Below are 288358 nucleotides of genomic sequence, written 5' to 3'. Positions count from 1 at the left end.
TGTTATTCAGCTTATGTTCTTTACAAATTTTGTCCTTCAGTTAAATTCTCTTCCCTTCAGGTTGAGTCATCTTAATGTCCTTTACTACTTTTTTCTCCCCTCCTCTTCTCTCCAGTGATTTTTTTTCTACCAGCTTCTTTTTGCTCATTCAGTTGTGCTCCTTGAAGAGCAACCCCTCCTTTTTCAAGCCTTATCCTTCCTCTTCTCATTTCTTTCCCTCCCTCTGAAAAAAACTCTGTCATCAATGCTATTCATACCATGGTAGGCTGAGAAATTGTTGCATCAGGCAACTGCCTTTACCATTTCTTTCATGTTGTTTTAAATTTCCTTGTCTGTCCCTAGCTGTGATGGAATGAGAGAACACAAACCAGATCTGAGAAGAGGTAATGAGAAGAAGATGAATCCTCTTCAGCACAGCAGTCACTAAGCACCATTGTCGAAGAGTGAAGAAATTGCAGAAAACCCCATTGCTTCTTGCCTAACAGCCTTATTTCCACACAAGTTTTCAAGCAGGCCTCAGAGACACCCTAATGACAGAAAAAGAAGGGTAAAGATTCCTTTAGAATATAAAATCTGTGCTACACCCACTGATAAAGCCAAAGCCCTTTGGAGCTCATCCTTTCATTACTGGCTTGCAATTTGCTACTTCTCCTTCCGATGATGCTTAAAAGCTTGTTTAGATTCCCAGCTACAGCCACAGTAAAAGTTATTTTGCTTCTCTCTACAAAGCTTGCCCCTGCCATTATCTCACTCTGGTTTTGTTTTGCTATTCCAGACTGCAACAGTTAAAGTTATAAAATCACTGTAACCTCTTGGACCTTGAAAGAACAGCAGATTTGGAAAACACTAACTACATGCTAGTGCACTGAAGGATCACTGAGGCAATTTGGAGGTGTAGTAGCTCTCACTTAGGTGCAGTTCATGCAGTCTCACTTCCAGAGAGTGCAAGCACAACCCATCTCTGGATAAAACACACTTTTAGTAATGGTACAGGCGTAAGGGACAGCCCATGAGGGTCTATTTTAGATGTGCAGAATGAGGAGGAAGTGAGCATACGTTAAGGTACATATTAGAAGGTGAGTAATTAAAAAAAAAAAAAAAAGAAAATTCAGAAATGCTAAGATTTCTAAGAACTGGGAAGGAAAGCCAGGGTTCAGGTACCAAATTTAGCTTTTTCGTAGCATATGCTATAACTATTTCTGCAATAGATGTGACCTCACAAAATTACAAGGCCCTTCTAATAAGCAAAAAAAAAATTAGACAAATAAGGAAAAAATGCAATGGTATAAGAAACACTTTAGTCTGTTTACTTGGTAGTACAATTTGAAAGAAAAATTGTGTAGTTTTTAGGCTGATTTGTATAAAATACAAAAATTTCATAAAGATGATAAGACTTTATAATTTGGGACTGTCACTTCTAACCATTCACTTTTAGAGTTTCAGGAATGCATGAATTTTTAGAAGAATAAACTGACAAAGTGTTGCAGGAAATAAATTAGTGAGGTTCCTTTTTTAACAGATTACTTTGTGAAATGTAAATTTGACAAATAGACCATTGTAAGGCTCTTACAATGAACTGGAAAAATCAGACACATAAAAGACACTTTTTATTTGTAGCTCAAAACCCAGCATCTGCGCAATTATCTTTAGGAGAAAATTTGAAAAGAATAAAGCATCTCAGAATGCGCAAGCAGACTCAGTAGCTGTGTGATTCATAATGCATCTCAGCAAACTGTTTGCTACACATGTGTCAGGGGTTAATATTCCTGTCGCTCTCAAGAAACTATTTTTATATCATTTATTCTTTTCTGCTATCACAGATCCCAAGAATTTCACTTAAAGATTATGAATCTCTGCTGGGTGCACACAAACTGCTTCTGGTTCATGAGAAGAAAGTCAAGGATGCTGCCAGGGGAAGACAAAGATGCCTTAAACAGAAGCATTCAAGGCGGTAAGCGGTAGGGCACAGCGCTCCGAAGCATCTTTGTCATCAACCGTTTCTGCAAAACTCTCAGTCAGGGAAAATTTAACTCAGCCATGAGAGGAAGGTTACATGGTACCAGTGTGAGATCTTTTAAAGCATGAAGGGCACTGGGAGAGAAACCAGAAAGGCTTGGCTTGAAAATCAGAGAAAAGAGTGACAGAAGATGTTACACACACAGGAGTTAGCCTCTCACGATCTCAACCTGGAAGAAGGAGTAATGCTCAAGGGGAAGAAAGATTTATACAATCTTAAAAACAAAGACAATCTTAAAAACAAAGACAAGTAATTTCTGATTTAGTAAATAAGTGGGAACTTCAGGAGGCTGAGAAGAGGGGTCATGTGCTTAGAGTAATAGATCAGCAAAAATTTTTACACAACTGTATTCTAGGAAAATCAGAAAAAAAATGTTGTAAGGGTGTTGCCTAATAACATAAGAAAAAGAAAAACCTTGCAACAGACTTAAAGTGATAAGAGATAAAATCAAGGCCTAAATGAAAGATTTCAGGTACAAAAAATATGGCATTGCACATGTGTGCCACAGGATTTCTATGATTTTTAAAAGGTTAATTATTTAGTATATCTAGCCAGTACCTCCAATAGGAAATAAGATATCCCAGTTACCCACCCCTGGGTCAGCCCTTGGAGCTGGTCCAGGAGATTTTTGCCCTATTTTATTGTTATGTTTCTAAAGTTCTTGTGGAAAATAAGATATCCTTGTCAGGAATTCTCTTCTTAAGCGTAAGAATAAACAGAATTTCTAGAATGTGTTAGCAACAGTTTGCTAAACTATGAGAGAGGGCAGGAAAGTACTGGAAGTTACACAAATATCTATTAAAATCTTCAGGGCTAAAAGTACATGAAATATAAAAAGCTAAAAAATCTTTTGGCATCAAGGAGAATGAATAGAAAAGATGTTTCAGTCTTTTAAATACAAGGTCAATAGACTTTTTTGGAGAAAGTTTTCATTGAAGAAATTGATGGTATCACCTGTTAGATGAATTATGCGCAAAAGTCCGCCAGACTTGAAAACAATCTGGACATGAGAAACTAGACAAAGTGTCTAGATGACAGGCTTAGAGAAAGCCAGGATAAACAAGTTTTTTTACAGGGATGGAGAAAGAATTCAGTGAAAAAGCTGGACTGCAGAGGAAGATTATGAAGATAAAGGGATCATCATTTATCATGCATCCTTGTTCTACAAGTCACATAACAAAAACCTGTGCCAACAAAATAGTGTCCAATTTTGCGAATATCTAGCTCAAGTCAGATGAGCTACTTGTAAAAATTTATTTGCCCTAAGCCAAATAAATCTGGCAAGACAATTCTTGGAACATAAATATTTATTTGTAAACAATTTCATTTATATAGAAGCACAAAATTCCATCTGAAGCAAATTCAATCCGTATTAAATTTCAATTATTTTTACTCCCCTGAAATAAAACCTAAACAACATTGCTAAGTGAAATCTTACATTCAAGGTGAAAACCCAGCAACCATAATTGTTGTATGACCTGAGGCCACATAACATAGTCCTTTCAAGTACTTCATGGATGGAATGATCTTAGAGAGCAAAGTTCAATTATACACTTACCAGATATTTTAACAGACTTTCACTGCTTAAAACCAAATTATAAACAGACCATTTTAATTCTCAAGGCTGAAAAATATTAACTTTTGAAATCTAACAAATCTTAATTCTGTTGATGATTATGTGGTTGGCATTCCAGTTTATTAAGGTATTTGAGTGTTTAAGTCTTCTTTTCAGAATGGGGAAAAATAGCCATATTATATATATATAAGTGAAATTTTATATAATTATACATGCACACACATATATGCATCTACATGTGACACATATGTATATACATTATATCCATACACAGCATAGATATGAAGACCAAAAAATTCTTATAAACTATATATATATTTCTGTGATCCTAGTAATGGAGCATTTTAAATCACTTCTTTACTAAACAATTTAAATATGAAGTTTACATATATAGCTGCTAAAAAAATTTAAAAAGCCGGTTATTCACTACTTAAGGTGAAGTATTTGATTGTAAGTTTACAAAGCACTAAAAGATGCTATGAAAAGAAAATCTATCAACCATGTTGAACATGATGTGGCACATTTACACATGTATAAAGTTATACTTCATCCCAGGAGATATTAATTGAAAATGTAAACGTAAACAACCCCTGAAATTGCAGTGAGTAGTGACAAAGTTCTGAGAGACAAAAAGTGCCACTCTACACACTCTGAGAAATAACCACAGTCTAGTCTGTGTGATTATAGAGTCTGTCTGATTTATAATGAAGTTTTTAACAGTCCTTATTATCAATATCAAGGCAGTGACTGCAGTAAAAGTGGGTTAAAGGCAGAACTGTCATGAGTGCAAGGTCACGGCTGTGCTGGGCCAAGGCATGATGGGCATTTGCACATTAGGTGTGAGCACAGAGTGAGTCAGAGCTGCCTCACCCAAGGCTTAGAAACAACCCTGCACAGTGCATTTCTTTTCCACTTGTCATTATACACAGGAAAGAAAGATTCTAGTCCAAGACTGACCAACAAAAATGAAAAGAATGAAACTACTGTGTGCCTGGTCACTACTCTGTGATGCAATTTCGCAAAGTCGACTGTGATGGTCAGTGCCTGTCTGCACCCCTAAAGCATTCCCAGGCCTTTAGATTTTCCTTCTTTTTGCCATACACAGCATGATCTGCTGCTGTGAACCCCTTGGTCCCATCACGTGCTGAATTGGTGAGCACGGAGAAAGTGTCCTTGCTGGGGCTCTGGGTGGGCTCTGCCATCTCCATCACCTCAGCTGCTGGGAAGAGCAGGACACAATGGAAGGCATCTTTTGGGCAACAGGATTTGAAGCAAGTACTTCTGTAATGTTATTTTTTGTATCTTGATATACTTGCAAGATATGAAGCCAACTATCTTTAGTCCAGTTTTTCAATTAAGTGGATTTTAATCCTAAAATTCTTTTTGAGGAGGACTTACAGATCTGCTTTTGGAACTGACTTCTGAAAATTTCAATGCTTATGTTTATCTCTTTTTTGAGTCCAGATTTCTACCACCTTCACAAAACATTTTCTCATAATAACAGAGCAACAGTGGCAGGAAGAATAACATGGGAGAAAGTGGTGACATTTGCTTCCAGGTTTTTTTACTCAGTAGTGGTGAGGAAACCTCTGAATTTTACAGGCTTTGCTGATAAAAAAGTGGTTTTTTTCTATTGGCAAGGCCTGTAAAATAAACTATGATGCTGCATTTTTAAATCTCTGAATCTCAAAAAAACCCAAACCCTGTGAATATTGCAAGACAGAAATGAAAGGTGCAGATGTCCTTCTTTGTATCATCAGCATCCTGAGTTACCTGGGTATCATTAAGTGTACTCCCGCTCTGGTGATGCTCTGTGCATTTCTGTGTCAGCCTATGTCAGCAAGGAAAAAGTCTCTATTTTTCAAAGTAACCCAAGTTTTAAGTATCAAAGCAGAGCAGGAGAGCCCTAATACCTAACATCTTTAAAATTATTATTTATACTCTCCACTTACATAAAATATCTATGATAATATTAGAGACAAGAAATGAAAAACAGAAGTTTTTTTTCCATGGGGTTATTTTAATAATGTTTAACAATAGCTGATCTGCAATGGGCCTTGTGTTCCAGCATTTCTTGCAGGCCCTTTGTTGTAGGAATGAAGGGAAGAGAGTGAAGTTTAAGAGAATGAGGTGTCAGGAGGCTAAAAGTTGCTCCTCTTCCTTGTCCTTATTAGGAGCTCCTAGTCTATATTTAACCTCTATAATTTAAGAACTCATCACAGTTAAAAGGGCAAATTCAGATTTCGTATCTTTATCTATGAATATCTTGTCTATTAATTTCTTACCTTCATTGTTTAAAGGAGAAATTTTAGTAAGCAAAGATGTGGGACAACAAGCTGTACTAAAAATTTTAAAATTAAAAAACCACTAGATAACTGTTTTTTTCAAGTAACAATTAAGTAGTTTTAACTCAGTCACAAAAAAAAGAGATATTATTTCTACACTCTGCTCTTTTTAAAATTTCTTCTTTAAAAGAATATGAATTTCAGCATTTTTTATCAATTCTATGAACTTATTTAATATCTAAGCATTTATATTATTTGCTTGGTATTCTCTATATCATATATATGATATAACTATGTAATAATAAATATAATAATAAATGATAAACAATAAATGATAAATTTCTCTGAAATATAGAAAGAGAAATATATAAAAAATTATATATTTGTTATATATAACAAATAGAGAAGAAAGAGAGAGAAATAAATAACCAGAGAAATATATAACAAGTAATATTTGTTATGTATAATATTATGTATGATTTATACATATCCCTAGATAATTAACCACTGATAAATTTAAAAATAAATAAATTCTATTTTTTAACTGAAAGTAGCAATAATTTCATCAACAGAACTCATGCCTGAAGCCATTGCAGATCTGCTTAATAGTAACAAAAGTGACATGAAAATAAAGGAACCTGTAATCTGTCCCTTATCCTGTGAAATAACTCAATTCCTACAAACATGAAAAGGAAGAAAATATTAAAAAGTTGGCATAGAAATGTGAATATCTTTCATACTATCCCTTCCTAGATGCAGTCTCATACAAATACATTTTTGGGGAGGGTGGGAAAATTTAACTCAGCAATATTATCAGCAACGTTTCCTAACAAACTTCCAGTAAAGCAGTTGGAAAATGTCAAAGTTCATATCACGTCCTCTTCCAATCCCAAATTCTGCATGTCTATTAGATGATAATAGTCTGTTTCAGACAACTAACAAGAGCTATAGGTCAAGATACAAGAAACATCTCCAGCCACCAAATTTCTAGTTTCAAACTTCTTAGCTGCAAACAATGCAGCCTTTATATTATCAATGACCAGCATTCGTGAGTTAATAATTCATATTGAATCACATCATCCTTAATGATGACAATTCTATGCACTGTCTTTCCTAAAATGTCTGTGAGCAATTTATGTCTTTATCAAATATCATTTATTTTAAGTTAAACAGAAATTTATGTCAGCAAAGTCTCTGGGCTGTAGACTGTAGCACTTAAAATATTTGATTCTCAAATTCAAAAAGCAATTTTCGTATTTAACCAAGTTGCATCCATACAGCCCATATATTTTCTGGTTTTAAGGACACAGGAATCCAACATCCTCAGAGTTTTGGTTTCATTACATCTCAAAAGTTTTAAATTCTCTTCCAGACAATTGTGAAAAAAAAAAAATTAAAATTAATATTTCAAGCTTCCTAGCTAAAAAAATAAATAATTTAAAATAATTGCAAAACAAACTCTATACAGGAAGAGACAATGAGTTCTGAATTGTTCCTTGGTTTCAAATAATATCCACATTGAATGTCCTGTTACACCTTTCTAGTCATGACAACAAAACTGCAATTGGCTGTCTTGTTTCAGTAAAAAAAAAAAAGAGAAAAAAGAGTTCCCTCCTTTTACACCTTTTATATGCAGACAGAGAGTTTTCTGTTCTTTCTACTCCTCTGTCAAGTGTAAAATAGTCTTGGCAAGCAGACAGGCAAGTTTATACAGAAAATCCACAGATAATCTGGCAATTTATCTGGCCTGATAGTGATACTTTCCCTGGCCGTCACTCAGCACAGGGCTTTGTCTTTTATACCTAATATGAGTCAGCAGCACGTTTTACCACTGCCTTTCTTTCTCAATCTGCTCACACAGTCTGTCTCCCAAGTTATCAGCACTCATTCCTGGCTATGCACAGCAGAAAGGCAATGGCTATGTCAGCACATATTGCTCAGCTAAAACATAAAGCTAGTTTCATCACTGTAAATACTGCTTTTACTTACTTATTACTCCACCATAGCCTCACTTTCACTCTTTGGCCATGAAATTGAAAATATGTCATCTTGAAGCCTGTTATGCACCTGAAAGGTACTTTCTTTCTGACAATTTTGACTTGTCTTGTTTCTTTCCAGCATTTTTTTTCCTAGTCACTTCTTCAGACTCTTCTGTTGTTGTCAACTAGATGGGAGAAATATGAAGCCCTAAGAAGTATTGGTCTTTTCTGTTGCTCTGAAACCAAAGTAAAAATAAGAATACAACAGGATGATATCAGCAAGCTGACGTTTCTTTTTCTGACTCCACAGTCATCTTCTCCAGATCTTCCTCGTGTCAAGATGACCACTGTTTTTCATGCATTTAAGACAGTTTATGATAAAAAATAAGGATTTTTCATTCAAAACTTTAATCCCCTTCCCTACTGTGAGGAAAAAGGATTTTTCCTTAAAGAAAAAAAATCATAACTCTAATTTCTCTTATTTTCAAAACCAGCTATAAATTTGTCCTGCATCTTGTGTAACACAAGTTGCAACACTAAGCACCAATATTAATTGTCTGAATTTGAAACTGAAAAGTTGGATTGTTTAACTTTTGGGAAACTTCTCTCATAAAACTCAAATGAAACAGAAGTTGATTTTTTGTTTCAACAATTGTATATGAGCCATATCTAGAGGTTGATATTGACAGAGATGAGTTAAAAAAAATATAATTTGTCAGAATTACTTGCCACCAGCTAAGAATCTCAGAAACTCTGTCTCTAAAAATTACTATTATCGACATGCAATTACCTTTTGTGAGAGACAAAAGCCATGTCTCTTTGCTGAAACAATGATATATTCTTTTTCTTTTTCACTCATGCATACACACAGAGGCAGAATTCTAATTCACATGTCATGAACAGAAATATAAGGAGAATTTATTCTGTTCAATCTTCACCATAAATGGTGTTGGAACCAAGAAGCAGCAGCCTAACTTTACAAATTTAAAATTGAATATTCAGGGCTAGCAGATGGAATAAGCTTTTTAATTTTAAGCTAAACATGTTTGAACTAGGAACTTAGAGTACATGACAGACATTGAACTTCAAATATAAATTTTGCAGAGACACATTTCATAGTGGGATCATCGTTTTATGTTGTTAATGTTTGCTTTCTCCTTTTAGACTGCAGCAATTGTAAACAGCTGTAACTCACGTTAATGGCCAAAAAAGCAGGCACTTCCCTGACCTGCCTGAATGGTTTTGGGGGTTATCTACACAGGAAAGTTAGAGTGCCAGGCTGGGAATTTACTGCATAATAACAGTTCTACACAGCTGTTCTCCTCTAGAGTGAGCATCCTAGCTGCATCTTAAACAGGATTTTTTTGTATGGTGTTTTCTTCCCCTGTAATGCAGAGCCATCCAATTCACATTCAATGCTTCCTGAAAAATGCTAACTATTCTTCAAGCTAGTCAACAACAAAACATTAAATCATTAAAATCATAAAAATAATAAAATTATACCACCTTCCACCAATTCTTTTTTTTTTTACTTAAAAAATACAAAAAAATTACAAAATATTCTATGTTATGTGATAACTAGATGGATGTTAGGAGAATATTTATCAGCATTTTTGCAGAGGATATTTTTTCAGGGAAGGAAACTGCCCAGTGCTCATGCACAGTGAGTACCACAAGGGATGTTCAGTGTCAAAAATGCTTTAAATATACTCTTTTTTTGCCTTCACCAGTACAGATCAGTTCTACACTTGCAGACAGGTATATGAAGGGAGTATGAATACTGAATACAAGTACATAATCCTGCTGATTATAACTCAGGTATGTTGGTTTTATTGAAGGATTTTAATGTCTGAAGAATGCAACTTTTATTTCTGTAGCTGCTCTGTAATGATTGTGTCAGTTTTTCTCGTAAAAGCAAATTTAGGTCTCTCAAAGCAAGTGGTAGTAACATTAAATTACTAACATACAGCAGTCTAAGTCAGAAATGTATTTGAAATCAGCTTCTATTAGATTGTTACAGACAATTCACTTGTGTTTTGTATTTATGAATATCATGAGGTTCAACAAGACCAAATGCAAGGTGCTGCACCTGGGTAAGGGCAACCCTTGATATAAATACAGCGTGGGGGATGAAGGGATGGAGGGCAGATCTGCTGGAAAAGGCTTGTGGGTTCTGTTGGACTGAAGAGATGGCCATGAGCCAGCAATGTGCACTCACAGCCCAGACAGAAAACCATATCCTGGGCCACATGCAAAGCATCTTGGCCAGCTGAGACCCCACCTGCAGTGCTGCACCCAGCCCTGGGGTCCCCAGCACAGGAAGGACATGGATCTGATTAATTGAGTCCAGAGGAAGGTCTCAAACATGATCTGAAGTTTTGAATACCTCTCCTATGATGAAAGGCTAGGACAGTTGGGGTTTTTCAGGTTGGAGAAGAGAAGGTTCCAGGGAGACATAATTGCAGCCTTCCAGTACCTGAAGAAGGCCTACAAGAAAGATGGGAACAGACTTTTTAGTAGGCCCTGTTGTGATAGGACAAGGTGTAATGGTTTTGAACTAAAAAAATGTGGTTCAGACTTGATATAAGGCTGAATTTTTTTTTATGAAGAGGTGGTGAGACACTGGAACAAGTTTTCCAGAGATGTGGTGGATGCTCCATCCCTGGAGCATCAAGGTCTTCATGTTGGATGGGACTCTGAGCAACCACTTCTAGTTGATGCCCATGCTCTTTGCAAGGGATTAGGACTATATGAGCTCTAAAAGTCCCTTTGAACCCAAACCACTATCTAATTCTATAAAATGTCAGTTGCCAACTTCCAGGATTTTCCTAGAGATATCTATTGATGGGCAGCAACATTTAGCTATAAAGAAATCTTGCTTTCACTCTACTATTCCTTCTCTCTCCTATGGGCCAAATCCTACTATATTGGTAAGGTCTGAAATTACTCACTTCTCAAGTACACTCAGTACCTAGCAAGATTGGTATCTAAAACCTAGTTTAACTTCACTCACATCAAGAAAATGACATCAGTAAAAAATTTAAGATGTAAAATAGAATCAAAGCTACCTGGAATACTATAAAACTAATAAAAAAAACTAACACTTATCCTGTGATGAATGAAATAGACTGAAAAATGTGGTTTAGCTTGCCTAGCTAGTTGACAGAATTCTTTCTCAGTTATGTTTCCATCATCCTTCAGACCAGCATCTGGGAACATAATGGTGTTCTAGGGATGTTGGGCAGGATGGACTTGTTCTGCAACTCAGCAGCTGAGTCACTCTGGATATGTTAGGAAAAAACATGGAGAACTGAGAATCTGCTCTTTTGCTCTATAATGAGGATTTTTTCATTTTGGGATTTCTAGAAATTTAGGATGAAAGTGAAATCATCCGTGTATCCATACGTCACCTGTGATTCACTGATCAAGGTTTTTTTTCTAAAGCAATTTGTGTTCATAGAAGGTATCAAATAACGAACCATAAAATCCAGTCAGTAAGAGCATTAGCCTTGTCCCATAAAATTCTCTTGCAAGTGAACCCAAACTTTATTTGTGGTTTGTAATCTAATGCTCTGTTGCAGCTGGTAGAGTAGGAAGAAAGTCTCACTTAGGATTTTATTAAAAATCATAGCAACATCTTCCTACAAAGATTCTTCTTGTCAAAAAAGGATGGCCATGTGTTGGTGCATTTTGTTCTGTACCCTTTCTGCCATATTCTACACTTAATTTCCAATACCAAGAACTTGCTTTCAGGAGAAAGAGACATTCCTGAGGAAAGACTGAAAGAATTAGAAAGCTCTTTCTGATGCAATCAAACTTTTGCAGTAATCTGTAATTTTCCTATAAAGAGGCCAATTCAGTCCATTGTTAAAAAGATAGCAATTGATTTACTTGTAGAGGACTCTTGGGAATCAATTGAAATTATAATGTTATTTTGAAGTGCTACATTTTCCATAGTCTGAGAACCAATTCTCTTGGAAACATGTTCCCCTTGCAAATCTTTCTCATGCCAAATAATTTCTATTTGATGTATAATAATTTCATGGACACTGTCTTCAATGTTTCCTGTCATTGTATATTTTACAGTTCTTGACTAAATAGAAGTGATATTGTGCAAATTTAATTTTAGATGCACAAGCATCATTACCACGTTTCAATTTAAATGGAACTTATTTGCAAGTGAAACAATAGAGCATTTCCCAGCAATGAGATAAGACTGCTCTATGCAAGCATGTTTGCAAATGTGTCTCATAATCTTGGACTCGAGTTTTAGAAACCACAGTCAAACCTCCTACCTACATCTGTGAACAAACACAGAAGCAACTGGGGGTCTGTTTAAACCCAGCAGATGGACGGTCCTTGCATGAACAGATTGCAGGAGAGGCAGCGTGGGACGCAGTGCCACCCCTTCTGAGCAGCAAACTCGAGCAGTCTGAGGCAAAGCAGCCCACAATTAAGGCTCCACATCTTGCTTCTTTTCCTAGATGAAGGCAAATCCTCTCCCACCCCACCTCTAGAAAGTCATTTTACTCGAGCAGAATAATTTGCATTCACTTCCAATATGAACAAATTGCTTCCTAATATTTCCTGGTCTGCAGAACATGCTGAAGTACTCACACATTGTGAATGATAAAAATATGCTTAGAGCTTGTATCTGCGGAGGAAAGAGATAGTTCTTGGATTTGGTTTCTTTACAGCTGATTACTTTTTTTGGCTTGGTTGTGTAAAGACATTATTGCATTTCAGTCTGATTTGACTCTTTCTCACTTTTTGCAAAAGGTGCTGTAAGCTCAGGATAAAGGCTTTTATAAGCAAATTGAAGCACTGTCTGAACTAATTTCATCAATAAAGGCAGAAAGGCAGGTAACAATGATGTGTTTTTCCTTACCTATGTTTGTGGGTCATTCTAGTGCTTCTTTGACTCCCTCCACGTCTGCTCATGCACCTTATAAAAGTCCATGTTCTTCTGAAAATTTCCCCATAACGTAATTTTGGGTCTTGCATCACTCAAAAGCATAGCAGTATGCTCATGCTAGTGGATGCTGCATTTTATTTCACAGTTTCTCACAAAATCAGCACAAACCCTGTTTACATGCCTGCCTAATTCCATATGTGATCTGTCCAAACTTAATCTTGACGACCCTGAAACATTTGTACCAAGGGGACAACCATAAGAAAAAGGACCGCTAGGAATGAAGTCTTTTGCTGCACAATTAAATATGCCATACTCTGTAGATTACAAACTAATAATGCCTTGCTTCTAGGGCATTGGTGTGCTATAATGCATCATTAAGAAACCCACTTTTATTCCATAGAAAACTTACTCAAAAGAAAAAACACTTGTTCAAAGACTGTTTCATTCTTTATAGTAAATGGATGAATAATTGAACTGACAAAAGATGTTCGTTTTTGACTTCTTTTTGAATATTAAAATCTTGTTGATTTAGTCTGACAGCAGTATGAAGGACAAAGAAAGAAAAGTGGGTTCTAAAATCTAGTAATTCCCTCAGCACCATCATAATCCCTCTATTTGGTTACTTGGATATTACTAACAAAAATAAAGACCACATAATTTTTTTGTCTTTCATTGGAAAGGAATGGATATAAAATCCTATCACATGAAACTGGAGGAGTTTTCATGTCTTTGCAGCACAGTGGAATTATATAATTCTGTCTGATAAGGGATAAAAGCAAAAAGAATAATTCTCATAGGATATGCTTATTTGTTAAAAAAAGGAGGGTTATATTATGATTGGAAGTTTTTTCCTTCTTTAGTACTATGAAGAGAGATGATACCAAAATTTCTGCATGACCGGCAAGCAGTTGTTGAATAACAATTGAAAATAATTCAAGACATCTTACATCATGTAAAATCAATATTGAAATGTGCACACTTCTAGAGTCCTCTCTGGCCTATAACAAGTGCTATATGTACTTTCATTTTTTCCTTCTAGCCAAGGTTTCGTTTTAGGTAGAATGAGAAAGATAAAGAAGATAGAAATAAAAACTCACAGCCAAGTTAAATAAAATAAATCTTATTTTATGAAATTTCAAGTTTTCTTACGAAAACATTTCCCTTCTCTCTGTGTCACTTGATTTCTCCTATGGCTATACCTCTACTTATTCAGACCAAATTTCTGCAAAAGAACTTCACGGAAAAGTTCTGTGTGAATCTGTGAAATCTGAGTGAATAAATAAACAGGAAAACAAAGAGTAAGCTAAAGGACAGTAAAATCTCATAGGAAAAAATTTGTATCCTTTAACAGTGTAACATGCAAAGTCCAAAGCAGAAGACAAAGAATTAATTTTTTATGTTCCCGATATAAAAGTCGTAACAGTGTTCTTTAAATTTCTGATTTTTTTTCATTGTAAAAGTCTTTGGGAATAACATTTCAGAAAAGACTGTTATAGACTTTAAACCAAGTTGTTTTTCTGCTTTCAATATTCACAGTATCCACAAGTGATTTTAATGCTCATTAAATGTGCCCATCAATCTGGTAGAGTGAAATATCTTTATTATCTATTGATCCATTTTAGAACTGGCAGAGAATAATTCTTTGCCACCACCTACCAATGCAGGCACCTGCACCTGGCAGAAACATTTTATGTGAGTGGGTTATTTTTGGATCATTAACTCTCAAGGGAAAAGAATTTGTCTTTATTTGTTTCCCCATGTCTAGGACAGGGTAAAGCGCATCACAGAGGTTCAAATTATATGTAGCAAAAACAATAGTAACAATAATTAATTATATTATAAAGACATGCTTATCCTTTCTTCTGTCCTCATTAATATTGCCAAAAGGTTGGTAGTTGCCTACAGTTAGCCACCTGCAGGTGTTTTAATTGTAGCTATCTGTGACTCTTTATTCAGAAAGGAGTGGGATGCTTTGAGCTGTTGAGTGAGAAATAAATGTTTTTATATCTACTAGCCACTATAACATAAGCCATATATTTTCACCTGTTAATTTCTGAGGTGAAAATAATTATTATGTCCTTGTTTGTAAATGAACATTATCAAGCTGAATAACATGACTGATCTTTATTTTTTTAAAGAAATTTATTCTCAAACCAAGTGTTCCTACTATTGTAGGATGCATTGCATGCATTAATACAGTGTTCAAAGGGCATTAAAGGTTACATTTTATTTCCAGTTTCATTTTCAGTTCTCAGCACACTTATTTCTGCAGAATCTGGATCAAAATCACTCCCAAGTCACTCCACATATGCAGGTTTGTTAATAATAGCACTATAAACATCTTGATTGTCAGCACTGTGAAGCAGAATGACGTGGTGGAAAAAATAAGCTCATAGCTGAAATGTTGCATTTTTGCCAGTTTTATAAAATAAAAGAAGGTGATAGATTTTTTGTCTTGTGGTTTTGAAATCACTCGATCTCAGTAAAATAGCTCAGAATGATCTCTTTGGTCCTTGTGAGAAAATGGCCTCTTAAAAAGCAGTTTATTAATACATTCAGGATTATTGAGACCTTCCCTGCTGTGTCATTAGACTCAGTAATGGCTTTGCATATATATTTCCATGCTACTTTGAAGTTTCTCATTCCTTAATCTTCACCCCTGAAAGACTTACACTGAAGTCAAAGTAATGTTGTTTTACTGGGTAAATAAACACTGTTAAAGTGCTATAGGAATGCTCTTGATATTAGAAGAATTGTTTGCATGTAGTCCTGGTTTGCACCTCTAAACTTGAACAGTGTTTAATCAAGGCTTAAGATAATTTCTTCCTGCATGTTTCACATTCAAGTTAATGATTTGCTGGCATACTGTAGGTTGTTTTACTAATATCAATATTTGTTCAAATTGGGGCTCAAAATATGGAGATGAAGTATGACTTCTAGATCTGACACAAGACTAATTGAACAGGCTGCCACATGTCTACTACATGATAGATTCTAGTTATTTTGTATTCATCAGTGGAGACAAAATAGTTCCTTGTGTTTCAAGTAATCCTCAGCTGTCCGCTGTCAGTCCACAGCCTGCTGGCCACCATGTCCTGTGGTGCAGGCATGTGAGCCACCTGGGTCTAGAGGGGATGGCCAAAGTCCCACTTACTACTCAAAATGTTTCTGTGCCTGCTATTCAGCATATTCATTCAGTTGGATCATTACTACACAGAAACAAAAATATTTTTTAAAAAAATCAGAGAAAAGCAAAATAAGATATTACTGGAAAGTAGGGAGGGATGAGATATCTACATGCATAGTGGAAGGCTGAGGTACATGGTGCCCGTGTCCACCCGTGTCTAGATGCTGGCAATGAGGGCACTGCAGGGTCACCCTGGTGAGGAGATGCCAGTGGCCACCTCATGCTGGACACAGCTGGGTACAGCTGACACCAGACAGAACCATCCATCAGCCAAACTGGTGGCAGCTCTGGGAAAATCTATTTCAGGCAGAGTGAAAACTGCACAGGCAGTGAGAAATAGAAAGTGAGAAATAATCCCATGAGCACAAGGTTCAAAGAAGGTGAAAGAGATACTCAGGTGCTGGGACAGCCCCTACAGACCATGGAGACCAAGGTGGAGGAGTAATTTCACTGCAGCTCGTATGGAAGTCCAAATTGGAGCAGGATCATCCTGAAGAACTGCAGCTCATGGAGAGAACCCTTGCTGGAGCCCGGAGCAAATGTAAGGCGGTACAGTTATGGGTTGACCATAATCCCCCAATCCCCACCATTCCTATGTTGACAAGATAGAGGAGTGGGGAGAGCAGTGAAGTTGTCTGGATGAAAAGGGGGCTGAGAGGAAGGCAGGTTTTCAATTTTGTCTTTGTTTTTCATGGTCCAATTCTAATTAATTAGTGATAAATTGATTTTCAAGGCAAATTTGTTTTGTCTGTGATGGTAATTGGTAAATGATCTTCATGTCTATATCTCAATCTGCAATTTTTTAATCACATTTCCTCCCGTTGAGGAAAGGGAGCAAGAGAGAAGCAGGGGTGGGCATCTGGCAGCCAAAAAAGATCAATCCACCCATGACTGGGGCTGGAACACTCACCCTTCTAGGAGAGGCTGAGAAACTGGGACTTGTTCTGCCTGGAGGAAGGGATGGCTTCAGGGAGCCTCACCACTGTCCTCCAACACTTACAGCAAGGTCATCGAGGCTCTTTGCAGGAGTTTAAGCTATGAGAGAAGAAATCAAAGCACAAGGGATTCAGTCCAGATATAAGGCATCCCTTTACCCCACAGTGAGAGCCAGGGAGGGAACAGGTTACCCAGAAAAGTTGGCTCCTTGGAGGTTTTCAAATCCCAGCCAAGTAAAGCCCTGAACAAAGGAGTCTGACCTGAGAGCTGCCCTAGCTCTGATCAGGAGTCTGGACTGGAGACAAAGTCTATTTAAGTTTTACAGTGATATTTCAGTAAGAAAAGACCTTCAAACTGTCCTACTTTATTAGAAAAGAAATTAATATAGGATTTATCTTCTCTTTATGATTTTTCTAGTCTGTGAATATGTTCCTATTTAAAACTATTACCCATGAAACCAAAGTACCAAACTTTCAAGTGAGTAAATTCATATTCTGCACCTACGACTGTTTTCCATTTGCAAATTTCTTGTGCTTTACCTTAAACATAACACTTATATCTTCAACAGACATAAACTCCAGCATCCATTACACTGAAAAGAATTCAAATTCAAATTTATGAGATATGAGAGGTTCAGTTGTGAATAGGATTTTTTTCCCAACACATAGTTGCTGTTTTCCTCAATTATATAACATAAGCCACATATATTAATGTCTGAAACTTTGCAACAGCTGGACATTTAAGCCCATGTCTTCTTTTATATGTCTCTGTTCTCATTGTTATTCTTTTGTAATTTGGAAAAATTACAGTTAAGGATGATTATCACATTTTGTTCGTAATGACATCAAATATATTTCCCATGTCAATATAAAATAGTCTTCATATTTTTGTATTTGGAGCTTTTTTCCTTATCTTTGAGGCTCTCATATTTGCTAAGTTAAAAACAGCCTAGTGAAAGAAGGCTCAGGCAGACAGCTGAGAAGCAAAAGAGCTCCTAGATATTTGGAAATATTTTTGACCTAAATAATTTGGGCAATTTTAAATGTAGCAGAAAACAACTAGGCACTTTACTTTCCATGCCAAAGCACTTTAGAAGCCCAGCTGCAATAGTTTCAATACTGCTTTTTCTTTTATGTACAGAGAAAACATTCCTATTGAAAAAAAGACAACCAAACAAATTAGGATCTTAAAAAAAAATAAATTCTATCTTCAATTGAAGTTCCAGTATCCAATCTTTGCTTAGATAAAGAAATTCTGAACGTGATCTTTCATGTAAATCGGAACCCTAAACTTTGTCACTTGATACTTCAACACATCAGATTAGCAGAAGTCCTTGGAAACCTGCTTATGTAGAGATTATAGCCTTGGAGAAATTTTTGATACATTGTAATGGAAATAGATTGCCTGAATGTGTATGAATATTTGTTTATAAATCTATTAATCTATATAAAAATGTCTCACTAGAACACAGCCAGATATGGAGACCATAAGTCTCTCTTTGAGAGCTAATCATTAAACCATCGCTCCACATCCTAGAGTAGAAAATGAAGTCACATTTCTTAATTTGTTTTTTCCTGAAGTGTCAAAAGCAGCAAGAGTGGACTGCTGTGCAAGAGAAGGAGCGGTTAAGATGTGGTTCTTGAAATGGGTGATAGGGAAAACCCCTGAGGATACTTCTCACAGATTTCTCCAAGGTGTGTTTTTATGGTTGCCCAACCCAGGTTTCTCAGTTTCACCTCATCCAGTCCGTTAGAGCCCAACAAAGGAGGGAAGAGGCTGTGGAGCCTGTAGTGCCCTCCTGTCTCCATGCACTGCTGGAGTGTTTCTCTCCTACCATTTCTAGCCCTCCTTATAGAATTGTTTTATTATTATATGCCTTCATCACAAAACAGTTCCAGCCGTAATATGTAGAACTTCAGTACTAATTCAAAGATATGTTCACATATATATATTTTATATATATATATATATATATATATGTACACACACACACATATATGTGTAAACATACATGAGTTTTATACAGATCTTCTGCATCACTCTGTACTATTTTGAAGTTTTCAGTACTTATCTGTTCCTGTAGATTTTTAGTCCCAGTGTTTGTACAGCTCATGGAAGAAGACAAAAATTTCTAGCTAATGTAAGTAAAAAAAATAAATATAGAAATGAATGCTAATATCTGAACTGGGTTTTTTATACCTCTCCATTAAATACTTTTCATTCTTCCAAAATTACAAATCTGTTGACTAAATCTTACATAGCACTGCAGTGAAATTCAAATGATGCATTTTTTTATATCCACTGTTTTCAGAGGAGATTACTGAAGCTCAGGGAGGTGAAAATTATTTTCTCATTATCTTAAGCAGTTTTAAAAAATCCTGCCTTGAAGGCTGCTTGTCGATAGTAACTACTCAAAGTTATTGGTATAATTCTTTAGCCAGTTAGGGGAACGACAACCAGATGCAAGAGATAATTATGACAAATATAGATATATTAAAAAACAGTTATCTAGGGCTCAGGGCCCAGTTCCCAATATTGGATCTCTGCATTAAGGTCAGCACTACTTTTCCTAATACACTACTGATACAGTAATTATGAAAGTTTACCTTTTCATGTAAATGATACAAAATCATTTTAATAGAAGAGATGTTTCTACAACTCCTTGCAATGTTTTGAACAGTAGCAGTAAAGAAGCAAAAATTCATAAAAAAGTTTTGCAAAGGCAAAAAACAAAACAACCCCTAAAACCTGAAGTACAAGAATTCTGAATAGGAAATCAGAAAAATTTATATCTCTTATCTGAAGCAAATCAGGAGATTGCATTTATACCTTGTGACATTGCTGAAACACAGATTTGCTGCCTGTAACATGAGGCTAAAATGAAAGATCTTCCAGATTAACAGAACATAATTCAAACCCACATCTTGAAGGAATTAGCCTAAGACCTAACTAGAAATTGGCTTCATTTCAGATTTCACTCTGAAAAAACCTCACTAATCTGAGAGGAATCCCAGTTCCCCATGGAAAAAGAGTGTGTGGTACCTCTACCAGCTGAATAGCTAGCAAAACCACAAAAAATTAAGATCTGTTTGTTCCATGTATGAAGAGCAGGGCAGAAAAGGAGTGTAGCTAGAGCAACAGTGCTGAGTTGGGTCTAAAATATGTCAAGGAGGGACAAAATTATTGTTTTCTAAAAAAAATCTCTGAGATCTAAGAAATATAAATCCTTGATGATGTAGTAGATACAACCAATATGCATAGGATTATTACCAAAACTCTTTGTCCCATTAAGCTGGACTAAATTATTTTTTGACCTTAATGGACAGACCTGGGGAAGGTGCATCACCACAGCCCTGACTCCCTTCCTGTTTTTCAGAGATCTTCCTCATCAGTTGAGGGATTCTCAACTGTATCCCTTTTTATTTCACTCCCAAAATTTTCTGGTACATTTTCATGATTAGTGTCTGATACAGTTATAATGCCTGCTATGGCTCAACTGCATAGCTACTGCCTCCCAACAGCAGTGAGGAAGGATTCCAACTACTTTCTAATGTTACTGGTGCAGTAATCAAAATATAGATGTGTCAGTGTTGGTGTGACACAAGAGGAGAGGGTGGGGAAGAAGGAGAAAATAGCCTGCTTCCTAAGTTACAAAGCCCAATCTCAAAAATGTAAGTAATTCCTTTTCGGTGTGAAATAAGAAGTGTCTATGCAGTAGTAACAAAAAAGGGAGTTTCAGCAGAATCTGTTATAAATTTTCTAAAAAGAGATGCCTTTTGATTTCAGCACTTTTTTTCCCAGGGATTTGGAAGAGCCAGAGTGCTACTGGGCTCCCAAATTATGGTCATCCAAAAATAGTTGCTCTCTCTTCTATTGATGATTAATTCAGAGCAATTTTCCCACATAAGGAATGGATGTCTAGAAAATGGAGCCTGCACAAGATCTATATAGGTAGCTGAGCCAGGAATACAAAAGTTAGGTGAATCCTTAAAGACTTTCTCCAGACTTGGCCAAAAAGTGATATTACTACTGTAAAGGCCAACAGAATTGCTGACTGTGTCAGCAAAAATGTAAGCCACTCATCAGGTTAGCTGATGCTACAGAAAGGAGAGACTCAAGCAATTAAATTCTATTATCTATTATATTAATTTATTAGGTGGCAATCTACCAATCAAATGTCATACTGCCGTGCCAGACTTCAGCTGCTGGGATGATAACAGAATACAACTTGCTGAATCCTCCTGTATTTCAAATCCTCTGGCAATTTAGAGATCAGAGCATCAAGTGGAGGCTGAATGTGGCTCAGAGCCAACAGATAATTTATGAAGCAAGCGTGTAATAGCAGAAGCTCATCAAGAATGTAGGGAGCTAGTGCCTATGGTCCTAATTTCTTTTTATGTTATTACAATGGATGAAATGTTTAAGGTTCACATTGTGGAGAACAAGACCTTCTGCGCTGGTTTTCTGTGACAAATGAACCTCAGAGAGCAGTATCAGATGATTCTCTTCTGTAATATGCGTCAGCACCAGCTCTGGTTGAAATGTTTATTGTTAAAAAAATTCAAGGGAAAATTATTTTCACTCTTAAAATGAAACATTCAGAGAACTTTTTGCTTAGGTAAAGTTTTGGGTTTTTTTTCCCTCAGAGCAAAGTCCAATTTTAAAAAGTGATTTTGAAAACAAATTAAACTCTTTGAAAATTATTGACAAGATTAGAATTAAGGAAAAGTTTGATTAGAATGTATTTCTCAGTGTGTTTTATGAATGTCTAATCCAAAAAAAAAGACAACTCCTGGCAAGCAGTGCACTTTTAGTTTAGTCACTTCAACAAAAGAAATATCCTAGATGAAACAAGTAGTAAACTGAAATAAATAAAATCTGTTGAAACAGTTGAAAACAAATTTATTATTTCATAGAGATTTTCATTCATATGACAGGATTTCACATAAGATGTACTAAGTGTGGAGTTGTGCTTTTTGCTACTTCTACTATTCTAATATAATTTTTTTAAAAAATAGATAAATAGAAGTAGCATTCTAATAATTAACAGTTCAGTATTAATTTATCATATGTCAAATTCATACTTACTATTAATCTTTTTTAAAAAAATTAATAGTAACTTAAGTATTAGGGGCTACCTTAAAATGAATTAATAGCATTGACATCTATCTAAAATTAGGTCAGTTGTAGTATGTGTGTAAGTTTGTGCCTATTCTGTTGTATTTTCATTATGCATTTTGAAAATGTCTACTAATAGAGCTAAAGACCTGGTGCAGGTCATCAATTGCTACAGTTCTATAAAGATTAATAAAGGCATGGTCTGTAGAGCTAAAAGTTTAAAAATACTGCAAAGAATCTAAATGTTTGAGTATTTAATGGGAAATGCATGGAAGAGACAGGAAAGCCTAATTTTTAACATATATTTTTAAGAAAATATTATTAAACCAACTTTAATTTATGTACCCTTGTTTGAGTACTTAAGTCCTGAAACTGAAAAAAAAGAAAATTTATGTCTATAGGGATGTATGCAATCACAAGAAATTGCTGAGTACCCAAAAAGGCTCATAAGACAATATAAAAAATTATTGTATTGGCATTCTTAAAATTGCCATTATTTCTCTACGTCTTCTGTTTTCCTTTCGCATTGTAATTTTTTGTCCTTTTGTTTATATAATTTTAATAGAACAGTTTATTTCACCAAAGGACTTCAGTTTTATTAGGCAATAAAATCCTAAATATTTGTTTAGCTATTTTTTTGGGCACAGAGTAGGAACAGTGATACCAGCAAACTGTGTTAGCTAATGGAAGTAAATGCTGTGGGTGAGGATATCCAAGCACTAATTAAACTTCAGAGAAATAAATAGGAATTTAGGAAGAACTGTTGAATGGGAGTGGGTCTGATGGAACCAGAAAAAAGGTGATGGGAAGAAATTAGGTGGACAACAGGAAAAAAACGTTGAAAGAAAATGCCAGTTTGGTTCTTGAAAGAGAGTCTCATAAAAATCTCTGACAAGTTTTCTGAAAATCCAGTCATCCTTGCTTTGACCAGGATTTGTTTTGTCTTTCTCTCTTGCTCAAGGCCTGTGTATTGGTTTTACATAGCAAGATTTTGGTAGCAGGTGGCTGCACAAGTGACTCTACAAGAGGCTTCTAGAAGCTTCTCCCATGTCCAACAGGGCCAATGCCAGCTGGCTCCAAGACAGAGCAGCCGCTGACCAAGGCCAAGCCCATCAGCAAAAGTAGTAGCACTTTTGAGAGGACAGATTAAGGAGAGGGAAAAAAAAAATCCTGTGCATCACACGAGGAGACAGGACTTGGAACGTGTGATAGAAACAACTCTGCAGACACCAAGGCTCCTGGTAGGACGTGGGACCCATGGAAAGGAGCACAGGTGGAGCAGGTTTGCTGGCAGGGTTTGTGACTCTGTGGGGGACTCACAGTGAAGCAGTCTGTTCCTGGGGGGCTGCACCCCGCAGAAGGGACCCGTGCTGGAGCAGTTTGGGAAGAACTGCAGCTTGTGGGAGGAGCTCACCCTGGAGATGCTCATGGAGTGCAGTCTCCCATGGCAGAAGCCCCACTCGGAAGGGACAGAGTGTGAGGAGTTCTCCCACTCAGGAGGAAGGAATGGCAGAGCCAACATGTGAAAAATTTTCTGCAGTTCCCATTCCCTTTCCTCCTGTGACACTGATGGGGATGAGGAAGAGAAAACAGAACATAAAGTTAAGCCCAGCAAGAAGGGAGGTGGTGCTTTTGTGGGAAATATTTTAAAGGTTTGGTTTTATTTCTCATTATCCTTCTCTGATTTGATTGGTTAAATTAATTCATTTTTCCAAGTCAATCTCTTTTGTCCATGATGGCAATTGGTGAGTGACCTCTCCCTGTCCTCCTACTGGCCCACGAGCCTTTTATCATATTTTCTCTCCCCTGTCCATCAGAGGAGGAGGGGAATAGAGTGCCTTCAGCTGGCACCAGTCATCCCCCCAGTGTCAACCCCTCACAGCTGCTAAAGAAACCAGAGTAGTTACTCTTTGCAGGAGAACTTGGGGCAGTGGAGTGAAGATCCAGAAGAATGAATTCTGAACTCAGTGTGTTCAATTTTGAGCAGTATGAGATTTAGAGTCTTTAAACTTAGCCACATTTAAAGAGTTGGTTTTTTTTTGCATACAACCATTCATAAGCCAGATTTAAATTTTCACTCTGAAGTATAGTAACTGAATTAGTTATTTAAAATATTGACTGAGCATGGAAAAACAATTTATTTTCCCCATTACTGTTCTAAAATGGAATTTCATTGATTTTTAGGAGAAAATTTAGTGTGGGCAGATATGCTACAATAAATCCTGTGGCTCAAACTTTGGCCATATCTTTTTGGCTTTTTTTTTTCTTTCCTCCTAAGAATGGAAAACGCAAGGTACATCTTGCTGTGTGCGGTGCTACGGTTACCAGCCATAATGACACAAGTACAGAAGCAGGCACTTCACTCTCTTCAGAAATGTCTAACAATTAAGCCCTACAAATGCTGAACTAAAAATAAATCAGAAACCCCTGGGTCTGATCTGCTTCACTCAAAACCTTCACTTCGAAATGAGTCCTGCTGTGTCATTTAAATTCATCTGGCTTTTTTTCATGGATTCAGAAAAAAAGCCTCAGAGCCATTGCTTTCTCAGTTAGGCCTCACTGCTTCCCTTTTTTTTTGTTTTTAATAGGCCTTCAGAGATGGATTGACCCTAAATGAATAGGCTTAGAAAATTAAAATGAAAACACCAACACTAAGATTCTCAAAGTTGCTTTCACTGTGTAATAAAATGTAAAGGTATAGGACTGCCTACATGTCATTCAAATCCCTTATTTCAATCTTTTTATCTGAGTTGTTTTAATCAGATAAATGTGCAGTATTATGGTTAATATCTATGTTGTGGATATTTGAGGTATTAATTTAGGGTTATAAGAGGTTTTGGGTTTTTTTTTCTGTCTGCACTCTGGAAAGACTGATAAGCAACAAGAGAGTCTTCTGCTAATAATCTTCTTGCTATCACACATGTAAACACAGATTGAGTTAATCCTGTGATGGGATGTGCAATAGTTGAAGTAAAGCGTAGGAAATTACAGGACAGAATCAAACTAAGATCCAGGTTATTTGGGTACAGAATTTTCATAGGCCTCCTAAAGACTCAATAGGATGTCTCCTTCATCTTTACAGAGGACTGAGCAATTTACTTATCCACCTAGAGTAAAACAGAGAAGATATTCTGCCCCTGGTGATGCTGGGATACGCACACGAGGAAGGAATTTTTTGTTACTAGTAATAATGACTCTAATTAGTTTCCATGTCACAAAACTGGGCATATCAGGTTGCATTCATTCAGGTCTTTCATTCATTTATAAAAAGATAAAGGAAGTGAATAGAAAGAACATAATGTCAAATAAACTAATGACAGAAAAACAGGGCAAGCTAGATAATGTAATGTAAACACCAAGATTTTCAAATATTTGAAGGCCTGTTTCAACCCTACAGAATAATTCCAGAATCTCTTCACTTATGCATACTTCTTAATCTTTGATGGGAAACAGTTAACTGCTTTTGGTTTTTAGGTAATTTAGCTGACGTGGCATTCTATGAATCTACTTTCACACTGCAATTTTATGCTGAAATCAACAGAGAAAAACATTCTTGTTAATAGAGTCCTGTGATTATTTTCTCAGCATTTTAGCTATTATCATCCTTATTGACTTGCTTATTACTTCTTAATGAGCTCTTTTGTCAGTGCTTCTAATCATCAAAAAGACTAGGAACATAAACCTGATTTCTCTCTTCTGCTTTCATGGTAGTGTTATTTCACTGATTTTACTTGAACACATATTTATTTTTCACTGTTTATAATCAAATAATCAGATAATGTGTTTCTTATATATAATTAAATTATGAATAAATAATAATGTGTTATATACATTTATATCAAATAATATATTTCTTTTTTTTTTTATCACTTCTAAGAGGATTCCATTTTAGCCTCTTTGTTTTACCCCTCCTCAGTGGAATTATATTTCTTATCATTACATTATGAATCGGATTAATTTCCCCTGTTGGTGTTCTCAGCAAGGCTGCAGCATCTTAATTTTATATTTTGGGGCATTAAACAATACGTTTCAGGAAAAGGTACAACTGACTCTTAGATATAGAACTGGGAATAGGGACAGATAATTACTCAAATTACTCAGCTTTTGCTCTTTTTAGTGATCTTGCAACACATCAATATCTATGTACCTATTTTGTAATAACAGAAACATGGGAACAATATGTTGGGCACAAAAATTACTCAGTCAAGAGTCTTTGGCAGCCAAACTGTATGTTAGAGTATTTGAACACATCCAAAATCTCACTGCCTTTGAAAGGACTTCCATCTGGCCAAGAATGGCCACCAGCTCGCAGTCAAACCATGCCTCTGATTATATTACAAGATAATTTCTAATCAGGGACCAGTCTTCAAAAAACCAGTGAACCTTCAAATTATGTTTATTTAGATGTTTATTCTGAAAAACAGCCCATATAGGCTATTAATGGACTTTACTAGATATTACTCCTGTATTTTTTCACCTACAAAAGGCTTGGATGGTAGAAAAGCGAGGATGAAAAAAAAATGCACTGGTTTTACTTGTGAGTCCAATCCAATGAAATGGACCCTTTCTGCTATTTCTGTTAGTAAGTCATTCAATCTTTGTATTCCTCTTCCTACTCATAGATCCAAAGGATCTCGAAGCTCTATGCTGGAATCCCTCCCACGGTAATACAAGCAGCAAATACAAAAAGCTGTTGTATGAAAAAGCAGAAATATACATTACTTTGGGATACACTTGGCTAGATCTCAACTGTCAAACTCACTGAGCACAAATTGAAATGTGTCAAAAGCATCAAGCAGTTGATTAAGAGCATGTCTACACTTTCTCGCTGCTCTATATTCATCATGACAGTGATAGAAGGTCCTTTGCTTATCACACTTACCTCTATTAAAGACATAAAAGATGTATGTTGTCTAAGGCAGTGTAGGTGACTTTTGTGAATTACTGAAACACATAAATTCTATTTGTTGGAATGGCTAAGGTCAGCTTGTTTGTGATATGTGGAGACAATTTATCACTATATTTCTGAACTTTATATTAATATTTATTAACTCACTATTATTCTTGTTATCTCTGGTATATATTTAATTTTGGCCATTAATAAATTAAATAAGTTTACTATATTTATCAATGTGTATTTGTCAGTAATGGAAATGTTCTGGACAGTATTTGCTCACATCCTACTTCAGCATTACAATCTACAGTGTGAGGGACAAATTTCTGTGACACTTGGTAACTGGGCCCTAAAAACACCTCTGTGTGTGTGAGATGAGCACCCAAGTCCAAAGAGAAAGATGTATAAGTCTATAGGTCTTGTTCTGTGAGAAGCTGATAGAGAAAGACAAACATCCTGTTCTCAACACAAATGGTGATGTTTCCAAACAGGTAAACATATTATAATGTAAAAGGGAAACAATCTTCCTGTTGCCTGTTACATTTGCCATGAAGATAGCAAAAGGAATAAAAGGAATCAGGAATGCAGTCAAAAAAAAAAATATATATATTTCTGAAGGTGAATGTGAATCACATCACACAGACACATTTTTCAGTCCAACCACCTCCACCTCCTTGCAGAAAATGACTAATCATTGTCATGGCTGAGGCAATTTAAAGCTAAAGTACAAGAAGAGTCTTATGGAAGGAATAGAGACAATAATTGCTTGGAGACAAATCAGACCTCCCATTGATCATGAAGAAAGTGGGTATGATCAAAGAGATTGTGGTCTTTGTGACCATGAGAATACTGCAGGGTAGACAAGGAAGAAGGCTGCAACAAATGCAGAGGAGAAGATTTGCAGATGACTTCTGCCTGGAGAGTGATGGGTGTAAAAGGCAAAGAATTCTGGGTCTGCAGTGCCCATTGCAGGATTGGCATCGCGTGCTGAGTTTAGGGAGCCCTTACTGAAAATCATCTCTATGGAGGAACTAAGATAAACCACATTTCCTTCCTCTTCATATCATCTTTTCCTTTCTTATACCTGATTCAATTTCCCACAATGGTTTCAGTATTTCTTCTCCAATTACTGGGTTTTGTCACTCCTTCTCATCCCCTTTCCCTCTTCTGAGGATGTCCTTGCATTATTGTGATTCTATACAATTCTGTGTTTTCTTCTTCTTTTGAAGTATTGCCTCTTCCACTTTCCATCATATTTGTCCACCCAAACTAATTTTCATAGGCATAGTCTAAAAGTCATTGCATTTTTACTCACTTTACCTGTCAGCTTTCCTGCTGAATTTCAACTGCACATGCCATCTACACAAATTTTGCTGTAATGAAAATAATTACTGGTGATTGCCAATTGCTAGGTATCAGACTACAGATTTATTATCACCTCAAGCAACCTTGAAAGACATTATGCCTCTTCCATTTTAATTCTTTAAATTGTAAGGTAGATGCTATAGAAAAAAACAATTGTGTTCGCAGGCAACCTTTTTTCTCTCTTTTGAAAATCTTTCTTACTTTTATTACACCACAACTAAACAGGAAATAAAGAGATCAAATATACCTGACTGGACTTCCAAAATGATACAAAGTGATATAAAACCAGGTTTTAAAGTATTCAAACCCATCCCAAGGATCCCAAAATCATTATTTGGACCAAATGAAATATTATGAGACTTTGAGGGGAGATAAAAGCTCAGCAGAGGCATTTAGATACAGGGGGACATGGAACAAGAACCACAGCTTCAAATGACCAGAGCTGAAACAAGATTCTCTCCTTTAGAAACAACTTACTACAAATCAATTACAAACATTTGGTCACAGCTTAGAAAACAGCAATTTTCACAGAGAATGGAGGACAGCCTTGTCTCTTACATTAATCAGTCCATATAATCCTCAATATCTAAAACAATCACAGCAAGCAGAAAGCAGCATGCAGACATGGTGGTCTCAAATGCAGAGTGAGCACACAGTGTAGATTCGAGGAAATCAGATGTGCAAATCAAAGGGATGGTATTCATTCAGATCAGTTTAAACATGGCAACATCATTGATATTCAAATTTGAAACCACAAACCTTTATTGTAATGTAGCAATTTTTTGTTCTGTGAAATCAGTACTTTCTCATACACAATCATTTGAATTACTGAAACTTGTTCATGCCAATAAATGTAGATAAGGGGAGATAAGACTTAGATGCTTTCTTGACTGAGTAGTATTGGAAAGTAAATATATTTTGGCTTGCTTTTTCAGTAGTACAATCACTGTTTTTCTTTTTTGACATATTCTGGCAACTTAAATTTCACCACAATCCTTCTGTCTATAACTTCCTAGTTGGAGCAACTCTTTATGAGTGCTCTTCTCAGGACTTTTGAAGTAAGTGCTTTTTGATATCTAGAATAACCTGACTTTCTTCCCAGGGCAGACCCAAACCTTATGGAGATTTTAGTCATTCTGAACATCCAGGAGCTACTGAATGCTTCTGCCTCACCTTCACTTAAAGTCTCTATGGATCATTCCAGTGTACAATTCTCCCCAGAGTTTAATAGTCCCTTTTTTTGAGGGACAAATATCCCATCAGGTTTAGGAAGGTTCTTTCACAAAAATGTTTATGAAGATGAACAATTTACATGCTGGGCTACTACATTTATTTTAAAAACTTCTTTCCCTTCTCTTTTCCCTTTATAATATGTTACCTGAAAACATGTCAGTTTAACAGCTCATCTATCTAATTTTTGTTAAGCCTCATAAATCTTAATTAAGAATGGTCTTAATGTAACATTTTGCCTCAGAAATTATTTTTGTAATTTATAACTCATGATATTACACTGAAGACTTTTATAGCTGATTTATATCTAGTATAGTACTATGTATAAAAATGTGAAGACAGATGTGTATGAAAGAAATAGAATGTTGAATGTATTTTATTTCTACAGAATTTCTTGGTAATACTGACATTGTAGGGCTAGTTTAGAAGAAAATAAACCTAACAGAGCAGTGCAGAAACTTGAAACAGCAAAAAAGAATCCACCTTGAGAGTGACTCAGTTATAGAAGGTGTCCATGAAAAGGCTGCCATTAACAGCTGTGGCAATGCACTACAACAAAATTCATGTACTGCTACTGGGAGTAAAACCTGCAGAAATTTGAAAGGAATTACTTCCACAAATTTCTGTGGAACCATAAGGAAACACCCCCCCCGAAATTTCTGAAATTATACCAAAATGAAAGCTCTTTAAAAGAGATTTAGGAAAAGCGGGTGAGAAAAATACAGTGATATAGAACAAAATGTCCAATTTTCATATTGAAAGGAAAATGTTCTGTTTTGCTAAAATTCAGCCAATACAGATTTTGAAAATCTGTGCATGTAGGCAATAAAATGTTACCACTTTGAATGCAGAATTAGATGTTATTAAAAAAATACACAGAGTAGGAGTAACAGAATCCCAAGAAGAAGATTTATTTTCTGCGCGTATGAGATTAACAACTGAAATAATCTGAAGAAATATGAGACAAAAGAAACCATGCTATACATTACCTGGAATATTTGTCATATTATTAAGCACATAACCTGTGCTTCCTCTGCTCTCAAGAATTTATGATTGAGTGTACTTTTATAAGCTTTTTTTTTTAAGAAACTCTTAAGGCAATTCTAGGTATGAGTAAAAGTAAATAAAAGAAAAAGTCATCAATTTCTGTTTTCTAAAGTATTTTTGATTGAAGAATGCCAGTTAAAAAATGCAGATTATTGATTTATTTAAACATAATTTTCATTATAATGAATTCCTAAGAAAACCAAAAAAATTAACATGCAACTTGAATCTGTAACTGTTAAAAATGAGGAAAAATTATAATTCATTAAGGAAGACTTCATTTTAATAATAAGTATGCAAGAACTTTCTTAGTTAAACATTATGCAGAGACAGATAATAATTATTCTGAAGCCTCAATGTGTTGTAAATCTTCACCTCCTTGGAAAAATAGAGGACCAATTGGACAAAACACAAAAGTAGGGAATTATCTTCCTCTGAATTATACTCTATAGACATCATAATTTCTAATACTGTCCAAATCTTCCGGTAAGTGAAGGCCTATGCAGAAAAAAGTTATTAAATACTATCAACCATATATATAAGTTTCCATTCTTTGAGGCAGAGATTTCCTGCCTCTTTGAGCCAAACTAGTTACAATGAACCCCAGTAAATTAGAAATATTTAATGGTCACTATGCAAGCAAGCTTCACTGCATGACAAATGTATACCTCCTAAAATTACAGTCTTTATAATATTTCTCACAGTACTGTTGTTGTTATATAATTCTTGTTGTTATTATTATTGATTACTTTGTTCCTGATGCCATAATAAAAATCTGTAAAGCCTAACAATAGATGAACGAGCACAGCTTTTAGGAACTTAATAATTAGGAACTTAATAATTTATAATACTAATATAAATACCTTGTTAAAATATTTCCACCAGGATTCTATTCAAAATCTATAATTTTGTGAATAAAAGCAGTTATTTTAATCCTGATACTTTTTTAGATTTTAACAACTTCAGTTTAAAATACAATATATGTAAGAATGCTCTTATTTCTTTGTTTGAAATATGACAAAGATAATCAAGGTCCTATTCAGTTGTGTTTTAATTAAGTTCAAAAATCTAATCAAAAAAAGATACAACTGGGTGAAATTTAACCTATATATAAGCCCACTTCCTTCAAATGAACATCAGCTGCTTGCACCAGATCTTCTTGTGGGGTTAAAAACAGATATTGTTGGTAAGAAAGAAAAAAATTCCTTAATATCCCGAATTTATGGCCATGAGATCTGTTGATCACAAGGTTAAATACCTTGTTAAGTAAATAGGATTTTTTTTAGTTGAATTTTTGACAATTCACTTATACATAACCTAAAGACACTTGTAAATATACATTTATCAGTTTAAGGGGAAAATTTCTTGTTAATTTCAGACACAGAATGGCAGCTTCATCCTGATGGATCTATGATATCTCTAAAATTTGGGGTAATATTAAATAGCTTTATAATTCCCAAATATTCCTTAGACTTTTCAGAATTCCAAAATTGCAGCCAGCCAATCGGTTGGAAAATGCAGTGCTATTCAAAATGTTCCTGATCTACCACAACAAAGTGCTGCACTGACTACTTTTAAATTATTTGGCAATGGAGCAGACTAAAATTGTATTTAAAAAAAAAGAAAAAATCAAAAAGAAGAATCAATTTTAATTTTGATTTCCTATGGGTGACATAAAAGTTCTTGAAATACATATTGTGGAAATGGCATGGAATCTCAATTTAGTACATGTGAATTGAAAAAAAAATGTATCAAGCCTAACTGATAATTTAGGCAGTAAATGTGAATTCCTCATTTTTAAATTGAGTTTATCAACAGTAGAGACCTTGAACATCTTATTTCCAGACAAACATCACTGTGAATAGGGAAAATCAAATGAACAAACATGTGTGAAAAGCACACCTGTCCATAAATCTTTCTTTTCATTGATCACAATATGTGTTAAGTAGCATCTCCCCTTTACTTTAGACAAGAATTTCCTTTATGTTGTATGTCATTAATATGCACATCTCCAGAGATGAATTTCCAAACTGCTTATCCAAATGTATCTTGCTACTCCTGAGTCTTACAACAAGCATTTTTTTATCTGCTCTTCTACCATATCAATAAAGATAGTTGCCTGACGGAAATTAGAATAATTTCCACTTTTTATTTTGTTTGACCTCATTTACACAACCCCTAATATGAGCTCTCAGAAGGTTATGATAATAAGCAGAAGTATTCGTATCAGGGTATGTTCTAAGGTTTTTCAGCCTCTGGGGCATGTTCCTTGTGCAGCACGATATGTCCCTGAGGCAGTTCATGGTGCTTGCTCCTGCCTCTTACACCCCCAGGCTGGCACTGTCAGCTCCAGCCTCTGCTCAGGGCAGGGGAAAAGTCAACACAGGAAGATGTCACCTAAGGTTATAAATTTCTGGTGGAGATGAATCTCACTAATCCCAAGATATGAGCCACACCACCTTGTCCTTTTCTTCAAACTTTCCCCTCCTTCTATTTTTTCACTTTTTCTTCACACCGTCGCCATTCTTCTGTATTTAGAGCCAGACAGCAGTCAAATTTTCTGTTGCATAGGAAATTCCAACATTTTAAAACTTGTTTTTCTTCTGTATTAGACATCACGTCATTTCACATTAAGCATTAACACTACTGGCATGTCATATTATATTAGAGTATGATACACAAGTAAAATATTATATTATTTAATTTGCAGCATTATTTTGATTATGTAAGACTGCTTTTTATATATTGTTTATTCTACTTTTATATTACTCTAATACCAGATGCTTTTTCATTGTCATGCTCAGTATCAAACGTGCCTCATTGCAAGAAATATATAATACACCATATTAAAAAAATGTCGCATCTTATTATCTTCTCCTAATTAGAGTAAAAGGTTTCAACTGACATTGCTGAAGTGTGACACACGCTAATCGCAAATCAACCGAGAGCTCATTGGAAGGAGTTCTAATTTAATCTGTTTATTGGCTTGATCTTCGTAAAAAAAAAAAAAAAGTACAAACATTCTTTAAGCATGAAGATTTAGAATGATTATATAACATAAAAGAGAGCCTTTATTCATTAAAAGTCCAAATTTTGTTCTCTAAACCGCGACATAATCCCTGTTAAAAGGAAACAGACTCAATGCTACGCACTCACCGCCATGAATGTTGTTCATATGCACATACTGTTTGTGGGACATCACTTAATAGAAATTGTAGCTTTGGCCAGTGCAGCCCTTGCTACAGAGACACCTATTTGTGACTGAAGAGTGGTCATTTGGTAGCATGGGGAGGAAGGAGCGTGCATTAGCAGGAACACCAGCTAAAGCGCTGATAATTGAACTATACCTCATAGTTTTTTTTGTCTTCCAGAGAAAAATGAGGACTCAAACTAGCCATTGTGATTCTAAACTTTACAAATTTTGTAAAAGCAAAGGTTATTAATTAATGAAAAAAAAAACAAACCAGAAATCTCCTTGCATTTGATATGGGCAGGACATGCACAAGAGCTATCCAGAGGAAAATGAAAGTATTGACATGATTGCTGATTACATGCTTCCAGGAAGATAAGGGACATTTAGTCTAGGAAACTACTTATTGGCAAGATATATATTTTTTTCTTCTTAAGCAACTGCAAGCAATGTAATTATGACAAAAGAAAACCATGGGAAACTGTATAAGAAATGTTTTCCTCATCTATTCATATCCTCTTGTCCTTGCTCTCCTTACTGTGATTCAGCTTTTCCACAATGACAGGCAAGCCACGCTTTCATACAGTGATAAACAATATGACAGCTTTGAAATTCACAATGATGTTCTGCAGGGATATAGTTTGATGACAACTGTCTTTGGTAGAGCCTTTTCACTGCTGCTTTGTCATTGTCTCTTACCCAGCATGTAAGGTGTATACATTTCCATACAGAGTCAGATGGAAAATTTGTCAGCATTTAAGGAGAGATGAATAGTATTGTCTTAAGGGAAAAAAGCCCCTACGCATTCATAGTAAAATGCTAAAAATGCCAGTCTAGATATCAAAAAGGACAGAACACTGAAGATAAATAGAAGAAATTAATGCTTAGCTCTTAGTTTACAATAAATTAAAGAAGCTTTTCAGGCTGTTAAATCATTAAAATTACACTAGACTTGGCAAAACTAGACTTAAATCTAAGATATGTTTATTTAGTGCTCCATTTCCAACAGAGGATGATATCAGACTTTATATTTTTATCTCTTTCAGGAAGAGATGTTTAGGCCTCATATATATTAAGGATAATTTTGAAATAAGGCAAGTCAAAGATGTTTCCTGAACATAAAGAGAATTAACAATAAAGGGCTGCAACCCTGTCATGTTACCTGAAGACATTTTTCTCCTTGGTGAAGGGGAAAATGCAGCAGAATTTTATGTCTTCCTAGGAAGACAAGCAAACATCAAACACTTACTTTTCCATCAAAACCAGAATATTTAATGGAGAATCTCTTGACTTGAAAGAAAAATGCTGTTGTTTGTTAGAATTTTCATTAACCTATGATCTGTACCCTGACATTCTGGGTCAGGAAACTCACTTTCTGTGAAGAAAAATCTCTGTTAAAATTAGCAAAGTTTAACAAGAAAACATCATTCCATTTCAGAAATTATACAATAAACATAGCTTTTAAAGACTGGTATTTTTGCTGACCTTATAATTTTACCCAGAGCAAATATCTCACCTTGCCTAAAGTTTCAATAGGAAAAATTTAGAGAGTAATAAATGATGAATGCAAGAGAGGTTCAAACTGAGAGATGTTCCTAAAACAGTTATGTAATGAAACATTACAATTCAAAGCTAGTCAACCTGTATGAAATGTTCTTGATAATTTTTGCTATTTGGCATTTAAATGATTCACTGTCTCAGCATCCTTGGAAAGCAGTCTGCTACTTCTTACATAGAGATTGAAGAAAGTACACATTATTTATGTGTACCTTACTCCTTACTTTTTTCACTCATAAAAGACAGTCACCACTCCTTAAATACATGAACGCAACCCAGAAAATTCCAAGAAAGATAGGCAAGCACATGGTGTACCATTATTTACGGGCTAACAATATCAGCAAGACAGTTTGAAGGACCATGTGGGATGAAATAATGTATTTCTGGATAGGGGGACAGCACTAAGGATGTATATGCCTACCAACACTCAGGTTTCCTAGTACTGTATCTCTGAGAAGAAGGTTTCCTGCTGTCTGGGAAGGAAAATGGCATGCCATCTCTGTGGCAAGCCTATAAAATTGCTGAGGAATCCAATGTTACAAAGGTCATCAGCTCTGTGCTGTGTGTAAGGCAACGAGCAAGAGGGCACACAATTGTGGAAGCAGATTCCCAAGGGCACTCCTCTGGCTAGCAACATTCTCCTGCATCTTCTTTTTCTAAAAAAGTCCAAATTAAAAAAAAATTTTTGTTTTCATGAGACTGCAGAAGACACTATTCTGGACCAGACTGAAAGTCTCCACCTAGTTCAGATCCTGTCTTTGACACTGTCTGACTTGGAGGCTCCTTTGTCCTTTCGTCCTGATCAGAGCCATGTTTTTGTAATTTATTACACATGATTCTGTTCCTAAGGTTTCTCTTCACAGCATAATGTGATCCTTAGCCAGGGAGAAAGTTTTGATAATTCCATTATTTTGTCCAGTGAGAGGGTTTTCAGACAGAACAGACTGCTGAGCTTTCTGACTGACTGTCCTTGAGCTTTCCTGTCCGAGGACGTTCCTCAATATTTCATATTTACTAGTTCAGTGGACCTATTTTTTTCCCAGGAAATACTATATATACTTAATGGAAGTCTGATATGCCTGATTTAAACCCACCTCAAGGATTTTTTTATCAACACTAGTATCTTTCAGCAAATAAAGGGATGATGCTGTTGTTCCTTAATCAGCCATGAGGTGGCTGTTAAGTTTTCCATAACAAATTTCATTCAAAGCACTCCTGCCCATCACAGCGTAAGGACTTAATGGTGTTTCTGTCACAATTTATGTGAAAATTGATGCTGCCTTCAGCTTCTGCAGGATCAGCACTGAAGAGCATGGGGCTATTCAAGGCTGTGAAGTGACAAGAAGTTGCAGCCAGGTGCAGGGCATAGCAGAGAAAATTGTTCCATTAGGATCATTTCTCACTACGTTTTTACTTTTATTAGTTAAAATTTGAAACAGTATATTAAGAGGTAACTGGAAATGTTAAACATTATTATATCCTCTTGATTAGTTGTTTATTTGGGGGATTTAGGTGTTTTGTTTTGTTTTGTTTTGTTTTTAATGATTGTCACTTTGCTGTTTTTTCACACTAGTAGCCACAACTGTACAAGCTACACATTTAAATCTTCCCAGTTCTAACTGATTAGTATATCTTGCCGTGTTGCCAAAAATATTCTTAGGAGTTATTTTGACAAAAAAATTTCAAATTCCAAATTCCATTATCCCCCCATTGCCAAACACTAGGGTAAAATCAAAAAGTACTTACAGAAAACAAGGAAATTATTAGCAAAGCATTTCTATTTTTTTTTTTTGTTACTTTCATGACATAATATTACTGATCTAAAAAAATCTAATAACAAAGATTGAAATAGAATTAGCTCTTCTGAGACAGCAAATATGGTGTATAACCAAAAGGTTATCTGTTGTAGGACTGCAGCATCCATTAGATGCCATTGCACTGGATTTATTTATAGAGCATTTGTAATGGTCAGAATTGCTGACCAAGGAGGTAATAAACTGCTTCAGGAAGTTTATATGTGAAATATAACACTATTGTGAAGAATAAAACTGACAAATGAATTCATTCAAATATGACCTGTAAAAGACTTAAGACTGCTCATTCACACTTTGACATACAATATGCTGCTTTCCCAAAAAATGAAAGACACTACCTTAATTATCACTAAGATATGCAATTGTTCATGTCATTTAATTGAATCTTTAGTGTTAACATTCAGTTTAAACAGACATTTTCTGTTGTCTATCCTCATAAGTCAGACCTTTGCCCAAGTAGTAGAATTCAATACTACACAAAAATACTTTTACATTAGTATTGGTAGCTTCTGAACTAATCCAGTAATGTTTCACAAGAAAATGTTTTAAGATTTTTTTACTGATAAAAAAATTTAGCATTAAAATAAAATAAAATAAAATAAAATAAACTTAAATAAATTCAGGCTTTGACAAGTTCAGATGAAGTTAAAACACTAGGATTGAATGTGCAGTAAGATTTAAGCCATAATACTATTCACACTTAGAGATATATAAAGTATTTTTAAAATATTTTATGTCATAACAAACAATGACATTTTCCTACTGAGACATTTGCCTTGTCTAAAAAAATTACATTTGTAAGGTTCAAACTAAAGCTATTAGAATAAAGGTAGCATAAACCAGCTTTTTTTTTCTTTAATTTCTTTTTTAGCATTAAAACCAGAAAACAAAGGTTCTCTTCTCAAACACTGTATTTTAATAAGAGTTTAGAGTGTGATTTACCTTTTTTGCATTTCATGACCAAAACACTGCAAATGATGTTTAACAATCATCATTTTGACTTTATTACATAGGTCAGTTTCTATTCAAAGTGGATTTTAATACGTAACTGGAAGTCAAAATTTGTTTTTCAGTCATAGCTTGTTTCTAGGTGTAGAGAACCACATTTTCTCACCACATGTAACAGTGTGACTCCTTTGTAAAGAGGAGAAGTTAAAGATAATTTTAAGTAGCATGAGATTGCCAGATAAATTACAGAAAATGTATCTCCTGTCATAGTTATTTCCTGATTGGTAAATATTTCTATAGGTCTTGATCTTGTGGACTGTAGACAATTAACACCTCTTTCCCTGAGAATTAAAATTTGTCTTTAGGGAAAGCACCTTTGCCAATATACATTATAAACTAGATATTTCAGTACATTTTTTAAATCTAGCCTAACATGTTAAGCACTGCTATTTTTTTCCCTTTTTTCACTTTATTTTTGAAATTTAGATGTTATATTTTTCCTATAAATGTGAGAAAAAAATTACAGCTTCAGCTGTTCACAGACAGGTGTTACCTTATATTGGCTTTTTTGTCTTCCTAGTACGTAGAATACCTGCAATAATTGAATTATTTGGTTATTTATTGTAGATACATATCTGGTATCAGTTTTGATTTTTAGTACTTCTAACATGTACTTACATTCTTAAAGAAAATGTTAAAGTTCTTGATTCTGTGTTCTGTATAGAGGTACAGAACTAAATATCCTTATGACTCAAACAAGGAACTAAGTCTTTTTACAGACATGTAAGATACATGTTGGGTTTTTCTCCTAAAACATGCACACTTACATGTGGCCATATGACACAGATACATACACTCTTAAAAGTAGATGCATTATTATAGAATTGGGTAAGAGTTATAAATATACAGCTGAGCAAAAGGGCAACTACACATTGGATGTGAAAAAAATAACTTAATTATTATTCTTGGTAAAATAGAAGAGCTTCTGACTAGGAAATACACAAAAGTAAGACCTACATTTAGTTAATCTTCCTTTAATGCTTCAAATAAATTAGTCAAGTTCTCAAGCAATAAAATGCTGAGCTTTTCTTATAATACAATGTCAAGTCCACTTTGTGTTGAATTGTGGTGACAAACTATTTTTATTACTGAAGATTTGCTTGTAATTCATATTTCTTCCTGTATATTTCAAAGGAATAAAAATCCACAGGAACATGAAACTAACATAAATTCCAAATATCTTTGCCAACATATGAAATTTCATCTTGAACACATTGCTTAAAATTTCTCATAACAACTTCATTTTTTAATATTTTAATTGGACTTCAATTCCATGAGTAAAATTAATTACTGCATATACAATAGTGATCAGTGCTCACAGACTTCCTATCTACTAGTTATATTAGCATCTTGTTTTCATATCTGTGAAGTATTTCTATATATATTTATTCATGTAGGAAATTACTTAATTTCTTTTTTTTTGCTCTTCTTGAGAAACAAAAACATCACATTTTTTGTGCTAATGTCTTTTCAAGAAGAGAAATGGCAAACTACTGGCCTCCTGCAGTAGGAGAATTTGACAAATGTTTATGAGGATGAGTGATAATGAACAGCATGAGGATGAGTGATAATGAACAGCATGAATTGCAAATTGAATACTTTTCATTTGGTCATGAGGTTAAGCCTCTTTTCCAAAGTGCTAACAAAAACTTGTACATGAACACATTACATTGAAAACCTAAAAGTGTCAAAAATGAAGGTGACAAAATTTTTTGTCTTTGCAAGAAAAAATTCACTGTTGCTTTATATCCAACCAATAATTTAATCTATGTGTTTTGCTACTAAAACTGTGCTACTTTGAAACAACTGTGACTGAAAAATGAGTTAGAAGACAGCTTCAGAAAAAGATCTGAGAGAATCTAAAGGTGGACACTGCAGGGTTATGCATTTCGGTACCCATTTGTGAGAGCAGAGTAGAGAAATGAGAGTCCAGTCACAAATGCACCTGGGCGTCACAGACTGGGAGCAAAAGGAGCCCTCTCACCAGGCTGCTATTCCCCTAGTCTGAAAGGAAAAATTGACATTAAAAATATTTCACCATAGTTTTTGGCACCTTAAAAGATTACCTACTTTCCACTACCCTTCCACAGTACTACACAGTCTCCATGCTCTCTTTTCTGTGTTTCTGCTAGGCAATTCTATTGTGAAACTATTAGAAACATAAAGACAATATTATATCAATCCCTGAATCTTTGTTCATAGTTCTGCTACAGTGTAAGTATTTCAGGGCCATAAAACATTTTATTCTTAAACTTGTGGCCGAATAAAATCTCCTTCAGTTTTCAAGCAGTTTAGTGTATGCAACTCCTAATTATGCATCTTATATCTTAATATTTGCAAAAGATGTGCATCCCACCCATAAAACAGGTTTTATCTGTATGGGTTGGCAGTGTGAGTTGCAGGCCTCAGAATTCAGACGAATGTTCAAAACATAATTGTCCAGGCTCCCTGTGCAGGTGTGTGGGGCCTGCTGGAGGGGAGACCTGAGGCTCTCCTCGAGACCACTCAGCTCCATGTGCCCAGCTAGCCAGAAAACGGGCTGTGGCTGCAGAGAAATGAGATCTTTCACCAGGCAGCCTGCAGCAGGCCACCTGACCTCAACTAAGCCTCTCTAGGGACTAAATCCAGAGGCTGCTCACATAGACATGTCATCTCTGTACTAATAATGTCTTCCAATTTAACACACACAGTCTGGCTTGCAAATGGCTTTGAATTTTTATGCTTCTTTCCTGAGTTAGTGATAGGACCTCCAAGGGTCACCCCTCTGTAGTTAATCGAACATCCTAATATTAAATTACACACACATGTAAACTCCTTAACCACCAGAATATGCTGCATCAAGAAAATGGGAATTAACTTCTTGGCAGAGCCATTGGATTATTCTGAGTACATATAATTATTGCAAACTCTTGAAGTAAATGAATTTAGTTCATACCAGTTTTTGCAATAAACATTCCACCTTCCCTTACATGAGGCTTGTACAACCTGTACAGGTAAACAGAAATTGTGTTCATCCATCTGTCAAAAAAGCAATTCAGCATACTAAAGATAGAGAAATTCCAGTCTCTAATATTACATATACATGTGTTTTCGGAGACAAAATCACTTGGGTGAAGACTACCACCTTGCACCCTTATTTGTCAGGCAGAAATGTATCAATTAGTAAGATATAATTCTTGGATTTCACATATGTGCATAGATACATCCATTCACAGATTTTCTTTCTTAAATCTGGGTATCATTATTGCTCTGAGTAAATTAATCTGTATAAAATTGGCTGAACATCCAAGTCTTTAACTTTGTTTTACAGCTGAAACTGATTAATTATATGACTCCATGTCTTAAAAGCTAGAATCATTTGTTGTATTTTATAAATAATATAGAAATTATTGCTGTCTGCGCAGAAAAAATAACCCACTCTGTCTGTAAAGTATTAGGAAAAGATCCTAACAGCACAGCGCTAATTGATCTTTAAATTATTCATAGAATTCATCCGAGTTCTTACTGTCCACAGGAGGGGTTTAGGTTTTTCTTTTTCCCTAAGAAAAATGACTTTATCATTATTATAATTTCCTGTGAAATAACTAGCTTTTGTTTGGAGTTTAAATGAAGGACTGAGTGCATTAACATACACATTTAAACATTTTTTCAGTTAAGACCTTGACTAAAGTACTGTCATATAGAAATCAACAGAAGACTTATTGTCATTTGATAGTAATTACATTAGCACTACCAGGAAAGTGAGGATAATTCTGTCTGCAAAATAATTTTGGCTGGGAAGTTGCATATCATTGGTTCCCCCACTACTCATTAAAGTTTGTTTGCCTTAAATAAATATGTTCAACTATGTGATTAATGAGCTCTGTTAACCTTTGTCTGTGTGTAATTCTATATATGTTTCTTTGTCATGAGAAGATTCATGTTTTGTGTCTAACTGTATAGATCTAGAAAGTAGTTTTTTCTCCACTTCTGTTACTTGTGATTTTCTGAGGGGAGGGAGATGTTTCCTTGTCTTTAAATCACTACAGATATAATTATTTCTCTCCTGAAAATATCTTTGAGAATATTTCCCAGGCACGATATGAATAAAACCATATTGTCTCACGTGGATTATTGCTACTATGGGTTAAAACTTCTCTTCAGTTCTGTTGTTGATATATATGGTGTATATAGTCCCATGTGGTATATGGCTGTATATTGACATACCAAAATAAAATTCTGATCTAGAGCATTCACATTAAATGAAATCTTTCTCATTCAAGAAGGTATTGCCTGAGAAACTGCAAATGCACTGAAGTATGTGAGTGTACTCAATAGTACTCAGAGCAAGTTTTCCAAAGCAGGTACCCAAGTTACGTGTCCAAATGGAACCACAGAAAACTAATTATGTTAGGATTAATTAATTAATCATGTAGCAAAGAGTAGTTTCAGTTCACAACTATCACCTAAGCTCTTTTAGGGTGTATATTTTATTATTAAAAAATAGGTACTAAAAAGATACAAGAATGATACATACTGATGATGATACATAATGATACAAGAATGAATACATACTGTCTTGACCATATTTGATATAGTCTACCTAATGCAAAATCCACCTAGAACATTCATTTTATATCACCTTTATTTCCCTTTACTATTTAATGTGAAATTAAGTGTCTAGCTGACTATTGCAACACAGAGAGTGAGAAAAAAGAGCCCTTAAGAAGTATTTAGTTACTGCTAGTTGTCCTCATTTGGGAGCTAACTTATGGATTATATTTCTGTCACTATGCATTAGGACTCTCATCTAGTATGGAAGTTGAACCAAAAAACTTTGAGAGCTTTTTTGCAGTCTACTTATTTCATAACCTAGAGATAAGACTGAAAGAGTGCAGAAACACGTGTGGTGGAAATGTGTGGTTGAAACATGCTACACTTCCCTTACTCTTTTCTTTCTCTTTAGACAGCATAAGATGAACTAATGTGCCTATACTGTGCTAAAGCTTGCATAATGAGGCTAACTGGAAGATTTATTCATAGAAAGAAATAATTTGGGGATTCTTTAATTAAGAAAATAATATTGAATAACAAATTCTCAGATATGAAATAACTGACAGTTAGAAAATTGCTAAGGAGTAGTACCATGTATACTTGCTCCTTTCTTCATCTTCCTTTAGTGGCTCATGGCCACTAAAATGAAACACCAGATGCTTCAGTCTTAGACATGATTCAATGTGTAAATCGGTTTTTTATTATGTTTATCGTCAGGATTTCTCATGTGCTGGTATCTATCATGTCAACAAGTATGTTGTGACTTTCTTGGACTCTGAATATGGGCCCAAATATGTTCTCCCAAAAGTTAGCTTTACTCCAAAGTAAAATGGGGAGATAAGTTAGCTTAACAATGTCTCATCAACAGATGGGCAAGACTGAGAAAATAGACATTTTGGAGAAACCATAATTTCAAGATACAGCCCTTATGTCTACTCCAGCACCACAGACCAATTGGAATGATAAGAATCAGCTGTAGAACAACATGGTTAAAATTTAATGGCTATACATAGGGTAGAGCATGATATAACTGTCTTACACTGTGTAAAGCTTCTGAATGAACCCTGCATGTTCACCTTAAGAGCCTGTTCCTCTCACCCTCACTTGAGCCATAAAAAATAATTTCCTAAAGTAGCAATACAACCTATTCCATCTTCACCATTCTTGCACTATAGGATGAATGTGTTGGGAATTTTTACTTATTCCACTCTGCTTCATCCAAGGACAAGATAATCAGATACAGCTTTCTCTCCTTAAAGTTTAATATCAATATTCTTTGCTTTATTTAATTTCATATAAGTAGTCAGTATATAAATGCATGAACAAAGGAATTTACATTTTAAAAAGTGAATTTTAAATATCTCTGGACTTGAAATTAGAACAACTACTATTACTCTTTTTTGCAGCAATATAATGTTGTGAAAATCTTACAGAAAAGACAATTAAACATTGAGTCAGTGGCTAGAGTGGATAATGTCAGCAGTAATCAGGTAGAGAGATTTTGATATAGCAACCAACACCCAGAGGCAGTAGATGTTTTTCAAAAGGCAAATTACTTCTCTGGAACCCCAATGTGGTCAGTAACAGCAGCAAATAAATAACACGTGTTCACAGAAATATCTACAATCTGTTTTTCATTTAATGTGATATATTTCCTTTTTCTTTACAGAGGATGTTTTTTTTAAATACAGAAATGGTTAATCTGGGTTTTAAAATTAACTTAGTATCAGATATTTAAAAAAAAAAAAAAATGCAATCAGGCTAGAAGCTTTTGTTACAAGTTGAAGCCAAATGTAAGTTTAAACAGCCAGTCCATAAACTTATTATTAAATGCCATTTTAAAGGTAGTGGTTCCAATTTGAGCCTCCATCCTTCCTCCTTTCTGACAGTTACCCAGCATTCACAACCGATATTTTTGACCTCTCTCTCCTGCTCTGCCCCATTGGCTTCTTTCCTGGTTTTCAATGATATTCCAAAGTCTCTTAAAAAATTGATCAGATGATACCAGGTATTCTTCAAGCTTTTCTAAATTTTCTCTCACTTTATTTAGAATCAAAGAGTTCTGCTGCTCCTTTATGCAAGTTGACTAGTAAGCACTGACACCTACTTTCTTTGAAAGATGCTTGTTATTTAAAACCTGAATCATCTGACTGAGCTCAACTGAATAAAATGTTAAAACTCCCCTATGTTTGTGGATAAAACACAAGGCAATGGGCATTTTATACTGGATTTTGGATAGGACATGGTCTCATTGCAAGTCTGGACAAGTTTGATGCATCCTTTTCTCATTTTTGCCACTGAGTCAAAATATATGGCAGAATATATTAACTTACTCCATTCTTTAAGTCAGAATTTTAATTGCATATTCAGTGGAATGAGACATCTAAATGATTAGAAAAATCCTGCATATAACCCAGATAAGTTAGCTTAACAATGTCTCAAAGTACACTGGTACTTTTAGCTGTAAGCATTCCTTATTTTTTAAACTACCTCTCTATTCCTTGGTCTCTTTACCTGTAACACAAAAATCAGATTACTCATTCACTTATTTTCAGGCATTTTGAAATGTTAATTGAAAGATGATTTTCCAGCACACTCTTTATTTACTTATTTATTATTGTCTCTCCATTCAAATAGGAATTGAGAGGTAAGCAGCATGCAGGTAATTCCAATAATGTTACAGAATTATACAATGGCTTGGAAGGGATCTTAAAGATCATCTAGTTCCAATCCTCCTGCCACGGACAAGGACACATTTCACTAGATCAGATTGCTCAGAGCTCCATATGGGACAGTGGATGGATAGACAGACAGACAGATAGACATCGAGATAGATAGATGGATAGATGGATGGATAGATGGATAGATAGATAGATAGATAGATAGATAGATACTCATTAAAAATACAATAGGTAAATTTTAGAGTGCTTTTTTCATGCCTACTACTTTCATCTGAGACTGGGGCCTTCAGATTCCAGCTACCAAAATATCATCTCAAGCAGGGCCAAGGCTGTTGATGATGAGCCAGTTGGTCAGCTGTGCTCATCTATTTGGTGACTTTTGTATTCTGCAGAGAATGAGGAAGACAGTCCTGTGGAGACAGTCAGTCTATTCTTTTTGGGGTTTACAACAAGATGTTCAAAAAGATTTGACAGACAGGACAATGGCATTCTAATAGCTTCTACACATTCCTGTAGAGGTGATGATATCTTTAGATGGACCAGGACAAAACCTCCTATGTGTAAACCCTTAATGTATCACAGATTTCTCCTCTCTGAAAACACACACAACCCGTCATTTGCTGTGCTGTGTTTTGGGAAGAATTGGAATTGAAAAAATTGTATGAGACACTTTTCTTACCCTACTAAGCCTTTTTTCTCCTGTTAATGTATCATAGATCTTGTTCATAATTTTATTTCATTTTCTCTCTGCTTATGTTCAAAGCAGGAGGGAGCTTGGCTAAGAAATATCAGAGCAGCTTTGAGGTTATTGTTCTTCAGTGGTTAAGAGTAGGATTGCTTCCTGATGTAACATTCCAAAATGTCTCTTTTGTGTGTGGTGCCTGTCAATATAATATATGCAGATTCAAATATGACTGCTATTTTTATATTTATAACTAGCCTAGGCATTTCTCTCTTAATATTATCCAGTATTCAATTCCCTTTCCATCTCCTATACAAAAGAAAGGGGTCAGCTTGTTTTGCCACTATGTTTCACACAGATACTCTAATATTAGAGAAATATTTTCATTGGAGCATAGAAACAGAGTAAGGAAAACATCTCTTAGACAATTTTTTGTTTCTCTCTACCATGCTGAAACTGTTTCCTACAGTATAATTTTTATTTTTCTGTCACTTGAAACTTTATATGTCTCAAATGAGAACACTTCAACTGTTTCTCTCTAAAAAGCTATTGCATAACACATAGAGATCCTTGATGGCACATTTTCCCTTCAACATTCACCTAGGTATTTATTTAAACTAGTTTCCAAATGACTACATAGTTTTTCTGGGTCTTGGTTAAACTTTTCTTTCAAATAAAGTTAGAAAGACATTCCTTCTCCCACCCCATTTGTAATTTTAAATCAATGAATACCAGCACAAGTTGTGGTTATATTTATTATTTGACTAATCTGACAAAGAACCTCCAATCCCATAGTTTGTCAATGCAGATATCAGAGTTACACCAAAATTAAGGGTTCTTTAAAAGTCTTCATTCAGATATCAAAAATTAATTAAAAATGAGTTGGAGATATAATGGAAGCTGTCTAAATTACTTTAGGGACACTACAGTATGCACTACAGTATAAACAATATTGTTCAATCTGGAGAAAACATAGTCATAGTCATGCCTAGAGACTACATAAAATTCAATCTATCAACCAGACAATTTATAGGAGTAAAACATGTTATTTACTGATGATTTTGACACAAAACAAAATATATCTTACAGTGCTGTTAGCAATTACTTTAAGGCAAAGCAAAAGACTAGGGATTTCTTTCAAATTAAAATCAAACTAAAAAATTCTTGTACTTGAACTTCACTGGGCAAGATTGATCCACTTGTAACATAGTATAGTATAATTTCTATAAGCTTCCAATTTTTAATAGAAGGCAAATATCACATAACTAGCAACATAAATGCTAGTTTTGTTATTCAGCCTTGACATATTTAATGTGCATTTCAGAATGCCTTTAACTGGCACTATTCAAAACCTCTGTTCAAGGCTTCCCTGTTGAGGGCAGAAGCAACCCTTAGCAGCAAAATAAGTTTCCAAGAGAAATACGAAAAAAAATCATGCCAACACTTAAAAATATGAAATATTTCTAGCAGTTTTATCACACACACACACACACACACACACTCACACACACACACACTCACACACACACACACTCACACACACACACAAAAAAAAAAACCAACAAGATTTAGCAAAACATAGTCTGGAAAGAAAATATTTTCTGAGTTTTCTTTTATATTTCTATATACCATGCCTAAAATATTTTCTTTCTCAACACGTATAATATGATAAAGGTGTTTCTTTCCTATAGATGAAAAATGGAGAAAAAAATTAACATAACTGTACATCTAGACTAGTCTTTGTAATGAAGTTTTAAAAACCATCTGTAGTAAAGAGATTTGTAACCTCAACCCAAATAATACAGACGACATTTTGACAGGAGCCAGCTTGGAAACATTTATGGAGGTCTGACCTTATCTTTTGCTTGAAGATAACTGCATGATTGTTGCCAAGTTCCTGTGAAGCTCAGGTCCAACTCTTGCCTTTATGAACCATAGGAACACATTGTAGAAGTAGGATTTTTTTTTCACATCACAAATGACTGAAAGAACTACTGGCCAATAGCAAGAGAAATTACAATGTTTTTTTCATTGCCTTTTCCCCTTTCTTCAACTTTTCAAATATAGCCTTGGGAAGATCCTCCACAGTGGCTGGTGTTTTTCCAGAGCCTCAGCATTAGACTGACAGTGACATGGCAAAGCCCAGGATAGAAAATCAATGAACACTGGAAGCTGCAATATCCACTGATGAGTTTTTGGGCTGTTCTTCGTCATCTTAGACCTTGAAGGTTTGCCCAGGTCATTGTCTTTGTACAACTTGTCTCTTCTCACTCCGTGGTTTGCTCCATTGATACTTCACTTTCACAAAGACAGTCAAACCAGCACTCCTTCTCCATGTCACACGCAGGCTAGAGCCTTACCTCTTAGCAAACTGCAAAACCAAGGCAGAGAGTTATTTGGCAAAGTTTTATATATGACCTTTACTGCTCTATCTTTAATTTGTCTAAAGAAAATGCAGTGTCTTTTGCTCTGCAAGCATTTACCAGAATGTTCTCATTTGAGCAAATGCCATGCCATTAGTATTAAAATGTTGCAAGCACTTACTAAAAGGTTTTTCCTCCTTACTTGTATGACAGTTTTAGCAAATAACATTAGTAGTATCATTTTAGAGAGACACCAAAAGAGTTGAGCCTTGGGGCTATGATTTCCCACTGATTCACTAGATAAAATTTATTATGTTTACAGAATACAACAGCATGTTCATAAAACTTTTTGTTAAAGAGAAGTGAAAGAAGCTTTGTGTTACCTAGCATTGTATTTCTTTGCAATTTTAATTTAAAGCAACTGTAGCAATAAAGATGGAGTGTACTTCTTTTTCAGTGTTCAAATACAAACTGGTGAATGTCGGTTTTGCATACCAGACATGGGCTGCTCCTGCATGAATTAATAAAAACAAACTGAATTTTCATTCCCTCAGCTTATGAATGGTGCCAGTCTTACAGTGGGATGTCTATACTATTATGTGCTTAAGAAAATATACAAATTAAAAGCTAGGCTACAGGGGTGCACATTTTTGAAAGTAATTTGAAAATAACTGTATCATAAGGGACTAAGTTGTTGCCATGTGTTTTTGAATTTTAGTTAATAGAACATTTTAGTTTAAGTGATTGCCATCAAGGCACAGTGAGGAAATGGTAATCAAATACTGAGTCCATACATTGTGATTCCACTTTACAGGAGACTGAAAAGCCACCACCAAAACCACAGTGACATTTTCAACATTTATTTTTCCTTAAAAAGGTAGAATCTGAGTTCATGTATATCAGGACAAGGCAACTTGTTCATCTGTACCAGTGTAAATTAAAAGTGACTCCTCTAGTGTCTAAGACTTATAAAAGTAAACCAATCTGTTTTTCTACTGCTTATGCACTAGAACTCTGATAACAGTATTTTCTGTATTCAAAAGCTTTTTGTCTTCCTATAATGTCCCACATCTTTACTGATTAATAAAGAAATTTTCCTAAATTCTGCAAAACAGAAAGAGGACCTGGAGATCCTGATGACCAAGAAAGCTTGTGGAAGACTATTTATTTCTCTTTTTTCTGAAAGTGAAATTGTTGCACCCATCAATTTCCATGTGGAAGACAGTGAAAACCATTTGCAAAGACTATAAGTCTAGTCAGGGACGATTAGAGAATTTATCTGCATGACCGTCACAAAATATGTGAAGCTGTGCTCCAGACATTATTTTTATAGTTGGCAAATTAATGGAATCTCTGCATTCATGCTGTTTTGTAAGGCTTTCTTGGAGCAGCCAAAAGTGAGAACTTGCTGAAAAGATACACTTTCTCTAGATTTCACCTCCACTGAGGCCTGTACCATAACAGAAACCATCAAGCACTGCTTGCTCCCGCTAAAATTCATGCTCAAATTTTGAGTGCTTTGGAATGCATGGAAGAAGACAGAATTGTAATCAGAGGAGATAAATGCATGTGACAGAGGATGTAATCCTCATCAGTTGCAGAGTTACAATGAATGAGCATCGCAGCTACAAACAATTAGAACTTCAGTAAACTACTGTAAGGTGATTGATGGGCTATTAGCAATGCCAGCTGTCATGAGCTAATCCACATTAAACTCTGCATCCCCACACTGCTGTTAAATGCAATAAAGGTGAGACACATGACCTTTCATTTCTAGCTAGGAAAACTATTCTTATAAAACAAAATATTTTATGTTTACAAACAGGGGAACTGATAAATAGAAATGTAATCTTCATAGCTCCATCTATCAAACCAGACAACAGACTGCTCTCCTGCTACATAGTGTGAATGTCCCACACTAGCAGTAATTTTCTGGTAGTGGTAGGTGTTCAGGACCTCACAAAAAAAAAAAAAAAAAGGTACCACTGTAGTAATTCCATTCTTCCATGTCCCCTCTGGTCCTTTTTTATATCTGCTCCTCTATCAGAGGAGCACCCAGCTCACATCCTATTCAAGTCCATACAGAGCAAAGCAATTTGAGAAGTGTCTCTTGGGTACCTCAGGAACACATTGGACTTTGGTTCTTCTCTGCCAGTGGTAAAAAACAAAGAACTAGGGATCACACTCAGGCAGAGACTTTATGTTTTCAGAGGCAGACATCCACTCTGAAAGTCACAATGTGGATGTAGAGAAGGTTCAAATAGCAAGTAAGCCGAAGAGTAATCAGAAACTTTATGTTGACTCTAAGTTGAGAGCAGAGATATGATGCATTAGAAAAAGCACTCTAAGGATACATTTTTCTAATAACTAAATTATGGCTAGCAAAAATATTGAGATGCTGGAGTGTGTCCAGGGAAGGGCAATGAAGCTGTTGAAAGCTCTGGAGCACATGCTTTATGAATAGTGGCTGAGGAATCTGGGGTATTTTTCCTGGAGAAAAGGAGGGTTGGGGGGTCTTTATCTCCCTCTACAACTGCCTGAAAGGATGTTGTAGCCAAGTGGGGGGCAGCCTCTTCTCCCAGGTAACAAGAGACAGGACAAGAAGAAAGGTTCTCAAGTCTCACAGGGGGAGGATTAGATTGGATATAGAGAAAAATTTCTTTATTGAAACAGTTGTCAAGTACTTGAACAGGCTGCCCAGGGAAGTGGAGCAATCCACCTCTGGAATTGTTCAAAAGATGTGTGGTTGTGGTAGCTGGGAATATGGCTTTGTGGTAAACACAGTGATGTCAGGTTAGCAGTTGGACCTGATGATCTTAGAGGTATTTTTCAACCTTAATTATGCCATGATTGTGTGACTCTATGACTGTTAGTCTGTGTCTGCACTGAAGCAATTACTCCAACCTCCATACCAATCATATCCAGCCCTATGCACAAAATTATCCCCCCAAACCGGCCTGTAACACTTGGTTCTTCTGAAAGTATTGCCCAACTCTGACTTCTAAAAGGTGGCTAGAAATTGTTTCTAAGGATGCTGTCTGACCTGAGCAGGAAATAGGTCAGGGGCCATAGTGGCTGCTTTACAGAGTAGGCAGTGGAAAAAATGCATATAAATTGCACCACATTTTTTCCATATAAATGTAGCAATCTTTTCTAGATCAGATTTCTCCCAAGTCTCTCAACTCTCCCCTATTCCCACACAAAATATTTCTTGTTTTCTTCTTATACCTATGGCAATATTCAGTCATTCCCTCCAGCTCTTTTGCACATTCCTTAACTCCTTTATGTTTCATTTAAAGCTCAACCAAGTGCTAGAAATTTTACTAAAAGCTTCCTTAAGACTCAAGAAAGACTGTTTTTGTCACTGACCTAGAAAAAATTGTCTGAAATTCTGCTCTAGCTAAAAAAATAGATGTGTAAAACTTCAAGAAGTTTTCAGAATCAAGAGATGTCCAAGGCATAAACAGAAAGATTTATTTTTCAGGACAGCACTCTATAGTACTATCTTTACTATGTTTCATCTTACATTAGGAGCTAACAGCAACTGGACATTTACCAGAATAATTCCTTAAATTTATGGAGTGTTAGAGGAATTTCCTACATGAAGTGTCAGAAATAGTACAAATATTGCAAAAAAGGTAAATAACGTGGTAAGGAAAATACCCATTTTTTACATTGCCAAAGATATTTTCATATTTACAGTTATCCAAGAAAGGCCATATTTTACATGTATCTTCAGTGGAACCTTAATCTCACTGTAATATATGGGATCTTTGCCATTAACTTCTGGGTGGGTCAAGATTTTTTGCGACATACTTACTGTCTATCTTACTAGTGGAAAACAATGTATACAAAGAGGATTTTAGGAACATTTTATAGTTCAAAATAATAGAAAAGTGATAGAAAAATTGAGCTGAATGCCAAAAGAGGGTCATTAAACTAAGTATTGTACATGCTTCTAAAACCACAGGCAAAATACATGATGCAGACCACTATGAATTTATACAAGCACTGTCTATAAGAGTCTTGTAGGTATATAATTCTTCCATATGGGAATGTAACAAACCAGAGACAACATGGAATCACTGTCTTTGGAGTATAAAGCTCAACTGCAAAACTCCTAGAGCAGCTCAGCCCCACTTTGAACTTAGGTTTGCTTTGAGCAGGATCTCCAGAGTTCCCTTCAAACCTTTTTGTTTTAGGTTTATGTCTTGGGGTGACATTTTGTTTTATTATTACTATTATAATTTCAATGTAGGCAACGTCCAGATTTAATAAAGCACAACTGTTTAATTATCTTCCACTGTTTAAAAAGCTTACCTGCTTTTCGTAACTTTTAAAAATTGATCCCAACAACATGACTTTTAGACTAGGACCACCAAAATCAAATCAAGACAGCTTGGTGGAGTCATTCAAATAAATCTCCCATTTATTCTAGAAATGTTGTTAATTCTGAGATTTCATGTGACAGTAAGTATCTCCACAGATGCTGAACAGGTGATTTTTGACCAGAGCAGAGCAATGTTCTGCAGGCAAAAAAATACTCTTACAAGAGGAAATTGTAGACGTGACCTAACAAATTCAGATAATATTACTGGCTCATATTTCTAGAAAATGTACATCTAAAAATTACCAAAAAATAAAATAAAGAAATGAAGGAAATTTTCATATAATATTTTTTTTGTCAGTTTGCTGAACTTCACTGGAAGAGGTGCATTTTGCCAGGGGTAAATTTTGCCCTTTGTGCTTTAAATAATTGAGGGCCCAAAAAAGAACCAGATGAAAACAGTGGGAGAATGAGCACTGCACTAAGGTCAGGCATCTGAAACCAGTAACTTCCAAGCTCTCTTGCAGAAATCTAGAAACTTCATTGTTTAAAAATATGCCTTGCAAGTGTTATCCGCTTTCTTAACCTAGTTTGGGGTGTCTTGTTCTCTGACAGAAGTATTCAACTTAAAGCACTTCTGATCATGTAAAAAAATCCCAGTTTGATATATGACAAGATTCTTAATCTTTCTGCACCAAGAAGGAAGGTTATCCTGCAAAGTAATTTCCCCTGTCATGAGCTAGGAAAATAGGAAGTCAGCTGAGAAAACACTTTAAATGACCTTGCAGTATTGAGCTGCCACATCCCATTTCTGGAGATTTTTCTGTACATTAAAAGGCTTCCTTGGTGTGTAAGAAGACCAGTGATATACACAGCAGAATGGAGGATTAAAAGCTAGAGGGATATTACTGGGATAGAAGTAGACATGAGAAAGCTATATTTGGATAAGTTGGAAGAATAAGAATGTTGGTCTCTGTTTGTTTGGTTTTTTTTTAGCAGAACTCTTAAAAAAATCTTTTTTAGAGTTGTTTGCAAAATAGGTTTCTAGATAATAAAGTTGCACATTATTTCAACATAGAAGAAACTGCTCCTATAAAAGTGGGCTTTGTAAAAGCAGTTTATAAAAAGTCTTCTAAATTATATAAGCAGAAATGAGCATCAGCAGGGCAAAACCTTAGGTAAGCCTGGCATATTACAATGCTGCCTCACATGGTTTGAGTTCAACATCTGCTGCATTCCACTGGCAGCATCATGTAAACAGGAAAATAGCTTGCTTGCACTTGCACTAGAAGGCTACTTAGTTATGTAATCTGGAGAGTATATTGCCACATTAGTTGCCTTCTGTCAAATGTTTTAATTTAATAAAGCTAAAGGTGACCTAAAGAATATTTTAAAATGTATTCATTTACAGGACTGTATCGTTTCAATATTTTAATTTATGCAACAGTACCATTTCTATACAATAGGAATGTGTAATGATAATAAAATAATTTTTTTTTTCACTTCAATATACTTGCTAGGATTTTTGTCACAAAAAATGATGAAAGGTAGATTTGAGTAAAATAAGAACAATCTAGGACCATGGGTAATAAAAAACACCTCACATTTCCTAACCAGATAATTTTTCTTGTTTTGTTCTGATGAAGATCATGAACCTCTACTGAGGGTTGGAACATTGCTGGTTTCAGACCATGTTTCAGCCTCCTCCAGACAGAACCAGAGCTGTCCAGGACCAAAGGACAGGCACAACCTCAGTGGCACACCACCATGGACTCTGCATGCAGGAAATATACTTAGCTGAGAGGATGAGCAAGACTCTGCCTGCAATTTCAAGCATAAACTAGAATAGATGAAGGGAAAAGAATTTCCTATCGTACTGCTGTGGTAGTCTAAGGAAAGTGAGAGCAAAGAAGCACATTTCAAAATTAAGAGCTGAAAAGACTTTTTCATTTAATCAGATATTTTATTCCTTACCATATAACTACTGAATTTATAGCACATGATATGAAAGCAACCAACATTCTCTCAGTCAAAGACAGATTATTGGACTATGCAAACCACTGTTGCAGAACAACTTGGCAGTTTTCACCCTGCCATACTTAGGGCAAGCGTGACTCAACAAATTCCTTGTGCAATTTCCCTTAGATATTGAACTTTCATTTCATGCCTCAGCAGACCTGTCACAAGGCCCAATACTGAGTCTTGTGCTAGAGAGTCTGTTGAATAACAAGGAAGGGATTCAGCTGACGTGGAAAACTGTGCCATCAGGAGAAGCTTCCCCAGTATGTGGCCAACAGCATGTGGCCAGTGGGGCAGCAAGGACTCTATGCCACTAGGATGTGTATGAGAGGGACACAGGTATACAGCTTGTGGGGCTGGGTGGGGAGCAGGTGGGAAGAGAACAGGCATTCTGAATTTCTTGGCAAGTCATTTTACAAGACATTGCTTTCTAAAATAGAGATTGCTCACTGCTAGACATACTGATTTTCTTATTATCATTACATGCTGTGCAGGTTTGATATAAATCTTAGTAATTCATAATTGCAAAAACTGCTTAGGGGTCCTTGAATAATAGCTTCTGTGGAAATGTACATGACTGGTCATAGATATATTCAATTAACAATTGCTATAACTGGTGTCTGAATTGCAGCAGAGCCAACAAGCCCCAAGCACAGACTGCAGTCTGTACAGAGAAAGCCTTTTAGGAGACAAGGTGTCAGGTGCCAGCACATCTTTATCAATAAAGTTTTCAATGAAAAAGGTGAAAATTACTACAGACTTGGGGAGTGACTCATTTGAAAGAGATCTACAGGTGAGCAGCCACATCAGATCCAAAGACTGAGCAGGGTAAATTAGAGAGTATTGCTCTCAAAGGGGCACCAAAGAAAAGACACTCTAAGTCTCCAGGGCTGAGAGCCTGCAGTAAACATTAAAAACGTGTTTGTTTTAATGTTTCCCTCAAGTTTAATTCTGGAGAATAAAATTGTGCCTAAACACAAACTCTCACACTACTTTCTTTCAGGGCTGGGAAAGGCTGATTGCCTTCACATCAATAAAAGATGTTTTCTAGGGCCTGTAAAAACACAACAAATAAAGCCCATCTTCTTCCCTCCAGATCTTACCATTTGCAGGTACAAGTCATCCCTTGTAGCTGATCTGTTCAAGTACCTACACTATCCAAAATAAACTTTCCCATTTCCAGACAACTGTAAATATCCACTGAAGAAAGAGTAGATTTTTTAAAAACATTAATTCCAACTTACATCACAGAAAATTTAGATAATAGCCCATTAGTTCTAGACTAAACATACACCAGCCATATTTTTAACTCAAAATTTGTGTCAGCAAGTAGAAATGGAGTGGACACTAATTATAGGAGGTATTCATTACCTGTAACATTGCAGACTACACACATTCTTTTGGACAAGTTGAAACTATGTACAGTCTAAAACCGAACTCCAAAGAAAACTTTTCGAAATTTGAATATATATCATAGGTAAATAGATGGAAAAAGTATGTTAGGAGAGGAGGCAATTCACCCAAATAACACTTTGGAGAAAAATATTTGATTTCTGCTGTATTCTGCATTTTTCCATGCACAAATATGGGTGCATTCATGAATATGTAAATTTCTGGTATTAGGTTGGATCATACTGTGATACTGGCACATAATTAGGAGCTCATCACCAATGATTTATGAGCTGATGCCATGCTATTAGCATTTAGAAATAAAACTAGCACAAATAACCTTATACTTTACCAGGGCTATTCCTAATAGTAGCCATATTATTGAACATCTACAGGAAAAAAATCAGGTCTTCCTTCCAAAAGGAAGATGATGTTCATAAAACTCACAGGATGTGGGTGTTTTCTGTAGGGGGGAAAGAAAACATTGGTGAAGGTTTGAAAAAAACCCCAACAAACCAAACAAAAAACCCCAGGAAAATAGTTCCTTAGTTTAGAGACACAATGTAACATTGACATAACAGGTACAATAAATAGCAATAATTAAATTTTTAAAAAAGTAAGAAAGTCTCAGAAAGAAAAGAAAATAAAAGAAAAAAAAGGAACAAAAGATACAGCAAGTGATATAAAACCAAAAAACTCCTACTTATTATTGTACAAATCCCTCCTGATAAAAGTTTCATTTCAGTTTAGAAAAGTGTATTTTATTTCACTTTTAGACCTTCTTCATTGCTTCTTTGTCTATATAGATAAAATTCAGCCTGGGAAAGAAAAGGCTTGGGGGGGAACCTGTCCATATATATAATAAATACTTGGTGGAAGGGAGTGATGAAGAGGGAGCCTGGCTCTCTCAATAGTGCCAATTGACAGAAGAAGAGATGATGGAGACAAACAAAAAAGAAAACACACAAAAACATTACATTCCATCTGGAAACAAGCAAGCAGGGTTTTTTTACAGTGATAGTGGTAAAACATGGGCATGGAGAGGTTGTGAATTCTCCCTCTGTGGAGATGCTCAGAACCTGACAGGAGAGGATCCTGGGCAAGCTGCTCCAGCAGAGCTATTGCACCAGGTGATCTTAAGAGGTCTCTTCAGATTTAAAGGATTCTTCTGTGACAGAAGAGAGGTCTTGTGAGGAGAGGGAATATCTTTTACTAGGCCTTGTAGGAAAGCTGGAAAACGTAAACAATATTAAATTGAAGAAGCAGCATCCAAAAACTAATAGTCATATTGCTCTTAGCTTAATTATCACAATATATTAAATAAAAAAACCCCAGCAGCTACCATTCACAAAACCAAAGTTATTGGCAGAGAAAGAAAATAACTAGCGCTAACAAGTTAATGCTTGCACAACCCAGTGGTAGGGTTGAGCAAGTTCAGTCTCATTATTGCATGCTAAATTATATTGATAAATTAGCAAGAGAATGCAACTGAGATTTTTGACCTTGTTACTCTTAGACTTAATCTGTATTAGTTTTAAACAGTCAGTGCATTTAAACTTCAGCACTGTCATCTCTCCCTCTGCGATCTGTTTTCAGTCTGGAATGCCAAGCATGCCCCTGTGGTTTTCCTTAGGTTTCAAAGCCAACCAGCACCTGAGAAGCAAGCTCCTTTTAAAGAACAATAACATAGTATTGCTGGTTCAGTTGGCCATCGGTACTGTGGAATTATCAACTCAAACTTTATTTTAATCTGTGGCTCATTCTGACAAGATGAGCACAAAGTAGCTGCTACAAACAATCTCAACCACTCAGATATGGTCAAACTGATGTATGGGAGCAAGTTTACCAAATACCAGATACAGAGAGAAGAAGCAAATGAAGAAATTAAATTACAGGAGTCTGAACTGACCCTCAGCATGCTGATGTATGGCTTCCTACAGCACTCAGCCTCTGAAAAAAACCCAAATAACTAATGGCAGACAATCTTACTAGGAATGTCTAGTAAGAGAAGAGGGAGCTGAAGAGAAGAGCCAGCTGAAGGAGAGTTCACATTTATGGTGAATTGTGCTGAGGTCACTCATCATTTACTACAGGAGATAATGGCTGCAGAGTGACAATGGGTGGAAGAAACATTTAGAAGCTGAAAATTGCAACTCTTATCTCCAGATATGCCACAAGGCAGTTCCAGAGGTGATATTCCCCATTTTGAGGAATCTGGTTCCATGACATTTTCAAGAAATGGAGACATAAGAAAGCACAGTGGAAATTTCCTTCATGATCAACTATTTTCACTTATACAATTCATCTACCTTTAGCTGGATGAGAAAGAATGAGATCCTGTTGTCATCTCATTGGTATGTCAGCCAGTATATGAGTCTTCACAATGAAAGACACTATTTCAAAAAGAATACATGTAGACAAAATTCTCCCTTGGCATTAAATTTTAAAATAAAATTAAATGTAGGAAAGGACTAATCTTAGGACAGCTTTTTGCTGTGATGATGGGTGACTGAGGGACTGGGGCATGTGAGCTTTGTAGTAATTTCATGTCTCTAAACTTTCCTATGAGACATTCTATCAGTAAAAAGATTTAAAGGAGTTGCCTGTCTAAACAAGCAAAGTCATTCTTTTTAAATAACAGACAAAGAAAAGATGATGCTGACTTCATTGTAGCAGAAATTTACAACACCCAGGTGAAGTCCACTATGTACTAGAACAGTTTTCTAGTTCATATTCTATTTCATGAATGCACAATAATGTTGTGTCCAGTTAAAATTAAAATTTATGTGTCAAAAATCTTGCATTTCATGGATTTTATTGCTGAGAAAAGAAGATAAAACCTGGTTTTTATGTATGTCACATAGAAAACCAATTTTTTTAAACTGTCCGTGTGTGAATTGAGGATCAGAGTTTCATGAATTTATGCATGACAGTTTGTCCTTAGAAATCCAAAGCTGTCCACATTGATACTGTAAATGATTGCACTTTCCCGTAGCATAAAATAGGATTTTTAAATAATTCTGTGATATCCCTTATCGTAGAATAAGGGATAATAATTCTTGTTAGTTGTCACCTACTTTCTGTGTTAGTTTTTAAATTCTGTTCTTGTACATGTGTGCTACTTTATTTGTGGTTTTAACTACATCCCACATAATGTGAACACAATCATAGAAACACAGACTGTGTCGGGTTGAAAAAGACCCCTAAGAATCACTGAGCCCAATCCCCTGCTCCACACAGGACTATGTAAAACTAAACCATATTACTGAAAGCATTGTCCAGACTCTCCTTGAACTGTCAGGCTTACTGCCATGACCACTTCCTTGGGGAGACCATTCCAAGATCATCCTCTCAGTGACGATACATTTCCTAATGTCCAATCTGAACTCCTCCAGTCACAAATTCTCTCAATTTCCTTGTGGTCACCAGCAATTGAGAGATGAGCAGCTCTGCCTCTGTGATGAGCGACAAACTGATTTCAGCCACTCTCTGTAAGTCTGTCCTTCTGTCTCCTCAGTGTTGGAGTACAAGGGTTTGTTCTCAAGTCTCTCACAAACTGGCCCTTTCCACAAGCAATACAGGGAGTATAGTAGGGTATTGGCCAAATTGATTTCATATCCATATTACTGGTGCTGGAAAGAGCAATCAGATAAACTCACATTTTTTTCCTTTGGAACTGATTCCAGTAAGAGTCTTCTTAATTTCTTACTTCAGCAATTTCCCTTTTTCTTTTCTTTCTTTTATTTTTTCTCACCACCTGTGTCTTTTTCCACTAGAGACAGCTTAAAATAGATTTTTTTTCCTTTCTGAAATGGATGTGCCAGATATTTCTCCCTTATAAGACAGGAAAAAGTAGAAAACAAAAATAAAAAGTAAAGGCACAGCATTGGAGAAACGGTAGTAGAAAAAGATAGTGAGTTTGGGGCATATGTTCTAATGAGAGAGGATACATCTCTTCTTCTGAATCTTTACTCCTTACTATAGAGAGTCAAAGTTGCCCTTGATAGTTTGACTCTCAATAGTAAGAAGTTATCTAGCTGCTTACTATTAAGAGTCAAAGTTGTGCACACACAGTGGAATAACTCTAATATAGGATGTTGTAAAAACCCTAACATCCACCCCAGAATATCCTAAAACTCAGGACTGAAGGATTTAGAATTAAATCTCTATTGCAAATCAAGTGGGGAAAAAAATTCTGTTTGGAAAATGAGTCACACACATGCATGTTGACTTAGTTTTCAGGAAATCTTTGTGCTGTTTGCTTGTTTGAGAGTTAGATTGTAACTAAAATGGTGTGATCCATTGTAAATGGCTGAGTGAAATCACTGTAAGAGTGGCCTGTTCTGGGAAAAGGAAGACCTGGGTTGACAGCAGCTGTAAGCCTGGATTTTCAGGGTTTATAAAGTCTAAGCAGATGGTATGTATGGAAATGAATTTCCATGGGCTTCAGGGACTCCAGATACTGAGGGATACAGAGCCTGGATCACCTTGCAATGCTGCTTTCCTGGGGGTTACAGGGTTTGATGTGTCAGAAAGTTGCAGCTATGAAAAAAACGTGCTGGTCTGTGATGTGCTGCTGTCACCCAGCACGGCTGATCCTGCTCTGTAGCAGGCAGCTGTCAGGAGCTTGCACAGCTGGACAGCAGGAATATCCCTCATAGTGTGGCTCTCCTCTTTCAGTGAATGAGCCCTCATTCATAGCTATGGTTCTACAAGGGTTCTACACCCATCATTCTAACATTCATCCTCCACAAGAGCGCAAGGACCCAGCAATATACTCATGGCAATGAGGATCTATGCAAGGAAGGTAAAACCAGATTCCAGACAAACTGCTGCATTTTCCATACTTTTCACCTATACAGCTGCTCTAATGCCATACAAGAAAAAGCTCTGGAAGAAATCAATATTGCTTGTAATCAGTTCTATAATTCCAGGTATTATAAAATTGGTAGGGTATATTATATAAATTGGAATTAATATTAAATACATAAACTAGCAACCTGAGCATGCTCAGCATCTTTCTCTGACTTGGTGCTAACTGGAAAAAAGATGTTCTAGTTGAGTCCTATTAAACTCTCTTGAAATTCAGAGAAGTCTACCAGAAATATTCTGCAGTTTGCACTGATGGCCAGACTGGCTGGTCATTGTTCGACACAGCACGGTATGGCCCAAACCTCAGTCAGAGACAACTAAAACAAGGCAGCATAAAGTCAGTCAGGTTTAAGACTCCAGAAATATTCCTTGTAAGTGCGCACTATCTTATGGCCTGTTTGCCTGACATCAGCCAGGAAAGTATTATGGAAAATATGGACATATGAACTAGATGCTACTGTATCCATAAGTAACTGCAGAAAATATTGGCAGCGACCTACAGCTCTTGTAACATCTGAGCAATATTCCTTTCTGTTGATAAATTATTTAACCCAACATGAAACTGAAGGGGAAGAAGGAAAAGAAAACAGGGTAATAAATGTGTGTATATTACACAGTATTAATGCCTATCAAACAGGCATGCATTTAGGTTCAGTCCTTCAGAATTTGAGCAGAATTTGAGCAGAATTTGAGAACTGGGCATAGGTGCTTGGACTGAATTCTGGAAAGGACAAAAAAACCAACGAACCAAACAAACACCACCACCAAGGTAAAAACAACTCAAAAAACAACCAACACTCCAAACCCTTAAAAAGTAAAAATAAGAATTTGTTACAGATGTACACAAGATTCATTTTTCTGACAAGCTGTTAATAAAAGCTTTGAAAGAGAAAGCAGTTGGCAATTTAAAGTATGAATGACCTTGGCAGAATCAGATTTCAAGTTCAAAGACATTAATAAAACCTATTTTGAAGGGAAAATGAATAAAATCTAAAAGAAAATTAAAGAAACTGGAAAACTGTTTCTGGGTGAAATTTTCCACTGACTCGTTTTCTCTGCTTTTCAGAAAGAGATTATTCTATGATCATGAGTTTAAAATCTCTTTGGAAAGTCAACTTCACTTGCTTGTGGAACCCCTTTAGTGGAATTCTTGTGGAATCTCCTCAGTGATCACAGAAGGCAATAAAAGCATAGAAGACAGCAAACATATATTCATCTCATTTCCCAAAAGGGGAAAATTGCATCATAAAAATGGAGAAAGAAAGCTTTTTAAAATATAAATTATAGAAGAAATATTAATTATATTGAAAATAATAGCAAAAAAGAGAAATGTGGATCACATTCTGACTTTCAAATCAACAGACTGTTTATGTGGCGTTTTTCTTTCTCTGCAAAGGAAAAATGCAAATATTGAAAGAGGAGCATGATCTAAGCCAAAATGGTGATAAAATCTGAAAGTGCTAAAGAATGGAAGACCCTGAGAAAGCCAGACATCACATATTTTTCAGAGCACACTTAGCTAGTGAGGTGAATCTTCCCTGGCAAAACAATCTCATGCAGAAGGAGCTGGCATTTGTCTAGAAGTTTCTACACACTTTCAGTCTCCTTCCCAATGAATTTAAGAACAGGTAGGGCTGGCTCAAGGTGCCCTCTCCACCTCTTCTAGAATGCAATAATCCTCTTGCTGATTACTTTGAACACTATAATATGTATTTTAGATAATATAACCTTAAAAAAATTAATTTATCCAGAAACTAGCAATTAGATTAATTTTCTGGGAATACCTCCCCTCCAATTCTATTTTTTTAGCAATCAAACTTACTTTCCCCATCCAGTTATGTCTGAACATCTGTACTGCCAGCCTCAGTGGCAGCTGCAATTCAAAGCTGTTACCATATGCAACTCCAAGTACCATCTATGCTAGTTGATGGAATATTCTGTTCAAGTACCTTCTGCTCTTTCAGACATTACCTAACATCTTTTACCTAAATCAGAGAAATATCACTTGTCTGGCAAGCCTCATGAATTCAGACTTTTTTCAAGTAATTACAAGACAAAAAACCTTCTGTAACACACACAGCCCCCAAGCCACCCTGTCTCAGAGACACACACACACACATACACACACATATATCCCTGGGTAAACTTAAGAAGATAATTTACTGTTTTTTTTTTTTTTTAAAGTCTGAAAATGCATGGGAAAGAACCAGATACTCCTTAGTGATCAGTATTTGAAGATGCTTTCCCTTTAATTTTCAGCACCTCTGTGAGATTCATGTCATATGCCCTGGTGTTAGACAGGTAATGAAACTAGTGCTAGGACTAGTACCATTCCCACAAATCACAAGGGTGCTAAGGAGATAAGTCTCTCAGCTTAAATTTTCTTTTTTGTAAAGTAGAAAATATATTGTTCTCAGGAGCATCAATTACAATTGCTACATGTTCTTTATACTAGGAATGCATGTTTTCAAGAAGGCAATCAGAGAAAGTTTTCTTTATATTTACCACTCAACATTTCTTTATATTTACCACTCAACATTAACACAAACTGTACTACCACAGGTCTCAAAGTCTATAACTAAGAGTATGAAGTTAGAGAAACCTATTCCTTTACAGATTCTCCATACAGTGTAGATGCTCTAAAGCCAAGCCTCTCAGTACTACATTAATCTAATTTATGATGCAATTAATATATCTTTATTACTGGTTTCTGCTACCCACACAATGATGATTTTCCTCCCACAGTAAACACTAAATAATGATCAATTCTGTACTGGAAACGACACTTCCCTCTGTTTTGAAGTGCCCTGTGTTTAATAATGAAAAAACATGCAGATATTTTATATGCTTGAGAGTAAAACTTTGTACTGATATGTGGTAACTACCTACAGCCTGAAAATGTCTTTGAAGTGTATCAGGGTCTATGCTGTACAATTGTTAGCAGAGTCCTTTCTCTGGTACTGGGGCAGTAATGACATAGAGAAACAGTTTTTTACAAAAAAAAATTCTTGTGAATAATTTACAAGTTTCTAATACAGTAGTCACTTCACAGACATCACAGCTCCAAAATCTGATTCCTTAAATATTCACTGTGGGGTTTATTTATTTAACATTTATCTCACACTTAAAGTATGGCTTTTCCAGAGGGCATGATGGACCACGTCATGTTGGGGTTTTCAGGAAAATGAGAGCTAAAATGAAGAGCTAGATGTAGCACAAGAGATTACATGTCCCAGAATTTGTCCTGTGTCACTGCTTCTATACACTCATGGGCACAGATTGGTGTGTGTGGGACAGGAGGAGAACTAAAGTCCCTAAGTGTTATCCATGTGCTATATCAGGGCCAAGATTTTGGATTTATTACTTTAAACACAACAAAATTGCTATAATCTTTGATTCTTGCACTCTTTCCATTGAGGATGGTCCATATTCCTTTGAGGCCCTAGTATGGATTCAATGTCTGTTGGATTCATTATCTGTTCTTATACAGAAGTATGTGCAAACAGTTAATTTATTTTTCTCCTGTTCAATATTACAGCATCTTCACTAGATGAGAGTAGCTTCAGTACTTTGAGGGAAATAATATTTAATTTTCAATTTTTGGCTGGTTTAACTATAAAAAGGGTTATACTCATAATACACATAATCACTGTCAATTCAGGGACTCAGCTGCCAAACTGCTCCTTACAAAACTGACCTGTGGATCAATATAATGCAAACAAAATCTGGGAAAGTTATTCTAAAAGTTACTTTACAAAATTGTTTTTAAATTGTGCATATAAGGTTGAAGTAACAAGTTGGGGTTTTTTTACTTTTCTCAAGCATAATATAGACCAGTTCACTCTCATATCTGTATTTATACAGAGATGTCATATATACACCTTCAGGAACACTGGATATTGATGGATATTGTTTAGAACATAGATGAGTGAATGGCTTGTTATGAATAATTTATTTATATCTTTTTTGCAGTTCCTTCAAATTTATAAAATGCTCAGAATTAAAATAGCTTCTTTTAAAAAGATTTCATTTTAGGGAGGGAATATGAACTGTTTTTTACAGAGTATTTGTGTGCCGGATGCCTTGATCAACAAAGTCATAATAGTACTATTCTTAGTTCTAGATTGGATAGATATCCAAGCAGTTCTATTGCAAATCCTCACATATGCAAAGATAAATTTATATTTCAGGTTATTTTCATAGAAGTGACCTTGTGTTCTCTGTCTGCAAACATTTTAGCCACAAAAAGTAATTTATACTGGCTTTAATAAAAAACAAAATAAAACCAAAAAAACCCCAAAACAACAAAAAACCCACAAAAAACCCACAAAAAACCCACAAGAAGGATAAAATGGAATTAAAGAAAATGCACAAAAAAGTAAATCAGATAATCACAGAAAATATTTTGCATTATCTTTCTTTAGCTGATTTATAACCATTAAATTGCTATTACTTTCTTTCTGTTAGTTTTTCCATAATTCATGAAATAAGGTCTGCAAACTGTAATTTCTTGTTATGAGTCTTCTGTCTCCTCTGTTTATTGAAAGATCTAAACCTGTTTTTCTTCTGTGCTAAATAATTACATGTCCTTTCCATGACATTTGAAAATCAATAAAGCATAATATTTAAAGGAAAAGTCAAAGCATGAATTTTTCATGGACAGATTATAGATTAATCTGATTGTTCTGAAAATGACTATTTTACAGGCACATGCAATTAACTAAAAGGAAATATGTACAATCTTCCTCATGCGTACCTTCCTCAGTGTACCTCTAAAACCAAAAAATATCTATGTCCTATGGCTTCTTCACATTCTGAAAATAATTTACTACCTACATAAATCTGGTGGGGTTCCAAGTCACTCTGTTCAGATCAAGACCTGTAAGAATGCATTACAGTTCTTTCTGTAACCAAACTGGTGTCTGCTTTTGACCTACTCAGATGCTCAGGAGATGTCTGTTATGTGAGCTTGTAGTCTGAGACTCTAATGTACAGCTAAACAATTTTTATACAAATAAAACATAACAACTCATTTATAATTATGAATAATAATAGTAGTGATAACAACAGCAGTACTACTGCTGTTATATATTGCACAAACATCAATATAATAATTAGATTTCCTTTTTTAATTCGTCCCAAAAATATATACCAGACAAGAAGCTGCTTCTGACAAGAAGCTAGACAGAGGTTGAAGGTGGCAAGAAAGCTATAAAGTCATTATTGCAATGTCTCTGTTTGTGCAACTGGGTCTTTAGAGCTCATAAGCCCTCTCTCCTTCCTTTGCACTAACAAATTTGCAAAAGAAGAAAAGTTTTACAAAATCTAAGAAAGAAAAGGAAGGCAGAATCATGACGTCAAAATCAGAAAATAGTTAAGGTCAGAGGTATTAGTAGAATAAAATTATTTTCATATCTAGCCTTGTGTCCTACCTACTGGCCCCTAATACACTGGCAACCCTTCCCAAGTAAATCTCTTAGCAGGAGGAGTCCTCAAGACAACTCTCCAGAAGGAATCCTATTTCTGTCTGACAGTTTTTGACAGAAAGCCAATCCCACTTCAGAGTCTCTCATGAATAAATACATAGTTATATTATCATTTAAATAGCATTTTACATCTAAGAGTCCCCAAATGCTTATCAAACACTACTCACTTCCATTGCATCCAATTCTTAAGTGACCCTGAAAGATGCATCTCTTGCCTGAAGAAATTTCTCATTGTTCTTTCAGCCTCTACTAAACTCAAAGTTGGGTCATTCAATTCAGAGGTTCCTAGACCTTTCCAGTAGACCTGGCCAGACCATCTGCCCCCCTCTAGCACATGAAGCTTCCTTTACTTTCAAATGGGTGATGTGTTGATGAAGAATATTTTAACGTGACATTGAAGATTTAGAGGAAAAGCAGCAGCTTGAAAATTGGTGACAGTAGCCATTGGCCTAGTACATTTTTATCACTTTGTAAATATCTTCCTGTTGTCTCCTATGGGACATGCACAGTGGTGTCTCTGTTTGCCCACACTGTCTGGATTTCTGATCCCTGGTTACCTTGGTCTATATGCCACTGTGTCACAGTCAATGACAGACCAGGCTTAGTCATCCCTGAATATAACTCAGAAATGCTTTTGGGCTTTGAAAAGGTGAAAGCAGTATGTGGGTAGTGTATGGAAAACCACAGACATTCTAACTATGCTTTTCCTTGTAATTGGTGAACCACATAAAATGTCTCCTACAGAAAACTGTTGCACAATATATGGATGGGATTTACATTTTTCTTCTGTGATGCATATTTTATAGGTTGCTTGAGTCAAAGGAAGCATAAAGACATACTGATTTTTAAATTTTGTTAAGTCTTGTATTCTGCAGTATTATCAACACACAGTTTGTGCTTTCAAAAGAACAATATTCCTTAGCAGATAACTGAGACTTTTTCCATTCCTTTTAATGATATAGAAGCTTTTAAATGGATGATCTTGTAGATATTCAAAGGCCAGGAGGGCAATAAATTTACCGTGTTTAAATCCAGTAGAGATATTGTAGCACTTACTGTGATATTTATCTTGGAAGTTTTTTTCATTAGGCTTCAAAGGTGTCCATGACATGTTCATATAGTGGAATAGTTTTTCTGTATTTTAAATATATTCCAAGTACTTTTAGAAAAGTCCTTATTTGCTATTTAGCTTTTTCAATAATAATGAAGACCAAAGCTGATATTAGACACCTGTAAAAAATACTAACAAATGTTCTTACGGTATTAACTATATGGTAAAAAATTCATAGTTTAGATTAAACAGTTCAAAGAAATTAATTTAAGAATGAGACATTTCCTCCAAGCATCCTTTCCATTTGCCTAGTTCCATTTAATTCTTCTCTGAACCAAGGCTATTAGAATGTTCTGAGGTTATTTGGATTTTTAGAAATTAGAAATACAATGTGTTTTATAAAGAGATGATAAAGAAGCAGAAATTCAAAATTAAGATGAGCAGTTAACTGTGGATGGGACATGATCCAACAAAAATGCACATTCTCTCTTTGATTTCTTTACATTTACCACAGGAATCTCATAAGTATGGCCAGAGCTCTTATCACCAAAAAATCCTTTTAGCTGTGTGAATTCTGTTGGAGATTCAAGCCTTATTAAATTCAGCATCTTAGTTATTCCCCAGAGGAGTAGTTAGGAGGAAGTATAAGTACAGTTTTCTTAGCATCTTAATCCAGTTTCCCTCCTAACTCATATATGGGTACCTGCAGGGAATTACAGCTTCACAATTCATCTTTTAGAGCTTCTTCCATAGGCAACAGTGCAGTGCACAAGTCTGTCTGTCTACTTCTATGACACAAATGAATAGGGCTCTACAGGACTTCCACCTCCAATCTGAAATCTTGAATGCTTGCCTTAAAGAACAAGCATTCTTTTCATGGTAGGCTATAATAGTGTACAGATAATGGACACCTATTATTAGCCTCTTGCACAAGATATGCTTAATAACTCCTCACATGAAGACTCCAGAAACCAGGAAATTATAAAAGCAAAGTTTCTTGGCCCTAGATCTTTATGTGTTGAGGCATGCAAATGATCACTTTTGATTTACATCAATAAAAAGGTAATGTCTTCTATGTAAGAGAAATATGAGTAAGAACCTCTGGGTTCAGATTGTTTGCAGTATGATGGACAAATACTCTCCACATTCCCATGGCTTTAAATGTCATGAGTTACTCCAGGGAACGACAAGTTTTATTTCAGGTCTGGTGCCATACAGATTTTTGACTCCCTACATATTTTTTTCATACAGGCAGCCTATATTCTCCACCTTGTTTCCCCCCTTTCATTTCTCAGTTTTAACAGCAGCTGATGATGCAAAAATAAAGAAAGAAAACTTCTCTCATTTGAAATATGTCTCCCAAAGATGTGAGTTGAGGGGGGAAATAAAAAGAACACATCAAAGCCTAATGTAGAAAATTCCTGCTGAGCTAGGAATTTTTGAGTACTCACATACTCTCAGCTATGTTGAGGATGGGCCAAAGACGATTTCAATGTACCACCACCACTGTTTAATCCTTTCTACATAGTTTAAGTGAATGGCTCCTCTTGTAATTTTGAAACTCTTCCCAATGTAATCATTTTAACAAAAATGGCGATTCAGCCTTTGGAATTTCTTCAGCAAATCCTTCTCTGATATTATTTATTATGGCACTTTCTGCAGCACATAATCTCAGTGGCAAGTGTATCCAGGTAATGTAATTAGATATCATTGGGAAATTGTGTTTATATGACTGCTTTTTCAAAATCTCTTGCAAATAAAATGCAAGTTTCAGAAGAACATTTTAGTAATGATGCCATTCTTGCAGTTATTTGTATTTCCACCTGCAATCACCTTTCTGAAATTTCAGCAATGGAGCTAGAATTTTCTTACCAGACATGTGCCTTGGTCTAAATTTGATAAAATTCACACAAAGTGAATTCAGCTTTACCTAAAACTGAAGTATGTGAAAAAAAATGTGTTCCCTATGTTTATAAATCACTCAGTGGCTATTTCTCACAATACCAGAAGCACAGCAAACATTTGAACACAAGACAATGTTTTACTGAAGATGGGAAGCTCACCCCTTTGTCTCCTCTGTGAAGAAAACCTACAAGAATATAAGCCCTTCTTAAATTTATGAATCACATGTTATCAGACAGTTATTTTGAGATTGACTAAAGCCTATGCATGTGTTATGGAGGCTTCTGTCTGTGGTGGGGTGAGTACTGCTACCTAAGCTTCTGTATAATGGGATTGTTCTGCTGGCCTTCCCCATGACACGCATTTTCTACTCACCTAAGCTGAAGATAAAACTAAACCTAAAACCAATCTAAGAACTGAAAGTTTTCCACCTTAGGCTTATGATCCAAACACTCAGAATATCCCTCAGTGATGCTAAACTTAGGAGATGTGGCAAAAGTAGTGACAAATCTTGGACCTGCATTTGGGAGTCTTGTCATTCACCATGGTAACCACAGAATCAGTTTTTCATGCTCTCTATGCCATGGCTAACTCTTTCTTGTGAACTTGGCTCCTTATCTTAATCTGTTTAATTTTGTCTAAATAGATTAAAAAATCTGAAAATATTCTGTTACTGAAGATAAAATAAAGCAGCCATATGGATTCCTAGCTTTTAATGGAGAGTCACTGCTTCATGGCGAGTCCAAATATGGTTGATTTTGGACCCGGTAATTTTAGGCTTAAAAGAAGGTGGTGTCTTTTAAAATGTGCAAAGGAGAATTTAATGCTTAAAAATGCTGCTTCAAAATGATGAGAATAGCCAAATATCTATCTATGAGACCAACAATATGAGAGGTACATCACTTGCAAAATATATTTCTTTTATGGCTTGAGGTTCCCAGGAAGATTCTGTGGTATTAAATGATCAAAAAGACACACCATCCTGAGTCTGGCATATGGCTTTGTTTATAGGCAAAAGAAGCTTAACCACAAAATCTAGGAAAAAAAGACTAGAATTAGCCTGGCCAAATAAAACATTTATCTGAAAATCCATACATTAACAAAGCTAATGAGAGTTGTTTATATTAATCTTAATGCCTAAAAAGCAACTGTATAATTAACATTTTAAGAAATTTTCTGGTCATCAAAAATTACATTAAATTGATCAAAAAAGGAATAAAGATTAAAACTATTAAGTAAAAAGTAGGTTAATATTTTTAGTCAACACTAGTTCAAAGCATATCCAGAAATACATCCAAAGACTGATTCTGGTACAACAAAGTTTGAAAAATATTTTTCTATCAGAAGGCCAGGTAAGAAAAGACATTCCTAGAAAAAAGTGAGATTATTAGACTTCCTTCATAATCAAATAGCTTCTAAAAGACAATGCCAGAAGATGATATTAGAGTCCATGACAGCTGCTTGGTCTGTTAACATTACTGTCTAACCCCATATTAAAGGGATTTGATGAGGACATTAGTGAGAGGCAGGGTCTACCCTGGCAAACTCCATCAGAGACAATACATGTAATAATACTGACATTAATTAATAGCATAGAATGGATTAGGTGCTCTTTAAGGAGAAGATACTGCTTGAGGTTCAACAGTCAATGCACATCTCAGAGAAACTCACAAATATAGACTACTATTAGAAATACGCCTTATGTTTTTATGACTATGTATACACACATAACCCATTTTGGAAAATTTTGTATCAAAATCCCAGTGAAAATGGCAACAAAAGTGTATCTGACTTACTCCAGCGTAAGTGGATCTGAGAACACAGTATTGCTTTACTTGCTAAAATTATATGCATTACTGTTCTCAGCTATCTATTTCTTGCCTTTTCTCAAACATGGAAAGTGTTTCCTGCAGTACTCCAACTCTTATGAGTCCAATGATAAAATGTTTATAGGCTCTAACAAGTATTTCCTGGGTTCAATTGGATTGAGATAACAAAATATTAAACAAGAAATTAATCACAAACTCTAATCTCCACTTTTTCCTTCAATAAAAAACTGCCTCATATTTAACAACTGACATTGGTGATTATGTGTGCTGGTAATTCAGATCTCAATGGAGTTCCCTGCCAAACCACCCACAGCAGCAGCTGGCACAAGGCCTATGCTGTGGATGGATCAGAAATGGTGTGTACATAGAATCAAGTAATTTTTGTGGTGGTAGGGAGAGCTGCTCAGTGTTAGCCAAAGGTGTGGAGAAAAAAGTACTAGTTACAGACTGACCTTCTGTGGCAAAACTTTTATCTGGTATAAATATGTACCATACTACTGAAGACAATTAAACTGTGCCTGTTTATGCTCTGGCTATAATTTGGTCTTAACTTTTAATTTCATTAGTAGAGTGATGCAGTTGAGATCCAGTCATTCCTAACCAGATATATATTTTGCTGCTGTCTTGCTAATGTAGACTTTGAACTTCTGCCAAAATGCCTATACCAAATTTAATTGAATAAATATTGGAATGAATCTAAGTTTGAATCATAAATTCATTTCTGAGGCAGCATGCCCCAGTACTAGATTTCCTTTGTGCATGATCTTCTCTCACAGGCAACATGGAGCCACTCCTTCTCAAATCCTTATGATAAGCAGAAGCCATCTTCCTGGTCACCTCCTATTTCTTTTCTCAATTCATGAAAACCTGTTCTCTCTAATGGCATATTTATTGCTACTCTTGCAGATAGATGAACTATACCAAGCATAATCTGACCACAGATGGTATAAAGCTCACTTTAATCAATCTCTTGCTGTGTTCCTGGAATCAGAATTGGCCTGGCCCCAACTTCATCAGCTTGTTATGTCAATGTGTAGGCTGTACAAAACATCAGGTGAGTGGGGCACTAATCTGTTTATTTTTGCCCAACAAGCTATAGACTGTTTTCATAACATAGATTTCAGATGAGAAAATGTTTGTTTGCTGGTCACTGACACTTTAGGATTTCAAGGGCCACTAATCTGTCAAACCTGAGTGGTTCCAGGTTGTTTAGACCTGTCATTTCCTAGCAGGTAATCAGATGATAGAGACAGCTTTGATCTTTAAAAACCCAGTTTAGGTTCATTTAATTAAAATCTTTGCTTAGAGATAAATATTAAAGCAGCAGGGGTTGGCCTGATAACACACTGGATAAGACTAGTCTGGAGAGAGAGAAGGTGGCTCCATTTGGCATCCAGTGAGGAACAAGCTGGGGCAGCATCTGCCATCGTCTGGCACCCAGCAGCAGGTGAGCAACAGGCCCGAGTGCCAGGGAGGTCTGTGCAGGCATGAGCCAGAGGAGCAGCTCCCCCAGAGCCCCCTCTGACCTCCTTATGGAGCATGGTTAGCATCAAAAGGACACAATTGAAATTTTTGTAACACTTGCTCACTGTTCAGCTTGGAGCACTCTATTTTCTGTCTTTTGACAGAAAGGCAACAACCATGGGTAAAAATGTGACAAAGTTTTTTCTAGGCAAAAGATGGAAAACTTCTGCTCATTCCATTTTAATACTGAGCTAGATTTGAACCCAGGCCTTAAAAATAGTTTCTGTGAGATCATTATTTCCAAGATGAAAATGAGGATGTAGCACTAGGGTCTGCAATGTGGGAGATGGAAAACATTTTTTCAGTGCATTGATTTTATTTTTTTAAACAGTTGGTTGATGTTTCCCCAAGGTCTGGAAATTAAAGTAAATCATGGAGAAAATGGGGTAGTGAATAGAGATGAAAATAGACAATCTAATTCGAGCCTTAAATGAATATATCACATTCTTCTGAAAGTTATCCAGTACCAGTACAATTTACTGTAAAGATAATATCCCTTTCTGTAGCCATATCCTTGGATGGGCAGAAAATTATATGTACATGATATGATACACTGAAAGTGAAAATCAAATTTCACACAGCTTTTAAAAAAAGCATTCAAATACACAAGAATGTTGAAAAAAATAAATACACAGAGTGCCATGCTTAATTGCTTAAAAAACCTCTCAACATACTTTAACTGATTGCATGATAAGGTATGCTCAATTCTTTAAATGACTACAGAATCTGAGAATTTTTGATGCGTTTTGCTAGGTTTTTATTCAGGTCGAATCCTCATCAATTTCAATAACTACTAAGTTTCTAATTTTGTAGATCCAATGAACGTATAATAACAATTTTTATGACCTGAAAAAAAGTGACTCTATATGAAAAGTCTTACGCAACATAAAATCAGTTGCACATGGGTCCTATTGAACATGATGATAACATAAAAAGATGGAAAATACAGCTTTGTTGGAACAGCACCTTCTCTATCATGATTCTCAAAAAGTCAGTTCAACACAGTTTTCTTGAATGGAACTTATTTGGCATAACCCTGCAAGATGTTGAGTGCTCATAACAATACTGAAATGGCATTCTTGAAATCTGCATGATATATGACTGGTGGGATTCAACATTTTTTAGGTGCTTTGGTCATCCTTGGATGCAAAAGCCATTTGAAATATAGCTATTCATATTGCACAGTAAAACCTAAACATTTCTTTCTGGGTCTATATAGAGTTTAGGGTGGTTGAAGAGGGACAATGCCATCTAGTTTCTTTCTTCCAACTATTAGAGTAGTTGTGAACTCCATATGAGAGAAAACTTTAAATGACTGTGCATGTTCTGTACAATGCTTTCGAAAGCTCTCTTGGTTGTATTTAAAATGTTGCCTTAGAGCATCCTTAAGTACTTATTTTTTACCAAGAGTAATTAAAAAACAAAGCACAATGGGCAAAACACAGTCCTATCTATGTATGCTGCATGTAAGCCAAAAAATGGCTTAATCTGATACTTACAAAAATGTGATTGCGGTACAACACTAAGTAAATTTTCACAAGACAATAAGATTATTATTGAGAGCAATAAATGCATCTCAACATCCTGTCATATAGAGAATATTCAAAACCCTATGAGTTTTAGGATTAATTATATCAAAGGGCTATAAAATCAGAGAAGTGCTAGCTAGGCAGACTTTTGCAGGTCATGTAATTCAATACAATTCTTTAATATAGGAGATCACCAGTGTTTAATTAGTAACATCTTTGCCTTACAGAGTCTTGACAAACTCCAGAGATGGAAATTTCATCATCTGTTCCAGCACTGCATTACTCCTTATCAAATTTTTTACCTAATCACTGACCTCAGTATTACAAGCCTCAGTTTGTGGCAGGGCAGGCAGCCTGCTGAGTCCCTAGGAAAATAATAATTTACCTTTATCAAGTCTTTTGATACTGACTTACACAATGTTCTTGAAGCCAAATGAGTAGATTCCAGTCTAGATGAGTAAAAAGATGATTGGAGGGTAGTGGGCTCAGCGAGTAGTGGTTAATGGATTTGTGCTCTGTCTGGAGGGGGCAAAAAAGTGTAGAACTGCAGGGGTCTGCTCTGGTATCTGTTCAGTTTAACACCATTATCCTGAAGAAATGACTGCGCTGTCTGCTCAGGTTTTCCAGAACACACTAAATTGGAGCGAACACCTGACACAGTTGAGAGCATATTGCCATCCAAGGTGCCCTAGGCTGAAAGTATGGTCCAACAGGAACCCTATAAAATTCCCCAGGGACGAATGCAAAATCCTTCTTAGAAAAAGGAAGCCCTGGAAACAATATGGGCTGGGAAGGGCCTGGCTGGGGAGCTGATGTGCTGTAAAGTACCTGGGGGTCTTCACTGATAGAAGGCTAAGCCTGAGCCAGCAGCATCCTGACAGGAAAGGCGGCTGATTGCCTTCTGTGTGAAATAAACAGGGCACAGCAAACACACACCAGGCAGCTCCATTCTACCCAGCACTCGTGAGACCACACCTGGAACACTGCATCCAGCTTTGGATCTCCCAGTACAAAAAATACTCTGAACAAGTGAATCAAATGCAAGAAAGAACCACCACAATGATGGTTGTTGCTGGAGCATTTGTCTTATCAGGAAAAAGTGAGGTAGCTGGGCTTGCTCACATCAGAGAATGGCAGAGAATGGAAGAGTTCAAAAAGGCTTAATGGCAACCTATCAATACCAACAGGGAGCTAGGGAATAGGATGTCAGGCTCTTCAAAGTGGTGCATATTGGGTGGATGATGTACAGCATGCATAAGTTGAAGCAAGAGAGGCTCAGACTGGAGAGAATGATAAACTTTTAAACAATGCGGGCAATCAAAAAATGGAAGAGGTTGGCAAGTGAGGTTATGCAGTTTCCATCCCCAAAGATTTTTAGACCAGACGTGTGAAGCCATAAGAAAACAGGTCCAGTCGCACAGCTGACTATGCTTTAAACAGGAAGTCAGCCCAGAGGTTTCTTGAGTTCTTCTGTCTAGCCTGAATTATCTTATTGCCACTTATTGAAACACTTGCTGAGAAGAGTTTTTCTCCCTCATGTTTGTAACTGCCCTTCAATTAGTTAATTCATTGCCTCTGTCTTCTCTCTGACAGTCCAAAAAACCTCTTCCTATAAGCATTTTTCTCTGACCATCTTTGTAGATAACTTTTAATTATGCTTAAGAGCATCAGTTCTCTTTTGAGACAGAGACATTGTTAAAGACAGTAAGACCTACGTGTTTCCCTTTGAATTTGTGTCAAATCTCTGCAATTGCCTTTCACTTGATCACCCTTCTTACAGATGCTCCAATCCTTTCCACAGTAATGCTCAGGAATAAATCTGAATTTAAAAATAATCAATGTGTAGTGAAATAATGCAAATGCACTGGACATACATATATGCAATTTTTTCCCTAGGCCCAAGCTGAAAAATTAAACTATTAATGTGAATTGTCCAAGGACTCAAAAAGAGGGACACAAGAAAAGAAAAGAAAGACAAAAGCAAGAAAATAGAATTTTATCTCCTTTAAAAATTATGGCAACATTTCATTGACTTGAGTGGAACCAATTTTTCATCCAGTTTTTCCAAAAAAACCTCATTCTGAGAGATCACCTCTAAATTTCAATCTTCTGTTTTGTGAATAATAAATTGCCCTTGATCTTGTTGGCTCCTGGTTGTACTGTCTGATATGCATTATTACACACCTGTGTACTAATCTCTTCTTCTCATAGGAGAAGAAAAAATACAGTCTGTCTTGGATGGGAAATAGTAACAGAACATGTTCAGCACTGCACCCAGTCAGATATTTCTGTATTTTTGAATCACAAGAATCCTCTGTTTATCTGCATCTCCCAGGTTCCTCCTTTCCTCTGGAGCAGTGCAGTATTTCAGGCGTTGACCTGAAGACCTAGCAAGAGACATGTCAGGGTTTATTGATGTCATACATGACACACGGATGAGATGTGCATTAGAAAGTAATTTCTCTCTTTAGAGACCACAGAAATTGGGTTTTTTGGTGCAGATAAAAACAATTGCAGCTTCAAAAAGACTCTTCATTTTCAAGGAATAGGCAGAGTAATATCTTAGTGCTGTCATAAAAATGAGTTTGTGCTCTAACTTTAGTGACTCAATAACGTGAAACACCAATATAATTCATCACACTGTCAGAAAGAAAGAAACAAGGAGGAGGGAAATAAAACATCATATTACATTGTAAAACCAGCATTTGCAGTTCCAAGGGAGTTGGGAACCCAGGTGATTGATATTTAAATATCAGATCACTAAAAATAGCTCAGTTAATAACTGTCACTTTAAAATGCTTAATTATTTAATTTGATTTTTTTTCTTTTCTGGAGAGCAGTCTTTTGGTTTATCTTCATCTGTTTTAATAAGGAGTCTTTCAGTTAGGGCTCTGAGTGAATTCTGAGAATATTACTTCTCATTTCTGATTAATATCTTAAAATAATTATCTTTTCACACTATACTTTTCTGAGATATAATTTCTGAGCTGATCTAATATAATGGGTCATGTTACTTTGTTTCTAAGCCATTTAGAGAAATGCAGCAGATTTAATCAGTTATTCACTAAAAGAAATTAATGCCGTGTCACATGGGATCTTCATTAAACCAAGAATAACAGAAGAACTGTATTATACGTAATAAAACTGACCAATGAAATCTGAAAAAGAACTGCAATTAGTTTTTTTTTCATAGAAGAAACTTATTGGTGAAGTTCCTAAAATGTTAGCCTTGGGTCTGATGTTATTTAAATGTTTCATTAGGGACTTGGCACAAAAGTGTCAATGTGATAATGAATTTATTGATGATAGAGAATTGGAAAGCACTTTAAAGACAGAATATCATGTCAAGATGACTTAATGATTCTGAGGACCACAATAAAACATAAATGGGACAATATAAAAATTTAAAATGCAGGGCCTGGCATTGCAGACTAGACCCCAAAGTATTTTTAAGGCATAGCCTGCTCTGTTTACCTTCCATTTCAGTTGTATAAAAGCATCCAAAAAAGCATCAAAGCATTCTAGAGATAGAGCTCCCATCCATTTGGTCAGTGGGGAGAGTAGGTGCCTCTGAAATCCTCCTGAGTGACATCATATCTGCCTATCTTAGGTGCTTCACCTCAGAAAAATACACATTTGCAGGAGAGATAAATCTTGCCACATTAAATATCTAATATGGGGGTGTTAGTTAGTTATCTAAATATTTATTTAATCCCTAGGATTAAATTGATTTGACAGGTGAGACCTACCAGTCTTGGATCTAAAATACAAATTAAGAGCCTTGATCTCTTACATTCTACATGATGTATTAGGTAATCCAGAAATGAGATTGTTGAGGAAACGCAGAAGTTAGGAAGAGAAGCAAGTCAAAATCACTATCCCTTATAGAGTTTAAGCAAGAATCCTCACTAGATTTCCATTTCAAAGAGATTGAAGGAAGAGGAGGTAGCACTTAGCACTATGAGGGTTTAGGAGTAAAGCACTTTCTCCAGATAAGTGAAGATGGGTCAGGAATAAGTTCTGAAAAGGGGCTGGGATAAGTTATGCCTGATGGCTCAGGCACAAGTTCTGACAGTCCTGGGATAGTTGATTTTACACACACAGATTGCCTATACAAACTTGGATAAGTCAGGAAACAAGCTTTTCTCCATCAGACTCTTATTCCTCTGTTCACAGGCATGGGGAGACATTTATTGATTCTGGCATGGACAGATAAGATGGCACACTATATTTCCTTATTTTTAAGTTGCAAGTGAGTCTCGCCAACTTTTTATCTTTTCCATGCCCTTGCAAATATTAAAAGAAAACTGACTGGATTTCTGCAGTAGCAATAACTGCTCAGTATAATATAGCTCAGCTAGCCTCTCTTCTGCAAAAACAGCATATTGAATCCTATAATCTCTAATGTTTTTCAAATGCTGTCAAATGAATATTTTTCTGCCTAAGATTCCACACAGTTAAAAGGCTAAAAAAAATTAAAAATTAGGAGTGTAGTATTGCAGTCAGCAATATTTTGTTTATTCACCTTCATTGACCATTTAAGTTTCAAGTGTTTTGACTGCTTTTTACCTGTGAGTTTAAAAGTTTTACGGTTGGTTGTTAGCATTGAACCAATAACAAAGGTTTTGTTGGTGACTTAATTGTTAGGCTGAAGGCACCTTTTACAAGGACACCAGTAAGGACTGTCAGAATAGTAAAACTTTGGGGTTTAATTATTTATTTACGTAGATAAATGAATCATTGTTCATGATTTTATGAACGAAGAATGTGCAAATACCGCACAGTGCAAAAGATTTCAAGATGGTTACAGTTACCAGGGTTCTGTAAACTCTGATATGCCAATGAGCATTTGTGCTTTTGTGCATTGCACTGCACTGCATATGTGGAGCTTTGGATAACAAAACTGAACCTTTTCAGAATCTGGGCAAGTAACTTAGGATGTTATTACAGGTGTATTATCTCTTTTTGAGCTATCTGGTGAATTTACACAGAAAAGTGCATTTTGCTGCCCTCAGATACTTTGGTGTACCTAAATCTCTCAATAAATCTAGTCCTCTGTGTGTCCCCAGAGAAGTTTATTACTCATTTTTGTGGCTCAGTTTGTGGTTGGTCCAGCCTTGAATAGGAAAACATAACCCCATGGGAATCAATTAATACAGAATTACTTGTCAGTTAGTTAGTTTCTAAACTACTCTTCAATCCCATTAACCATCCTCAATGAAAACCTTCCAGACTGGAAGGAAACAGCAAATAACTACTCTATAACTTTAAAATAGCAAAAGTAGGGAAAGCAAAGAAGACATAGCACAAATTGAGCCAACCTTATCATTGCTGTCATTCTGTAAACAAGATCTCTCTTTTGTCAGACCTGTCTCCATGATGTATTAGCTGCATTGAGACAGTTTTGAATAAAATTAAGAAGTCACTATGGTTTTGTCAGCTTTGCATTGGTACATCTTGGGGCTTTAAATATCCATTAAAATGATCTGTTTTCTCACAGAGCAAAGTAGGGAAGATATTAAAAATTCTGCTGCCAGCATGCATTAATGACTAATCCAATAATGTTCATGCAATGCCAGGGCAATTAAAATTATTTTTAACATTTTAAAATCTGCATTCAAAAATACTAACCTACTAAAAATCTACCTACCCACATTTTCCTACTTTACTTCAAACTCTTTATTTCCCTTGCAGATAAGCTATATTCCAATCCTCACTTGTTTTTTTTTACTCAGGGAAATTATGTATCACATTTTAAGGCTCTAAATCAGCACTGTAATGATATAGTGAAATGGATAGCTCATTCCAATAAAAATATGGTAGTAGAAACAGAATAAGGTTGTTAACTCTTCCCTCCTCACTTTACATTATATTATATCTATGAACATACGAGCACAATTATGAATGAGAAATTTTAAAACCTATAAAATCAAAGTTTAATCTACATGTATTCAAAATAAAATTTCCAGCTAACATAAAATATAAAGCTGTTTTCCAGAGAGTCAATTTTCAAATGCCATCTCAGGGGAAATTTCTCAGTTTTCACATGCTCCAAATATTTATTGCTAGCCAAAACGCTGCATTAGAAGCAATGAGAATGGAAGCAAAGTGTGTCACATAAATGCTCTCATATCACAGCATGCCATCAGCATCCACAGATGTTTATTTTTTTCCTTTAGCATGGAAGTATGTTCATCCCTATTGTGATGAAAATTTACAGGTATATTGTTAGGTAAGAGATATTTTTAGAGTATTCAGGTGAGAAGTACCATTATAATTACATCTTGTGTATATGAAAGGAATAGAAATTCACCATGTGCCCTTTAAATAATTTATTAATTAGACCATGACTTTTAGGAATGTTTTCAATTCAGTGTCATGAAAATCCAACACAGTTCCTACTAAACTCGGTGGTTAATTGCTTCCATCAACTGAAGTAACTAATTTTGAAATATAATGTAATATGGTACCAATTTCTTGGTTTGCAAACCATCTCTTTAGAATATATTCCTACTTTAAGGTTATATATTCTAGATTCAATCCAGAAATTATATTAAAACCCTGATCATCTGTTTGTGAAATAAATAAAAATACTATTTACAGTGGCATCTAAGAATAAAGTTGAATCTCTGATATTTTCCATAAATAGCATTAAATGGAAAAACTCCCTGAATGAATTTATATTTTGTAAGAATGTCCAGAACCATCTGGAGAGCTTTCAAAATAAATGCATCATTTTTTAATAATTTAAACAAAACAGGTATAACTGCCTACTTTAAAAAACAAACAAAAGAAGACCCTTCCATCATATCTCATGTCTACATGTGTCAAAAAATATGATGTCTTTTACTATACCTACTTCAGAGATAGGAAGGGTATATTTGGTTTGATGCTTAAGTATCATGACTCTCTACAGCTGTATTTTAAAATACAATCAAATATTTAATATTTCACATCCAGTATACTAGCATACTTCATGGCAAAATATGTATTTTTTACAGTACTTGGCACCATTTCTTTCATCCATCCTGCCTGTCTACAATGGATCAGTTGTATTTTTCATTTAAGTTGTATTCCATTCAGCAAGGCTACCTGAAAAATGTGAGTAAACTGTGAAACGGGCACTATCACATTGTCAGCCCTCTTACAGTCTCAGTGAGAGGAGGCTAGGGAAGGTGTTATCCTTCTAAAGGCAATCTCACTGCTTCCCATCAAATTTTAACTTGCCCTTTAATTCCCATTTAAAACACTGAAGTTCCACTGGTGCTAATGGGGTAGACACAAAATTAAGAAACTGCTTTCAGTATTCTCATACAAATTAAGCAAAACCTAAAATCTCTAACTAATGTTAATTAGTAAGCTCTTCCCTGATACTGTGAAGAAAAACATTGTATAATTTTACTTTGATGTAATTATATGACACTGATAAACAGTCCTACCTAGATTAAATTTAGAATCCACAACACAGATAATCCATTTGTAACAGTGTTCTATGAGCATATGAAACATTGTTCTATATATTTCCTTAGAATCTATAGATTTCCTTAGTATTATATAAATAGGATAAATGCAACATTTCTCACTTAAAAATCAAATCAGGAAAACTTGAAATTCTGCTTATTTGTGCTATATTTAATAAAACAGATTTTCATCCCTTTGTGTTTGCACTAACTGCTTAAAGAATCTGCACCAAATTAATGTACTGATAAATAACTCAAACTTGGGAACATCTGATATTTTTAAGCTATTTTTTATGCATTTTCAGAAAGTCTATGTACTGTAATATCTTAGATTTAAAACAAAGTCTTAGATGGAATCTGGTGAAAAAAGGAAAGATCTTGCCATCAGTTTGAAATGGGTTTGATGTACAGTTGGCTAAATCCAGCTTTCTTCTTGGAGGATAAAGGTTGATGATTACTTCTGAATCAGAATGGAAAAAGATCTTTTCAGAACTCATATCAATGTTAAAAAGATTTTGGTCTTTGAAAGTCAGATTTTGAAAGTATTTTTAGCACCCATGAGGATTTATTAGCTCATGTAACCCTTATTGCAGATGTATTAGGCATATTCATTTCTCATAGGATGTCACTCTAGGTCACTCTGTAGCTATCCTTCTGTTCTTTATACACCGTCAATCTGCCAATTCCATGCTGTTGCCCACAGTTTTCTCTCCACTCTTCTCTCAGTCTGTGTTTAGCTTACAGGCATTATTTTCCAGGGGAACATGGGCTTTTGCCATTGTTTGGCAATTTGACAGTCGGACGTGGTCATGCGCAGCTGTCGATCTTGCTGGCTATAGAGGGCTGCCCACGTTGCTTGCATTCTCCTAACTGTGACAGAGTCTGTCCTTTCTCTGATGGGGTCCAGATGACTTCAGGGGATAAAAATGTTTTTCTAGCTCATCACGTTTTGTTTTGTTACCTGGGAAGATGTGCTGCTGGATCCAACATTGCTAGGTAAGGATCCTTTTCTGTTTGTTTGCCCTTGTCATCAGTTTCTTGGATGTCTTTCCAAGCGATTATGCATGCCTACTGCTATCCATTATGTTTTCAGATTCCCAGATGCCACTGCACCACTAGAATTCTTCTGTAATGTGTTGCTTATTTCCTGACTCAATGTCCGATAGGTCAGAAATCTATCTTTAGTTTTCCATGACACAGTTTGCCCTCTGGATAGAGTTTCTCTCAGAAATTGTAAATCAATCTTCTGGCATCCAAATATTTCCTAAATATTGATACTATCTTTTCTAGGTCTAGTTGAGAATTTTTTGAGGCTATATGTCTTCTGTAGTGCTTGTACACTTCTCACTGTTTAAATATATGCACAATAATCTTGCGTACACAGACACTTGTCTGTATTTGTCCAGCACGAAACATCCATTTTTCTTAGGTCTGTTCCTAAATCTGCAAGGGCTACCTCTACAGCTCCATCAGTAATTTGGCATATTTGTTCCTTAAGATCTATCCATCTACTTAGTACCCTTCTTAGCATTTTCCACAAGTAAGGGTATGCTAGGAACCAGATGGGATCAATATCTTGCTTTTCAGAGCTATTGTCTAGGAATCTTGTTTGTGCCATCTTGCCAACAGTTGTCAGAGGCAAAATACTTTCAATTAGAGGAATTTTACCTATGTTTTATTGACAGTTAACAGAAATTTTTGATTACAGATTCATGTATTTAAAAAAATAGGAAAACACACAAACACATTTTCCTTCCTTCTTCCCAGGCTCACCAGCTTGTTGCTGCCAGTTAACATGATTCCAGTTTTTGAGACATTTTTACACTGCATTAGCCACTAACCAGAAGACTTTGTGTACATACACTGGGGCCAGTGATGCATCTGAACATGTTCCAAGGCTATTTTCAAGTCCATTACTTCTGCAAACTGACTAGAGCCTCCAGTCCCTTCACAGGTGGCAGCTCCTCCCATGGAGGGATTCCAATTAGCAGCTCACCACCTCCTGATCCCTGCAGTAATTTTACAAGATCTATGTGTAAACAAACTCCACTGTTTGCTTACAGCACTACATTCATGATATGCTGGAGCTTCAATAGCCTGAGGGATTTGGTTTTCTTACGTTGTTGATTTGCTGGCTACGGACTAATAAATTCACCTAGTCCCAATCAGGATCTTGAGCCAGTACATATTTAGTGAGTAAAGGTCAGCACATATTTTTGCTACATGGCAGTAGTTGATCTTCCATCAGTGGGCTTTGAACCCTTGAAGAAAAAGTTCAGGGCAGATAGTTTAGGGTGTAATCAGACAGGGTATAATCACAGCGATTGCTCTGTGCCTAGCACTGCAGTGGCATGCAGAACATCCTCAACAGCAGCACAAACCTCTTACTCCCCAGAAATGTAGTTATTTTTGAATATTTTGTGGCCTCAGCTCTTGAATCCCAACAGCTTGCCTTGCATTTCTTGAGGAGCTCATTTGCCATAAGCTCTTGCTGCTGTTGTCACAAGCTGCCATTGCCTCCTGTGCTGGTGTATGGCAGAATTTTTACATCTCTGTTTCTGACCAATACAAACTAGGCTACCACCTGCTTGACCTGGTCAAAAACTCAATGCTACTTCTCTTCCCTCTCAAAATTACTCCTTTTTTTTTGACATTATTGTATCAAAATTTAATCAATTGCCTGTAACTGAGGGTGTGCATATACCAATATGTACCAATGATCAAGGAGGCATTCTTTTTGATTCACCTCTGTGAAAATTGTAAATAAGCTGCTTTCTTTCTTCCTTCAAAAAAGTATTCTGCCACAGCTGCTGCTCTTCAAAGTCTAATACTATTCTGGCCACAAGCTAACATGTATGTTTAACCTTGGTGCAGACAGCAGAGACCAGTTACCTTCTGTCCCTGTACGCTTTTATGTTGTTGACTATTATTACTGTATTTAATGTGCTCTTCTTTAAATATCCATACTCAGATAAGTGTTTTCACTTATAGAATGCTTGCAGAGAGAAACTGAGTAACATCTTATGGCCACAATACAGCAGTAACAGGAAGGATGACAATATTATTACAATGAAGAATTAATTTAGAAGCCTAATTTAGAAACCACTCCTAGGATAGAGGTTGGTGAGTGTGAGTCATGTTCATTACGTCTGAACATTTTGGTGGTGCTGCCCAAAGTTTTTAGGTTACATTGTACTGTTTAAAGGTTTCTTGTGTCTGGTATTTCAAAATACTTTGCAGAAATTTCAGGAAATATGGGGAACAGCAATTAACTAATACTTGTATATATGAATTTGTGACAGTTTAAAATGTTGGGGGATCCTTTCTCAATTATTTTGTTCTCTTGTGATACAGACATTGATACTTAAAATCAAAGTACATTACTTTGCATCCAGCTGGATATTTATTTGCCCTGATTTTGTATGGGGGAAAAAAGTGACTGGAGATGAGGAAGGAGATATTTGTAGTGCTCTGGCTGCATTTTCTCTATTCTTCCCTTTAATTAGCACTTCACATAAAAATCTGCCAGGCTGCTCTGGGAGGTTAGAGCAGAAGTTCCACTGGTTCTTCAGCTATATCCCTTCCTTAGGAGGGATAATATTTGAGCCACCTGCTCAAGCAGTCCTGCTCCTCTTGCAAAACTCTGCCTTCAGTTATTATTAAGGACAGTTCTGCATGACTGCATGTCATTTACCAGACACACTGTACTCTTTCTTACACACCATGGAAAAGACCAGCTTGTGTCTCAATATTTTGTAATATACTTCAGGGTACTTGGAATAGAAAACACAATTAATAAAACCAGATATTATTACATTTTATCATTAGCAAATAGAATAGGGAAAAAAGGACAAGATAAGAATATAGGATGATATAAAAAAGCATTTTGAACTTCCTTATAATCCATTTGTTAAGCTGAGATGTCAAGTTTCAGTCTGTGGAGACACAATTGTCTCATTATCAGGTGAGTGCAGATATCATTGTTCTGGTAATTTTTTTTTTTCTTTTTATTACTATTTTGACTAAGTACTATGGGGAAAAGGGAGAAAAACAAACCTTTAATCTGCTTTATCTTATACTTTGTTCATAATAATGTACATGCTTTAGTGAAAATATAACAGAAACACTAAAATTAGTTCCATTTCATTAACATGACACAGCTACTTTCTACCTTGAAAAGAAATCTGTATATAAAGTGAAATGAGCATTTCTTTAAACATGAACACATCAAATTCTTTTCAAGGAGAATCACCAAAGTCACTTGTCATCCAAAGTGACACAGTCAGTGGATCTAAATCAGAGCAACTTGCTTAGAAATATTATTTTTTGCATCATTCTGACACTGCTCTACAAGGAGTTTGGGATAATAATGTTATTTTATAGTGGACTTGAGGCCACTTGAGTATAATGGCCCAAGGATATTCATCGCATAATTCAATAACTGATTGAAAAAACTTTAAATTTATAGAAAAAATTGCTACTATTTGTGCCTTTCTTTTGGGAAGTAATAGTAGAGGCCCACCAAGAAAGAAAATAGTGATTATTTTCATTCTTTTATTCACATTACCTTTAAAGAATCGCCAAACAATTCATACTAGAAAACTGAAAAAAGAAGTCAGAGAATATTCCTTTCATGACTTCTAATGACATGAGAATGTGAATTAGCACAACTAATTTTGACTGTTGAGATCAGACATTTTAGCATGCCAAGCAATTCAGACCCCAGTTAAACTGCCCTGACAGTTATTGCACATCATCAGAGCAGGGCACGCTGGCGAATCTCAGCCTGTCTTTGTGACTGACTTCACAAAACCTTAGAGGGCTGCATAAGCAAAGGTAGTGCTTTGTAAGATCTGGACACAGATAACCACATTTTTGAACATCCTCTATATCTCTCTGTGTTAAGGTTTCACCCCATATTTCTCATCTTATTTGTCTGGTTCCTTGTGCCTTAGACACAAAAAGCTGGTCACAGACATGAGAAACCTTCCATTGTTTTGGCAGCAAGAAACTACAGGCACTTCTGAGGAGCATTAACTACAAGGTATCAAGAATTCTTGAAAGAATAGTTTAATCTTTCAGGGTCACCTCATTATAGATACAACTTCCTGAAGAATAATTCTAAAGAAAGGATTTTCTATCTATGCCAATGTCATTTCTTTCCTTAATTTTCTGAGGGAAACTACTTGGCAAAACAGATGGAGAAAAGGAAGACATTGAAACAAAAAGAAAATATCCCAAAGGAATACTTTAGCTTATAAATCAACATCTTTCCTTATACTTTTTCATCAAAGGTTTATTTATTGGCTAGTATAGGCACTTAAGAAAACTTAGGTATACTTTTCAGACAAAGAAAATTAGCAGATAATCTGATTCAAGCACAAAATAGGACTGCAATAGTCCTGTCTATGATTCACTGAATATTATTCCTGATTTTCTAGAAATACACTATTTAATAATCTAACCACCATACATAATAGCACAATTTCAGAATTCCAGAAAATTATATACAATTTAGAGAGGGCCTACATGTCTGGGCTCATCCTCAGAAAGAAAAAATATAGCAATTTATTCTAAATATATTTTATTATAGTTATATCCATAATTATGCCTATGCTTTGGCTTCTTATATAATCTGTGTAGATAGTTTGCTCCAGAGGTAGTTCAGCATGTTAAGTTAAAGGAGGAACATTTCTCACTGACAAAGAAGAAAGCTGTGAAGATTATAATTTTTTCTACTCCACCTCCTGGCAAGTGTTAGTAACTCCAAAAAAGAACCCACTAATCCACTGAAAATTGCCTTATAAGGGATATTTGGTAGAAATCCAAAAAAACCTCAATCTTCTAACAGAAAATTAATAAGATTATATATTATTTCTGCTACTTGGATTCTGATCTTGGTTAGAGTGCTTAAGGTCCCTTTAAAAACATGGTGAAAATAGTATTTCTCCTAAGTTGCTGAAAGATTAATTTGAAAAGTTTCCATATGCAAATTATAGAGGCTCTGAGTTTAATAAAGTGTGGGACTTATTTCAGCTATGCTGTACCTGGATCTACAGTACTGGATGAGATGGTTTAAGAAATATCTAAGGTTAACAGAACAACATGCTCACAGCTGGATGTGGAATTTATCTCCTCAAGGTTTTAAATTCAGACCCCTATTATTTCTGAAAGCTTTACAGTTATTATTAGTGAAAACTTGCTCAGAAGCTGACTTCCAAGAATCAGAAAGGACCAACTACTTTGTTGGGGCCAGGGGCTCGAATCCTGACACCAGTATTCACTGCATTAGGTAGAGCATATGTCTTTCCTGAAAGATTATTCCATAAAACTTCACTTGCACATTCTGGAGATAAAACCTATCTAGGCTTTTCCAATCTGAGTTTTAATATTTATATTTTTTTCTTATGTACATACTACGGATAAATCAAAATTTATACACATGCAATTATTTTACAGTTCCAGTACATTTTGGGAAAAATGGGAGAGGTTATGGACTTATCTTAACATTTAGCTGGGTAGAAGGAAAAGATGGTTTCATATTCTATTTCCCTTGCTTCCACGTGCCTATCAGAAAGCACAAGGAATTCAGCAGCCCTGGTAAAACAGGGAATCTACGGTGTGCTACAGAGAAGGCTCAAGCAGAATATATTCCCCCATCCAACTAGTGCAACAGCTGAGACCTTCTAGCTTACAGTTCCCTCTTTGAATTCCTCCTAGAGCATATATCAATGTTACTTTATCTTCAGGATTAATTCAATGTTACTACTAAACAACATTTACTCATCATCTTTGACGTCACATTCCAGTCATTATAGCAGCATCTCCTTTGGCATCTGGAACATATTTCCATTTAAACTGATTTACCCATAATTTCATATGCATGTTTATTTCCTTAATCCATTTCAGACCTTGCACGTAAGTGTATGTTTGTATAGCAACTGGAGATATCATTAAAGCTTGGTTAATACTAGGATGAAATTTAAAGACAGTTTTTATTTCTACTTTCACTGCTCAAATTAATTTGCAAGATTCGTTTTATAATGGAACATAGTGTTAGTGCTGGATATTTTGTTTCCTAATAAATGCATGTTACTATTTTTCTCATAATAATATTCTAACATAGTCTTTTTGTTAATTTTGTCTTACTTAATACATTTTTCCTACCTACATGTCCTCTACCTCAAAGACCTAGACCTCTGAGAGACCTGACTAGTGCCACAGCTACTGAGTAATATTTCTTCAAATTTCTTGAGCTGTTCTTCCCAGGATTCACAGTTAATGGCAATTTTTCCCTGGAGCAAAACTCTGTGGAGAGGACAATTTTCTTATAATGCCAAAGAGAATAGCACTTAGACAAAACTACATATAGCCTTTATAAAGTATCCAAATTTAGTTCTTGTTTTCTCTGTTAAACATCATTCAACCTTTTTCAAACAAACTAGCAATATTTGGTTATGGAAGGCTTTGTTTGGAATTAAATCTGCAACAAAGTTGTCAGAGTTCCTGAGTCTGAAGGGTCTTCAAAGTACCCATAAAGACACAAAAATTATTTCTTTTCATGACTTCTTTTTAAGGTATGACTTTTTGTAGACAACAGACAACAGACATGCAGGGAATTAAAAAGAAAAGGTCTCTGATGTTCACTAACTTTTGGAGAGTGTAGTGGCATTGTTTGCAAAGAGCATCAGTTGCTGCTTCTCTTCTCTAGTTGTGAACAGACCAGCTAAAGTATCAATTCTTAACGTGACAAAGCCTAAAGAAAAGTCTGATTTTCTTGGCATGGCAATAGAGGGCCATATGCTACATGTACATGCTAAAGCATGTAGTGTCTTTTGTGGTAATAAACATCAAAGCAGAAAAATCTAGGTGAAGGACGCCAACAGACTGTTTAAAAGGTTTTGCTAGCCTTTGCACTCCAATGAGTATTACAGAATTACAGAAGCACAGAATAAGCTGAGTTGGAAGGATCATCAAGTCCAGCTCCTGGCCTTGCACAGCACCATCCCCAAGAGTCACACCATGTGCCCAAGAGCTTTGTTCAAATGCTTGAACTCTGTCAGGCTGGTGCTGCGGCCACTTCCCTTGGGAGCCTGTTCCACTGCCCAATCACCCTCTGGGGGAAGAACCTTTTACTGATATGCAATTTAAGCTTCCCCTGACACAGCTTCATTCTGTTCTCTCAGGTCCTGTCACAGGTCACCAGAGAGAAGGGATCAGTGCCTGCCCCTCTTCTTCCCCTCACAAGGAAGCTGCAGACTGCAATGAAGTCTCCCCTCAGTTTCCTCCAGGCTGAACCAAGAGACCTCAGCCTCTCCTCATTTGGCTTCCCCTCAAGACTCTTCATTATCTTCAGTGCCCTCTCTGGACAGTCTCTAATTGCTTAATGTGTTATATTGTTGTGCCCAAAACTGCCCCCAGCACTCGAGGTGAGGCTGCCCCAGCTCAGAGCAGAGCGGGACAATCCCCTCCCTTGCCCTGTTGGCAATGCTGTGCCTGATGCCCCCCAGGACAGGGTTGTTCCTCCTGGCTGCCAGGGCACTGCTGACTCACATTCAACTTCCCATCAAGTCTGAAATTGCATTGTATTTATCATTTTTGTACACTTGCTGTATAATTTATGGGTAAAAATTAGGTTTTCACTTACCACAGAAATCACTACTCATTTAATCAGATGTGAACCATACATGCTAGAAAGCTGCAGCAAAGCTCTGAAGAATAAGGTGGGAAATGACCAGAATATTTCTTAAGAAATGTTCTTTTTGCCAATCCTTAAAGTCCAAACATTTTTGAAAGAGACTCCTAGCTACTCTTCTACCTTTTTTCTCTGATTCTTTATTTATGTTTTCCTTCTCATACTTTAAGCTTTAGTATAAACTCCTACAGAATAGCTTTTAAAGATACTGGTAAGTCTTTCTGGCACTTTGCAAATCAAAATAGGATTTGATGATTTTACTTTTCCAACTTCTTTATGTATGTAAGGGACATTTTAACTAGTAGGGCATGAAATTATTGCTGAGGATAAAGACTGAAGGTCTTAATATCTCAGGTTGAATCACACCAGGTAAACGGAGTCCGTGAAATTCTCTGCTTACAAAATTGTCCTTTTGACATTTCCCGTTCTCCTCATGGAAAAAAGGAATATCTGAGGACCAGTACATCTGTTTACCATTTGTATGCCTGGGATATGAAAACTGAAGAAGCTGAATGAATAGCGTTCCCAGTCTGGAGTCAGTCAAACACCCAGTCACTTAAATGGTTCCCTGTGTTTTTCCTTATTCACTTAAATTTTTTTTAATGAAAAATGAAATGTTGTTATTTCAGTTACATTAACAATGTTATTGCCCTCTAGTGGACTTATTTATTTGCAATTGCATAAATTAACCTGAAAAAGTTTTCAGAAACATATGCTCTGTAACACAGAACAGTGAGTCTGAACCAGAAAATAACTTTGATTGAAAAATATCCCATTAATTACTTTTCAAAAGGTATGTGCTGGGGATTATGAAATGCAAATTATATTGGAAGACAGAAAACTTCTTGTATTACATCAAATAATGAAAAAAGTCTGCTGCAATAAAGTCTCAAATATCTATCTGGCAGTGGCATCAACCAGTTGAGAACGGCATGACTGCCTAAAGCTCAAAAAATACGTCAGGCATGTAGTGACAAGACAAGGGGAAATGGCATCAAATTAAAAAATGGTAGGTTTAGGTTAGATATTAGGAAAAAAATTCTTTACAGTGAGGGTGGTGAGGCACTGGAACAGGTTGCCCAGAGCAGCTGTAGATGCCCCATCCCTAGAGGTGTTCCAGGCCAGGCTGGATGGGACTCTGAGCAATCTGGTATAAAGTGCCCCGTCCGTGACGAGTAGGGCAGGGTTGGAACTGGATGGTCTTTAAGATACCTTTTAACCCTAAACATTCTACAGTTCTATGCTGTCTGCTCCTCAGTATGCATTATTCAGTCCCAATAATGCTAAGGCATTATTCATATTCTATTGTAGCTCCAATGCTTGGTTCAGTTTCTGAAATTAGTCAGCATGTAAAACTGTGTTGGGGACAGGCAGCAAGCCTTGAAAAATGTTCAATCAGAGAAAAAAGTAAAGGGTAAGCAGCACAGAAAGGCAACAAAAGAAAATATTGTCAGAAGAATATCAGAAAATTATCAGGCCATGCATAAAATATAGGAGTTTTTAAATTAGTTCATAAAGATTAAAATTGAAGGTACTGGTCTAATAAAGACAGCTAAGGTGAATAAAGAGGTAGATGGATTTTAGAAAGAAACCACATCAGTAGGTCTAAAAGCATTGTTTAAGGAACCTAACTGGCCATTGCAAACTGCACTGAGCATCAATCTAGATAGCATAGCTAGAACCCTTCACATGTGTCTAAATGTGGCCTTTATATATGAAATGAATTGCAATTTGGATGTTTTAACTCAGAACAAGAATCAGTGAAACTCTCTTTGGGATAAAATATGTCTGAATTTTCTATGAAATACTGACTATTAATGGGAGTAAAATATGGCTTCACAAATATCACAAATTTCCATGTTGCAGCATTTCTAATGTGAATGTAATTTGGTAATTTAATAATTTTTTAATATCCGGTGGGAGTTATTTTAATATTTGGAGTCCACCAATAATACTTATTTCACACAATAAGGGACTACATAAATATTAACTAAATGATGCATAATTTTTCAAAACCATTTCTTAGCACATAGCAGCCTTGAAAATTTGACTGAGAGAGACTGATTACTGCAAATTCACTTGCTTGTGCTTTGAAGTGAATTGGATTACTCTGGATTTACACAAGGGCCTGGAGTACATTAACAGGCTTTAGCTACCCTAAGCAGCCTCACCTGGACCTTCACCCAGCCACTCTTCCTATGGGCTTGGAGGTTTCATGAAGCTCATGCCAGGACACGCAGGTGTGGAGGTGTCCCCACACCTGCCTCCTGGTCCAAGGGAACTGCACAGACCTGGAACATGTGCTGTAGCAGCCTTGTATCCAGCCCTGTCTCCTGTCACCCCTGAAGGAATCCCTGTGATCTCCCCAGACCTGACCCATGATCTCATCTTACACGGGACTGCTGATGGATGCTGCTCCTCTCGTGGCCCTGCCTTCCTGCAGTAGTGCTGTTCTTTTGTAAGAGAGAGCACTACCCTGCCTGTGCTCAGCTCTTCAGCAGACCAGTGAACCATCCTCTTCTGGACTAGACCAGAGCCCTTTAACCAAGGGCCTTTGTTGCTCCCTGGAAAACAGATACATAAAACAAGAATTTTTCCCTAACAAGTTCACATCTAGTATCAGCAAATTAGGCACAAATTTATGTTTGCTTGAATTTTGTGAAACACGTTTAATGCTTCTGAGTTTTAAGGGCAGAGAGGACTTCTATACATCACTCATAAAGAATTAGGGATAAATTTTTATACAATGTACTTCTTTGACAATTCTGAATATTTTTTAATCTGGTATTATTCTGCTCCTGTCATAAAGAACTCTAATATATTCATAAAACCCAGCCTTCACTTATAATCCCTTTTCAGAGCTTTAACTGCAATTTAAAATTTGGCTTCAGATTGCATAATTTACCAAGTATATTCTCTCAACAACTGTCGATTTAGGCAAAAAAATCACAGTAAAATCACTGTGAAAGAAGAGACATCCACAGTTGAAAATTAAAATTAGACAAAGACGAATCTTAGTTTGACTATTTGGTGCCTACCTAGGAGTTCTCCCTCTGAGGGTAGGGGAAGTGCACAACATTAACCTACTGGTGAAAATGTGGGCAGATATCTGAAACAGCCTCAGAGAAGAATGCAAGAAAATTTGGCAAGCGGGTGCTTTGCCTCTTCCATTATAAAAAATTGATCAGCTTAAGTGCTTGCCAGAACAGGTATCACCACGCAGATATAAGTCATCATATACACAGCTTCTAAGGGTGAACATGTTGAGATGTGTATCAGCCAAGCAAAAACTCCATCCCTGTGCTATTCCTGGGGTCAGATCAACTACAAAGAAACTCTGTATGCAGCTGATGAAAGCAAGCAGCCATTTGGTCATAACTGTGATCCATCCTTAGGCTAGATACAAAAAATGCCACTAGAGTGGATTCCTCATATTAAGGAATCTCCCTGGTTATTCTGACTGAGTTTGAATTGTGCTTCGCTTGTCAAGAATTTAATAACATTCTATAAAATTATAGGATTGACTCTATGAATAAAATTGACAGGATCCAGATTTACAGCAATATTTGTGAATGGGAATCTAGGACTAATTTTATTATAAATAAATCTATAGGCAAATATTCAATAAACTGGGGGAACTCACATCTCTGGGTTGTAATTATATGACACACGTCCCTTTGAATTTCAGTGGATGCAGGATTTCCTGATTTCTCTTGCAAGGAATAAAAAACTGCTTTCTGTACTGCACAAAAATTTTGCTCATACTGTTTTAACATATACCAAGCAATTTCCAGACAAAGGACATTTTCTCCCAATTCAGTCAGGCAGTAATAAGTCTTATAGTTCCACTTCTTGATCTCATCCTATTACTTCACTATTTCTGGGTTCCATCGTTCCAATCATGATGTTCTCAGACAGTATCATTTTTCCTGCTTTCTCTTAGTGGCACTGATACTTCATCTTTACCATATCCAATCAATCTCTGGCCTGCATCTAAAAAGGATATTCTCCCATTCAGATTGACTCATCATCTTTTATCAGTCATTATCTTTTTCTTTTTCCTTGTTGTTGATGGTTTTGTTTTTTGGGTTTTTTTGCTTTGGTTTGGGGTTGTTATTGTTGGTTGGTTGGGTTTTGGGTTTCTTTGGTGATTTTGTTTCTTTGGTTTGGTGGTTCCCTTTTTTTTTTTTCTCTTCTCTTTCCTTATTATGGAGCAGTATGAAAGTCAGATGGACATCACAAACCAAACCAATCCCTTTGAACAGGGAAGAGACTGCTTCTTCCATTCACCACATAAAACCAAAATGTCTCCAAAATATGGGAGAAGAGGCAGAGGCAATAATAGAAAGGTGAAAGACTGTGATGACCTTTTCCCAGCTGTAAGAGTAAGTTTAGAGACAGTTAGGAGGACTCATGGCTTTCAGAAAATGACATCACTTCCCAAAGCTGTACATGCTGTAATTACATCACAATTGTATTATTGTCACCATATTCTCAGAACAGCAAGCTCATGTCATTCCAAGCAAGTACATTTTGAATCATTAAATGAAAAGGTTTTAATTCCAGGAGCTAGAGCAAAATGTATCATCTGTCTGCAAAGATGAAACGAGAGTGTGCTAGTGTTTCAAAGAGTAGTCCCATTAGCCAGCACACTAATGTGTTCCACAAAAGCGCACAAAACTTCACATCATGTGATGATCTTTCTCGACAAACTAAAAGAAGAAAAAAAAAAAAAAAAAAAAAAAAAAGAAACTTATATTTAATAACCAAATCTATGATCTATGTACTCCAGAAATGCTAATATTTCTTTGTTCTGTATTCCTTCTCAAGGCCTGGAACTATTAAAAAACTTTTATACAAAATTAAACCCTGATTAAATATCAATTTGCTTTTTTTCTAAGGTTGATCGCTTTACTTACCTGTAATTCATCAAAATGATAATTAGTGGGTTGGTCATTTGGTCAATCTACTTTGCTTTCAGGCAGGACTAGATTGAAACATTCTTAGGTTTGAATTTTCATGGCCTTTTCAAAGTAGCCTCTTCCAACATTTACATAATATTAGAGCAAGACAAAAAATATGTCTAACCTTGCTATTGTGGGTTTAAATTAAGTCAAATTTATCCCACAGTGATGAGGGATAATTGTGTTCTTTTCATGATAGTTGTGCATTTTCATGGAAGTGATTACCATGTCCTCTGCACCATCTTTCCTTCTAGGCAGTACAAATCCAATTTCCAGTTCAAGAAAAAAGCTTTTCTCATCTGTTTTTAAATCTCTGATCATTTTGTTGCTCTTTTCTGTTTGTTTTCTCTTAGAGAATGGTGCCCAAACCTAATTTCTAGATGAAGCCCTGCCAAGTCTGAGGAAGGAAGGAAAAAATATCACTCAGAGCTGTCAGTTTTCCATGAGCCATTCCCAGAACAACATTTACCTTTTTTGGCAAGCTATTATAAACCTTAATTCAGACTAGGCCACATTTATATTTTTCTGTAGTACTTCTTGTGTTGCTCCTCCTCCTTTTGTAACTGCCCATATAACATCTTTGCCAAGCATGGGACTTGTATTTATCACCATTAAATTTAATCAGATTTGGAATCTTTTCTCTGACATATGTTGATCTCCAGAATACTGACAAACTCCATAGTGCCAGTTCAATACCATGATGCCAGTTCCATTGCATGAGTACTGTCAAGAAATTTTCCAAAGGGCTGGAAAACTAAGTATCCAGTAATAATACCTTAAATTTAAAAAGTTCTGTGCATGTGATACACGTCAGCAAACCATGTTACCTATATCATTCTAATTTAAAAAAGTTAATAAAAATCCAATGAACTGTAAAGCAAGATTAGAAAAAAGGCTTAAATATTTTAAGTATTTGTAAAGTACCATAATGAAACAGTTCCCTTAATACACACCACTTTTGAATACTGAAGTAATTTTGTTAGACTGAAGACCTAACTTCTACAGACTTTGCACTTACTGGATATTCATATAATAAAAAATAAACAAACTTATTTTTCAGCATTATTATTGCTTCTCTTATCACATAGATACTAATCTGATCTCTGATGCATTAACAAAGTATTTAATTTAATCTCTTGTACTGTACTACAAGAGATTATTTAAGTCACATACAAATTTCCTGAAACAAGTCCTTTGGTAGTAAAAGTTTGTTCCATTAAAACAATCAAATCACTCTACAGCACAAGAAGCTGAATGGTGGAAGTGACTCTGTCTGCTTTACACTTTTTTTGGAGTGGAATTTTTAAACAAATTATTTTTAATTCGTAGGTTACTTGCAGTACACTTATGGAAATTTCCAAGTCTTGTATGAAATTTCCAAGTCTTCCAAGTCTTCTAAGTCATCTGATTATTATTTATGGTCCCCAAGATTTTTCTGTATGATCACATACTTATAGATGTATTTGAATTCCTCATCTAAATATAAAACCAGCTATTTTCTTTAGACTATTGATCATTTATGTGCTTTGTGGATATTTAGATTTTTTAACCCTCAAATTTTAGTTTTTCAATGATAAGCTTTGCTCAGAATTACATTAAATAAGGAAGAAAAACAATTACAAAGCTTAGAGTTCATATAGACATAGGAGGGTTCGTGTTGGAAGGGACCTTAAAGCTCATCCAGTTCCAACCCTCCCTGCCACGGATAGGAACAGCTTCCACTAGACCAGGCTGTTCAGAGCCCATCTAACATGGCCTTGAACAGTTCTAGGTATGGCGCATTCATAATTTCCCTGAACAACCTGCTCTTGTGCCTCACCAGCATCACAATAAATAATTTCTTCTGAATACTTAATCAAAATCTACCCTCTTTCAATTCAAAACCATTCCCCCTTGTCCTATCACTACATGCCCTTGTAAAATTTCTCTCCATCAGTCTTGTACTTAGACCTACAAACTACAGACTACAACTCTGTGTATGTTAACATCACTTTGGTTAAATAAATGAAGCACAAAAAATTAGAAAAATCCTAACTCAATTCTTTTATGAGCTCTAGTCTTCAAGTTGTAATGATAATTAAAGAATAGACTAGCTCTCTTATTTGATTAACAAAATATGCTCATCTTACAGACTTGAGCTCCAGACAAGATAGAGCCAGTGAAACAGAACTTTCTCAAAGAATGAAGGAGAAAACTTTTACTTCTATTTTAATCTAAGCTCCATTGTTTCCATCCATATTTAGATATATATCTTCTCACTAGGATACAATTCATACATTTCACACTTCTTTTCAATACTAAACATGGATGAATATCATATGTTTGAAGTTAAGTGCATCTATGGGTTTGGGAAAAGCAAGAAGTTTCTGGTTCCTTTGAAATCTCAATCTGAAAGTATGAGTGCTATTTGGAAGCTTCTCCCAAGCTAAAGGTCTAAGCATAATTCTGCCTCTTCTTCAGTTATGCATGAGTAACAACATATGCATAGGATTTCTAGTGGAAGACTCCTTAATGATACAGAAATACTGTATAGCCAGTTCTTGTCCTTTTATGAAGTATCTTGCAATGCAGAAGTTAGAGAAAAATATAATTGAGAAGACCAGAAAAATCCAGGCAGAGGAAAGATAAAAAGCTCTGCATGTCTTAGATTAAGGAAGATTAGAAGATATATACATTAAAAACATAATATCTTTGTACTATCTATCTCCAAGAAATAATATCTTTCTTGGAGAAAGATAGTACAAAGCATCATAAGGACCAGGATCATATTTGTATTTACACTTTGTACAGAGCAGAATTGGGCTGGAAGAGGGTGCAGGTAGGTGGTGTGTTACAAAAATCTTCAGTAAATTTTGTGTGACTTTGCTGTGCCTCAGTTATAGAGGTCACACTAAACTGAACAAGTAAGAGTTGATAAAAGTCTACAGCATAACCTAGCTACTTTATATATGCTCTTTACAGAATACAGATGTAAAACTGGACTGCTTATTTGGACACTGGACACTTTCTTGCCAGTGTCACTGCCACCAGGAGTCATGTATACACAGACTTTTCAAAGCTAATAACCATCAGTTGCGTCTCACCCTTTTATAGAAACGCAGGATCATAGACTGGCCTAGATTGGAAGGGACCTTAAAGATCATCTAGTTACAGCCCCCTGATCTTCCCATCTTTTTTCCTTTACTAGTGTGCACTAGAAACATAATGAATTTAACTCTATTTTATGAGCTCTATACACACCTACCATACCAGCATATCTACAGACAGGTTTGAAATGTGACTCTTTACATGAGGTCATCCCCACCAAAATGCTAGAGTAGTACTGCAGTGCATCATCAGATCTATCCTTTTCTTCTTAAAAATCTACACTAGCACCTTCATCCTTTTCCACATATTTTATGTTAACTATTTAAATTTTTGTTGCTATGGTCCTGATTGCCCTGGAATAGCAAAGAACAGCCAAGGTGGCCATGAAGTTTGACTGTTCAAAAAAGTTAAAAAGGGAAAGTTTGGTTTCAGCTTAATTATGTTAAAATAATTTCTTCTCCTCTCCTTCTAGAACACAAATGAAAAACCACCTGTAAGAGGAAGAAGAGAATGTTCACAGTGCTCTAATTAAGAAGTACACTGCGTTAAAAACAGAGGAACTGAACATTCTTTAGTCAGAGGAGCCTGAGAACAGGAAAACTGAGTCAGTCCAAATTTACATTCCCCAAAGATATGTAAAATCATCTATACAGTGCAACTAGATTCTCTGAGGGTACAGTGCATTTTCAGACAGCAACATCCCGGTAAATATTTTTGCCCTACTATCCTGAAGAATTAATTTTCTGAATCTTTTCTTTGCTTCATTTTCCCAAATTTTTCACCTTGGGATTATTCTGACTATAAATATTCACCCATCTTCTAACATTCTTGCACTTAAAAGCTGCATTTCTAAATTTAACATTTCTTACTAGCCACTAGCATTCAAGATAAAAAGCTGAAATTGCAAATGAAACCTTTATGCTAGTCTTATGAGAGTGTGCATTATTTTATAGTCCTCTATGACTGTACAACTACTTCCCAAATGACAGTTAGTCAATTATAGCAAAAGCAAGCTAAGATAATCCTAACATGGAAGGTTGTCAATAAAAGTGGAAAACAGATTGTAGTTGGAGGAATAGAGATAACTGAACTCTCAGTGTGTGATTTTTCCTCTTTCACTTGAATAGCTGTTTCTATCGGATATGCATTTGCCACTTGGGGTGTATCTGTATTGCAGAGTTAAGTAAAAATAAACTTAACCTTAAGAAACCTCCTCTTTCTTGAAGGCTAGCCTCTCCAGATGTATTTTCAAGTATGTCCTTTTAGAACACATTTTCTTTTGTTGGCACTACTTTCCCTTCACAAGAAATACACAGGTTTTTAAAACTCTCCTCTCAACTCTTCTTAAACAAAAATTCATACGTATATGGTATAAAGTAAAATGATCTTAAGAAGTCATATGTGTCTGATGGTTTTGAGGGAAGTTCCTCCAGTTCTTGGGCTATAAAGCTGTAGAACTGCTTTTTAAAATGTAAACTATAATTCATGCAGAAGTAAGTAATTAAAGAAATTATGCTGTCACAGTAAAGATATTCCTGAATGTGTATGTCAAGCATAATAATTATTTTCTTTCCCAAGACTGAAGAAAAATAGCTTTAAGAGGTGCAGTGATTTCATTAGTGACACTGGCAATTAACTCTGAAACACTCACCAGAACTCCAACACTCACCAACGATATTTAAATATTAACATTTCCATCTATTTTACTGATACTCTTTTGCCAGATACATCCCATCCATCTGTGAAATTCCAGTCCTAGGTTTACTTTTGCCAAACACAATGCTATTTCTCTCAAAATTCCAATTGCCAAGACTTATCCTTCCCCACATAACACTTCCAACATTCATTTATGCTGTAAACATATGGGAAAATATGTATTAAGTATGTTGAAAGCTTAAAAGAAAAAATATATAAAATTCATTTTTATGGACAATGAAACAAATGACACAGGTTCTAAGTACAGTTGATATGAGGATGTTAATTAATGGAGTAATTTTAAAATTGCCTATTTTAAGCCATCTTGCTGTGGAATTTCCAGCTGGGTTTGAGCAACACAAGACCTGGAATATTTATCTTCCATTTAAAATTCAAACTGATATCGAGCTATGGAGGCCCTTGTATTTACATTGTACCAGCCATCTAGTCCAATTAGACCTTTAAATTCCTCTGAAACATAATATTTATGACAGACACTTGTTTGTGTCCTTCTTGACCAAAACCTTCAGTATTTCTCAGAGGACCTGGTTAGTTTTCAAACTATTTAGCTATGCTTGTGTATTGTCTCACAATACCTCACGTCTTCCTCCTCAAATCTGCCAGACTCACCTGACACTGCTCTGTGTCATTTTTTCTGTGTCATGTACTGTGCTCATCTCTTACCTAATACCAATGTCAATCTCAAACACAGGAAACCTTGTAAAAATCAATGAGATTGTTAAAATCTTACAACAATCACTGGACTGCCATTCAGACCCTACCGTATAATCAGTGAATAATCACCAGCACAGTCAAAAGGAAAGATGGACTGCTTGTAAGTTTTTGGCTGTAAACATTTTGGGTAGTTTTTGATAGACTTGATGCTTGAATGGGCCTTTCTTGCTCTGCAAGAAAGCAAAATATCAGAAAGCATGAAGACAAGGCATCAAGAGTGGGAGAGAAAAAAGAAGCATGAAAACTGTCATAAAGCAAAGAAAATAAAGTTTCATGTGAACAGTTTCACAGACTAAACAAGTAAGGACTTGATTTCTTCAGTGCATTTTTTTACCTCTTCTTCACTAACCCAGTAATAACTCACATTCCTAAAAATGTCATCAAAAAAGAGATATTTTTAATTATTGTATACTTAATGATGATTTTCTTCCATGGCTCCATAGGGGCCACTTCTCTTTCTCACTCTATATTCTCTCTCTTTCACATGTATTTCTCTCAGTATTCAGCTACAGAATTGTATTTTCTGTTCCTATTTCTCTTCACCACCTCTCCTGTCTTCAAGAGATTAGGAGATAACTGCTTTACTTGTTGACATGCGTGTTGTCTCTACAGAGACAAAAATAACTGAAAGCCTAAAAAATGCCTCACAGAAGAGATTTTACCCTCAAAATAGCTGAGGTAGAGAAATCCCTGAGACAAAGAAATTACATCACAGATGAGGAAATGATGCTTGAGTTGCACTAACTTGATTCATAACTCCCTGAGCAAGCACCAGAGTAACCTGAATTCCCTCTGCTTTGTACAGAGTTGGACATGACTTGTAAAGGTCTCATTGAACCTAAATTATTCTATGATATTATGGTTCTATGAATTAGAAATTCAATGTAAAACTTCCTTTAAAAGAAAACCTTACACTTTCAGATTTTCTTCCTCTCTGACTTTACTGGCTCTTTGTGAAAAACCCCAACCACACATGAATCAAAACATTCATAAATATTACTGATTTTTATGACTCCAAGCATTTTCCTTGTGATTCTATAACTATGTGTGAGGTTTTATACTGTCATTTGTTGTTATCTTTACTTAGATTCTTTATAAAGCCGTTGATGGAGCTGCAAGAAAACACAGTAAAGTGCACTGACAGTGTAAGTCAGTTCTACTTCCTGACAGGATAACCTTATGCCTACAGTGAACCTTGGTTAAACGGATACCTGAACACAGGCAATAGGAAAGTGATCCTGACAGGAATATATATTCAATGTAATAATTCCTCCTACGCTGTTAAACTTGATCATTGCCTTCACATCCTGTAGGACCTTTCAAACAGCCAAACAGAATTCATATGGACACATCTATGAAAATCTCATTCCATGAATAAAAGGCAAAGTGTTTAAAAAATTTTTTGCAAACCACAACTAAATATAACAGTCTAAAATATGTGATATCTACCTTCACTCTTTGCAGTTTGTTACATCTTGTAACAAAGCTCTCTTTTTTAAAAGTTCCAGCTGGTACTATCTGCAGCTAAGCAACACAAAGCACAGAAAGGACAACATGAAGTATTTTCTTTTTTTTATATTATTATTTATTATATGAATTTCTATTCATAATTGATAAACAGAACAAGGAAAAATTTTTGTCTTGTGTTCAAAGCTGGACATAAGAATATATCATGTCTATGTCAGATTCTGGTATTTATCTATTGCAAACCTGTGACTACAGTCATCCATAAAAGATACATTCTAGAGTCTAAGAAACTCTGATGGTATATGGGCTGACTGGTAACACAGTAGAGAGACAGATCTCTTCCTGCCTTTATAAAAAGGCTAAAAGTTGTAGAACTAAAACTTTCCCTTTTTAAATTTTGCTTCCATACAAACCAGCTTATTGCTTATTAATTACTGCTGGTAACTGCCATAGGCAACAATATAAAAATCATAAAGGTATTTGATAAAGATAAAAATCTGTAAGATGCTTATAAACTACATGACTTGAATCACACAAGCACTTCAACAAACACTTCCCATTTTTTCCTATTTCATTATTTTGCTTTTTTCCTTCTTTACTTGTTTACTTACCCTTTCATCTTTGTTGCTTTTTTTGTCTTTTCTTTAATCTCAATCATAATCCCATACACACATAAGTACAAACAGTGATCTGTATGGAGATTTAAATTCTTTTCTATTTTCTTTTTCCTTCTTACATGTCTCATGAGGCTCTGACTGTCCTCTTGTATGTTTCTGCCCGCAGCTTACTCATAAATATTCAAAGCCTTTTCCCACCATTGCTGGCATCTCTTCACTCAAACAAGCATTCCTGAATGATATCTTTCACTTCAAATATCTTCTCTGTCCTTCATATGCCTTGTCTCTCCCTTGGTGCTCCTATTCATACATTGCTACTCTCTTTCCTTACCGATCTCTCTCTACCTGTGTGATCTTTCCCTCTCTTCCTCAAACATGCTTAAGAAATATTAATGTGCCTTTGTTGTCCACCACTCTCTTCATATCATTGCTTTTCTTCTTTCTTCCAATGGATACAGTATAAAGGAAAGAGATAGCTGTATTTATGGCCCTGAACCTTTCACAATAAATGGCCACAGCAGTCCTGGCTGGGAAGACAAACGAAATTCCCATTACAGTAACTTACCTATTTTCACTTCAGCTTCCATTTCTGGACATTGCACTAATGGCAGACTGTACAAAATAGACCAACAAACGTAGAGCTAGTGTTTGCTGAGGGCACACACACAGGGCCCCTTTGGGAAAGAGGAAAAACAATAGGGACAGTATAAAGTTAGTGTTTCCTTCATACAGTTACAGTAATGAATTCCCAGTAATAAAAGGAAAGAAATTACTGAATTATTTTTGCTAGAAGTGAAAAAGTTTACCAGATCTCATAATACAATCCACTTCCCTAAGATGAGAGAGGTTAACTATAATAATCTTGCCTATCAAACCTACATATGGAAGAGATTCCACACTTCCACTAGGTTGGTATCTTGTTCCAAATGCTAAATTTGGGACATTATTGTTTGAGTCTATATAAAAACATATATATTTCAGTATACAAACCATAACACTTCAGAAAGTTTTGTCCAACATTGAATCTGAACATTATGAATAATTTAGATAATTGGGGTTTTTTTCCGCTGAAAAAAATGAAATATTTTTGTCCTTTTCACAGTGACACTTACCACATAAAGAGATCATTTACTTCTATCTTCTTAAGCGTTCTTCCAACTTCTATACCCATCTGTAACTTTCTACATGTCCTACTATTTGGTAATTTTCCTCTGGACTGTCTTCAGTTTGAGAACAAACACAGTTGGCTTCATCAACCCCTTGCAGAAAGGTAATTTGTCCTGTCAGATGTACTGCACACCTATTAATACTCCACAGTGACGCTGTCTTTTTTCTTTAATGGTAACACATTGCTGACTCATATTTACATTACAGCCCCCAGATTATTTTCTGAAGTGCTGTTACTTTACCAGTATCCTTTTGATTTTACTTTTTAATTTTTCTTCCCAAATATAATTTGCATGCGTCAGTATCACGTTTTCTCCTGCTTCTTCCAAGACATTTATTTAACTTGTGCTTAATTATTCATTTCGTTAATTTGACTTCCCGTATTTGTCACCAAAGTGCCAACAGGTCCATTTAGCTTGCTGACAGCTCTGTTTTTCATAATTTCATAATTGAGATCACTAAGGATAAGAAGAACAGAAAACGCCTTAATATGAAAAAAGTATATCACATAAGGAATTCTGCTTAAACAGGATTACTTTTGATTAGGCAGATCACGACTTCTTCACATAACTGCCTCACTCTTAATATATGAAATGGTGAGCAACCTAATACAGTCCTACATTCTGCTACCAGGTGCAGTCAGAATTGCGTACACGTAGTCTGCATGTGTTTTAATTTCAGCCATTGGGCTCAACTACCAGGTTATGGAAATTTCACATCGGATACGTCTTCCTCTTCCTGTTTGTCCCATATAATGATCAAGTATCTTTGCGTATTTTTTGATAAACAAACGGAAAAAAAAAGATTCCAATTTTAATTTTTTTTTTCTTGTCAGTAAACTTGGGAGTTTTTGAGGTTTTTTTTCCCCTCCCCTTTTTCTCCCCCAAAATGTATTATTGTAATATCATGTCCACTGATTATGAATCATCTCACCTTCCTTATACTGGATGACATATCAAAGGGCCCCATAAAAAGTCCCCTTTACTATTAATTCACTGCACGAGTAGTTCATCTGCCGTAATCGTAAGGCATTTTGAATATGATAATATCCAGCATGAAGTTAAGCCTGTGATATAGTATTTCACACGCTGATTTCCCTGATTTCCCTTTCGGACGCATTAAGCACAATTTCATCACCCAGGCAGCACCGCGGGGAGGGGAGCGCGGCGTTCCCGGGCACGGGCACCGCGGGCGGCTCGGGGCGCTCGCTCCGCGCCGGGCGCCTCCCGTGAAGAGGCCAGGGAGGCTCCGGCACCCGTTCGGCTCCTGGGGACGGGACCGAGGGGAAAGGCCGCGGGCCGCTCCCGGGCCGCCGGTCCCCAACAGCCGCCCACCGAGGCTCCGGGCCGCGGCCCGCCAAGCGCGGCCGGGCGGCGCTGGCGCGCCGGGGCCGCCTGGTGGGGCCGTCGCCTCTAGGCCGCCTCCGGGGCGGGGCCATGAAGGTTTCGGCTGAACGTTCTGGAGTGGAGGGGAGCGGCGAGGGGCGAGGCGAGCCAGGGCAGGGCAGCGAGCCGAGGCGAGCCGGGCCGGGCCACGCCGGGCCACGGCAGAGAGCCGAGCCGAGCCAAGCCCAGCCGAGCCGAGCCAAGCCGAGCCGGCCCGCCTTCCCCGGGAGGAGGCGGAGGCTGAAGGGGAGGAGGCAGGAGAGAAGGAGGAGAGGTGGAGGAGGCGGAGGAGGCGGGAGCGGAGGGAGGACACGGGGAGGCGGCTGCTGCTGCTGGGCAGAAAGGAGTCGTGCAGGAGCAGCGGCTGTACTCGGACGCCACATTCCCTCTGTACGGGGCTGGTGGTGAGGATGAGCGAGAGCTGACCCTGCCGCGCCGCCGCCTGTGCTGTGAAGTGTCTGCTCCTCCTCCTCCTTCTCTTCCTCCTCCTCCCCGGCTGTGGGTGAACCTGCGCTACGGGCTCTTCACCGACACGGAGGAGGCTGGTTTGTTTTGTGCATTTGTTTAAGGCAAAGAGAGAGAAAGAGAGGTCTTCCACCCGCTGAAGCACAGTTCACTATGATCGTACTCGCATCCAGCACTGGAAGCCGGTTGGATTTCGTTTCTCAATCCAGGGTGTTTTTCTTGCAAACCTTCATTTGGATTTTATGTGCTACAGTGTGCAAAGCGGAGCAGTATTTCAATGTGGAGGTAAGATCAGCCGGATGCGTGTGCGAGCGTGTGTGCTTCCCCCTCTCCCTTTCCTCCCTTCCCTTTTTTTTTATGTCCCTCAAATCAAATCAAATCAAATCAAATAGCCAGCCAGCCATGTCTTCCAGCAGCCAGGGCATACGTCTGTGTAGGCTTTCCTTCCAGCCGCCGGTAGCTAGCTCCCCTCCCCGCGCTGCCCCGCCTGATGGATGCGTTTCAGCCGGAGATCCCGTTATCCCGGCTGCGCGATGCCGGGCGCTGGAGCGCAGCCCGCGGGAGACGGGGAACCCTCACCCGGGCACGGAGGAAACCTGGGGCGCAGAATGTACATGCAGCTCAGGAAAGGTTCCCTGAATGTCTTGGACTTAAGATACCACCGTATTGCTGAGTTTTCTCAGCCTTTTTTGGTTTGGTTTGGTTCGGGTTGGATTTTTTTCCAAGAAGAATGAATGAAAGAGCGTTATGGGGACAGAAGGAAGGAAACTTGAGATTTTTGGCACGTTTCTTTGTTGTAGAGTATCTAAAAAAAATAAGAGCTTTTTCCCATGTAGACGTCAGAGAAATAGTTGCCACTAGAAATAGTGAAACAAATGGCATAAAGGTGCAACTACAGCTCGGAAGTTAGGGGGTGTGGAGGACAAGGAAACAGCATTTTGTCTGAGAGAAAATGAAGATTAAAATGTGGGTATACCAAGATGGGGCAAACCCTAAGAGTTTACACTTACAGTGACCACCCATTTCCAGTCGCCCTTGTCTACACACCCAGTTTTCCCATTAGGAGTTTTTGCATAGTGCTTTCACGTAACTAATGTTTCTTTACTGACTTTTATCATCTTTGCATATGTTCTTTCCTCCTTTTTCTCTGTCCTGTCATTCCATTTCTTCTGCTATGATCCCTTACTCTACTGCAATGTGATATGTCTATTTCCTTCTTTTCCTTGTCAATTCAACTTATTGATTTTTCTTGCTATGTCTCTGTAATTTATCTGTGTTCTTTCAGATTCTTACTTGTAATTCTAGTATTCTGTTAGGTCACTCTGTACCTTCACTTTCTTCTGTCCTGCCAACCCCACTCAAAACTTTCTGCTGCACCCATACACCAGCCTTTTTTGTTTTATAGTCTCTTTAGTCTCCTGGGTTCCCATGCATCTTCCTCCCAGAAAAACGAAGTCTGTGTCCCTGTCTCACACATATGCACACTTGCTTATTTTATATCAGCTCTGGTTCTCACTCAGTGACACACATTCTTGCTCCTTTCTCTGACAAGATTGCTCATGCAGATAGATCCTCCTCTGTTACTAGACTGTTTATCTGAAGTTCTTACCTGTATGTCTTCTCCCTCTGTTTCATGCAAGATCATGTCAAGTGTATAAAGAACCCACATTTTCCTTCTCTAAGTCTGTTTTCATCCTGCCCTTTCCTTTTCTTCAGGCAGTTGCCTCTGCAATTCTCTCAGCTTAACAGCACTCATCCATTGATTCTTTCTTTGACTTCCATCTCTCCAGAAAGTACTGTCTTTTTACTCCATCATTAAAATCTCTCCTGATTAGAAATCTGAGTCTTTTTTCTCTGTCATCTGTGCTCTAGTCACTCTTTTGATCCTTATCACAAATGCGCATCTCTGCTTCTGTTGGACTGTAAGGTCTTTGGAGCAGGACTCATGTCTTCTCACATGTTTATCTGATGTGTACCATGCTCGAGTCTGGAGTACAACTGTGAGACTTCTGCTATATGAATATTAAAACTGCATATTTAGGAGCACACATTGGTGTTTTATCCTTCTGCTCATGTCCTCAGCTGCCTTCTTTGCTGATGAGCAGGGGAAGGAGCGTGGAAGAGAGGAAGTTGCTCTCTATATCCTCCCCATGCTTCGCAGGCTGGCCCCCTGCAGAGTATAGGGATGAAATTCCAGCGACAGAACTTTCTCCTCCCACAGCAGTCTGCTTTGCTGGCATCTGGCTCTGCTGGAGAGACGGGCGGCAGATGGAGCTAGTGTGGGAAGAGAAAAAGATTGGTTTAGTCAAGTGGAATATGAACAGGAGGCCAGCTCCAGTCAGGAGGAGGTTTTCTGAGGAAAGAAAGGAAACCCTTTCATTTTCGCCACCTCTTCCATGTGGAAAACAGCAAATTCTGAGGGTAAAGGCAATATCAGGAGCAAGAAACAGTGTTGGATAGAATGAAGTGGCATGTATATGAGGGCATGTATTTCTCCTTTTTGAAGTATCTTCTGCTCTTCTTTCCAGCCCTGCTGAAAACAAATGCTGTACCAATGCTTCCAGTCTTTTCACATTTAAGTCTGAGCCACACATTGCTGGGAGCCAGAAGAGTGTTCCAGGGGATTGTTGTATTATTTGAGAGTTGTCCTAATATGAGGTTTTTCCCTAGGTCACTGGCTTTGATCACTACTAGTGACATGGTCCTGGCCTAAATGAACTTCTCATTTGCCCCAGAACAGCCATTGCTGTGTTCACATTGTTTGGATAGTGCTGAAAATTCAATTTTCTTTTTGCTGGGAACAGCAAAGGCTAAAAGCATGGGAAATTTGAGGCAAAGGACTTGGCAACAGCAAGTATGTATTGTGCTGTAAAACTCTGCGTGTCAGCACAAGTGCCTACAGCAGTTGTACTTCAGAGTAAATGGTGAAAATGTAACAAAGATTTTGTATGAGGATAAGAATAAATATGCAAAGTAGGCTTCAGGAAAGAAGTAATGTACATACAATGGAATGAAATGTCACTGGAAAAAATTGCTTAGGATGGTTGGAAAACAAATTTACTTTTCATTCTTTCTTGTCTTTAAATAAAATACAGATAATACCTGTTGAACATTATAAAATATGGAGATTATTTATTTCCTCTTGTTCTGTCTTGTTTAATCCACTTTCCTGATTGATAAGTAAAATCTGTTCAGTCTTGTTGAATTTTTTGGTTTGTTTCAGTGATGTGAGCCAGGTCAGTTCTTAGAGGATACTACTGTAGCTCAAAGGCATTAAATAATAATGTTTCCTTTTAAAAGTAAAACACAATGCTGAAATTTACAAGCTTGTATGAACATTTCGGTTCCTTGTAATTTGGTTGTCTCTCCGTAAAATTTCTTTTAGCCAAAGAACTGAATGGAGGAATTCCTCAAGCTTCCAATTATAGCTGAATTCAGCTGTCTGTCCTGAAATGTATTCATGTATACAGTATTTCATGTAATAGCCACAGCAGAATAGGTTGCAGATCATGGAGTATGGTACATGAGAGGGGCACGCTTGCGCTTTGTATTGTTGAGAGTTTTGTGTTAAAGCTCCATGAGAAATGTTTATAACTGATAGGTTAAGAAATCATGATGAAATTTAGGAATCACTTACTCATATATAAAGGAAGGTCTTAGCATTAATTTTCAAAGTTCATTGATTATCAGTATCATTTTTGTGAGACTTTTTTTCTGACTAAAACTAAGAGCTACACTCTTAGCTCCCTCTTTTAGAGCTGAACTATTGGTCCAAAACAGTAACTTCATCAAGTATATTAATGAAAGACTATGTCATCAATGTTGAATTTTGCTGCTATTTTCAACTATTTCTGTACACTAGTAGGGGAAGACGTCCATCAATGAATGGAATTGAATGGAATAGCAGTTACAAAAAGAGCATTTCAAGTACAAGACTGAATCAAACACATAGAGGGTAATTGTTACTAAAAAGTGATTGAGCAACAAATTACCTTCTTCCTCCTACTGGGCTCCTCACTATAGTAGTAAAATTTTGTGTGGCTCACATAAAGCTCCTTTGTGTGTTACTGGGGGTGTCTATAGATGGTCTTTCACAAGTATCTATATATGCATCTAGTGGGTATCCATATATATATTTGCTTTCCTAAACCAAACAATATTGCACTGTTTGAGCTGTATTGTTCTGCAAATTTATCTCCTAATGCCATCCATTAGCTTTTGTATGTACTTGAATAATAAGTAGGTTTATATTTTATTAACTATTAAATATCTAATATAAAAAATGAAGAGAAATGTTACCTTTTTGGTTTGGGAAAAATGGTTATTGAAACAAAAATATCTTGATCAGAAGACAGGATCAGCATGCATCTAGAATAAGATTGATCTCTGGAACATAAAGCTGCTTACTCTTACTTAGGTGGGTATCTGCCTAAGCCCTGTCGAGGAAAGTGTTTTTAGAATTACACCTAGTTTCATTGACTGTATCTGTAATGTGGGAAACACTACAGAGAAAGCATGCCTCATCATCTCTCTCCTCAAGCTGGCAGTTCTGCTGTTTTCCTCCTTCTGTTGCTAAATGTATAGTCTTGAATCCCTAGGGGAGGTCTTAAAATTACTCTTATTTTAGTGTGAGCAGATCTTTGAAACAATACAGTCATTTCCCATTTTCAAAAGTGGGGTAGTTAAATTGCATGTTATGGAACAAAACACAGTGGAATCCAAACTTCAGAAAAATAACATCAGTCTCCTCCATGGTAGTAAGTTTCTGAGAACCCCATTGTTTTCATTGTTAATAAACTTCACAATTAGCCTCCAGCTCCTGCTAAATGATATAAGGCATGACCTTTTATTCCATAAGCTCTTAGTCTTTTAGGCTTAAAACCAGACCAATTTCATTCTTCAGCTGGCATCTGAAAAGGAATAAACATTTGGGAGGGGAATAAATCCTCCAAAGCACTTTTACACACTTTTGAACTAGTGGTCTTGGTTATGAGGTTTATAGGCACAACACAATTCTTTTATAGTTCATTAAAATGCAAGCTGAAAGTCATGGAATAGCAGTTAATGTGGTTTTGGTACCAACAGTGCCATGTGTCCCAACAGGAATTTAGAGGATCTTCTGCATTGTCTGAAGTTACAGTCAGTATGCAGGATATTCTCAATTACTTAAATCTGGAATCTCACTCTTGCGTAGGATATCAATGAAATGAACTGGACTTTTGTTAGAACAAGGAGTTCAAACTGAAATTGTTAGAAAGATGGAGAGGAGTTACTGAATTAGGTGATGAAGATGATTAGTGGGCAAAATATTAGTCAAAGAAAATACAGATATAATGTGGTATATTTCCTATTTGCTTATTTATGAAATACAGATACAAAGAAAACCTCCTATAAAGGTCTCTGGTGAGCAGATATATCTAGATAAGGAAAATAATTGGAAAATTATGGGTCTGATGGAAGGCAACTGAATGCCTCTCTATCCAAGAAGGAGAATACCTACTATATAATGAACTGCCTCTCATTTGATTCAAAAAAATACATGTGAAGAAATACTTAGTAGTTAGAGTGCATTTACTCCTGTAAAGTATGAGATTATTTTGTGCTACTGACAGTGCAGGGAAGTTAATGGATTCTGTTGCCTGTATTTTTTCAAAGACAGGTTGGAAGTATGTTGCCTGTTCTTATGACTTCACTGCTGACATACTATTTTATACCTTAAGTACAAAACATATTTGTTTATTATTGTACTTCAACTTGTTTTCCTGTTGTAAATTTTTGTCAGCTTAGTGTTTAGGCATCACAGTTATTAGTGAATCTCAATTCTACTAAAGAAAAGAAATAAAATGGTTAAAGAGATTTCTGTAATCACCTTATGTAGTGCAAGATAAAACTACAAAAACATGTATTCCTAATGTTTTCTGACATGAGAGCTTACTAAAATAAATACAATATTTATTGGCCTACCAGTAAACCTTGAACAAGCGCAAGCTTTCCCATTCCATTATTTGGAAGGCATAATGTAAAACTCCTGCATAACCCTTCATTGTTTCTTCAAAGTGGGTATACTGTGTTCTTTAACTGGTTTACGATTAATGCTGCTCTTTGTCAGTTTTATTTGAATCCATCTAAAAGGTCAGTGCTTGCTCTAGGCACCTCAGCTCTGCTTATGCACTCAGCAAGACTGTGTTGCAAGAGTTTATAAAGATAGAATGTGGTATTATATAGCTTTTAAAGCATTTCAAACTGCATCTGTTTTTACTATTTTAAAGTCTGTCTCATTCTTGTACTTTATGGAATGATCATTTTGTGATATTACACAATGGAGCATTTTGTGTTGATACTGTTTGAAGATGTCAAATGACAGATTTGGTTTCATTCTGTATGAGGAAGGCCAGGATTAGTGCTGCAAACATGATTTTAGCTGGCACTGAAATGGATTTGAAAAATAATTATGATTACAGCTTTATCCTTTAAAGAGAGGTCATGCTATTTGGAACCTTTATTTATTGGTTGCCTGGCAACTGTTCATTCATGTTCCTGCTTATCATCATTCATTGTAAGCATCTTTGGTGTACACTAAGAGCAATTAAGTGGCAACACTTTATTTCTGTGATGAATTAAATTTGACATAAATTACAGATGAAGTAAAAAATATTTCTGTAGTTTTATTTATTAACCAAAACTGTTAGTACAATGTTTCTTTGCTTATTAACATCTGGTTTATACCAGCTGAGGAGTTCAGCTGTAACAATAATGTTTCTAGCATACCTTTTGAGGTATTACAGCACATAATTGACTTAGGGGCTTGTTCAGGTATTTTTGCCAGTTTTAGAAACTCCCGTTAATTTCAAGATCAAGGCTTCAGGGTGCTAGGAAACTTACGTCCTGTTGATTTCAGAGCTTAATATTAGGCAATCCAATCTCAAGTACTGAAGCTTGCACCCAGTCATTGGGAAAGGGATTTCATATTCTAGAGTTAAAACTGCTGTGCTAGGAGATGTGCTGGTGAAGCAATAAGAAGAACATTAAAGTCACTTGATGCTTCTCTCTGTAGAACAACAGCAGTTTTTACTACACATTGAAAAAAGCATAAAGCATATTATTCAACAATTGCTTTTTGACTGTGGATGAAAATATTTTGTTCTCTTTATTAATTCATTATGGATCATATCAAAGTTGACCCTTGTGTGAAACAGCAGTATGGACTGAGACTGTCAGGTTATGGAGTATTTGTAGAAGATACCTGTGTAAAGAATGTTGAAGAAAATTCCTTATGTCTGTATCTTAAAAGATCATCTACACTGTGTGGCCAGGGTGGAAGTAGATTTATGTCTCTGCTGCTGCCATTTGGTAGGAATGCCTCTATTCTGGTTGGCTCAGTGCTTTGGAAAAGAGGCCGTCTCTATTCAAATGTTGATAAGAATGTTATCAGCAGTAGTCAGCATGGGTTTACTAAGGGTAAATTATGCTTGACCAACCTTATTGCCTTCTATGATGATACAACTGCCTGGGCAGATGAGGGGGAGAGCAGTGGATATTTTCTACCTTGGCTTCAACAAGGCTTTCAATGCTGTCTTGCTCAACATCCTCACAGGCAAACTCAGGAAGTGTAGACTGTGTGAGTGGACAGAGAGGTGGTTTGAGAACTGGCTGAACAGCAGATCCCTGAGGGCTGTAATCAGTGGCACAGGGTCCAGTTAGATGCCTGTCACTGGTGGTGTCCCCCAAGGTTCAGTACTGGTATTGTTTAACTTTTCACTAATAACTTGTGTGAAGGGGCAGAGGCCTCCTAAGCAAGTTCCCCCACAACACAAAGCTGGGAGGAGAGACTGATACCCCAGAGTGCAGAGCAGCCCTAAAGAAGGACCCTGAGAGGCTGGAGAGATGGGCAGAGAAGAAAAATCTGAAATTCAACAAAGGTGAATGCAGCACCTGGGGAGGAACAACCCCAGGCACCATAACAGACTAGGGGTGACCTGCTGGAAAACAGCTCTGCAGAGAAGGATCTGTGAGTCTTGGTGGACAACAAACCATCCATGAGCCAGGAGTGTGTTCTTGTGGCCAAGAAAAAGGTATCCTGGGGTGCCAGGTGACGAATTGCCAGCAGGTTGAGGGAGGCGAGCGTGTTGCTCTACTCAGCCCTAATGAGGCCACATCTGGAGAGCTGTGTCCAGTTCTGGCCTCCTCAATACAAGAATATCTCTCCTACAAGGACGTGCTGAGGGATCTGGGCCTTTTCAACCTTGAGAAGAGATGACTGAGAGAGGATCCTATCAATGTCTATCAGTATCTGGAGGGAGGGTGTCAAGAGGATGGAGCCAGGCTCTGCTCAGTGGTCCTGAGCAACAGGACAAGAGGCAATGGGCAGAAACTGGAACACAGGAAGTTCCACCTGAATATGGGGCAGAACTTATTTACTCCCATTGGAGCAGTGTATGCAGTCTCCCTCACTGGGGATATTTAAGAACCATCTGGATGCCATCCAGTGCCATGTGCTCTGGGATGGCCCTGCTTGAGCAGGGAGATTGGACCAGATGACCCTGTGGTACCTTCTAACCTGACCCATTCTATGATTATGTGAAAAAATGTCCCTCTGTGACTGTCCCTCTTCTTTGAGCTTCTGATTGTATTAACTCACAAGTACTCATCATATCATGACGCAGTTAGGGCGAAAAATGTAACTGCTGTAAGACAAAGCTATATCAATTTTTATCAGATTTTCCCACTCATGTGACATGTTTGTAATACATGAAGATTGTGTTGTATGTTTTTTCTCTTTTATGAAACAGTTGAACTGGTTTCAAAGCTGTATAGATAATTGGAAAAGAAATGCTAACCTCAGAAAATCTAGGTTTTAGTATTTTTTTTTCTCATGATATTATAGAGAAGTTTTATTTCATTGGTACTGTTCATTTTTTGCTGGGATGTAATCACAAATTCACTTACAGATGTGAAATAGATGTTTGCAAGGGGATGAGTTAATTTCTTAGAAAATTACCAGCTGAAAGGCAGAAAGAAAATTATCAATGTCTTTGAAACATAGATAGTAAAACAGAAAAACAAGCCTCCCTTTCAATGGGGAGGAAGTTACTTTATTTAAATGTATTGGTAGATATTTGCAAAGTGTACAACAGAGGAAATTGCTTTCTTTTTGTATGGCATGTGGATTTGAAAGTGATGATCCTGTCACATTTTTACCTCAGACATTGGTTGTGTGATGCTCTTCTAGGAAATTGCTTTGACCCACTGTCTTTGCAGAGAAATTGACAGATTGTATCTGTCTGTGTTGTGGTTTGGGTGTAATTGCAAGTGAAAGAAATGGTCTTTCATGCAATAAAATGCATTATTATTGTTATGAGAAGTAATATAAAATATAAATACGTTGTTAACTGTACTGCATGATTCTGGTCTTGGCATGTGAGGCTTTTTTTTTTTTTTCTCTCATTGCTTCTATGTGTTTAGAAAAATGAAACAATAATTAAAAATCCTCAAACCAACCCAGGACAGTGTTCCAGTGTTTGGTTTTTCTTGTTGCTTATGAGTTGCCGAGCTCTGATACTTCTATCCTTCATTACTTGTACACAAAATGCCAGCTTTGTAAACGACATTATTATTTTTTTCTCTATTGCATCTATTTTCAAATATGTAGGGAAAAGGGTGTGATGTAAGTGACTGAAGCATTTTGCTGGGGGGGGGGCTGAAGATCCAGGTTGTGTGTCCAGTTCCATTATGATGGATCCCATAGTTTATCCATCTTTGTAACCTAGCTTGCACAAATGTGCATTGAACTAAATGAAGAGTGTTTCCAGGCTACATATCAAGAGCAATAGAAGAAAAGCAATGTAAAAGAGCCTGAAATATATCTTCATCATTCATTTATCTTGGGACTGTTTCCCTTTTTTTCATAAAGTGTAGTATAGGAGTACCATAAAATATAAGTACAGAATTTCAATTTAATAATCTGTATAGTTGTTCTTGAAGTGAATGTGTTCAAAAGAAAGTGCTGGAGCAGAAAAGACATCTATAACAGTTTGAACACTGGTTTTGATTTTTTGTGGGTTTTTTTTAGGGCTTTTTAGGTTTTGGGTTTTGTTTGTTTGTTGTTTGTATGTTTGTTTTGTTTTTATTTTGGTCTTTTAAAATACAAGTACCAAAACTTGGTAGACAACACTGTCGGGATTAGGTGAAGGATGTCATTAGATAACTGAAGGTAGAGAGCATCACAGTCTCTTTCAGAATGAAAGTTTGAATAAGATAATTTTTGTTACCCAAACATGCTCAAAATTATTTTAAATAAATGTAAAAGTCTTAAAAAATAAATCAGTTTTGGATCAGATTGTAAATACCACAGAATGCACAATTAAAAACTGTTCTGTTTTTGAGTGAATGTACAAGTAAATTGTTCCACAAACATTCATGTTTCCTTTTCATCACAATACCTAAGGTTCTCCTTTGCTATTTGAGTATTTATGGATTTTTATGACATACAATAAAAGATGCACTGCTCCATGCATTTAATGTGTTATATTAGGCACCACTAACAGGCAGCCATACTGCTCACATACCCCTGGGTGTTAAGAAATTAATGGAGAGAGGATAAGGTGAATAAGATTTGCTGTGATGATATGTTAAGTATGATAGAAGTGTAAGCTGAATATTTTTCCTCAAGGTTCCTGTACCATCTGTTCTCCTTATGACTGTTTCAGAGTGACTTGGAGTATTTTCCTGAACTCTCCTGTTGGTATTGACCAGAAGTGTGATTAAATTGCTCACGTGTGGGTATCGAGCGCCTCTTAAAGTGCCCTTGGCCAAGATGTGCCCAAGGCTGGCAGAAATAACACGGGACCAACAAAAGTTTCCTCTTTAGGCTACCAACAGGAAGCCAGTCTCTGTGTTCTGAGTCAGCTCACATGACTCTATTCACTTCTCTTTAGGTAACTAAAGCCTGTTTTTAGTTTTAAATTATACTGGAGAGTGATGAGATCTATATCTATAGGCTCCCCAGGGTAGGCATTGGCATTCCAATGTCGTGATTTGGGGTTGAATCCCTTCCCTTTGCAGTTGTAGAGGGAAATATCTGTCATTAAGTTTGTATAGGGACCTGGTGCTGTTTAGGCCCTGTGGTCTGACTTGCTTGATACTGTTCCAGAAAATCATGGGCCTCTTAAAAAATCCAGTGATATATCTCCCATCCCCTGGTTAATGTAGTTCATCTCAGATCATATCAGACACCTGTACTCCTGACAAAACCAAGAATAGAATTCCATCCTTATGTCACTACAATTTTTACCCTGTCACTTTGATGCTCTGCACACTATTAAATATATTCATCCCTTAGGTTGAAAGGTTAACACTACCTCACATCTTTGGATCTCACGTATTCTAAGTATTTAGTTAGAGGGTTTAAGAGCACAACATTTCTGTACTGTAACAAGGCAGTTTTGCCTTCAGCTGTAATGAGATTGGGCCTGAGCCTGTTCAGATCCATGTAAAACATGTTACCTAACTCAGAGCAAACACTTATGGCAGGTTTTATAAATTTACTACTTCTGACTGTTATTTCATGCCTTACCTTAAATGGTTTTAAAGGCTCTCTTTCTGCCCTAAACTTACAAACACCTAAACGGCTTGAGGGGAGGACAGAATGTTAAGCATTTTTATAAAAAGTAAGTAATAAGAAAATATATTTTTTAAGAATAAGCTCACTAAGTGTCTATTGCCTGATAGACAATCCCCAAGAAGATAAAAAATGAAAATGACATTTTAGTAATTTATTTGGCTAAGAGCCTTCAGCCTTCAAGAATAATTATCTTGTTTTCAAGTACTTTTGTTATGTAAAGCAAAATGGGGATTAAGTCAACAAAAATTTACTTTTCCGTGTTAATACCAGAATTTAGATCTCATCATAGGCAGGTATGTAATTTCACTGATTTATTTATACTCCTTGCTTTAGGTCTTCAAAACATTAATTTTAATTGTGTCAGATTAAGGGTGTAACTTACCAGCCTGTATTTATAAATTTGCTTATTTATTTAATCTTTAAATCCAAAATTTGAAATACTTGAGTATGCTACCTGATATACTATTTGAATGAGCTTTCTGCTATCATGTAATTAGAGAGAGACTAGATTTGCTGTGGAATTTAAGTCTGCATTTGTGAAGAAAGAGTGACATATCTGCAATCTTTTTTATCCAAAAGAGCTTTCTTTGTAATATATAGCTCTACTCTTGTTTGGCACTCACGGGCTCATTTAGAGATAAGACAGTATTTTAGATCCTTTGTGAATAATTCCGTCATTTTTCCTGATTGTTGAGAGAATTTAGTTTTTTTCCCAGCAGTCAGATAAATATATAATCATTGTTCTTTGTAGGTTAGTTGCTTAGATGCCGTTTCCACCAAGGTATTAGAGAATTTTTCTATATACAAGATCTTCCTGAGGAGATAATGTCAATTTAATTTGGACCAAAAATTTTGGGTTCCATAGAAGTATATTCTTTCTCTAACTTTGCTCAAAATAAAAATACTGTTTCATTAAAAGTTCGGGGATCTTAATGTCTTTGTGAATATTCGCTTCCTTATCTAAATTTTCAGCACCAGAGGAAATGCTTCTTAAGGTGAAACTAAGCTTTTAAAATGTTGGAACAATACATTCTGTGATGTTTTGTAAAAGTTACGAGTGATAATGGACAGAGGAGCCTAAAGCAATTACTGCTTTTCTCATGTCCTGTCTCCAGTAATACAATAGAGAAGTTCATCATTCCTGTTAGCTTTATCCTGATAACTAGAAAAGGAGAAAGGAACTTTTGACTTTAAATGTCCTGCAGGCTGAGGGTTTTATAGGTTTTCACTTGTTTTCAGAAATAAAATAGCTAAACGTGTGGTTGAAAGTTGTGTTATGGTGTTTGGTGAAGTAACTAGTGAAAAAACCCCCGTGGTTACTTTTTAAAATTTGGAACAAAATTCATAGAGTTGTTGAAAGAAGTCTAGAGCCTTCAGAGTTATATAGAAATGGAGACTATAATTTTCCTTCATGCTTTCTTTTTTTTGGAGTTCATATACTACCTATGTTTCAGTGATAAGAAACTAGAGATAGGAACAAGAAAAGGAATCTACTCATATTAAATTTATTTTCTTTTTTGTAACTGTTATTTGTTTACTTGTGTACTTAGTAGCCTGGTAAAATATCTGGTTTTCATTGGGAAACTTAGATGAGACTCTAACTTCATGGAATTGTTGAGATTGTGCCATTAATTTCATTGCACCCAAGGTTTTACTCCAAGCTATTTGAAAAGCACTGAATTACTAAACATTTTAATCTAGTAAATTAAAATTATATATATCATAGAATCACAGAATGATTTGGGTTGGAATGGACTTTTAAGATTATCTGGTTTCATCCCCGCCTGCCATGAGCAGGGACACCTTCCTTTAGGCCAGACTACTCAAATTCATCCAACCTGGCCTTGGAAGGTTTCAGGAATGGGGCATCCACATCTTCTCTCAGCAACCTGTGCCAGTCTCTCACTACCATTTTTCACCACAGTGAAAAATTTCCTCCTGACATCTTATCTAAACCTGCTCTCTTTCATTTTAAAGTCTTTGTCCTGTCATTACATACTTTTCTCAAAAGCCCCTCTCCAGATTTCTTGTAGGTCCCTTTATGTATCAGAATGCTGCTAGAAGGTAGGTCCCTGAAGCCTTCTCTTCTCCAGTTTGGGAATTTATATAAATATAATATATATTTAATATGAATGTTTATTAACTATTTAAGGTAAATATTGGTGTAAAAATCCATAGGCTTAACTTATATATAAGGGATGAAATTAGTGCAAAAAGAAATGGAGATGCACTATCTATGCATAAGCTGACTCTTGCAGTTAGAAGAAAGTTTCAAATCATTATTCTTGAAGCACTTTTTGAAAAGAACAGTAGTGAGATCATTCAGAGAAGCAAAAGTTAACTTGAGGTGGGATGTAACTATTTCATGTGGGGGCTTACAATGTATAACCTTAATCATCAGCAGAAATGGACTGGATTCCTTCCTTGTTCTACACTCTAACAGTAATTTCCTCCTCCGGAGAGGCTGATGGCTCTCTGACAGCCATTGACTGTAAAGTTTATTCTTCTTCATCAGTGGATCTACCTTAAGAACCCTGTAGCTATTATATTAGACCAAAAATGGTGGCTACATTGTGTCAATACCTTTTTCTGATCCATTGCTTTTTGTCATTTTCAGTCACTGTGTGTGAAAGTGTCTTTTTTTCAACAGCATTTAATTCAATGCTGAAAATTGTAAATAATGCCCACAGAATCAACCATACTTGTCTGAAAATCATTAAAAGGCTTTTAGAATATTTTGGTTGTCTTCTTTTTGAGCTCTTGGGTTCACTTCTTTTTTTTTTGTTTGTTTGTTTTATTTTTGAAACAAGAATAAGAAATTCGCAATTAAAGAAGAAACAAAATACTTTCATTTTATACAGTAAGCCAAGTCTGCAAGAAGCTTTCCAACAGTTTAACATGAAAGCTGTCTAACACTAGCCACACTGCTTTCTTCATACCTCTTTTCAGTTTTGATTGTCTTCAAAATTGTATTTGCTGCTATTTTTGCTCCTGTTAAAACCTGCCACTTCATAAGGTCAAAGTACTTCTAACTGCTGACAAACACTGTTTTTCATTATATGATGACTGTTAACATTACACACTTTGCATAACACCTTTAAACTGTTTAACAGTAGCTAACTGGCTGACCTTGTGCATCTCTATGGCAGGAGATGCCTGTTTGATTCAAGGACTTAGATGCTAATTTTTTGTGGCTGCAGGGACTGGGTAGTTCTCCTGAAATTTTGCTTTTATTTTCCTAGATGTTGCAACTTCTCCAGTAGGAACAGGAAAACACAGTTTTTACTGCTTTTAAACTCTGTGAAAAACTTGGTACTCTTGATTTGGTATTTTGTAGCAACTATGAGAGACAAAATAGGGTTGTAAGTGAGGTAGGACCAGTGTCTCAGAGATTTAGGATTAGACCTTCAAAAGGATCATATCAAAATACTAGTATCAGTAGTGACATGTACTTTTAGTCATAAACTAACATTAATTTTTGAACTAAGGAGTTTAATTTAGATTAATAATACAAATTATTATTTTAGATTAGTGTTTAGATAATATAAATTCTCAGTTCTCTTGTGTGGTCTGGTCCTTTTTATTTTGTTGTTTTATTTCACTCAATCTCTGATTGAGATATTTGAAATTTTACAAGACAGGACTGCTTAGTAGCTGTCTGCTTAGGTAATATTTTCATGAGAAAAATGCATTGATTGATACATACTCAATGAATATCAATGAAAGGGGGGATGGCACAACACTATAGAGAGTTGACTGCCAACAATGTAAACTGAAACTTCAAAATTACCATACTGATTGAATTCATGTCATGAATCAGGAGTTGAAAGTTAGGGATGGCCTCTGCCAATAGGGATTCTACTTGTTCAAGCATGCAGATGGGAAAATTAACATTATTTTAATCCTATATATTTATAGTAGAGGGTATTTTAAATAAGCCCCATTTCTGTCCTACAATGAGGAAAACATTCTTGGGTAGAAAGGAGGCAGCAAGTAATGAATTTCAAAAAGATAAACAGACTGTAATATGTCAGAAAAGCAGTGGATAATGTTTCTTTCAGTTTTGAAAAAGCAGAAGAGGTAATGCAAAGAGGCATTGCACTTTGATTGTATTAATTGGGTTAGATTCAGCTCTTTGGCTGAAAGGATCTCTGTGAGTATGGGAGCACCCAAGTGTGGAGCTGAAGGAATCAAACCAGCTGAAGCAGAAACATTGTTACATGTACAAGGTGTTACAGCATCAGATCTTGACTGACCCAGCTGGCTCTAGTGAAACATTTCCCTGCAGTTTGTGTGTTTGCGCTACCCCATAAACTCCATTAGACTGGAGATTGTGGCTGATGCAAATGTGACATCATCACCTCACTGTCTGGGCCCTATCTTTGGGTAAAGCCTCACAGTAGATGAAATTTTGCTGGAAAATGTGTTCCCGTTTGGTGGGAAAACCAAAGGCCCTTTGAGGCATGTGGATAGTTCTATGGTCACACAATTTATATCTGGATTATGATTCAGGAAAAAGAAGAAACTAATTTCTGGAGTCTCCTCTGCTGAAGATGAGGTAAGTCAAGAGATTTTTCCAAGGCTCATCCCTGGTACTTCCCAAGACTGTCAAGGAAGAATGCCATTGAGAATTGATCTGTACTATATTTTTGAGAACCGAGCAGGGATTTTCAACTTGTTTTATGTTCTAGCAGCCATCTGAACTCCCGAAGTAGCAATGTTGTAGTGATATTAGCCTTTAAGACCACATTCAGAGTAGTGCTTAGTGTCTTCCTCTGCTTTATTCCTTTCTATTTCTCTTTATAAACCTCAGCCTGGTACAGAACAGAGGACTTTAGCCTTGATCTGGTAAAGCATGCTGTTGAGAACTGTATTCAGGAAAGCTAGAACCAGTCAGGATGTTAAAAGGAGAAAGCCCAGAGTGGCTTTTTGTCATTGATACTGTTTGCTTGCTCTGATAGCCTGGGAAATACTGCCTTCAGTATCAACTGTGTACACAAAATCAAACTATTGATACCTAGTGGGCTTATTACTCCTACACAAGTCAAATGTTCTCTCTTGATCTGACATCTTGCATTCTTGTTTTGAAAGCCACTTCTTAATCTCTGTGAGCAACTCTTCTAATATCTGACCTTGTAGGTGAAACTACTGTGTGATGCAGCATTAACTGATTTGAAACTGACATAAATAAAATGTTAATTGTGTAAAATTTATCTCTGTCATATCAGCAATACATACAGTATTGCTGGTTTCTTTTTGGTTTTTTTTCTCAATGAATTGAAGTTACTCTGGCTGTTCTATGCTGCATATAATTTTAAAGTTTTTACATTAGGCTTTAGAAAGTATTTACAATTTTTGTTCTGAAAGTGAAGTCAGAGTTACGGGATTGCAGTTTTTCAGATCCTCCCATATTCTTTATGTAAATACAGTTATTACCATATAATTTATAATAAATGGTTCCTTCTCTCTGCTTTTTAACATAATTCCTTTATTCTAAGTAGAAGAAAGGATATTGAAAATACAGTGAGACTAGTGACAGTGAAATCCCTACAGTGAAATTGTGACCTGACTGAAAACAGGAATTTTACTCTGACCTCTGAGTGCCTGTGGTTTCACCTGGAGCACTTCTCTTACAAAGCTTTCTGTTCAAGTGTGAGGGGTAATGTCTGAAGCTGTGAATCCCCTGTGACCAGCTCCAGTGCTTCATGTTATTTTGCTCTTGGCTCTTTGCTCCCAGGCTCAGTTCTTACTAATCCTTATCAGTGCTGTAGCTTGAATACTGCAGACTATGGGGTAGCTGTAACTCAGGGGAGTATTTCTTGCAGGATGATAATATGGCTGATAATTTTCCAGAAATGTTTCAAGTCTACTTGGCAAAATTATCTTCATGTTATTAAGACTTTTATTTTATTTGTTTTATTTATTTTATTTTATTTTATTTCGAAAATGTTAAAATGTAAGAAAATATCAAGTGAGGCAACATAACTGTTTGAGGTGGGGAAATCTGATTAGGAATACTTTTAATAAAGTGTCTAGAAATTTTCAAGGTAGTGTTTAAATTTATGCCACTTACAAATGTGGCAAATTGTTATCAATATGTTTAACATATCTATATCCATCAGGTACATATATATCAGATCACTAGAAATACTTTTCACAGAATTCACAGAATTCACAGAGTGACTAGTTTGGAAGAGACTTTCAAGATCATCAAGTCCAACACCCTAACACCTCAACTAAACCATGGCACTGAGAACCACATCCTGTCTTCTTTTAAACATCCAGTGATGATGACTCCACCACCTCCCTGGGCAGGCCATTCCAGTACTTTATCACTCTTTCTGTAAAAAACTTTTTCTAATATCCAGCCTATATTTCCCTTGACGCTGCTTGTGTGAAATACTGTACCCTTGTATTTCACCATGATATAGAATGAGAACATGGTATAGAATGGGACCATGAGAACATGGTAAACTTGAAATTATTCTCTCTTAAATTTGTTTATTCTGATCTGAATAATCACCGGTGGAACAAGGCATAAATGTGTTGTTACTTTTACCTAACCTTTTTGCTTGAACTGCTCCTGGGACAAATTATTTGCAGTTTCTTTCCATGTGGATGAGGAGAGTAGGAGATAGATTGCAGTACTGCCACTTCATTGCCATTAGCAGCTACTGCTTCTTTCTTTAGCCAAGGACCAAGTTAAGTGTTTCTTTTAAAATATATGAGATACTCATGTCACTGTAGTGATGTATAGTCTGTGATGCTGTTTGTGATATGCAAGGGGTATCTGTGCTGCAGTGTAGAGTAAAACACAGGTATCCTGATAATTATTGATTCTACCTACAGTGCCTGATACTTGATTGGGCTCCCAATAGCAGTCATACCCTTCTATGCCTGACTCCAAAATCCTCATATCCAAAGACAGAAAAGTAATATGTGCAAAAGTAGATCAAAACCTATATCATTTTACTCCTTTTGGACAGAGGTCTAGGAGAGATCACTTCCTAATGTTAAAATCTGTTTTTTCTGTATTTCATTTTGCTAGTCAGCCTAGCATTTTGTTAAGCAATTGTCTTGGCTTACCCTGAGGAAGCAGCTAAGCCCTACACATCTCACTTTTCCCACAGTGGGATGGGGCAGAGAATTGGAATGGTGAAAGTGTGAAAAAGTTTGGGAAAGTGAGTGTGGATTTGGGTAAAGGCAGTTGTAGAGGTAAAGCAAAAGCTGTACAAATGAGAAGAGCTAAGAGGGTATTCTCCACTTCCCATGGTTTAGCCAAGCCCAGTAATGCTAGGCTCCATCTTGCATAACAGTGGCTTGGGAACTTGCCACAACCCTGAGTGTCCCCCCATACCTTCTTGTTCTCCCAGCTTTATGTACTGAATATAACACTAAATGGCATGGAATATCTCTTTGGCCAGTTGGGGACAGATTTCCTGTCTGCATCCTGTATTTTTTGCATATAAATGTCTGCATCCTATATTATTGCATATAAATGTGCCATTGTTCAAAATGCTTGGCAAACATCATCAAACAAATTCTTGTAACAATAATAGTGCTGAGTAAAAGTATTATCTCTGCATTTTCTGTAGCATTTCACAGGACATTTATTGAAACCTTGTATATATGTGTGTATATATATATCTGTTGGAAAATGTTAGTCGTTGTTCTAGACACTCTTTCAATCACTCTGTCACAGTCCCATAGTTATTTCTGAGACTCCAGTCTGTACCACTTTTACATTCTAGATGTGATCATTCTGTTCAAATATCCCATTTGGCAAATGCCCACCATCCCCAGTGATTTCTATGGATCTATCACATGCCATAGAAGTTACTATGGTGTTACTATGGTAAAGTTGTTGTCGTGGTGGTAAATCATGTTAAGGATCCAAAAGTTCTTGCTTCAGGAGGCTTTGTCAGATATAGCAGTTCAGATATAAGTGAGGCATTTGGTAAAGTGATCTTCGTGTCAAAAGCAAGCCACAATACACCATGTTTGATACCAATACATTTTTACCATTCTAGCCTTGGGAAACTTCAGCAGACCTTTGACAAAAATATGCCCTCATTGTCAAATGAGATTTTTCTTATGTGCTTTTATTAGTCTGTCATAGGTATATACATGAGGAAACTGATGTCATTTAATCTCCCTGATCTATGAGACAGACCCAGACATCATGATTTATGTCTTTGGAAGAACAGTGTCAGACCACAGTGTCACACATTCTCCTCTTAATGAGCTTTAAAATCCTGTGTACACTAGTGCATAAGCCACACTGTCTGTGAGGGTTACACAGGATAAAAAGAAATGGGAGATCAAATAACTAGCATCAGAGTGCTAAGAAATGCTAAAGGAACTTGGAGATGGAAAGAGACCCAAGCAACCATAAAGAAAGGAGAAAATTTCCTCCCTCTATTTAAAGATGTGGCTTCCTCTGACAGAGGAACCTTGTACATTCTACCCCATCTTTCCTTTCTCCTGAAAGGATAAAGAAGAAAGAAGTAATTGCTTTTGGACAAAGTGAACATTAATACACCTCATGCAAATAACTATTTCTTTGCCCTCTTCTGTGTTAAAAGAATCCTGAGTTCTGTAAATGACATTCAGGTCTGCTGTAAGACTCCTGTCCCGAGAAGATTGGAAGAGCAGACCAGTAGCTGAAAACTAAGTCTGAAGAACCCATTTCCTGTGTCTTCTCTGTCCCACATGATCATGAGAACATAAGAGGAAGCTGTATATCATGAATTGTGATTTTTCTGTGTTCCCTTTGTTTCTTTGACATATACCCTCAGCAGTCACTGACTCCATCTATTACAACTTTTTCTAGGAAATTCTTATGTTAATTGTTCTTTCTATATTTTTCCCCATGTTCACTTATGCTAAAGGAAAAAGGTGTTCTAAAGGAAAAATATGTCAAAAATTTATGCTAGACCTTTGCACATTTTGAAAATAAATTCAGCTATTAAATTTTTTTTTTCTTTTAACAAGCACCAGTTTTTTAAAAAGAGATTTACTGACATAAGTAACTGCAAGGATTTACAGGGGTGTAAGTGCAGTATTCCTGGGCAATAGATGAGTTTAAGGCAGGTGAATAACAGCTTTTTTTTTTTTTTTTTTTTCAAGCTGTGCATGTTCAGGAGAGGATAAAAGGCCTGGCTCTGTAACAGATTCCCTCAGTTGGTTAGAGCATGGTGCTGATAACACCAAGGTTGGGGGTTCCATCCCCATACAGGCCATTCACTTAAGAGTTGGATTTCATGATCTTTATGGGTCTCTTCCAACTCAGAATATTCTGTGACTTGAAATTAAATCTCTTCTAGTCCATTTAAATCAGCGTGGGCATCAAAATCATCAGCACATATCCTCAGCTGTCCAACACTTGCTGGTGTTTGTGTTACCATATCTGGGTTTTTTACACATTCATAATGAGGTCTTCAGATCCATGATAAGCAGGCTGTTCTGTGTGCAGCCTTGGAAGCAAACCAGACCTGTCAAAGCCGATGGAAAATAAATGTAATGGCCAGCTGGCTTAGAAAGCTGCAGTTAGATCATCAAGAATGAAAACTCTCCTCAGAGGTCTTCTCTCCTCCTGAAGTGGCCTTTGGTGTTCCAGCAACAGATCATTCTATCCCTGTCTGAACTGCAAGGCTTTAAACTTAGGGGTTTTTAAGCATTTCATAATTGAGCAAAGGGACTATACTTGTTTTATTTTTCTGTCTGAAGTGTGTCAGAACATCAGCAGAGATTTTTTTTTGTGATTTAACATTCTCTTTCTAGACAAGGGAAATCTTGGTTTTGGTGTGATGAAATAGTGAAAAGATATCCCACATGCCTTCTGCCCAGAAAATATGTGATGACAAGAGTCAGTTTTCTGAATTGTTTTATGCCTATATAGTACTCTGAAAAGAAAAATCTTCTCTGTAATGTGAAAAAGTGTTTTTAAAAACTCTTTTGCCTCCTTAATAGTTAGACAATAAAGATAAAATAAATTTGTTGATAGGGTGGATTTTGGTGGTTGGACTGAGATTTAAACTAGGCCTGATGGTTTTGACATCAGGAGTTGCCTGACTTTATCTCCTCAATTGTTTTTCAGAAACTGCACCAATTTCCAATTTTTATCTATCAGCCTTACCTCATTAGTGTCTGGTCTCAAATTCTGTGTGGGTTACATACATGCAATTGCCAGAGGCAACACTGTTGCAAAATGTAGAGGAATTTCTGTTTATGAACTTTATTTTGAACATGGACAATCTCTGTAGGAATATTGGAAATCAGAAGAGGTAAATTATTTCCACTCAGACTGCTTGTACTTTGACTACAGTGTTTAGTAAAACAAAAATCTCTAAGGAGAAGTGATAGACAGTAATATTGCTGGAAAACATTGAGCCAAAGCAGAAGGTGGGATTAAGAGTTACAGCGAAAAAAACATAAAGGAATTGGTCCATACTAAGCACAGGTTCTTCAACGCTCACAGGAGTGTGAATGGCAGGCAGTGGCAGGTTCTGTAAGACCTTCCAGGCTGAACAGTCAGAGACAATCTTCTGTTTTCAGGTTTACCACACAGAAGTCATGTGGTCCTCTCACTTGTGTGCTTGTGGTCTCATACTCATGAGACCATATGTATGAGACTCATACTCATACATAAATTTTCCCATTATCACCTTTAGAGAGCTCAGTGTGGCTTGCAAAGGCTATATATATATATATATATATATATATTTATAGTACTCTACTATATTAATGTGATGTCAGCATTCCAAAGAATCACTTTTTCCTATAAATGTGTAAACTTGAGGATGTGGGAATGTTCTAGTGGAAAAGGTTTTATACTGTTTCTGGAGTAAACAGAGTTACAAGTGAGGGAAAAAAAAGAATCAAGAAATTTAGAAGGTTGCAGAATATAGTTTTTTTTAAGGTTTATACTTTATATAGCTAATAAAAACATGACCAGGCTCTTGCTTTTGAGGTGGTTTTGGGTAAAAAAATATGGTGATGTTTAATAACAGGTGCCTGGAGAACAAAATCATCAAGGAACAGCACTACACAGCAGGAGAAAAAAAAGAAAGAACAGTGGTTATGAAGTTAAGCTGATCTACTGTAAATACCTCAGAATGCATTTTCATTTTTTTTCATTCATAAAGCATACAAAAATGCTGGTTTCATGTTAATAGAAAACATTTAGTGAGAAATAAAACAACCCTTCAATAAACACAGTTCAAAAGCATTTTTCCTCTTTGATGTAATATAGTTTTTCCATTTCTGACTGTTTTTTGTGTTTGATAATAAATATGCCTGTCTTTTTAAAGAGTGATGAGAGAACTCTAATAATCAGTGTTCGACGGAAACTATGCAAAAGATGGTAAAAGAAATCTTAAGCAATAAATCTTATTTCTGTGTTAGGATCTCATTTTACCCCTCCAATTCTATTTTAGTAAAAAATGAGTTCTAAAGAAAATCTATCTTCAATAATTTTCCGTCTGCATTGTATAGGATAACCTATTTGTTTGAAGAGCAGCAATAGCTCTTGCTAATAATGGGGGGGTTAGTACTCCTTTCATGTAAAATAATAGTTGTGGCAGTCCAAATAGGAACTGCTTAATGACTCATTTGTCATTTCAGTATTTTAACACAGCTACAGAAGATGCTTTTATATCCTTGTTTTGCTGCTTCTTTTTTTTTTTTTTTTTCCTTCTTTTATTACACCTGTTGTTCACTGCTGAAATGAGCAGGGCTGCCCGGCTGATGCCGTTTTCCACGGGCTCTCCCTGCCAGGGAGGGAGGGGAGGCTGCGTGTTGGTCTCCATGGCGACCTCGGCCTTGGCCTGCTGCCTGCAGTCTGGCCTGCTCACAAAACGCCCTGCCATGATGAATTATTTAGCTCTGCCAAATCAAAAAAATGCAGCAACAGGCTCCTAGTGAGTAACTGAGGAGAGCAGTAAGGTGACATCAGTTGCTTATACCAACGCGCTCTAGTGTTCTCACCAGCAAGCAGAGGCATTAGCTTGTTCTTTCCTTTCTTTATATGCTATTTATCATCGTCCCTGTTGGATTCCCACATTTTATGTGTGTTTATGAAGAGAAAATAACAGAATAATAATTCAGTGACTTGATAGTCTGTTTTTCCTTTGATGTTCTTTTAATTCAAACAATTTTTTCTTCCATTTTTAGCAATTCATATTCTTAGAAATTATGACAAGAGTTTGAGAATGTCGTACAAACGAATTATTAAGCCCGGAAGTAATTATGTCCAAGATTTCCGTGTTTCTGTGTATTTAGATGATAAAAAATATTTGGCAATTGTTAATATTTTCTGACAGCTGACTTTTATTCTGTATATGCATTATATGTAGTGTTAGTGCACTTGGTTGCATGTATTTAACCCTAAACACATATTTGCAGTTATGGCTTTTGAGGCCAACGTGCAGGTAGGGAGTGCAAGCAGAATAGACAGAAGTGGTTTTTTTTTCCAGTATTATCTGCTGTAGGTGTGAAGAAAACTTGGATTCTTGGGGGGAAAAGCTATTATGTCAAGTGTACACTGCTTGGTTTGGCACCATAGACTTTGCAGACAGATTTTACCAGTTAGCTTGATTTTTACAAGTTTAGTCTATAAAGGTTTTTTCTGTGCATGTACTTCAGGTCAGAGTCCTATTACATTAATGTGCATGACTCAAAAGTCCTCTTTTTTAGAAGAACTCTTTCTAAGGAAGGGAGATGACATCATACTACCACTGACTAAATATCTTGTTCATGTCAATAGTATTAAATATTTTAAATAGTTTTTAGCCTGAACCTGGTATATTTTTGCATGTGTTTGGGCAATAGAATAGCTCTTATGTCCCATTCTGTACAACAGCACTAAGTAAGGACTACAAATGAGCTGTTCAGTGGGTTCAGTGGGGAGCATTGTCTTTGTCAGGGGGCTGAAATTCAGGGATAGTTTTTTGCTTGACTGACCAACTCCTTTCAGTTTTGACAGGACAACATGTAATTGACCTTCTGTATGACATCTGAACCAGCAGAAAGAATGTTGCCTGCTTAGCATATTGCTTACTTTGTTCACTTGGCAAAATGCTCCCAGTGCTGCTCTCCAGCATCAGTGGCTCGCAAAGGAGCCTCACATTCACTCCAGTCCTCTTTGCAGCTTCGTCCTCAACCAGAAAAATCACCTTAGCAGCTCTGCCAGCTTGTAAATCCAAGGCAGGACAGAATGAGGTGGCCAAGCTTACTCTGGTCCCTTGCACTCGGCTTTTGTTTTAACCAGAAGTTACGTGAACTAAACATAGCCAGCTAAGATTATTAGAAATAAAAAGCTGCATGTTGACTCTTAAGTTCTTATTTTGAAAGCAAGTAAGTTAGTCTAGTAATCTCATTTTGCCTTGGGACTCCCATTTCATGAAAAAACATGCAATAATTTGCTAAAGGGAAAATTGTAACTCCTCTCCATTTCAAGAATTCCCATGTCAGTGTCTCCTGAGTGTAGCTAACATCTTTGCATCTGCCAGCTGCAAATAAAGATGAATTAGTAAACACAGAACTCATTTACAGTCAAGAGAATACAAGAATATGAAGACCTTTCAAAGTCACTGTAAATATATATGACATAATTCAAAGGCAGACAGCTAATGACAAAAAAAAAGAAAAAGAAATCATCTTTTTTTTCAGAGAAAAATACCACAGTATTGACACACTACAGTGAAGAAGCATTGGTGGCTTCAGCAGAAAAAATACACAGATTGCTGACTATACCAATTTATAAAGTCCACATTTTCTGTGAATAATCAGCAAGTATTCTTCTCTTTCTTCATTAAGACTTACTTTATCACCTTTATTTTTCTTCATTTATAGGAATATTCATTATTCTTCGGGGAACTGGTTCTGAATCTTTGAGTGGTTCTCTACCTAAGGCTATTAAGCGTTTAATTATAGCTTTTCTTTTGTTTTTTTTTTTCATTTTTTGGACAGGTGGAATGTCTGAGTATTGTTATTGCATAGATTATATTTGCTCACAAATAATCAAATATGTAAGATTATACATAGTTTCACTTAAAAAGTATATCAAAAAATTGCTTCAAAATTTAAAGAAACTTTGTAGAAATCGTCAAAAATAATTGTCTGTGCAATAAATTCCTTGAAATACTACTGCAACAGTAGAGATAAAAATCCATTATAAAATCTCATTAGACTGCTGTCACTAACATTAGTTGTATAATATATAATTTTAAAGAAGATAGAGATGGGAATGGGTTATTTTTGCTTTTAAAAGCATGTAAAGAATATGTTTTGTTTTCAGATATGCATATTTTTAGACTTTATTCGCAAGTATCAGTTAATCAGTCCTGGTCATTTGCATTAGTCATCCAAGGTGATGGCTCTCTTGCTACTGCAGAGGCCTTCACCAGCTTTGATTACTAATTGACAGTTTCAATGATGTATGAGATAGAGCCTATAGGTCCTGTTTTTTCAACTTTGACTTTTGAGAAAACCTGGTGTTAACCTGATGGACATGTAGAAATTAATTTTACCAGCAGTGTGATGTGTGAGTTTGGCTACAATGTTTCAGCACTGCTTTTAGTACAACTGACTCTTTTAATCCCCTTTTGCCATTTTGCCCTGTTGAAATACCTCAATTTCCCACCATATCTAGTGAAGAAAGAATTTTAATCTCTGTATCTCTGCTGGTTTTATATAGGTTTGAAAGTCATAGTCAAAATTCTTGAATCACTGTCTTAGGTTTATTTCTGAATATCATGTTTAAAAGTGAGGTGTAGAACTTCTAAACAGTATGCTTAAAAATTTATCAGACATTACTTAAACTGATTTTCCAGTGGTCTAGCTGTATAATGTGGTATTCAGTTAGAATATTTGCCATGTTTTTTCTTATGTTGTCTTTTTTTACTTAAAAAAGAGGAATCTGGAGCAAGGATAAATAGTATTTTTAAAAAATACTGTGATGCTTGCACGTCTTTAGTTTGCGTTTACTGAAGACTTCCATTAAGATAACGTGACTTCAGCTAAGCCAACGGAAATGCATTTTGTGCTTTGCAAAAAAGAGAAAGAAAATGTTTTTTTAAAATACAATAGTCATGGCAAGCACAGTTCTCCAAGCTAATTAAAACTCTGCTGTATGTTATTTCAGATATTTTCCTGACATGTTTTCTGAATCGGAGAATTTTTTGTCAGTTTCAATTTTTTATAGCTTTTATCAGAAAAAAATTCCGTTCAAGTGCACTGCTACTCTACCTGTCATTTTCATCCTAGGTAAAAGGGAAGAGACTTTTGCCCCAAGTTGTTCCACAACTTTCATTCCCGTTTTTTGAATTTATGGAGAAACTGAAAGAAAATATCCTAATTAACATTTAATGCAGTGTATGATCTCATAGCTTAACTGAAGAAGATGACTCTAATCCATAATTTAAGAGTGTGAAAAGCACTTTTCTTTACTTTATGCAATTAAATCCAACATTATTAAAGAAATACTTTTCATATTAGCTGGCCAGCCTTTCAAAAGTACAGCCCAATTTAGATATGGAAGGAGAAGTTCCTATTATGTAAATTCTGACTCAAAAAATGATACTTTAATTCTTTTTGGTTGGTGCAGTGGGTTGAATATCCTTTAGTGCCTGCTTACCTTAATCAGCTTTTGGTATATTCTGTCTGTTGAACACAGAAAAAGAAGCTTGCAAAGATTCTCATGACATGTCTAAACTTCTCTAAAGACTGCAGAAGGGAATGACTCTCAGGGAAAAGATGTTATTTGGCATGGGCTTGGTGATTGGTACAGCTATAAAAGAAGCTGCTAGTAGAGGAGCAAAATTCAGTGTACTCCCTGCACTGCTGGAGAGTTCCCCCACACCCCAGTCCTCTACAGCTGCCCACCTTCCTGTGTGTGTGCTCCAGAAATTGCTGCTGGTCTGGGTACACTTCTGTCACGACAATGGGCATGAGCATTGCCCTGAAATTAGTCTGCATTGTTCAGTGTGCTGTTGTTAAAATTAGAAAGGATCAACTTCAGGCTAAATTGAAAAGCATAAGCTTCCAAAAAACAGTTAAGAAAGTTAGATTTAAGTAAAATTATAGTAAAAAATGCTTGAGGGGCATTTGTAGAGTTACAGAATGGTTTGGATTGGAAGTGATCTTAAAGATCATTGAGTTCCAACCCTGCTGCCATGGTCAGGGACACCTTCCACTAGCCCAAGTTGCTCAAAGCCCCATCCAAATTGGCCTTGTGCACTTCCAGGGATGGGGCACCCACAGCTTCTCTGGGCAATGTCACAGTTTGAAACCCCATTGACAGTGTTGAGACTAATGGGGCTCCAGAGAGGTGATTGGTGCTGTGGGCTTGGCTTTCCTTGTTTCAAATAGCTGGGTTGAATCTGACTTTTTTGTTCATGAAGCACTACTTATACCTTCAGGTAGATGGTTGTCTAACAGCAGTAAGTCCATGAAATTGCAAAACTAACAGACTAGTAGAGCTTGATTCTGTTTTTAGCTATTTTCCTTGGTGTCAGTTTTATTTGTTTCTTTTTGCTAGAAATTTCTGAAGCTTTCCTGTTTTGAGAACTTACTTTTTAGTTCCTGGCACCCAACGTCAGCCACTCTCGTAAGGCAGATGTGTGTAGAATTTCCTTTATAAGGAGTTCTTCAAAAGAAACCAAAAGGATTTTAAATCAGTAATTCAAGATGTAAATTACCTTTAGGTGTTTTTGGAATAGAACTCGATTACTTAGCTTCCTAAGAAAAATTCAAAGAGCTTTGAAAAGGCAATGCAAATAAGTATAAATGCAAAACCAGGCAATTGCAAAAAACAACTGCAGCAGATACTTTCAGAAAAATACTCATGGCCTCTTTGAGAAGTATTTTTTAAAATATTTTTGTCTTTGCATTATTTTAAAATTGTTTTCATTCCTTTACACATGCAGGCAGTTTTGTGATTTCATCTGAAAATGATCCTACTTCATTTTGAGGAACAGTGAAAGACTTTTCATTAGGGAGTCACTTCTAAATGTTCCTTCAAAATATACTCAAACAGAAGTATTTCTCTGGATAATGCATACATTATTTTAATATGATGATCAGTAAATTGTCTTCTCAAAAGAGAGGCTTAAGAGCTGTGTTCCTGGTACTTGAGAAAAAGCCATTCAGTCTCCGATGTGTTCCTGATAGTGCTGCTCTGCCTGTAAGTGTGTGTATGAGGGTTCGTGGGGGTGGTGATTGTGTACATGGGTGAGAGCTTTTTCAGGGGTTAGTTTTGTGAATCCAGAGTCCTTATTCATCCCCTTGGTGACAGGCCAAGTGTCCAAGGAAATGCCACACGTTCTTTCTTTTCCCTTTATTCTTTGTGTAGTTTAGCTGGTGAGGTGTGTAGGTTGGACATATGAAAGCCCTTCTGGTGTGATGTGATAAGTGACTGAAATTGGGCACTTTTACTTCTGAAATAGGTTGTATGGATTTTCTAAGGTTTGCTTGGTGTGCAGCTCTAAATGAAAGCAAACTTTTAGTTTCCATAGAAATAAGTACAGCATGTGTTTAAAAGCTTTGAATAATGGCTTTATTTAATACTATCAAAACACATATAACAGCAATGTAAATCTGCCTGCTGAATTTGCCACTTTGTTGTTATTTATAATTTTTCAGTTTCTGGAAATATTTGTATATGCATTGTTTCTCTTATTTTTGAAAAGAATTTTGCCTCAGCAGCTGTGTAGTAGATTAAACCTGAACATTCATTCATTCAATTTACTGTTAATGTTCACAAATCAAAGTAAGGAAAGAGTTTAATATGTGTCTGTCATTTCTGCTGGTTACATGTGACATATAATCATTTCTGTCTGTCTGAAGCAACAGCAGTGCAAAGCATTTCAGAAGCTGAAAGACTGTGTATGGAAAGGCTTTGACAGAACTTCATACTGGGTGTTATTTGAGTTGGTGGCTAGGTATGAAAAAGTAAAGAGAATGAAGAAAAACAAAGATGGATGTGAAAGTTTTGGCACAACTTGATCAACAGAGGGTTTCCAGGTCTGTTTGTCATCCTGCTAATGCACAGCCTAATGCATGTTGAATCTCGGAAGAATGTCTGGCAAGCAGTTTGTGATAAACTGGAGCCTGTCATTCAGAAACTCAATCCAAAGAGAAGAAGGCTATTTAAAAAGCAGACAGTAAGTCAGTGGAGTCAGCATTTCTTCTGTAGTAACTATTGCTTTATGGAAATGGATATTTTTCCATTCCTTTTAGGATATAGAAAGTTCTCCAGGAGCCTCCTGTTTTGCTGAATAATATTGCTAAGCCAGTATTGCCCAGAAAAAAGTACAGATTAAATGAGAAAGGCAAGCTTACAATAGTTAATGCAATTCAATTTTCCCTTTTCAAGCATTCACTGCCATTTCTTTAGTTTCAACCTGCTTGCATGCCAAAATTCTCTCTCTTAAGTTGAACACAGAAGTCAGTCTTTACAGTCTCCGAAAAATATATTCGTGTACTAGTGTCTTAAGGAGGTGGTATGTCAATACAGGGAAAGTCCAGATTTTCCTTAGAGAAATAATTACAGAACTTTGTAGTTGCGATTGCATTCTGGAACACTGAAATCTTATTTTTCAATATTTTGCTTTATTAGACATTATGTACTCCTGCAATATATTTTGATGGTTTGGGATTCTTGAGAGGCAACTTGCTAAGTGGCTGGAAAAAATCCTGAACTGTTATGACATATAAATTATAACCAGACATGAGCATAAACATGGTAATGCTGATGTCCTAGCTGAATATGTGATATTTTAGGACAGATCTAGATGAAGAACAAAAGTTGAATGTATGGAAGGAAAGTATGCATGGTAAGAGAGGGTTATATCCTTATATCATCCAGGAGACTTAAAATTCAAATGAGTTTTAAGATCTTTTGAAAACTTTTTAAAGAAGTTCCTCATGTCATGGTAGTCATTAGTGGAATATGAACTGGTAAATTCATCTACTCTGCAGTGTAAAGTGCTCCTCAGAGTATCAGAGTATCACTTGTAAATCAAAGTGTGAAAGCATAATTTTTGAAAGTAAAATATTTGGAGAATGTAGAAGGAGGCTCCAGGTGAAGGATATGAGTAAAACCTGGCTGTTCTCACTCAGGAATAGCAGGTACTGTTTCTGTAACTGTTTATAAAACTATTGGACTGCTGGGAGTTTAAAACAGTAAAGAGATTTCTTGGTATAACATAGAGTAGGAAGATGTGGGAAATCACTGCAAGTGAAATAAGCTTGCATTACAAAGACAAGGCATTTTAAAGACTCAGCTCCCATAGTACCATATCATTCAGGGTTTATTATTGGAACATGTAATTTGGGCATGTGCCTGGAACTGAAGCTGTCAGTCATTCTTGCTGATAACTATGAAGTGCTTCACAAATTAACCTGAAACATATTCAGTAAGAAACCAAGAGTTTGTGATAGTAGCCAGGGCCCATCCAAAAGCAGATGGATGGGTTTGGGTATTCTGAGTCAGTTCAGATGGGAAAGCTCAGCATCCAGAGGGTTTCAAAGGCCATGAAGCAGTCTAGGTTCAACAAAAGATACACCACCTTGGAAATTAAAATCTAAGAGAAATGTAGTGTCAGATCTCAGGAACTCTCCTAGGAAATGTTCCCTGGACATGATGCAGTGGTTAGTCTCATTAGCTGTGGCAGAACACTTCTATAGTGCAGTTAAACTGCCTCCAGTATTTGAGCTGGCTTGTGCGACTCCACAGGCAGCATTATATCCTGCTGACATAGGCTGAATTCAGCTTTCTGCCTATGCACAACAAGAGAATTACAGCTCAAAACCAGTCTGCATGGAAATTCGGGTGATGAGATAAAAATACAAGCAGAAGAGTCTGTTTTCATTAAACCCATTTCCTATGTCAATTTGTCTCACTGCTTTCTTTTGACATTCCTGTCCTCACCATGCTGTACCTCCCCATCGTTTCATAGTGGAACAGCTGGGCCCTTGATTGTTACTGAGTGAAATGGAATGGGTGGGTAAATCCCAGCTTCCAACAGTACCAATGCAAGTGTGGTCACTCTTCCACTGATTGTTTTGTGTTGATTTGTCTGTAGTGGTAGGACAAGGAAAAATGGGTACAAAGTGAAAGAGAAGAAATTTAGGCTACATATTAGGAAGAAATTCTTTACTATGAGTGTGGTGAGATTTGGAGCAGGTTTTCCAGGGAGGTTTGTGCATGCCCCAACCATGATGCTGTTCAAAGCCAGGTCGGATAAGTCCCCATCTAAAGAAAGGTGTCCCTGTCCATGAAAGGGAAATTGGGATTAGATGATCTTTAAATTGCCTTCAAACTGTAACATCCTATGATTCTATGATTTTCTGTTTGTTTAGAATTATCATGGGAAGTTATTTGGAGGTTGTGTAGTCAATGCCTGCAGCTGTACATAGAAAATTCCTCCTCCCTTCCCAAGTCAGGAGGTATGAACACAGCTGTTATAAACAAGCCCTTGTAGGGACAAACAACATTTCTGGACTCAGCGTTAATTACCTTGATATCAAACAGAAAGTATAAAATAAACCTTTCTTTGGGGTACCAGTAACTAGGAGAAAAGATTCCTGATTGCATCTTCCTTCACTGAACCTCACAAACAAATGTCAGCCATTGACAAGCTTGATATCCAAGCCTAGTTGTTGAAAAATCTGAATAATTAATTTATTCTGGCACAGGTTTACTCAATTCATTCTCGTCTATCTTTGTTACTCATTCCTTTTTTTTGCTGTCCTTCCTACTCTTTAACCAAGAGTTTCTGTTCTACCTCCAGCTAGAGACCCGTGTTGTTGGTTCTTTTTTCATGATCTCATTCACATACTACAACAATGTCATGGAAAAACATTGGATCATGCCTGCACAGCTTAGTATTCTGCCTCCCAGCCCCATCTCTGAATCTTTTTTATCTTTTTATCCTCCTCTGAAAGCAAAACTGGAAGGAAGCAGTCACAGATGGAAATAGGAATTATAGGGATGAGTGCTTGAAAAAACCTCCAAGTAGGACGAAAAAGGCCTACAGAATTCTGTCCAAAATTAAAGACAATGCCAAAAAACTAAGCCATAAATTTACCTCTTTTAATGTAATTACTTAGAAATTTACCAAAAAGACCAAAAAGACCTATGTTCATATTGAAAATGAGGATGAGAGATCTGTATCAGTGGCTGGAATGGGAAAAGAGTGGCCCTCCTGTTTCATTATAATCACATTTGTTGCCTGGGTGTGTTTCATTTGGCATGACTCAACAGATAATTAAACTAAGACATGTTATGTAAAGATTTTATTTGATCCTTTTAGATACTGAGTTAGTAGTTCTACTGAAAGATGTATTCCTTTTTCATTCCTGATCTGCATGAAGCAGATCCAGACACGAGTGACAGTTTTCAAGTTTTCTGTTTTCAAGAAGGAAGTAACTACTGACCCACCACATGTTTTAATGATATTGGGCAGTCTGCAGCATGTATGTAATATACATGAAAACATCTTTCATCTCTTTGCTCCCTTCTATGCAAATATCCAAAAAGGATTCTGGTACATGAATGGGAATTCAGGCGGAGTGTTAGGACTTGAATTGCAAGAGAGTTCTTCAAAAGCCCTGCTCAGAGCTGATCACTTCCCTACAGGTATTTGGAGATCATATAAATTTTGTTTGGGTGCTCAGGACCATTATCCAGTTGAGATTATTGGAACTTCTTGAATGATGAATTCTTAAACTTGGTAAACTCCTCAGCAGTCAATGTAATAGGATGGTTTGAGGAAACTCAGAGGACCTCCATAAAATTAGAGGACCTTTTTTATTACCAATGCAGTTGTGTTTCTTTTGCTCTAAACAAACAATTCGAAGTAATCTCTTAGGTAGATACTTATTACAGAGAAAAGAATTCTGATGTGCAGAATATTAATCAAAAGCAATTATGAGTGGGAAAATTCTGTTATATTCTAAGGTTATCTCTATCTGAGGCCAAAAGACAAAACATCTCTTACAGACATTAAGAGAACTCTGAAAGGATTTCCCCTGTTTAAACAGGATTAGATTACCTGGAGGTGCATTTTATGTGTTAAGGGATAAGAAGGTCAAGGTCTTTAAGGTTAAAATATTTAATGAAAAGCAGTATGAAATTTGTCTTTCTAGTTTTCTGGATAGAAAAATCCATATCTTATAATTCTGAAAAATAATTTCAAGCATTTGATGAACACAGTTTGGTCAAATGGTCTTCACACATCAATGAGGAATGTTAAAGCAATAGTATACTAAATTTGATATATTGTTATAAAACAAGACTATTGTAATTGATTAAACCCTCTTTTCTGAGAACATGACATCACTGCGGAAATTTTGAAACTAATTTCTAATGTGGTCCTGTCCTGGGCTAGCTTTGTCAGCAGAGCTTTCATTTTGGATGTAGATTGTATAAGGGAGATCTCACCAGATGTAGCACTCTGAAGATTTTTTTATTGTATTGTTGAGTTTATAACTTCATTGGAGCACTCAGTGCTTTTAGCATAGGACAGGACAAGGTAAGAGCCAGATGGACTATTTTTATTAGGGAAGAGCACATGTCAGAAAAACACTTGATAAACCAGAAAAATTTGTAGTGTATCTTTTCTTCCACACTTATTTTCCCCTGTGATGAAGACTCATGAAATATTGGATGGGTTTATTTTTTCTATCTCTATTTCTTTGGATTTGGATTTTCAAATCCCAAAGAAATCCCAAAGACTGGTGATTCAGAATTTGTAGCCTGATGCTGTGAATTGTGCTGGTGACATTACAACATTCTACCTAACAGAATGTTACCAAAGCATGATAGCACTTTCTTGATAACTGAGGTTTGCATTGGTTTTATTATATTTTTGTTGAATTTACTGATCTACTGGCATAAGTTCTGGTAGGAACTGAAGGAGCTCCAAGGGTCTCCACTCAATTTTCTAGTTATGTTTATTTTTAAAAGCAATATGGTCTTCTTAAAAAAAAGGTATAAACTTAGGCTGTAACTTTTAATATATGGACTTGCAAGGTGCCTGACATGTGAAGTGATAACAGCTTATTTTCATCCCTTTCTGTATATGTTCCATGAGGCTGTTTATGGTGCAATCACTTAATTGTTTGTTTTATAACTTAGAAAGGCTAAGAGCAGAAGGTGTTATTACATCAGATAAAGTGTTGCTATGTAGTGCAGATGCCATGCTAGTACAAGATGCACAGTCTATGGGGACATCCTCCCATATGGTCTGTGGTAAGCTAAACTCTTGGCTGATGCTGATGTCCACTATATTTTGTGTTTTTCTGAATGTAAATGCCGATTTGTAAAACTTGAGTAAGCATTTATTTAAAATGTATCTTCTGGATGGCTGATTGAGTGTTGATTTTGGCAAGCTCTCTAACATATTCAGGTTTTTTTTTTCTTGTATGTCCACTGAAATTTAAAATGTGTATGAAACCTATTAGGATAAAATAAGATTGTCTTTTACAAATGGTATGTTTTTATTCCACACTCTGTGTATTGAGCTTTTATATTCAAAGTGTTGCTGCATATTTTATTTCTATGCCTGAATCTTGAAATGCTTGTACTAGCTCAATATAAGTGGTGGCAGCTGCAAAATTTTATTTAATCCTGGAGGATAGCACTTTGACTGTTTGAATCTTCCAGAATTATCTATGTATGTTTATTTTAGATTGTTCAGAATATGATTACTAGTCAGGTTTCTATAAGTAGGGAACTAAAAATAGTCTGCTTTACCATATTCTTGGGATTGCTATGTTTGCTTTTTTTTTTGTTTTGCTTTGCTTTGGTTTGTTTTTCCAACCTTAATACTTAACCAGGAAGATATTGCAAGGAGCTACGTGTGACTGGTTGAAAAGGGTATAAATGCCTACAAAATGAAACATGCTGTTAGGAACCAATTTTTGATATTTTACTTGATTTTATAATTTCAAATAGAAACATGCTGATATTTCAAAGAAGGGAAATGTTTTGTAAGCAATTCTTAAATTGCAGTTTTCATCAGATTGTTTTGTTTTTATCTATTTTTTTGTATTTCCAGTTTAGTATCACATAGTTCTATCTATGTGACTGATGAGGTTTGAGAAGTGTCTTGAATGGTTTTTTGTTTAAGGAAAAAGATACTTTTTGGAGGAGAATCCCCATGGCCCTACCTACTTTTGGTGAAACATACTGCATCAGCTGAAGTTAACTAATGTATTTTCCTGTAAGAAGCTGAAGGCAGAGTTAAAAGTTCAAAGAAAAAGTGAATTTGCTTTCTGAGCCTGAGATTTTAAAAAACTTTATTATTTAAATAGGCAAAACTGTTTTTTTCACTGTGATATCTAGAAATTACTGACTAAGGTGAACATGTTCTAAAATGTTTAAAAAGCTCACTATGGCTTCCTGTTTGTTTTGTTGTTTTTTTTTTTCTTTTCCTTCTTCCCTTTTTCTGTTCTCCACTTTCTACCATTATCTGTTTGCCTTACTCCCTTTTCCACAGAACTTGACCTAACACTCTACTGCCAGAATGCTTTTATAACTGCCCTGTGTCCCCAAATCTTCTGCTTTTTCTTTCCCTTTCCTTCCTGAATTTTACCTCCTAATCTTTATTACTCCTTCTGTTGTATTTTCATTTGTCATTGTCCATGTCCCTCCCTGGACACTGTCCCATTAGCTACCTTATTCTGTTCTCCATTTGCAATACCCTGTCCCAGCTGATGAAGTTTTGATAACATCTCAAATGAGACTATGGGATGAAGCAACTGCAGAACATACCCTGTGTGCTGCAGGCACAGCAGGTGAAGAGATATCAAAGCATAGCAGAGAAATGTTTAAGAAAAGTAAGCACTCCACAGGTAGGTCTGGCAAAAGCTATTTCAATAATACATTGGCATACCAATATATGATTAAAAATTTAGAACAGACAAATTTCTGCAAAAGAGTTCGTGGGGAAGCGGTGAAGAGAAAGCTTTTGTGTTAAGCTCATCCATGTACACTGGAGAGAAACATGCAGTACTGCCCATTTTCTTGTTCTGTGACAGCAATAGACAACCTGCACTGCTTATCCCAGAGCTCATCAGCTAAAGGCAGCTGTACCCAAACCTCTGACCTAAACTTATCTTGTCTGGGCTAAACTGTGGCTGATGAGCTACTGAAAAGTTTAATCCCACAGTACCAGCTAGCTAAAGCTATTATTCTATGACTTACTATTGGAAAAACTTTACTTTTCTGTCTGTAAGTGACTGCTGAGTCAAATACATGTAATTCAGAGATGGACTGCAGTTCCATAAATATGATTCACTTCTTGCCTACTACAAAGTGAAACACCTTGGACCAGCTCCAGTTTTCTACTGAAACAAAATACATGGAAGATTTCATTATAATTTTTAATATGCTAGGCTCTTTAGACAAAGTATTTTTTTTTAAATAATATTGTTACACAGGGGCATGCACACAAGAATTTGGTTGTGAATGACACCTCTGTAAAAACTGGAATTTTTTTTCAGTGTAATAATAACAGAACTCAGCAACTGTCCTCAAGGTCACTCTGTCTTCCTTTTCCAAATGCCTTTGAAGATCTATATCTGCAAGTGACTAGAGTTATGTATTTGTAAGGAAGCTTGTAATTGGCTCCATATATCATTCATTTGCAACATATTATGCATGCAGTATTATTTGTCTGGTGAATTTTTTCTTTGAGACAGAAATAATTCTTAAATACTAATTATTCCTTACTTTTTTTTTCTTCTCTCTCTTAATAGAAGTCAGTCTTCAGGGCATGAGCACAGCAGTGTTTGTTACTATATTAGCAGTACAAGAACCAGCCCCAGCTTTTTATTCATGTCCTCAAAGATAATGTAATCAGACTACTTTGATTGCAGTGTAGCCAGAAGACAAACAGATATTAGTCTGTCATGATATATTATTAATAGCATGTCAGACATCAAATCAGGCTCAGCTACCGAGTGTTATCTTCTGATGGGTTGTAGTTTTCAAATCTCTCATACCTAGGAGGGGTCACTGCTACTGTAGTGTGATTAGGATTCCTAAAATCACTATTTCTTTGGAGTACACATTGATTTTGCTTCTTTTCTTATAATGTTGATAAATTTGAAAAGCAATCACTATTCTTAGAGTTATGCAACTATCAGTCAAATGGTGGTGGCATGCAGACAGAGATATTTGGAAATGTCAAGACACTGTGCACTGTGAAAAACTTGATGTTACTCTTTTTAAACAAATGCAGACATGCAAATTTCACTTCTGATCAAAGCACAAGGAGAAAAATCAATGCTTTCCAAATATATACCAATGTAAATTTGTATCTCTGTCTTCTCTTACTTAATTTCTTACTCAGTTTCTAGTGGGTTATTGCAGTGAGTGCACTGAAAAATGTGAAAATTATCAAGTGCATTGATAATTTTCTTACCTGAAAAGGATAGAAGAGCACTGCTAAAGACAAAATATTTTTTCCTTTAAATTATTGGCTTATATTTGAAATTGTTTACTCCATATCTGAATGTATAGATTTCTGAGAATGTAGAGTTTCAAAACACATATGTTTTATGCACTTTATACATTGAAATATCCATTTTATTTAATAATAGACAGCTATTCTTATACAAATATAAATGAGAATAATTTGCATGGTTAAGAAGCAGCACTTGACTGAAATAAGACAATAAAGGGAAGCAAACTCTGTTTGTTGGGTAATGGGTTTGGTGTTAATGAGTCTAGTCTAGTCTTTGAAAGAGTTTTATGTGATGTATGCTCAGATACTAGAACCATACTAATATAATGCATAAGGTATCATTTTCTGAGAAGTTAGCTATACTTTGAGCAGTTGTTTGAAATACCATTTGCAGAAGAGAAATGGTATCCTAAAATAAATGCTGCAGATTAAAAGAGGGGTACAGGGCTCTAAGATCTCAAAGGATTTGCAAATTTCGATGGTAAGTATCACTTGCAACATAACTGATATATGGACAGCTGTATGGGAAATTAAGACAGTTTTTAGCGTTAGTTCTAATGCAAACACCACCTTCTCCTCATTCCTTTGAAACTAAAAGGCTTTGTACTTTTCTATGGGATTCACTAAATAGTTCTATAGGCAGATATATATATAGCCTTTATGGAATGATCTTCAAATGTTGATACGACAGAGAGTGGGTTAACGTCATTACAAGTTTTGATTCCTTTATGAGCTTAACCCTTTAGTTTTGTAGGTTGCATAAATATACTTAGCAAAACATGGCACTATTTTACAGAAGCATTTCCACAGTTTCATCAGGAAGCTTTAGTAGGAAGAGAGTGCACATTCAGCAAATTTCCATTGGAAGATATTATGCGCTTGGTATGTCGTGATGAAAGCCACTGTGTTGTAAATAGTTTCTTTGTTTTTTCCTCTCTTGGAGGAGCTGATATTTATACAATGATATAAAATTTTTTTTTCTTAGCTCTTAAGGAAAAGAAATATTTTTCTCCTCTTCAGAGCAACCATATTTGTAGAACAGGTTTACATTTCATATACATACTACAAAGCGTTCATTTATTCGTCTTTGATACACTTTATCCATGCTTTTTTCTACCACTTACTTTTCACCCAACATGCTGTGAAACAGCGAACCATTACAGATGCTTTTGAGTAGTTCTTGCTTTTATTATAACCTTTTTTCATTTCTTTTTCTTTTTTTGCATTTTACATAGTCAAATAAAAAGAACTCTTTAGAAATTGAGTCAAAAGGATAGAGGTATTTGCTTTCTGGAGTTTTGGAATCTGGAAGAGAATTTTATGTTCCTTAAAAGTTACTAAAACTGAATTAGTAGGTCTCAAAATGCTCTGTAAACATAAATGGATTTAATTATTCCTTTGTGGCATTACTATGAAAAAATATTGTGAACATTTTTGCACTGAACTTTCCTTTCAACTTTTTATGCACCTGTGTGCTTGAGAGTTATGAAAAAAGGAGATATTTACACTTTTGATAATTCTATTCTCAATGCGTATATCTGATATTATTCTCTATCTTTAAATAGCTAAAATGGGAAGTGTAACTGCTCTGAGGTCATTTTTTGATGTTTGAATGGAGAAGGAGCATAGTCAAATATTCAGGAAACTTTTGGGTTGCTTTTCTGTATTGTACTGAATTGCAAAACTCAGACAGTTTTGGATCAAGTTACAGAATCGTAGAATTATAGAATATTTTGGTTTGAAAGATTTTTAAAGTTCATATAGCTCAGTGATCCATTCTAGGTCACTCAGGTAAAATGCCACTACATGAGTGGGACAAAGTCTTGCCTAAGACTAATTGTATTCACCCCTCAGCGAGATGCAGGAGTGAAAGCGTTTCTTTCTCTCCAGTATTACAAGATCCTTCTGCAAGCAAATCTTTAATCTTCCCAGTGCCCTGTATTAGCCTTAGAGCACAGAGCTTCTGCAGTCTGTGTGCTGGTAATAACCTTCAACTTCTCCACAGGAAATTCTCAGCTTTTCAATAGACCTGTTGGCTTAGATAACATCAATTGCATTCTTAGTAGTTAAATATATGCTTGAATGACAGCCTAATGGAACATGATAAAATATATCTACAGTACACAATTCTGGGCAATATTATTAAGATACAGTTAATGAAGATAATATTTAGAGTATGAGGTGAACTGTTTAGCTTGGGAGGAATACCCAGGCAAAATCACTTTATAACATGTTCATAATTGAGCACCACTCCTGATTGTACCTATATGAGTTTTAATGGGCATGGTATGCCGTAGAGTCTGAAGCTTATATTCTAATTAAAACTTCTGAAAAGGTCTGACAGTAGGAATTGCGACTATTTCATAACCTAGTCATCTTCTTGATCTATTTGAAAACACTTTAGTGCTGCAGAATGGTTTTAAGAAAGTCAGCCAGGGCTTATTACTTACATGACTGATGTTTTAGTTGTTGACCTTGAACACTATGGCTCGGTGCTCCACGTTTAATTACACAGCCAAGTGCTGCAAAATGCAGGTGTTTGATTAGGCAATCTAGAATTTAACTTCTGACTGCCTAAAATACTATGAAAGGTAGAGGTTCTTTTTTTGTCCAGTCAGAATGATTAGCTGCCAAAACTTCATTCTTTGCTAACAGAGATGATAGTTTACCTGTAAATATTACAAATAAGATGTTGATTTATGGTGAAGAGCTAAGGGGGTTTTATTGTGCTTGTGTAGTTTTGAAAATATGAAAAAGTAATTGAACCACTAATACTAGCAAACATTAAAAAAATAAAGTTGGGATGTAGTAATCTGTATTCTCATATAGCTTGTATTTACTCAGCAGGTGAAGGTGGCTGCAGCCTTCCTCTTTAGTTCTGCTCGACAGTCTAAGTGATGCACCTGCTTGACTGTATTGTCTTTCCATATTTTCTGCCTGTCTCCCATCTGCCAACCTCTCCCAGACTGTGGCAGCATCCATCCTGGTACCACTGTCCTGCCTGCTTTTCCACTGGCCAGATGGTGATGAGATCCCAGCCCTTACTGCTGATGCTCTGTCTGTAGCAAGAGCAGATGACAAATTGTTACTGAATTTAATGCCCAAAAATATGTATCTAATTTTCAATGTTGCTTAAGTCACATAATTTTTAATTGAAATACAACTGTCCTTTATTCAAGGTAAGTTTCTAGAAATTGAAAGTGGCCAGTCCCTCCAGAACTCAGTGCTTCATCGTGATTACAGAGGAGCATTCTCAAATACTCACATTAATCTTTGGGGCTGCTACTTGTGCTGCCTGTCTGGTGTTGCTTGCCTTCAAACAGTGTGTAAAGACATTTATTTTTCAAAGGTGCATCTGGTATCTGCAAGGAATTTGGAGAATTTGGAATGAGTTGCAGATATATTCTAATATGTGTATCAGATTTCTTAATATTATCAATCAAAAATTATTTTCAGTTAAGATAATTATTAATTGTCTGCATTCACTGATGAGGGCAGTACTTCAGCAAAATGATTCTAGCCATAGTTGTCCCTTGGCTGTGTGCAAGCTGGATCAAGATTACTGGGGAAAATGTGGGAGAAACAAGCTTTCTGGATCCCATACTGACAGTTTGAGAGGGGCTGCAGGTGAGAGTGGTGTGCTTTGTTATAATCTGTTGCTAGTAAACTGATAAATGTCACTAAAATACAGTAAACACTGAAACATTCCTTGGGGTTTACTGACCCCTTAAAATTGGCTGCGCTCATTGGTTCGAGAAGTGTATTTTGTTGTTCTACATTCTATAACCAGATGATGGCTAAGGTGCTGCCTGGACTTGTAGTTCTTTGGGGGTGTTTTTTCCATGTGTGTGTCTGTCTTTCATCCTTATTTTGAATATGATTGTTGCTAAGACTGTGAGAGTTAACTTTTCTACAAGTGAACTATTGCCTGGTGTGGGAAGATGTGTGAAAGAAAAGCAGTACTATTGACATTGATTCCCTTTGGGAAAAGTGTGAATGTTCTTTAGTCAGGGCCATTTGCTCTGAGCAGCTCTCTGGCCAGAAATCCAGTAGCAAATGACAGGAGCATTAGAGTAAAAAGAACTGAAACAGCAGAAGAAAGGACATTTTAAAAGGAGCATGCTGTCTGAACAAAGAAGGTTGCTTTTGCTCAGAAGTGTCATAGTAAAGGGGAAAGTGAAGTAGCTTCTGGATAAGCATAAAGTTCATTAGAAGTTTCAGGAGTAAAATTATATTCAGGAACCTATTGTTACCTTAAGGAACTTCTCCCTCAAGACTCACTTTTTTTTTTTTTTTCACATTTTCACATTTTTCTTCTTTTTCAGAATAGCATTTCTGTGTATTCTAGAAATTCCACTGCTGAGGCTGAATTCTTTCTGTCTGTTACCACCTTGTTGTTTCAAAAATTAATGATAAGCCAGCATCTCTGATATAGCTGCGTTTTGTAGGAGAAATATATTCAATTAACTGTAGTACTTAGGAAGCTTGAAAGGCTGTTTCAGAGTTGAGGCAGCTGAATCTGAAGATCCTGCTCACCTGGAATAGTGTCAGATTAGAATTTGCATTGTGAGAGACAAACTTAACCATGTTTTTCACCCACTGCTTAAACAGAGGGAACTTTATAGTGTGTCAAGGTCTGTGCATTCCATCAAACAGACTAGCTTTCAGTGAGAGCAGCAGAGCTGAACCAAGCTGTGATAGAGGGCTTGGTTTTAACATTATCGAGGATGAACCCATTGAAAATATCTAGTTGTTGGATAAACACTGAAAGGGAGAAAAAACCTAAGAACTATATCATGGATTTTAGTAACTTGAACAGGGAATAGATTATAGGCTTGCCATTTTTGCAATAGCTGAAGAAACAGAAGGCAACAGGGTTTAGGACCACAGTGATTGTCAGAGGGGAAGGAGTACCTCTCCTATGAAGACAAGCTGAGAGAGTTGGGGTTTTTCACTGTAGAGAAGACAAAACTTTGGGAAGATCTCATTTTGGTCTTCCAATATATTAAGAGGTTTTAAAAAAAGAGAGGGACTTCTGATATGAGCAGGTAGTGCCAGGACAAGAGGCAGTGATTTTAAAATGGAAGACAGCAGGATTAGATTAGATGTTAGGAAGTTGTTCTTTGTTCCAACACTGGAACAGGTTGCTCAGGGAAGCTGTGGATGTCCCATCCCTTGCCGTGTTCAAGGCCAGGTTAGATGGAGTTTGAGCAACTTGGTCTACTGGTAATTGTCCCTGCCCATGGCAGGGTGTTGGAATGAGATGGTCTTTAAGGTCCCTTCCAAACCTAAGCATTCTAGAATTCTGTGTTTCTATGATTTTAACCAATCCACACAACTCACAGGAAATTAAAAAATTTTTGTTGCACTTAAGTAAGAAAAAATAATAAAAGTTGGGTACTGATGTTATTTACAGGAATGCATTATGTTGCAATAGACTATCACATCTCTTCAGTGTATGAGTAGATAGTAAAGAAGAATTCCGAATTTTCATAGTGAAAAACTAGATGTATGGATAAAGGGATCTGTTTCTTCTCAGTAGAATATATAGTGCTGGCTACTATAGCATTGTTTTGCATATAGCTTCCATATGGAACTTGGTTAACTTAAGAATTAATCAAATAGAGCTTGGAAGTAAAGTTTAGACCTCTTAAAAGACGCAAACTAGAAAAAAATAATGTTCATAATGTTTTGTGTCTGGTAGAATTATGGCCTTCACTGATTTGCAGTAGTAAATCTGTAATGAAACGAAACATTGCACTAATGGGAAAAGTAGGGGTGTGGACTTCAGCCAGACATGGCATTTTCTCCTTTGCTTTTTGTGCCCTACTTTTGCCTTTCTCCTGTCACATAAGGAGGAGTTTTTTTCAGTGTCTGCAATTAGATGCTTCATACTGTCAAGTGTTCCTACTCAGTTACAGTAAAGAAATTAATTGTGCTACAGGAGTGAACGAGTGCTTCTCATTCTGCCATGCATCAGTTATATTTGAAGCAAATTGGAGTGGTCTGTCTCCTTGGCAAAAGAGATGATAGTATGCAGTAGCTGTTTCTTGGGTTTAGCATTTGTCCCAGATAGGAGCAGTATCTCTAACATCACTGCTCACGCAAATGAGTTTAAGTTTGGAAAAAGATGAATAGACTGTAGAGTTACTTTGCTCTTTCACAGGGGTAGAGGGATGCTCCAGATGCATCTTTGTGCATTAGATCTACTTAAAAGGACTGCTAATAAATCAATTCTCACTCTTAGTGTAGGTGCTGTACACTACAAAAGAGGAGAGAAAAACAGTGTTAGCACTAAGAAACAGTGATTGTAGGAAGACAAATTGGTGTGGGAATTGTGGGCCTGCAGTGTACATGCAGCTACTTTAAACAGTTTATTCGGAAAGTAAGATTATTTCTTACTCAATCTTCTAAACACAGGTTAAGGTTGTGCAGGTTAATATGGGTACATTATTTTTTTTCCTTCTGTAACAGGAAATTACAATTTCTGACCTTGCAAGTACTTAAGGCAATGAGCAGGATATACTGGAGTACTTTTAAGTAATATAAGAATGGATTTTATAAGGTTTATTTTAAGGCTTTGAATTTCTGTAGGTCATACATATCCATGTTTTATGCTAACCACGAGCAATGAAGATTTACCCACAGCTGTAATTAAGCAAAGTCAGGATTCAAAACATGATGTTGCTATAGTAGACTTAACTGATGATAGCTGAAGATAGACACTTGCTTTTTCAATTAAGAAGATAAAGTCTTCCCTTGCCTAAACTACACTTTTAATGTAGTTGGTTACATCGCCACTGTTTTTCAGTATTTGTTTTGAAGCAGAGAGGAAAATTAGTGCCAAGGTGGCACAGCAGAGCAATGGAGCCAGAAGAGCTGGATTCTCTACTTTGGCCCTAGGCCGTCACTGAAAAAAGGAAGACATACTGCTTAGTTAAGATGACCATAAATAAAATTTCTGGGCGTTTTTATAATTTTTTTTATTATGAAACAGTTGAAAACAGTTATGCAATCTCTTATGAGACCAGCGTAGTAATTAACTTTTAACTTTTCAGAATAACAACTGAAAAAATGATGAATGTATGCATAGTTTACCAAAGTACCAGTTTTCTAAAAATAATGTTATTTATCCTAGAATACTAATCTGAAAAAAAAAATGGTGTCATAGTAGATTTTCAGGTCAGTCTTCTTTAAAAAGATAGATTAAAGGGAACTGAAACTCATCTGATGAATTAGAAATCATCTTCTTTCATAAAGACCTCTCCAGCTATATACAGGTTTAATGGGAAATAAGACTTCACAATTCAGCAGTTCCAGAAGAATTATAAGATTATATTTCATTAAATATCCAGAGGCAGAGGTGTATGAACATTCTCATGAGCAGCTGTCCTTCATGCACTGGCATTGGCTCGTTGGTCAAGTGTCCCTGTGTGGCCTCTGAGTTGCTGTGGAAATGACCCAGCAGGAGCTTGCACTGACCTGGGGGACTGAGAACTGGCTCAGCAATTATCGCAGCATAGTTCACAACAACAGTGTAGTGGCCTTGTCTGCACTGTGGGTATCAGAAAATAGGGAGAATTTAATGTCTGCTTGATAACTACTGCATATCCACAATGGAATTTAATTTTCATTCAGAATTGAGTGATTGTGCCCTGTAGAACTCACCACAGATAAAAAGAAGAAGATTTGTAGGTCTGTAGATTGTGAATGAAATGTAGATTGCAAAGGTAAAGATTGCCTTAAGAGGCTATAATATCCCAGAAGTATTGAGGTCAGAGACAGAGAACCCTCTAACCTGAATGAAAACAGCATGGAGCCCCTGCAAAATGACCATATGTATTTGGATGACAGTATATATTTTAATCTGAAAGTGAATAAGCACAGTTGTAACAACAAATGATACAAGTGATATCTTAAAATGTTAGGATAAAAGTCTGTTTCAGGTCTAGTTATAGGTCTTTTTCTAATGCAGCTTTGAAATGTGCCTGGATCTATAATTAAACTGTCTTTTTTTGGAGCAACCCACAATGGGTATTTTTCATTCAGAGAATGAGAATTGATTCTCTTCTGCTGCTCCAATGCTCATGTCTTTGATCTAAACTCAGGACAAATAAAGATTTATACAATTGGATCTACAAATAAAGCAAAAGAAGTGTTACTAGCTACTTACTGAGTAAGAATTTAAGTATAACTTCACAACAGCAAGAGCTGAAAACAGAAATTGTTTGTTATTGTTTGAATTTACCCTTTCTTTCAAAAAGTGTCTGTAGGCTCTTTTAGGCTCCAAAGCCATCAGTGTGTGAAATTAGTATAACTAACTTCTATATGTTTGCTAGGAGATATTGAGAAGTTGCCTGATGATGACTACTGTTCATTTGCATCTAAGGTTTAGTGATTAACCTTACACATAATTGCTTCATATTTTAAGCTTTTTCAAAACTGAGTAAAACCAGATAAAAAATCTGGCAAGCAACCAAACAACAATGAAAGCCCCATCCCTGTTCATTCTTCTGTAACATTTCCTATTGAAATGTTACAAATTCTCAAGCAGGGGCAGATGTTTTCTCCCGAATACTCTGAAGGCATCTTTCTTCTCATTTATTTGACAGCATGATCAAAGCTATTTAGAACTACTAAATATAACATCTTTGCCTTGTCAGAAATAGAAAGGTGCAAATTAGTCTAAGAATTAAGCAAATGCAAAGTTTAAGGATTCTGGAAGAAGCAGAGAAATAACTGAAAGCTGAGTTTGCTAGCTGCATATGTCTCCTTGATTAAACTCATGCCTCAAGCCCTGTCAATTGAAGGAAAAGTTCAATGAGCAGCCTTTAATCATGCACCAACTATGTGCATGGAAAGCTCTTCGATATTGGTTTTGAGAACTGTTGCAGATTCTTAATTAAATAAAGAGTTAAGCGCATGTAACTGTTCAGAAAACACAGAAATCTTGATAGTTAATTCCTTGAAGTTGTAAATATAGTCTTGCTGTTGTTTTAACATGTTAGTCCATGATAAAATAAAATTCTACACTGCCAATTTCTACTATACTTTTCAGAAAACAGTTAGTGTGGCAGAAGTCTTTCAGAATTTATGGTCACCTAGATCCTGTGAAAGTATTGAGTCCCCTAGAATGTAAAAAAAGTAAAAAAGTTGCAGGGAATAAATTACTCATTGCTAGAAGCATTATGTGCTTTCCTTCCTCTGCACTCTTCATTCTACAGCCTACAGATTCTTGTATGTATCCTGAAACTGACCCCAGAAGAGTCCAGGACTTTATTGTAATGATTAAAGGCAGATTTTTTTTTTAAGATTTTTTGATTTGTTGGTTTGGGTTTTTTGTTTGTTTGGTGTTTGGTTTTTGGGTTTTTTTTACTTTTTTAACTTAAAACCGTTAAATAATGAAAACATGTTTGTGAGAAATGAAAGATATTATTGAGAGTGTTTGGTCTAGAAATGTTGGATTCCCTACTCTAGATAAAAGATTTTTGACATGACCCATATTTGTTTGCAAAACATTCCTTTTGTCTAAAATTACTGTAATGAAGAGTTCATTCTTCTTTATTTTATAGGACTCTAAATTTCACTGGACTTTTTTCAGAATTCTGTTTGGTCATGAATTCTCAGTACAGTTCAAACCTTTATCTGATATTGTTGCTGTGATTCTTCACTGCTGGATAGCAGAGGATGTGATACTAGTAAAAATTTATGAATAGCACAAAAACATTGTTGTTTGGAAGAACTGGTAGGAAGGATCTGATTCCAGTAAATTGTATTAAATTTTAACACATCTAACTTTTCTAAGTGCCTACAATTTATCGCAGTAAGATTTTCTTTACAGATCATTCCAGCCTTTGACATCTTTTTGATTTGGTGATTTTCTGGCTCACAAGTGTGTTCCTTAACTAAAATGTCTCTTACAGTTTTTGACAAAGTTCATATAAACTGGAACATATTCAACCATTGTTTTTATAATCTTTTAAGTTTCTTTAAAATGTTAGTGTCATTCAAGGAGAAATATTTTCTTCAATGTGTAAGGTGAGCTTTGGGAATGTTATGGAATTTCTGACATTTTTCTGCTAATAAGAGAAAAAGCTTTGTTCTTCTCTAGTGGAAACTGTAAAAACATCTTACTTTGTTGGCTTAGGCCTGTAGGCTACTGCAGAAACAGACCAGAGCTAAATTATTATTTTAACATCAAGGATGATTAAGTTCCTTTGTAACAAAGTCTAAGATAGATTCATAACATCTGACCCCTCTATTTTTTAATCTTGAAATCCTTGAATTTTTTTTATTTCCCTTTAAACTTTTCCTGGTACTTTTTCACAGACTACATTACACTTTTCAAGACTTCTTTTCAATATTTTCACCACTACAGTTTTATTTCAGCTTTGACGTTTTTAATAAATTGGGACAGTGGAGGGATGGTGTTACTGCATCCTAAGGAAATCTAGGCATTGTTGAAGCCAGTGGGTCTTCAGTTGATTTTAATGTTCCTCTTTCTTTTAGAGAGCTATAAAGTTTGCATTGGGCCTTTTGTCTTCATCAGGAATGCTTGTGCAATTCCAAAGGTTTTTGTGCTATAGCTTATTTAAGTTGTCTTCTAGTGAAGAGATGTTATCTCTCAGTACTTAGATCTTTGCAGCTTCTCTTCCTCTTCTTTCATTTCTGTTTCTTCTCTGCACCAAAGCACTGTACTCTTTATAAACTGCCATTATCTGATTCACTCTAATAAGATAAACTATGGAAAAAGTGTTTCTCTGTTTTCCTCTCTTCAGCACAGTGTAAGGAAGGCATTTTACACCACCTTTGAAACAACACCAGATAAGGGAACCTTTGAAAATCATGGAATAAATTAAAAAGGTTTTTGCTCTCTATGATAGTTTTAGGTTTTTTTATAATGCTATTTTGTGGTGGGAAATACTTAACATATACTGTGGTTTTAATGATTAGGTTTACATAACCTTAAAGACCCCAGATGCCATCTCCTGTGTCTTCTTGGAGAGAATGTAAGAATAAACTCAAATGAGCTGGAGATAAGGTCATTTTAGTGGAACCTTTAAATAGACATTAAAGAAAACTGCTTCCTCTCAGTATTTAGGTCCATCTAAAAGGAGTGGAAAAACATGGGAGAACTTTCAATGATAACAGCCTATTATCTTATCAAAAACAGGACAAGAAGCTGAGCTTGCCACCTTCTGCTGAAACTTTAAATATTTTTAAGCATGTGTAAGCCACAATGACTGACATTTTCATAAATGTTTGTACTGTAGAAAGATTGTTAAATTGCCAGGCATTTGCTAGTGAAATGTAAAAGAAACCCTCTCTTAAATATTAAGCTGTACTGCAGAAGGCTGGAAAAGTTTTACTGTATCACAATTGTGTATAAAACAATACTGAGAAAATGACTACTGATAAATTCGCATGTGAATGCAACAATAGCTTAATTAAATGTAAATTAAACACTTAAAATGCAAATAATGGCTCTCTACCAGTTGATAGTTACAAAATAAGTGTTTCATTTTGTTTGTTTTGTGGTAGTTTATGTGAAATGTGAAATATGACATTGTCTATTACAAAAATATTCAATCTTACTGGAATTTATTATTTCTTTGAATTCTTTTTTCATTTAATTTGGTTTTAGGACAAAGGAGTTCTACATTTTTGACTCAGATGCCCAGTATTTTAGTTAGTATTAATCTGAGATATTAAATCAGTCTTATATAAGCAATGATTTTAGAATATAATGGATCCTTTTAAATTTTGATTGCATTTTTCTAATACATTCATAATGCAAAATGTGTAGATACTTTTGTCATGGTTTGACGCTGATGCAATGCCAGTGCTCCCATGAAAATACATTCTCCCTGGTGTCTACTGTGAGATGTGACCAGGAATACAGCAAAGCAGGCTCCAGCTTAGGAATAAAAGGAAAAAAACTTTATTAACTTAAAATATATAAAAGAAACACAGAGAACTCAGGATGAAAACCTTCCAAACATTCTTCCTCCCCCCACCAAATTCCTAATACATCACAGTAGGACAAAAACTTGGATTCTCAATTCAGTTACCATCCCTCAGATCACCAACTCTCAGTCCATCACCACCCTTCAGATAATCAATTCTCAGTTCAGCAAGGAGAGAGGAATCCCTCTTGTACCAAAGGCTTCCCCTGGAAACACAGTTGAGACCTCTTGTGCTTCCATGTCACTCATGGCACTGCCCAGAGATCATTGCCATTGTGACATCTTCCTTCCATGGCCAGTGCTCTCACCACTGTGCATGGACTAGAGCTGCTTCTAGGGTTCCCCTTTGAAGGATGCTTTGCCCAGTTCCAACAAGAGCAGTCTCTCACTTTTGGGACACCTGTCCCCCCCAAATTCACCCCCTGGAGCTGAGGGGTCTCAAGAACAGAGATCTTCGCTGAAGATCGAGGGCACCAACCACCCTTCTCACCCATCATCTCTGTTCATGCACTCCTTTACATAACAACACTCTTGGCTCCAAGTCATTGCCACCCCCTAAATGCAGTCTCTGTGTCACAGGAAAAATGGTTCTGTCCATGGCTATACAAGAAAAGTCCAGCCAAAGGCCACTCCATCACCTCCTGCCACCTAGAATTCTTCTCCACTTCTCTTGGACATCTTTCACTTGCACAAACTTGCATCACACTTGCCCATTTCCTGCTATTTATCCCTATCTCTCTTCTCATTCAGCTCCAGGAGGATCAGCATTTTTAAGGTCTCCATCATCCAAGAAAAGGGTTAAAATATCACACTCTGCCTGTCCAGAACTCTCACGACTTCCCTGCAGGGCACCTTCTCACCACACCCACCTTCTCCTTCCTGGCCAGCCATGCTGCCCGCACATGATATTGAATTTCAAGGTGGCACAAGCACCAGCCCAGGATCAGAGGATCTCTCTCTCTTTCTCTCCCCTGGGGGTGGCGGGGGGGGGAACACTGGTGACTTTCCAGGGTTCCTCCACCCTTCCATCCTGCAAAGGCCTTCACCTCCCCTCTCTGACCAAGGCTCTGGCTCACCTCACACAGCCGGGCAGGGGAGCGCTGACCTCTTTCACCCACTGGAACCCAAGAGAAAGTTTTCCTGGCAGTTCTCTGCTTTTAACCCCCTGTGTTCTCAAAGGCGTATCTATGTCCTCAGTGGCCACACCAGGTGCCAATATTCAAATCTGAGCACCTATTGGTTTGGTCTCAGCATCCCAAAAAACCCACTTCCTCTCAAACCAGGACAACTTTTTAAGATCTCTTACATCCATTTCAATAATTCAGATTATGCCTTTATTTCAAATTGTAAATAGCTGTTAAAATATTTGCTTGTGTGAATGTATTTACCCATTGCTAAATACACTCATAAAATTATAGATGTGATTACTGTATTTTTAATCACATAAAGAATTTTTACATGTAAAATTGCATTCAAGTGTTGTATTGTCAGCGGTGTAATTTCCTGTTGCAGGTAGAGCCCTTTTGCACAATTACCTTCATGCAGCAAGTGTTGTCCAGTCTTCTGAATGCACACTTTCAATGCTTATTTTAGTGTAAACAAAATTATTTAGCTTAAAGTCACAGTTTTTCCATTGTAATATTTATAATTCAGATTTTCCCCACAGTTTTGAGGATAATTTCATGAAAATTTCAGCTGTAATGAGATCAAGGGACATGACTGACAGGTATTCACATTATACGTACTACTTTAAAAGGCACTTAGGATTGCATTGCTTCTGCCTAAAGCAATGACAAAAATGTTCAAGTCCTAAAGAACATATATGTAACAGAATAGTTTTTAGGTATTAATTTTGAAAGATTTGATTAATATAGTTGATGGCTTTTATTGTGGAGCTTACAGTAGACTTTGCAAATACCTTTTTTTACTCCTTTTTGATTTTGCTTCTGTTAGCATGAGTGTATATATAGACACAATTAATAGAACTCTTCTGATGAATTTCAGGCAGATAATACACTCAATTTTCAGCTCACTGATTGTCCTCTCCTCACGTGAGGAGAGGACAATCAGATTGCAAAGAACCATGGAAAGGTTTGGGTTGGAAGAGATCTTTTCAAGATCATCTGGTACAACCCGTCTGTAGGCAGGAACATCATCCTTTAGGCCAGGTTGCTCAAAATCCCATCTCACCTGACCTTGAACACTTCCAGGGATGGAGCATCCACAACTTATCTGGGCAATCTGTTCCAATGCCTCACCACCTCCAGTAAAAAAAACTTTTTTCTGTTATCTAATCTAAATTAGTCTCTTCCCGTGTAAAATAGTTACCTCTTGTCCTGCCACCACAAGTTTTGGCAAAAGGTGTCTCTCCAGTTTTCTTATATGCTCCCTTTAATTATTGAAAGGCTGCAGTATGGTCTCCCCTGAGCATTTTCTTGTCCAGGCTGAACAACCCCTGCTCTTTCAGCCTTTCCTCACAGGAGAGGTGTTCCAGCCCCTTTCACTCAAATTTGAAATGTGTTAATGACAAAGATCTACTTGTAATTTAAGATGTCACTGATAGGCTGAGCTATTCACAGATCTGAAAATTGATGCAGGAATCTGAAAATTATAGAAAGATAGTAGGGAAGAGTGAAGATTAAAACCTCTAAGCATTGAGACCTCTCTACAGAAATGTCAGAAGGGCATCTAGAAATATTACTTGGTATGAATCACAGAGATGCCATGATTTTGGGCTGGTGTGTTAGAAGGGTAAGACCTTAGAAAAGACAAGCCAATGAAAACTAGTAGAGTTGCATTTAATTTGAAAAATGTATTTCTACTTTTCTGATGTTCAAGTAAGAAAGTGAGAAGTAGAATTCTTGAAGGCACACCTTCACAGCCTGTGAGGGGAAAAGGGACATTATTATTATTGGAAGCTATTGCAAGCAACTTCGTCAGAAGAATGGAGACACTAGAAATATCTGAGTGAATTGCTGGTTTAGCATTGGAAGAGCATTGGGTATTCAGTTCCAAAAATAGTGTGTAAGCATAGAGAAGGTCTGACATATGAACAAGTTTATTTTAAAAGATAAAGAAAGTTATTATTATCACAATCAGATTTGGCTGAGACTAGAAGATTTCTGAAACTAGGTGAATATCTCCACTTGGAAACCAATTTGGATGCAAGTGACTGTAAACTGGCAATATTTATAGGTTTGGGAAGAGGCAAACATAGTAGTAGAACAGCAACAACTAACTTCAAAAAGAGCATACTTAATGAACCTGGGGACCTAGTAGAAGGGATCTCCTGGGAAGGTAATCTAAAGGATAAATGAGTGAAGGAGAGCTAGCAGTTACTGAAAGAGAACATATTAAAAACAGAGCTGAAAATTGTCACAATTGTCAGGAAACATAGGAAATATAATCAAAAATATGGATGCATTAGGGTACATAAATAAACATGAAAACTTTGGGGGAAAAATTCTGAAGGTGCTAGAATGATGCATTAGAGTGATAAAAGGATAGCCCTAATCCATTACTCAGCAAGAAAGAATAACAAGAAAAAGAAAAAAAATAAATCCCCTTTCTGTAGGCAAGGATCTAACCAAACAACATTACCATTATCAAGTAGGTACAAACAGAATTGGGAAGGAATAATTTAAAGAATATTAATGTAACATGATGTATTCATGTTGACAGGATCCAATTAAATTTGCCCTTAAGTATTTAGAAAACCTAGCCAGTTTAATCCCTGAACCATTAGCAAACATAGTATCCAACTTTAAAAAAAGGAAAAATAGACTATTGTAGAATTACACATGTATCAGTGTAATTTCAACATCTGAGAAGTTATTGGAACAAGTTATTAGCATTCAGTGTGTTTGTACAGAGAAGATAAAGTAATAAAAACAGCTAGAATGGTTTTGTCAAAAACAATCACATCAGTGTACTCTAATTACTTTCTTTGATGGGATTTCCGGGTTAATCGGATCTGGGAACAGATAGGATTAATTTTGACTTCAGGCAAGGTTTCTGACACTGTCCCACAAAGAAGTCCATAAATAAATTAGGTCAATATGATCTAGATGAAATTAAGATGAGGTACAAAGCTAGTTGGAAACAATACTTGTAGCTGAGTTATCGGTATCTGACTACCAAGAAGGTTCACAGTGGTCCTGGTTTTTTTCAATATTTTTATAAATGACTTTGCAGCACACTAACAAGCACAGTTTATATATTTTATGGATGAAATATGACAGTTTAGTAGCTTTTCAACAATAGGAAACAAAGATCATTATCTTGGGAAATTTTAGCTCTAATGTATCACATGCTGAAATTTGGTAATAAATAAATAACTGTAAAATGATTAGTGAGAAGACGGAAATGGCCAAATAGAAAATTAGAATGAAGAACAAGGTATTAATTCTGAAGATCAATGTCTGAATGCTAGAGTGGACCACAGAATTTGTGAGATAAAAAATAGTGATGGTTTTGAAAAATAAACATCAGATGTTATTCTGGTTTTCTTAACCAGATTGCCATTTGCAGGGTATGTAAGTTAGTAATTTCATGCCAGACCTGATGAAGACTTGACTATGAAGTAATTATGAAGTAATTCATCCAAGCTTTGCCTCCCTACTTCAGAAAAGAGCTAAAATTCATAGCATGCTCTGAGGAGAGTTGCAAAATTACAGGAGGTATGAAAAATTGTCTTTTGACCTGAGAAGACATATTTAATTTATTTCATCTAAGTAGCAGAACTCATGATAAAAGATTTTTAGTATGAAAAAGACTGCTATAAACAAAAAACATCATGTGTATAAACAAGTAATAAATAGTTTTGTTTTCAAGAAAAACCCTTGAGGTAACAACCAATCAAAGGCCTGTGCTTTAGTTTTGGTATGTAGGAAAACCTTCACCTTTGAGAATGAAATGCAGGAATGCTGAGTAACAGGAAACACTGAGGATTCTCTTTCACTGGGATTTTTAAGGAAAAAAAAATCTGACCTATATAGTGTAGCTGCACTTTATTCTGCTTTTGGGATAAGCAAGTGATTTCATCCTTCTTTTTTAAAAATTTTTTAATGGTTCTTTGCAAAATCTGTGTCAAAATTCTGGGTTTATCCTCATCTCTATTCTTGTTAAACTTCTATTTAGCTAAATGTGACCTTTAAATTGGTCTTTGTATCTGGGGAACCTGACAGTTTATCTCAAGTGTGATGCCTTCCTAATAAATCAGTTATTCCAAATAGGTTTACACATACAGAAGCAGGGAACAGAGTTCCTGAATCAGCTCAGGGTGAGTCACTTGCCAGACTGCTGCTATTAATTACTGCACAGATACTCTCTCCACAGCTTTGCAGGAAAGCTCTTCTGTCTCCTGGATGTTCCAGATGTGCATCTGGAGCACAGCAGCTTCTCTCTGCAGTGGACTGAGAATGTCACCTCTCCAGGCTACAGTCTTGTTTATCTGGGGCTTTGTGATGGAAATGGCAGCCACCATATCTGAACACATGACATTAGAGCTAGCTGGAATCACAAATTTTGTCCCAAGGCAATTCTAGTCTTTTGACATTTGTTTTCTGTCTTCCTTACTAGATTAGATCTCCTCTATCACATTGATTTCATTTAGACTGCATTGCCTCATGGAAGATGTAGTTCAGGCTGTCTAACAGGTGTTTCACCACTGTCTTAGAACAAACTGTGCAGAGTATTGCATTTACTTGCATGGCTTTTGTGCCAGATCAGTCATATAAGTTTTCATAGGGTTATTCCTTATTTGTGTCTTTAAGCAAGAGAACTTTAGTAGATGTGTCAAACTGTGTGATTCAGTAACAAAACAGAACCTTATTTCAGAATTGGAGAGTTGGGGTAATTTTTCAAGAATATTTCCTACTCTTCTTTAGGAACTGAGAGATCTGTATGAAAGCACAAGTTTTATTTTCATCGATGATGAAATTAGCTTCCACAGATTTTCCCATCTTTGTTGCTTCAATTTAAGAAGAAAAATATTAAAAAAGGATCCTTGGCTGGAGTAAGGAAAGACATGGCTTCAGGAACAGTACTAATGCAGTAATGTAATTTGTAATGTAAATTGAAAAATTTTGTTAATTTTGCTCCTGCCCAGCTGAAGGGTGGCACTTAAGGGTTTTCTGGTTGCTAAGCAGGATTCTTCTGGTTTTCACTGTTAAAGTGATCATGTAAGCAAAATTGTTTGTTGGAGATTTTTTATTATTTCTGGCAAAATATTAGTATTTTCCCTGAATATATTACACTCTAGAATAAGCAGTTTCTTTGTTCTTAAAAATAAATAGTAGACTACTGTATCATATTATTTTTCCATGTAAGTTCACTAAAGCTATAATGTTCCTTGAAAGCATTAAAATATTTGCTATTTTGTAGATAATGGAAACAACCTCATTACAGAACTTCTGTCCATTTAAACTGTAGCAGCTATATTTCTTCATCCATTGTAATGCTCTCATTTCAGGCTCAACAAATGACAAGTGTAGTTTTCATTATTCATTTATCTTCATTGATTAGTTGTGCATTTGCATTTCACTTCTCTTTGTCATTGGATTTTTTTTTTTACATGGCTCACATCCAGTAGCAAAGTGATTGGAATTTCCAAACTGGTCTTATATGTGCTTTTTTTTATAACAAAACCTTCACAGGTGCTTTCTTACCTTTATATATTTTTTCATGGGTCTTTTTTTCAGACTCTGTCCTTTTACATGGGAAGTGATATTTAGTATTTACGTTTTTCTTCAGTCCTCAGCAAGAATAAGCTATTCTGCCTCCATTTCCTTTCCTCTTCTTAGAATCGCATGGGTGAAAAAACCTAGAAAAATTACTTCTAGGCCAGGGATACCTAGAAGAAGTACCTGTCTGCTGGAAAATCCATGTGAGCTTGCTTGCTTGTCCTGCCATAACCACCACTGAGATGTGTCTGTTGATGGGGGAGTGTGAAAGGTCTCTGTCATGGCATTAATAGGCCCAGAAAGCATTAAGCTAAAATAGGAGCACTTTATCCAGCAGGACCTCCCTGCTTTCTGTTCCAGATAGCTTTTCAATCATTTTGAGTTGTGTCTGCTTCTATCATAGCTAGATTTTGACTTGTCAGTCTACTTCTAGTAGTAACATCAAGCAGCACTAATGGCAGTGTCCCTGCTGCAGAGCTGAATCCACTGTGTTGGCTTTTATCTGTCACTTTAAAACTCCTCAGGGCTTTGTCCCTGTTATTCAGTATAATTACATATTTTAAGCACTCTGTAACTTTTGGCAATACCAGCTTATATAACAGAATGCAGAAAAAATATTTTTGATAGCATTGGTAGGGTATATTTTTCATGAAGCAGCATGATGTTTCAATTTATTTGTTTGGATTTGTGATAAAGTAAAATCTTATTAGAGAAAGCTAAATTATACTGCAATCTCTAATAAAACAGACATGAAGTTGATTAAATAATTTAGTACTTTGCCTTTTTCTTATCTTTAATTGAATCTAGCCCATCTCGATTGGACAAACAGGGCTCTTTGAAGTTTTTCCTTTATGTCAGCTTGCATATATGGCTCTATATAACCAGGTTGGAAGCTTGTGCTCAACCATTCTTGTAACAGTAATTAAATACAATATTTAAAAAAGAGCAGTAGAAAGCATGGTGATTATTGCTCCAGTACTTTGATGTGAGTCTTGCAGCATGGAACACCAACTTTTTCCCCTGATTGCATCTACAAAAGCAAGGAATAATTCCAGCAAAGCTATCAGGATTAATGAGAGAATGAGCAGACCTGTTGTTTACCCAAGGTCTTAAGGAGTGGGAGAGAGAAGACGTATTCAGGATAGGCTGATTTTGCAATGAATAAAGCAACTGGAAAAAAATGAAGTTAAAATTTGGTAAATCTTCCATTAAAATACCATGATTTTAAGGCCTTCTTTGCTTGGGTATTCCAGATTAAAAGGCAGGTTTTGCTTATTATAGTAAATAAGTGAGAATCATAGAAGTGGTTTGGGTTTAGTCAGAATGAACATGACCTCTTAACTGGTAAAAAGCACCCAGAGACATTATAGACAAAGGTGGCAAATGGGCAGCAGGAATTGAGAGAAAATAAATGAAATCAACTTTCTTTTATTGAGGGTCTGGGGGTTGCAGTCAGCAGAATTAGCTCAGCTCTGGATTTCTTGCATGTGGCATTGCTCAGAAGTGCAAAACTGCGTGGGGATGGTGAACAGCTATCTGATTTGAGCTGACTTTGCCATTGGGTGTCATTAATGAGCCTTCCAAAAAGGGGAAAATAAATTGCCAGGAATGGAAGAGGGAGGAAAAACAGGGAGTCATGAACAGTTTGAAAAGCAAGAAATAGACCAAAAGTTTATAGATATCACAGAATTGTTGAAGTCTGGGAGACATCCCTGGTGATAATCTAGTCCCTTTCTCAAAGAATGATTAGCTAAAGCTGGTTGCCCAGGGCCATGTTCATCTCGATTTTTAATGTATCCAAGGAGATTCCAAGACCTCTTGGGACAGTCTGTTCCATGGCTTTACACACCTCACAGAGAGAAAGATTTTTCTTACATAAAAAGAGAATTTTGTTTATGTCAATTTCTGTCAATTTGTTCTCATAGTCTCTTGTCCTGTCCTTGTCCTGTCTTTGGGAACCCCTGACAAGAGTCTAGTTTTTACTTCTTACTTCTAGTTTTTTCTTCTTACTTTTTCTCACTGGTTATTTACACTGATGAGATCCTTCCTGAATCCCTTTTTCTCCAGGCTGAACAGTCTCTGCTGTCTCAACTTCTGGTATGACAGGTGCCCTACGATAACCTTCATGGCCCTTTGCTGAACTTCCTTCCATGTGTCTGTCTCCTGTGTACTGGAGAGTCCTGAACAGGGCACTGTAACTCATGGCATGATGGTTAATGTATTCAATGTGTGGAAATAGGAATCTCAAAAAAAAAGAGGCAGCGTCTGAAGCAAGGCAGCTGCACCTAAGTGAGGAACAGCCTAGGCTAAGGATCCTCTATGTCCACATTGTCTTAAGCAGTGCTGACTCAGATGCTTTTGCAGCAGAAGTTTTGTGCAAAGAAGATTTTAATTTATTTTTAAATCCCAAACCCTCCAAAACTACTGAGGAAATACCAAAGGTAAACAAGGAGTACTCTTAAGTACTCTTGTCTTTTTTGCCTCATCCAGGAATGGTTTCCACACATTTATATGAATGCATTGTGGAGTTTGTGTCAGGAAGAAGAATTAGAAGAATGAGGAAATGTCTCTTAAGATATTCCATAGGTGTATTTAGAGGCTCCCATGTGGGCTCTGAGAAAGTGCAGTGTGAGTTGATGTGAGTCTGAAATATCTATGTCTCTTGACAGAATGCTGAGTTTGATCTGATATATTTCATTATCTCAGGAGGGCTTTTTAAATTCAGGCTTATTTCCATGTAAAGCAGGTTTGCCTTGGCTGGGTCATAGCATGGGCAGAATGAACTCATTATCTCCTGTAATGCACTGTGTCCACTCATGTGGGCCAGTGCCAGAGAGGCTTCAATCTGCCATGGAAGCTGTTGGCTTGGAAAAGGCAGGCAAGAAGAGCACAGTACAGCCTGAGTGAAGTGAGTGAGCAAGTACAGCACTCAGAATTCATTATTGTAAATCCCAAGGCAGGTAGCAAAAAGAGGAGGAAGGTAACATTTTTTTTGGAGTTTGTAGAGAGGGCAAATGGGGTGTAAGTAGAAATAATCCAGAACTGTGTAAAAGTTGAGCAAGGCAGAGGCAGTGCTTCGAATGTAAGTCTAAGGTAGAGAAGGCAGGTGGATGAGAGGAGGGAGAGCTTTTGGAAGAGTGTCAGTCAGGTTTTCAGAGACAGACAAGCAGGCAAATAAATGGAAGCAATATATACTGTCACATAAAACAATATACTTAATATGCTTTTAAGAGGAATGGCTGTTAAATAGCTGGTTCATGAAGGAATGTCTGATTCTTCTAAGCTCAAAAAATGTACTGCAATTTATTTAATTCACAAAGAAGCTGTGGTGAAGCACAGTGCAGTGTGCTTCACTGCAAATTGATATTTACTCTCTCACTGTTCCTACTCCTTTATAATCAGTGGCAAAGACATGAAGTTGTTGAAAATTTTTCCAGCTGCAGTTTCTCTCTTTACAGTATAATCAGCACACAGCTGCTTTAGAACATACTTCAGGTTGATCATATGGATTTAGTTCTGTTGATGGCTGCCTGCATGTTTTTATTTGAGAAAGCTTATGCATGTCATTCTGTAATGGTTCTTATTTCCATTTTAGGTCAGTATGCTTATGATGGCAAACTGCTATAAATGGCTCCACCAGGTGCAGGCATAAGAAACCAAGCAGAAGAATTCTGCATCACAGAATGATGCCCACACTTGTGGGCATCACAATATACCCACAAGTTTTCCCCTTGACAGAAGTGTTTCTCTTCTGCAAACAAACCCTATGTTTCCAAATAAGTTGTCATAACATTCCATAAAAAAAGATGTTATTCTGCAGCATTATCATTTGTGAGGCTCTTGATCTTTCATAGTGGAAGTCAAATGCCTGTTATATATTTGGAAGGTGAGGGACACTTGAGGTTGTGATGTGCTGTAGGTGATCTTTAGACACATTTGTGTAAATGTACCAGGTTACATGGTAACAAGCAGCAAAAGCATGGGTGTCCTTTTCTTATGAGACAGATCTGACTATAAAAATATATTTCTGACTTTGATGCTGCATTAGGGCAAGCAAAAGGTAGCTCAGTTTTCTTTTTATTCTGAATGAAAGTATGCAAGTGCATATATGTTCCATAAATTCCACAGACCTGTCATCAGCTTTCACATGCCCATCCACCAGCTGCTTGTGTTTCTGAAATTATTATACTTTTCTTTGTATCCAAAAAAAACTTTAAGGGTTTTGTTTTTCTCTGGGAGTTGTGTTTTGGTTTATGTTTTCCCTCAAAAGGAGAAAAGTATTTCACAAATGATCTTGGAATTATTTACAAATAGGAGGAATTTATAAAAAAATCAATTAGCAGTAGGGCTTAAACCATATAAGGCTTGTGCATCCTGCACACTGTAGGTGAGAAAAATACCCAAAATAATTTACATGTGTCATAGGCAAACTGCAAAATGCTTCCTATAGGCAAATATTGGAACTTTAATTTAGAGTCAATTGAAATTTTTATCTTAGAAATACCTTTGTTTATGAAGATCTTATACAAATTTGAAGGTATACTATTATACTATTCTCATCTTCTGTGTTTTACATCATAATTATATTCCACTTTTCTCTCTTCCTCCTTCCCAGTTGTACCTCAGAGGAGTTCTGGCAATTAAAAATCTCCCACATGATGTGTGATGTTTCATTTTTCTTAAATCTTTTGTACAGTATGTTTTGACCATACTGCCCCAACCCACTTTTTCCCACAGATCTGAGAGCTTGCATGAACAGTAGCTGGGTGAACTGTGATTTTCAGGTGATCAAATGTTCTGAGAAAGATTGCTGAAAGGATGAAGTAATGGTGTAACATGTATGGAAATGGAACAGGAGAGAAAACTTCAACTGGTTCGAATTGCATGCAGTTCTTAACTTCTGTTAACTCTTTTTTTTATTATTACTTTTAAGTATTCCTTCACCAGTGCCAGAAATATGTGGCTGTGTGGGATGTGTAGTTTCTCTGAATTACACATTCTTGTATCTTAGAGTTGTCACAGTTTTCCTAGACACTTCAGCTGTGTCATTTCTGCTCTTCTTTTGCTTAAACAATAATAAAGTGTTGCTGGGTTGTATTGTACAATACTACTCAGGAATCATTGGGCTGTTTTTAGAGTTGGGCCTTTTAATTCTATCTATAGCATATAGCTGTACATTATTATACTTCAAAAGCAATAGCTGAATGTTGCATATTTTAAAATGAATTTTATCACAAGATTAAAAGAGAGAACCTTACAATTGAAATTCAGATTTCCTCTGTCCTGTTGTGTTTCCATACTATTTTTTTCTGCATCTGTACTAAAATTGATATTGTCAAGGTAGCTGGAACTCATTCATAAAGTGATCTGCCTTGACAGTTGTACCATCTGGAAGCTGTTACCTTTTTAAAGTGGAGGATTTAAACTTTTTTCCAAGCAGTAGAGATTTTTATTTAGAGTCAGAACTGTAAGAAAGTACTGCTTGGCACATCTGAAGTGGTGGTCAGTGCAAACATCCCTTCAAGCCAGGTTGGTTTCTCAGGATGCTGGTCTCAAAGCGCAGGTGTGCTTTGACTTGCACTGGTTGTCTGTGACTTCAAAGGACTTTAAGGACAGCAGTGGCTTTGCTTTGCTTTGTCTGTGTTTCCTGCCAGGCTTTACTTTCCTTAGCTGGGGCTGGTGAAAGCTTGGTGCAAGCTGTCAGGATCAGAAAATTGAGTACATTTCATGCTCTAAAAATGTATGGGGGTCACCGTTCATCTTGACTGTCTGGAAATCACTGAGCTAAAACAGGAGTGTGCAGTGCTTGCAGTATTTATGACTGCACAGTAGATGGGGGGCATCACTCTAATGCAAATGTACTAGTTGGACTTCTTCATGACAACTGTGGAGCTGCACTCTACCAGCAATGGGCTGCAGCCAAGTCTGAATTGATCTTGGGTATAGCAAAACCGTCTGCTGCTGCTGTTGTTGTAGTCCAGAACAGTGATTGCCAAACTGCAGCATACCTTTATTCACAATTCAGACACCATCTATTCCAAAGCACCATGCAAAACATTAATGTGACATCTTGCTCCTTTATTCACAGAGGAGATGAATGACAGCTGGTAGCCAGTAAATGGCCCCACCTGTATGTGTGTTGGCGCAGAGATGTGCCAGCTACTACCATCACCATACGGAAGAGGTGGGACTGGAGCCCTCCTAAGTGTGTGTGTGTGTGTGTGTCTGTGTGTGTGTCTGTGTGTGTGTGTGTCTGCCTGACTGTGCATGAGAGGCTTCTCTTTGTACAGGGAACTCCTGTACTCCTGTGGAAAAAATGGCTCATTAGAAAGCATCACAAGCAAGGGATTCTAGACAGAGAGCTAAGGGGCATTTCCACATATTGTACCAGTAATTGTCTAGATTTCATGTGCTACATTTTGTAAAGAAGCCTATGTCACAGATGATGATGATGATGGATGGTTACAGTCTAACTTAATATCAGCCTTAAACGATTCCTTGCACCCTATCATTCCAATGGGACTTAGAAATACTAAACTAGCATGCATAAAGAGTGGCACCACCATGTGCCACACTCTATACTTTGTTTGGAGTACTTGTTTTAAAGCATCCTTTAAAATAGTGGTATATTTGTGGTGACTTTAGCGGTTTATGCTCATTAGGTGGCACTACAGCAGCTAAAAGATGTGATAATCTTTAAATCATTCTTATCAAATTTGATTCATCAAACCAATGCAAATGTATTTTTAAGGTTGGTGACTATCATAGGTTTGAGTGTGTTCTTCATAGTCCAGTTTTATTTCGTGTTTGTGCTTCTACATTTAGGCTGCTACACTGGATTGGTTGCAGGAGACCATCTAGTCAGCATGCTAAATATTACTATTACTGAATTTTTCTTTCCGTGCTAGTAAAATGAAAAGGAGGAACAGTTATGTATGGATGAAAGCATTAGAGCATGTAGTACTTCTGGAAGATATTATCTGCTTATTTTAAGTTACCTTGGTGGTTAAAAGATATCATGAACTATTTAAAGAACTAAATGAATTATTTAATTCAAATTTACTTAACTGCTCCATCCTGCCAAAGAAAAAATTGTCATAATTTATGAATCATTATTGTGCATAGTATTTCAACAGTGGAAAGTAATGAAAGAGTTTGGGCCACATTTATACTCCTTTTAGACTTCTGACTGATCAGTTACACTTAGTGCACTATAGAGACCAAGCAGTGCTTGATATTGGTTTCAATAAAGCACTTTTTACCTTTCTGTCATGTTGCTTCTATTTTTTTTCCTACATAATTTTCCTTAATTATGCACAGGGTTTGTTGCATCCATCTTTATTTTCATGTAGTGTTTGTACTTGAATTTTTCATAGTTACCTATGAAAATAAAAAGTTAATGCTGAGCTTCCTTTAAGACTGAAATGTCATCAGATTACTGTAGTTATTTTTCTGACATGTCCATGGAAAAAGTTGAACTCTGAGCAAAGCAAAGTGTGAGTAATTCTACCTTGCTGTCGCATTTTGAAGAGGCATACAGAAGGTCAAAGTGTTCCTGCAGATCAGAAGCTCTGAAAATTGCTGAAGGGCATTGTCTGCATAGACAGGATTGAGTAACTCATGAAGGAATAAAACAATTAAAGTAGGTTCATGGCCTGGGGGTTGTTTGACTGAACAACTTTGTAACTAGTTTACCAGAAATTAAGCTTATATGAATTTTTCAACTAAAAATAAACAAAATTTTACAAATACTTTGAGGCATTTTAAATGCTATGATTTAAAGAAAACACTATTTCCTGAAGTACTTTTTTCTGATGACTTTTCTAATTCCTTCTTTTAGCAATGTCAAAGAGTTTGAAGTAGTCTCTCAAACTAGAGAATTATGCAGATTTGAAGGTGACAGCAAAGAAAAATCAATATTTGCAAACATGTTTGTACTTTTAGTATACCCTGATATTGTATGATTGATCAGACTAAAGAAGAGTATTTTCTTCATCCAAACCGCTGAATTTTGTGGTGATGGACACAACAAGCAAGGTTGTTCTTCAGCATTGACCTTTCTAAAGCTGAACATGTCAGATTCTCATCACAGATGGCATTGCTTAGAGGTTCTTTGTCAGATCCCTTGTCACTGAGATTGTGTTTGAATTTTGGGTCAGTAAAATATAGGCTGATAAAAACCTTGATAGTTATTCGGGTGTTATCTGAAAAATGCAGCTCTTTAAATCCTCTATGATACTACTGTTATGTATCAGAAAGTTGATAAAATTTCTGCCAGCAAAAATTCAGCTGAAATAAAAGCTGCCCTTCCAAACCACTAGTAATATTTTATTTAAATTCTGCAAATACCAAAAAAGTATTGTTTAGCAATTCTTGATCAAAAAGAGAGCAAGCAGTTGACACCAAGCCTGACTTGGTGCTGCTTTTAAACATTTCACAAGATTAAACATCTGGTGAGGCTGCTTTAATCGCAATTTTAATAATATCCCATTTAGATAATGAACTTCTGACTTTCATGTGCTTGAAGCTAAGTCTTTCCTCATGTGTGAGCTTTCATGAACCTGTAACACACAGGGAAGGACATCTGGATCTGGATTTAATTCCATGTTTCCACAACCAAGTGTTGAAAAATAACATAAACTTAAAACTTTGTGTTTGCAGCTCATTTTATTAATTGGAGCACTGTTATCAACAAGAGCTTGTGTGTTACAAGCAACATTAAAAGGATTTCTTTGATACATTAAACTATGGTGAAACACACAGTTCTATGTATGTGCAGATTTTGTTGCAAAGATGGAAGATATTGAAAGTCAGGCCATTGTTACTGGGCTCAGTTACAGTAAAATGATAGTGTCTAAGGTGTCTTATGTGTCTAATGGGCTTCTTGCTGATAACAGGCTATGAAGAATTCCTGATATGAGCATTGCATGTGGAGCCTCTCTGTCTAAATTTAAAGCTTCTGCCTAGCTGCCAATTTGTGTCATTATTTTATATTGTAAAAAAACTACCAAATGTATGCCATAATAAAACTTAATTTCACAGTAAACTGAAATGCAGTATGTTAAATCAAATGAAAGGCATTTTAAATAATAGAGCAGGGGTAAAACTGCCTGTGAAGGACAATAAGCAGAGTCAAGTGATAATTATGAAAATATTTTGAAATTATGAGACAGTTAAAGTGATAGTAATGAAAATAGAATGCAAACACACTGCAAAATTCATAACTCATTTCTATCTGGCTGCAAACACAGCAAGTGCATATGAGGTATTTAGTTTAATCAGACTAAATCTGTCTGCAATTTCTTTGGGAGAAATCCATGCTTTTTTGTTTTGTCACATAATTAACATAAAAAAAGATACTAGTTGGGGTTTCAATAGCTCACTATATATTTTATGCTTTAGATGCATTGTATTATTAATGTGTATGGACTCTATTATTGTTTCCATTCCTTATTTTTCATTTTCAATTGTAGATTTTTAAACATTTTGTAGTAATGACCAATATAAAATTCAGGCATGTGCAACTATCTGTGAAGATATGCATTTTATATGATTTTGTATATATTTTACAAGTCTTCACATTAGTAATGAGCCATATATTGTATGAAAAAAAATGGCTTTATTTGGAAAAAAACCCGTTATGCTATAACCATCCTGGCCAGAAACACGTAATGAAGAAATACTCACAATATGTAGGTTGTGTACAGTTCCACCTGACCTACTCAGATAACTTCTATAAAAGGCCTTGATTTAATTTTTCAGGCTTTTGATTTTAATGGACACATTTCAAGATTATAATTTTTTGCTTTCAACTGACAGTGAATATGTGTTCAAATTCACTATTTTCTCACTCTTCCTCTGAGTAGCTGCTCTAGTCTTAAACAGCTTAAGCTACTATTTGAGGACTTTTGAGAATTTATTGTAATTATTCATGTTATTTTTCCTTTTGTGCCATCTATGAGCCATTCAAAACCCTAGATGCTTTCCAAATTTCACATATAAGGGTGTGGAAGACAGGTAAAATATGAGCTGGTTTTGATCACAAGGGTGAAAGCCTCCCTAGGTGTTGCCTGCTCTCCTATATAGGACCTCGTTTTTTATTTTGCCATTGTTATGTTCTTTTTGCTAAATTCTTTGGACATTTTAAGCAGTTCATACTGATATTCACTGTAGTATATGCTGTGTGCAATTACATGTGAAAATGTCAGACTCAGGAAAACAAGCAGACGTGATGTGATAAAGCTGAATGTTAGCAGTGCTTAGACTGCAAACAATTTAAAAAATCATGTCTCAAATCTGCATTCTTTTAACAGATAAGGGAGTATAGAGTATTTATCATCATGAGTTTTAAAACACCTTCAGCTTCCACTCCCAGCTATGGACAAGAGAAGTTTGTTTATGTCAGTTACTCTCCTTAGGCTTTGTCAAGTTAAAAAAGCTCTTTGAGTACCATGGTCTGAAAAATACTTAGCTGGTTCTAAGGAGCCATCAAATTTTCCATTGTATTTTTTTAAATAAAGCATTTGTTCATATTCTAGGCTCTTCTTTAGCCAGTTCCTTATAATAAACTGTTAGACTACAGACAGGTTTGAAGTTTCTCTCATCTGGAGAAGTAGTGCCATTTAGGAAGTATGCTACCTGGGGCAGTGGGAATGCCTCCACATGGGCACAAGTAACAGAATGGGTTTGTATTCCAGTGGTTAGAATAGAAGAGAGGAGAATAAGACCAAAGGCTGTTGATTTCCCTTCCTGTGTAGGAAATTTTCATGCATATCTGTGTGATATAAAGATCTTTCTGAATAGCACAAACCTGGATTCAGAGCAACCTGAGGAATCTGGGATGATGCTTATGCTATCCAAGGAAAATGTATTTGTCTCCAAAAATAAAAGAGTTGAGCTATAGGTAATGCACTAGGAACAGCTGCCAAATCTACAGAGTTCTGCAATAAGGGGTTTAAAGGAATCCTGGGGTACATAAGTTCAAATAACAGCTTATTTTAATTGTTTTATTTTCTCACATATAAATTTTTATTTCTATAGCTTATAATTATTCATAAAAATAACTTACAGCATGCTAGTTGGTGCTGTGTAGTTTTCAATATTAGTACAATATAAATATAATTACTTTCTTAAGAGTATGAAAAATTGGTTGTTTGCAGTTGTTTTAAGACATTAATGTATGATCCAAAGTAGACTTTGGGGTCGCATATGTAAAGGTAGTGAGTAATACATGCAGAGTTTTAAAGCTCTAGTATTTAAGCATTATGGGGGTAATTTTAAAGATATATATTTAAATAGGAAAAAAATTATTAATTAGCTAACAGTTAAATACGACTTACCGAACTGGCTCTTGTATCTGAGTAGGGATACTTTATAACAGGATATGTATAGTAAGTATAAAAAGTCTTCTTTTGTGCATGAGATTCCTTTTGCAAGAGACTTAAATTGTCCTGAAGCCTTTACCTTTGTGGGCATTTTTATGTACTTTACAAACCATTTAGTCAAACATCAAGTTGAAAGTAGTTTAATAAACTTAAGGCATTGGAAAGTATGACCATGTTTGTTCTGATGGACCAGGAGGAACCTCACTTGGTGTGCAAGAGTTTTCTCTGTCCTCTCAGTCTCCTATCAGAGGTTTAGGGGGGCAGTTCCTCATCTGTGGAAGGAGATTACCATTGTTTTCCCCATCTGATCTGCTATAAGAGGAAGTCTTTTAAAACTGCAAAATATTCAGACAAACTACTTTTTTCTTAGACAATGTAAGCTCTATGATCGATTTTTATGTGTACGTGTCCATGGCATTAGCCTTTCTGTAATAAACCTATTCCAGTCTTTTGTGGAAGTTAAAGTCTGAGTATTTCAAAATTAAATTATGTACCTTTTAGAAAGAACAGCTACTCTAGAAGCCTTTTAGAATGGCAGAATAATCCCTGAGGGTACCAGATCCATATTACATGAGGAGGGCCTGTAAGGAGAGTTTGCAGCAGAATTTTCAACACATGATATGAGAATCAAAGCAGTGTTTTGGAGACATTTCAGATACTTTTCTGCTGTTAGAAGTTTTCTATAATTTAAAGTTAATAAGGAAAGAAGGATTTATTATAAAAACTAGCATGAGTAGAAGAAAAAGGAAGACATGCCATGTGTTTCTGTTGAAATGTTGAATTGTGCACTACTTGGCACTATCTAAAATGTTTCGTGACCTTCACAAGATAGGGAACAGACTTTATATATATTCTCACACTGATTAGTGGTAAGGATTTTGCAATATTTAGTTCAAGTATTCTATTATGAAAAGTGCATTTACAAAACTTGGTATGTCAGCTGCCTTATGTGCCCTGCAGAAACAAACCAACCAAATAGCTCATTTTGAATCTGCAAGCAAATTTTAACTAATATCTTTTTCATCACATGTCACAAAAATTGGCCTTGACTAAGTTTGAAAGGCTGTATACATACATTCTACCTGTCTAGACCTTGTGTGCACAATAAAGTCATTTATGTAAACAGCTTCTTATCCAATGCACCTTCAGAGGCCTCAGTGGCAGACTTTCGTCTGTTTCTCTCAGACCCCTTTCCCTACAAAGCAGTTCAGTGCTCACTAAAACCACATGAATCTTTTGCAGATCCTTCCAGCCCCAGACTGGTCTATAATAGTCCCTCTGCTGACTTATGTCCTGCTTTTTTTCATTAAGGCTTCTCCACTGTCCCCTGGAGGTTTCAAATGCCAGACCTCCCAAAATCTCCTGATGATACTGCTTTTAAATAAACACAGATTTTCTTATGGAAACCTTTACCTCTTTGCTTTCACAGCCTCATGTGTTTTGTTGGAATGAATAAAGTGAACAGGCACAGAAGGCAAACTGGTGATTTCTAGATCATGATATCTAAAAATTAAAATCTAATAGCTACTGCCGTGGTGATTGTACCAGTACCCTGTCACATCCTCCTCTTCATGAAAAAATATTATCTCTGAGGGTATCATTAATCCTAGGAGGAAAATTATGTGAAACTTTTTTCTCACAGATGATTGTTGATCATCCTGCTTCCATAGTAAAGGTTATAAGGCTTCCCTGAACTAATTCTACTTTCCATTATACATGCCATTTAGGGAAAATACACTCCATCCTGATTTTCATCTTCCCAATGAAAAGAAAATTTCTTAAAACTTCTTAAATTTAAGAAACTTTAAGAAAGTTTTTTTAAAAACTTTATTCAATTAGCCACTTAACCTTGCAAGACTTTGTTGAGAAGCTTATGGTGAGATTTTGAATCGAGAGAGGGAAAGAGACAGGGAGAAGTTATTTGCTGAGCCCTGTAGTTGAGTTCTCAGCATGTGTGGGTTGGAGTAAAAGGTTGTCAATTTATTGAGGGTGACAGGTGAAATTCAGTGCTGATGGAGTAATGCCTGCTAGAGAGAATCATTTGAACTCTTCACACACGTTGCAGATTTCTAAATTAATTGTATACACTGAGAGAAGTGCGTTGGGCAATGTTTTAGACAGCTCAGCAAGAACAGCCATTCAGTGTGCTACAAAAGAAAAATGCTAGGCCATTTAAAAACAATTCTAAAATCCTGAAATATTTTGATATCATTAAGATATTCTGTTTCTATATTCTTGCATATGCTTTGTAAGGTTCTGAGAACCTTATTTCAGAAAGTGATTCATCAAGAAAAGACAGAATTCTAGAAAAGGATGAAAAGAACTTTGAATATGGGACTGTCATTTTGTAAGGTTCTGTATTAATATTGTTGCATTCAAGAATAAGATCAGCCTTAAGAATAAGAAAAACTAAACTGAATTCTATTTATATTTTCAATAATTAATGTGGATCAGTTGAAGCAGACAATAAACTTAGATGTGAAAATTGCTTTTTAAAAATCAACATTTAACTAATTGAATAAATGTGAATTTTCTCAAACTGAATATTCCTTAGATTGGAAGAAAGAAGAAAGATTGCTTTTCATGAAAATTGCTTACAGAAAAAACTATAGTGGCAAACATATATTAAAAAAATTAACCTTAGAGTAGGTATGATGATGGTTAATTGCAGAATTTTAAGGTGAGTTAGGAAGTAGCCCTTGATAAAAATAGGATTTATACTGCAGATGTTTATCATACAATCATCACTTTTAAACAGTGTGAAAACATACTGTTATCTCTTATCTGTAGAAATTTAAAAAACATAGCCAAGTTTCTAAAATTAGTTCTACTTTAGCTGTCATACAGAAAAACAGCACAACATCATGAGAATATTTCTTCCATGATGTCCACTACTTACTAGAAGGTCTCAGTTGGAAATATCTGTGTATCTGTTCTGATTTGAGATAGAATGGCCTAGAACAATGGATTCTAAACTGTTGATGCCACATCAATCAGAATCTGAATATCTGAAAGTTTTTGGTCACTGTATATGGGTCTCAGGTTGCAGGTTTTGTGGGTTCCTTAGGTATGGGTTTAGGGTACCTCAGAAATGCACTTCTGAGGTACCCTAAACTATAGAAGAGCATGATGTCTGCAAAATTCAAGATTTATTTGATTCCTGACTCTGTTTCCTCTCTTTTTAAACTTTGGTTTTTCCTTATTTTTGGTGTTGGATTTTGGGTGAATTTTTGGCGCTTTGTTTTTTCTTGGTTTGGTTTTTTTTGTCGGGGTTTTTGTTTGTTTGGTTTTGATTTTTTTTGGTTTTTTTTTCACTGCAGAAAAAACTTACACTGCTCCTTTTTCCTAAGGTTTTTCCCTTCCATTAGAAGCTGAGAAATACAATATTCACATTGTTGATTAACAATTGTTTACTCAATTACTATATTAAAATATTTTTTCCTGTGTCTAAGACCAAATCTTAAAAATAAAAAGTTTCATTCTTCTCTGAAACATAGATATGCATACACAGATAAACTGTTGTAAACACCCTTGTCTTTAATACTTAAAATCTGTTCTCACTTGCACTTTGAACCTCTAAAAACTGTATGCACACTTTTGGGAATTTGGATTTAATTGCTGAAGGGGTAAAACAAGGTCTAATTTTGCCTCTAGTTTATGGTAGACCAAGCCTAAAAAACATAGGTTAAACTAAAAACAAATTAATATCAAATAAACTGCTGCTTGGGATACTTAATATTGTATTCACCGGATTAAGATATTAATGGCATTGCTATGAGAACACAGGGCCTGTGATAATTATTAATTGCAAATGTAATTTTCAAAATGTACTTGGTTACTTAATTTCATGGAAGACCACGTCTTTTGGAAGAAGAACTCAGAAAAACATACCATATAATTTTCCCTGGTCTTTTCTGCCATTGTGATTCTATCTGCATGTTTGAGCTAGAAAACCAATGTTTTAAAAAAAAAAAAACCCAAAAAACCCCAACTTCTAAAATATGTGAACTTTGCAAATATTACCAGTGATGAATGTAAGTAAATTATTTTCTTTAAGCAAGTTTTTTGTAAAAATAATAATTATATGTATATATAAGTGTGGATAAATCCTAAACCTGTTGTTGGTTGGTAGTGATACTTGACTGAGCTGAGTACTGAGTGCTCTAAGCATCCATCTGAACCTATGGCTACGGAGAGCACTCAGGGACTCACAGCATCAGTTCCTAATTAAACAAAGCTGAAATTGTTCTACTACACTTTAAAATTGCAAAACACATGACCACAGCCCATAGGGGAGCTAATAAAAGATAATCCTGTGGCTTGCTTTGAAGCAATTACTCTACGTCCCTTTCTGCCTGCAGGAATCACCTTGTCACATCCCTCATATGAATCAATCTACCACTTCCCCTTCCCCCCTTCTATTTTTGTAATTCTGTCCTTTAACAAAAATAGAATTTAGAGGATGACATAAAAAGGAGAGTTGCAGATGTACTGAAATATATTCAGTTTTTCTGCTACTTGCAGGAGGCTTACAAACAGCTGGCAAGTTAGTGTATTGCAAGCAAAATAGACATCAACTGATGTATAAGGATCTTTTTGTCTTAATGAAAGTAGGAGCCTAATAAAGCAAGCCTGAGTTGGTCATATTCTGCCACTAATTTATACAGACATTTTTTCAAGGAAAATAAATATTTTACCTTGGAATTTATGTCTTTATTATAGCAAGTGAGATAGTTTTCTCTATACTTTCTGGTTTTTTTCCTTCACTTTAATATCATTGGCAGTAGTCAAAAGCTAAAAATCCCAGTTCTGAATTCACCTTTTCTTACTGCATAAGATTTTAACTCTGTACAGAAAATCAACTGTATTCATCTATTTTGATCCATGCTAAAACAGGATCAATGAAAGATATGTGATCATTGCTGAAGATGAATAAAAAAGTAGAAATGTTTACCCAGTGTTTTTGTTACCTTTTTAGCTACAGGGCACTGTGTGGCTCTGTTTGAACCACACGTACCAGGGGAAAACATGGACAGGTGCAATTTGCGTAAGCTATCACAGAGAATCATTGGAAGCAAGCATGTATAAAGGGCAGCACTAGGTTCTGATTGATCCCTGCCCTCCCTGTAGCAGAGGCATCTCCCACAGGCATTTTCTGAAGAAGTGTTGGAAATGAAAGTGGGAAACATTAATTATAGATCAATATCCCATGGAAACTCTTCTGCAGGACCAGCATTTTCAAAACTGGGGTATCAGTCAGAAACTAAAACAGTATGGGATAGAAGACATGCTATTTTCTGTACTGCCTTTTCAGCATTGAGGCCTCTGATCAGATACACTCATGATGTAGCTGAACTGACTGTGTTCCTTGCAAAACAGTGGCTGAAATGGAATGTTGTCCATCTTCCTCATGAAGAAATCATACAATTCAGGAGATATACTTCCTTTTTTTATTGGCTCCCTGGCCTCCTTGTAGATGTTATGAGGCTTTTATTTTAAATGTTCTGTTGTAGTATTTGCTTCTGTTTTGTTTTCATTCTGCCATGTGGACCAAATAAAGTAATTTGGGAAAGACAGAATTACCATTTTTGTTCATTACGTTGTCTTCCTATCTCTCCCTGGGAAATGACAAACTGCTATCGTACATCAATTTTATGTATTTACAAAATCCACGTTCATCTTCTATCTACAGATTTCTGCAGGAAAACATAAATCAGACTTTTCAAAAAGCTATAACAGTACTGTAAATATCATAAATCTTAGACCAGTCAGAAAAGGAAGTATTTCTAAAATATGCAATGATGTCTAGCAAGGAAGTACAGGATCTGAAATTTTGCATCTTACATATCTGACTTTGAAAAGCAGAAGAAAAAAAATAATATGTTCAAGTTACAAGTGGATATAGCATATATTTATATATTTACATTTAAAATATCTTTTGACTGTGGTAAACAAACATACTGTGCTAAAGTTTATGTTGCTAATAGTCATAACATCATTAATTGCTTAAAAATACATAGAAGGAAATAAAAGTGATATTCATCCAAATACAGGAACTAACTGATTCAGTTAAATACCTCCTGTTACCACTGAAGGCAGCTTTATTCTTGACTTTGGCATAGCCAGTTAGTTTTCTACAGACAAACTTTTAAACACTGCTTATGTGTGGTAAAGTATGAATTTACATGCAATCTTATTTATAAAGGTGTTGTAAAAAACCTATGAAGTATAAATCAACAAAAACATTCATTGTGCTGTTGCATTTCTGTTCTTTTGCTTTAATGCAATTTTAGTTTAACCCATAATATGACTATTCATATTATTATTGATATCTATTCAGTAAACATTTATGTAGATATTTAGTGGATGTTTCAGTGGTTCAGAATATGTTTCTCATGTTTATAAAATGAGAAAAACCTCTTATAATGAAGAAAATTAAATAAAGGCAAGATGGATAAAAAATGTTTGCTCAAGTCACATTTCCTTTAGATGTTTACATTGCATTTCATCTATTTCAGTGTTGTAAATTAAAACTGCATAAATTATAATAGTAAAGTTATTTTATCCAATGGATTCAAATACCAAGAGCCAAATATGGTTTGACTAACCATTTCCCCAAAGGAATTTTGTAGATTTACCTTTTCCTTTTTTACAATGGTCTACCTTCCCACAAGCCTTTCTAAAGTAACACACTACCATCTGTTGGTTTCCTACATAAATGTTTTAGAACAAAGTTTTGCTACTTTCGTAAAATTATTTGAAACAACCTATTGGGGTATATAAAAAGGAAAGTGATCATTACATTATTTTTGGTCAATACACTGCTGGTTTTGTTTTTGTTTTGGTTCACATCACAGCATGTAATTTATATTAGCGCCATATAAGAAAGGGGTACCAAATAACCAAGATTTCTTCACTCTTACGGTAGTATAAAATTTATGTTTCTGGTGCAGCTGCTGCTGCTGCTAATGATTTTATAGCTTATGAGGAAAAACCATATTTTTTTAAGTTTAAGTGATGTGCACACCTCCCTTTTGAAGTACACGGTTGCCTGCAATGATATTCTCAGAGCCTAAAGAAATATGTGGTCATTTCCAGCTAGTGCCAGCCACATGGAGACTTTCCTGCTTGTAGGATGGAGATTGAAGCATTGAGGCAGTCCTCATGAATTCATGAGGAAGTGCATTGCTTTGATTGTTTAGAATATGTGTCTGAGGAGAGATAGGCTTTCTCTTGAGAAATCTTAACCAGAATAAACAAAAGTTCAAGTAAGTACTAAGCTGTAGGATCTAAGCAGCAAATTCTATTTCCCTAGCAGCTTTTCAGTTCCCTACTTGCCTTTTTTATAAGAAAAACAACTGTGCCCTAAAATATTGTGATGTTAAGCATAGTCAAAGTTATGTCAACAATATACATTTGGATTCAATGAAAATAATCAGTTTGCAAGTGAGGCATTGCAAAGCTCTAGGGGTCAAAGATTAATACCAAGGCAATGGCAAGATGGGGTGATCTTCTGGAATGTGATGAAAGACTCACGGGGAACTCTTGCCTTTTTTGATATATCACCAAACAACAGTTGCATTTATATAATAATTGATATGTTCAAAACCTTGTGTAAATACTTGCAATGTTTTGAAGAGGAATATTGGAAGGCATCACTCATTTTTGCTAATGAGAAGTGAGTGATGATTTTCCAAGGAACACCTCATAGGCCTTTGATTCCACCAGAACTGCCCTGACTCCAGGTTCATCATAGTTTTTGTTATATGCCTATCACCTTGATCTAGTCAGTGGTTTTCTGGGATCCAGGCATCTGAATGAACTCCACCGCTACTTATAATGAGTCACAGGGAAGCATAAAAGAAAAAGAAAAATCTAAACCCAGAAAAGATCAAGAATGTTCCAAGTAGGAACACGTTAATAACTTCTCAGAAGATACACAAAGAGGGACAGAAAGAGGCAAAAAAAGTAAAAGGTTTGAGTCTTAAAGGAACTGGAGGTTATGGAATCTTGTGGACAATCTCCATTCCCCACAATGTTATGGTTATCAAAAAAATAGACAACAATTCTTTCTAAATGTATACAATTGCTTAGCTATCAGGCAGAAAGTTGCAATGTTGCACCTATGTTCTTTGTTAGTTTGAAATTCATAAACCAAAAGTGTGGTTGAACTGGTATTGTAGAAAGAGAGCTCTGTCCAACCACCTTCCAGGACCATATCCAGATGGCTTTTGAGTATCTCCAGGAATGGAGGCACCACAGCATCTGTGGGCAGCCTGTTGCCAGTACACAGTAAAAAAGTGATTCCTTAGACTGGAATTTCATGTGTTTCAGTTTGTACCCATAACCTCTGGCCATGTTGCTGGGCACTGTGGAAAAGGGCCTGACTCCATCGTCTCTGCTCCCTCCTTTCAGATATTTGTGTACACAGATAAGATAACCGTGGAGCCTTTTCTTCTCTAAGCTGAAAAGTCACAACTCTCTCAGTCTTTCTTCATAGGAGTGATGCTTTAGTGCCTTATTCATCCCTATGGCCTTAGAAGTTTCTTTTTTTTTTTTCTTTTTTTGGGACCAGTTAGGACAAATTCAGCCAGAATATTCAATACAGCGTTCTTATCCCTGCAGAGCACTTAATATTTTTCTAGAAGCTATAGAAATTCTAGTAAGATGCAGAAACAGAGTCCTTTAACATGAGCTGTATGATTGAGTATTTACATCTACCAGAAGTTTTATTTACAGAAGTATTTCCACTGGTCTGGGTCTCTGCCAGACTTTGCCTGAGTTTAGTTTAAACTTTCTATTAGTGATTGAACAAAATTTCCCTGAGCAACTAATGAACAAGGTCCACATTCTGAAGTCAGTTATAAATGTGTTTGAGGAAATGATCAAGAGGTTCTTTCCAGGCCACGGATTTGTGTCAGAGTTATTATACCACTAACCCACTCTCCACACAGACCGTAGAAGTAGTGAATAAACAATGTGGCTTCTGCCTTTGGAGCTGCGTAGTGTCTGATCTCTGTTCCAGGCACATTTCAGTTGCTGAAGGACAGTGCTATATGTAGACCCCACATCTGCTGCTTACTGGTGGGTTCCCATCTGCCTGGGATCTGTAAATGGCTCTGGCCTGGTGCTCCCGACAGCTCTTCTACACCTCCCACTTCTGCTGCTCTCGACCACATTGATTTTCCCATGTGTAAATGTGGCAGTAAAGGAAATTATTTAGAATATTTAAACTAAACTTGAATTACAATTGGGAGGAATTAAGCACACAGTTTTGAATACATTTTCCCTTTTTACTTTTGTTACTCCTTGGACTCTGAGTTTGAATCAAAGTCACTTACAGTGCAGAGCTTCTGGATTTGGGCTGGAGCCTTCATTCTTGAGCTGCCTCTCACTGAGAAGAGAAGTACCCTTTTAAAATTATCTCTGTCACTGTAGATGTGAGTGGGGAAATTCCAGATTTTCGTCTCTCTGCTGACATGCAGTATCATGTGTTAGTAAATCTAGTTGTCTGCTGTTGGAAACTAATATAGTAAGATTGTTCAGTTTCACATCTATTTTGTAGTTAGAATGCTGAAAAATCAATAGGCAGATACATAATAGAACAGTGGAGATGTCTCAATTAATTTTGAACTGACTAGATGCAGCAACACTGAACCCAGTCAAGCCAAATTTATTCTCTTCTGTGACCCGCTTTGAGGTCAACTGTATCTAAGTATTTACTGTAGTGCAGGCTGCAACCTAGACATCCCACAGACTTGTCTCAATTATAATGTCCCTGCTACAATTTTTGAAATCCCCAGTAAAGATTACTATCATTAATGTGTCTAAGAATGTTCCAGTGTCACATGCAAATTGTTTCTTTGGGGGGGTGTTGTCACAATAATTCACAAGAAAATAGGTTGGTCACTTTCTAGTTTATGTCAATGGAGAATGAAATTTTGCAAGTTGGTGTTTTGACCTTTTCTTTCTGGCATGTTCAAAGCAATAAAAAACATAATTTCTTGGTCTGAAGATGCTTCCTTCATTTTAAGATCTTGTCCACACTACTATAGAATTTACAAGAAATTGATTTGTTTGTTAGCTTCAGTGTACTCTGAACATGCAAGCTGATTTTTTAATTGTTAAGGATTAATTATCTCAAAGCCACAGGTACTAAACCAATCGTGACCATTAAACTTCTGTTTTATCTATCATAATTCTTATTTTCATTCTGTAGACATTACTGCTAGACTAGGTAGAGTCTCCTGGACTGTGTGTGTTTTTTCTTGAAAGTATTTTCCTTACTAGCTGTATGCCATGCACTGTATACTCATTCACATCTGCGTATTCTTTTAAGAAGAAAAAACACCACTGATGGGGAACTGGTGGCACTGGAGGCAAGAGGAAAGAAAGACATCAGAAGATTTCCTATAATGCTCTGTGTAAACACTTTGGTTTACTTCTGACTATCTGTCTATCAAGTTTTCACTGAAAAGTTCAGTATTAGCTGCAATAGGAGGGTCTGTAATTAAACCACACCATTAGCCATGATTATTTCACCTGAATGAAGAAATAATTTAGTCATATGGATACTAATTCTAGAGCTAGCATATTTATCCTTACTATAGTTAAAGCCTTCAATCCCATTCAAAATTACATCAGCACTTAAACTACTAAATCCTGGGGTGATCTGTGTAAGTTAGAATTATAAATGTATGCTTTTTGAAAATACAAATCTGAATTACTCAGACACTTAAAATATTTTTACTTACAGTGCCTTTGGTGGAAATATATTAAAAAACAGAAGTCAAAATATTTTGAAATTATGAAATATCACAGTTTTACTCAGTAAAGATAGGAAGTCTGCAGATAAAATCTAAAACAGGAATAGGAACACATTATTAATAATTATATGCAGCTGCACTACTGAAGATATTTATGAAATTGTTTTTATTTGTGCTTTACTAGACTGATTTACTAAGCCTTCAAGTTCATAGAACATAATTGTATTGTAGCTTATACAATGTGCTGTCATTCAGGAATGTTAATAATTTGTCACTAAGCTTTCTTCTCTCTTAGAAATCAGTAATCTAGCTGAAACTCTGAGTGTCTTAATAATATTCTTGTTTAATCTTTAATGATAATACATCCATTTTCTTTGTTCTTAATAAGAGTTTGGTGTCGACATACTGTTTTTCAAATCAATCTTTCTTCCTAAACAAGCAAAGATCTGAATGATTAGGATCCCTTGGTGTGTTTAATACACTTTAAGTTAACCCATTCTTTATTCTTTAGAGGAGAAAAAAAATACAGCCATGTGAGAAAATTCTATCTGTTCCACACAGCACAGCATAAGTAGCAGTTACAAACTAAAATAAAAATATTTTTTTTCATCATGTCATTAAAAACCCCTAAACCCTAGGTATCTAGTCAATGACATCCAAAATCTGGAAGGTGATACAGCTCATGTGCTGAGCATTTGCAGGTTCCATGGATGCCTGCAGAACTGTGAGGTCCTCAACAAACTCCTGTCTAAAGATTTTCTCACCAGTGGATTCTGTTTCTCATTTTTTTTTACAGTTATGAGAACAGAAAGTGGAATTAGGCTGAAAAAACTCTTCTGGTGGGAAAAAATGTGTAAAACATGGATTTAAAATTTTAAAATGTATAAATGAATGGGACATAAGCCTTGAAGTTCTGTTATTGAATACAAATATTTTAGGGTAATTTTATTTGTGGTTTTTCTGGTATTTTTTCTCTTCCAAAATGAAATATTTGGTCCATATTCTTCTGAATTACTCCTAACACTACAGCTAAACTCCAGTGTTTGTTAATAGCCCAATAGTGGGAACTGACATAGAAATCTAGTGCAAGCAGATGCTTAGTAAAGATAGATTTTCGGTTCAGGTTCTCTGGAGGTTAATGCAGATAATGAAATATGATTAAGCAAAAGAGGTTTCTTTATTTCATTTTTAAAATTTTACAATGAGTGACATCAGAACGTTCAAATACATAAAAGGCTGCTTCAGAACAGGAATAATTGGTTCCCTTTACCTGTAGCAGGTAAAATAAAAAGTTACAGGCTTAAATTATTATTAAATCATAGTAAGAAGTATTCAACTCTAAAGGAAGCTTCACAGTGGTGGGATACTAAAGCACTGTACTAGAGGGGGAAATGGTGGAACCTATTGCCTTCCAGCTGTGGTGACCTGAGAGATACCATGGATCTCATTTTGCAGCAGGACAAGAAAGTCCTGCCCAAAAACTTGTCTTGAAGTAGTAGTATTTTATCTTCTTAAATTGTAGAAAGGAATGAAACATATCACTTATTTGGAGTCTGTGCAAAGGATCCCATTGATGTCCAAGACGTTGCATGTTAGAGGGATCTACTTCACTATTTCTTTGTTCCAAGACCAAAGATTTCCTCAGGATGAGGCTTGCCAAGACTGTCATTGCTAAAGTACCTTAAAGGCAGATTAAGTCTAATTTCACTAGAGGGGAGGGTAAAATTCTTCTGTGTATAATTTATTTTATAGCTTTCCTCAAAAGTACAAGAGCAAGAAATTTTTTTTTTTTCTTTCATTCTGCTTCTCACACTGTTTCTTTTCCTGATTGCTGTTTTGCCCACCTCTATATTCTGGGCTTCAAGTTAAGTTTCTCCTCTATAGTTCACTGCACTTGGGCTATGAACAATAAAATCTGAGGTGCATATTTCAGATATCTGGTAGTCTTAGCCAAGGTCCTTCAAAAGTTTTTTATTCTTCTTGCAGAAAACTGCAGAACCAGATTTTCTGTCTTTTTTCTTGTTTCATTGTTCGTACTCATAAGGACAGAGTAAAGAATTTTGTAACACTGAATGCTACTAGCTCTCAAACATTCACCAGTCTAAGGTCAATTTGTCTGAATTTTGAAAAAGAAACTTACTTTCAGAGTGTCATCTGACTTTCCAGTATGTTGGCTGTGTCTTCTATGCTATTTTGAAGGCTGAGAGAAGACCCAGGTGGTCTACTTCCTTTGTTCAGTGATTGGGGGTGGCTTTCAGGCATCCTGTACTTACCTTGCATGTAAGACTTTTTAGATAGAGAAAGGCTTTACTGTCCTCTCCTGCTGTTTCTGAGCCAGCTCTCTTTTCCTTTCCTGCCAAGTGTGTCTGCAGTGGCACTCTGCTAGATTCCTGTTTGTTCTCCCTGCCCCACTTCTCCCATGAGCAGTAGTCCCCAAGATATTTTTTCTGTCTCTATTAATATCTTTGCTAATTGAGATATCTGAAAGTTTAACTTCTGGCAAGTTTTCTTACTTGCAACCCCATATTTTTGACTTCTTCAGTTATGCTGCAGTGAGGATGTTTTTGTGTGGTGAGAGGTGACCTCCCAAGCTTACCAAGCAATTTTGTCTGCCCTTAGCACCTGAGAGCTTCATAAAAAGCCCTGGTCTGTGTCTGCATACCAAGTTCTTGCTGAGAAGGGGCTGTGACATGCTGCTCAGAACTATTTTTCTTGCCTTACTATTTGTTTTGATATCATTGCCTTGAGAAGATGAATATAAAAATAACCCCATTATTAAATGTACTCATTGTAAATATTAGTGCAAAGAGACTGTACGTACATACTACGCTGGAATCAATCCACTCTGTGTCAGGCATTTATTTCTTAGTTCTGTGATCTTGTTTCTGCCTAGTACATTGCTCTTGCCAACATTCAGACTCTGTCTGGCCTTTCAGAGCTATCTTCCAGTAATGTAGGGAAGAACAGGCTTCATCTGCAAAGTGGCACATAAACAAAGTTATTTCTGTACTTACCCAAATCTTGCACACCCTTAATGTACACAAGCTCTTCCTTAAAACTGCAAAGTGTAAGAAGGTATGAATATATAACACTGTATGTAGGTACTGATTGTAGCAATTCATTTATATTGTGAATAATAGCATTTTCCCATCTATTAAAGAAAATTTCCTTATTTTGAATGGTTCCTGTATACGGAGATAGTGTGAAGATGAAAAACTTTAGTCTGCGTCTTAATCCTGTCTCTATCTCCCTGTCCTGTTGTATTTCCCTGTTTTGTGGAGCTCACAAACAGATTGTGAGTTTGATCCCTGCAGGCCATTCATTTTAGGGTTGGATTTGATGATCCATGTGGGTCCCTTCCAATTCAAAGTATTCAGTGATTTTGTGATTCTGTGGGTTTTGAGTTTGTGTGTGAACTGCGAAGGTAAATGTGTGTTTAAGGTAAACATGCTTAAATTAGGAATATCTGAACTCATAACCTAAAGATTTCCACAGTCTTCAATTCCAGTTTGATCTTTTACTTACACTGAGCCAATGTTCACCTATAGAGCACATTTGGTGTTAGTAAAGTGAACCTTAATAATAAGTTAATTCAAGGTGATCACCTTCACTGTGTTCATAAAAGGGGAGTGCACCACAACAGTGGTTAACCTGCTGTAAAACTAAAATGGTGGACTTGTCAAGATAAATTTAAAACGGAAAATAGACACATAGGTTGGTGTTAGGCTGCATATAAAGAGTGTACTTACAAACAGGTAAAAACCCAGAAGTGTTGTATGAGGCAGAGATCCCGCAAAACACTGTAAGGTGTGGTGGGTGGATAGTGTTCATTAATGTAATGATTCAGAATCCGTGAATTGTGATGTGATATGTTTGAAAGAGGTGGCAGAATCTTTTTGGTTTTTTTTGTTTGTTTGTTTGTTTTTTGTTAAAGAACAGAAGATCAGATTTATGTGGTTGCAAATATTTTGTTACTGGGGGGGGGGGGTGAAACTGCAGCAATACATTTTAACTGAGTCTTTTAAATTGGCAATATATGTACCTTTCATTTTGGTGAGCACTTCCAGCCCTCAAAGGAAAAGACATTTTTAAAGCTGTATCCATGTCCTCGCTTCCTCAAAAGTCTTTCACTGTTTTCTGTATAGTCTTGATTTTGAGAATACATAGAAACCTGATACTGCAGCTACTTTTTTATGAAATGTTGCCTCAAGAGGACAGCAGGTTTCAGAGTGTTTGTCCAAGGGTTCTTAAGATAGTGGCTTTAATCCATAAAGCTTTCAGTAATTTGGACCTCACAGTTCTACACAATTAAGAGCATAAGTATTTGGCATTAAGTCCATCTTGATTTTAAAAGGCAGTTCCTCTTATCAGAGAGTTTTCTCTAAGTGAAGGCAGACTCTGCTACTTTACTATCTCCTGGAAACCTGCTTTGCCTATAAGTATGTGACTTTGATATTTTTCTGATAAAGCTGAATGCCTCCCTACCCTCTCTTTCATGTTATTCGAGAGACAATAACAATTTAGTGCAAATGTGTGAACTATTGTGGATTTATTATTGTAGATGGTGAATATTATTATGTGCCCTGTGGGCAGTCAATTGTAGGTGGCATATATTGCAAATTTATATCTTGTCTGCTTAAAACACTATTTGAAATGCCTAGAGACAGGGTTAGCTGCTTAAGTTGTAGCTTCAAATAAATAAATAAATAAATACATTAAATAAATAATTGAAGCAGGCAGTTTCAGATAATAAAGAGAGATGGCTTCTGGGTAGAAAACTCTGTACGTCTTGTAGCAACAGAATCTTTAATAAAGAAGGTGAAATAAAATTCCCAAAGAATTTCTTATCTGCAGATAAAATAAAAAAAGAAAACCCAAGCACCCAAACTATCAGGACATATACTTGGTGAATTAGAATCTTCTTTCTGTATGGTATACAACTGATTACTAGGGAGCATTTTTACCTCTAATTTCTATTTAATAGCCACTGCACTTGTCATTGCAGGTATGGTTACAAAAGTATGGCTACCTTCCACCAAGTGACCCCCGAATGTCGGTGTTGCGCTCTGCAGAAACCATGCAATCAGCTATAGCTGCCATGCAGCAGTTCTATGGCATTAATATGACAGGAAAAGTGGACAGGAACACAATTGAGTAAGTAACCAGTACTGAACTGCTCTTGACTTTTCTGTTTCAAGCAGGGTAAAATAGAACTGGGAAGCAGCAGCATAACTGGAGTATCCAAATAGTGTTGCAGCTTCAGATGAGGAGGTAAATTGTTTCTCTGTTCCTTGCCTTTTCATTTTCTTCAGCTTTTTTATTTCATGGGAGCAGGTCATCACCTGCCTAACTGATGTCTGCCTTTGGGCAAGCGATTGTAAACAAGATATCTCAGGGTTAACTAAAGTAAGGGCCAAAAGGTTATCATTGTGGAAGGCAGAAAACTGGCAAGAATCCACAAAATATATCACAGTTGAAGGAGTCTTGTTTTACTGGAAAATCTTTAGTGTAAACTTCTTTATTCTTATTTATTAAATTTAGCAGACTCCACTGGCCCATTTGTTTAGTGGTTGCTAGTAACAAAAAAACAGTGTGGTGATTTTAACATGCAGTAAAATTGAATTCGTTTTGCATGTGCTTTGTGATTCTGAAGTTGTTTCAGACTCTGTGTCTGACTTTGGTGACAGAATGGACACAGAGAAACTCTGTAAAACAGCTATTTCAGGACACTTTCAAACAACTCTGTACTATGCCAAATTATAAAAATATGCCAAAAAAAAAGAAACTAAACAGAAAACCAGGGACTATTAGTACACAATTAAGAGAACATATCTGGGATTAAGACAGGAGGACCAGGGCAGTAATTATGCCCCTGTACTTCACACTGGTGGAGCCTATCCATGAATCCCCCATTCTATTTTGGGCCCTTCACTGCAAGAAGGACATTGAGGAGCTGGAGTATGTCCAGGGGAGGGTGACATGGCTGGGGAGGGGTCTGGAGCATGAGTCCTGTGAGGAGCAGCTGTGGGAATTGTGGCTGTTTAACGTAAAAAAAGGAGGCTCAGGGATATGTTATCACTCTCTATAGCTACCTGAAAGGAGGTTGTAGCCAGGCAGGGGTCAGCCCCTTCTCCCAAGTAATAAGCGACCTGACAAGGCTCAAGTTGCACCAGGGGAGGTTTAGATGGATATTAGGAAACAGTTCTTCGCCTACAGGGTTGTCAAGCATTGGAACAGGCTGCCCAGGGAAGTGCAGATGTGGCACTTAAGGACATGGTTTGATGGTGGTTGTGGCAGTGCCATGATAATGATTGGAATCAATGATGATAGAGGTCTTTTCAAATTTAAACTATTCTCTGATTTGAAGTGCTTGTTGGACTCATTTCAGTTAAATTGTGATAAAGATTATTCTGTGATTTCTGAAAAAGTTACTTTGCTTGAAAAGCAAGCAATAATTCAATAGTGCTGTCACTGCATATCCAACATTTGCTTCAGTGAAACATGCTTCTACTGCTCTAAAATCCTTATTAGGGGAGGAGGGGGGAATTGTCCTTCATTTCCCATTTACCACCCCCCCCAACCTGATGTGTCATCTTTTGTTATTCTTGTATGGTAAAGTAGCTGACATTAATGATTTTTCTATCATTTAGAGTTTAGGGAAGCGACTACACAAAATGCTGGCAGGATTGGAAAAATCATTTTATTCCACTGACACATACTCTATTGCATTGAAAAGCAATAAAACAAAGCAGATTTTGTGGCTGCCCTCAGGGGAGGTGAGTTGATCACACATCCCTCAGTTTAGGAATTTAAAGGACCACAGACCATGCAGTGCAATAGCAGAAAATGCCTTGTGAGAGTGCCACGCTCAAAGTATGTTTATGGTCCTCTGCAGGGTGAGCAGTCTGGGCTCTTCATACATCTTCAGTGACTGGTCTTTGAGGAGAGAGTGCTGCCAGTCACCAGGACCCTTTTCAAGACATATTAGTAGCAGCTTTGTCAGAGACAATATATTTCACTAAAATGGTCTGTTCACAGCAGCACAAAAGAGACAGAAAGGGGTAACCTGAGGAAAAGCAGAGACCATCTCAATTTATAGTATGAGCTGGAGAATTGACAAAAAAAAAAAAAACTAAACCAAAATTCTAAACTCAAATGGAGATGGTTAATGTTGCTGATTTGGCATTTTTTCCAGCAAGATTTTCTACACTTCTGCAATTTAAGAGATGAATAAATTCATCTGTGCAGCAATCCAAAATATTAATATTGTAAAGTGGTGAATATTGAGTCTTCGAGATCTTTTGATGCATGATTTTCTTCTACACAGAAAGATACATTAATATATTGCAATTCTTAGATACATGTAACTCATGCTGCATTTACTTAGATATTTGGAGTCACACTTACTTGAGTCAAGTTAGGAACAGAACTGACTCTTAAAGGATTTTCACACTTACATTGGTGTTGAAAAAGCAAAGCAATAAAAACCTGATTTTTAACTAAATTCTGGCCTCAAGGTACCATCAGTTCACATTACTAAATATTCATGGGAGATATGACTGCATAATAAAATTCAGTTGTTCATTTGTGGCATTATTTTGTAAAATTTTGAAATTTTTTCCCTTTCATTTACACAGAAAATATGTATACTCTTTAGGTCAGAAATATGTGACAGTTTGTCATTTGTTTCTCTGAGATTAATATGCTGTAATAATTAACAATGCTGGTGTTCCAAATAATAAATAAAGCAGGAACCCCATTAAAGATATGTTCCCATCTTATGGAAGAGGATTTACCTGCCTCTTTGACACATCTTGAGAAGACATTATGATGTGCCTCTTTGTCTTCAGAAGGACAAACAATTTAAAAAGTTATAGTAGCAACTTCATAGGAACTAACTTTGGTGGAATTAACAAAGAAATAATGTCCTACAGCAGCAGCACCATCAAATGTCTCCTGGGGGGATTTTGCTGCTCTGAGAAAAGATAATCCCTCAATGACTATTTTGGTATGCATAAATATGAACAGTGTTCATCCTCTCCCTACTACTCAGCATTCACTTGGTTTTGCTATTTTTTTTTCTCAAGTGTACTGGAAAGAATGATACATACTTTCCAATGACACTCATTCTTCCAGGGAAGAGTGAGTGGTGGGAAGAGACATCCTTATAATGGTGTAGAAATGTGGGGGAGGTTCTGAATACAAGTACCATGAGAATGGCTAACCCAATGAAAATACTGTCTAATGTTTGCATGGAGTGCCACAGTATTTTCTGTATGTAATTTATATATTTTTATTATATTGTTTCATATTATTTTTTATTTTATATCATTTTTCATGAAACTTTGACTGTGTTTCATGAAAAAGAGACATTTCTTAAATGGACCCACTGTTGGCATTCCTGTTCTTCTGCGTCCCTAAAAGAAACATTGTAGAAAAAGATTAGTTGTTGTCTTCTCTTAAAATTGCTATTCACATTCCCAAGACTTGTTTTGCACTTTTGAGGAGTACACTGCAAACTTCCTGATATACAGGTGCAATGGCCATGTATAGGATGCTGACTAAATCTGTGCAATAATAACGAAGCTTTCATTTTATTCTAATGTCATCCTTTAGAAATAAATGGCAAATATGCTTATTTCAATGCTTAGATGAACTTCTAACCATGTTCTCTGCTGTTTATATATTAACTGTCAGTCACAAAGTAAATTCTGAGCTGTTGGAATTGATTCAGTGGTTTATTTTCTTACTAAATTAGTAAATGTTTTTGTACAAAAGTATACATAAGGTCTGTACCTCCAGCAAATATTCGATGAGAAGTCTTAAAAAAGGAATCATCAGGGCTGAAATACAATATCTTACATCACTCTTTGCTGTCTCTTATTACTTACCAAGTGTCAATAAAGTCGTGTAATAGCAGGCTACATAAGCAAAGATGCTTTGAAAGACGTTCATGGGGATGTCTTCTCCTCACTAGAAGTTTAAGCGTATAATTAAGTAGTTTTCTTAAATAGACGTCTATAATTTGTCCAACCACTAAGCTGAGTTGCAGTAACTCAAGCTGAACCTTCTTTTTTATTTTCCTTTTTTGCTATAACTCTGTCCCCAAAAAACCCCAAAGCTCAAAAACAACAGAACAATTGTGCAACCTTAGCATCAATTTTGATAAGGGATAAAGCAGTTTGGGCCTTCCACCAAATTTATAATTTTTAATGTTCTGATGCTGTGAGGGTAAATTTTTTTGTTGAAGGCTTAAGAAAAATAAGAGACAGAAAGAGATTTATCCTCCTAGAAAATAAAAACAAAATATGGTTAGGCAACTGGCTTGAGATAAAAGTTCAGTTTCATCTCTCTACTGGAAGAGCATCACAGTTTTGCTGCATATTTTTCTTTTAATCTTTCTAGATTTGCTGTGAGTCTAAAATATTTAAATTTTCCTGACATATATAGTTCCTTAAGATTCAAACTAATGGAGTTAGAAGAGGAATGTGATGTGACACAGTATACAGATAGAGAACATTAGTCACAATTAAGCCTCTTTATTGAGTACTTATAAAATATTAATTTTGAAGGGCTGCTGCAGAAAAGATTTCTCAAAGTTCAAAAACAAAGTGATGAAAGAGAGGCAAAATCATTACTTGTATGCACCTTTTAAAAATGAAGCATATTTCAAAACATTTCAAAAATATGTCAAATAATTAAACTCCAACAAAGAATCAGGAACATGGAAAACCTTGATCATATCACGTTAGAAGAAACTATATTTGGGAAGAACATAGAAATCAATGTTTTATTTGTCAATTCCCCCAAGGGAAGACCATATTATGTGCTAAATATCTGGAATGTCATGAGCATTAATGTTAATTACTAAGAGAAGTCTTCCTCTCAGTGTGTGTCAGAACAATTACTGTTGAAAAATAAATTAAAATTTTATAGAAACCTAGGGAAAATTTATATGTCTGAAGTTGTTAACATTTTGCCTCATTTCTGTGCTTGAAAATACTGAGCTCCCATACTAGTCATGCACTGGTTTGTTTAAAATTCGACATCTAAACTTAGCTCAGCTAAGATCTAGGTGATAGATTTGGTGACGTTCCAAATTTTCAGCTGCAAATTGCATCTTTCCTTAAATTTTACATGAAGATAATTTCCCATAAGCTACTGAACCGTGCCTGCAATGACTTCCATTTGATTTATATTTGGATTTATGTTGTGTGAACTACAGTCCCAGACCTCATGTAACAATAGTAAGAACATTAGTAGTCCAGACAGCAGGACAACTTGGAACATCCCCTCTCTGTCCAAGCCAATCAGGGTACAAACATGATGGCCTTGATAGGTACATACTACTTCAGAATCAGTACAGGAACAAATTGTGACTGCTTGAATTTCATAACATGTTATTTTGGGCCACATTTTGTTTTGTTAAAAAAGGATTGTCAGTAGTTGTAGCAAGATAATACAATGTTGACTTTTGAATCCACATTACCTACTGTTCTTGACATTTAGTATTAGTTCTAAAGTGTGAAAAAATTTTTACATTAACAAGATTTTCTGCAAGATTATTGAATCTTTTGGCTTGAAAAATTATTTCAATAGCTTTGAAGATGAACTTTTAAATTCAGAACTTAGAATATTTACTCTTATCTGCTCCTAGCTTGCTAGTGAGCAAACCCTGTTATTAAAATAGGTCTCCATCAGTTAAGCTAAGTAATGTAAACTTTTTGGAGAAGGGAAAGGACTAATTCAATGTAATTCAATGACTTTTAAGTCATTGCCCTTGAAATGATACAACTATGAGTGATATATGTACATTTTATACAATATCTTTGTGCAGTGTTTCTAACAAAATATAATAGTTATTTGGTTTTGCTTTATTCCTTGCTTCTTGCTCTTGATGTAGGGATATCACCTTAAGGCGAGAACACCAATCTTTGTTAGGTTTGCATCTTTTTCTGCAATGTCTGTGTTCAGTTTCAACAACATAATTTATAATACTCTTATTAAAAAGTATTACTAACAATGTGTCTAAAAGTTTTTGAAGGTCTGAGCCAATTTCAATCTCATTAAGTGTAAACATATCATTTTAATAAAAGAGTATTATTGCCCTTTGGTCTGTAACAGAGGTCTACTTCTTTCCTTCATTTTCTTTCATTATTAGACCAAATTAAACTTTTCAGTAATATTTCATCCCAAAAATGCCTAATGTCTACTTTGTTGCATGGTTATTTTATTTCAAAAATCAAAGGAACCTGAAGTAAAGTTTCAGGGTGCTTCAGCAAATGCTGGTGGGATAAGGGCTTTTAGATTTTTGCAGTACAGTCTTTGCATGCACTAGGGAAATAACATTGTTTTCCTTGTACCTCAGATATTTTATGTGCCACGCATAAGTATTCTGACTAGAAATTAGAATAAATCATTCTATGTTTCTTATTAGAAACAGGTGATTGCAAACTTGATGTCTCCAGTTAAGGCAGTTAAATCCATGAGTTTTTAGTTCCTGACCTCTACTACTCAATACATTTGTCTCACATCAGAGTTTTTGTAGGCTCTTATCCTGCAGGGCAAGTGAAATGCAGCCCCATCTTGGTACTATCAAGATAATTTTGTACTTTCCCACGGGCTGGTGAGCTTAACACCTACTTGTGCCTTTGAAAAACAGTTTGCTATATACCCATAGCTACTGCATATATGAATTGTTACAAGTATAACTGTACTTTTAAACTACTTCTTATACATTTATCAAATTAAGTGAGGCTGATGATTGACTGTTTGCTTTTTTGGAGTTTTTTTATTACCTGTGCATGTTTTAAAGGGAATCCACTTTCTGAGATGACATTTGAAATTACTTTCCTGTCATCCAATCACACATATATACGGCTGCTGTATGTACATTTATTTACAAAACAATACCAGTTTAATGGTGAGAAATTTGTCCATGAAAGCCTGAATGTGGGTATGATTACTGTTCTGTTAAGTGCTATTGGAAAACTATAGCTTTTACATAAGTAATTGTTTGGAGTGATAGAAATACATTAAGCTGGAAAAAATAACAGAGGAGATTTGTCTTTTACTTACGCAGTAAAAGACTTTAGCCTTACTCTCTTCCTGACGGTAAATTGTCCTGCAGCCATTCAACTCATAAAATAATGACTTTATAGCTGTATTTTCTTTGAACTGAATAGTGCCTTACACTACAAGTGAGAAACAGTTCAAGGATATTGCTGTGGAAATTATACTTTTGAATTAGATATCTTAATTATAATATGTTTGAAATGCTGGCTAGTTTATTATTTTTTTAATATTGGAAAACAATGAAATATTGAAGAGCATTGTAGAAATGCAGCCTTTATCTGGGAAATCTGGTGCTACTGAAATAATCTTTTTTATTGCATGTGATTTAGATTTTTCAGCTTGATTTTGTGCAGAACATTAAATATTCTTAAGCAATAATTCCTGAGTTAAGTATCTCCATTAGGAGTTTACAGTTGCAATGAGATACATCTCATTGTGTGGAAAAAGAGTAAGATAGAAGAACTTGGTAGTATCAAAAAGGTAGCAATTTCAGTATCTTGAATTAAAAGAATGCCAACAGTCTTTTATATTTATTAGTTTATTATGTTCTATAAAATTATATATACCGATAATTACATGTTTTTATTAGGGATGCAGTGGCTATGATTTTTCTTCCATGTTGCTTTAACTGTGTGGTGCTGTTTCTTGCAGCTGGATGAAGAAACCTCGATGTGGTGTGCCTGACCAAACAAGAGGTAGCTCCAAATTTAACGTTCGTCGGAAACGCTACGCGTTAACAGGACAGAAATGGCAACACAAACATATCACTTACAGGTACCAAAGATATTCCTATAAGCATACAAATGTCACTAACAGTGATGACTTTCCACCTAAAGTAAATATAAATTCCTGAATGTTTTTCAATACTTTGAGAAGTTTATTATTACTGTACGATATTAAAGTGTTACAATGGATACATCCTATAAGTATGTATGTGCTGCATAAGAACCAAGTTTTTTTCTTGGATTAAAATTGCATGTATTTGGTAACCAGTAAGTTCTACAAAGCGTACAGCATCAATTAAACACCTGGTACTTCCTTAGGGTTACCTTTCAGCTTGGCAACTGCTCAGGGAATAATGCTCTGAATCTAGGAGTATGTAATGAAACTCAGATTTATAATTTAAATATGTAAAATAGGGTATTGAAAGGAGTCAATCTGTGCAAAATGTAGGTGCCTATGGGTCTGTTCTAAGTACCAATTAATTTGATTATAATTTGACGAGTCACTGACCCAACCATTTCCAGCCTAGGTGATGATGGACATAGGATTAGTGTCTGCATCTGTCTAACTCCTGAGTCCGGTACATAGTTAGCACAGTGTGCCTGCTGTCAAAACTGAGGCCTTGAAGGGAAAGTTAGATGGAAACTTCCAAGATATACTCACTAGAGCTCTGTCAACCAGAGAAAGTGTCATCATGTATATAATATAAAGTCCATAATCTGTCAGCAAACGAAGGATTCCAATACAAACTGTTGGAAAATTTACACAGCCTCATCATGGATTCCTGTAATATCTAACAGGGGTAAGTTCTGGGGGACAAAATAGTTTTCAAATTCATTATCTGGTGCCATTATTCATGAACCCATGCAAGTATTAAAGCTCAAAAGCCATAATTGTCATATAGACTGTTCTTCATGCTGTGGTGAACATATAGCTTCATTAGTAACCCTATGTCACTACTGTGGTTTATAACTGAATTAAAGGATTCTAGTTTAAGACATTACATTCTGATATAACATCAAGCAATAGACAATTTTGGGTTGGTATGTTGCTTTGGCTGAAGTCCTTTATTGTTAATGTAAATGTAATTTATAGTTGGTTAGAATAAAAATGCCCACCCACAGCATTTTATATCTATTTGCATTTTAGAATTTAAATGCAGTGTGTGCACACTTAGGAGGCATCTACTCATATGTGTGCTTTCCTACTACTATGATTTTTACAGTCTGATTCCCTATTTCATTACAGAATTTTTTACAATAGTCTAAATCCTACCCCTTGTATATCTTCTGGACTGTCAACCAAGACATTAATCCAAATAACAAATGAAGGTGTCCAGTATTAAACTAAGTGACAACTATCTAGTAATCTTTCTCACTTTGAAGAATTTATAGCAGTTCTTTATCTCCTGCCTCCTCTCTCTCTCACTTTGATAGACCTCCAGACGAACAGAGCTTTGAAGTGAATAACTGTAATATTTTTGGCAGTGAATTACAGTACAAAATACATTTAAAATAGAAACCATAAATTTGATTAGAATAAAAAATATGTTATATTATCTATTTGAATTGGAAAATAACACAAAGCAAATAAAGACAAAAAAAAAAAAAGAAAAGAACTAAGATTCTTTTCACATTTCTCACCAATTCCCTGCTTACAGACTTATGACATGTTAAATTAATGACATTTTAACCTGCTTTGTTTCCTAAAATTTTAATCATATCTCTAGTTTTATTTCTCCATTTTCCTGTTCCACTCCTCAGTTTCTTTATAACCTGCAGGTTTCCAGCTGCATTCTGTGCCTTCCTGGCCAGTTGAACCTTGCAGTCTGAAGTGTGCTTGCTAAGCCAGTTTACTAATTCCTCCACAGAAAGAGCAATTTCTCCTTCTTTTCACTGCATGCTACAGCTTACAATTTTTTGGAAACCAAAACCAAAACCATACAACAAATACTCCCAAAAGCAAGCTCCACCATTCCTTGTCCTGGAACATTTCCATATTTTCCATGTGTAGTTTTTCCATCTGAAACAGTTCTGCAATATTTCAAGATGGAGTTTCAAAGAAGCCACTTAAAATTACAATTATAATTAGAAGTTAGATTCACAATGTATTTTTCCCCATATTACATTTTGAACATTTATTATGTCCTTTTCACAACATATTAAATTTTGGACGTAGGTGATATTTATTCTTAGAATGTAATGTGTTTACAGACAGAAAATACAGAATCAAAATACAGATTTCCAGCATTGGAAACATCAGCATGGACTGCAATGGGATGCATTAATTATGCTTGCTCTCCCTCAGGGAATGCATCTTTCTTCTCATTTGAACTAATGTGTGATGTTTGTTAGAATTTCTGTTTCTGGTGAAATTACCCAGTTTACAGTATTTTTCTGCCTGGTATAGTTCATGCTGATAAACCCTGTGAACATTATTTGTACGTATGCTATAGAATAACACAACTTTTACAAATAAACAGAAAGTATTTGAAACTTTTACCAGACAGAAGAGTATAGGGGTGAAACAGAAGATCTGGGGTACAAGAAAATTATGACTCCATTACAGAAAAAGCTACAAAGATCTTATTGATATAGCCTTAATCTTTCCTTAGTATTTTAGGTTGTGTGAGGTTACACAACGATCTCTGAGTATTGTACAGAATCAGAGAAGAAATTTAAGAAAGCTATGAATGGATTTTTAAAAATTAATTTTTTTAAAAATATTTAAGGGGATATTTATGAAGGCACATATGATTCTCAAAAATATAGTCACCTTCTCTTTTGCTAGAAAAGTAAATAATCTAGTACTTTAAAGAAGGAGCAACACTGTGAAACAATAAAGTTATCACTTTTTAAAAATTGAGTATAAATGTTTATATGTCCAATTTAGACAGAGAAATATTGAATATGAAACACTCCTCATCAGAATTCTGTGCATAATATTAATAATTTGAACTCCAGCAGTCAGTCATTTCTCAACTGCCCAGATTATTCTATCTGCAAAATACTTTTGCAAGTAAAATTGGAGAATATTCTGTAAAAATAAAAGATTTGTCTTTATTTATAACCATGAGTTAGAACTTGTAACAATTTAAAATAAAATAATAATTGAAAAGCTACTCTGATTTGTTTTTTCTTGCTTATGTATGGAAAAAAACAAATTTAATCAATGAGCAATATGTAATAATTTAATTGGTGCAGGAAACTTAGCTGTAGATAGTCAATAGCTTCATCCCAAACCCACTATAAATAATTTCATCTTTTTCTTGACTTCAGTGCACAATGAGTCAAGCCCCAGGTAATTGTCATTTTTCTTTTACAAATTCGATATATCCTAGATTTCATTTCTGAAAGAAAATGAAAGATTTGAACAGGTCTAAGTTTATGCTGTTCAGATAAAGAATGAATGCTAGCTGGGAGCTTCAGTATGCAATGAAAAGTCTTATCTAGCTTGTTAGCAATAGACTATGAAATTTCTATAGTCTAAATGGTCCACATTGTGTAGAATATGGAGAGAGAATTTCTTTTTGGATATTTGAAATCCACTCTAAAAAATAAGGAAATACTGGATTAAGAAAAAACTTTGAAAATCAAATTTTGAAAATTTGATTCATAGTAGCAAATTTTTTTTTGAATGTATTAATAAAAAGTAATATTTAGAACACATTCCATGTTTATGTTGCATGCTATTGATTTTAGATTACCTAGTAGCATATTATGACATCAGATTTCTTAAAATAGCTTTCCTATAAAGACTTTTGGCCATCAAGTATTTTACTATTCTTGGGGTTTTGTCTCAGAAATCTCTTTCACATTTCATCTTCTTTTAGTGAATGTTCAGGAGAATGTTATCCATGAAAATGAAGAGACAAGATAATTATAAGTTCTTTCAATCATGGCAGCAGTAGGTTGAAAATCAAACCCACAGAAAATCAAAAGTAGTAATACTGGATTAGGTTTAATCAATGTGAACAAGACCTATGTGAACCAAGATAGCACTCTTAGTCTATAGCTACAAAGAGTCAGCAAACTGAAACTGGAAAAAGTTGAAGCTAAAAACCTTACATGAGTGAGAGATTAGTGAAGCAACTCCATAGAAACCAATTTCTAGGGAAATTACGGTGCAAAGTGAATATGTTTCTGGCCAGAGGTAGTTTATTGCTTTCAATAAAAGTTATAGCGTGATTAACAACCAACCAAGCAACCAAAAAAACCAAACCAACCCACCAACCCAAAATATCATGAAAGCAACAAACCTCCAAAGTTTTGCTTCAGTTTAGGTTTGATTTACATCAATGACAATAAAACGGTTGTGTGAACAACTTATTCAAATTTAATGTATGTTTCAATTCATTTTACTTGAACAGTTTCATATCAGGAACAGATCTTAACTAGCTTACTTCAAACAGATTATTGACTGCATCTTTTTACCTACTCAGTTGAAACTCCTGCTCTTTCATCTATTTAAATTTCAAATTACTGATTTTACACAGTCAAGTGAGGTATATCCTGACAATCTTGCAAGGCTCCTGAAGCTGATGCAGCCAAAAATATGTCAGTAAAACATGTATAGTTTTTCTTTTAGGATATTCTGGGAAAGGAGTGGGAAGGGAAGGAAAACCCAAAGCTTTTCTGAAATCAATAGGACTCAGGATTGTAGAATAACACTCTCAAAACAAGACTCTTCAGGCAGCTGTAGAAATAGTACATGAATGTGAAAAGTGCATATCAGTGATAAAATCTAATTGTTCTTATGGAAGACATGTATTTTAAAGTTATAATGCTTGATGCAACTATCAAGTTGAAAATCATGCAAAACCAATGATAACCACAAAAAAGCATAATCGATTGATACATGGCTGTGGTTGTCTAAAAATAACAGCTCTCAAAATTTATAAAAAGTACCACTCAGTTTATTAGTTCAGAGAAAAAGGCATGAAAATAAATGTTTCATCTTATAAATTGCCTTTTTTTTAGTAATTATAGGATCTTTAACCTCTTTGTAAAGTTGCACTGCCAGTATGGTCAAGGTCAGCTTTGGATCTTTCTCTCATTTGAACTTTGCTTTGAAACGATCACTAGACATTGAGGCTAGGAAAGCAATACTTTGAAAAAAGATGGATTTTTATTATGAAGGGCTTTGTCTTGCTATACTTTCACATTGCAATAAGAGTGGTTCTGCGTTGTTGCGTCCTACACTTACTTCTATTTGGGTTCCATTATCTGGACATGGTGAGTGTAAGATAACCAATTCCTGTCTTTTCTGTTTTATTCCTGTTGGATATACCACTATTTCAGGTGATTGCTGGATTTAAGTTGTGGATCTAAATAGGAAACCTTCATATGAGACATTATTTGCTATTGCAATTATAGGTCTAAACTGAAGACTTTTAAAAGATGAATCCTAGTATCTCTGTTAATTGACAGACTGTCTTTATGGATTGATTTTATTGTAATTCCCCCTTAGAGTTTGTATGGTAAACAACATGAAAGAAATGTAACATAGCTTGGGTTTCAGATATCTGCACTGGTGAATTATTTTAAGCAAAGTTCCCAGCAAGACAATTTCAATGCTTGTGTAGCTCTTTTAGGATTGAACCTGGATTGTGTTTAACACATTAAAAGTGGACAGTTGTTTCCTAGGATCTTGTCTAGGAATAACTGCTGATTTATGCAATTTCTCTTTCAAGCTACACTCTGGTTTTAATCTCTCTGGTTTTAGTACAGAAAATATGCTTTGAAAAATGATATTACTTGACAATGAATCTGGAGATGTAGAATGCTATTTCAAAATTAAGTCAATAGCTGGTCCCATGGAAAATATCTGCTATCAAAGGTAGGCTACTCTAGCTTGGGAGTGTGAAACTAGCCCAATGGTTCAATTCCTCATTTGTAATCTGATTAAAACTTAATTCAATGTGCTGGAAAAGCAAGAAAATGTGAAATAATAAGTTTTAATATTTGAGTCAAATCCTTTCAGACTAATCATTACTCAATTTAACACTAATACAAAATTCCAATCCATTTTTATCCATTTCCTCATTTCACATATAATAACAGAAGGTCCTTCTGTTTACTTAATACCAAAATGGGACTTTGACTAATTACTAAGATTCCTAAATACCAAAAAAAAAAAAAAAAAAAGTCTAACAAGGAAACAAATAGATAAAAAACCCCCAAAGCCTTAGCTGTTTATTTCAGATGAACTTTTTCTATATCAATATTTCAGTTTTTCTAGACATGCTCTATTTTCTATGGGAGCCTGTTGATTCATTTGCCATATTTCTTATACATGGCAAATAGCAGAGGCTCTAGTCCTTCACAGAGCTCTGCTTCAGGCAATTCACGTGCCTTAGGGAGCACACAGCAGGACTGACTGGGAGCACATCTGCCACCTTTGTAAGGGATATTCTTAGCATAGCAACAGGGAAGTCTTTGGTAGTGGCAGTATAAGTGTGCCACTGTGATGTGGTTTTGATTTTGTGTCACAGGACACGTTCCAAAATGCTGTACTTTCTCAGGGGGCACAGACAGCATTTTATGAACTTGCTAATTAAAACATCTCAAAAAAACCTAAGTCTCAAGGGCAGGAGCTTTCAGAGAGGGGTTCTGCAAGGGCTGATTGTTGGTACAGTGTTTTTAATCACAAAAAATGCAATGCAACACTGACCATAAATATACTGATGACCAAATAATTATGAAGAGGCATGATAGAAACACTTTAAATCACATGACATTTACATCATGTAGAGTAAGGTCATGCCTACAGATCAGAGGGTATTTTCTCTCTGACAGCAAGATCAGTACTGCAGTACTTTTTAGGTCTGACAGAGCCAGTTTTAAAAGAGCATTAGAAATTGGTTAAGTTGAATAAAAATCACTAGAAAATATTCAATTGACTGGAGAAAATATCTTATAACCTGAGATTTAAAGAGTTCAAAATTTTAATTGCTTAGAGACAACAAAAAGATAATGGCTTTGCAGTGCAGAAATGTCTTTTAAATGTATTTGTGTATAGGGGGAAAATTTTGAAGCTCATTTATGTGACAAAGAAAAATAGAATGAGAACCAATAATATAAGCCAGGCAATTAATAGAATAGGCACAATTATGAATTGATTGGTTAAATCACCTTTGGAACAAAAGATCAAGGAAAACAGTGGATTCTCTACAATGTATTGTCTTATGGTTTCTCTTGATATCTCTTTGGAACATACATATCAGTTAAAAAATTATGATTTGGTTAGATAGCACTATTGGACTCAATACATTCAAATAATTTTGAGTGGAAGTCCAAATATGTATCTTTATGTTTTCTACATAAAGCTATGAACAAAATGTATATATGAAGTAAAATCTATAAAATTACGCTTGAAAGATTTGTTTCCATTTATATAAACATAAATACCATATAATCAAGCACATTTAATGTACCAAACAAATCAATCATTCAAAGTTTATTCATAACAGTATATTTGTTCTCCTTTAATGTCCCATGCTGTGCAAACTGTCAAAAATATTACATATACTCTAGAACTATGTAATTTCTGAAATTTGTGCTGGATGTTCAGTCAAGCACATGTCAAATGAACAAAGAAAGTCTTATTGCAGCAGTTTCAGAGCAGACACAAACCTAAAAGAGTTTTTGCTGCCCATATGAATCCAGTAGAAATGATGCAGAAAATTGGATAGGTCTTAAATTGATTATTGACATTCATTTCTTGAATTCAATAATGAAAATAAAGATTTTTTTAAAGATATTTTCACTATAATTTACTAACTACGAGAGTAATCTTCAATTCTTATATTTTTTTGCCTTTTCATATATGTGTAACTTGAAGAAGTGGTGAAGACTGAAATTTCTCTTTAATATATATTCCTGAGTAAGCACATAATTGTCTTCTATAAAATTATTTCTCTGATGGATTCTGCAGTGTTATGCAAGATTTACAGATGTAATCAGATCATCAAAGGACATCTTAGCCTGTTCTGAAGTCAAAAGGCTTTGTTTCTGATAAGGAATTTATCCAGTTGCAAATGCAACAAGGCTTTGTGAATACTGGTTGGTGGTCGCAGTATGGAGTTCTGCTTTTGTAAATGAACTCAATAATAAGTAAGAATTTCATTTCACTAAAAACATTTTTTCTTTTGATCAGAAAGAACATGACATTCTTTAGCTCTGATGGATTCTAATTGTGGTCCAGGAGGTAAACAGTCAGTGGTTGATTAATCTGGTTATCCCACTGTTAAGAATTTTTCATTTTAATATATTTTAAATCTTCTAAATATAAGACTTTTTGTACTGCTGGGAGTAAGCCAGCTAACATAATAAGTTCTAGCTTAAAGGACTTTACAAATTGACACCATAATTTTGCACCAGCTTGTTTAAAACTACTCTTCCTAAAGTATAAAATGCCTGTATAGCATGTCTTATTAAAGGCACAGAGCATATAATAATTAAGGGAAAATGGATATTAGCAGTGTCACTCTGTTAAATTTAATCTGTGTAATGTTTCTCTGTTTCTTTCAGCATAAAGAACGTCACTCCAAAAGTAGGTGATGCTGAAACCCGTAAAGCCATTCGCCGTGCCTTCGATGTGTGGCAGAATGTAACCCCTCTAACATTTGAAGAAGTTCCTTACATTGAACTAGAAAATGGCAAGAGAGACGTGGATATTACAATCATTTTTGCATCAGGTTTTCATGGAGACAGTTCTCCCTTTGATGGGGAGGGAGGATTTTTAGCTCATGCATATTTTCCTGGCCCAGGAATTGGGGGAGACACTCATTTTGACTCAGATGAGCCATGGACTTTGGGAAACCCCAATCATGATGGTAAGAGAAGATTTAATTTTAAACAAAATAGATGAGTGGCATGAATTTTCAGCTAATAGAACTACTTCCCTGTTCCCCTGTTCCTAAAGTCACATGGTTTTCTTTCCTTGTTTAACATTACTTTAGAAATATATTTGGTTTATCTGTCTCTTTGAATCTAAGGCAGAAAAGTATCTGCCTGATGGTAATACAGTATGAAAACATGTTTTACTTGAAAAGCATTGAATTCTTATTAGGAAACTTCACGATCATTCAAACATTGTACTGGTGAATATTTACCTAAACTACTTCAGTTTTGCATATTTTAACATGTCAAACTTATTTAGCTTTAGGGGAAATGTGGAATATTTAACAGTGATATAAGAACTACTTCAGCTATCCACCAATTCTGTGGACATAAAATGGACATAAAACCTAGTCTTCAGTTTGCATCTTTGATGATGCAATGGCAGGATTTAAAGGCAAATCTTAAAGATGCCATTCCAAGAGCAGAATTGGTGTTTCTCAAAAACTTTTGAATGTCTTTTGGAATTGTTGATTTTAACATGTCAAATCTAATTAAGTAGCACATTCCCCACAGTCAAATGAATGACTGCACAGTGCAGTATGCACACCTATCATTTACCAAATAAAGACTAAATATACCCTTTATTCTTCATGACTAAAAACTGGCCATTGCCAAGCTCTAAGGTGATGTGACTAAATTACTGCTATTATCTGTGAATGCTAATTAAAAGCTAAGTCTAATTTTGCATCTCTCCAAAACAGTATCAAAGAAGAGATTTTCTGTAGACATATTCTGTGTTTGATGCTGTGGCAGGTTTTGTTTCCAAGCAGCTTCAGTTGTCCTAGTAGATCCCTCTAAGCCAGTTACATGAAGTTTGAGACATGTCTTCAGACACACACAAATAGGATGTTTCTGGCATACAAAAGACTATAGAGACCGCAAGAAGTGGAAAACTGTTGTATTTCAATGTTACACTGAATTTATAAATAATGAGAGGCTTTATCTAATTCCTTTTCTTTCCCCTTCTCACCTGAGATCCTCCAGGAAAAACTCAGAGCTTTTTATGTTGCAGTATTTGTAGCCTGGGGTCTGCAACAAAACCTTAATTTGGCATTTTAGGAGTATAAATATGGTGTTGTGACTATTTCATTGGTGCAATACTTCTGCTCTGCTGGAGTCAATTGAAGCAAGAGGTGTGTAAGGTACTGTAAAAGCCCTCAGTTGTGCAATGTGTTCAAGACGCTTCATTATTGTGAAAAAAGCCCTAAATTCTTACTGGAGCAAAAACTGTGGTATTGCACAGCTCATATTTGCCTTCTTCACACGTTTAGCTCAAAGGAGCACTGGTGGGAGTCCTCTGTTTGTGCAGTTCGGGTACATAGTCAGACATAGCATTGTGAGGGTAAATGAAGGTGATTTTGTGTGTCTGGTTTTTATGTTGGTTAGAGACCAGCACTGGACATAGTGTTCATTGTTTTTGGAGCTCTTGTTTGAAGCATTCAGGAAAATCTACAGGCATGTGTACATTGAAGTCAGGATGTTAGTTTAATTGGGATAACTCTTTTGGAGCAGTTCCACACCTTGTGTGAAAGTGAATGAACTTCTGGCTGTCTCATTCTTCTTTAACTTAAGCAATTTTCATATTGTCTAATGGCACTTATTTCTTTATAGGGCTTTTGAGGTTTGTGTTTTGTAGAACAGTTTTCAAAAGCTATTGCTTGTATTAATGTATTTTAATATAATGTGATGAAAAAAATCAAGGGAAAGTAAATTGATGCTATTACTAAAATTGTGATTTTATATATCTTAGAACTTTGAACTTTTATAATAAAAAGGTTTACTATCTATATCACAAATGTTTAAGAGTTATGACTGGAAATTTTTCTGAAAATTTAATATCTTATGTACTTTGATGTGCTTATATAAACTTTTTTGAGGGACATTCCTGATAAAATGGAATATTAAATGTAAAAAATTGAAGACTTTTTGAAAATACATGATAATTAATAGAAATATCTTACCAATGCAAGTTCTTTGAAGAATTTTGGCAACTGTTGGTTTCATTGTTGATATGGTAAGAACTGTGTCGTAGGTCATAGTTGTTGTCCAGAGAAAACTGCCCATCATTGTAACCCTAGAAAGATCAATTGATGTGCATTCCTTCTGAAAATGCAGGGCATCTGTTTGTCTGATTGGTGACTTTTAGTTATTAGGTAGGCTAGGTTTCCTCATTGTCTTATTAATTAGTTTATATCTAGGAATTCTGGAGGATCATGCAGGTTTTGGGGTTTTTTTGGTTTTGTTTGGGTGTTTTATTGTGGTGGTTGTTGTTGTTGGGGTTTTTTTTTGGTTGTTGTTTTGTTTTTGGGTTTGGTTTGGAGTTTGTAATTTGTTTTGTTCTGTTGTTGTTTTTTTTGTTTGTTTGGGTTTTTTTTGTTTGTTCGTTTTTTGGGGTTTTTTTGTGCCTGCGAAAAATTTCCAGGGGGAAAAAGAAGACAAGCGCAAGGAAAGAAAGACTTACAGCTCTCTTAGGCTTCCTATAATTTTGAGCTGAGTCTCAGAACACTGAAAAGCAGAAGGTTGAAAAGTATATATGTGATCTTAGCTATGAGTCATTTTTCCCAGGTGAGTGGCAATTTTAAGATTCATTGTTCCAATAGTCCAATAGACACCTTCTTGTAGCATTATTGGAAATCCAATAGAATGGGAAAAAGATTTGATGATTTATTTTTATTTTTAAACTAACCCTCACCCCAAGGGGCTGATTTTCTCTGATTCCTATTCCAGTATCCCAGAGAGATTCAAAAACACGGAGCAACTTGTTTACTTAGCAGCAAGAATGCAAAAATAAGGTCCTTTTGAAAATCCCTAGCCTCATTCTTCACCTTGTACTATTCTAATGAAAACAGTTTATATGCCATCTACCTCAGAAAAGACAGGCAATTTAATGGAATGCTTTCATAAACTGTTGTCTTTATAAAGTAGTTTTCATTCCAAATAAGGAATCATATACAAAATCAGTATTCTGAGTATAGTTAATTACGACAGCAATTTATTCTGACTACTTAACTGTAGTGTCTTCATACTTCAGGTTTTTGGTTGATTTGATGGGGTTTTTTTCTTATCACATTTTGTCAATTTTCTTGTATTTTCTTTTGTTTAATCATACTCTAGACTCCAAAGACAGTTGCAATAGAAATACATCATCTCCAAAGCTCATTACTGCTTTCCTTTATTCTCACTTCAATGGTATGTTCTTATCAATCGTGTTCTCTGAAGAGATTTGTGCTTTGACTCCTCCCTCATCCTGAAGAATGAATGAGGCTTTTGTAGGACCAGAGACTAATGGGCCTGTCACTCAGGAAAAAACCTCCTGTCATACAGTTTTACACTTGCAGGCTTTCTACAAGGATATAGTTCTTTGCTTTCATAATACCCTGTAAGCAGAGTACAGCCGGTACCTCAACTCCAGCTGAGCTGTGGAGGGCTTTTCTCTGAATTTCCATCCATGGTGCTGCAGGTGATCCTAGAAATATTGCCAGAAAGAAGGACAATAGACTTAGTATCACAGGGAAGCAGTGGAAACAAGGACAGAATTTCTTTTGCCCGTGAATGAGGGAGATATGGAGGATAAAATATGGTGCACATTTATTTTCTTTTTTTTTCTTTGGTTTTTTTTTTTATTTAATAAGGAAAGGGAATGCTATTTTTTCAACATTTTATGCAAAGTGTGTGTATTCGACTGTCATCTTCTTTCAGTCAGTTGTCGTCTTCTAGTTTCCCATTTAGCACAACTACTTTTCAAGTTCCCAAGGGAGTAGGCTGTTTCACTTACAGCAGACTCCATTTCCTTTTTGATCTCCCTATCTAGACCTCAGGTGAGATAAGAGCCTTAGGTTCTTAAATTGTTTGGAGCAGGATGGTTTCTTCATGCACCTTACGAAGTATCTTGTGCTCCTAAGCAGTCTCAATTGAAACTCAGGTTATTCTTATAGTGCTTGGCAAATACAGCAGAAGAACAAACACTGTTCAGGAACAGCAAATCAAAATGGATGGGATTTTACAGGAAAATGTTTCACAATATGTGCAGTTAAAATATAAAAAGGTAAAGGGACAAACAGGAAATGGAAATCATGTTGCATAAGTAGATATCTGAAAAATCATCACTTATTGGGAAAAAAATTTAAACCTTTACTTTCTTTTGAACTTAAAAACTGTAAATAAAACAAACAAACAAAAAAAGTGAAGAAAAAAGTAAGAGGAAGAAATCTTAATATACCAGCCTTGAAACTAGGGAGGAATTTCCTTGTTCCCATGACTCTAATCCATTTAGGTGAAAGATATCCCCTTATTGTTTTTAAATTTAAAAATTATGGACAATGAATGATGCATCTAAATCCAGAAACTGACAATGACTTCTTCCTAGGAGTGGCAGTACTTTGGAGATATTGTACTGTCAAAACTCTCAACAAAAATATTTTTCAAAGTATTTTCTTCAGTGGCAATATTTCAAATGACTGTGATGAATTTCAAAGTCACTGCCAGGGAGCATCTCAGATAGGTACTGTCTCTGTAAATGTTCTAGTAGCTTGAAGCAAAATCCTGTCTTACATCCTGTTTTTCTGTACCAGAACTGAAACTGCCATCTTATTAGCCTTATTGCACTGGTTCATCAAAATTGATTTCACATTTGTCTGTCTACATGTACTTAAGTTAGTTTAAACCTTTTTTAAAGCAGTTATTTTTTTCTGGGATATTACTGAATACATCTAAACCTATTTAAGGGAGTGTTAAACCAGTTTAAATTGAGAGTGCACTACATTTAATTAGATTAATTTAAGATTGACCTACTTGCACAAGTGCAGCTTTTTAAAAAATGGCAAGATTTAGAAGTGCTTGGGGAAAACAAGGATTTCTTGGGAGCTTAGTTTTCAGGCACATTAGACATGATATATAATGTACCAATTACTGGATAAAATGTGACCACAGAACTGTGTCTTCCAGGACCAGAAAGTATTTGGCAAAAAACTAAGTGTAGATAAACACAGTAGATCAGTAGTGGTAATTTGAGACTGTTATCTTCATATCAGCAAGACAAATAGAAGTCAAACTAAAATACATTGTTTTTTACCTCTGTAGAAAATTTATCAGGGTAGACAGTGTACCATACTGAAATTCTGCAGAAAATAGTTCTTCCATCAAAGAACATATGATAAATAATAAGAAGTGAAACTACCTTATAGAAGTAATAGATTATTTTAGTGTACAGTGATATGTAAGGAGAATATTACTGCAACCTACTTACATACATGTGGGATATTTGTAACTTGTGTATACATAAAGCTCTGTCTTTGGGAAAACAAACTTAAAAATTCAGTAATTCAGTTTTGTTTATTTCTTTTGTTAATCCTCCAGCATTCAAAAAATTATTCAAGTTTTCAGGCAATAACTAGAAAGCAAGCAAAGAAACCTGTCACTTTGTACCATGCTGTTTGTAGGTTGCCAAGTAAAAGCTTCTTGGAGCTGATGCAAATACAGTGTCTCGTGTAATGTACTTGGACTCCAGTTAGTGTGTAGATTCTGCTGTGGGCACTGTGCTGGCAGCCAAGAAAAATTTATGAAAATCCTGATCTCTGAACTGCATAGATCAACTTGTAGTAAATTTCTTTTGGCTGCTAGTGTGGTTGACACAGTGCAGGAGATATATGCCATTGGAAGTATGAATCAGTGGAGTTGTGAAAACCATCTCCTAAGGGAGCTCTGTGTCTTGAACAGTGCTCATGCTGTGGCTTGGTATAAAGGAAGCAAAGCATTTCAGATCACAGGAAACTCTGTATTACAATGTTAACATGGGTTTAATTTCAGAAAGCATAGTGCTCTTAATTGATTATGTATGTTTTTTAATAAGCAATTATCAACATCAGATTTGATCTGTAACCAAGCAGTGTGACCTTCCAGTTGTCAAATGCTTATTTTCTAGTTCTGTTCTACGATAACTATGTAGAAGATTAATATCTTATTTGAATTTTTATTTTATAGTAGTTGTGTATGTGCTTGTAAATAGAGAATTGCAAAAGCAGGTTCAGATCAAAGGTTATCCTACAAAGTATCCTATTTCCAGTTAATAGCTATTAACAGATATCTAAAGAAGAGAATAAGAGCAGAGTAAACATATGGCAGTAAAACCCCAGCATATTCCCTCTTAGCTTCCAGTAATCTGTGGCTCATTGAATTTCTGAGGCACAGGCCATATTTTTGTGTTTAGTAGCCTGTGAGGGATTTCCTTTCATTAATCGGTGTAATCTCTTTTTGAACTCACGTAAGCATTTGGTATCCACAACATCCTGTGACAATATGTCCTGTAGTTTAAGCAGACGTGAAAGACTTCTTCTTTCTGATTTTTTTTTTAGACAGATGGATGCCCATATTGTAAGGAAGTAATTTTCTAGTAATTTTATCTATTCCATTCATATTTTATGGGCCTCTGTCATATCTTGTTTACAGGATAAAGAGACTGAGACTGTGGAATTGCAGCCTTGTTTATATACAATTATAAGGTTAAGAAAGTACAACTTCAATTTTAAATTGAAACTATTTGAGTGCAAAATGGGAGAATTAGCAATATTGTAAAAGATGACAAAACCCAACTGTTGCATTTATAATATTACACAGCGATAAAGATGCCAGGACAATATTTCAAGGAGCTTTGCAAGTTGCAGGCATATTGAATAATCATTGCTTCTTTAAATTTCTTCATTTTCCCTGAAATCCAATTTAATTCAGAAATCAATTAACACAAGTAATACTTTCTGTCACTAAACCACAACATTTTCAGTATTTAAAAAGAAACCAGTCTTTCCCTTATCAGTAAGTGCATTTTGTGCTGCTAGAACATCCTCTGTCCTCAAACTTTCCAAACCTTCCGGGATTATACTTGCTGATGTGCACCTGTCCCACATCCAGTCACTCCAAGATAGTACCTAAAATCTTAACTCTCAGATATCCAGCTTCTGATGCATAAAAAGTATCCTTGAAAATATTATCATGGCATGCAAACTGCACTGGAGAACTGAAAAATCCCTTTCAGCTATTGAAGAGATGGGAAATGATCATAAAAAATCATAAATGGCCCTGGATGCTGGTGAGGACTCAGTCATTGGACATAGGACTATGCAGATAGAAGAGGATCTGTCTGCTGGACCCCATCTACCAGCTGGAAGCCAGATGATGGAAAATGGTAACTGTTGGCAAAGTACTCACCTCATTTTTATAATTTTTGGGGACGATTTTGCTTTCGTGGAACACCCTTATGGCTTTGAGGGAAGCACTTCATTTGCATGTTTTTAAAAGGGAAACCTGTTTAAAACTGGCAGTCAGTGAAAGCAGTCTTGTGGATGAATCCAGCCCCATGTTGACTGGATGCTTTTAATACATCCCAAGGGCTCTCAGTGTGTAATATCTTATTCTCAGCTTCCTTCTTGGCCTAGCATTTCTATATGCCCTATTATGCAAACTGAAAAAGAGGCTGAGGAATATGTTAAGAGAATTGAATCCATGATATTCTTAATTAAAGCAGTGGGATTGTAGACCAAGATGCACATCTTACATCATGCTTTTCATGTCTATAGTAGCAAGGTGATATTTAAAGTGTAGCATAATTGCTAGAGACAGTCCTGATGCAGGCTGCAAACCAAAAAGGCAGCAGAGCTCGAGCCACCGAGTTGCATATTGCTTCCATCGTGGCGTAGGTAAACACAGATCTTTGCAATCCTTTGTGGAGTAGTTAGGGAAGCTGCAAACTCAGCTATCCATTCAAACTGCAACTGGAGGTTATTTCCCACACACCAGGGCCAGCAGAACTTGCTTGCTTGCTTGCATTTGCCATCTGCCTCGGTTTGTGATCAGCCAGCCCGTCTTAAACTGCTAATGAAAAGTGTTAAAGCAGATCTGGCTGACTTTGCATGGAAATAAATGAGGAAAGTTCACATTGTCTGTTACATCGACTCTGCTGCCAAGGAAACATCTAGCTGAAAGGCAGCATGGATCCTTGCAGACAATTTTGGCAGCATTTGCACCTAAAAGCACTGAAAAAAAAAACCCTGCCTTTTTTTTTCTTTATTTTCTTTTTTTTTTTTTTTTTATTCTAAAGATGTCATTTTCTCAAACAACTGTTTTTGCAACAATGAAGTCAAGTTTATCTACCAAAATGGATTCATTTAATCAGACCCTCATACAAGTATATTAGGAGAACCGAGTTTACATGGGGAAATTTAGTTGAAAAATGTTTGTTGTAGTGATTAATAAGTTGAAGCTAACCGTGTTGGAGTTTTTGGCTTCATTTTCTCTTATTGTCTTTCTCATTTTCCCCCTGCGGTATATGAGAAAAGATCATTGGGAAGCCATTTTTTTTTCAGGCAAATAGATTTATTTTAAATGAATCCAAACATAAAATGTGGGCCAACCTTTTCATGATTGTTTTTATGACTCCATAACCTTTCACACACAAAAAACCCCCCTAACACTACATATACAAAAAAATCCCCAACCAAACAAATAAATACTCCTACGTTATTATTTCCTCCTTTTAGAAAGAAGCCTAACAGATTTTAAGTACTGAATCTAAGAGAGCTTCATATAATTTGCATGTTTCAGAAAGCTTTAGAGAATGGGGAAAAAAGGAAAAAAACCCCACCATGTTCCAGTGCTTTTTATTCTTATTCTCTATGCATTTTATAAGTGTTTACCATCAGCCTACCATAAGGCAATATTTCTTTAAAATGTGTGATACCAACTAATATTAGTGCTAATAATAGAGGAACTGCCTTAGGAGCTATGAGATTTCAAACCAGAGACTGAATTTTACATTCTTGAAAGATTATTTGCTTTGAAGAGCTTGTGAAAAGCCATATCTCAAACATGTTGAGTTAAAAAAAAAAAAAAAAGAGAAACAAAATCCCCTTTATTATTGCAAATAATTCAAAAGCAGTTTACAACTAGAAAATCAGCTAATGAATGAATGGCTTGAAATTATTTAATTTTCTTTTCAGTCTGGTCTCCTAGAAGCAGTAGTTTAGGACAGAGGCATTATCTATGAACCTCAAATTCTCTCTTTAGACAGAAAGTGACATTTCAGTCATTTAAAGCAGGCATCAGGCTTAGCATTCCAACTCTCATGGAATCCAGGGTCCCTCAAGTCTCCATTTGTTGCTAAGACCTCTTAATGGAGACTTTTCCTTCAAGATGGATTTAGGAAATACCAAAGATGCTCTATAGAATATTATTACTGTATTGCCATCTCATTTCCCCTGCCTTTTTAGGGGGAAAATCTGAAAAATCATGTTGCCAATTAAGATGGACATTGTCATGGTTTCCTGAGAGAACAAGACAAGAATTACGCAGTAATTCCATATTTAATTACATATTTATTTATTCATTCTGAAAAAGTAGAATGATGTAGATAACCCTAAAATATAAGATAATACTATGTCTGAATTTTAAGAATAGTATATAATTAACAAATGAAAGATTTTCTACAATAGTGTTCCCAAGTCTAGAGTATAATTTGTGCTTTTCCTGACAATTCTTCACTTCAAAATGCCCAAAATATTTGTTCTTGAGGCCAAAATGTTTTTTTATCTATATTTAGAATTCTTCCTAACAGTTTGGGTTCCAAAAAGTGCTGAACAGGTAACACCAATAGCTGGGAACATATACAGCTAAAACATTAGGTTGTGAAAAAAGATGAAAGCAGAAAAAAAAAATCCTAATAAGTTAAAAGAGCAACATTTTTTGTGCCAAATATTTTTTGTCTGGTTGTTTTGTTTTTTTTTAATGTTTAAGTCTCTCCTTCAAGTCAGCCTATGATAAGTACTTCCTGTATATCACTTAAGTCCATGTCCTGTACTTCTATAATTAATGTTATGCCAGTGACTTAAAAGAAAAGACCTAAGTCAAAAGCCAGAAGACTTGAGGGGGTGGAATTAATCTGACCATATGTTGATGTTTATGCCTGAGTTAATCTCATGGAGTCCCTTTAGAGTTATAGGAGAGATATATTGCCTTCCTGGGTAAGGTTTGTTCCATCCTGAAGTAGGTGTCTAAAACAAACTGGATGAATCATGTTCTGAAATACCTGTTTCTCATCTCTTGCTGCGAGAGGTGCAGGTAGAGATGTTTGTGTTACAGTGTTGAGTAGCTAGATAACTTGCACTAGTGATGTTGAATCATGCCATTTCAGATTATAGGGGAACTGTAGTGATAAGAGCTTCAAAATAGCAGCACTAGCTGGGGTCAAAAGAAATCTGTCCCAGCCCCAGAGGTGGCTGTTTTGGAGCAGTTCAGTATAGCAGTCAGAAAGGGCAGTTGCAGGCATAGGCTGTTCCCTGCACCTCAGTGTGGCAGGACAAACACTCATATTGGCCTGAATATCGTAATTTACAAGTGGGTTGTGCCTCTGAAATTTAGAATGCAAAGTTGGTAGTACGGTAATTTGTAAACATACTTTTAGTTTCCCTTTTCTAAGAATCATACAGAGCACCTTTCTTGTGATGCAGTTTAGAGATTGAAACTATGTTAGTATGAGGAAATGGGATATTCAGGAAGCTGAAGATCCAGTAAAGACAATGAATTAATGTTTTTAACTGTGCTCCAGCTAGCAGTGCTACCAGAAGCAGCAAAAGTAGTAGGGCCTGAGCTTCAGGAAGAGTTAGCAAATAAAATAGATATATAATCAACAGTCATTCCTCAGCTGTTTTTTGTTTTTAATCATCACTTGTGATGCTGGCAGTGCTAGCCATAGTGGCTTGCAGAGATGTGGTCCCAACATTTCTGGGTGTGGAAGTTCTGGTCTGAGAGCCATCAAACATGGAGTATCTGTATCTGGTACTGTCCCTTCTTCCTGCTGGGGCCCACTGCTCTTGCTGCAGGCTGGGGTCCTGCTGAGCTTCTAATTCAGTGAAGGGGAAGTTCTACGCTTGACTTCTGCCCTGGCCTGCACTCTCATGTCCAATCTTTCCTGTGCTTTGCCAGGGGCAATGAACTCCTGCCTTCATCTTCCTCTCTAAGCAAATTCTTGCATAGTCTTCCCTCTGCTGGGAGGCCCAGGAGTATGACTGGGCTGTCTGACCATCTTGTCCTCTCCAACACCCTTTGCTCTGCCCTCTGCTGTTACAGGGCTTGCAAGGGTTGCAGGGTGAAGAGAGAGGTGAGAATCTTGACCTCATGTTCAGAAGGCTTGATTTATTATTTTATACTATATATTACATTATTACTATGCTAATAGGAATAGAGAGAAAAATTCTCAGAAGCTTGCTAAGCTAAGAATAGCAAAGGAAAGAATCAACAAAGTTCTGTGTCCAGGCAGTAAGCAAGAACAGCTCTGCTGTGAGTGGTCAGTAAATCTAAACATTCACCTAAGACTAATCCCAGGTGCACCTGTTGCATTCCACAGCAGCAGATAACCATTGTTTACATTTTGTTGCTGAGGCCACAGCTTCTCAGAAAGGGGAAAAATCCTAAAGAAAGGATTTTTATGAAAAGATGTCTGTGACACTCTGCAATCTGTCATCTGGAGGCTGCCCCTCCATGGCAGGGGTGCCGAGAGTCACTGCTGCGAACTGATCATATTCCCCTGTTCTGGAAAGGTTTAGAATTCCAGCTAGGGGGGCATACAGCTGTATGGATATAGAATCCTGGGATCTTAGCAGCCGATTCTCCAATAGATCAGAGCATTTCATATGAGTAAATTTTAACAAAGTAAGACCTAAGTAGGAGATTTGTCTTTCTGTCACTTTCTCTGTATACACGATCCCCCATTGGAAGTTGTCTCAATTTAAAATATGGTGCACACTTGGATCAGGTTTCTCTTTGAAGTCTGCAGACTTCTAAGAAAACTTGTCTTCTTTTCAGATCAGAGAACTTTTAATGATTTTTTTTCTTCTAATCACTTTGCCAATTAGGATTCAAAATTCCCACTTCTTTTTATCATCAATTTAATGAAAAAGACCCAAACCATGGACAAATCCATCTTGACTTTTTCTTAATGTGAATTTAAAAAAGCCAAGTAACAGTGAAGGAAGAATTGTTCACATAAAAACCTTACATATATATATATATATATATATATATATACAAACCACCATGTTGCTGTTTAAAAATTCTCAGTCTTGTGTCTATATTAAGATACAATGATATGCTGATGAAAATAATAACCTGATTTTGGTGGGTTTAATGCAAGCTATCTTAGATGATATTATAATTACTTATAATTACCCTCAGTAGTTTACTGGTACAGGGTAAAAAATTTATCAAACAGAAATTTAGCCAACACAAGATTTACACATAAATTAAATTCTGTGTGCATTCTATTGAGGGGATTTCATTGATCTCTAGGACTCTTTCCGATTTCTAAAAGGTGGTGAGATGCTAGAACAGGCTGCCCAGAAGAACTGTGGATTCCCCATCCCTGGAATTGTTTAAGGCCAGGCTGGATGGGGCTCTGAGCAGCCTGATCTAGTGGAAGGTTTCCCTGCTCATGACAGGAAGGTTGGAACTGAATGGTCTTCAAGGTCCCTTCCAACCCAAACCATTCTGTGCTTCTGTGATTTCTGCCCCATTACAGATTACATCTATTGTGAGTATTTGCAGTATGACTTTGCCCTTCCTCCTAGAATTTACAAACATTTCTTCATAGGAAGACACACAGAACATAGGGGTAAATTAACAAAAAGAAAATAAAAGAAGCCATCGTGTTAACAAACCTGCAGTTTAGCTGAGTGGCTTAGAGACAAACCCTACAATTTTTTTGTCAAGACAAGGGTTCAATTTTAGTACAGCCTCACGCACAATTAAAGTTGTCTTGCATTTATTCTCACCCAAAGTGCCACTTAGGAGTGGTAGAAAGATGTGTATTCCCTTCACATGAGTGACCCACAGGGACCAGACATAGAGGACAGGTGAGGACTGTGTGATACGTGCTCTTGTCATGTACATATCCAAATTCTCAATCCCAGCATGTGTTCATTTTCACAGCCTTCAGAAAGCAGTTTTAAGTACTTCTCTAGCTTATTTTTTCCACTAAAAAATAAAAACAGAAACAAAGAAAATACAGGAAAGAGTATAAATAGGTAAGGCTATTACAGTATTTGCAACATTTGTAATATGAAGACCTTTTCTAGCAAAATGAAAAATTCCATTAAAAGTCAAATTTATTTAAGATAGTCATTGTCTAAACACAATGATGGAAACACCCAAAATAAATTCTTTTCATTCTGTTCATCAGTATGGCTTTATTACTAGTAGAATGAAAATGCCATTTGAGAATAATGTACAAATTCATCAGTGGACCTGAGTGATGAAGTTGATCCTGGAAGCAAGAGATTCAACATAAATGTAGGAGTTTGTTAAGTTTGCTAGATTTCCTGTCACAGCAGGGTTTCCTCAAAACATGAAATAAAGTCATAAGCATCATATTTTCAGAAAGAACACATTGAAGCAAGGTCTCATGTCTTCTCTGCCTCCCCTAGGACCATCTCTAGCTGCTTCACTTGTCTCTCTTTGGGGAAGTCGGTATTGATTCATTTGTCAGAATGGTTTGCAAATTTTTTCAGTGCTAGTGATTGAAACTGTGAGAAAAAAGTGGAAATATTCTTATATCCATGCTTTTTATAAAAAGAAATTTAAGAATACCTAAAGTAATTAATTCCACCCATTTCAAGCAATTTACTAAAAGTTGTAGAATATTGTTGGTAACAGATCTAAGTAGTAAGTCAGGAATTCTTGTCTTTTGCATGTCTTTGCCTTCTAAAGTACAGGCTGATATGTGTTATGAAAGAAAGTGGGCTTCTGACTTCTAAATTCTGCCCAAAATATGCAGAAACAGTAAAGCACTGCCAGGATAGACTCGCAGGCCACTAAACTCAAATGTTCTCCTCATATCTCATCAATGATCTGAGTCACCTGAGGACAACCTTGCTCTGTAGTAATGTGGCCTTGTCAAAATTCAAGCAAGCAATTCTGAACTTCACACTAATCTTTTAATCTTTTTAAAATAGAATAGTTTATCAAAAATATACACATATGGGTGTAGGTATTCTAAATTACAGACATTGTAATTCGAACAGACTTTGTATATAACAAACTGTCTGTACCTGCTGTCCTGTCTGCATATATATATATATATATATACACACATACATGCATATATATATGTGCACATACACATATATATATATATATATCTCACTATGCCTACTGGAAAGGAGTTTATTACACATTTCATGTATTAATAGGGTGGAAGAAGACATTTTTATGTCACTGTATTTTGTCACAATGAAAAAGCCTAAATATATAGATATATTATTGAGAATGATTGTTTAAAATAAAGTGTGTAAAAAATAGATAAGCTAAGTTCATCCAGAAAGTGGATATGCTCTGTATGATGCGCTTTTATTTAAAATGACAAAAAATTAGTTCTATTCTTAATTTTTCAAAGGTGTTCCATCCATCTTTTAGCAAAACTCTCTTTCCAAAATAAACATTTAGCTACCAAATTTTAGTGCCAATGGCAGAAGTCTGAGATAATGTCACACAACTATATATGATTTCTTAGACTGGAAAATGTAGCACCTTTATTTGGGTAAGAGTATTCCTATGATTTATATTGAGGCCCATGTATACTCTCAATATAGCATATATATATATACATATATGGTGCTTATATAAGTGCATGCATAATATATTTGCTCAGTTCTGCTCTATTGTAATAAGGTCAGAGAGAGAAGGAGTCTGCTTTTGTGACTGACTGTTGAAATAGCATCTTCAAAATTCTGGCATGTCTGGAAAGGATAATAATAACAGAGCTAACAAAGATTTCCTTTTTTTCAGTGGTTTTTTTTGTTTGTTTGTTTTTTGGTTTTTTGGTGTGTTTTTTTTGTGGGGGTTTGTTTGGCTTGCTATGTAGGGTAAGGCTCTTACTCTACAGTTTGTAACATTTCAGCTGTTTGGATGCATCAGGTGGTACAAAGGAACAGAATAATGAAAATAAAAATTCTGCAAACATCGAACCAAAAGCAATAGCTATTTTGTGTGTGTGTAATATTTCTGACTAATTGTAAGTTTGCCTTTGAGACACTGTCTTGTTGTAATAGGACTATAATAGAAGTCTTGTGCAGATTTAAATTTCAGTCTGATGTGACTTTAATTAGAAAACATCTATCTACATCATGAAAACTGAAATAAAATAGTCTTTGGAAGAAAAAGTGTATGTCTATGTATAAAGCATCTTTGTATTTTTACAATTGTTTGTAACTTGAAATTCAGTTTCTAGGGTTTCTTTTTCTTTTCCTTGGGATGGAGAAGTCTTCAAAATTGAGGTCACATGTTAAGCCATTAAGTTATTGCTTTTATAAATTGAACTCACATACCATTTAAAATGGAAATTATTATCTTCAGAACTAGGTTTTCTTAATAGCTTACTGTGGACAAACATATTAGCTTTGTTTTTCTGTAGATGTGAAAAATAGTGTATATATTAGCTACAGGGAAAGGCTTCCCCACACAACATGATCCACACTGCTGGTTGTTGAATATTTGATATATTAATACATATTTATATTCTGGAGTTTGGGCAGTGTTTGTAAAGTCAGGCAGATTTAGTGCCTAAAATAGTTTATAGCCTCAGAGAAAAGTGTCAGTATAAAAATAATAATTTTACATTAGCTCTTTACACACGGTATATTTTTTTTCTTCACTTGTGAAATCAGACTTGAGATAAAATAAAAAAAACAATCACAAACTTTTTGAGTTTACAGCCATTCTATTCCAAATCTCCGTGCTAATGGGAACACAAGAATAGAGACACACAAGTTTTGGACTTGTGCAATATAGTTTCCAATATTTTTCTATTACTCTGTGGGTATACAAGATGCACCTGAGACTGTGACAGTGAATACTCACCATTGTATATCTTCAGTGGCAACATTTGCTTTAAAAATCATTGTAGCCATATGCATTTTAACTCTGCTATGACTTGTTCAAGTTTGTGATGCTGCTTCATTTTGCCATGTGGACTGAAATATGTCCTACTTGGATAATGTATTCTGAAATACGAAATGATTTGGGACTCTCTCCTTCAACAGTGGCAACTGAAAATGTAAAAACTCCCCAGTATGGATAGGATAGCAGAGCTAGCCTGAATATGAATGCTCACTTGTTTGTACACTTCAGCTTATTCTGAGCACTGACCAAGGAATTGAAGATGGGCTACCATTGACCTTGCTGTCTCAAATACTCTTCTGTGCAGCCTTGAGAAAAAGAGCAAGACTTACAGAAGGTTGTCCTTCTGCACTCTCAGGAGATTTTTACGGTAACTTTGAGGTACTCAGGGCAAGTCTGATCCCTAAAGCTAAGAGGCAGTGAATAATTGTTGCCTAATTAGAGAAATCTAATCGTATGCAAAGCAAAAAGGATGGAAAATCAGATAGTAATAAGGCTCTACCTGTGCTGGACTCAGCTCATCTTGGGCTGGTTTAAACCTGAGTTTCAATTGCACTAAGTTATTTGGGTCAGTTCAAATTCAGGATGCCCTGGAGACAATCATGACTCTTGATGGAAATTGTTATGAATAATGGGGCTATTTGGCTACGAGTAGAAAATATGTTCCCTGTTAAATCATTGTCACCCCAGGCAAGAATATTATTCTCCCAGCTCTTTCCTCTGACCTTCTCCCTTCCCCCTTGTTCATTTGCTCAAGGGCTGTTCTGCCTTTGCCATACTTAATGGCTCCCCTGATGGTTACAAATTGTATTGCATGAGGTGGAAATTACTAAATCCAGAGGGACAGTCAGATACTGAATGGAATGTTTGGGGGTTTTTGGTTCCTTGGTTTGTTGGTTGGTTTCTTTGGGGTTTTTTGGTTGTTTGGGGTTTTTTTGTTTGTTTGTTTGGGTTTTTTGTTTCATTTTTGGTTTGTTTTTTTCTTCTTTTTCTATTTACATAATCTCCCCTATCCAAAGGATGAAAAGAGAAACAGGCAGCCTCTGCATGATATATGTTGTCTGACATGGTCCTACTGTCCCTTAGTACTACTTTAGAAATGCTCCACCATATGCTCATTATCATAAAGAGGATATGTCAGTAGCTGAAAGTCAGTTTTATTTATTTCCCTTTTACTATGTATTTCACCTCTTTCAGATCAACACGGAGTAAAATGTAGAAATTGCTGGAAATCTGTAAGGGGACTCAATAAGGACTGAGAATCAAAGGATGTATTGATTCTTCATGTATTCCATAACTGGCACAAATAGAAGTAGTGGACTCTTCCAAGACTGTTGATTAACTGCAATTTCTTGAAATTTTAGAAATTATAACTAGGTAACTTCCCAGACTTCCTGCCTCAAAAAGTAGAGGTATAACATGTAAAAAACTGTTTCATGTACTGACAGTAACAAGCCTAATGGTACTAGTAGAATAAATACTCTTATTTCAAAGCAACTTGAGAATAATACAGTAAATAAAATGTGGCCAATGTGTCAGTGCATTTTTAATATAGGACTTAGTTAATATTCTTAGTTATGATGTAGGAAGCATAGGTACAGGAAAGAAATTTGCTTTCAGAAGGTTTGAAAAGAAAAAGAATGTTGCTTCTTAAATATTCAAGTTAATACCAGGGAAAGAAATTTTGCCTCCTAATAAGCCTCGTTTAGAACTTTCACAAAACTCAGAATAGAATTGAAAAATAATGTGAGACTTTTCCTTATAGTATGAAAGCTGTAGTACAGTAACATGCTCTTCTTTTCTTTCCATCTTCAACCTGTGATTATTTAAAATTACATTAATTATTCCATTATAAGTGCAGAATGAAAACCTTTACAAAGTTCCTTCTGTGCATCACTTCCTATGCTGATGTTAGCTCCAGAAACTGTGTATTATTCATATGAGATGATGTCAAGATCAGCTTTGTCTGCATATGGAAGGCCAGACTCAGATATCAAGAGCATTTGTCACCAGGACAGTCAGGCTTATCAAAACTATTGAAGCAGCACATTGAGATTCTGCTTTGCTGTAAGAAGAGCTGCATCCAAGAAAAATATTGTCATAAAACATTTCATACAGAAAACACATAATTATAAATGATAGGATAAACTTCTCATTTGCAAAAGCACATTATGTCACATTAATTTTTGAAAGATGCGATTTTTTTGCACAGTTATTTTGAATGGAAGATCAAGAACATTTAGTTGTCATATTTTCAAATTAAGAATCAGAAGTTATGAGAAGACTGTGAACTGAGCATATAGTTTTACTTGTGTCTATTTTCATTATTTCATTCAAAAATTTATTTTACAGACATCAGCATGGCTTCATACATCATGAAGGCATCTAGTGTTTCCTATTCCATATATGCTTTGGATAAAGTTTATTTTATTGTGTCAACAAGAGGAAATGCTTGAGAAATTGAAATACTGTCAACTATGTCCTCAAAGTTCTATAATGTATATACATGCAATTTTGTTGCTGATACAACTTAATATTATTACCACTGACATTTTAAAAGTACTTCCAGATCAAGTTCCAGCAGTGAAAAATAACTGTCTATCTCTAAAGAATCTAAAGCTTATAGGATAAGAGTTAAGGTGGAGCATTTTTTTCATGTTCCTAACCAATATATGACTATTAGGCCAGAGCACAAGCCTTTCATTATTTATATTTTCAACAACAAGCTACTTACTATAGCCAACACCAGTTTCACATGAGTTCAGCATTTAAAAATTAAATGGTCAGCATAACCTGCTGATCTAGAGTACTTCTCTTGTCAGTGGGACAGGATCACACTTCTGGAGGATGGTTCTTCCCATCTCTGCATGGTGAAATGAGCCATATTCTGGATGTGACCCTTTTCAGACAGCTGGAATATTCCTCCTGATCTGAACCACTTTTCCAAAGTCTCATTTTGTGACAGGTTAAGTACAACAGAATCTGTATGAAAGACTCATAGAAAGATATGCAGAACAAAATCTTAGATGAGCAAAAAAAGACAGAAATACTACCATTGAGGTCCAGCTCTGAAACTTTTTTTTTTAGAAAAGATCCCATTGGCTTTCATTTGTGTTTGCTTCAGAAAAGTGCCATATTCTACTGCCAAATGTTCCAGTTTTATCTAATACTCTGTAATAAAAAATTTAAAGATACTTTGAGAAGAGAATAACAAAAACATTAAACTGGTCTATATTTTGTAGTGAGTGCATGGCTTTGGGGTTTTTCTTTAGTCCTATAAAAATTAAAAAAGCTCTAAAGCCTAAATAGAAAACTACAGTTATTACAAGGAATTGCACAGGGGAATATATGAGAACATCTATTTTCCTCGTTAGGATTTCGATCACAGTGATTCAGAAATGGACAACAGCTACATATAGTCAGCAGGGATCTGATTACAAGTGTTTGAATGACTAAGTTCTCTGTGGGGTTTATCCTAAATAGGTAGTCTTCAGTTTGTGAAGTTTACCAAAGCCAAGATATTTTTCTATTGGAACTATGTCTTGATGAAAGCATTTTTACTTGGGTTCATGGCAGCATCAAGTCACAAGTTTCACAAAAGCCTAGACATAAACTATGACACTTGAACCCTACACTTACATTGTATATAAATTAAAAAAGTTTATGTTTATGATGTCTGTAAGAGTACCATTATAGCCTAATGGTTTCATTGTTAGAAAAAAAAAAAGAGAGAAAACTGCCTTTTCTTCCACATTATCCTTGATGATCCATTAATTACTATGCATTACCTTGTGAAATGCAGTGAAAACATCTTGCAAGGCCAGAGTTCTCAATGTGTGTTATTTTTTTACTAGCTTTGTGGATTCAAAGGTCTTTTTCCTTTCCTTCTCTTCACAGGAAACGATCTCTTTCTAGTTGCAGTTCATGAACTCGGACATGCTCTGGGCTTGGAGCACTCTAATGATCCCACTGCAATCATGGCTCCATTTTACCAATATATGGAAACTGACAACTTCAAACTACCTAATGACGATTTACAGGGCATCCAGAAGATATATGGTATGTTGTGTTCTCATCAGACAACACAAGCTTTTTGGTTTAGAGTAACTTTGAGGTCCTCCTGGCCATATACCTCTTCAAAGGGCTCATTGGTGTAGACTTCACCAGTTGTTATGCCAGAGTCTCTGTGTTAGTAAAGCATCCAAAGATTTTGAGGACACTCTTACTCTTTTTCTTACTGTTCAAAACTTATATTCAAATCTGCACTCATCTGGAACAGTAATTTTAAATGTCTTAAAAATCCATAAAGAAAATTCAATCAAAATTATTCCAAACTATGAAAATATTAAGAAATGCAAGTGCTTAACTATAATGAAATTATTTACACAGGTGTCCAAGCTCATGTAACTGGATGAATCGATTGCCTCTCAGTTTATCAGTTACAATACAGAAAATTTCTCTCAAAATCTGAGGTCCCGTAAATACCCTTTCTTATGATATATATAACAAATTGATCTCAAAATAGTGTTATAGTCCCTACAGAGGGTAAAGAAGGGACTACTTCTTTAAAATATGTTCATTTCAGTTTTTATGGCCTGATATAAAATACCTGTGATGCAAATAAATTCTGCATTTAACAAGACAATTGAATTTTTTTTTAATTACTAACAATAGTGTAATTGTGATTGTGTTGAATGTAATACTATCTCCCATATTACTATCCCTTAAACTTCCAAAGACATAGCTCTAGTTTTGGTTTTAATGACTTTGATTCTGTTGGTATATGCTAAATAGTTTAAGTTGTTTTTTTTCTTTAAAGATTTATTTGACTTTCAGAATTGAAAATTCTGTTGTATCTCCATGTTAATGTTCTTTATCCAGTGCATATAATTTGATATTGCCTGGCTCAATATTCCGTAATTAAATCTGCGCTGGATTAAATTCTGTACTTCCAGTTTTTCCTGTTTAGTTTGTTGCATTTATGTTGAATATTGTGAGGGCTATTCCTTCTTTATCCATCCTACTAGAAAGAACAGCTATGATCATTTAGAATTACTGTACTGCTAACTAGAAATCTGCAGACTCCATGGTGTAATAGTAACAAGAATTTTAAAATATCATATTCACAAGTGCAGATAGATATTTTTGTAAAGCATAAATAGCAATTTCAGAATGATTGGCTGATCAGGTTTTGTTTGGTTGGGTTTTTTTCCTGTGTGATTAGCTGGAGGGAAGGTTGTTTCTCATGACCTCATAAGTTGGTAGTCTAGACTTAAGGGCTAGACAAGAATATTTTGCTGAAAAGTAGCTGCTAAGCTCAAACAGCTGTGGGCTATACATTAGGAAAAATGTGTTACCCCTGGGAAGTAATATCTGACATCACCACCAAATGGCATAAAAAAACTTTGATTTGGGGTTAAAAACTTTCCAACATGAGCTACTGCAAACTGATTCCTTTGCTCCCTTTAAAATCAAGATGTGATCTGGAATCATATGTCTCAATAAAAATGTCACACCTATTAAAATAATCACTTTGGTCTGCAGTATTCCTTGAAATACTGTTATTAACTTTAAATTATAAATGCCACAAGTCTTAAAATTGTGAATGAAATAAATGCCTTATTAAATCATATGACAACCATTTGGCAAGTTTAAGATTTCCGTACATAATCCATCGTTTTTTTTTCTTATAAAGTATGTGGTTTTTCATAAAATTCTCAGAAATTCAAATGTCATTTGTACAATTTTAGAGTTATCTTAATATTCAAAAGTGTTTCTGAAAGTGGTCAAAAGAAACAGCATTTCTTTTTAAGGTCAAAGTGTATTATCTATTTAAATTATTTGGAGAGAGGCCTAAATAGAGTGAGCAAAAATTAAAACATTCATCTTGTTTCCAGACATGAAGCTATAAGTGAAGCTTCCTATCTTTTTGTTCATGAAAAATAAATGTTGCTGATATATGTAGAGAGGGGCAGGCATTTTCAGTACACTCATTTCAAGTCATTCAGTATGCCATTTAGGGTATGATCAGTATCTGTCTGGGATGGCCTGATGACGTGCAGGTAGAGAAACTATAAGTTGGATAGTAATTTCATAAAACTCAGTACATTTTGGCAAATAAGACATTTGGAAGAAGAAAAATATTTTAAGACTGCTTAACAGAGTTTTAGTTTTTCACTTGAAGAAAATATGTCAACGATGGCAGGGGGGTGATGGGGTGTGTGTGTTGTATACATGCCCAGAACTTGAGGTCCAGTTTTAGGAGCTGTTGTACATACCAAAGGACATTGGAAAAAGCTGGGATTGTCCTGTCTCTAATGAATATGACATTACTTGATCTAAAAATTTGGTCAGTAGTAAGTAGCAGGTATGCTACATATGTGCATGTGTGAATTGATGAAACTATATATTAAAAATATACGTTGAAAATCTTTTGACTGATGATGATCTTACAAGGAACAAGATCTTTTTTCATTTTTTTGTACGAGAGAAAATGTCCTGTTATCAGAACTCAATTGGTAAATAATTTGCTTTGAACTATTTCTCGTCTGAAACGATGGTGGCCTAAGCATCCTCAGAAGGTTTTATTAGAATGTTTATCCAAAAAGGAAGATTTTAGATAATGAAAATAATTATTTTCCTTGGTTTTGTAGTCATTCTTAATACCCTTTATAAGCACTGCCTGGTTGGTAACTGGAACAGGCTCCCCAGGGAAGTGGTCACAGCGCCAGCCTGACTGAGTTCAATGGACAATGCTCTCAGGCACACAGTGTGACTCTTGGGGTGTCCTGGGCAGGGCCAAGAGCTGGACTCAGTCATTCTGATGGGTCCCTTCCAACTCAACATACTCTGTGATTCTATGATTCAGTGATTTAATAACATCAGAAAGGTATGTCAGGTCACTTTTTCATGCCCCTTTCACTGTTGGGTTTGTACAGCTTACAGCTGCTTTGGTTGTGTTTGTTTCCTGTAGTGGGTTTGTATATTACATCCAGCTGCTGTATTTTTAAAGGTCCACCTGACAGGATACCACCACCAACCAGACCTCTGCCAACAGTGCCCCCACATCGTTCAGTCCCTCCAGCAGACCCACGGAAGAATGACAGGCAACCAAAACCTCCCCGGCCACCCACTGGTGACAAACCTTCCTACCCCGGAGCCAAGCCGAACATCTGTGATGGGAACTTCAACACTCTGGCTATTCTTCGCCGGGAAATGTTTGTTTTTAAGGTAGGAGGCTGTGAATTTTTCAGTGTTACATCAAATGTCTACATTTCTCTTTTTTTTTTTTTTTATAAAGCAAACTCTCATTTGTCATGACTCTACATTCCCAGCCTGCTCACAGTTAGAAAGTTCAAAAAAAAAAAATTTAAAATAAACATACACATGGCTTAAACATCTAGCAGGGGACGGCTGTAATGTTCTATTTTAAGAAAATACCCCTGTCAGCAGAAACTGTAATGCCTCAAAATGTAAGGGTAAATAAATACTGCATGTTATGGAAAGATAAAAAGAGTAAATCAATTCATGAATAATAGGGATGGTTTTGTTGGAAATACAGCCACATGCCATCATACAGTAGATATTGTTAATTCACTACTTGGCTTTTTTTCATGGAACTATAATTTTAATTTTATGATTAGATCTGTCATTTATAAAGGAAGTTTGTCATTGTGTTGTGGTTGCATTGAAACCACAATATCTCACTAAAGGTCTTTGCCACAAAATTCTTACTGCAAATGTGCCATTATTTATGTCCATTCATCTTCTTGCTCTGAGCTGATAATGGGGTGTATATACAACAAACCGAAATAAACAAATTGGACTGAAAGGCAGTCTTTTAATAGAAGCATTTTGCTGAGGCTCATGGACATCAAAGGTATCTTTAGGAGGATGATCTGCAGTATGGTTTCCAGAGGGCAATGAATGTTGGAGAAAAAATTACAGAATCATTATTGCTCAGTCTCTTAAACCAATTTCCTGTCAGGTAATCTTGTGCAAAAGATTCAGAAAAAAGCAAGAAGATAATCTGTTTTGTTTTATTTTTAAGTAATAGCGTGTCACATTTGCTTAAGCAATAGGAAGTGTGAGATCTTTGTTTTGTAAATGTGTGATAGGATCCTTTTTATCTTCAGGATTATAGGTAGAGAAGAAGGGCTTTTCATGTGACTAGATAAGCATTGTCTCTTCAGCAATAGTGTAAGTGCAAGGGAAAAATGTATTCAATGTATTTGTCCCAAAACATGAAGCTCCCTGTTCAATTTTGTTGTCTTTTCTGATAGGACTCTTTTCTCCCGTATGTGTTTTCTTTTTATATAATCCATTTTACCAGATAAACCTTATTAGCAATGCTACCCAGGCTTTCACTTTCTTTAGCATATCTAAAAAACATGTACAAATAGCTTTACATTTATTAATTCAAAATTATTGAGCTAACTTCACAATCCAATGGACAGGAAATATTTTTCCCATAAACAGCTAAGGATTTTAACAGCCTAGGGTTGTCAGCCCATTCCATTTGAATAGATGGTATATGGTGAAACACTGGGAGGTCCTGAACCATCAGTCTTTTATGACTAAAACTCAAAGGTTGAGGAGGAACCTAATTTTCTAACTTGACATTAAACAGGATATTAAAATACCTACTTCAATCTCATGTCATCCACCTCAAGAGCAATAGAACATATTCTCATTTAGTTTAGACATAAATCAATAAACTGAGAAATTCTGTTCCACTAATACAAAATTTCCTGTCTAGGCAAGCCTGTGTTCCTGGATAAATATATTCACCTCCATTAATAATCACTCTTATCTCATCTGATTGAAAACAAATTAAGTTTTCTTCAAAAATGTTTACTGCTTACTGCCTAACACCACATGTTTACTATAAAGTGTGTATGGTTGCTAGTGTGCTGACTGCGTTTATGTTCCAGAATCAAAATTCCTTTCATGATTATTCCAATGAGGAAATATGATAAAAGTCTCTCAGAGAAAAATGAGCAGTAACAGAATGCTTCTGGATTTCATGTATACAGTCTGACTCCCCAAATGAAGTCACTGCAAATATAAAATCAATGTGCTAGGAAGGGAAGTAAGAGGTCACCTTTGTTGAGGTTAATTTCTTTAGGGTCCTGCAGTTTGCCTTTTCTCCTCAGGATGCCTAGGAACATAACAAGGCATGCCTTGGGTTAGGGTGCTAAGCAATGGAATTTGCCTGAGTATAGGGATTTTGACTTTGTAGAATGAGTGTCTTTGAATGCCTGAATTAGTGATCCTTAAGTGTTTTCTTTGTAAATTAATTTGCTAGTGAAGATTTTTGTCTGCTAAAGGATTTTTATTAACTGTTTGGGATTTTTTGAAGGAGTATCAGGGGATGATTTTAAGGGAGGACTATAAAAGGGGCAGAAAAGAGAAAGAGTTAGAAAAGTCAACTTTGTAGAATCCTGGGTGTGGGACAGGTTATAAGGAAAAGCTCAGTGTGTCTGAATACAGCAGAAAAAGGGCAGGAATTAGTTCTTAGGAGGTGAAATAGGGACTGAACACAGGGAAATCATCCAGCAAAGGAGGAAACCAAGCTGGAGGTTCTGTGATCTGTCACAAAAAAAAATAACCTAAGCCTCTTTTCCCTTGCTCCTTAATGATAGTGCAAGGGAAGACTGGGAGGGCATGAGTGATGGGCTGGGAGCCAAGTACAGAAAGGTGGAGAACGGGGGATTGATGACACTGCTGTACCAGGTGGAAACAATTAAAGAAGAATTATGACCTTCATTGGAAGAATTATTGCTGGATAGTTCCCAGATGAGTTTAATGAATACAGTTGGAGGCTAATCAAATTAAAACCTTTTCTTTCTTTGTCTTTATCCAGAGGTCTGTAATTATTGTGTAGTGGCAGATTTTACTGCATCCTGAATGGAAAGTATACCATATACTGATTTCAAATTGAAAATAGCCTTTTTTTTTTTTTTTCTCATGGGCAAGTCTCAAAATCAGGAGCTCGATTTGTTTAAATAATCCTTGAAATTGCTTGGGAACTTGGCCACAGAATTGAAGAATCTTAGCACTTTTGAATAATTAAATTCTAATTTAAGCATAAAACTGAAGCATGAAATCTTACACATTGAGGTACACTGTTGATTTTCATAGTAGATGATGGACATCACTAATTTCAAGTTTGTTTTCTCTTGGCTCTTGATCTGTGGTTTTAAGACTATATGGTATTCTCAAATGGATATACCCAGGGCAAAACTGAATCACACTAAATTTAAGGAGAAAATGCAATTTACACTTATCCATCCCTTTTTATTGTTTTGCCATCACTTTGGCAAAGTAACAATCTTAAAAACACTTGATAAAATTTCTAGGATCATAAAGATGAAAAATAGGGGAACTCTTCTTGATCTAACATAAATATTTAATGCAAAAGTGAAGCAATCAACTTACTAAAGATTCTCTAATGATCACAAAAAAATATATAATTTTACAGATCACATTTTTTTTGTAGGAATTATTGGATTTTAAAGAAAAGGTAATTATTTTATGCCAAAATATACACATATCAATATCACTGACATATAAATGTAGTGTCCCAAGAGGATTTCTTCCAGAATTGTTTAAATTAGATGCCCTTAAAATGTCCCTGCCAGCTGTAAGGTTTGGGGACACAGTATGCTATGCAATGAAAATGTTTGTTAAAATCAATGCATCATAACTATTGGTTTCAGTTGTCACCAACTGATAAATACTGCTGTTATTTGATTCATGCTTGAATTGGTATAAGGAACTATCAGGACAGAAGAAATTCTATTCCAAAATTAATGTGTGCCAAGTTTTTATCTTTGGATAGCTTCTTAGCTTCTGTATTTATACTCTGTACAATTACTATTTTGCTGTCACACTCATTTCCAACCTTTTCTTCTGTTTAGTTAGAAGTCCTCTGGGACACAGAAAAATGGCTGAAAATGGTGAAAAAAGAAAGGTCTTTCTTTTCTGGGCAAGTTATGCAAAGTGTCTGCCTTTAATGAAATTAAAGTAGGATGACAATATCTGCCTTTAATGAAAATCCTCTCAGCCATTGTGTGTAGCAGTATGTGGTACCCAACAATATTGTCTTATTAATGTCTCCTGAGAGTGCCTCCAGGGCTAGTGCTTCATGAAAAGAAACCCCATTGTCTAAGGTCTGCAGAAAAAACCCATTAGTGAAGAAGTTTGCAGCATACACTTCAACTTTCTTCCTTGTGTCCTGTGCAATTCACACTTTGTTCCATGGCAACAAAATTACCTGTAGCTCTTCTTCATCAAACAGTGTGACTGCTGGAAATATCCTTTTCCTTTACGCTCTTTTCAGTCTCACAGATTTAAAAAAATCTAGCTTTCTTGAGCAAGTTGCATCTCAAAAAGTAAGCATATGTTGAATTTGTCCTTCATAAGCATCAATTAGAGGGACAAGTTACTGTCCTTTTTTTATGTGACACAGGTTTTTGTTTCACAGAAGAACATTTCACAGAGCTTGCACTGGTCCTTTGTTTAACACTACATCCCTAGGAAACAAATTAATGCATCCTGTATAATCTCTAATGGCTTTAGTATTCACGTTGGAAAAGTTAACTCCTCAGAGAACAGCATTTTTTAACTACTTTCATATACTGTGGTGTATGTTGACATGTAATTTAAGTATTAGATAAAGAATTTTGTCCAACAGACAAATACTACTTACAGCTCAGAGGAATGTCTTCTGAACACTGCAGATGGTAGAATATAGAACTAGTTTGAGGAAGTCCTTAACAGGCTGTAGTATTTTCTCCACAACTTGCAGAAATTTGTTTTCTGACTCTTGCTCTGCTAAGAACCATTGTAAAAACATTTATGACATGCCAAACAAGCCAAGTAAATTAGGCTGTAATTACTCCTTGGCATTAGTTTAGACTGTGATTGCTTTCATACGTAACAGTATAGATTCCATTTAATATCCCTCTTAGAACTGTGTATTTATATAGAGTATGCCATTAAACACAAAAGGAAAAAAAATCTGTTTCTTGGTATGTGGTAAACACACGAGAAACTTTTAAAGCATTTTAGCATTGGCTATTTAATCTAATTAAAAATATGTGAGACAGAGGGAAAATAATACTAATGAAAGCAGAGGCAAAGAAATAGCTATAGTATGAGACTTGATTTCACTGTATTTGAAAGCAGACTTTTTTTTCAGGGCTCTTGTGGTCTGTTTGTGTAGCTGGTTTTTGTCGTGTCATGCTGTGGGTGTCTGAGCTGTCAACTGTTGCCTGGAAAAGTTCAGCAGAGGATCCTGAGGAAGTAGGCACTTTGTGATCTGCGAGGGAAAACCACTTAACATCTTAGCTGTAAAAGACTTGGAACAGTAGTTCAGAAGTATCTATGTCTGCAGAGAGCAGACCCCTTTTGCCTTTTTTTTTTGTATCATGTTGGGAAGAACAGCTTGATGGAGTTTGTCGATTTTGAACTAATCAGGGAAGGAGAGCTGCTTTCATTCAGGTAATTCAGTTTATATGTTGAAATGAAGAGCAAAGCAGCAAAAACTCAGTGGGGCTTTCAGTGCATTATAATATAGCAAGCTAACTGGAAATGTACAGCATGGTTGTTTTATGAGACAAAACCAAATTGTAGGATGTCATGAGGACACAAGCAGGGACATGCTGGGATGCTAAAAAGTTATAGCTTGTCTGTTTTTGATAATTGAATACTTTCACTGACAGATGTAAAAATATTCTCCAAATGTTACCTCAGCCTTTCAATCTGCTTCAAAGCTCGGAAAGGTTTCTAGCTAACACATTTCACAGCCTTAAAATGGGAAGTACAATCTGTTCCTTACAGTGTGGAAAGTGGGTAGTATATTCCATCCAGCTGCAGAGCAATTTAGACAAGAATGTAATCACCTGGGTGATAATTTTACCAGAATAGTTCTGTTTAAAACCCTTCTACCATCTCTCTTTTTAAAAAGTTGTCTTGAACTTTATTACACAATTTGAAAGACAGCAGCTTAGTCATAGGAATACTTATTATCTAGCACCTACATGCATGTCTGTATATATAAATGTAAATTTTGTGTATAGAAAGTTCTAAAAAAATACTAACTCTATTTTTAGGGCTTTATTTACAAAAGTATCAATATAATTGCTATATATCCTATTGAAACTTGCAAGCAACTTGAACTGATTAATAGTCTGTACTATCTGCCTAGTAAAATTCCCATTAGTCATGTAGTAGCCCATTAAGAAGTATAACCTCACCAGGATGTATGAGTCAGTATCTTCCACAGGGCTTTAGATTTGTCAGGAGAGGGAGTACTGTTTTTTTCCAAAAGGCTATGTTTTCATTGGCAAACAGTGTGGTGTAAAAGGATTTAATCAGTAGTAGAGCAGATGGTACTGAGTTCCTCTCATGTCCATCATATGTGCTTTGCTTTTAATTAGATACAGTTTTTCCTCTGAGGTTAAACAGTTGTACAGTCCTTGTGGTTTAGATTTTTCAGAAGGGTAGCTATGTCTTAGACACTGCTGCCTTTGACTGTGGACCCCATGAAAGTGCACCACACCAGTGTTTCATCTAATGGTGGCTATTACCATCTTGTTAATTTGTAATTGCTCACACCATCTTGACCCAAATAAACCCTCACATGCAAAATATATTATTATTTCTTCTCATACAACTTTTTGCATGACAAAATTGTACCTGTTGCTTGACTACCTCTATACTACAAATTTACATTGCAAACAGTTGAGGAAGATGAGCTAGATTTAACAGCTATGCTGAAGAATTGCCTTGAACGTAAAAGCTAATATTCTGAATTTTATTTTCCCTGAAAGAAAAGCAAGGCAGATGATTTGTTTAATTTCAAATTAAACATGGGGAAAAATAATTGTCCCTTCTGCGACTTTTTGTAGCAACAGAAATATGAGAACTAAAATATCATAGCCTCCCAAAATGTTTCTGTCACTTATTTTTCCCACTTAACTCCAAAGAAAGTTTCAAGTATTTCTACATACTCTCCTAAAACCCCTATAGATCCTTTCCAACCTCAGCCTTTCTGTGATTCTGTTAGTGTGCTGAAATTTGACTGTTTCACCCATTTATTTCCCAGTAGCATTTGCTCCATCTCCTTTGGAATATGACTGTAATGGGCTATAGCTAGTGAGATTTGGTCAGGAGACTGTTTTGTGACTTTTTCATTCCAGCTCAGAGAAACAGACCAGGCAGAGGAGACTGGGGTGTGTGTCACCTGCTCCCAAACACGAGCAAGAGAAGTGCAGGGGAAGGAACGTCCGCCCTTTCTGTCTGTGTGAGACAGATGCTCTGCTGCCTCCCTCCCCTGGGTCAGCTTTCAGAGGAAATCATCCTCCTTCCTAGGGTCAGGCTCTGAGCTAGAATACTTTATTCAAAGGCTGACTTGGTCCTGTCTCTTTGAAACTCTCACCATCTCATGATAAGCCATTAATACCCACAAGGTGCACTCGCTAACCCAGAGTCTCCTCACAGATAAAAAGGAGCAATTCAGGCTCTTCAAGGGTTTTCACAGAGTTGGGCAGTTTGAGTTTAACACGAATACTGGAGTGAATATTGGGAATTATTATACAAAGGGGTTGCAGGCTTGGGAGAATGTGTAAAAATTCTGGGCAGTTAAATGTGAATCTAAACAAATTCTGATTTCTGATTTAGTGTTAATCTAATAAATACTGGAAATGTAATACTGAATATTTATCAAATATTTGGCAAACCATTGGCCACAATTCAAAAAATTACTCATTCTTTAGAAGCATTTTTTTAAAGTAAAGTGGAACTGGGGCAATCTGAGGCTCTCTGGTATTGCTTTATGCAAAAGGATAGAGTGGGTCAAACTTTTATGTATTCTTAGGAAAGTACTTGTAAGTTGAATAAAAAAATAGAATTGCTAGTTTTTCTCTCTCCAAAAAAATAATCCTCCAACAAATGATAGTGTGCTTATATGGTGTTACTTGTGCGTTTAGAAATGCTATTTTTATTAGTTGTTGAAAATAACAGTTCCTTTTTTCCTGCCCACATGACAAGTTTGTTCTAAAATCTACTTGGTCATTAAAAATTGTGTTTTCAATCAAGTTTTACATACCACCAAATGTAAGGAATACTGAACAATTATGGTTCTGCATAAAACTATTAAATAAGAGAAAGACATTAAAAATACAGATAAGCAAATGCATGTGAAAAGACTAATTTGGTAAATTTATTTCTTGTGCATAAGCCAGAAATAGGCAGAAAATCTCAGTGAGGAAAATAAATGCCCTTAATGGGCATTCACACTTGAGAAAGAACTAATGATGTCAAATAAAGTGGAAAGATGTAATCCTGGCTGTTTTCCTTCTCATAGTTACAATATTTGTTTCCTAAAGTCAGGGAATCCTATGACCCTATTATGTTTTTACTTGTTATTTTAATACAGTAAACAAAAATAATCAAAAGTTTTAACTGAATTCTAGTGTGTAAAAGGCATTTAGTTTTGTAGAAGCTACCTTTTTTCAGAGGCTTAGTGTTTGGGTGTACTGATTAAAAATATTGGCAAGAGAATAGAAAAAAACATTATTGACAAAAAATAATTACATAAACTCGCAGCAAGGAATAATCTAAAATTACATGGAGGCATATCTTCAATTTTGTGCCACCATCAGGTGTTATCTTGTAATTTTAACAATACATTTTAATTCAGGCTACATCTTAATTGAACCAAAGGGAGTAATTGCAGAAACACTTCAAGCACAAGGCTCAATTAAAATTTCTTCTTGTATAAAATTGTGGCCTTTCAACTAATTTATGTAAATGTTTTGGAAAACAATTTGAATGGCTTGTAATTTAAACTTTTTCAAGCAGTGGTATTATTTGCTTATATTTTCTTAATCATCATTTACATCCAAAGCTTTCTATTCTACCAGTATTTGGAAATTTATAATTTCTTTGATTCTTTTTTTTGTCCCTTTCAAGGGGTTGAAGGTCCACATTGTAAAAATTTGGCAGGGTTTTAAATGCAGATAAACTAATCTCATTTGTTCCTCTGAATGAGCCATTTCCTATGCAAAATACTGCACTACTACACAGCTGAGGTCTTAAATAATGTAAAGCACACCTATATTTACTTTTTCAACAACTTAGTGAAACACTATTCACACTCTTGACAATCTGTTGAAAAGTATTGAAAATTTATAACATATGTTTACTTAAATGCTGCATTTCCTTCTTTTTTATAAGCTATAGTTTGAATATATATTTCAAGTGTTGCTTTCCTTGCCTATTGGTCAAAATCTTGGCCCACTTGAAAGTAATGGTAAAAAACTCCAGTGACTATAACACACTGGTGATTTCACTTGGTTTTAATTACCTTTGGTATAATGAGGGACTATATATTATGAGTAATATATATTAGGGAATATCACAAAAGAAACAACAGATAAGCTTGTAATACCAAGTGTATGAAATAAAAAAAAAAAATTCTATGGAAAATCAAATTTGATTATGCTACATTTCCAGTCAATAAATCAAAATTACACAGAGACCATTTTAATTCATTATTTGACATATTTTTCTAATGAAAATATCTTTACCAAGGAGAATAGGCTGTATTAGGTCAAAGGTTATACTTAATAATGGCAGAGTTCAATCCTTTCCCATTCTCTGTAAGACTGCACCAGCATTTCTTCTCAGTCTTATCACAATGTGCCTTTAATTTTGTGTTGGAGTGATTTTTGGCCAGCCCATTATAATAGCCACAGTCATTTGCTGCTAGAAATTGTACATTCCCAGCTTATCTGTAATCAAAAGTAGTTTATGACATTACATATTCACAAAAGTTGTTTATGACATTACATAAAAAATTCCTTCACTTTCTACAAGATCTAATCCCTGTATCTGAGTGACAGAGGCAGTGAGAAGAGACAACTGAATATCTATAATTTTAATATCTGTTTTATCATGACAGGTGTTATTGTTGGCTGTGGTTTTCTGGGTGTATCTCTCTTAATGGCCTGTTTTGCTCATTGGCCATTGCGGTCAGCCTCAAAGCTGAGACACTCTATAAATTATCACTGTTCACCCACTGATTAGTGTGGGATCTTCTAAAGTCATTTTTCTAACCCTACCATGTTCGCAAGGGAGAACATTTACCTAGCCTTGCCCCATACTTTTTTGGAGTTGGATTTGGTACCCAGATTTTTGTTGTTGTTGTTGTTGTTGTTGTTGTTGTTGCCAGCACAATATCAGAGAACAAGCATTTAAATGAGAACAAAAAGCAAGTATCAGCCTCTTATCTTGCAGAGGCTTGAACACAAAATAACCCTCATGCACTCACCTGCAGGACAAGGAGCACATTTCTCAAAGGAGAGAAAGGACCTTAGCACAGCAGCTACCAGGGCCCATTGACAGCTTTAAACTACTTTGGAAGGGGAAAAGGGACAAAACCAGTGATAAGCAATGGACAGTGATAAATAGTGGGATGGCATGCCAAAACTTGACAAACTGAGAGCTAGTGAGCACCCTTGGGGCTGAAGCTGCCCAGAAATGTGGGGGACAATAAAAAGAGATTGCAGTAAATGGGATTACATCAGGCTGGTAGTCAGTCACTAGTGGGGTTCACATGACTACATCTTAAGGCCAGTTCTCTTCTACACTTTCAAAAACAATTTGGATGCAGAATTTGAAGGGATGCTAAGTTTGCCAATGATACTGTATTGGGAAGAGCTGATAACTCCATTGAGGACTGAGAAGCCCTACAGATATGTCAACAAATTAGAGGGTTGGGCAATCACCAACCATATGAAGTTCAGCAAGGGAAAGGGCTGGATTCTGCACCTGGGACAGGGCAAATTAGGATGTACAGACAGATTTCAGAACAAGATACTGGAGAGACTGCTGTGGAAGGAGTCTTGGGGGGGTCCTGGTTGATGGAAAGCTGAATCTCAGTCAGCAGTGCCCTGACAGCCAGGAGGGCCAGCCCTGTCCTGGGGTGCATCAGGCACAGCATCACCAGCCAGGCAAGGGAGGGGATTGTCCCACTCTGCTCTGCTCTGGGGCACCTTCAGTGTCTACTTGTTATAGGCCTGCATATGTAGACAGAGGTGGCATGACCCTGAAATGAGTAGTGTGAGTAGTGGAGGTCCTCTTTGATTTCCCTTCAAACAGTGTATTAAAGAGTGAGATATCATCTGGAGAACCTCATCCTGGTTAGAACATCTTCAGTATCTTGTTTATGAATGAACTGTCCTAAACTACTGCAAACAGGAGGAAATATTTTAATAACTCCCTCTTGCTTTCACCTGTTGTTCTGACATGACTCATCATGCACTCCTAAATTCTGCTGGTTTCCTCAGAGATTTCATGCAATGTGCAGTGTGGAGAAGGCAGAGAGACAGGGTAAGTGGTAGCATGAGCACATACACAATCTGCACATAGGAGCACATTGAATGGCATATATGTGCAATACCATGAAATTTGGTTTCATGAATTGTGAAGATTCAAGGGAGGGACATGATTATTTTAGATCTCCAGAGACATAATAAGTGTCAATATAAGGGTTAGTGACACAGCTGATTTCACGTGTTGTATTTTTACTGCATGTTTCATTTATTCATTAAATGTTTTATTTTTTTCCCCTTACTTCCTTGTAAATGTTTTCCTATTATTAGTTATAGAATCATTGAATCAGAATGGTTTGAGTTGGAAGGAACCTTCAAAGATCATCTATTCCAACTTCCCTGCTATGGGCTGGGACATACATTTGCATATGGAAATAAATATGTCTGCATATGAATATGAATTTATGGAGGTGACAGAAATATGAAAATACAAGTGATATAGTGATAAATAGTAATAACAATTCGTTCTAGTAAAAAGGTCAGTGTTTAAAGGAAATTAAATCTTTCTTTACATGTAGAAAAAAATGTTTGGAGTACTAATTTCTCTGGTCCTACAATATCAATGATAGACTTGGTTGATTTTGGGTAATCCTGGTGGACATAGTTTGTCACTGCCTCATCCTCAAAAGCTTTTGGCCAACAAGAGTGAATAACAATGACTCCTATTTTATTTTGACATGAAAACAGATTTAGAAGCTTCCTTTAGCTGAAAACTATGCTAAGTGATCTCATAGATATGCCATAGATCAAAAGTCACAATCTTATTCATGCAGATGCACGTTATTTTTTTACCAGGTGAATCCTTCTCTATTCTATTTGGAGTTTTTTGATCTTCATGCTTTGCTATGAATATCTATCTGGATTAATGAAACTAGAAATAAGTATTTATGGTTTTGGCTTATTCATAATTTCTCCATTTGAATTTTGTCAGTATTTTTGCTGCCTGTCTCTGGAAATTTTTGGTGAAAAAGGTCATACTCTCTCTTGTTTTATCTGTAACTTTTGTTTATCATGGCCTCCATTCCCTGCTCATATATTTTGTAGGTAAAAATTAAGAAAGATAGTTGAATTTGCTCTAATGTGACCTTTTGGTTTATCAGAGAGTGCTTGAGTCATTACAGAGAGCCTGATGACTCAGACGTATTTGTTATAGTTTTTAAAATAATCTGCTCACCTCTGGCAGACAGTGAAGCATCATATTGTAAGTGATGGAGTAACAAGTAGGAAAAAAACCCCAAATTATTCCGATTTCATTGCAGGGGATGGTCAGTATTGTTTGAAGAAAGATAAGTCTGTCCTGAATGATTTTCCCAGGTTTATATGTGAAGTTACAGAAGAAATGTATGCACACAAACCCTACTATTCTTTATTCTCTTTTCATGGACCAGGATGGATAGCAAAAATAAACTATGAACAACTCTGGAAAAAAATCCTTAAATTTTCTATAGGATCCTAGGTGGTACACTTCTTCTTCAGGAAGGAAATTTCTGTTTCTGTGCTATTGTTGGTAAGGCAATATAGTTTTGTGATAGGAAATACTGTTTTGTGATAGGGAAAAGAATCTTGAAAATACTGTTATGCTCATACTCTCTCTATTCCTAGAAAATTTCACGTTTTGAAATCTTTTTGACAGTTTCATTAAAGAGAAAAAGGTAGTCCACAGTTATTGATCTTTTTTTAATGAAATGGTAAAAGAGGTTGCAAAATGATAGAAGAAAAGTGAAGAGAATGACATTTAATATCAAAGATTATTTGGCTGATGGAGAGAGTTGTACAATTAGTGTTACTGAGCTTTCAAATAGATTAGAGGCTCATATGTTTTTCAGACTTAAGCTATCAAAGTGTCATAGAAAATAATGGGTTATCTAGTTTCCCCGGAGTTCATCAAAAGTAGAATGTGTTATTGGAACAGAAATATCAATAAGTGGGTGTTGGTCAATGCACAAGGAGATGTGACTCATTCAAATGATATTCATTACATGTCCCATGATATTTTGAAGAACCACGGTCATGTGTTGACATAACCTATATAAATGCAGGCCTCCAAGAAGCCAATCTACATTCCAAATTGGTGTTTGTTTTCCAGTGTTATTTATAAAAAGAGAAGGATAGCTACAACAAAGCACGTATCTTCACCTCATATCATAATGCAACTACATTTTCACCCCTTGTCATTGTTTATTCCCTCCTACATACCTGCCTAGTTTTAAAGATAATATATCAAAGATCCCTTGTTTGTATCATATGACATAGACAGATGCATGTATTTGTGAAATTGTGATTTTTTTTTTTACATTTGGATCATCTTTGTTGGAATATATACAGATTCTAACCAAGAAAATTGGTAATTTTTTTAGTAATAAAAATGCCCAAGTTTCTTATTTTTCCATGGCGCAGAACACACCACTGCTCCATGAATTCATGGAACTCGTTGCTTTTATGTTAACTCCCTGTGGGAAAGGGCAACAGATCTGGGTTCAAGAACATTTAGACATGGTTCTCTAGTCTCAAAGTGCAATCATTACTGAGGAAATAAACACTTAATTGCTCTGTAAAGGCCTAATGTTCATTGTGTGGATGAAAGGTTTTGTGCAGTACTTCATGGCCTTGTGCTGATACCTACAGAGAATTAAGGGGAATTTGAATATTCTAGAGATTCCTGGCTGGAAGCCTAGATTTGATGTCGTTACAGGTCTTTATTTTGCTTCTTTTATGTCTGTCTATTTGTTTCTTCATATTGGATCATAACCATGTGGCAATGGGAACATTTTGTAGTGTCTCAGTCAGTTTAGTTATTTGGGAAAATCAGAATGGATTAAAATGCTCAATTCACTTAGGAATACAGAAATCCATCCAAATAGATATTGTTTGGGGTTTTGGTTTTGTTTTCATTTTTGTTTTGTTGTTGTTGTTATTTTTTTAAAAAATAGCGTGTTCAGTTGGTAAAGATAAAACATTAATTACTGCAGTTGTCATCATTTATGTATATATTGTGGGACAGATCAGAAAAAGCAAAATCATCTCCAGCTCCATCATAGTGCAAGGTCTATTACTGTCATACTTTTAATCTGAAGAGATACAGTGGACAAGTTCTCATGACAAAGATTTTCCAGGAGGAGCCAAGTTGTCTTTGAAAATATATGATGGAGATAAAGTACATGTTAACCACCCATAGAAGGCCCAAACCAACCCATGGTGTTGTCAGAGGTCTCAAATTTGCTGAGTTTCATGTACAATGTGAGATCTAGTGTTACGCGGCCACTGGTATTAGCCAAAAACTCCATAGCATGTTTTGTATGGATTCTGCAGAACAGATTTTCCTTGAGCTAAAAGTGTTTTATAAACACTTACAACTTTTGATTACTTAAGGATGTTTTTGAAAGGTTAATGTATACAAAGGAAAGAAATGCTAAAATGCCTTTGGTGCTGTCTGCACAGGAAAAATAGAGGACAGATGGATCTGCATCAAAAAATAGATAAAAAGTTCACATACAATTTCATAGTGAAGAAATTATTAAAAATATTTGAATAATACTGAAAGAATTAAAATAAGAGCTATAATCATAAAATAATTTACTAATTAAAAAATACAAAAAAATGAGAATATAGTATTAAAAAATTAAACATTAAAAAAACTTACATCAGAGGATTTTTAAATTATTTACTTCCATAGAACACCAAATACTAAGAGCAGTTTTAAGAGATGTTTATTTTAGAATTTTTTTTTTCTATATAAAGTAATAAATTTGTTAATTAGAAATGTAGAGAATATATTTTTTTAATAAAGAGTTTTCATCTGTTCTAGAAATTGGACTGGGCAACAGCAATCATATGACCTTTGTAACATAGATAAAAAGTAAGTTAGTTACTAAAGTTATTTTCTGCACTGACATGAACAGTGACAGGAAAGGGCCAGGATTTCAATCAAGATATTTTCCAAATAAGAACTACAGCCATGGCTCTGGATGCCTCTGCAAGTAGGCTACATTCACTACCTTCATTGAAAGAGATACTTTCTCAGTCAGTTCACTCTGGATAATACCAAGACTGTTTATTAAAAAAAATTATAAATATTGGCCTTTGAGCATTTTTTTTTTTTAAGCCTAGGGTCTATTTTTAAGTAATGCTTTTCTTTTAATGTCTTATACATTCAATATTCAAGGAATCATGTAAAGTGTTTGAATACACTAATAGTCAACCAAGTAGATGTCCAAAATAATTTCTGCACAGCAAATGACCAAATTGCACGTGGTACTTGGCTGAATATTTTGTTATATATTGTTTAGGAAGAGGTAGTTTAAGTTCACAATATTGTGTACTTTTTACATATTTGCTTTGTAATACACATGATAATTAAGGAACATGCAACATACAACAACCAAAATAAGTATCACAAATACATTAAAGGCATCTTTTGGTAGGCATGGTGGTATTCAGTCAAAGGTTGGACTTAGATGACTTTAGATCTTAGAGATCTTTTCCAACTTTAATATTCCTATGATTCTACAGTTCTAAGAAAATTAATAGTTTTATCTTCTTCCTATGTTTATGACGTTTGACAAAATAACTCCGCTTTAAGTAGATGAGCAATGAATGTTGTCTTTCAAATAGAAAAAATATAGCACAAAGGAGTGCTTTGCAGAATCTAGTTTAAAAATGAATGGGTGATCTTCAAAGTTTGAAGACCCCAGAATTCTTTTCTTCAAATGTTCACTATTTATATATTGGGAATAAAATGAAAAATTTCTCAGATCTGCTACTGATCATGAAACGGTTTTGAATATGAAAAAGACCTCTGAATGGGGAGCAACGCTTTTGCCCTTTCTTAAATGTATTACCACAGAGGCAGGAGATTGGCTGAAGAGCTCAAGCATTCCCTGCAGAATTCCAGCACAGGTCAGCGCTGCTGCTCCCTCTGCCAGTGCTTGGGCACTGGCACCCTGAAAAAATGACCAAAGTACACCTTAGAGTAAGAATAAAACAAGGAAAATTAGAGACAAAATGAAGGAGGGGTAACTCTGCATCCTGGATCTATCACTGTGCAGGAGTAGAAGTGGGAATACTTGACTGCAGCTTATTGAAATCGCTACAAAAAATTCAGGATAGGTTTCAGAAGGACTGCCAGTGTTTTGGCTAATCGGCTGCACTTCAGAAAATGATGTTGAGGGTGAAGGAGGTATTTTTGCTCCAGCTTCAGTCACAGTTCCTCTTGCTACATCCTGTTGTTCTGGTGGTGCATAAACCAGATTTCAGGTAAGCAAGACTGCACATTGCAATTTTGTTGTATATGAGGTCCATGAAGGAGATCCGTACAGCTGTTTACAAATTAGAGAGGAGAACTAGAGGTTTCTCCTGTGAAGAGAGTCAGAGTGCATAAGAAATGCCGTAACCTTTTTTTCTGAAAAATAAATGGATTGTTTTCATATTTTCCCTGATCTTTGAAGTCTAATTTCTGTGTTGCTTTAGCTTTTATAATTTTATTTCTTTTTTTTTCTTTTTTTTTTTTTAAAGCATAGCTATAGATTTCAGCATGAACAATGAAAAGCAGTTTTCACATATCTCAAATGAGTGAAAGAGACTATTCAGGCCAATAGTTAGGACTCAGAGTAAGATACCAAGAATACAGGTTTTGACATAAGGCCATTTTGGACCCTGAATAAATTGCTTGACATCACTTTATTGTGTCAGTAATACAGAAGAGGAAATAAGAAAAGATACTAGGAAAAAATGCTTAGCATGCCCCTTAGCAAAGATTTCATACATAGAATCACTACATAATATTTTCTCCTGAAAATGTATTTACACCAGTGAACCTCAGCTTAGCTGAAGACAGATACTTTAAACCAATCTCAGTTTAGCACTTCCCATATTCAACAATGGGAAACATTTGCTTGTTTTTCACTTGCTCCTATGCCAAGTCACAGTAGTTAATAGTTTTGTTCATGGTGTTAGTTAGCCATAAAATGTTGTTAAGGAAAAGAATTAAGTTCATAACAAACAATAGTTTTAATTTGTCTACAGGAGTTCTCCAGTGTCTGATTAGATACCAACAGTAAATATTTGCTATTTATATAATTGTTTTTAATAACTGGCATCAAAGAAGTAAATTCCTTGCTTGAGAAAGTAAGGAGGAAACAGAACACGTCCACGTCTTTGGTGATGTCTTTGCATATCTTTGTTTTGAATCCAATGATTTGGTCTCATTTCCAGTGAGGATATCAGCAGGAGGTTCAGGATCTTGACATAGGAAGTGCTGATATTTTTCTGAGTGGTGTTTAATGCTCTGACTTCTCACCATGGCTCTCAGACAACCTTTACACCCTGTTCTAATTGAGTAACCATGCTGTTGTCCCAAACACATTAGCAAAGATGAAATGTTTCTATAAGTTCAAATAAGTGATGCATTGTACATCCATCTGTTAAGGAATGGATAAGAGTCCTTTGCAATTTTAAAGGAGCTTTGTTTGTTCTTAATGTGAACCAGCTTCATAATGAGCTGAGCTGTGTGTGTATAAATAGTCCATTTAGTTAATTGTTTCCTACAATGAGATAGATTGGTAGCATCTATTTAATGTCTGATTCTGGTCTCAATAGAGCCAATTGTTTTCTACTATGGGATTAAGTAGGAATTGAAGTAATCCTAGTCTATAAATGTCATTGCGAATTCTATATTGAGAAAAAAAGCAAAACAGAAAAGAAAAATAAATTCAGAATCTTTCTCATAGGTGAATTGTGCTGATAATTTTACTGCCCTTAAATCCCCTGAACTGTATCTTGTATTTTCTGCTCCATTAAATTTTTTTTTCCCAGAAAGTTGCTCAAAAAGTTTTCCCCCCTAATTTGTGCAGTAATTTCCTTTGGCTTAAATGCCATAGACTCAAAATTCAGAATGTTGAAAATGGATGTTACTAAAGAAATTTTTATTTGGAATTCCCCAAATGAGTAGGTACAAAGGCTTTAATTCCACATGCCACAGGGCTGTTATTACCAACATTGAGATTCCCTGATGAAATTCACAACCTGATAAAGTAGATGTGGAAAAGTGCCTTTTGAGATTAGATCAAGACTTTTAAAAGGATATTCCAAATTTATTTTGGTTTAGATACAATAACTATACCTTTCATTTCCCAAATTCAGTTTCCTAATATCCTGTAAAGGTCTATAGTAGGGGAACTTTATTGCGTCCTTCATCACAGTCTTGAAACAGGCTTTGTCCTTTGGTCAGCTTCTCTGTATAGAACCAGAACTCTTCTTCCTTTTCTCTAAGAGAAGAATTTAAAGTTGTAACATATCTTAGTATAATATTTGCTACTGGTTATTTTCTTTCTTTTTTTTTTTTTTTCTGCAATACTTAGATGAAAAAAGTAGAAGGATGCTCATTTGTCTGAGTGTGTCAGTCTGTTGCTGCTGTTTTGCTTAGCTCCTGAGTATGTTTAATCTTCCATTGACAGAGGCTTGCTTTTGCACATGATCAGATTATGCTGGTGGGAGAACACAAGACCCAGTATGATACCTTAATGTATTTTGTCAATAATATTAAGCTACAGTATTGGTTGTAATTTAGTATTTGATTTGATTGACATTTATTTAGGGCAGAAGTATTATGCTTATTTGTTTTTTTCTTTTTTCAAATTAAATAGGCCACACAATTATCCTGTGGAATCTAGAAATAGTAAAACTTCTTTCGCCATCATCTGTAGCTATTAAATTTTGCATCTCATTCTATACTATTAGGGGAATACTCTTAACAGCACCATATATATACACTTGGACATCAAGTCAGGGAGAAATTCACAGAGATTTTTGCTGTATAGTGCAAGGATATTTCAAATATTACTGGAGGTTCACACACATTTTCATAATCATAGTCAAAATAATATAATTTACAGTAGCATTTTGGTCTTGTTTTGCACCTCTCTGTCTGCCTTAAATCTTTACCTGCCTTTATTTCCAAGTAGTTAAAAAAGGCACCAGTTCAAAGATTTCTGATTTTTTTCCTTCTTTCTAGCTTGTTCTAGGCTTTTTAGAATGTCTATCACATAGGGAAGTCTTTCTTTTTTTACTGGGTATCATTCGACCTTGAGTGAGAGTGTCACATGTCATTACAGAATCGTAGATAGAGTTCATTAGGTATAAAATAAATGTCAGAGCTCTAGACATTTTGTAGCAAATTAATGTTTTAACATTGACAATGGTTGTTGATCCAGCAACATAAGAGAAAATGAGGTGCTCTAGACAAGAAAGGTCCATTAATTTTGCACTAAAGGCTCTACTAGTTTGTATATTATGGATAAACCAAAATACCTGGAGATTTTTTTTTAATTCTCATACACATCAATTGTGTCCCTTAAGGAATCTGAAATACATTTAAGTTGATAATAAATACTGAAATAGAAATTCATTATTCATAGGAGTAAGTATTTAAGCATTCATAGAATGAAACATTATGAACAATTTAACACAATCATCACTAAAAAGGTATATTCTAAGACTGGGAGGAGACTGTATCTACTATCAAACTATGGAAATTATGCATTACGAGCCAGATTTTTTTCTCTAATACTCTCTTCCATTTAAAATTCTCTGAGCTAATAAAGAAGTGGTTTTATGAGGGAGCTATATGCTATGATCATATGTGATATGCTATATTTTAGCCCTTTTGAATGCACAGGAAAAAAATGCATTAAACATTTACTGATAGTGCAGAATGATTTATGCATAACCTTTGTTTAGTTTGTTTTCTCTAAAAAGCTTTATTGTCTTTTTTTCTCAAAAATATCCCATCTTCTAAATAAAATGTCAAAACTTTCATTTTGAGTGACTGCTACTGCTTCTTCATTTGACTGTTACTCTTTATCCATCATACTGTTTCTGAAACATCTTGCAGTCTCTTCTCACTCAATGACCATTTTCTGGGTTTTAGATATATTGCTCTATCTTAATTAAGTGTTGATTTTTGTTTGTATCAGCTTTGTTTTTTGAACTGGGAATAATTGCCCAAGCTTAATTTATTTGGTATGTCTATAGTCATAATATTTAATGATCCATTATTATGCCAGATCTCAGCTGCACAGGAGTGATCCATATTTTTGAAGCAATTGGGTATCTACAGATGTCAACAAAGAGGCATTTGCTAGCCTGCAAGGAAAGACAATAAAATCTATGCAATCAATGTATGCATTTGCCAGGCTTTGCATTGGAGTGTGCGTGACAAGTCATGTTCAACCTGTTTGCTGTAGTTGTTTCTAGGGAAACAAAATAATAAAAAGCATATTTAAACAACACAGTGGGAAGGGCAAAGGGATTCTCAACAAACACCATTTCTCAAAAGAGACAAAACTGTGTTTATTCAACATAAACAAATACACTGAGAAGTGTTTTGCCAGAGAAACTGTTTCAAGCTATTTGCTTAAAGTGTGAAAGAGCTTCATTAGAGTGAATATGCTTCGACTTGGACAACGCCTCTTTTGAATTTCAGTGATAGCTAAACTCTTGTCAAAAATACTTTCAGTAAATGTGCATGTTTATCAAAATGCAGATGATAAAATTGCTGGTAAATATAACTTTGTTTAAGATAAACTAATTATGTTTACATATATGTGCTGAAATGATGCATTCTTTCTATAAGCAGAGCCTATCTCATCTGATGCTTCAGAAGGATCCTTGGCATGCTTTACAGCTGCATGCTGCATTTCTTGAATTCCAGAGTTTGAATTCTGTCAGTCTAAAACCATTGAGTCCAGCATGTTCATAGGAAAGTCACCCAGGAAAATTAAATTTACATAAACAAATTATTCTATCAGCCTCTGCCAACACCTACATTCCCCAATCTTATAAATGGTCCAAACTTTCAGTTCTGAAGTCAGACATTTCCATTTGCTGATTCCCTGAAATTATATCTATTGACAAATCACATGCCAGCCTCTGTCTGTTTAAGTAAGACCATAAAAATGCTAAAACTATAAATTTTCAAAATGTTAGTTTTGTGGAAACCTGTAGGATCCTTAGTGATGAGCTATACCCCATTGTCCATGGTTATTGCAAGGACAGGTACATATGCTGAAAATAGATGAGGAAAATAAGAAGTCTTTAATATTCCATCAGCAGAAGAGAGAACACTGCATGTTATATTCACAATTATGCTTCAGAATGGAATATTTCAGCATTAAAGGCAATGACCCATATACATCTATGTATACATATAAACAGATTTAAAAACAAATTCATGGGGATATGCAGAATGAAACAAACATTCCAGTTTTGCCATAATTGTATTATTGTTAGGATTTTAATAGTAGAGCAGGAAAAATTATTGGTTTGCTAAGGAATTTGAACAAATAATAGATAAGAATATTCTAACTATTATACTGCAAGTCAGCAATATGAAGTATGAAATACAGTTTGACATACAACCCAATACCAAATCTGCAAAATATCATTTTATTGGTCTTGTTATAATGCAGGCATACTCCAAAAATCACTAAGTCTGAAACATAACCCATCGTCTAGAAGATATTTGTTGACTTTATAATTTTACAGGTTTTGATGCACTGTGAAATCTGAGTTCCTTACACAGAGGAAGAACTGCCATGTAAACTGAGACAGATTCTGGCAGAACATCACTTCCTTTATTGTTAAAGGGGGTTGTTTTACATAATAATAATGCTGGAAAATGTTCAAATGTGTGTAAGTTAAATACTTACCCTATCCTTCAACTTTAAATGAAACAGTTCTGAAGCAGTACAGTGATAATATCCTTATTGATACCCATTTAATGTGCTGTGTATTGGATTAGCTGGATTTAGCACCTATTTTATATATATATATATATATATATATATATATATATATATATATATGGCTGTAATATTAACCATTCTATTCAATGTCACTTGGAATGACTGTTAAACTTCACTAGAGTAAAATTGTCATCAAAGCATAGTTCCTACTGGACTGATGTAGTAATGTTACACATATATCTATCAACCTTTCACTGTTAGCAGCCACTGCAAAAAAATGACCTGCAAAATTAATTAGTCTTCAAAGTCTGTAGTCCCATTTTGGGCATTCACATAAGCATATGGTTCAGCTTACAGTCTCACTTACAGTCAGACCAAAAATTTTAAATTGAGCCCCTTATAAGAATGAAGTTGATAGAGTCACATCATCTCATACAACATGCTGTACGTTCTGCCTAGGGGTGTCTGCTCCCAACACCTGGTTCACGTGTGTGGCTTATCCCCACCTCAGCAAAAACCAGTTCTGAAACATTTATAATGTGAGACAAATGCAAACACAATGTGCTTATCCACTCAGCAAAAGGTCTGCTCTAAAAATGCTCTGATAGGCTATTCAGTGTTTTCAAGACAGCAGCTGAACACATATAAATGTAGTAAGAAGTTTATGTTTGGTTTCCAGGATCAGTGGTTTTGGCGAGTCAGGAACAACAGGGTGATGGATGGATACCCCATGCAGATTACCTACTTCTGGAGGGGACTGCCTCCCAGCATTGATGCAGTTTATGAAAACAGTGAGGGGAACTTTGTCTTCTTTAAAGGTAAGAAAGAACAAAAGTAAGATTTTGTGTAACACTTTTGAGTGTGATGATTTCTTGAAACACATCTTGTTTATTTTTACTAATGATTTGTAAATCTTATTGCAAATTGGTAGCTAAATGATGAGTATATAAGTTAACATTTTCTTGTTTGGCAATTACATTTTAATTTATGATTACATAATTACATAATTAATTACATTAATTTATGATATCAAAATATTGGGTCCATTTTTCTTACATATTCAATCAAAATTTGAAAGTATAAATATAAGACATAGAAATGAAGTGATCTGTTATGAAATAATTTTTAAAATGTGTTTTAGGAAGACACAATGAACAGATTTCCATTATTAATTTTTGTGTAGTTCTCTTTGCTCTTCCTTTTAACATATGAATTTCTTATATATTAAAATGAATAATTTTAATCATTCTGCTATATATACCTCACTGTACTGCATTTTATTTGTTTCATCTAAGACCTGTGATGTTAGGAGTTTCATGTGGGGAAAAATAATCTTTTTCACAGATGTGTATTTAGTGTTTTTAAAGGAGTATAAACTTCAGAAAATAGGCGATTTAGATCAAATTGTTGTGAACAATTCTTTTCAAATTTCACTCCAGACATCAGCTCTTCTTCAAAATTAAAGTTCTTGAACATGTACCTTATTTAGATTTAATGATAAAGTTATCTTATATGTTTAACAATGCATACTTAGTGACAAAATCTTCAAATTACATAAAGTAAGTTTTAGAAAATAATCATGTGACAGAATAGAAAACTGAATAGATAAGAAATATGTGAAAAATTATTCAGCTTTTTAGTGTTGTGAGTGATTAATTTTTTTAACTCATTACAAAAAAAGGTAGATTTTTAAAGTTGTTATATTAAAAAAAATTAATTCATTTTTAGAAGTGGAGTCATTAACTGGGAGTAAGAATATTGCATTCACTACAGAAACAATCTTCGGAATGTTAAATAAAATATATTTAATGACATGCAGAACCACTTCATAACTGTAAAATGAAGTTTATGTTTTACTAAAAGTGAAATTGTATTTTTGTGTGAATAATAAGGAAAATGATATTACATGTAGTGCAGTTTCTCTTTCGATACAGCAAATGCTTTACTTCTGTTGCCATAAAATAAACTTCAAGTCATTCAACTCTGGAAAGTTTATATGGTTGGGAATCATGATCAAGGTACCTCTAAATTTCCATCCCACTGCTTGATTTTTAGGTCTGTAGGACGTGGAAGGATAAAAATATTATTCTGTAGCTATTCCTTTGCACCACTTCTACACAGAGGAAAGTAGCTATCCTGGCATTCCAGACTTCTGCCTTGATAATGCTGGGATTCGTTATCTGAGCTCCAGACAGAAACTATCAAGCTTATTGTTATAGCTGCTTCTTTTCCTTCTCAATGACCTTGAAATATGTTTCATCATTACTTAACTCTTCACCCACTGCTGACTGGCTCCTGAGAGATCTTAGAGGAATAAGCTGATCCTGTAGTTTATGGGCTAGGAGGGAAGGAGGAGGGAACTTCTCAAACAACAGAAGGAGGAGGAAACTTCTCTATTTTTTCTCTGGGAAATTAAATCAAGATTAATTAAAGCAAACAGGAACAGCAGGATTGTGTTCTTAGAAGTCAGAATTGTGTTTTCCTTTCACATCATCCCCACCTTACGCTATCTGATTTCAGACCAGTTAGTTTTGTGCCTTCTAGCTGATATCATATGATATTTGGATATTCTGCTGTAGGTTTTTTTTTTTTTTTCCATATGACTTATTCAAAGTTCCTTCTGTTATTTTTCCAATGACATTTGTATTATTCCCTTATTTGCCAAAGACAAAAGTCTTTGTATTTCCTTGTGCAATTTAAAAAAATATTTTTGCTTCTCTGCCATGACTTCATGACTCTTAATATCTAACTGTTGTTGTTTTCTGTCAGTGTAATTCATGTTTTTCCACTGCTACAGAATCAAAAAATTCAGCTGTCTTCTGTGTGGGTATCCTTGAAAATTCCTGTTCCAAGGATCTCAACTGCCTTGTGGAACATGATTACAGAAACATATATAAATAGACTGTAGGTAAATTATCATTGTCTCATTTCTTCTATTCCGTCACAAAATTTCCTAGGAAAAGGTTACATGTCTTCCTTCCAAAGGTGCTAGAAATAGACAAGCTGGTTGTTGCTAAGATGATGAGCAAGTAGAATGTCTTATCCAGGTAGTGTGCTTTACCAGTCTAAAATTGGTCCAAACAAGTAAGTTCTAGAAGGACCTTTAAATCTGAAGTCTAGCATATAGATATGGTAACAAAGAACATACCTAAGCCAATGTCTACATCTGTTATTCAGAGAATAAAATAGAAAAGATGGATTAAATTCCAGCAGAAAACTTGTACTGGCTTAATGTCACTCTGCTCTCCTCTGACCCACATTATAGTGTCACCTATTCCTGCCCTCTCTTTAGTGCTGACCCAGAGTATACTCCAAATACACAGGCTAGACACTAGCAAAAAAAATGCTCTCAGATGGAGTGGATGGGCACTGGAATGGGCTGCCCAGGGAGGTGGTGTAGTCACTGTCCCTGGAGGTGTTTAAGACTGGATGAGGCCATGGTTTAGTTGATAAGGTAGTGTTAGGTCATAGGTTGAACTTGATGATCTCCAAAGTCTTTTACAGCTTAGCTGACTCTGTGGCAAGTTCCTCATCCATCCCAGCAGAGCTCCATGCATGCCAGCAGGTCACTGGCACAGACAGCAAAACCCCCATGCCTGCTTCCCTGCCCATCCTTTGTAAAGAGCCAGTAGCCTTCCATTCTAACATCCCATTCATAGAAGCCATCCCACTATGTCTCTGTGATGCCAGTAAGATCACAGCCCTGCAGGTGTGCCCAAATTTCCAAGCACATCCCTAACTCCTGTTGTTATTCTGGATAATACGTGCATTTCCATAGAGACATTTAATTTGCAGCACCCAATGAAACCAGCTTACTGACTGGAGTGGCTGGAATTCCTTTGTGCTGTTTCAGGTGCTCTCCTGCTGACCTGTGATCTCTCTCCAGGCTCTGGATATCTCTTGCTGGCACTGACATCAAACTGGTAGGAGTGGGATGGATTGAGGTTCTCCCTCCACCAGTAACTTTATTTAAAATCTCTCTTTACCAGCTTGGCAAGCCTATGACCAAGATGCTCTTCCTGTTCCCTGCCAGATGGACTCATCAGCCCTCAGTAGACCAGATCATACTCGTAAAGTACAGAGCAATCTGGTGGATAGCTGCTTATAAAAAACAGATGTTCGAATTCTTGTTATTATTCATTACCAGTGTCCATGCTGAATGATAATAAGATGGCATCAAAAAGATACCTTTTTTTTTCTTTTAATGAGAAAACATGAATAGTTAAATTCATTCTGTGTACCTTTGGGAATTTATATAGTGCTAAAAATGAAATTGTCAAGCCATCTGTGCTGTTGAATGTTATGGTAAACCAAATGTAGCAATAGAAAGGCTGCTGTAAAACTCATACTACCAGTGCCTCCATCATAACATTCTACTGCACTTACCCCATGGCCTGACAGTTTTATATTGAAAAATAGATTCACTATAGTGTCAGATCATGGAACAGAGAAATTACAGAAACTTGATGTGGGAAATAGAGAATGGGGAAAAAGGAACCATGAATAGTAATTTTAGGATTCTAGAAAAAAGACTACATACAGGCTTGAAAGACCAAAATTAAGAGGAATGGTGGCTGGAATAAACCAACATTTGGGATTAGATGTTAATTTTTTAACTGATTTAAATTACATGTAATTTTTTAAAAATTTGGAAATTCATCTCACCACTCTAACACAGTCATGATATGCCACACACTTCTTGCACTACACATATACCATAATTGCAAACAATGTGGGAAAAAAACCCAGAAGCACAATTATTCAGAATTTAGATTCTATAAAGGAAGAACTAGTTGCTAAAAACTGGATATTGTTTGGCAGTAGTCAGTAGGAAGTTAAACAGTCTAAAGAATATCTAGAATATTGTAATTTTAAGTGAGGTATAGCAGTAAAAATGCCCTTTATTTCCAGTACTTTTTTTAGAATGTCAAAGATGGATTTTGAGAGACTTCAAATAATTCCATGGTTCATCCTTCTCAGCTGTTTCCCTACAGTGATGATATTTAACAAAGCATTATTTCAAGAAGTGAGACATTTTAGCTTTTTTATAACTTGCTTCACTCTCAGCTTCTGACCTTGCCAATCTGCTTCTTATTGTATTAGACCTTACAAGAGGGAATAAAAGCAGAAAGATTAAACATTCTGAAATTTCAGACTTCATGAAGAATGTGGTGCTTTATTCTCTGTGAAAATAACAAACCTACCAATGAGACCTTAAAAAAAAAACTTTGCAAAATAAGCACAGTGATGGTTTCTGCCAAGGGCACAGGTTTTGACTCCAAAGAAGCATTAGTTATCTATAGGAAGAATAAAAATTTTACTAATTTTGTTATATTTCTTTCCATTATGATCAGAATTAATGAAGTTTTATTGACTGTTAGTGGAAGTGGAATATGAGCTACATGAAAGCATACTGACTGTAGCATTAGTTTGTACTACATTTAAAGTTTTATAAATATGTTAGAAATAAAATTATCTCATTCGCATCACAGTTGGGCATCTTTTGCACTGGTTTTCAGCTTTAACTTCTCCTAACATTGGGTTCTGATCAAATTCTGTTGATCAGATCAATTCTCTGATAAATAGACACCCACTTTCCTCCAGGTGAGAGACAGAAAAAGAAAGATCCAAAACAAGACCTCCTAAAACCTCCTAAAAAAAACCAACCAAACAAAAAACTGAAGTGAAAGCTGTCAGCCAGATGGAACATTTGGATTTCTTGTATACAGTACTTCTCGTTAACAATCAGCACAGTTATAGCAGACTAAACATGTCTTCTAAAGCAAATGTTAAATAAAATTCCTGCTAGTTAGCATCAATCGGCTTTGCTTACATATGTTAGAGATCTCAATGCTTCCCTGTCTCTGCAGAATACAGATAAATTTACCTTTTCTCTCTTTTCTAGGAAAGAATTTGTTTCTTAGTAAGAAATTGTGTGAAGAACTCATTTTCTTATGCCTGTTCCCACATCTACACTTTCCTTTTGCTTCAGTATCTCTGAATATGCAAAAAAATGCATGGCTCAATGGTGTTGTTATTTACAATGGTTTGTGCATAACCATTGTTTATTTTGGTATGACCTGATCTTGTTGATAGTTAACTTTGCCTCCTTGGGTATGGCTGATAACGATCTATTCATAACAATTGCTTTGACTTTATTCCTTGTGAGGCACAGAGAAAAGTATTGGCATTACATGCATCACAGCATATGCCTCTCAATGCTGTGCAACAGCTGTCATTTTGAATGATCTTCTGAAACAGAAATGAGCTGGCCCAGGATCACTCACTGGATGCCATCTGTTGTTCACACCACAAGTACCAACTAGGAAGGTTCAAAACACATGACTTCTCTTATCATTGCATTTGAAACTGCCATTAACATCTGAAGCTTTCTGTATCCAGTCATATGAATTGGCAAAAAATAAATCACATGGGAGGAGGGACAGAGAATGATTGAAGATGCTCACCTCTGTCATTGTCAAACCCTATAAGTGAATTTTTATAAGGCATCTCAGTAAAGGTAAATCTCAGGTTAGCAATGACCTTAATCCCCGGTCAACAGAGAACTCATCTTCCCCTGACTGCTCTTCATAGATCTCTGTGTCTCTTTCATTTTCAGTACTTCAAATGACTCTGTGCATGCTCATTCTTTGAGTCTTCTTTCCTTCAACTGGCAGGGGAGGGAAAATGGATCTGTTGAACAAACTGTAGTGTCTGTGCTTGAAAGTGGGTGACAAGCAGCTGTAGAGAAGCTGATAAAAAATTAACCCTGGAAACCCAGCATGGGAGGGATGGAAACTATACCCCCTCTCCTAATTAAAACTCTGATGAAATGAAAACATGCTTTAAATCACCACAGTACAAACAGGGAGATCAAAAAAACCTTTCCTTTAAACAAATGTTTAATACCACAGAGGGATAGCTAAAATATAAAACCAACTGCAAAACAGCTCTCTGGATCTTCCCCCTTGATGATTCTGGCATACACCTGATCCTAGGTCTTTGGGGTAATATTACATTTCCTTATAAAATATTTATACAGCACAGTACCTTAACCTCCTAAATCTGTATAACAACCTGTCTAGCCTTAAAGGCAAGTACAAAAACTAATGTGAACAGCCATGATTTTATCTCTTACATCCTCCTTCCAAATGTGTTTGAGCAAAAATTATTTTCAAACTTTTCCCCTTATATTTCAAATATCATTGTCATGCATAGCAGTGGATAGACCAAAGTGAAGAATCCAATAAGGCCAATTCAATATATATGTTCATGAATGTTGTCTAGATTTTTTTTGGTGATTTAGCTCCAAGTGTCCATGTGATGTCAAAGAGTACCTTCTCCTTCAGTCATTATTACTAAAACTAGCAATGCTTTTTGGAAAAAAATGATGATGGTAATGCTTTGAAGAGAGAACAAACACATGGTTTTTTCACAATGGAGCTCATAGTCTAGCCTGAGAAGAGTGTCCTTGTGGTCTAGGGGACAGAACACAAAGAGAAAACAGGCATCCAAGCAATCTTATCAGATAAGTACATAAATCCAAATTATGCTCCCCCTTTCCTATCTCTAGGGAGCATATGGGGATCTTTATTCCCTTCTTTTAGCCAAAGCTGTGTTTGAAAGAGAAGTCTGCTGAAAAGACAAAGGTGAGAAGTGAGTTTTGAAGAAGAATTAGAAGAAAGAAGAAATGCAAAAAGAAGATATTTGCAAGAATAGGACAGGTGGCACAGTATGTTGAGAAGTCCCCTAGGAGGACAACAAAATTATCGAGGGAATATTGGGCTATAAGCTTAATATGAGATGGTGAAGCAGGTGAGATAATCATGGAAGTATTCAGTGAAGAAGAACTTGTCCATGAAGCTAGAGGAAGGACTCAAGCTTGGAAAGTGGAGCTGTGGGCTGTGAAGGTAAGCCATCCAGCTGGAAGAGAGACCACAGGAAGCATCCTCTCCCACAAACAGGGGGCATCTCGACTATAAAACACTGCTGCAGCTGCTACTTCTGTAGGCGTGGATCCCTATGTACACAAAATATTTGTCTAGTGGCTGCAGTTACCCCTCTAGCAGTAGGGGTTTCATCCTCTCAGCACTGCAGCCCAGGAAGCCTTAGGCTGTCATTCATATTTAAGACAGTGACCTGAGTAACCTGGGTAATCTGAGGTTTGCGTAGACACTGTGCTAACAGCAACTGGAGTTGTACCACTACATTGTATTTTCAGCACTTCATAAGTCAGCTGGGGGATTTTGAATTATTTGCCACCTACAGACAAAGCTTAAGTCTTACTGCCATTGGCAACCCACCATTACCTTCAGTAACAAAAGGTATTCACCTCTGGGATCCAGACTCTCAGTCTGCTGTCTTTCGGCTGCCCTAAAAGAAAAGATGTTTTAATATTAAATTCTATGGCTATTTAAACATCCTTCATAAGTAATTTAAATTCTTGGGGAGAAATGCAGAGTAATAAAAGTCTCTATGAAAATTGTCATTTCTAATTTTTTTTGTGTTTCTTACCTTGCTTTTCTTATAAAATTCTCTCTTTCCTCATGAAACGTAAAACTGCTGCATAGTTTTTCTGTAAATGTATTACATTATCAACCAGAGTCTCTTAAGGTGATTTAATTTTCACTCTACTTTTGATCACTGCATAGTTGGTAATAAAATATTCTGTAGACTTATTTGAAGAAAGCTGCTTTATAAATGCAAGTATCCATAAGGCATATTTAATTTTGCATTGTCTGCAACGATGGAACATTTTTAATTTCATTGTATTTGGAAAAATTGCTACTATAGACCCTTGGGAGTCTTTCTTATTTCTTAAGAGTGCATTAATATTTCTACTGACAGTACTGATGACTAACAGACACATATGTGTGTGCATGTATGCTTTTGTACAGGTAACAAGTTCTGGGTTTTCAAGGACACTACTCTCCAGCCAGGTTATCCTCATGATTTGATAACACTTGGAAGTGGAATTCCTTCCCATGGCATTGATTCAGCAATTTGGTGGGAAGATGTTGGAAAAACCTACTTCTTCAAAGGAGATAGGTTGGTACAGGATTTCTGCAAGGGAACAATTCAATGGACACCAGCTAAACATGTTAACCTTTTCCTCTGTTTCTGAAAAAGATGAAATTTACTCCTCCTGCATGGATGGCTGTACTGTTTTCACATGTCTTATAACCTAAATTATATTTTTATGAGTATCTTGGAGTGGGTATAAGTATATCCAGTAGAAAAGTTCTGTTCTAGAAGTCAACAAGCAAGTCACAGTTGTGGTAAATTTAAACTTAAATATTCAAAGTGATTTGTTTATGTACACTCTTACATCTTTCTTTTTATTCACATTTCTAAACCCAAAACATAAGCAGGCTAGGCATGGTCCAAAGCTTTTAAGGTCAGTGAAAATGACTTTGCTGCTATTTGATAATGAGGTAAAAAAGGGAACTCAGAGCTGAACCTGGGAGCTAGAGAAGAATTTGAGCATTTTCTTGGAATTACTTCTAAATAAATCTTATAAATCTTCTAAATAAATCTCATAAATATATAGGGACACATATAATAATAATATTAATAATAGTAATAGTAATAGTAATAGTAATAGTAATAGTAATAATAATAATAATAATAATAATAATAATAATAATTTCTTCATCATCATCATCATCATCATCATCACAACCTCCCAACAAAAAGAAAAGCACAGAAAAAACCCATTAAATCCAAGGGTTTTTCCATTCCTGAAATACTTGTACTAGTCACTTAGTTTCTGTATCTTTATTTACCTGTAAATTAAAAAAAAAGGAAAGGAATGTTTGCCTGCTTTACAGAGACGTTAGGAGAATTCATTAACTTTTGAAACACTGCAAGTTGTCTGAACGATGGATTTTACAGGTTTTCAGTATAGTACTGTTTTTGTTGATTGATGTATTGCTGGGGAAATTTTGTGTGCTCAGAGACAAATCATTCCTTATTAATAACTGTAATATTTCTATTAGTCTTATTAAAACCATGACTGCTTTTGTTACTGTGTGGTACTTAGTGTTCTCAGACACTAAGAGTATTCATGGATCACTTAAGAAATTAATTTAATGCACATCATAGAATATGTTTAGGACAGTACAGTTTGTAAATTTTTAGCAGTACTGTAAAAACCGCACTACAGAATGCTGCAACAAATTTTATGCTTAAAGCTATTTTTATTATTTAAAAAAATATAGCTCTCCATCACTAATGGTGAGTGAAGTAGATAACTAAGTTAAATTTTTGTAATGTTTTAAAAATAGGTATCATTTCAAGCAATCAATTTTCATAGTGAGTAGAAGATGCCTAAATAATTTGCTTCCTATGGTTCTTTAAAAATTCTTTAAAAATTCAAATTCTTTTTCAGGTAATAATTTTCCACCTCCACATACACATTATTAAAAAATGTACAGTAGGAATTTTTTATGACTTTTACTTCCTTTAGGCTTTATTCAGCAATGTCCTTTTATAGTACCATGCATAGGCAGTTACTTATATTCAGGACTTTCCTAAAACACAATTGGTAATAATAGAAGACAAAAAGAACTAGCAGAGAAAACAGGAGCTGGCAGAAAAGTTGCTACTTTGAGCTAACAAGCACAATGAAACTCAGCAGGATATAAATGCAATAGAGTGTGTTAGAAGAAGATTGAACATAAGCCTTGCAGAGATAATTGAGCCATTACAGGATATTGACCATCAGTGGGAATAAACCCTTACAACAGTAAGTTTCTCTATGTGCATTGCTTATGAGATCAAATATTGGCTATAAAATAAAAACAGTGATAAACTGACCAAGCAAAAAAGTAAACAAACAAGGAAATCCCATTAACTAAACCAGTATGAAGATTTAAAAGTTGAACCAGTAAACAGTCATATGTCTAAAGCAGGTCATGTATGAAACGTTGTTGTAATTTGACATTATCTGTTTCAACACTCATGATAATTCTTCTAAATAATTGCATGAAACACACAAAGGAGAAAAAAATTGACTACAGAAAACATTAGTCCCTCTGTTATTCCTATCCTACCAGAACTGAGTCATTTGGAACTAGAAAATAATAGGTTTGATGAACTTCTTGACAAATGTCCTCGTTTATGCCCCTGTCTGGTCCAACTTTTCATGCACTTTGGAGTTTAAATCAATGTTTTTTTCTTCATAAAGCTTAATCGTTCAATGGCTTGGGATAGCATTAGGTAAATAGGCTTAGATATAGACCATAGTTTAGCAAATATTTTTCAACATCCCTTTTTCTAAAGCTATGAAGTGGACTTAGATTTTTTTTTTCCCTCTGTTATTTATCAGTCTTTGAGATACAACAACAAGTTTATATAGGCTGTAGAGCTCAAACCCTCATTAGGGAGTTTGCTTGTGAACATTTGGCATGCCAAATAGAATCAGGACCAGGCTTTTCCTTACCCTGTAGACATGTTCACTACTCCAGCACAGATTGTTGAGGTGAGGTCATGATCAGTCCTTCCCTAGTAGGATGCCTAATCATTCTCATCAATGGTGAAAATGCAGAAGTTCTGTGATTTCAGAGTGTGCACTGAGTATGTCCTCAAAGACTTTTAATGACAGAGGACATCTTTGAAAGTCATTTAGGGCTAGTGGGAAACCAGAGGTTATTAAAAGAAGGAGCTCAAAAAGTTGAAAGGATTGGAAGAGAAAAAGGAAAAGGAGAGAAATTATGGAGGCCACAAATAGAGTTCTGAAATAGAGGGAGAGAAAAAGAAGGTATATTTCTTTAAAAATGCAAACTAAAGACAAAGAAACTTAGAGTTTAATGATGAGGAAGAACTGGTTTCAACAGTATTAAAGTTAGAGATTTGTTTACTACTTCTACATGTTGTTTCTGCATGTAAACTTTCAAAGATGTTTTGTATCCAAATAAAGAGCATTGTGTTCTTGGCTGGTAGCTAATGTATATGTGACTAGATTAAGAATTGAGGCTATAAAAATAATTTAAGCATAAGAAAGAAAAAATAAATACAAATGTCTTTTTAATATAACTTGCCAACACCTAACCCACTGGAAATCTGCCATCTTTTAATTTCATCGAAAGTTTAAAGCCCTACAGGGAGAAATACTGAGGAGTTTAGACCACCACACTTTTCTAAAAAGATGAAAATGTGAATCAATTAGAGTGCCTAAGTACCTCCACATCGAAAAAATATCATCCACATAAGAATTGTTTAATATATGATGACTGTAACAAGGATTTCTAAAAACTAAATTCAAATGAGAAACAGGATCAAGTTTTTAGCAGTAACCAGATTACCAATGATAGTGATAAATCTATGCTCTAAATTGATGGAGTAAATCAAAATATGAAATGACCCAACAAAATGTTAGGATACGCAGAGGACATTAGAGATGCTGTACTCTTAGAACCAACTTGTATGCATAGCAATTTGATAAGCAATTTGATCAGCAGTAAAAGGAAAAAGAAATTATCAATATAATCCCAAAGTTCAAATAAATCACAAGTGTAAATACTTGTAAGATGTTCAGAATTACTAGAATTGCACGCTGAAGCTTTTTAAGTTTGAGAAAGGCTGGCTGGCAAAAAGGCACACAAACAGGTTGAATTTTATAATACACTGCATCTATTTAGTGATAACTAAATAAAATTAAAAGCTTCTGTAATGCATACATATGAAGAGGTAAATTAAGATTGCTGGCAGTATTTTAATTTGAATCTACTGTCACTTGCATTATTACAATATTATGAAAAGCATTAATGTACATTGGTTTTTTGCATGTGCTGCATCTCTCTGTGTCACTGTGAAAAAGCCCTAGGCATCAGAATTGTAGTGATTATAAGTAAGATGCATGCTGGTTTAGTTGTTGAAGTGCAAAAATATTTTATCTTCTATCTATTTATATGAAACAGCAAATAGATTTATTTGTAATGAATGTTCAAAGGGAAGAAATCCAGTATTTCCACTTGTGGTTAATGAATGTAGCAAGTGTTAGAGGGGGGAAATATAAAGTTACTCATCTGCCATCTTACAAATGTGGGTTTTTGTCCTTTAAAAAATATTTCAGGTACTGGAGGTACAGTGAAGAAATGAGATCCATGGACCCTGGTTATCCCAAACCAATCACAATTTGGAAAGGTATCCCAGAATCTCCTCAGGGAGCCTTTGTTCACAAAGAAAATGGTATGCAAACATGTTCTTGTTTTAATGATTTATTTACATCCTTTATGTAAGATGGAGCAGGTGTTTATAGTAGTATGTAAAATAGAGGGATGATTGACTGTTCAGCTTAAGTGCTGCAGGAATTCTTGATATCTGAACAGAGCATTTCCTGCTATGGAACTGGCTTTAGTGAAAATGCTCTTTTAAGTGTTTAACTGCTCTTTTAACTGTTTAGTCTAGGGCTGAAAAAACTTTCAAATTTAGTATTATATACCCTAATTTCCATTCTTTTTTCTTTTGTCTTAATTCATTTTGGTTTTGTTCTCTTCTGAATTATAGTATCTCTTAAAACAAGCTTCATAAACACATTAAATATCTATTGAATTTTTAAGGTGTTAGCTTTTTAAACAGCTTAGAAGGTATTGCTTTCATTCTCAAATCTAGCAAAGGGAAGAAAAATCTTTATCTAAGCAGAAATATGCCAATGAATTTATGTAAATCAAAGATGTCGTAAGTCCATGATGTAGAAAAGCATATAACAGGGATTTTAGTATGATGTATTACATTTATCAAGATGCATCATCACATACCTAGAGTCTGGAACCTCAGCTGGATACACCAGAAAACAAGTGAGAGCAGCCAAAATCTGCTTCATCTCAGGACAATTCAGTGCTACCCAGGGGATGGTGGCTGGCTGCCAACAGAGCCCTCAGTTGCACAGAGGGTTTAGATCCTTTGATGGGAATAAAAATATGCATTTGTTGTATCCTATCATTGTTGGACAATTGTTATCTGGCATATATGATTTATTTATTAGTAGGTTCTGAATTAATTCTGTTTACCTCGTAAGACAGTACACATATCTATTGCCATAATATAATTGCCTTTTAATAAGAAAATAAAAATCTTTCTTTCCTTTTATAAAACATCTTAGTCTCCTATCTCAACCTCTAACTTGATTAAGTAATTTGCCATGGAAATGTTTGGGGTTTTTTTCAAAAATATGTTTAATTGCTTCCTTGCTTTGTGTCTGTTGCACCCAGAAGAAGAAACTCTGTCTGTATTTTGGCCTTTTTTTGCTAGATTGGATTTTCTGTGTTGCTTTTAACTGGAAAGTAGGTCATTCAAGATGATATTGTGCATACATCACACTCAATAATTAACTGTTTTTAAATAGCCATATATGTGGAAATTGTCACAAATGTTATAGAAATATATACGTGTATATATCTATATCTGTGTGTGTATCTACCATCTATCTATATCTGTGCATAAATATACATTTATACACATATGAATATAAATATATATTGATATATATAAATATATATTCTGTACTGGGCTGAGGTACATGTGCCTCCCATTAAAAATAAAAATTATCTTACTTTAACACTCAGACCAGTGAGTTTGAAAGCACTGCAGAGGCAGAGCACCCATTCCTAAGGCATGAAAGAGTTTTGATTACATAAAAGGCTCTTCTCTTTCTAACCTTACTGGTTTTGATAGTCTGCTGGACGCTTTGGATAAGAAGGTTAGTAAAACATGACATGAGATTGTGGAGGAGGTGAAAGGAAAGAGGGAATTCTTGAGCATCTCAGAAGTCCTAAAGGCCCCAGGGCAGAAAAAGGGACTGAAAAATGACACCATCAATTTTCCAAGAAGACCACTAAGATATTTTCCCTGAAATCAAGAAAATAAAGACTTAAGAAACAATTCACAACTTTGCTGTTGTTTCTATGAGGAGAGAAAGAAATAAAAGCAGATTCAAATAAGAAATATCACAGCTCAGTTGGAAAGAAATTGATTCCATTTTTCCTGAAACTGCTTTTGTTTCTCTGGACAGCAGCAGAGTTGATAAAAAGCTTTTATTATAAACCTTCACAAGGAAACATCTGAGAGCATGTCTTTCAGGGAATAAATTTCATTTTAAAGTATATATTTTTTCTTCTTTTACATTTTTGCTGTGCAAACTATGCAAATGAACACCTACAACAACTCTGATCATGCAGGGGATTCCTTCAGTGATGGCAAACATTCTTGGTAACTGTGCATTAAGTTTTGGAAAGGACGACAAAAACCAATTTCCTACTCTAGTCAGTGTCCCAGCTCAGTATCCTAAAAGCTTGTTAAGGTCTAGGTACAGGTAGCACCTTTGAAACTTGCCCTGCTACTTCCCATTTTGTGACTTGTTTTCGAACACTCAGGTAGAAACTCTTAGGAAGGGGTGGAAAAGAAATTTCCTTTCTTTTGCTACATGGAATCTGAGATCATACAAAGTTGTCCAAATTGGAGAAATCTTTCTTTCTACCTTGAGAGCAGCACAGGAAATTTAACATGCTGAAGGGGATGATGGGACAATTTTTAGGTAGAAGAAAGAGAAAAGGTAGTCTACTTTATTAGTCCACTGGCCTTTTTTGCCTTGTACTTTACTACATAAGTATGTTTGAGGTAGCAGTGACTGCTACGCCCTTCAGTGCTGTTTGTGTCAGGCATTGCACTCACTGCTCAGTGACTAGTATCTAGAAAATTGTAAGGAACAGCTCTCAAAGCAGGTTTAACACATCTAGCAGATTAGATTAAATCACTTTCTACAGTTGTGTGAAGTCATTTGCTCTGTCAGGAGAAGCAGTAAAACTACTCAGTCTCTTAGAATTGTCCTTCTCTGCTGGTAGCTTCCACTTTTCAGCTGTAACTGACTATTATCCTGGTTCCTACCTCAGCAAAAATGGCAGAAAATTTTAAACTTTTGAACTTTTTAAAAAGTTTAAACAGACTTTCCCAGTGAAAAATGGGCTCTATTTTAAAAAAAATGGTATTGGATCTCTAGCAGCTGGCAATTCCTTTGCTGCTCTAAGAGTTTTAATTTGGCCTTTTGCTGCATAATATCAATTACTGCTAACTAAAATTTGTATTTTGACTTACCTCTACCCCTGAGTATATATACATGTATTCTGCATATATATATATGAATATAGATTTAGAGGTGTCACATCTGTATATGGTCTCTATATATGTGTTAGACTATTGATAGAGATAATACATTAAATTTCCATACTTGAAATATTTATCCATGGCTAGGATGTGCAGTACTTTCTGAAAGGCATATTGTTATATGGAATGAAAAGATAGGGTAACTGTGGTTCAAAATACTGAAATTTTGCATTTGATAATGCTCCTAATTTAAACTCCAGATTACTTTAAGGAACTTTATACGTGCTAAAATTTTAAAACTTGATCATATTTAAGAATTGCAGTCATCTTTTAGGTTTTATTCCAATCAGAATGGAAGGCATTTTCTGAAAAGGTCTAGCTACTCCTTTGATATAGATTAGTACTTTTTGTATTTTTTTTTCAAGTTGTAATAGCTCTTTCTATGAATCTATGAGCATATTTTCAGGTAATAAAAATGCAAGGGATTAAGGAAAGGAAAATACTTTTTCATTGGCTAGGCAGGCTATTAAAATTACAAATTATCTAATGTAGAAGAATGATGAAATACTCACATTTTTCTGAAAAGGGGAAGTAGGTGATGAAGACTTCCTACAGTGTGGGCTGCAAAATAGACTACCAAATATTTCTTTTTTTAAATTTTAAAATTGAAATAAAATAACTGTTGGTTGAATAGGTGGTTAATAATGTTGTCTCCAGACAGGCAGTTACCAGCCTTTTCAGGAAGCATTGTTAACTACAAATAGTGCCCAATTAGGCTTAGTAGCTTTTAATACTTCATGGAATATATGAGATATATAAAGCAAAGATAAGAAAAAAATCCATCTATTTCCATTTGGTTCATAAACAGTAGGTGAAACTTTGCCCATCCTGAAGGTTTGTGTCTTGCCAGATCAATGGCATTTTTCAGCTGGGATAATAAAGTAATATAGATTTTTGGCAAGAGTCAAGCTTTTTCTTCATTTAAGCATGTGTAATAATAAACACTGGATTGTGCCTGAATGAACAAATATCAGGTCTTTACAGAAAACTTAAATCTGGTTATACCTTTTTCTAATGTAAAAGATGCTGTTATTTCATCCAGTCTCCTGAAGTACAGCAATAGGCTGTGTGAGATTGAAGAGGGCCAGTTCTCATTTCTGCATAGCATAGCAGAGCAGAGCATTGCAGTTTGTTTCAGGAGACTTCCCATCTCAAAGAGGTTGTGATGCTTTAAAGTCCTATCCCTGAAGATCCCAACTCTAGCTGGTTTTCCAGTAAATGAACAAACTGCCCAAACCTTGACTTTTTGACCAGATTGTACTCTCTGGAATGATTTGATTATTTTTTTAGCAATGAAAGAAAATAGAATCCCAATTTTCTGAATGGAAGAACAACGAAAGAACAAACAAACAAACAAAACAAAATCCCCAAACTCAACATTAGATTTCTAGAGACAGTAAAAAACCAAATTTTTTTAAAAAGATTTGAATGAGTTCTAACTGAAGTCTATTCCTTGTGTCTTTTGATTTTTTTTAATTACAAAAAAAATTGATACCAGTAATTTCCATAATGGTATATTGATGACATGATTTCATATGCCCATGAATAATTGCTATTTTCTTCCTCAGGCTTCACATATTTCTACAAAGGAAAAGAGTACTGGAAATTCAATAACCAGATGCTCAGGGTGGAACCTGGCTATCCCAGATCCATCCTCAAGGATTTTATGGGTTGTGATGGACCAACAGACCGAGATAAAGACCGACACAGCCCTCAAGATGATGTTGACATTGTCATCAAACTGGACAACACAGCCAGCACTGTGAAAGCCATAGCCATCGTCATTCCCTGCATCCTGGCCTTGTGCCTCCTTGTCTTGGTTTACACTGTGTTCCAGTTCAAAAGGAAAGGAACACCCCGGCACATACTGTACTGCAAACGCTCTATGCAAGAGTGGGTGTGATGTAGGGTTTTGGTTTTTTCTTTCCCTCCCAGGAGTTTGTGGTAACTTGAGATTCAACACAAGAGCTGTTATGCAGTTTCCTAGCTAGGAGCGGCATCTGTCAGTCGGAAGCAAAGCTGATCTTTCAAACCCAGGGGGTTGCCTGTCCTGCCATGAGTGGCGATTCGCTCAGCTGGGAAGCTTCCATGATACACGGTATCTGCTGTTTCTTCAGTCCTTTGTCTTTCTTTGTCATTCAATTCTAGGCCTTCCCTCTGCACGCTCAATGCCCTATAAACTATCAGGATTAACTAACAAAGAGGAATAAAAATATCTCCGATGTTTCTACATTTTTTCCTTAAGGCCTGTTCCCCTTCAAAGAATTTTTTGCTGAAAGTAAATTTTTTTAGAGAAACACAACAACCAACAATGGAACTTTCAGAAAAGTGAGAAGACCCAAAACAGCTTTGTCTCCAAAGAGGATTGCTTTCTGTCTGCTACGGATAAAGTCCTATACTCCTACTTCCAGTTTTGTCAGGTGGGAGACTTGGATGACACGCAGGACTTCAGACTGTTCGGACAGCCATTTTCCAACAAACAAGGGGCCAAAATATCTGCAATATAGTAACAGCCTTAATACATTCATTTTGTGTTTTATACAGCTGCTCTGGGCTATGTCCTCAATGTTTTAAACTCATATTCAATACTATATTCAAGCAGAACCTTTTTATTGGTTGGTTTGATTTCTGGTTGGTTTTCCTACATTATCTTTCCCAAGTTGTACCAAGCCAACTACCCCAGGCCTTTTATAGGTCTGTCAGGAGCACTCATTCCAAAGAATGGTAAAAAGCAGTGTGTCTCTGAAGTGGATTTCAATGAACTAAAACAACAGACAGACTATTGAGAGACTTGACACTGGTACTATGTTGGTGGTGTAACCCTTTGAGAACTATTGCGTCCAGTTTTCAGAGTCTGGTGGATGTTAAACTCGGTCATCATTAAATTAGAGAATTGTGTTTGGGTAATACAGGTTTCAAAAGAAAATCAGTTTTTTGAAACAGATTTCTTGTGACCGCATTTTTAATTATTTGCATTATTGATAGAAAAGCATTTGTAACATGAATAGAAAACAAAATATATTTACCAGCTACTTTCTTGTTAAAGGAACCAAACGTATTTTAATAATTTCTATCACTTACCAAGAATTTTTCTGAGCTGTCAACAATTTTATAGCTTAGCCTCTTATCTCAAGCATCTTGGATTTCTCTCTTGAGACTGTGTTGCATGACAATTCGATTTGCCTCTGCAGAGGTAGAGTTACAGTTTCAAAAGAAAGCTAAGGAGATGACTCTGATAGTGCATGAGTATCCTCTGGTGTGTTACCCCTTTGCATGTTCATCATAGTTCTCAAAGGGTTAAAATTTCTGGCCTTCAGTCAAACATGGTATCAACTGACAGAGCCAAGGGACCACCAAAACATTTTGTCATTCTGTGTAATTTGTGCTAACAGCAGTATTGTCATTTTCATGTGACCTGCAGAGCAGGTTTGTATCAATAATTTTTTCCTAGAGAAAAGTCAGCAACTGACAGACCTCTTTATTGATTTTAGGAGCTGCTTCTTGCAGTGATAGGCTTTACAGTCACTGGGCTGTGAACTTATTAAAGATGGTCAGAATGATGCACCCCAAAAGTCAGTCACCTGGTTTTTTATGAAAGCCAGGTTTCGAGGGGAGTAGCTTTTGCAACAATGAACAGCTTGCCTTGAACTTGATTATTGACCTGTTGACTGTCATTACCAAGTAAAACATTGTCTTCTGTGAACAGCTTCACTGTCTGAATTTCCTTAAAGTGTACTGTCCTATGTCTTTGACCTTTAACTTGCAAACTGGCACAAACTGAAGGGAATCTGGTGTTGCAAATGAACTTAGATGAGTTTTATTTCTTGAAAGGCCTGATAGACATGATCCAAAATTTGAGAAAAAAAATTGAAGTGTTTTAGTAGGAGAGAAATGACATAGACTAAAATATTTATGATAGGTCTGTAGAAAGATATTTTGCTATGTATACATGCACACTCTAAAAATGAATTACAGCAGAAGTTAATTTTTATTTAACTTGAATACAATTTTGAGTATAAAATTATTATTTCTACAAATATCTAGTTATTAATGAAAAGGTTATAGGAAAGTATTAAAATACTTGAAATGGCCAGTATGGGCTTTTACATTAAATGAGACTTTTATACTACGTTCAACCAATTTCTTACTGGTTTCTTAATCCACATAACTGGATCACTTTTTAGAGAGTGTAGGTATATATGCATATATATTATGGTTATTATTGTTTTGGTAATGGATAGCTTGACTGCCTTGAATTTATATTTATATTGAGCATAGCATGAAAAATAGTATGCTTTTTTTCAATTACATGATTTTATATTGATTTGAGGACTTATGAACATATGTGGCATGCTATAAAGCATTGCAAACTTATTTCTTAGAGCATAAACAGATATACATATGTATGGTTAACAAAAACGAAGATTAGAAAAAGATATAGTTTTACAACAAATATGCAATGCAGATGGCATTTTGGAGATGTTTTGTAGAAGTACTGCATACTGTAGGTTAGAAGCACACCAGTATCAGCCCATAGCATTATTTAGTAAATCCAAGTCAGCTGTTGCTGAAAATATAGATTTATTGACAATTTAGTTGCACAGGATTTTTGCTGCGGATCAGCTCATTTGGTGAATTTGAAATTCTATGCTGTTTGTCATATGTATTAAGATGTGTGTTTGTATACGTATAAAAGCACACAAACACACACATACATAGACATGCACATTTTAATCCATTGAGAAATTTTTATTGTCAACAAACTACTATAATTTATGTTCTGCTATAGAAAGAACAAAATTATTGATGTTGCTGTTACAAGTTTTTTTCCCTTGGATAGCTGGAGGAAAATAATAAGAGAACTACTTATTCTGTATTTGCTTTTCTTCTACTGTAGAAGAATTTTTTTTTTTTTTTTTAAAGTCAGAACAGCATCTCATCAGTCTTTTTCTTCACTTGAAAATTTCATTTCAGTTTTGAAATATCTTTCATGGCAGCTTTAACTTTTTCTGCAACCATTTCCCTGTCAGTAATGAAGTGCTGAGCATGTTGACTGTTGTTCTTTGATAAGGTAACAAAAATATTTGTGTTTGGAGAATTTAACTGTAATTATGCAGGAAGGTAAGTGTGATAATTCTAGTGCTTGGTATATTGTACATGGTAGTTACATGAATACATGATAAGTTGATCATTGAATCTATTTTCTTTTACTTAAAAGTACATATATGCTATATACAGAGAGTGGAGAAAAAAAATTATATTGGCATGTTTATGTCATGCAAAACAAGATTGTGTCAACATTTCTGTTACATACTCATGTTTTCAGTAGGTTGCAATGCAGTCATAAAGGTTCGCTTTAAGTAAAAGATGTAGGAGCATTTGTGTTCACTGTAATTTCCAAATACATATTGGCTAGTTTCAAATTATAGAATTTCAGAGTGAATTAGTGATGTTGCCTGGTCTACTTTTGAACTCAAATTAGTAAAAGTTCTAAGACATTTTTTTTTAATAGTTATTTCTCTACAAGGGCCTATAACTATTAGAATTAAGAAAAATCAAATTAAAAATATTTTCAGGTCTGCAATCTGGGTTCCTGCTCATGTGCCGTGACATTTTTAATAAACATTTCCATATTGCTATTGTCATGATCTGTATTTTGGAACAATACAAAACTGAATATTGTTGTGTTAATCAGCTACAGTCTATCAAGCTGACTACACAAGGTCATGTATCTTCAGAGTACTATGGTCTGTATGATGCAGAAGGCCAGAGTAGATTATGGTAGTGTTTCCTTTGGCCTTTCAATATCTAAACCTATGAAAAGGTTATTGACTGTAGAAAAAATTAATTTTTATCAAAAAAATTAAAAATATGTAACTGTATATTTACTGAATAGGCTGGGATGGAGAGACTCAAATGGCTCCAAAGGAGCCCTTTCAAGTCTCCAGAATAAATGTAATACATATTTTATATATTCCTATGACCTTTTGTTCTTTTTCTTCTTTCAAAGTGGGAAAAGGGAGGGGATAATTAAAGAAAAAGATTTTTTAAGGCTAATTTTGTGAATTAAAATAACATAAGCTAATAGATCCAAACATAAGGGACAGACTTACACTTTTTCTTAGAAGCACACTTCACATCCCCAGTTGCTTGATCAACACTCCTGTGCCATTAGCACTGTGGGTTAAGAACGGAGTGTAAGGCTTAATTTTTGAATTTTCAACTCTTTTGGGGGGGTCTTACTTTACAATCTAAATGTCAGTTAAATGTAGCTTTTGGTACCAAATTACATAGAATCTAATTCTAGCTTGTTGGTTAGAAAACAGTGCGTAGTCTAGGAAGTTGGTCTGCCTATTAGCAATGGAAGTACTACGTTCCTATTCTTTTCTTTTTTTTTTTTTTTTTTTTTTTGCATTTGAACCATTGTTAAGACAAATCTTAAAACACACACATAGTAAACTGAATAGTGAATGTTCCAGGCGCTGTATTTTTAGGGAAGTAGAAATGCAAGCTACCATACCATTAGCAGCCTACTTTGGACAAAACATGAGATGACTGGGTGGAGGAGCAAGGATATGACTGCAGGGGCCTGCTCTGTCCTGGCTCCCATCTCTCCTTACAACATGGCCTAAGTTTCACCACCTATTGCAGAGGTGAAGGAAGCCATGCACCACAGCAGTGGGAGATGTGAAGTAGCCATAACAGAACAGTAGCTCCTGGTTTGCCTTTTGTTGTTATCAAGACTGTCTCTGGACACCTCTGTTTCCAGAAGTATAAATAGATGACTGCAAGTCTATGAGTTATTACAATCAGCTGAGGAAACAAATGCCACTGGCCACTTAGGTGTCCAGCTATGCTGTAAATCAAATAATATTGTCTGGAAGCTGAGGAACAGATAACCTGTTATTCAATACAATGATATACTTGTGATATTCCAGCAGTGTAATGTTAGGCATACTTCCTGAGCTGCCACTTCACAGACTGCAGGCAAACAGAGTGGTTCTCATGAGATAAGACCATTTAAACATATGTCAGTTACAAAATCGGGTGTAAACAAACCATGTGCTCATAAAATTAATCTCTGATATATGCATGTCATTAAATGAATTGTCTGCTGCTAGTCTCATGAAAAATATGTAATGTGTGAGTCAAACCTGTCTAACCCATTCTTGTGGCTTGCCATCTGAGATGTCAGAGGCTGATGGAGAAAGGCATTGTCATCAGTGCCATCGATGCTGAAAATATCTGGTAAACATCAAAAGCATGCCATCACTTGTTGCAAACTGGCTCCATTTGAAGCTTGATCTAAGGTAGCCTCTAATGTTAGGCAGTATAGATTTTTTTATGATATGGAATTATTCTATATATGTATGTATATAAGTAGGAATGCCCAATAATAATCAGAAGATGAAATTTTGAAGGATCATCAGTGTGTGAGCACAGCAAGCATCTGTTCCTAAAATCAAAATGTATTTTAAGGAAGGATGTAGACATCGTTAAACACATGAATTATTATCAGGTCTTCTTTCCCAGTATACATGAGTTTTAGGATATCATCTAAAGATTATGGTCAGTTAATTAACATTTGGAATTGCAGCTGCCCATTCTGTCTTTGAAAGAGGACATTCTGTGAGTGGTGTCCATAAAATATGTTGGCTTTGTGGAGATGGTTTTAAGTATTGCTCTGGTCTACCAAGAGTTAGATGACATAAATTTTATTTGCAGTGAAGACATAAATGAAGGAAGGCTGATGTAAACTAACATGCTAAGACAGTTTTCTGTACTTGGATGCGTATGAAGCATAGTGCCATTTGCTGTCACAATAATACTTCATAAACAATAATAATTACACAGGCCAGCCACTTGTGATGGCATGAAGTTTTGCAGTGACATAGCTTAGTTTCTTCGGCTTCTGTAGAGCACCATGGTCCACAGATTATTGTTAGTATACCCACTACACAACCAAGGTTTTCTGTTTAGTTAATAGTAATTTCTACCATATGAAATTGAATTATGTCCTTTTTATAACTACAACCTTAATCTTCTTGGAGCGGCATATCTTAATTCATAGTCTTTCATGACTTTTTTTTCCCTTTCATTCTTGCAGTAAAATATATGCTGAATATTGTCTCCATCCTCATGAATAATCCTGTTCATTCTGTGTCATGCATGTGTCTTGGATAACCCATTTACTAATCTATTATTCCAGGAACTGGGTTTCTGGGAACTGGGATTAGTAACAGAATGCTGGCATAAAATAAATTCCTAAAGTACCCACTTAGTCCTTAACAATATGACAATGGAGTTTGAAGGGTTTTAATGAGGTTTTGTGTTACTTACATACTGGTAACAGAACAGTATAACTCTGCCAATCAGTGAATGTCCATATGGGTTCACCACTTGAAGGGTTCTGTGATGAGTTATAAAATAAGGTTTCCAATTCATATTTCCATCCTGATGTGTTGGTATTTAACACCCAGTTTACATACACATTTATATCTTACATGGCTGTGCATAAATTCATCTGCCTTGTTGAAGCCAAGAATACTTAGTATCAGCAGGTAATCTGTGTTAATAAGGTATACAATTTTGGTTCTCTTACTATCATTTTGAAACCTTAAAGAAGAGAAAATAGGTTTGACCACAGTATCACTTTTTCCATCACTTTCCAAAATGATGGTTTCTAATACTCTTTGTCAGTGTTTAAAATTAGATTATATTAAATAGGTCTCAAAAGTACTGGTTTACAACTGATATGTTGCAGGTAAATGCACAGCCTCATATTTGAGCATACAATGATTCTAAGGAGAGAAGGACATACTACGTGTGCTTTGCTTGACCAGTGCCACGAAATTGCCAGTACTCACATACTGGTCACCTTCATATCTTATGGGAACATTGTGAAGTCAACTCAAGCAGTTTGTCTGCTTGGATATAAAAGTAGAATTATGTAGTTTAAGAAATGATACATGTGATGACGCATTCAGGAGACATCATAGCAACCTAGAGCACTGTTTTAAATGACCATGACAACTACAATTCATACCTGCAAGGCATAGCTGCAGCTTATAGGTACATGGTTGTGTTTTACCTCATATGATAAAATGCCATGAATTCTGGCTATGCATCACCAGGCAGACGAAAACAATCAAAAAGACCTTTCAGAATAGCCATTGTCAATACTCACAGCTTATGGAAATAACTGGATTGTTATACTCAACAAAATTTAGTCTTGAATAGGAATCGAGAATTGGAGGAATGTGTGATGATAAAAATACTCTATTACCAACTCTTACTCTTCGTAATCAAATAGGTAAAGCATTGTCAAATCACAGTATTGTCTTACTGTGTCTGGTTGAAAATCATTCTACAGGATAGATCCATGTTCATGATCCTCCCTTTTCACCATCCAACAGACGCTACCTCTTTCAGAGGAAGATGTACTGATAGTAGTGCTGGGATCACAGTGGTGACAAATACAGTTTTAAATTAACTCCCTGCTGAAGTCTTTCTCAGAGGAAACTTAAATTAGTCATGAACTTCCTTTCCTCAACTTCTAGGACCCACAGGAAAACCAACTAGGTCTTTTGGTCAATGCCTACAGACAGACACAAGTAGCATAAGAACATTTCCATTTTTGATTACCAAAAGAAAAATAGGAAAAGGAATGAAAACATTTTCACTTATAGGTGCAAGTACAACACCAATTTATCAAAAGAGATGGGGACAAGGATCACTTAAAATTTCATGTAATCAACAATAAAAGAGAAGAGATATTACCAAGAACTTAGTGATAGCTTGGAAAGTATTATTGGCCTCCGACAACAAAGATATCTGTTAGGCTTTAGAAAGTCCACTGAATTCTGTAATTGGATTCATAACCCACCAGATAGCAGTCAGTCAAAAAGCTTCTCAATATAGTTGCTCTAACCCTGACTGCAAATATATATAGTAATACATAGTACATTATTTATCTGGTGCAATCAAAATCTTTTGAGATAGATTTAGTCAAACTAATATTAACCTGAATCTCTGTGCAAAAACTGGTCATAGTGAAATGTCCTTCTGTTTCTTCTCAAAATTTAGATCCAAGATGGTTTGAAGAACTCCACTGGATAAAATACTGAAGGATAAGGAAGTCTTTAACTTCTACTAGTCTATATTACAGCCATGTATCTTTATTTCCATTATAGTCCTGAAGTATTTGATATGACAGAAATACTTTTATGGCCATTGGATGGATCATCTATTTCTATATGTAAATTGATAAATACAGTCAAACTTCTGATTCCCCTCCATACCCTTTTCTCACTGCACCTTGACATGTTTCCTTACTAATGAAGGCGATATTTAATTTTCTATTCTCTTAGTAGGCAGGTGGGAAATGATCTGTTCATTATAAAAATAAGCAAAACCAATTTTGTTGTCTATCTCATTTAAGCATGTATGACTTTTTGCACTTAGTCAACAGGAATTGCAGCGTTTTGTGTCTACAATGAAGAGGTAGTACCTTCTCAAATCTCCTGCGAATATTTGAGGAGCTTGATGTATATCTTTCACTGAGTCTTGTACATTGTCCAGTACAACAACACTGAGCTCTAACTTACAGCAGATTATTGAAGCCTTTGCCTTCCACTGACCTTGCCATCCTTAAGTCTGTTATGAAAAAGGCATGGTACAGCCAGGGCTGATCATCATGGATTCTTTATTTGCATCTTGGGACTACTTGACTTGTCAGATGTACAATAGTGTAATACCAGAGACCTACCATTTTTTACCATTTTTACCAGACATTGTATGTCTGCTAAAAATACTGTTTCTATGTATGGCTTATGACATCTCTGAAATGTGAGCAGACTAGAAAACAGCATTTCAACAGTATGTGTTATTTTCAGTGTTTCCAGTTCTCATCTTTAACCTGTTCTCTTTCTCCTTTGCATTCTGATGTCTATAATCTGTGTCATAAATATCCAGACAAGGATTTTATGGCTGGACTCCTTCCTCTACCACAAGTCAGTTCATACACATACATCAATTCCATCAATTAACATACTGCTGTAGCATAATAGGCTAGCACTGTTGCATGGCAGAATGCTTTGCTATTATGCACCGTTTTCCAATTGATCCTAATTTTTCGGTATCACATATAAAAAACTCTCTGTCATCTGCTAGTGAAGTCTTGATTCATTGCCCAGTTCAGACACAGCTTGCAGAGAAAGGTGCAGGTGTTTGACTTCTGAGGTTGGCTTTATGTTATAGGTGTTCCTATATGATCAGAAACTGTTTGAGGGATGCAGTGTCTTCTCCTTGCCAGTCCTGTGGTAGTATTGTTAGCAGTTAAAGCATGTGCAGCTAGTTTTGTCAGTCTGTAGTCAACTAGAGTTTGATATGGATATATACAAGAAGGGTACATTGTTTTCCAAGCTTCATACACATCCTTGTTTCTCTTTATTATTAACATGCACCTTGCATTCTTTCCAGGTGCTTTATTCTTGAATCTATCAGAACTTAGTTTCTTCCTCAGTTCTGCTTGTTGAGTGTTATTTTAGCAGCTGATTCCATTTTCTTTTGTTGACATTCCTTCATCCCTGTAATTCCAACAGAAGTTGTTCTGGTTCCAATATGTTAGTTAGAAGCTACTAAAATTCTGGTTCTGCCCACCCAGTGATTTGCTTATTTATCTTCCATGTGTGAGAAAGAGGAAATCAACCTTTCAAGCAGAGACAAGGGTGTTTGTGCAGTTGATAGGATAGCTCTGAAAGTGGTTTTATGCATAGCATGACCCTAAAACTCACATATTGTTAAACATAAATCTTCAAGCTCTTTATCTTCAACCACCCAACAGCTGTTCATTTATTTTTCAAAGTCTGACAAATAAGTCAGAATATGGATGTGATGATTTCTCTTGTGTGAAACAAATTTCTCATTTTTATTCCCTTTTCTCTGCATAGCTCCATTTTCATTTCATGCCCATGTTCCGCTTATTAGGATGTGTGTTAGAATCAAAATAACTGGAGCATTTATTTGCTTTCTGCAACTGAATTTCATTTTATTATTGTTATTTTATTTTATTTTATTGGCTCACACAGCATTCTATACGGTAACCTTTTTATAACTGACATATGTTATTCCTTCAGGTAGCTTCTACTGACAAACACAACGCTTGTTTGTGTGCAAATGCAAGGCTGACTAAATGGTGCTAAAGTGTATTATGACTGTCAGATATAATCAGGCAAAATTTTGTGGTGCTTAGACTGATTTTTTTCATTGATTTTATTGATCAATGCATTGAACAGTGTTTTATTATACACAAGTAGTCTTTTGTTAGTAAATCAAGACCTCATAGTGCATTGTTAAACTGAATGGGTTAATTAATCTATGTAACAGCTCACCAAGCTAATCTCTTTAACTCCTTATAATGTTGTGTCATTAAAGGTCAAGGGGTCATGATAATAATCTCATTGCTGTAGACCATTAACATGACTGAACATTTTCAACAAATACTTATGTTTACAATGCTGTAACCCTTTGACTGCTGCGGCAACCTTTAACCATCGAACGTCACACGGTAGAATCATCATTGTGGTTCTTGCCATGGCAATCAAAGAGTTAAGGGCTGTGCAGTGATTTGTTTTATATTTATTAATTTATATTTATTTTTTGTTTTTGTTTGAGAAGGGGGGAATTGGGGTGGGGCAGTTCTTGTCTGCTGTAAGTGTCTTAACCAAGGGAAGGGTTAAAAAATGGCTTTTTATACTATTGCATCTTATGTACTTACCATCGTTTCATTGTGTTGTAATTAAAAAAAAAATCTGTCAATAAATAAGAGAAGAGAAAAAAATTTTCATAAAGGCATTGTGGTTTAATTGGTATATATTGCTGTAAGATTTATAGCTACTGTTCTTTAGGTATTGTATAGCATTAGAGCCAAATTTAGCTTCAAAACAGGAATGCCTTTGTATAATAACAGATAATGACAATTTATGGATATATTATGGATGTATCTGTCTGTGAGCAAGGTGAAGGAAACATTATTTTTCCAATCAAGGTAGAGTAGGAAAAACTAATTTGTGTTGGAAAAGAGGTGGAGTGACAGTGGACCTACTTCTGTAATGTCTGAGAGATTGCTGTTACGGCCACTACAAAAAATTATGAACAGGTGGCTGAGTTCCCTCCTTTGTTATATGTAACACAACCATGACAAATTTAATGTGAAAAATTGAGTCTAATGATTCAAATTAGAAAAAATAGGCAAAGAGTAAACACAACAACAACAAAAAAATTATTGAAATCAAACCACAATAGCAGACCAGAAGACTAAGAGCAAAGGAAAGTTTTGTAACGCTAGCTCAGTTTTGCAAAGATCTGTGTGTTCTCCCATGTCAATAATTATGTAATTCATCTTAGGCTATAAAGCATTACAGGTTTTCTACACCCATGCATACGTGTGGGCATAGGAAACCAGGAGCAAGCTCAGCCTACTGGAAGAAAAACATAAACTTATTATTGTTTCAGTGTCCTTGCAAGAAAGACAGCAGTGCTTATAAGCTGATCCAGGACCTGAGGCCAAACTCATCACATACCTAAGCTACCTGAAGCTTTGTTCTTTTCAATTCTAAATCAGAGGTACATGAGTAAAACAGAAATTGCTGACTGTAGTTCTCACCTATGAAAAAGGAAAAGTTCCCTGGCTGGGCCTTAAGTACAAGTGACTGACAGGAAAAACACAAGTTCTAAACAGAATGGTTTGGGGAGTGTCTCTACTTCAACATCGTTAAGTTCATGGAAGTGCATTGTTTCTGAAAGATTTAAAAGAATTCCCAAGCTGATTCATGTATTCTCAATACGATTCATTTAGTAGGTAAAGGTGATGCTGCAGGCAGAAAACTGATTAGTAAACATCAGCAATCACAGTTAACATATGAGAAATTTGGCACAGTTTTCCAAATCTATTGCCGTTTGTGGCCAATAATTAGATTTTTGTTTTAATGTTTGAGCCCAAAATCGAGATTTAGCTTCCAGGTATTCTTCTTCAAAAAGCTTTCCAATCAAGAAAAAATTACTGTGTTAACTAGTTAGACAAAAAGGATTATGAATAAGAGATATTCTTAATAGCTGCTTGCCAACCTCTTTCTTGTCGCTTGTTTGAATTACTAGAAATGGTAAACACGATCAAGTAAACATTTGGACATTAATAGCTCTCAATGGAATTTAAGCTTATGAATATATTAGATATTACTTTCTTCAGGTCAAACCAGCATGCAATGACATAGAATATATTCATTTTCCACTCAAAATAAACTAAAAATAAATCAAACCAATATTTTATGGAACACTTACTGAGCCAAGTGGTAAAACTCTGGGCACTTACTATGAGTTATAAGGATTGCACTTTAATGGATATTAAACACTCATAAAATCCACAATACATACAAGTCAAACTGCCTTCCTCTAAATATGTTGGCAGTGCAGTGCTGGCATTGGTGAAAATGAGTCTGTGTTGGTAAGGAGATTTTGCTATAAGATATGTAAATTTTAGGTGCACATTTGATCTGTGCTTCACTAGTATAAAAAAGCTAGACCTAATCAATGCCTAACCAGTGTTCCCTCAAGTCACTTACAATCTGAATGAAAGTGTACTATGAGCTTCTGCACAAACATTCAGAATGCAGTTTTCCCAAGACTTGACAAAATCTTATCTCATACTTCAGTATGTGCCATTTTAAAATACAACATACAGACTTTTTCACTTAAGTGCCTCTTTCCTCCATAAGTTTATAATTTATTTTTATATTTTTACTCTGAGATATTCAGATTCAAGAGAATCCAAGTATTTAGCTGGAAAGGTAAGGCTGATGCAAGAAAACAGAAAAAGAAAAGTATTTGAAAATTATTTTAAAGATATTTTTATATTAGTATTTAATTTCTGAAAGTTTTCCAGGCTGAAATAAATATTATTGCTACCACACCACTCAATATATTGATATGAAGTTTGGCTTGCAACTTATTTGTTCCTTTACAAGTTACTGCAAGAAACAACTCCTAAAGAGCATGCTTAATTTCCCAGATGTTTGTGTGAAATTAGTGTCATTAATAACCATATTGATTATCTTTCTTCATTTCCCAAGGATTCTTCTACTTAAAATGTTACCCTGAAGTGACATGTAGAGACATTCCTGTTATCCATGACTTGCTCACTTGCTCTCTAATTGCTAGATGAGAGATTTACTGTGAAGTGCTTTTGTGTTGTGGTTCATAGATAATTCTTGCTTTGATTTTCAGCACCAGTCAAACATTCTCACTATGACAAGTGACAACTGTGGCTGCACTCCTCTTGTTTCCACACCAGGAAGTTGTTATTCTGCCACAGTGGCCAGCTTCCCACTGCATGCCTTTGATCATACTGTGATTAAAGTAATACATTCAGTTTAAAACTATCCTGAAGAGTTTTTCTATTCATGTTGTACTTTTGTAAAGAAATACTATATTATCTCTGAAGCACTAGTTTTACAAGGAAGATATGGAGTATCAAAATACTGTCAGAGTGTCAAATAACTTTGTTCTCAAATCTCTCCCAGGCCTGGCTTCCATGGCAGTCCACACTGTGTGCATTGCAGATTTTCTCTTGGAGTGTGCTAGCTAGGCATTTTAGGCATAAAACCTGTGTTTACTTTTGGGAGGCAGTTATTCCAGGAATCACAATGGCATAGTGGGTAAGATAGAATCATCCTTTCCATATAATCCCAGCAGGTAGAAGAACTTCAGGCATAAGGCATGTTCTCAAAATACTTCAATTCAAAAAGAAATAGAGCCTCACAGTTCAGTTCAGTTAGAACAATTATGAGTTTGTGAGTCCTGTTTAGTTATAATTGACAATGAGTCAGGGATTCTCTAGATTCAGAACTGTTTGACCTTCTCCAAGGTCAGCTTAGTCTATCAGCAAAAAACAGTTTGGGATCAGAAACTTAAATGCCCAATAAAAGTCTAGCAAAGGGAATAATTCCCAACTCATAGCTCCTAACCTGTGCCTAAAGTAATCACAATAGGGCTCTACCTGAATATAATAGATTTGTATCCCAGCTGGGGGCCTTTGAAAGTTGGTTCTTCTCTCCATTGAACAGGCAGATATGTTTAGCAGCTAATTTAAGACACTTTCTCTTCAAAGGACACTTAAGTTATATCAATTGTATTCCTTTCACCCCTCATCCAGGAGAACAGAGATGCAGACAATAGAACAAATGCTGGACATAGCAACACTCAGAGACTCACATGATGAAATTAAATGGGGTATGTCAGCACTGTCAGGAGTCACAGTGCAAAGGAAATAAGGAAAATGGAAAGGGACCTCAATACACGCTTCTCTGTGGTTAAATAGGTGACATGAATTTGCATAACTGATTTTCCTACCACTGAACACTGCCCCAGGCAACAAACAAACCTGAGTATCCCATTAGAGACAGTCCTCCACAAACTGCACAGTGAGTCCTTCCCACAGGCTGTAGTTCTTCATAAACTGCTCTTTTGTGCATGTCTTCCACAGAGTGCCGTCCTTCAGGAACAGGTTGCTCCAGGCTTGCTCCCCTATGGCGTCACAAGTCCTGCCTGCAAACCTGCTCCAAACACCTGCAGAGTGGCAGTCCTGTCCTCGTGGCGCCACAGGTCCTGCCAGGCTTCCCATGGAGTGACAGCCTCCTTCAGGTATATCTGCCTGCTTGGAGTCCTCCACAAGCTGCAGGTGACTTCTGCTCCATCATGAACCTCCATGGGCCGCAGGAGCACAGCTGCTTCACCATGGTGTGCACCAGGGTTTCAGGGGAATCTTTGCTCCAGTGCCTGAAGCACTTCCTCCCCCTGCTTCTTCACAGACCTTGGTGTACCCATAGCTGGTTTTCTCCCATATTATCACTCCTCTCTCTGTCTGCAGTTGCAGGGCTTTTTCCCCTCCTTCTTAAATGCATTATTCCAGAATCACTAACACCATCCCTGGTGGGCTCAGCCTTGGCCAGCAGCAGCTCCATCTTGGAGCCAGCAGCAATTGGCTCTTGGACATGGGAGAAGCTTCTATCTGCCCCTCAGAGAAGCCACCCCTGTATTCCCCTGCTACTAAAACCTGGCCACACAAACACAATACAATCCCTTCTTGATTTATTTTGTTTGTCAGCTAAGCCTCAGCTATAATTACATCACCCACCACCTGTACCTGTTGCTTAAATGCTGGCTTATATCATGCAGGTCAAGCTTATAACTCGTGAGAAAAGTTACAGCACCATGTATACTCAGGTCTATCAGAGGATGAAGGAACAAGTAAATGAGTACACAGAGAATATTAATAATTTTATAAAAAGATGGAAATGACAGAAAAATAAACAATTTTTCGAAAAAATGAGAAAAGCAAAACTACCAGAGTACTTAGCAAGAACAGTTCTGAACTGTGCTTTATACTCTATGGAAATTAACTTTGACAATGGACTTTCTACTTATTTAACTTTTTGGGAAATCTGGACCATACACATTTTTCTGGCTATATTACTTATAAAGCCCAGGAACAATCAGCAATTAAAGAGGAAGCAGTGAAATAAATCCAGATCAACAGTACTGGGATAGTATAAAACTATATGTGAGATGTTTTCTCAAATGTTTTAATATGGAAGGGACATTGCCTAATGCTGTAAAGTCCTAGTGACCGTTGAAACGCCAAACAAGGAATTGTAATCTCATTTAATTAAAATAATTGAACCTAAGTGGCTCAGAGAGATGAGAATTTGAAAGTTCTGAAGATTAAATTATTCTTTTGATGGGTCAGGCCACATGGCATTGTGCACTGTGTATGCCTCTGTTGATGTCGGCTGCAGGAACACTTCCCTGGAGGACAAAAACTTCCACTTCACTTCTCCCAGCTCCCTCCAAATTACACTGACACAATCATATGAGTCTGTTTATCTCAAAAGCTCTACAGTTCATGCAGAGCTTTCTTCTTTATACAAAAAAGTAATTATTTTAGCCTTGGTAATCTTATTCCCCTGAGTTGCTTTTCCTGCATAATCTTTACCTGGATGATTGTAAGGGTTAGACTCAAACTGCAGCCTGGCAACTTCAGGAGTTCCTGACTCTTTCCATTTGCATGGAACATAAAGCAGTTTTGCAGCTACTTTGATAGTCTGGTGGCTAGAGGGAGAAAGATACCTAGGTCATAGCAACACTAGCCTAACTGGAATAATATTCAATTTCCCAGGACAGTTACACTGCTTTTGTGACCTTTGGTGAATCATATAATCACCAATGGCCAGCTTTTTCAGCACTCTGTATTGAGATGAGCAGAATCACCAATAGTGTGACTAAGCACTCCATACACTGAGCACCAAAAATATGATTCATAATTGTGAACCTGTTAAGCAAGGTGACACTTAAGAGTACTGTTACAAAGCACTGGAGAAGGAGGACAGTACAACTCTGGCTCTAATCTTCTAGACACATCTGGAGTTCTGAGTCATCATCAATTAATGAACTGGTAAATTTCGCATTTGTAGATGGTTGGCTCATTCAAGCATTCAAGCTTCTAGACTCCAAAGCTCCTCAGCTCAAGGAAATTTGTCTATTAGGAATTGGATGGCTTTAATTATCATAGTCTCCTTTGTGTTTAAAAAGGGAAATTTTTGATTTTTAGTTTTCAGAGAGCTTTTGCCATTCATGTATTAACCCAAAGAGAGAAGAAGGATTTGAGCTACTCTGTTTCTTCACTGTTTCCCAGTATAGTTTTTACTTCAGCCTTCATTCAGGAAATATTATGGCAACTGGTGTGAATCTGATTCTAAACTGCCTCTCCAGTCAATGCAGAAGGAATTTAGACACTAGTTTTGGTATGAAAACAAAGCCTTTTTGCAGTGGATGTCCTCAGTTGGGCCACCACTAAATTCTGTGTTTCTTCACATTCTTAATGTTGCATCTACCACAGCAAATTCTTTCTCAGCAGAAAATGTTGGTTGATCCCCTTCTCTGGTGGCTTATAGAAAATTTAGGCACTGTATGTGCTGCCAGTGCCCAGGTGCTGGTAGAACAGCTACAGGGTGGCCTCTGTGAGGAGAGGCCAGAGCTGCTCCATGCTGCACACAGTCATTCCCTGTCAGCTCCAATGGACCTTGTGATGGACACAACTGAGCCTCTCAATAAAGTCGATGGTGCCTCTGGGAGGATGGGTGAAAATACTGTGCATGCAGTGAGGAATGAGCTAAAAAAAGATGAGAAGCACCCCTGCAGTCACCCGGGTCAGAGAAGGAGGAAGGGCAGATGGTGCTCTAGATGTTGAGCAGAAATTCCCCAGCAGACTGGGCAAGAAGAGAACACAGTGGACCAAATATGGACAGTGTGCTCATGGAGGACTCCTATCTGGAGCAGGTTGATTCTGAAGGATTGGAACTTTTGCAGAGAACCCACAATGGAGCAAGGAACAAGTGTGAGGAGGAAGGGTCTGCAGACACAAGTTGTTTCAGACTGACCATGATCGATCCCTGTTCCCTATTCACATGACCTGAACATGGAGCAGAACTGTAGAAGAGTCAAGAATGTAAGAGTGAAGTTGAGCCTGGGAAAAGGAAAGGGTGAGGAGAAGGTTGTGGTTTAATCTGTCTGTATTTTTCAACTATCCAAACTTTTCTTAACTGTCAATAAATTAAATTAATTTCTCACCACACTCTGTTTGCTGATGACAATTATTGCTAACTGATCTTCCTGTCCTTATCTCAATTAATGAGTTTCCCAATGTATCTGCTGCCCCTGTACTGTGGACAAGAGGCTGTGAGTAAGCAGCTAGGCAAGGATACTCCTGCAACTTCTGCAATATTCTTTAAGTTCATTTTACTTAATTTGATGGTATAGTGGACATGCAAAATTCTGCATCTGACTTAAAAATGGAAGAACATGGAGAGGTCAAACTGTCTTCCTGGATGTGATTGTCATAGTATCATCTTGAGCTGAAGTGTCAGTATAAAATGCTACAGAGTAGTAGGCGGGATTATAATTTGTTTAAGTGTTCTGGAGGAACTGAAAAAAAAAGTTAACTGATTTATGAATTGTGCTGACTCACGTCTTTCTATAACTGCCTCATGACTGGAAGTGATTTTTTAGAGAGCTTTGTACAAAATCAGAAAAATTGCAGCCAAGTAAACTGCTCTAGAGTAAAATTACCTTAGGAGAAAGATTTGCAAACACAGGGATAAATATAATATATGAGAGTTGAATTAGGACTACTTCAGTAAGAGAATAATCTGTTAGAGTTCTTGAAAAATATAAATAACGCAAATCAAGTTGATGCACTTATCTGCATTTCCAAAGTGTATTCAGTAAGATCCTTCTCCAAACACTGTTAAAGAATTTAGTTATGACAGCAAAATAGTTAAGATTTTCAGATGGATGGGTAAGTTATTAAGCTACAAGAAGCAAAAGATAGCATTATCACCTAGTTTCTACAATAGAAGCATCATAAATAAAA

The 288358-nt window shown here is 35.9% G+C and overlaps 1 protein-coding gene across 1 annotated transcript; it reads left to right on the top strand.

Moving 5' to 3' along the window:
* Positions 1-105973: 105973 nt before the first annotated feature.
* MMP16 (matrix metallopeptidase 16) lies at positions 105974-275376 on the top strand. The gene is made up of 10 exons (XM_054295490.1): positions 105974-106324; positions 189941-190089; positions 197662-197784; positions 206265-206569; positions 226467-226628; positions 229582-229799; positions 252392-252530; positions 260610-260760; positions 264788-264903; positions 269442-275376. The coding sequence occupies exons 1-10, from the start codon at positions 106193-106195 to the stop codon at positions 269774-269776; spliced, it is 1830 nt and encodes a 609-aa protein (XP_054151465.1). The 5' UTR covers positions 105974-106192; the 3' UTR covers positions 269777-275376.
* Positions 275377-288358: the final 12982 nt, after the last annotated feature.

The sequence above is a fragment of the Melozone crissalis genome, unplaced genomic scaffold (genome assembly GCF_028551555.1).
Source record: "Melozone crissalis strain CALT ecotype California unplaced genomic scaffold, PUWL_Pcris_2 ptg000002l_1, whole genome shotgun sequence".
In the NCBI taxonomy this organism is placed as follows: Eukaryota; Metazoa; Chordata; class Aves; order Passeriformes; family Passerellidae; genus Melozone; species Melozone crissalis.
Note: the sequence above shows the minus strand (reverse complement) of the source record. Positions and strands in the feature narration are given on the sequence as shown.

Excerpts from the sequence above, each read along its gene's own strand:
- MMP16 (XM_054295490.1), top strand. The coding sequence starts at position 106,193 with ATGATCGTACTCGCATCCAGCACTGGAAGCCGGTTGGATTTCGTTTCT. Across the intron at positions 229,800-252,391 it reads GGGAAATGTTTGTTTTTAAG|GATCAGTGGTTTTGGCGAGT; the intron begins GTAGGAGGCTGT and ends TTTGGTTTCCAG. Across the intron at positions 264,904-269,441 it reads CTTTGTTCACAAAGAAAATG|GCTTCACATATTTCTACAAA; the intron begins GTATGCAAACAT and ends TTTCTTCCTCAG.